The sequence below is a fragment of the Phaenicophaeus curvirostris genome, chromosome 1 (genome assembly GCF_032191515.1).
Source record: "Phaenicophaeus curvirostris isolate KB17595 chromosome 1, BPBGC_Pcur_1.0, whole genome shotgun sequence".
Classification (NCBI taxonomy): Eukaryota; Metazoa; Chordata; class Aves; order Cuculiformes; family Cuculidae; genus Phaenicophaeus; species Phaenicophaeus curvirostris.
In genome coordinates, this window is record NC_091392.1 from 140193692 (window position 1) to 140438228 (window position 244537).

Sequence of the window (244537 nt, forward strand, 5' to 3'; positions counted from 1 at the left end):
TCCAATAAGTAAAATGCATCCTTTCCACTATGTGTTCAAAGATGCTCACATCTCTTACTAAAAGAGTCTCACTGTGATCCCAGAGACTATGCTGTTGCCTTCAATAAATGGTTTTCACTCAAGTCTGCATGTGGGACATGGCTCAGTCCTGTGATGATGCTCCTGAGCTTCTGGACTAGCAGAGAATTCAGAATTATTTATCTATCTTTAAAAAAAAATATGACTGAAAGTGTAACAAAGCATTTTCTACAGTTTGGATTCCCACTGCAGAGCAACTCAGCAGCAACATTTGTTTCTCATTAAGTTACTGTGGCTTATTTTCTGGATAAGGATAGGCGGAGGAGGTACAGAACAGAGCTATGGTCTCTGAATGAATCACAGTCTCAGACACATAATTGTTATCCTATACTAAGTTTTCCCACTGCCCAGACCTCTGCTGTAACAAACTAAAGCCATCATTTTCAATCTACAATCCTCCACAATCAGTCCTGTGAAGGTGCAATCCCATTTAGAAATTTCCCAGATTGACTGCTGTAGAGCTGATATATTCATTTATTTTCCTTGCTAACCAGACCTCTCAATAGTAAATCCACAAACAACAAGTTATGAGGTTTCCAATGTGAGAACTAGAGCAAGGTGCTTCTGTGGCAGCTAGAGTAAGAGGGCAGTCCTCTCTCCAAACACTGAAGTAGGCAACAAGTCAGGAATAGTTTTCAGCTTTCGTAGGGGACAACTTGACAACTCCTGAAGTTGATAAGTACACAGAGCAAACAGGCTGAACAAAAGAAAACCTTCTCTTAAATGGTGTTTATTTTCAACACCATTATTCCTTCACTATACTACCCATAGAAAGCTTCTTTCACTAACGGATATTCGCACTCACCCTGTTTCCAGAGTTTTCTTACAGGCTATCTCCATACACTTACCTGGACATTGAAAGTGATCTTTTATCACCTGATACGGCCCAGATCTTGCCATTGACAGGTTATTGTCAAACACATGTTAGTCTATTTGGCCTCAGGTAATTTGACCTAGACTTGACTTCCAATTTATTTCAGTGCTAGTTTAGTTATCAATATCAAAAACTGCTCTAAATCATGGCAACATCCCTTAAAGGAAGACAAACATGGTAGTATATCACCAAGCTGAACGGCTATTGAACTACTGACTTGGTTAAGCTCAGAAAGTTTAATATCAGAGCTGAAATTATATTGTTTCTTTCAGGCCCTGCTCTAAAACGACACCAAAGCACTTAACATTCCCTTCCACGCGAAAGGGAAACACCCTGTTCACTGCCTCCCTGTGTGGCTTCACTTCAAGCTAAGCAAATTCGCTCTTCCTTGTTTGCTTTGGAAACTCATTGGCAGGAAGCCATCTCCAACTGTACATGGCATCTGGAGCTCAGGCACAGATTCAGTGTGCTTGTCTAAAACTACTCTGGATGAAAAGGGCAGGTCAGTCAAGCAGGTGTTTTCTTCTTCAGTTCCCAGTACCATGACACAGTTTCCTTCTCCTTTTGTTCAAAACATATCCTTAAAAGATACATTTTTAATATATATTTCAAATTTCTGTGAGGATCTCAAAGGGGGAGGCAGTTAATCTCAGCTTCTTTATTAAACTCCAGAACAAACAACTTAATGCAAAACACTCCAGTTTGATGACATGCAGCAGCTGCACGTTTTTTTAGGTGGCACTCTTAATTTTTCATTCAACCTCTAGTAACTGAATTAAAATGAGTTAAACCACCAAGAATGTAGAAATAATGTTCTTTCAGAGCTTGTTCCCATCTCTTTTTTTTTCTTTTTTTTTTTTTCTGAAGGACACAAGACTTCATCCGTCTTCTTGTATCTGAGTGTTTGGTCCTGTGTATCCGCTTGTCCCTTACCACCACCACTAACTCTTGAACTACTTAGTTAATGTCAATCAGATTTGGCATAAAGATCAAAAACACAGTGATACTAAGACCAAACCAGTTTTCTAGGCTAAAAAAATAAAGGAGAAATAATTTAAAAAACACCTGTCAAGGGAAGACCTCTACCATTAGCTTAAGCCATTAACCACAAGAAATCACACATTATAGAGAGACATTACAAATAGCCCACATAAGACAAAAAATTCCAGACTTCAGAACACAGCTTCTACTTTACTAGACACCTGAGAATCCAGCCATAGGGCACAAGTCCCTAGACGAAGCATATTTTGCTGCTCGTTCTGCTGCTAGAATTGTTAATTTGAAAACAAGAGTTAAGAAAATTTCTCATTCTTTTCATCTGCGTGACTCCTTTGACCGCACTGGTTTCCAGCATCTGCATCTGTCCTTCATTCTTTCAGGCTCATTTCTTTACCTGATGTCAGCTGATAATGGTTAGGCGGGTAGCAAACCAGATAAGGCTCATTTCTTTCCCCAGTGCTTACTGCTTAATGAGGGGAAAACGAAAAATGTACAACATAATCTAAGTTCACAAATTCTGCACTCAGATATCCTGTGTAAAGAAAAGGTGCTATATGTTTATTAAGGGTACATGGAACCTTTCCCATTTAATTTCTTTTTGCAGGGTTTTTCTAAAACAGCACTCCTTTTGAGGAAAAAAAAATATTCAGGAAAATATTTCCTTTGCATTTAGCTTTTCCCCACATATATTTAATTATTTCTGAGTAACCTAAGCCCTTTTCAGTTAAGACCTATTTTGTTGCCATCTTCTGTTCTCTTGCACATTGTTTGGCTTCTTTTCATGTCTGTTATTTACATCTTGTCTTCATCTGTCCTGCTCTTAAATCCTGGGAAACTCCAGTGCCACGGCTAAGCTTCCCACATAAAGATTTGATTTCTGGGTAGCACCTTGCTCACTGACCCTCAGGGGTGCACCTACATCAGCGCTTTAGATACAAAGTGTGCTTTTGGAGCTAATCTCCTGGCTATCCTCACCAATCATGCTTTCCTTGTCATATGCTATGGTCTCTAATGGGCATTCAGACTATGGGACAAAGCAAGAACTACTTCAAAGTAAAAATTCCCTGCAATGTGCCTTGTGTGGGTGTCATTTCCTCAGAACCTTTACAAATGCATTTTAACACCACCTTTTCCAGTGACAGTAGATACCATTGAACATGGGAGGTGAAATTGCCCCAGAATCTCCAAGGGGCTTTCTGTAATTTCAATGCATCAGTGTTTACCACTAACACAAGTGCAACCTCAGCATTTTTCTCTGCTTATTTGACTTGTTTGCTGTACATGAGGGTGAGTTTGCCACTGCCTGAGCCCATTTTTTGACAAAACTGCTTTCCAAGTTCAAGTTCATTAATAACAGTCAGACTTGAGATTAATCCAGCTGAATGGAATCCGTTTAGGCTGGGAGGGTTACAGCTACATTGCCAGGGGAATAAAATATGGAAAGCAAAATACTAGAGGAAGTTTTCAAAATTAAAGTTAGCTCTGCAGTGTGGCAATGTAAAAATGGCACCGTTGTTCTATATATAAAATGACCGCATAAAAGTTTGGGCTGGGTTTTTACTGACCTCAGTAATCTCTTTTGGTGTTATTGGTTTTGTTTAGTTTTCATTTGTTAGTACTGTGATATTTCTGTGTAATTATATTAATGAAGTTACAAGGCTGAAGACAAGATGAGACACCAGTATTCTTTAGGCCTACCACAAAGAAAAAAATAGACTCCTGAAAGCACTTACTGTGGTTCCTTCTCTGAGGTTTATTCTGTTTTGGATCAAACTACAGTCTGTAAATAACAATCCAGCAAATCAAACAAATGACATTGAAAGGAAATATAGAGGCATCTAAGTTACACATTCATCTAACCATATATGAGATCCTCTTAAATGGCACTTTATGTTTTTGCAAATTGAATTAAACAGGAATTAAGTACTGAACTAGTTCCAGAGAACATATATACCAAACAAGCCCCCAGAAACATTTTATTGATGTGTATGAATCAGCTTAGGTAGGCTCAACAATAGTCTGTGCATCTTTATTGAGGTGAATGAATTTTATATAGGAAATAAATCACAATTATAGAAAACATGAATGTTCATCATTCTGTGACTTCATCAGCCTGACCTCCCCAGGGGCCCATGAGGTAGTTCTGGGTTGCCATTGAGATTCACATAATCTAAGAACCAGACAGGAAAGATTTTTTTTTTCCTGGCTTCAGTCACAACAGCATACAGTTATGGACTGCAAGCCACGGAAATAACTGTGAGGCAGAAATGCTCACCACAGGTCCTTCTCCCCAAAGCCATTCCTGCTCACTGTAGGGCTTGCGACTATTTTGCACAGACTTGGTGTAATTAGCTTGCACCAACTCAGAGAAGTTACTCTCTGTTGTGGCTTTTTTTTGTTTGGTTGCTTTGGGGGTGGTGGTTTGTTTAGTTTTCTGGGGTTTTTTTTTCAGAAACCATCCATGTAGTCTATGTTTACAACCTTAATATCTATCTACAAGCCAAGGAGCACAAAAGGCCAAGAAGAACACAGCAGCTGGCCTCCCCTCCTGCTTTCCAGCCCTGTACACAGGTGTCGTGCACATTCCAAAATTTAAAAAATCACAGCTCAGTTTGATAAGACTGTGAACAAACTTAAGTGAGCACCAGCCTCCCAGCAGATGATGGGACGAGAAGCAATCTTTTCTGTTCAGAAAGACCCTTGAATATAACTAACATCTGCTTATATTGAAGCTCACTCTGCCACCACACCATTCTGATTTATTCATTTTGTGTTGGTCTGGAATACAAAAAGACAACCACCGCAAGGAAATACTTAAGCTGGGAAAAGAAAAGGGTGCTCCAGTCAAGATATGCTAGTCAAGGCATTAACTGAAGTGTACTGGAACTGGAAGGTAGCAAGAAGCATCTGGCGTTTAATGTAGCCATAGCAATTTTGTAATTAAAGGAAAATACCTACTGTGCTGAGGCTGTAAATACCAAGGAGCTCTGGCCTACTTATCATTCTAAATCACAGACGATTGCCAAGCTGGCAAAGCTATATAGACTTTAACGATAACAAAATAGCTTGTGTCAGCACCCACTGACTTTGGTAGAGGTGTCTGACAGAGAAAGAGGTGTGCTGCCACACAGCCTTTGTACCTTGGGCAGGAGGAATTACAGTCATGGTAGAAGAAAAGACAAATGCTGATTTCTTTTGCCTAACCACGCACTGTGAGAATATGAGAGTTTGAGGGCTTCCTCAGCACAACAGCTTGTTCCTTGAATGGCATTTTTCTTTCTAGTGTTTTAGGTGTGGACACAAAATACTTGAAGGAAGGAGGATTTCTAATAATGCCCTGTCAGACTTAGCTTAAAACCAATGTGGTCAATATTATGTTGTTTATACCAATCTAAAGGAATTAAAATCAACACAAGGTTGTATGTAGTTATTAGCTGTCTGAAAGCTTTTCCTCCCAAAACTCATTATGGGAATCTGCTCTAAATGAAGCCATTCATGCTACACTGCCTCTTACATAGACAGTCTTGAATTTTAAATGTTTCATTCTGCTTTGCAGTCTCCACATAGTTACAAACATCTTGCATAAAACCAGCTATATTCCTCTACTATCACAGCAGGTGCTGGGTGATGTATCAGAAGAATCGTTAGCTCTGTCCACTCTTGTTGGTGGAGCAGATTCAAACATGTCCTGCTGGCATTTCTCTGCAAAAGTACGTTTCTGAAGGTTTTGTTCCACATCTCTGCCTGGATAAACCACTGCTGTATATTTCTCTATTCTCTCTATTCTATACTCTACATTATTCCAAGTACTCATTGGAAACCAGTGGTCTATGTGCATGCAAGAAGTGCAAAACAAGCAGAACATTTTTTGCCTGAAGTATTTGAAGTGATTTCTCTGTGTCATTGCATGAGTTATGATTCTCCATGGACTTCTGTTGGGAGCTCCGCTGGCTTCTGTGTTTTTCTGTCTGTTTTCTCCTTATGTTTACAAGTGACAAACCACCAGTTTGTGTGCACTAGAAATGGACTTAATGTTGTAGCTGCCCACAACTTTGAAGCTCTGCTGATCCACATGCTGCCTTCAGATTAGATGTGGCACAAACACAGCTGAAAACAACTTCAATAGGGCTTGGACTCCAACTCATGTGGTAGCCAGACGTAGCTACCTGAGCTACCAGAGCTACCTGAGCTAACTGGGATGTTTCCACTCCATGTTGTCCCCAGTGCTTAACATTACTCCTCTGCTGAGGCTGGTGAAAAAATAAAGCACAAAGAGCTTCTCAGCATCAAGATAAGGGTGGCTGCAGGATGGGAGTCTAAGTTACACAATCACGCTTCACACTGAAGCTCAGCTCACACACGCTGTTCAGTCATCTCTGCTCCAGAGTACATTATCTGCAGCAAAGGAACAGGGACTACAGTATAGAGAAGGAAAGCACAGCACAAATGTCACAAATGTGTGTGAGCGTGAACACCTACGTGCTCCAGTAGTAAATATGGTTTTATATTAATTTTTCAGGTTGTACTGAACTACAGACTAGAGCTTATGAGGAAGATTAAGGAACCTTTGTGAAACATCCCACCCCTAGTGAGATGTGGTACCCATGCCAGCCATCCCCTAAGGAGCTAATATGGAAACCAGATGATGTGGAGAACCGTCGAGACCACAGAGTCAACCCAGCTCTGGGTTGAACTCAAAATAGGCTCAGGTTAAAAGCAGACTTATTGGAAACTTCCTTGACCATTTTTTTCAAACACAACCCAGAAGACTCTCTTTCTTAGTGAAGTCCATACTATATTCTTCGGTCCTTGAGACAAGCAGGTAGTTTGCAAAGATTGCTCTTGAAAGTGAGGCGGTCTATAAATTGAGCAAGAATTTCGTTTTTTCAGTTGTGTGCATAAAACACATCTTCTTACTAAACTGATTTTTCAAAATTATCTGCATTTTAAATTGAAGGAAATTTTAGAAAAGAAATCTCAGAAAATGAGGCATTTTTATTGTAAGATCTGCCATTCTGTGTGCTAGAAAGTTAAGGAAGCTATGCTGTCACTTCTTAGTCTAATGTCATTTGCCAGTTCTAGTCAAAACACCATTTGTGTTCACTTTTAGCCTTTGACAATAAACTGGAGTGACATTTTAAATATTCATTATAAATCATTACTCTCTACACTACTGGTTTAAAAAAATATGTATTTGTAGGGATTTATTTCTAGCAGTAAATTCAACTATAACTTAACAAATATGTGTAAGCATATTCTACTAAAATAAGCATGAAGTATGCAAGAGCTAATCCTCAAAAAATGATCAGAAGTATGCCAAATTTTCCAAACTTGCATGCAATGGCATATTAGAAATGGAAACATTTTTTATAATTGAAATCTTTAAAAAGAACAGCCTGCCACAACAGGCACGGGCAATGAGGATGCATGAACTGTGTTGCTGCACAGAGTGCACATCTTCTATTCTGGCTAGTTATTTTAAAAGGAAAATAGACAATTTAGAGTAATTTTGTCCCTGGTATAAATCTATTAGCATTAATGGTGTTTTGACTACTTGTACCCATCTCAATCTTGCCCATATATTTTAAAGACAGTCCATTTAACTGTGGTCCTAAAGGATGTTAGTTGAAATAGCTGCTTTAGGAAGAAGTAGTAATATACATACAAGCTGTTTAGGGCTTTTTCTTCAGAAGAGGAGGAACCAAGTGAACTCACTGAGTTCAAAAGAAACGAGCACTGTGAGAGATAAAAGGTGGCCAGAACCGTGCAGCCTTTAGAGGAAAGCAAACTGACTCAGGGTTTGAGTAGGATCTATGAGGATTGAGTGAAGTGATAGTAGTAGTTGGTAAAACAATGGAGCTGGGAGGAGGAAATGGAAGAGAAAAAAATACTGCTTGGGGAAGGCTGAATGTGTTCAGAGCTAGTTGCTGTGCCTGCTGACCTTGGGGTCCAGGATAACGAGTGCAGCAGAGCTGGATATCTAGGGAACAGGGAAAAGCCCTTTCATTTTGGATCAAGACCAAGCAGCTCTTAGACTGTTCTGCCTGAAATATAAAAATGGGTTTGCACCTTGTCATATCCAAGCAAAGGAGGAAAAAATTAATTAATTACAAGCTCATCCTTGTCCAAGAAGAGAAAAAGAAAATCAACCTGAAGTCAGAATAATCAGTTTCTGAATCTGAAACTTGCTAGGACTACAGAATTGTTGGTGCTTTGGGAGTCTGCATCCAGTGTCCTAAGAGCATAGGAGAGTGAGGAGTGTGGACTCTCGGAATGCGAAAGAACAATTTTGAACAAGTATCTTTCAGTTTGACTACAGGTCCTTCAGATTGTCATAGTGTTTCAGGAGCTTTGTCCAGTCTTTCTCAAAATTAAGGATTTGAGAATGTAGCAAAAAATACATTAGTGTGGATGAATGTTTCATTTTTAATAATGGTAATGGAAGATCTTCAGTTAACGAACCCATCTGGTATAGCTCTGTAACAGCTCCCTCAGCCACATGGTTGTTAGTGGGCAGTATCTGCTCCTTAGCAAAAGACTCTGAGCCCTGCAGCAGCTCACTGGAGTCAATTAAAAACTCTGAAGTTTCTCTTCAATATCATGTGCCAATAATTCTGATAGATTTTCACAATTAACCAAAACAGTTTCAGGGAATCCAGTGTTAAACTCCAGATAGCAGCAATATCAGACTTCTTACACCATCTTCTGAGGGAATGATATCTGGAATAAGATAAAGGCATTACCCATCATACTGCTTAAACATTTTTCCTACGCCTTTTCCTATGTATGGCTTTTCTCATAGGTAGAATAACAAGTGATAAGACATATATAGCAGAGAGCTTTTCCAAGGCATCTTTTGGCTGCAGTTTTGCTTCCAACCACTCCATCTGCATTCAGACACCTTGCACTGTGTTGAAGCATCCAAAGTGATTTGACTCTATGGAACTGGTAAACGGCTGTAGGCAGGTTTCAAGTGTATTATTTTTAAGCAGCTCACAGCTCAGAATGAAAAATGACACTGTGTATTTAAGTGTGAGGCAAAATAAATCCATTTTTAAATAGTGATGTCTCTCACTAAATAAAAATTGAAGGACCATACTCTGACAACAGAGTACAGCCACCTACTTATGACATGTCAGGATAGCAGTAAGTGACTCACCCACCCACCTACACGCCAAGGACACCAGTGCCTGGTGTCTCTATCACAAAGTTGTCATAACACTGAATCCAGACAAACAGTTTTTCCTACTGCCCACAGCCTTTACAGTACTCACTGCTTGTTCACTTTTCCCGGTCATCAACCCCTAAAATATCTCTAAGTGAAAAGGAGTGGGAGTGACATTACACAAACACTTCCCTTGATTAGTAAGCCTGTACTAATATTTGCTTTAAAATCTGTTTGTTGATAAATACTAATTGAATCTCAACTCAAGGCTTTATATTGACCCTCTCTTGGTGTCTTTTGGACTCCTTAATTTGTGGGGCAATCAACAAACCCCACCTAATGTTTCCATAAGGTGATTAAAACCATCACTAAGGGAAAAAGAAGAAAAAGATTTTATATAGTGGGAAGAAAGTGGAGAGAAACATCTGGAGCAGAGAGATTATGAGAGTTCCCAGATGTGCCATCAATTTGTTGATGACGTGAAAATTAAGCACAGCAGTGACTTTTTTATCTGACGGTCAATGAGCTGCAAAGAATATTCCATCTGCAAAGAGACTCAAGAACTGGTTTGTCTGACAAGACATCAGCCAGTGCTTCCCGACCTTCTTTATCCATCGAAGAGCAGGTATCTGCCAGGGGCTGGAGCACTGCCTAATTTTGCTGTGTGTTGCATGGACATGTGAATTAGGGTGAATGTTGTCTGGAGGTAAGAAAAATTACTTTCTTGATTCACTGTGGGGACAAAGAAATTTAATCAGGTGGAGAAGAAAATGCAAGGGAAGAGATAAAAATCATGGGCGAAATGGAACTGTGAAAGAACAAAATTTCAGCCCCAGAGCATGCTTGTGTAGTAATAAATCAAGTGGGCCAGGGCCCCACCTCTGCAGGCTAATAGGACAGCATTTTTCACATTTGAAAAGCTAAGCTGTCTCATTCATAATCTCCTCCCAAACACCTGGTACATATTATGCTGCAAACCATTGGTCAGACATTGTCTGAAAGACTGGTACATGGCACAGACCAAAATAATATTGGGGAACAAAAACTGAGCTAAAAATGAAGCATTCCATGCAATTGTATGCTGGTGCTTGTGCCCCAGGTTCATTTCTGCTTTGCTTTTAAGCATGGAGGAGTCAAAGAAGACAAGAGTTCTGCCACAAGAATTCCATACAGAGCCCTTACTCCCAGAGAAGCTTGAGGCAGGGGGAATAATTTGACTGAACTCCATACTATCTGTACAATTGCTTCATCTGTTTTATCAGTCAGACTGAGTCACTTGATATTTGTATAACGGATTCTCACATAAATTTCTCCCAAAATAACCTCAAGGCTTCATGAACACTTGCTAAAAGGTAGGAATTCAGTCGGTGAAATCAATAACCACTGTGTCATGTCAATAGCTGATTCCCCTTCATGAAACACCCTTTACTTTCTGGGTGGCTATCTATTTACTCAATTTACGCTACAATAATTCCTCAGTTTACTAGCACAAATGTAACCCCCCAGTCACTTTACATGCACAGCAGAACCAGAAGCTCCTCTGCCGCTTTGACAGCGTGAGACATCTTTGAATTCCTGGAGTCTTAGCACTGAATTTGAAGGGTGACAATTTGGGACTGTTGGCATTGCCTAAATTGCTGAACATTTCAGTATAAACAGCCACCATCAGTGGAACTGCAGTTCAGGTCTGGGTGTCTCCTCTTGTCACCCTCTCCCCTCAACTTTGGGAGCTGGGTAAGGGTTAGGTTGTTGTCACTGTTCTAAGGCAGAGAACAAAGAAGTATTGCAGAATTTGAACTAGTTTGTTCAGCAAAAAGTCAGTGATAAAAAAGAATAATTCTTAAACCCCCAGATACTCAGATTGTGTTATTATTTGAGAATCTCAGTTTTCATACTTTTCATACTTTTTTTTCAAAAACTAAAGCAGGAGTTTAGCCCTGATTGCCTGAAAATGAGTCCCAGCACTCCGAATATCAAAAGGCAAATAAAAAAGTCCCAAATGTACTATTTTTCTTTTGTACATTAAAGGGGCTTAGGGAACAAAAAGATTATTTTTCGATATGCCTTGCATTACCAGATTGATACAAAAATGCTCCTGTCTAGGTAATAGGAAGATAATTTTTGGAGGACAGGCATGAGGTAGTAGAAATTATGTGAAGAATGTGACAGTAAGATCAGACTGCAGAGAATAAATTATGGTGAGGTGAAATACAAAGCCTTGGATTTTTGTGAGAGGAATGATAAATGGCAAAGCAGGATGATGACTGAGGAAGTGGGCAGAGAGAGAGCTAAGACAATGGTGTGAGTTTAGGAGATACTGTTATTAACATTGACCTCTGGAGTGCAGGAAGTTAAATTTATGCTATGATTGCTGTATGACGTAGCTTGGTATTAATACCATAGAATCATAGAATAACCAGGTTGGAAGAGACCCACCGGATCATCGAGTCCAACCATTCCTATCAAACACTAAACCATGCCCCTTAGCACCTTAGCACCCGTGCCTTAAACACCTCCAGGGAAGGTGACTCAACCACCTCCCTGGGCAGCCTGTTCCAGTGCCCAATGACCCTTTCTGTGAAGAATTTTTTCCTAATGTCCAGCCTAAATCTCCCCTGGTGGAGCTTGAGGCCATTTCCTCTTGTCCTGTCCCCTGTCACTTGGGAGAAGAGGCCAGCACCCTCCTCTCTACAACCTCCTTTCAGGTAGTTATAGAGAGCAATGAGGTCTCCCCTCAGCCTCCTCTTCTCCAGGCTAAACAACCCCAGCTCTCTCAGCCACTCCTCATAAGGCCTGTTCTCCATCTCCTTCACCAGCTTCGTTGCTCTTCTCTGGACACACTCCAGAGCCTCAACATCCTTCTTGTGGTGAGGGGCCCAGAACTGAACACAGGATTCGAGCAGCGGTCTCACCAGTGCCGAGTACAGAGGGAGAATAACCTCCCTGGACCTGCTGGTCACACTGTTTCTGATTCAATCCAAGATGCCATTGGCCTTCTTGGCCACCTGGGCACACTGCTGGCTCATGTTCAGTCGCTGTCAACCAACACCCCCAGGTCCCTCTCCTCCAGGCAGCTTTCTAGACAGACTTCCCCTAGATCTGCACAGTGTTGTTGTGCCCCAAGTGCAGAACCCGGCATTTGGCCTTGTTAAACCTCATCCCATTGGACTCAGCCCAGCGGTCCAGCCTGTTCAGGTCCCTTTGCAGAGCCTCCCGACCCTCCAGCAGATCAACACTTCCACCCAGCTTAGTGTCGTCCACAAACTTGCTAAGGGTGCACTCTATGCCTTCATCCAGGTCATTGATAAAGACACTGAACAGGGCTGGACCCAGCACTGAGCCCTGGGGAACCCCACTTGTAACTGGCCTCCAGCTGGATTTCACACCGTTTCCCACCACTCTCTGGGCCCGGCCATCCAACCAGTTTTCCACCCAGGAGAGTGTGCGCCTGTCCAGGCCAGAGGCTGACAGTTTCTCAAGCAGAATGCTGTGAGAAACTGTGTCAAAGGCTTTACTGAAGTCCAGGAAGACCACATCCACAGCCTTTCTTTCATCCAGTAGTCGAGTCACTTTATCTTAGAAGGCGATCAGGTTAGTTTGTCAGGACCTGCCTTTTGTGAACCCATGTTGACTGGGCCTGATCACCCGGTTGTCTTGCATGTGCTTCATGATAGTACTCAAGATCACCTGCTCCATGACTTTCCCTGGCACTGAGGTCAGACTGACAGGCCTGTAGTTTCCTGGGTCCTCCCTGCGGCCCTTCTTGTGGATGGGCACAACATCAGCCAGCCTCCAGTCCAGTGGGACTTCCCCAGTCTTCCAGGACTGTTGGAAGATGATGGAAAGGGGTTTGGCCAGCACATCCGCCAGCTCCTTCAATACCCTAGGGTGAATCCCATCCGGCCCCATAGACTTGTGGGTGTCTAGTCGGGCTAGCAAGGCTCTGACCACCTCCTCTTGGATAATGGGAGCCTCATTATGCTCCTCTAGCTCCTGGGTTTGTACACAGACTGAACGACTTTCTTTACAATTAAAGACTGAGGCAAAGAAGGCATTAAGTACCTCAGCCTTTTCCTCATCCCCTGTCACTGTTGTTCCTCCTGCGTCCAGTAGGGACTGTATGGTCTCCCTAGTCCTCCTTTTATTATTTATATATTTGTAGAAAGATTTTTTGTTATCTTTCACAGACTTTGCCAATCTGATTTCTAGTTGAGCCTTAGCCCTTCTGATTTTTTCTCTACACAATCTCACTTCCCTCCTGTAGTCCACCCAAGAGGCCTGTCCCCTCTTCCAGAGCCCATAAACGTTTCTCTTCTTCTTGATATCACTCAAGATCTCTCTGTTCAACCAAGCTGTTTTTTTTCCCTGCCGGCATTTTTTCCGGAACATGGGGATGGCTTTCGTCTGAGATGCTAGGATTTCCTTTTTGAAGAGCTCCCAGCCCTCCTGGGCTCCCTTGCCCTTAAGTACTGTCTCCCATGAGACTTTGCCAACCAGCCTTCTGAAGAGTTCAAAGTCTGCCCTCTGGAAATTTAATGCTACTGTCCTTCTAACCACCCTCTTCACTTCACCTAGAACAGAAAACCCTATCATCTCATGATCGCTTAGTCCTAGGCATCCACCTACTGCCACATCCCCCACAAGGCCTTCTCTGTTCACAAACAGCAGGTCCAGGAGGGCACCTTCCCTTGTTGGTTCATTCACCAGCTGTGCAAGGAAGTTGTCTTCCATGCACTCCAGGAACCTCCTAGACTGCTTCCTTTCTGCTGTGTTGTACTCCCAGCAGATATCAGGCAGATTGAAGTCTCCCACAAGAACGAGAGGCATTGATCTAGAGATTAACCCCAGCTGTGTATAGAAGAGCTCATCAGCTGCTTCTCCTTGGCTTGGTGGTCTGTAACAGACTCCCATCACAAAATCTACCTTCTGGTGGGCTCCTCTGATTTTAACCCACAGGCACTCAATCTTCTCATCACCACAATCCATCTCAACGGTGTCCAAGTCCTCCCTTACAAAGAGGGCTACCCTGCCTCCTCTCCTACCCTTCCTATCCCACCCGAAGAGTTTGTACCCCACCATAGCTGCACTCCAGTTATATGAGTCATCCCACCACGTTTCCGTGATGGCAACGACATCATAGGCTCCTTGCCCTACAACAGCTTCCAGCTCTTCCTTCTTATTCCCCATGCTGCATGCATTGGTGTAAATGCACTTCAGCTGAGCTGCCGAGCCTTCAGCCCTCTTAGAGGGAACAGAGTTCGTTCCCAATTGCCTGGTAACTGGAGTAGCTAGTGCCAGAGTGCCCATATCTCCCTTAGCACCCCCAGGTGTGTTCTCCCCCACTTTCTGTGTGGTGATGTACTGGTGGTCCTCACCAGCACACCCTCTCCAAATCACCAGTGCCCCACATCCAGGCTCGCTCCTGTCTAGCCTGGTCTCAACCCCCTCCCCCTTCACATCTAGTTTAAAGCTCGATTTATGAGCTTAGCTAGGTTTTTAGCAAGGGCTAAAATATGCTACACTCCAGCAAAGTGTTCATACCCCAGTTAGACTGGGAAAACTCCACTTCTGCTGATGGAGCTTGTTGCAGCCCTCTTGAGTTAAAAAAAGAAAAAAAGTCATCTTGTAAAAGAACACTTTTGCTGATAGGTCTTAATCCATACTAGGGCTTTCTGCTGGCACAGCTGTGCTGGTTGCAGATCACACTTCAGCACTCCCCTGATTGATGTACATACCTTGCAACAGTTTGTCACGCTGATCTGGCCAAGGTCTGTGATAAGAGACAAGTAGTCAGAGGATCAGGCAAGGCAAGTCAGAGAGCAAAAGAATACAGAGGGTTGTGTGTTGCAACCAAGAGAGTGAGTAATAGTGGAAAGAAAATCAGCATATTAAGAATAAACAGTACTCACCACGATTTACTGCCTGGACTTCTGATTCCAGACGTATAAACTTGGAGAATTTTTTGTTTAAAAGGAAGTCTCTGGTTTTCATTGTTGTGTTAACTGTCTGGTGTTTTGTTGAAAGAGAATTATAAGATATATCCTTTCTTAATATGAAGATATACTAGCTTGTAAACTTGAAAAGCAGCCTGTGGTTCTTGAACACATGGGTCTTTAAGAATCATGGGCTAGTGCTTCATTACATGTAAAAATGGCTTTATTTTGATCAAAACATTGTGTTACCATTGCAATTCTCCTCCGCCCTGTAAAGTTATTGTGCTGGCTGCTCTTTAGATTTCTTCTAACTACTGTTGATACACCATCCTTTCACTGGCATTCCTTCTGGTTTCTCATGTATTGCTTATTAAAAATCCTAGTTATCTCAGGTCCAGTGCTTTTCTTGCAAGACATAGACGAGCTTGAGTTGCAGCATGAAATTATTGCTGTCCCTTAATGAATATAATCGATTTTTTAGAGTCAAGCAATGTCCTACTGAAATCTCTCAGATTACAATATCATTACTACACACCATACTACATATCTATACCTTACACAGTGATAGACTCAGTGTGTGTGTGTGTGCACATACGATGTGTATACATCCAATGGCTGCATGTATGTGTGTTTATAACACGTACATATAGAGGGTGCTGTACAGTATGCATAGCCCGTTTGCTGTCACTCTCACTCACGCAGTGATTAGTAGTGTCTCCTGTTAATATAAAAACACAGATAACAAAAACCTGTTCAAATTAAGGCCAGCAGGGAAGATTGGAGTGAAGAAAGAAACATGGATCACTGGCACTGCTGACAAAGCAGAAGCAGCAATTTCCTGAGCCAATAAGCACCATGGAAGTAATGTTCATGGGGAACTGGTTGGAAGTTTCAGCTTCTGGCAACAGAGTGGGAAGAAATATCTTTTTTTTTTTTTCCCCCACCACTGAGAGTTTCTTCCAGATTAGAAGAATGCCAGCACTCATTTTCTTTTCCAAACACAGCAAAAGCTAGTTAGTTATAAAAAGACCCCTCTCCCATTTTAATATACAGGCTTTGACGTACTAGCTTCTATTTATTGCACCAGTGAATGCTGAGTTAGAAATTGTGTTGGGTTGACCCTGGCTGGACACCAAGTGCCCACAAAAGCTGTTCTATCTCTCCCCTCCTCAGCTGGACATGGGAGAGAAAAAATAAAGAGAGGGTTGTGGGTTGGGATAAGGACAGGGAGAGGTCATTCAATTACTGTCATGGGTAAAACAGACTCAATTTCAGGAAACTAATTTATTACCAATCAAATCAGAGTAGGATAATGAGAAATAAACCCAAATCTTAAGCCTGAGAAGAAGGGAGGCATGTGGGGAAGGTGTTTTTAACTTTACTCCACATTTTCTCTACCTCCTCCTCCCTGAGTGGCGCAGGGGGACAGGGAATGGGGCTTACAGTCAGTTCATCACATGTTGTTTCTTACACTCCTTCCTCCTCAGGGGAAGGACTCCTTGCACTCTTCCCCTGCTGAAGCACGGGTTCACCTCCATGGGAGACAATCCTCCACTAGCTTCTTCAACATGAGTCCTTCCCACGGGCTACAATGTTTCATGAACTGCTCCAGAGTGGATCCATTCCACGGGTTGCAGCCCTTAAGGAATAGGCTGCTCCAGAGTGGGTCCCCCGGGTGGTCACAAGTCCTGCCAGCAAACCTGCTCCACTATGAGCTCCTTTCTCCATGAGTCCACAGGTTCTGCCAGAAGCCTGCTCCAGCGCAGGCTTCCCACAGAATCACAGCCTCCTTTAGGTGCATCCATCTGTTCCAGCATGGTGCCCTCCAGAGCCTGCAGCTGGATATCTGCTCCACAGTTAACCTCCATGGGCTGCAAGGGAATCTCTGCTCCAGCACACGGAGCACCTCCTCCCCTCCTTCCTCTCTGACCTTGGTCACTGCAGAGTTGTTTCTTTCACATATTCTCATTCCTTTCTGTGACAGCAATTGCTATTGCACACAGTATTCCCCACCCCTTCATAAATATGCTATCCAAGAGGCACAACCACTATCACTGATGTGTTTGGCCCTGGCCAGGGTGAGTCTGTCTTAGAGCTGGTGTGTTGGCTCTATCAGACATAGGGCAAGCTTCTAAAATCTTCCAGAAACCAGCCCCGTAGCCCCCCTGCTACCAAAACCTTGCCATGAAAATCCAATACAGGAATAATCTTTCAGCTGTTTCTGTGACATGCATTCCCCACCTGTACTGAGCTGTATCTGACATGCTTATATACACTCCACTACCACACAACCCAACCTTGACTAGCCATTTCTTCCTACACAGCAGAGGTCTACAGAACAGTAAGATGAATTGCTATACCCAGGGAACACCAACTGCACTATTACACCAGAAAAAAAAAACACATTATGAGTGCTCTGAATCTCTACAGGTTTTTAAATTGTTGTGAAATTCCAGGGAATTTATGAGATGTCTTGAACCGACTTCAGCAGAAGCTGAAGATCAGGGCTATTTAGCATTGCAGAAACACTTGGTTAGATGCTGTTATTAAAAGCAGGTTTCCATTGAAGTTCATTTGCTTCAGTAGTAAGCCAAATGTATGACTTATTTCTTATGGTCAGTGGCGTATATTGTAAACACAGACAATAAGTTTGGCATATATCACAGTGTTCCTAAAGCATGTGATCTTTTGGCAGTCTGTACTTGGAATTTCTAAGGGAGCAGCAAACAACTATATGTTTGGATCTTGGCATTCAGCACTGAATTTGGGCATAGGAACTAAAAGCAGAAGCACTCAGGAGCTTATGCTGCTCTGTTACAAGGACTTTCCTACCTTTTTTTGTATTATTTTGTAGATAGTCTGAATTGATCCCAAACTACTCCTTTACTGGAAGTATTCTTCACAATGCAAGTTACTAAAACATTTAATTTGACAGTTTCTCTGCTAATATAAGCAGACACTTTAAGAAGACTGCAAGCTGCCAGGGCAGCTAAAAAGGCCCCAGCTGCTAGGGAAGAGCACTGCAGAAGTCAGGGACTCCAGACCTTAGGGCACCCCTTGCCACTGGGGCAAGCGGAAAAGCAGACTGGGCAAACGTCCCCATAAGCAGTATCACGAGTTTCCTAACAAACCCAGCAGGTACCACAGAGAATGCTGTCTTAATTTCAGCAAAAAAATTCTTCAGGCTATTAGGTCTCAGAAAAAAATGGTCGGGCTTAGTGAACCAGAATTTTTTCCAATCACTTCTACTTACAGATGAGTTCCCCAAAGGCGGGAAAGTCACCCTTTCTTTCTCCTGCTGTTGAGCTTTTTGTTCCTTTTCTTTTCAAATCTTGTTGTTTACAGCCCATTTACACCATTTTGTACTAAGCCTGGCCATTCTCAGTCAGCACTAGGCAGGAGACAATCAATCAGTGCTGCCTGAGACCTGCACCAAACTGAAAACAGCAGTGCCTTCCCAGAAGGAGAAAGAACCTGCAACCATCCCTTTTCTCTGAGCATCCCAACTGACTGGGAGTCTTGTTAGCAAATAGCAAAAAAGCCCTAACCTCCCTTTGTTAATTCTCCAGTGAAGGCAGAGCTCCCCTCAGACAAATCCCTGTAAAAGCTCATGTGAGCAGTTCTAATTAGACTTTTCGGAAGAAGTTTTTTAAGAAATCTAGATATCAAAAAATGTAGGTATGATGGATCATTAACTCTCATAATTTGAGGAGACACCCAATCTGGCATTCAGGAACAATATCCTACTTCCTTGTCAGTACTTTCTTGTCAGAGAGATGTGAAACTGAGGTTTCGACTCCACATGAACAGAAAGTCCTGCAGCAGCTTCTGTATGAGCAGAATCATTGCCAAGCGCTTGATGTTTAAAATTACCAGGATTAAAAAAACCTAACAGAATTGCTATAAGAATCACAGTGTTTTTTAAAAACAAAACTTATGTCTTCTCATATTCTCCTATTTGTCTTCTGCTTCTGCAGTTCCCACTTTCAAGCTTTTTCCAACCATGGTTTATTGCCTTAGCAAGCTAAGATTGTTGCAATATCCCATTATACAAGGATACGCAGTCTTAAAAACGGCAACAAATATTGTGAGATTCACCATAAAATAGCAAGAGTTGGCAGCACCGCAGTAAGGATATTAACTTTCATGTCCTCACAAACTGCAGTTTCTATAAATAGCGTCTGTCTGCTTTTACTCCTTCTGCAGTTAATTACATAGATTTTCCTGCATTTCCTCTTCTGCAGTGGCCCTGTAAATCAGTATGTTAGCTGATGGACTGAAGCAATGCTTATGGATGTTCCCCAGTAAACACCTTTGACACTAGGTTGTTATAAAAGAAGTATTTCTGCAAGTGGGGAGGTTAAGTGTGTAAGGACCTGTCTCTGCTTTCCCACTGCAGAAGTGGGCAACTTGCCACTGTGTATTATATTTTTTGGCAGGTGTGCCAGGCACAGCTGAGTGACCACAGGATCATGACATGACTAGGGTCTCTCCTGCATGCATCTCCTATTGTGTGTGCCCCATCGGGTTTAAGCTTGTCTTTCACAGTGGAAAGCTGGTTGTTCTGTGCTCTGGATTGGCTTGGGCAAGACATTAAGGGGGAAATTGACCTCATCTGGCTTTGGATACCACCAGGGAAACATCTTCCTTTGCACTAGTCACCTATGACTTCTACAGTCAGTGGAAAGTGCTAAGTGTTTTTGAGCATGGGCCTTACCAGACCTGTTTATTTACCAATCCACGTTAGGACGTTCTTGCTGCCTTAGGAGTGCCGATCTCTCTCCACTGACTGTGATGGAACATTTCAGTTATTTGGGATCATTAGAGGAAAGGTCCAGATTTGAAAGCTCTAAATGCTGATCGATGGTTATTTCCTGTAACTCAATATTACTGGACATTTAAGTATCTTTAGAGTGGTATTTTCTTCAAGTATCATGCTAATTACACTACATGAATGCTTTATTTCTTGTCTAGTATTTTTATCTAGTTTATTGTACAACAGTACAGATCTTCAAATCCTTCGTCACTGCTTCCTGCAGCTCGAAAGAAGCTAACCAGCTGGTTTGTCAGGGGTGTGCGTGCAGGGTCATAGAGCAGATGTGGCCATTCAGGTGATGGAGGAAAGGACATGGCAAGCTTCTTTCCAGGTGATACTGATGAAAGGTATGTATTCCACAGTGCTGTAGCCTCCTTCCCACTGCAGTACTCCACATGCCAAACAGTCTGTTTATGAATCACAGATTGGGCTGAACATCTGGGTAGGGTTCACGGTGTGATGAAGCAGAATCTTTTGCTGCAGGATGGGAGATGCAGGTGCCCTCAGGGCACAGTAGATGGGAAAAACATTTGCTAGTTCCCTGTAACATTGTTCTCGCTTCTGGAGGGCAGAAGCTGCTCCTCAATAATGTCTCACCATTGCACTGAATGGGTCCAACAGAACAGCTCAGGCCCTGCATGAGATCCACTTCCCTTAATGCTGCAACACTGAACATCACTCTGCTATTCATACATGTCTCCTGTTCACCCTGGGACCAAATCTCCCTTCTCTGGCTGCTGAGGAATGGGATTTAAAGGATGTCTGTTACACAAACTCCTATACCCTCTCTGCTGCATGGATGTGTCTGTGTGTAACTGTATCTCCTGCAGAAAGGAAGGAATAAGGAATGATGCCATTTTGGCTGCTGTCTCTCCTCATCCAATGCTGACATGTTTAACAGGCTGTTCACAGTGAAAGCCTCTTGCCTTCTTTCTGCTAGTTTGAAACATGTATGCCTGTCTCCTTTACAGAGAGCCAGATGGGATATGTCTCATCTGCAAAGGGCAGAACAGATTTTGTCTGATGTGTGGTACCATGTCTTTACAGCTATTTTTATAGCCCTCAAAGTCCTGGATTCTGACTGAGGCCTCTGGGTGGTTCCATAATATTAAGCATATTGATATTAATAGAGGTCCTTTGGAACAAATTTGATTCTTTATCAGAACCAAGGGTAATTTGATAGATGTTTCCAGCGATATCCAACATGAAAAATCTTTATTTCAGGACTGTACAAATATTACAGAAGTGGCCTAGTAAATTAGATGACATGTTAAAATTCAATCTGCTTCACCTTCTGATGATAGGAAGAAGTTAATTGTTAAAATGGAATGATGAGAACTCCAAGCATTCAAAAACCATGATAAGTGAAATGATGAGGTTTTATATCAGTAATAACAGGGATCCTTTCTCCTTGCCTATGGGATCTTCATCCTTAGGGTTCAAGAGGCTACCATTTTAAAACTGTTCCACACAACCATCAGGCCAAAGGCATTTTTTGGTCAATGTTAACAATTCTCACATACCCACATAACCCCAAACTATAGAAAATACTTCAAATATAATCATAGTTGATGAATCCGAGAAAAGAGAAAAAATGGGTATCTCATCTCTAAGCAACCAGCCTGCTCTCATAATAAGAACTCGATAACAATTTCAAGCTGTTCAGTACGTGGCTTCTAAAAGGCCAAGTTAACACAGTATTTGGGCCAGACAATCCTGTATGTCCTTCTAGCCTCAGAGGCAGCGTCATACCTGAAGACTTAGATTTAATGGCCTAGGCTATCAAAGATGAGCTCAGGTGTATCCCAAATAACAAATCAACATAGCCATTTTGCAACCCAAAAGCTAGGGCCAGACTTGTACATGTGTATGTTGTATAGGTTGAAGGTTGAATTTGCAGCCTGTCTCTTATTTGCCACTTCACACACTTGCACTGTTGGATGGGGAGACCTTGAATATGAGGTAAGATACAGACATTTATGCTTTCTCAAACCTTACGTACACAGTTTTACTTAGAAAAGGAAAGAAAAACTAAATTCTTGGCAGTTTCTACATTGTCAAAGTCTACGGCTAGCAAGGCCTGGCAAACACTGTATTTTATAGACATTTTGAAATAAGACTAACTCTGGTTTTATTTATCATGGATTACATGTCCTCCAGTTTTAATACAAACATCTAACACTTTGGACTCCTTATATGACTGAGAGGTTGTTGCAGTCAAAGGAAAAAATCTTCACTGCCTAGTGATATTCTAACTTGCCTATAATAACAATAAAAATGCAGTTTACTGGCAACAGACAGTCTGTGACAGTGATATAAGAGCAAGAGTTTTTCAGCTCTTGACCAGAGGGGTTTTGCACAATTTCTACTGTTGTTTTATAGTGAAGCTTTGCAAGGGTAACCCTTGACTGGTATGCTCAAATACAAAGGCTTTAAATTGTTTTGAAATCAAGGATTTAGCTAACAAACACAGGAGTCTTCAGAGGCTCCCATCCAATTGTTTGTTATCTTTCTGCTGCTGTGTCTATTTGTAAAACTCAGCTATGTGAGCTGGGGATTACATAAGAACTTTCAGCTACTGTTTAATATCTTTAAACTAAGCTTCTTTCCTGTTGCTCCTTTATTTGTGGAAAAAAAAACTTATTAATGTGAACCTAGAGCAGTCCAAAACAGAATGCAACAGAACCAGGTTTCAAAATATAGCCCACTGACTTATAGACTGTTTCTTGTAGTTGTGTGGCTCTGACAGTCTTGAGATATCTAGTGTCAAGGATTCAGCCAATATCACTAACTCTAAGCACAATTCATCCCAGAGTAGGTCCTCCAAACTTACCAATACACAGGTGTTATCCTTAAACAAGCAGGTGAAGGGATATGTCACTATTTGTCTTTTCTTACCTTGAGTTGAACACTGTGAGTGAAAGTTAAATGTTACTACTTATCCAAGCTAAAGGGACAGAGAAAAGAGAAAGTTTGAGTGGTGATTGAGCTCCTGGGGGCTGGGGGTGAGCCAGATCCCCACAACAGAGTGGATGAAGCTCAGTTTCTGGGAACATCACAGAGTGATATTATGACCTCCTTATCCCATTTCAGCATTTCTGAAGAACAGGAAAAGGATTTTTGTTCATTGTAGTTTACCTGTGAAGTTCACCCCAAGTGTAAGCAAGTCAGGAACTGGTTAACCAAAGCACAAATTGGACCCCAAATAAATAAAATTGAGAGATTTTTCAATTTATCTCCTTTTCCTGTATGGTTTAAGTACTTTTTGCCTTATCGACAAAGGAACAGACTTGAGAAAGAAACCCAGGCAAATTCTTCCTTTTCCCCTTGAACAAACTAAAACCTTGTTTCCATATATCAAGAGCTGGGAAACCTCAGATACGCCTGCTATGTTTGTACTATTGTCAGAAGAGCTGACAGCAGGATTGGTAAAGGTTTCATGGCTTCACACGGTACCACTACTCAGGCCATGTGCTGAATTAGCACTCACCTTGTGCCTGAGGGCCTGAAAGGGGTTCATAATTATCTACACACATTTAAAAGCCACTATAAACATATTTAAAGGAAGGGAGGATTAAGATATAGCAGCCCATTATAACTACAGGCCATGAGATTTAGAAACAATGGCTTTCATTTCTTGGTTTTCAGCAATTTTGTCATGGCAGCATCTGAAACTGTGACCCAGGTACCCTCCCTAGAAGATGCCCCAGTTCTGTCCTGACTTCACAGCAAGACTAGATGCATATACTTGATGCTTGTTTTCTATGATAACAGCCTCTTATGCCACCCAATGAATCCCATACTCAAAGGGTGTGCAGTTAAATCCCAACCTAAAGTGATGCTGCAAAGTCTCATGTCACGTCCAGTAGCAATGATCTTCATTATTCCCATTTGTTCTTTAAACATCTGCACGCATTTATTTGCCTGTGACTTTAGACTATGTCTTTCAGTCTGGATTATTCTCTCTTTTTGTATTTTAAGTCGTTCTGTCATACGCCCTGCCTTTGCCTACAACTCTCACCAGAAAGTACGGAGCACAAACCTCAGAGCAAAAGGTAGCATCTTCTTTCCTTCACTGGTAAGACCTACCAAGCATCTTCTTTCCCCTTACTGGAAAGACCTGTCACAAGGGAACAGAAAAACCCAGATAAAACGGAACACACCACTGCCCAGACACGTATGGGGCTGACTATTCCCAAGGCCTTCTGTTCCTCAGAATCCTCAGGTTTGGTTGTAACCATTTGAGTTGTCCAAGCGCCTGTCTGCCACTGACAGCTGTGGCCTACCAGGCAGAAGTGGGGAGTCAGGAGAGATGGGGATCATTGTGGCACATGGTTTCAGTCAGAAAGTGGAGTATTTGCCCAGCGAGCTGGCAGATGCGCCATCCCTGGAAACATTCAAGGTCAGGTTGGATGGAGCTCTGAGCAACCTGATTGAGCTGAAGTTGCCCCTGCTCACGGCAGGGGTGTGGAATAGATGACCTGAAAAGGCCCCTTCCGACCCAAACCATTCTATGATGCTATGATTCTATTTTGAAATGAGTCAGCTGAGAAAAATTCCCGCCGGCCACCGCTCAGGGAACTTTGGATAAAGGCCGGTGCAGAGCTGCGAACACATCAGTGGAAATTTTTTTCCGTTCTCCACCCAAACCCTCCTCCTCCCCACGCGTAACAGACTCCAAGCAGCCCCATAACATCGCACCCGGGGGCGGTGGGTCTGTGACCCGGGGGTGCCGAGCTGGGACCGGCTGCGTGCGGAGCTGCCGCTTCCCACCCGCATCCCCCCACCCCGCACCCCAGCCGTGGCGTGCGGGACGGTATCCCCGCATCCCCCCTTGCTGTGGCGCGCGGGACGGCACCCCCGCATCTCCCCATGCCCTCGCTGTGGCGTGAGGGGCAGCATCCCTGTATCCCCAGCATCCCCCGCATCCCCCTGGGCCGGGGCCGAGCAACCCCCGGGCCGGGGCGAGGCCGGCGGGAGGAGGGCTCGGCTCGCCGCCGGCCCACGTCCCCTCCCCGGCCGAGAGGGAGGAGGAGAAAGCGAGCGAGGTCCCGGCAGAGGGTTCTGAGAGAGCCCTCCTCCTTCCCCCCCGGAGGGGAAGAGGAAAGGAGAGCCGGGGCGGGCGGCTGGGGATGATGATAACTTAGAGCCGCGCTGCCCGGGCGAGGGAGGGCAGCAGCGATGTCCCAGGGCGCGGCAGGAGCGGCGGGAGCGGCCCAGGTGCTGCCCGAGGGGAAGGAGAGGCAGAGGAGGAGGAGGCGGAGGAAGAAGAAGGAGGACAAGACGCGGCTGGTGCGCTCCAACTTGCTCCCCGAGGCCGAGGTGGAGAAGTCCAAGAGGACGGTCTTGGCCAGCAACCGCCTCAAGACCACCAAGTACACGGCGCTCTCCTTCCTGCCCAAGAACCTCTTCGAGCAGTTCCACCGCCTGGCCAACGTCTACTTCGTGTTCATCGCCCTCCTCAACTTCGTGCCGGCCGTCAACGCCTTCCAGCCAGAACTGGCCTCGGCCCCCGTGCTCTTCATCTTGGCGGTCACTGCCATCAAGGACCTGTGGGAGGATTACAGCCGCTACCGCTCCGACAAGGAGATCAACCACATGGAGTGCCTGGTGTACAGCAGGTGAGGTGGGACGGGCACCTGGGTGGTTGGCGGTGGAGCCCCACCGGCCACATGGTTTATGGTGAGTAGAGTTGTGATGCTTAGATTGGTCCGAGTAGGTCCACTGTGGAGAGCTTTTGTTTCCACTTCAAGCATGAAGAAGCTCCCAGTTGGCCATGAAGCTGGTGTCTCCTTCCAATCTCTTTACTCATAACTGCGGGAGTTCCTGCAGTCCTATACATTCAGGTGAAAATGAATCTGCTTTGATTGGTGGGGTCCCATAATAAATCACTAATTAATGAGTAAGCAACACTTTTTACAGGTTTACACATATGCTCCGGGCTTGTTAGTGTTCTGTGCTTTAAAGGATGGACAGTGTGCGGCAAAGTGAATCTAAACATCACAAGCAGTATGTGATTTGCAAGCCTGTATGCGAAAACGTCCCAATTTACGTGGTCACTGTATAGTTTCAGGCATTCATTTGGTTTTAGCAACATGAGACCTCACGCAACTAATCTGCTGTTACTGAGCGAAGGAGGGATACAGGCCTGAGGCTTCTGCATTTGAGTTAGGTCTGTGAGGCTTCAAGACATGCGAATTAGAGAGCCTGAGCTATATTTGCTTTTCTAAAGAATGAGGCAGTCTTTCCATTGAACACTTACTTTTAAGTGAATGTGTTTTATTTATTGTCTCAGGTGTCATCATTCCCTGTGACTTCACTATTTCCCAGAGCTCATGGATGGTGCATTTATCTCCTTAAAACCTTTTTTTTCTTTTTTTAATGATCCGGGCTATACATTTAGACCAAAGCCTTGGTATCCGTAAATCAGAATGAAATGACTTTTGGACCAACATGTACATTCTCAGAATCCAGCTTTAGAGAATTTTTGTTTTGCTTTTCTCTCAGTGCCAGACAGTTGTCTCATAGTAGTTGAGGATAAGGCTTCTTGGAGTCTGAGAGAACATATTTTCCAAGAGAGCAGGTTTTAGTTCTCTTTCTGATGCTTCTCAGTCTAACAGAAACGAAACGAAACACGTGCCAAGAAGCTTACACTCTGATTCCACAGGCTGTCTGGGAGGGGTTCTGTGGGCAAAGCGGCAGAGAGCAATTCTCCAATTGCAAGAAAGGCATGTGAAGAATAAAAAATAAAATGCTAAAAAGAACTCAGAGCAGGCTGTTTTTTCAACATCAACAGACACAGCTTGTTATTTCACAAACTTACATCGCACAAGAAATCTTAGCCTGGGATATTTCCCCACCAGTAGATATGCATGCATGGGAACACAGGAAAATGGCCTTTTTTCTGTAAACTAAAGCAAAAATAATCTACCCAAATTACACACGCAGGCGTCGCTTAACCTAAGGCTATACCTAGTGCCTTGCTTGCCTGTATTTCTCCTTAGAACTTCTGGTGTTGAGGGAGATGGGTGGCAGGAGGGCCAGTAGGAGACTAGCTTTGCAGTTAAGTAAAATAGTGCCTTTACTGAACAAAATTAGTTTAGAAATAAGCACTTGTGTCTCCTGTGTTGAAAAGAAATAAGTATATGTTGCAGAAGCTGTTCAAAATATTACTGGTACTAGAATTTTAATTCTGGAATGTACCTCCCGCCCCTGAAATTTTCCGTATCCCTCTCTGCTGCCAAAAAAGTAGGCATGACTATGAGAAAAGGTATAACTTTGGTGTTAATATCACTTGTGCTCTTTTGGGAGTCACAGCAAAGTTTGCTGCCTTTTGTATTGCTTAAGCTATGCCAGAGTAAAAGTCAGGATTGTTCCTTTTATTGCAGAGTTTGGATTACTGTTAAGTGACTTTTACACAGATTAATTTGGGGGTAGTTTGCCTGTAGTTTGCATGTCAGCCTAATCCCTCTGGGGCAGCGAATGTGGAGGTTTAGGAACTCCATCACCTGTTGAAGTACAGGTTTCTGGCTGGAAACAAAGCTGAATGATGCATCCTTACAGCCCTCTGCAGAAGCCTAATTCCCGTTAGCAGATGGACTATTTCCATCTTCCAGCAGTCTCCAGGAAAGGCTCCCTTCCCCCAGTTAAAAAGAAAACAAGAGGTTAAAATAATTTACGTATATATTTTTATTCTGCCCAATTTTCTTCGGTTTTAGCCTTTTTAAAACTTCACCAAATCACCTTTTTTTTGAACATCCCTCAACCCCAGTGAGCGAGATAGGACTAGAAACTTGCTATTTTTGGAGATAAAACCCAAGATTCTCACTAACTGAAGTGACGTGGAACCAAGATTGAGAGATTTGTATCAAGGTCATGAAAGTCACTGTGTGTGAGTTCAGGAAAGCTGTTTACTCAGAACGGTGTCATGCCAGAAGAAGCACAAGTGATTGGACGTGACTTTTACTTTATTTCTTTAGAGTCTTTGTTGCTGGAAAAATGGTGAGGTATAAATGTCACACAAGGAAATGAAAAATGACATTTTCTCCCCACATCATTTTTATACTGATCACTTTATCAGTTTTACCACCTTCTGAGCAAACCAGACTCTCTCTCTCTCTTTCTCTCTCTCTCTCCTCCCCCACTCTGCCACTACCCTGTTGGATTGTGGAGGCAAGCTTTGATGTAAATGCTGTCCTCAACAGAGATACTTCAGTAGGTAGGACACGTTAATGAACATAGATGCAGCTGTGTGCTCCCCTAGGGCTGCTGGAGAGCAGACACTCTTCTCTTGCTGGTCAGTACTTTGGAGCTTGGAAAGAGGTCTCCTGCAAGACAGGATGAGTGCCAGGGCAATCCTCTGTGCCCTTTCCTGCCAGCCTCCCCCACACCTGCAAGAAAGCCACCTCAAACATGGACTACAGCAAATGTCAACAAATTGTAATAGTCAGCAATTTGAGTCAGGGACTTTTGCTTCACTGTAGCAAAGAAAAGCCTTCTATCTCATGTTCTATGCTGTTTAGTGACCAAGTAAAGATGCAAGTCAGATCCTGTGTGTTCTGTCAAATATCCTCCATGTGCTGCTTTTCTGGTGGCTGAAGTACCCATCCCCTGTTAAATGCAAGCAGCAGTTAATGATGCAAGATCTACAGGACAGGGAGAAATCAGGGGTAGGCAGAGCTTACTGCTACTCATGCCAGCTCATCAGGAGGAGGTTCAACAGCACGCAAGCAGTGTCCACTGCGAGGTCCTTTGGAGGAGCCTATGCAGGCAGATCGTGTTAGTAATCTAATGTGGGGGAAAATACTGTTCTCCTGCTATGCTGACAGCTTGACAGCTGGTGCACAGACTCTGCAGGCCTTCTTCCTCTTGCCTGCCCGGTGGTGTGGACTCAGATGACCCATTCTCCTACAGCCGCATCTGAATCAGTGACTCAGTGGCTCATAGTTGGCAACATCTATCGGACAACAGAACAGCAAAGGATGATATGATGCAACCTAAAGTAAAAACTGAAGAGAAATGCAGCTTGCTTTTGCAGAAGGGATATAACTTTCACTTAGCAATTCTGGATGTTTTTGAGAGTCCCTCAAAAGATACTGCTTTCTAGAGTCAGAATGCGGAAAGGGAAAAGACCTGATCGTTCGAATAAATTGAAAAAAGCTGTTGGATTTGAATTGGCAGAGTATGTTGAGAAATGAAACACACTGGAGAACTGCAGTTGTGTTGCTCTGTGATGGAGTTTGCAGGTCTGCCTGTAAGAGCAGTCAGGATCTTGACAGGCAAAGAAGGAAGGTTTTTCAGCAAAGAGAAGTTATTAGGGCCTTTCTCTGGAGGTTTTTAAGGGCACCTCCCCTGTTTGACAATAAAGAGGAAATTAGGTGCTTTAGGACAGTTTCACAGGTCACCTAGAATTTAGATTTAGTGCAGGTGCTTAAGTTAGGAATCCTGGGCCACAGCCAGAACTCTTTCTTAGTTGCTTTAAATGGAGGGAATTCACAAAAGCATTAGGGCCTAGCCTGCAGAAAATTGTTCTATGTGCATAACCTTTGCAAACCTGTGATCATTTTACTGTCCTCTCTTTGTTCCTCTTCCTAATTTCCAACACCCAGGGCTGGAGACTGACGATTTGAGATTACGAACTCACAGTCTTAGTGGTGACCTATTGTTTGGCTAGTTACTTTTCTCCATTATTACTTTGAACTTGCAGGATGGCAGGTGATTTTTTCTTTGCAGTTACTGTCCTACAGTGCTCACCAGCTCTGGCTGGTGTGGATATAATCAGTGAAGGTTTGCTTCAAGTAATTCTAGGATGCACACATCGCTGCCACTGTTAAATATTTGTCAGAACCGAATTTGTCACTGAAGCAGGAGTGTTAAAACTCTTCTAAGCAATGGCTTTGTTTTCATTGTGCCATTACAAAGTATGGTATACATTTACATGGTATGTAAATAGAAGATGAATAGCGATAACTACAATCACAACAAATAATGGCACTTGTCCAGCAGGGAATTACATTTTGTTACTGACTCACTGCTATGTTGGTGAAATAATAACTGCTAACGTTTTTCTAGGAACCTTATGTTCAAACCCAAAGGGCTTTGCTTTTTAAATCTACTCTCTAAGTGTTGCTGTGTCCATTGAAGAGTACTGGTAAAGAGTGTAATGGCCTCTGCATACTGATCAGAGAGTGATAACTGCTGCTTCTGTCAACTTGTGACTTACAAAATCCATGACAAATTGGAATTTATGACCGGATATTTGTCTTCTCTGAGGTGCGGAAAATGTTTAATGGGGCACTCAGGCAGCCATCGAAGCAGGCTGGTTTATGTTAGACGTTAATTTCTTTTTGCAAAACTCAAGAGGAGGAGAAAAGAGAATTTGATGTGGGCAACACATTTCATACAATTTCTAAAATACGCTCCCTTCTTCCTCCCCTCTGACAACTCACCAGTAAAAGCAATTACAGCCTTGAAGAAAAAGGATACACCAGCATTACCAAATCCTCACAAGGGCCCAGCAGATCCCGGTCATGGCCTATGAAATAGCCACATGATGACTTGCCCTGCAACCACTTCACTTCTTAGGTGCGTTATTTTGCTGGCAACACCAGTCTCTGGGAAGCTGGGTTATGATTATCTCCCATTACCACCCAAACAGACCACAGTAGCTTTTTGTCCCAAAATGCGCTGGCAGGGTAAGATATTTCTCACTAGAAGAAATAAGCTTGTCTCATCCCTTCCAGAACACAAATGTCACTAGATGTGATTCAAAGGAAACTACCTGGGATTACTCAGTTTCCTCTATGAGTGAGTTCGGTGCACAGAAAGCTGAAAGCAAAAAGCAGCAGTCTGAAACTGTTGGTGAAGTCAATGTTCCTTCCTTGAGTTTCAGAGAGATGTTCATGTTACTGCATCTTTGTCCTTCATTTCAGTTTTCCCCAGGCTGACAGTGAGTAAACTCACTGGGAGATGTAATAGAGTCTCTTGAGTTAGATCGATAGGGAGAAATTTCATTCAGTAGTAGGGTTTATCCTATTATCAAGGGATGTCTGTACTAATCTTCTGAGATGTAGCCAGCTGCAATGCTCAGGAGAAACCATTTGTTTGTCCAACTATGTGTATAGAATTTGTTTGCTATTCAATGTAAGGCAGATCTCCTAAGTGCCTGAGCTCCACTACTGGAAAAGAAAAATGCTTATCTCTTATTACTAAGCTCTTTCATTTGTATAGGATATCGTGAGAGCCATCATAGGCTGTTTCACATATGTCTGGCAACTGCCCAAATAGATACTGTTAATCTCCACTGAAAGACCTAGTGTTGTCCAAAAATTAGTTTTTCGCAGATGGATGCTGCACTCTGGAGAGACACTAGCTTACCTTGTGCTAAGCAGCCCAGAAGTACGGGTGGCCACCTTGTGTGCAGATCCACTTGCTCTCATGTGTTGGTGTTATCTTGAGACTGTGATTATTGCCAGAGTTGGTTGAAAGAAGAAGTAATAAGTTTATTTGATTGCATCCAACTACATTTCCAAATAAACTATGCAAAAGGAAAGAATAGAATCAACTCTGCCTGATGCCATGGTTCCAGATTCCACCTTTTACCTGTCATCTAGTCAGCAGAATTGAAAATCAGAATTGAAACCCTGACAACCATTCTATAAATCAGTGTTTTATGGAACTGCTCATTAGATAGCATAGTATAACTGGGCCAGGGCAGTACTCCTACTAGTAGACTAGACTTCCAGGAGTTCTCTCAAGCTCTGCCTGTGAAGCTTTAATTTTCTTATCGAAGTGTTGGAAAACTCTAGGGAATGAAGACGACCGAAATGGCTTCTTGTGGTTTTCCTTCCTCCTACTGACTAATGTTGACTGATAAGGAAGGTGAAAATAGAGAAAAAAGGAGGGTCCCTGCCACTGGGCAGGACCTTTTCAGATGCCTCACCCAGGCTTGCATGCCCCTTATGGATGGACAAGTTGCCTACATGGATGCAACAGCAGGAGAAGTCCAAGTACCAAATTTTCCTTGCCATGTAATCCAGCATGCTGATCATTTGCAGAGTAGATGCTTTGCCTGAGAGCAGTATAAGAGGTGGCTTTCCTTTCCCCCTGCAACTGTAGGCATTTTGAGTATGTGGAGGTTTTGTGTACATATACAGCAAAGGCAATGCAGCTGGAAAGCCAAATGCACTGCACCAGGGTTATGCCCAATTTGCAGGATTTACGCTGTGCAGGCTTGGTTTTAGCAGCCACATATACTGAAAGCAATTAAGTTCATGAAAAGCAGAACAATTTATTTCACTTCACATAGTTGGGGAGGTGAAACAGTTGCCACGGCTTACCTTGAGCCTCAGTATTTTCACTTGGTAGTTGGCACCAATGCAACTGTGTTAGTGGCCAGTCATGTTTGTATACAGAAGAGATCCGCAGCAGAAACATGATCCAGACCCTGCTACTGCTTTGCAGCAATACACTCTGCCTGACCTTGGCTTACCAGCATGTGAAAGCAAGACAGCGGGAATCTCCACACTACGACAGGGAGAGTGCATTTCAGTGAATGGCACAGACAAGTGAGGAGCTGACTTGATGCTAAAAGCTAGTACACTGGCCTTTTACTGTAGGTACAGGCAGTAGCTTCCTCTGACGTGTATGTCAAGCTTAAAAGTTGATCCACACCCAAAATGCAGCCACAACACAAAGGTGTGAAAGATGCTAACTTACAGCTTTTCTTAGGTAGGTGCTTGTGGTGGTGTGGAGGGAAGAGGAGCTGCAAAGGGCATGACAGTGACATCCTGTCTGCGGAGCTTGAGTGGTCCTAATATTAGCTCAAGTGAGGAAACGTACACATACAAATACATCTTTGATTCTGAAAAATTTGATAAAGTAAGCCTTAGATTTAGTTTGAGGAAGATAACCTGCGTGTTTCTGAATGCATTCATTTAATCTTTGTTGCGTGTCAAGGAAGTGAGAGTGAGGGGGTGGGGGATGTCAAATTAAGAGCTTGGAGTGCCTGCAAGCTGTTAGCTGTGAGGAACAACCTTCTCTCTTTTACTATTTCTAGGATATAGCTACACAGCTTCTCCACAGAAAGCTGCTAGCCACCCAGCTAATAGGGTGTTCTGTCCTGTGGACTGCTGAGGATATCTAATCCTTATGAGCTAGGAAACTACCACTTAGTTCTTCGCTTCCACGGTAGCAATGATTTATTCTGTTTTGAGACTGTTGCAAGTGAAGATCTTTATCGAGGTCAGCCTATCTCCTTAAGGCCATATTGGTCAAATGACAGTCTTGAACTGTCAAGGCATGTGTTTTCAGGGGCGAGACATGCATTTTAGGAGTAGGAAGCATCTGCCATCTCCTCTGTTATTTTATTACAGTTTTATTCTTGTCTGATCACAGTATCTCTGGAGTGACAAACACGACAGTCTCTACAGTGCAGCGACCAACTTTTGCATCATGCCCAGTCATTTCATAAGCCCAGATTCTACTGGAGATGTGTTATAATAGGCTTGGAGACCACTTGTTTTGTTTCCACATTCTGGTTGCCTGGAACTACTGAACTACTTCAAGGAAGAGTTTGAATGTTTGACTGATAACTGAATTCCAGTTCTTATACATCTGTGCTGCTGTTACATTAACACTGAGGGTGGGAACACTGTTACAGAATATTTGGCATTTCTGTGGTTTCAATTGAGGTTTTAGTTTTGACCTTCTGGAGAGAAAGTCCGTTATGAAGTGACAGCATTTGTAGCCGTAGTTCTTTTATCTTTGTAAGTTATCTTATGCACGCTAGGCTTTTTCTAGGTTAAACAGCCATATACCAATATGTTTGTTCTTTGTTCACCTTCCTGACTTCTAGTAACAACCTGAATATGCCATTGTGGATATGTTAGCTTGTTTTCTTTATTTACTATCAAGTTGTTGGGCAAGTTATTGTGAAGTCTCCCAGAATATTGAGACCAGCACGCTAAGTGCTGAACAGCTGTCACCTAAATACAACTGTGAACATGTTCAAGATCTCTTAAAATCCAGACATGGAGTAAGATGCCCCAGAAGAGATGTCTGTGGACAAATATTTGAAGGCAGATTTAGCAGCCAAACTTAAAGGTTCAAACTTAAAGTTCATTAAGTGCATGAGAAAGATGTGATCTATTTTGGGCAAAAATAGATTATAAGAAAGCAAATTAATCCACCTAAGTCTGATCTTGCACTTGTAGTGTATTATTTTTGTGGGCGCCCATACTTATATTTGGAGATTAAGATGCTTTCTTTATTTTCTTTTTCTCCCTTTTTTAGAATTCCTGTTTTCATTGTCATCTACCTCTTGCTGTACTTCCCTCCCCTGTACACCTGCAAATCTGTGAAACAAAAGCTTGATCTTATAAAGCTTGTCAGAATAATGACATATATTGTTTTTATCTATACACTTGAGAGCATTTTGATCTTCTTTCCTTCACTATCATGTGTTCATATTATATCAGAGATGCTTGGATAGTGGCGCCTGTCTTCCGATAGTAAGGTTGATTTGCTCTTAACTCTTCTGCATATGCCATTAGTTATCTTCCCTGTAAACAGTAGTGAGCCACTGATTGTCACTGGCTGGCAGGAAAACCTCCCAAGTGCTAATTTGGTTGTCTCTGACCTGACAAGTGTATTTCCTGAAGCAGTTTGTCTGGTTCTTTCTGGGACATGAGGTGAGATTTATTTCTCTTAGTTACTTTTAACTGAGAAGTCTGATTAAACCATCTATATTTGTGCCACAATGAGTGGAGAGCATTGAATGGTTTGGAGGAGGTGAGGCACGGGGGACTGGGTGGGTGACATCCTTCCAGATTATTTGAGACACTTAGGTTAGTTTGTAGCAGGAGGCAGTTACCTCTCTCCAGTGATAATATAGGTGAAGCTGAACTTGATAAGTTGCTTATACAGCTAAGTTCAGGTAAGATGAATCCCATTAGTAAACTCAAGAAGTGATAGATTTTAATTGCTGTTAATGCTGCATATGATTTTGGACTGCAGAAGAGTAGCTTTTCCCACTCAATATATTTAATGATTTATTTAAGAACTATGCTTTAAGAATCACAGATTAAAGTATGTTTACCTGTCAAGTGAAGGGCTTAAGCCAGTATGCATTGTTTCATGTGCTACATTGTCCCTTCAGCATTATGCATTAACATATTGTTCATACTTGTGAAATGTATTTGTATCATTTATCTCAGTGCTTGGAAACAATATAAGAAATGAATTATCGAATAAATATTTTTCTTATTTGAATAACTGATTACATTGGCATTTCTGTGGAGTTTTTCAGGCTGCCCACATATTGTGAGGAGTCTGGTATTTTGGGATGTTATTTGCTCTTTAACCTTAGATGCAGTGTTAAAACATAAGGTGGGAGGTTCCTAATTCTGTTTTCTTCTGTTTAGATATACCTAAATATTAGGTGAACTAAAACCACTTTGCAAACTGTGTCTCTTAAAATGCAGAGGGTAATTTTGTGTGTGTGACATAATCACTGGACTGAGAGTGGGGCTTTGTTGTCTGATGTCTCACAAATATCACATATGGCTATTGGGCTCATGGTTTATGTCCATTAAGATCAGATGTTAAAACCTGCAAGGGATACTGCTAGGTGACCAGGGAATGAATCAGAGGGCTCAATGGTGAAATTATTCTGCTGATCTTGAGTATCACTGATTTACCCTTGGTTGCCAGTTTCTATGCTGGAATTTTAGTGTCTGTCTGATGGTAGCATAGGCACATGCAGACATACCGTGTAGCCATAGAAGAGGTGCAGCACCATAAGATGTTGTGCCACTATTTGCTGTCTTGAAAGGCCTAAGTCCTGTTCATCCAGTTCAGAATTTGACACACTGCTCTTCCTGATTGTTCAGGCTTAAATGTACTGTCTTCTGTTGGCTTTTTCTTACATGTCTCTCTCATTTATTTTCAGTGCAGTTCTGTGTGTCTGTCTGCTTCTTTTGACAGGACCCCGGCTGTGTGTGGGAGCTCCTGTTTCTGTCACAGACTGTGGGAGCATTCTGAAATGCAAGTTCAGCAGAAAAGCTGTACCTTAGCTGAGCCAGTTATTGGTCTAGTGGTGCTAATATTTGATCTACCACACCCTTTTTCCAAGAGTCCAATTTAAAGCCTCTAACAGCCCTTCTCATGGACTGAATAATCAATGATATCCCCTCGGTCTAAGGAATAATACCACAGTGGACTCTGTTTTTATAAGTCCTAGCATGTTTTATGGTGAACATGATTGATTAGCAGTGCAGTAGCTTTTCTTCCTGGAGCAGGACATCTGTCAGCTCATGCCAGAAAAATATGTGAGACCTGTAAGACCCATCTGCCAAAGAATATCGCAGCATAGGATCCCCAGCTCGACAGTTTATTGCTGTATGTAGACCTGGCAAAAAGCTAGCACTGAAATGTAGTCTAGGATGAAAAGACAACAACCAGTGGATATTGTGTATTTGCTAAGTGTTTGGTTGTTGATGTGTTTTTTATTTTCATGGGGGTTTTATATTTGGTTTTTCTTCCAGTTAATAAGTCAGGTAGAAATTGTCATTATTACTCAAGTTTCAAAACTGCTAAAAAGTCATTGCAAACCTAACTAAAGATAAAACTTCTGAGGAAACTTAGGTCCAAAATATTTATTCCTTTTTCAGACAGAAATACTGAAGAAGAATCTAGCATGATAGACACAGAAATAGCATCTTTTAAGCACATGTAGTGTCTTAACATTTTAAAGCCATTGTTCAGCATTTTAGTATAAGATTTCTCTGAAATTCTCCATGGTTATTCTAAATTCAGTCCTTGGAATGCAGGGAGCAGAAGAGAAGGAGGAGAGTTCTTGAGTTTATTTTCAATGGCATTTGGTCTGGTTTGGAAGACTTCTGTATTGCTAATTTGGTCTTTGCATATTAATTCATGTTCTTCCGCTGCTACTCCTAAATTGGAAACTTTCCGTTTTACGTCTGGCAATCTTGTCCTCAGTTGTTTAACCTTTATGCTTTATCACTAGAAATAGCTACTGCAGTGAATTCCGCCTCTTAGTCATAACAACATTGCTTTCAGTTGTCCTATCTGGCAACTTCTAGAAAAGTTTTTGGGTTTGCTTCTTTGTTTTATTTGTTAACATCTAAATTAATTAAAACAATCACATTAGCATAATGAATTGCATTTACAGGAAGCATGCAAAAAGATCTTAAGCAAGAAAATTATGATACGTGTTCTTTGCTGTTTACCAGCAGAAGAAACTGTAGAAGCACAACCACGTCTACAGAATTGGTTAAGACCGAGGGTGCATTGCTCCAGCTAGTCAAGCAGTATTCAAACTACATGCAGACCCAGCTGCTGACTATTTGGGAGCAGAGTTCTTACTTTTCCAGTTACTGAATATACATCCGGATGTCCAACACTTCCGTGGAGTATCTCCTCATCCATGTCTAACTCTTTTCTTTAGTAGCTCATTAGTTCCAGTCAGACTCCACAGCAGTCCTCTCCACAGAGGTCATACACAATATGAAAATACCATCTGCAAAGGTCCCCAGTCAGTGTTCCCTGTAATTATTGTGCTACTTACCTGTACGTATTTAGTGGGAGTGCTAAGGCGGTATGCAGTACACAATGAGAAACTATGAGCCATAGCTTAGTTTGCTCATGAGAAAAACTTAGTCTGTTCATCTTTTTGCCCAAGTATAATTCAAATAAGAAGCAAAGCCCAGAAAAAGAGATTTTTTTAAATAGGACTTCCTACACAGTTGCTTACGTGAATGCCCGTCCTTAAAACTCTCAGCTATAAAAAGTGTGTTTATATGGCACACATGCAGCATGAAGCAGGGCTGTCCCAACTGGTACATCTAAACAGCTTCAGAGCACCATGCAGAGGTGCCTGCTGCTCTGGAAGCAATACGGGCCACTACTGCTGTGTTGTCGCTTAGCAGGGCTTATTGGCTCAAACACAGCCAAGTTCATGTGATTGACAGTTTTCTGTTCATGAATGGGGCATAACTAGTGGGAGTTTGAGACCCTGCATTCTGCTCTAATTTATCATCCCTAGACAGAAAAAGGCCAGGAAGAATATTCAGCAAATGTAGATACAAACTGCATGACTATGCCTAATTTTAGTAGGTTATTTCAGTTTAACTGTGACCAAATGGATGATAAACCATGATTCTCACTACTGGTCATTAATGCAACAGTTTTTCCTGAGTACCTTTGGATAAGAAAGTAAATTGTAAAAAATAGAACTCTATTAAAGCACCTTTTTTTTTGAGAGATACGGATATAATAGGTGTGATTTACCATATCAGCCCAGATCAAATTACTAGAAGGCTCACGATTCGGGGTTGAAAAGTAAACTAAATAAGCTGTATTTAGGTTTATGATGTTCAAGTGAAGCAGTTGTAAACAGGTGCTAGTGCAAGTTGTTATCCTTCTACTGTGTTTCTACTATCTTAATCCATTTTTACTGAGAACTTAAACAAAGTGAAAAAGCTTCTTTTTAACTCTTAGGAAGGGAGCACAATGTTCTTAGGAGTTTTCTGAAGCTCAGAAAAAGTAAACTGTCCATGTCATAGCAGTGTAGGCAGTTCATGTTCCAGAGAAATGTTTACCTTGCTTGAAGACGTGCTTTGAGCCATGAGTTTTCCCCTGGCTTTCTAAAATGAGATCCTTTTTACAAGTCAGACCTTCCTCTGGCCGGTCCGACGCCCTCCACATGATGTACGGAATCACCTCCCATGGCCTTAAATTTCACTGGTTTTCATACTTGAAGTCTGTCTGCATCTGTCCCTGCCGTAAGGGCAATCCGTGGTGATTCATGTGAGGATTTCAAAGGCACATTTATGTTGCCCAGCAAGGAGGTCTGTGTTGGCACTGCAGCAGGCTGGTATGCCGATATGGGCAGACTCCAATGCAGCATTACTCCGATTAGTGTTTCTGAGCTGCTCAGCAAGGCTTGTTAGCTACTCTGTGTGGCACATACTGCTTTGAGAAGAAAGCTGGCTGTATACCAGTTAGTTCAAATGTCTCCAACTTGAATTTCAAGTTTATTTTGCACCTCAGAGGACTCAGTGAGCCTGCTTTAGCTACGCATTCTAATCAAGAAGAAATTTAGAGGTTAAAATGTTTACTGCTGTAGATAGCACCATCAAATGTTCAGTTCTTGGGCTGGGGAAGTCTTAAAAAGATGACTGGGAGTTTAATAAGTCTTAAAATGTATGTGAGTGGAACGATAGCTGTTTCTCTGTAACGAAGCAGACAGCATTTTGTAAACATCAGTCAGTTTGCTTTACAGCTGGGTGGGTACAAGGAGAAAATGGCCAGAGAGACTTTTTTTCTGACTTGTCAAGAGAAAGTGGGACTTCACACTTAGCAAGCTAGCTGTGTATGCTGAGGCAATTGCCTGTTCTGCATAGCTGCGCTGTATATCAAGAAACCTTGTATATCAGAATAATAGAGAGTGAAGAGCCACCGAATGGGTAGGCATTACAAAAGCAGAGGTATGTCTTTTTCTGAGGGCCTCCAGCAAGTCCAGAAACTGACGGCCGAAATAACCACAGTGTTTTCATAGTACTCAAAGCAGGCAACACACAGGAACCAAAACTGTGGAAGTCTGGTGTTTTCACCATGACCTGGGATTGTGCTTTGTCTAGCTCAAATTTTTGGTCTTGATTTTACGTTTCCAGGTGAGGTGCTTTACTTCTGAAGTTGTGCTTTGCACTCTTGTGGCACAGAGAGGGCTGATGGTTGACAAAGACATCAGGCTGGGAAGGTAATGTCAGCAGTCCTTAGTTAATTCAGCCTGCTAGGAGAGGGAAGAACAGAGGCAGACTTCATGGATCAGTAGCATTGGCTCTGTCTCCTATTTCAAGTTATTAAAAAGACACTTCAGTGGTTTTTTTTAAAGGCATTTTCCTAAATGCTCTCTAATGCCCATAATAATTTTAGATGCTGGTAAGTAAATATTTTTCTTCTACTGGTGTGTTATTTTTTTTCCCCACTTGGCAAGCACTGGCATTTGCGGGCTTTGTGTTTTGTTTTGGTTATTCTTCTGCAGTGTTTAGGATGAAGTAGAAATTAGCTTTGCTACTAACACCTTGCAGATATACACACACAAAATACTTGAACTTGCCAAAACAAGTTATTTTTTGCATCAGTATTCTTGAATTTTTTTCTGCTTGCATGTTTTCAGAAAAAGAGTGTTTCTTATCAGCTGCTGTGGACAAAACATTGTGTCTTCAAGATCGACAAACTGATGGCTTTTTAGTTAGTACTGTAGAGGTCAGCTATTGGAGAGACAGTTGGAGAAAAGCAGGCAAAGCTTTGGTTATTAGAAGGCCACTTTAGATAAGACCAATGTTAAGGTAATCAAAAAATACAGCAAAAGACAAATATGGTTCTGACCTCTAATGACAGAAAAACAGACAGTTCTTGCTTATAACTGGGCCTTGAAATGAGCCCTGGGAGAAAACTGGGGCTCTGTGATGGTTTTGGTTTACATCTAGGCCTTGATTTGACAGCTTTCTATATCATGACAGACTAATTTTGCTTCACAAGTACTTAACTCTTCCTGCAGTAAGATGGGAACATCACCTGTAAGATAAAGTCAGTAGTGCCAAGGCAAGCTGTACCCTCCCCATGTCAGAGTCTTAAGGACATTGGTGAATGGAGATGTGCTTACTGTACCCTTCCTGTTCATCCAAAGCACTGTTAAATATCCCATCTACAATAGAGTCGTGTTCCTTCCTCCCACCTTTTTCTTTTGGTCTGTTGTCTTCTTAAATTGCTGAAAGAGTACGGCTGCTGAATCTTTGACACACTTACCAGCAGATCTCCAGTAGGGTCTTCAACAGGATCTTGAGCAAGTTGCATAACCCTTTCTGCGCATCAAAGTTATAGTCTACCAAATGGAGTCAGCATGATTTATCTCACAGGGGTTTTGAGGTTTGAATTGGTACTTTTAAAGAGCTCTTTGTTGTGATTTGCTTCCCTTTAAAACTGAATGAGAGTTCAGTGGCTTGATTTTCTCATTTCAGGCGTTTTCAAAGTGGCTGCCTCATGTGAAAAGCTTGGGGTTTTATCTTTTTTATTTTCCTTGTATTTTAGGGTTATTAGTGATCTGATTTCAAGGTCTCTTTAAATGGAGTAAAAATAAGTTAAGACGGAAACTACAGTCCCAGTTACAAAAAAATCTGTATGCACCATCCATAAGGACCTGATTAAGCCTAGCACTACTGTGGTTAATGGATTATAATTACTCTACTTCTACCACGATTCTCAGAGAAACTCTGAAATAAAAAAAAATATATTAAAGGAGCATTGTCAAGCACCCCAGAAAAAAAGGTAGACATTTAGTTAAGACATAGCAAAACATTTGGAGGTGCCATATACAGAAATAACTGTTTACAGAAATACTTCTTCTAAGGTGGAAGAATTTAGAAGGAAAGCATCAATGCAGTGTAAAAATGTACGTACAGTAACAAATTATGGGCAGAAAGAGAGAATATTCTGAGTTCTTCATCATGTTCCTTAGCTACAAATAATCCTTGCAAAATATTTATTCCAAAGGTCAAATAAAAAAACGCTCCTAAGTGGAAAAAGGTAATACTGAAACTGTCTCTAGCAGGTTTATTCTGAAAACAGTTCCAAAGGTGAGAAATTTTTATCATGAAACAGTCTCACAGGAAATGAAAATATTGTCTTATCAGGATGGTGAATGTGGATGTGTGTGAAGCTGGTCTTAGCAGGAAACTATGTTAGCTTTGTATTGATGGTAGGAAAATGAAATCATATTAACAGACCCCACAGCTGCTTGTTTGAGTTTATTGTAAATATCAAACTTTGTTACAAATGTTACCCTAAATGTTACGGAGTTTTGGGTGTTATTACTGCTCTTCTATTGCTTCATATAGGACAGGGACATGCTCTTTCAGAAGCAGATCTTTTCATCATGCTGTGTTAACGCTAAGCTGCTCATCAGCACCAAATACTGTGCTCTGTTAGAGGTCTAATTTTGTGAAAACTCCTGTAATTTTGTTAGCCCATCTGCTGGTTTTCTAACAATTATCATGCTTCATTTCTCACCGGAGAGTCTTTGCTTTTCCTGTCAAGTGTGAGTGAAGCTGGCAAACCCAGCAGCAAGCCAGAAGTCCAAACCCAGGCCATTCTCAGCCCTGCACCAGCACAGTGACAAGGGAGCCCTCTCATGTCAACTTCGTGGTTCCAGTGGATGGAGCCTTTCTGCCCATGAACCTCTGCCTCCACTCTCACCCAAAAGACATAGGCTTTCAAAAGCTGTGGGCACATCTGAGTCCACTCAAATCTACTTCCAAAAGGAAGATGTTAGGTTCACCCCTTATGGTATCCTTTTGAAAAATTACTTGGGAGGGAGACCTTCTTACGTTTCCTGAATAGTATTTAGGTTTTCTTATATAAACTTATATATACTGAAATGCTGTTTATGGTCATCCATAGTTAAGAAGTTGAAATTTATAAATAGTCAGTGGTAAGGTCTTTTTGTCAAAGAATCTGATGATGCTACAGGAGGCATTCCCGTATCAGATATATAGGCATTTTAAATGCTTTTCCATTTTAAATAGCATTGACATCTCTGCAGAATGGTATAAAATGGGGAAATGTCTGAAAATGTCATGTACTTCTAAGAGTCTGCCCATGTCCCATGCTGTCTTCTGTACCTCTGTAATAACTTTGCAAACATTAGGCCGTTTTGAGCAATACAAATGCTCTGTTTTATCTAGAAGGCAGAGAGATTGCTAAAGAGCCAATAGAGATATATTCTTTTGTGAAGAAATATAGAAATGGAGAATTAACATTCAGTGTGACTTTCTCTAGATTCTTTCGGTGGTAGTGGCACATCTTTTTGCCTCTTTTCAAGCCTTCACTTTCTTCTGTTTCATTCTTCATAAAGTGGGGTGGAAGAGAGGAAAGAAGGGTGAGTTTATACTTCAGACGAGAAAAGAAAGAACAGGGTTTGATTTTTTTTCAGAATATGCATGTTACTCACTGACCCAGAAAACTGAGCCACATGTACAAGATTTAAACTTTTAAAATGAAGGACATCTTTTCTATCAGGCCTATAGAAGAGCTTTTGACTGCAGCAGCTCAGGTACAGGAATGAATGCTGGGACTTGGCAGTGTGGGAGTCTGTTGCCTGCCCCAGCTCTAACAGTCTGCCTGAGTGCTCTTGGACGTTTTCTCCTGAAACGCACCCAGCAGTAGTTTTCCACCTGCATCTACAAATCTCAGGAGATGCGGGAGGCATTACGTATAGCTTCCGTGAAAGGTAAAAACAAGCTTATTGTCAGTAGGCTTAAAATGCTGGATCTGTATTTCACTAGAAAAATACTTGCATGGAAAAAATGAGACAAACCTCAAACCCTTTTGCTATCACTTAGGCAGAGAGAAATAATAAATTTTCTCATGTCTGGTGTTTGGAACTGAAGCCTACTTCAGCCTGCAAAGACTATGAGACAGTCTGCTTATTTGAACAGTTTGGGTATTTTGATCCATCCCAGCTGATTTGCTCCTCCAGCACCTTTTTACAGTTTTGGAACATTACAAATATAACAAGGGGACAAAATGTAATCCAGTGCACTCTACTGAAAAAAAAATGTACTCAATCATTCTGTTATTACACTTACTGTTGCCACCCCATTATTTATTTGCAGTCTGTGCAATGATGAACAAAAGATGATTTTGATGTTTCTTTGGGGTGAGAATTCGTAAGTTTATTCTTTAAATACAACCTGAGCAGACCTGTAGGAAGGGCTGAGGTGTTATGTTTTCTTTAAGGAGGGCTATGCAGTACGCCTCAAATAGAGAGATCCTTACTCATTGGGTAAGGATGATCACTAAAGCCTCTTTCCTCAAGAAAGTACTTAATCGATTTCTCTTGAGGGGAAAAAAAGACAACAAACAAACAAACAGAAAATGGAAATTTTCCAACTATCTGTATATGTTTTGTTTTCACACTGTGCTTCAATCTCATTATAGCTTTTCAGGAATAACAGTGACAGTCAGACATTCCTCAGATGGGAAGTTATAAGGGTGTGAATTGCTGTAGAAAAGCACTATTTCCAGTAAAAATATGGCAGATGTTTTGAAAGAAAGCTGCTCTAACCTTTCAGATTGCAGAAGCATCCCAGTAATGATAAGAATCACAATCTACAAATGCCTAGTTTCTCTATTACATTCCTAAATAAAAGGGGGAAAAAAGTGTGAGGAAGCTGAATTTTGGAAGATGTTCTTACATAAATTGGTAGCTTCCTATTTGTGATTTGTCACTAAGAAATAAGGTCATTCGCATGTAGTTTCAGGACCTCCATGCATGAATGTAGTGTTGCTAGCACTGGTGGGCACTCCAGGTACAAAAACTTAGGCTTTGATTAACATCTTAAAACTTTAAAGGCATTGCACCATGGAAAATAGATTATACTTAGTGATACCAAAATAATTGCTATCTGATAATATAATATTATATTATCTGATAATATAATTATATTATCTGATAATATAATATTGCTATCTGATAATAATGATATCTGATGTCTTCATGGCACAGAACTCAACTTCTTTAAAATGTTTCTGCATCAAGTAGCTGTTTGATCTACAAAATCTTGTCTTAAAAGATTTCATCTGAATGCGAACCCACCACATCCCTTTTGAAATTGTCCTAATGAAACATATGCGCATCATTTTCCATCTGAACTATGTTTCGATTTCGTTCTTAGCCAGTGTATATTTTTATTTCCTTGCCTCATCACCTCTTTCAGAAAGCCTTGCCCTGAATAGCCGTTAAGAAGTTTTGATCAGGTCACTTCTCATCTTAATTTTTCTTAATTATTTAAATTGACCCATGTTACAGAAACACAGTATTATCCTTTTCATTCATGGTATACCACAAGCTCAAGATTTGATTATGTTTTCCGCCTACATAGTTGTACATTATCTATTCAGTTTACCAAGCAAAGTTAGTAAAAGTATAAGAACCAGAAACAATGTGGACAGTTAGAGTAAATAAAATTAATCTATTTGTCATCTTTTCAGACCATAGAATACATATGGCTTTATTTCTTTAGCACAATGTTTTGTTTTTCACTATTCACTAAAAACTATATTTTGCCTTTGGTTTTCATGGAAATGAGCTATTAATACAGGGGGAAATCTGCAATGTCAAACATTGTCCGAGACATTCTGAGCACAGTGAGAATCAAACCCATTCCCACCCATTCTGGTATAGGAGCATAGGTGTTAGTTCAGAGCCTTTTGCTTAGCACAAATGTGAGCCAGTTTCAGTTCCAGACCAGTTCCACATGGAAATCACTGCAAAAAAACTTCAGTGAGTTCGGGATAAAGCACTGGGACTTTTCTGAAAGGAAATAAAATGGTAAATATTTCTAATTGTAAGTAATTTTAAAGTAGACTGCTTTGTTCTCCAAAATAACTGTTAAGGAGTTGCTAGAGACCAAAAACATGTGTAATTTGATTAGTTTGACGTCTAGGATATTTTTTTTTCCTGCTTACTCTTTATAGCTGACACAAAAAAAAGATATTTTCTTACAAGCTTATCCCAGATTGATAACAGATAAATTAAACAGCTTTGATGTGCCCAGCAAAGCATACTTACTGATCTAATAACAAATACAAGTGTTCTTGGAAAAAAACCTCACGGGCGTATACTGAAATTTCATATTTGTTTTTCTCCCCTTTTTGAATAATAAAAAATTAAACCCATTTAGGTTTTTTTAATAGAAACGCTTCTTCAGACAGATTGTTCTGCTTCAGCTAAGCACATACTCTACGCAGAAAGAACAAACATGTACAGCTTTGTACTTGGTCCAGAACAAGAGACCTGACATTCAAAACTCTCATCATACAAGCTGCTGAGAACTTAACCTGACTTACAGTGCTGTTGCTTAGCTTTTGTTGCACATAAGGCTTACTGATACCAGGCCTATTTGCTCTATGCTTGCCAACATTAAGAAAGAATGAATAGCGTTTAGAAAATGCTCGTTTGTTATAAAATGCAAGGGTAAAAGATGAAATTTCCATTTGTCTCGTTGTTAGCCTTTCTTTAGAATGACAACAATACCTGATGATAAGCTTCTGTGTGCTCTTTTAGCTGACCGTATGATGGTGTGTTTTCAAGTTGCTGGTGCTCAGTACATTGAAAACAAGGACACTTACTTAAGCACTGGAGAGGCATAGGTATCAATGCCTTACTGAGCACAGTGGGGACAGCAGCGTGCCTGCAAGTCAAAGCACAAGGTTGCATAGGGTTCACTGGGTGTGAAGTGTCAAGGTCTTCATTTTCAGAAACTATGTTACTGTGTGGCTGAAGTGGACCATTATGCCCTGTCCCTGCTACCTGAGGAACAGCCTCCTCCCTGAGTGCATCACACTCTGCCTTAAAGTGCCTGCTCTACTTGTCCAGTCTGCTGCTGGGAGAAGGGTGCCCTACCTTCCCAGTCCTTAGAAATCAAGGTCTTTCCAGCCTTAGTTTTCAGTGGACAGTTTTATACCTACTTGGTCTTATCCAAGGATTTCCCTGGTGGTTAAGTAGCTGTTCTCTTCTTCTCATGATTGCTGTCATAGAAGCAATAGAGCCACTCTCTGGGCTTTGCTTTGTACACCAAGAAAACCAAGCAGAGGCAGGTGAAAAGGAATTTTTCTTTGATTTAACTTTAGATCATTTTAAAAGCTCAAAACGAAATCAAAAGCTTTTGGACACAAAATAGTCTTCCCCTCCATTTGATCACTGAAAACCTTGAAGCTATTCTTCATTCTGGATGAAACACTTTTAAATTCTAAAATCATTAGGGAACAACGGTCTAAAACAAAAATTGTTTAAAACCAGAAAAGCATCAAACATATGAAAATGATGATCTGACTGCCATCAGACATTTTGAAGTTTCACTGCTTGCTGTGGAATAGCTCTCCCTTTAATTTTTCCTTCTAAGTTAATCCCTGTTGTCCTTCTCTAATAGTTTGATACCTGTTCTTTGCGTTCTGTCTTGAGCTTGGGTGACAATGCCGTATACAGCAGGGCCTTGTGCCCTGGCAGTAACACTTTTCTCCCTGTCTTTGACACACCAGCCTCTTGAAGCCCTGGGCTTTGGAAGTATAAGGCCTCTCTAATTTCTAATAAATCAATTTCTAATAAATCAAGTGTTTTTGAAAATGCAAACTCCTGCTTTCCAATGGCTAAGTTACATTTGGATATTCTTGGTTTTAGTTTGTTCCAGTGGTTATTTTGTTGGGAAAATAACTTACCTTAAAATGTGTGCTGTGCCTAGCTACTGAGTTAACAGAGGCTGGTTCTATTGAAAACAAGAAGCCCAAGGGATTTTTTTTGTCCTTGTGGTGTTTCTTTTTTTAATCCCCTCAAGCTATCTAGTAGATTTCTGTCATGGCTGACTCCAGAACTCCTAATGAAAAACAGAACAGAACAAAGTTATTGAGAGACACATAAACCCAATATTAGCTTGGAAGGAGTAAATATTTACCCAGGGAGAAGGAGATGACTTATTTAAAGACTGACCTAATTTATTATTTAGGAAAACCACCTTCAGTATCCACCCTGCAGCCAAGAATTGTCCTTCTTTTTACTAGGGAATATTATTGTAGTTTAAGAAATGAACCACACAACCCAGAATATACTGGCAGAGGCAGTCTCCCAGAATGGAACTACTCATTAAACTCATTTATCCTCCTAACAGACTATTCTGAAGGTATTGCAGTCCATTAGGCACAAAGCTGGATCGCTGAAAGGTCGTGGCTCTCAGAGATAGTAGCTGTAGTGGGAGGCACTTTGGTTTGGGTTTGGGCTACCAGTTTCACAGGATACTTGTCCATGACAGACATCTTCACTCAGCAGTTCTGTTTAATACCTCACTTGTAAGCTACAGGCTTGGTAAAACCCCAGAAAAACAAGTCTTGGAGAGTGTGAAGGGGTCAGGGAGTTTGGTTTTGTTTTCTTCATTTCCTACTTGGTTAAGGTAAAAAACTGGATGAGGCAGGGGATCAAAAACATGTTAGAGTTTCTTATTCAGGGTTGATTGATGTTTTGTGGGGTTTTTTTCTTTTTGTTAATCCTGTGCAGCCTAGTAACAATAAGGAATATTTCCTATTTACCAATAGCAGTTGAAATGTCAGATAGTTTGTGGTCTTGACTTAGTGGGCAGTGGACAGACCATCACAATTATTGGCAATTTTGATGGTTTCTTAGCTGAGAGGGCTTGAACAGGTTTGGAGAAAGAACTGCTTTCCTCTGGCAGAAACATGCTCTCTGAAACAGAGCAGGGGACAGCAGTGTGGTTACACATCCTGTTCTAGCTGCAGCTGAGCCCTGCAGATGTGGTTACCCCCAGGACCCTCTTCCACCCCCTCAGCTGCTCAGCCTAACTGCTTTTATGGTCATTTCCTACCTCAGTTTGGTCAAAATCATCCAGCTGAGCTCCAGCAGTTCTAGTAGTGAGATTCTTTTTGGTTTCTTTTTTTTTATTTAACTGACCTGACCTAAAAAACAGCCACACCAGCAGTTGTGCCAGCAACTGGAGTGGTCAGGAAGGCAGTGGTGAGCAGTCTGTAGTGAGCTGCAGAGGATAGCTATTCAACTTGGCCCAACAGTACTCAAAACACACAAAGCCATTGCAGAATCTTCCTAGAGCAGCGCAGGGAAAGCATGAAGTACCACTGCCTTTGCTGTGATAGTGCTCAGGATGAGCCATGGGGCTATCCAGCCTTCCCCTTCCTCAAGTGTAGATAAAACACAACTTCTGTTGACATGTGTGGATATTGTGGTGCTTGGCCACAACAGTAGTCCTGGTCAAGTAGTCCCAGTCTAGTAGTCTGTGTTAGCGTATTTGCTACTTAGGTGTGAAACACCTGATGGACGCCCATTCTTTTGCTCTGTCTGTACCCCTTTGTACCACATGCTTTCCCTCCTTCACAGAACAACTCCCAGTATTTGTAAGGTTATCACGTCTCTGTAGATGATTTGAATGAACTTTATAACATAGTTAGTTATTTTTATATTTCCTCATAAAGAACTTTCCATGTTTGTGTTCTCTGAACTCTGCCCAGATTCTCATCCCTTTCATTCCGCTGTGGAGGTCCCTGGCAGTATTTCAAACTGCAGAGTGGTAAGAGAAGTAGAACCCCCTGCTAGGTGATAGGATCATCTCTGTGTTTAGCTACAAATTGTGCTGACCTTCAACTCTTGTGTTTCAAGATAGCATTGCCATCCACACTCTCATTGTGCATGCACAGGACCCGTGTTTCTGTGTGTTCTCACCTCCTTATCTCTGTCATCTAGACTTGTGACTTGATCAGAGGGTATTATCACCCTTTTCCACCCATGCTCTGCAAGCCCCTGCTTATGTGCTGTATTTAGTAGGTCACTTCATTTCTTCTTCTTACTAATAATTTCCAGAGGGTGTTCAGGAGAGGGGTTTCTCAGTGCTGCTTACAGCGGTAAGCAGTCTTATACTTCACCCAAGTATCTTGTAAGAGCTGAATTAGGAATCTCTTACTGCAAGGGCTGAATTAGGAATCTCTTTGTGAAATGAGGAGTTGTCTTAAAAACTGACTATATACAACCAAGTGCTAATAAAACCATCAGTTTAATTTAACATGGCTATGCCTAGGCAATAAAGCAGATAGTAAATAACTTCGGTACGTCCTTTACTCCATGTATTCGATGTGTCTGGTTTACCATGGTGCATACCACTGCCTACAGATCATTAGTTTTGATGGTGACTAAAACTGGAGCTAATCAAGCACTCCTCTGTGACTCTCTCACTACTCCACATGCTGTCATTTATTATTAACCTATGTCAACAGCCCTTCTAGTAATTTATAAGCCATATTACACTGCTCTTTATGTCTGATACTATTAAAAGTAACATTTCCAGAAAGATTTTGTGAAATACTATATTGATGGCAGCACTTAGAGTCAGACTTCTATGTACTCTCCTTTCTTCTTCTACTTTTAAGCGTTTGGAAATACAATCACATTCAGAATTGCATCCTTGCAGGTGTTTTTCTCCAGCTGTTTATTGCCAGAGAGGCCAGCCAAAAATCTGCAATTGTCATCAGTGAGAATTGTGACCTGTAACTCTTTGAGAGATCTGTAATTCTTTTGTCATTGTTATTCATTCTGGTGCCTAATGTATTTCCTGATATATTATACTGTCACCCTAAAAATAGGAATACAAATTTTGAAACTCACAATACCCAACGATTTTCTAGAGTTAGAAAAAAAGTGAGACTTTTAGGTATATATGTATAATCCCTTGTTACACTGGTGGTGAAATCCACACTCATGTCTCATAATGTCACTTCGATTAAGAAGCCACTGCAGAAGTCCAGATCTTTTCCCTCAACTCCAGAGTTTTTAATAGAATGCACCAGCATATTTTTTCTTTAAAAATGAGCTAAATACAAATAATAAATAATCATAAATAAATAATAATACTAATAATAAATAATCAGTAGAACACAATCAGTAGTTTTATTTACAGAGTTATTCCTCTGTACAAAGATATGTGAGGTGACCTTAGTAAGTGATCTACTTTAGGCATAGAGTTGAATGAGGCACATCAGCAGTTAAAATAGTCATGGTCCCCAGACAGTTGTATCTCTTCTCATTTTTCCATTAAGATATTTTAGAAAAATATAAAAGCATTTGATGCTGCTTGAAGAAAGGAGTGCATGTCTTTGTATAAAAAGGAGTCATACGTTTTTACATAAAGGAATCAGAGAATCCACCTCTATAGATTGTAGACATTATTACTGGGCTTTAACTTTGGCTAATTTCTTAATTTGCGCAAAGAAATTGATCAATCTTAGAGAAATACCTTTTTGCATTTTCTGATCTATATGCAATAGGTTATATTAGACTCAGAGTAATAGATACTTAGAGATGATATTCTGTCTTCTATTGAAGTACATTCTGTCTATCCTGAGGCCTTAAGACAAGTTTCCATTGAAAGTAAGATGACAGTAACATCATTAAATGTCCCAGTTTTTTTGATATAGGGAGGTTTGACACTCGGGGAGAATATGCAAACCACCTATCTACTTTTGCAGATTTCTTAAAAATAAGATTACATTATTTTAAAATAATTTTGTTTCAGTGGTTTATGACCTGGTAACTTGTACTGGTTTCTACTTCTTAGTAGTTCTGTTTTGTTTTGGTTTGTTTTTCCTTTTTGAAAACAAGGAGCCATCATTGTTCATTTTCTCTGGACTTCAGATGGTGATGGTAGAGACCTCATGCCAAACACAACTTGCCTTGGTTTAGGCTGATCAGTCAGTTCTGACCTAGTCTGTCACTAGTTTGACACCTAATATTTGTGCAAATTTGTAACTGGTAGATTCTGGAATTTGGCTAAGGCTGTCTCAGTTTCAGTGCCTTGCTGGACAGATTAACAGTCTGTGGTAAACCCAGCATCACCTGACTCCCACACCCATACTTAAATCCTTTCATTTTGAAGCTGTACTGTGCATGCCAGTTCAAATAAATAATCACTTGACATAAAGAGGTTTTGAAATACAGTGTAGGCTTCCATAGCTTGCCATATCTTGTAATGTTTTGCTGGGGAAATACTAAATCTAGCCTGAGCCATGAGCAGCCAAGTCCAAAAAAATACTGGATTACTTCAGTGATAGCTGTCAGAAGGTAGAGCTCCACTGAGCTCAAGGTTGAAGTTTAAAGTCATTAAACTGAATACAGAATACTCTGTCCATTGCAAGATTAAATCATTCGAAGCTTTCTGACTCAAAGATAACTATCAGTGTGTGCATGTAAAAAGATAAAACATTTTCACTGAAAATTGGGATCCTGCTGCATTCCCACTTTCCCATCTACTGCCATGTTTCACTTACCTCTCTGTTGAGGGTTGAAGGAGACTCAGACTACTGTATCTGGGTTGACCAGCTGGAACAATACAGTCTGCTCTTTAGTTTTCACTTGCTGGATTTCTTTGCATAAAATTCACTCTAATAAGAGAAAGAAAGTCTGTTGATAAACGATACTAATTATAAAATCCCCATCTGTGTATTATATCATTGTACGTTTATCTTTCAGGAAGACTTTTCAGTCTCACCATCCTCAGTTTCCAGAATGATTAAAAAAAAAAAAAAAAGCTCAAATTAATTCTAAATCAAAGCAGAAAAAATGGATCTACACAGTTTTTGTAATGTTTATCAAATGAACTGATGTGGAAGTGGTGTGGTTCATAACAAAGAGCATCAGGATGTATCATACATATTTTACCTTGAAAAATATTACTTGTTCCTTTAGTTTTATATGTCATTAAATGTACAGAACAAGATGCTTTACCAAGTGAACTAAGGCAGTCTGTGAAAGCCACAAATAAGCATGCTATGTGCTCTAACTAGGTGATATTTTCTACTGGGAAATGAAACACTGGGAAATGTTTTGTTCTGAGAGTGGGGAACATATTTTCATTTGATAACTTAATTGCAATAATAATTCCCTCACTTACTTAAACGTGTTCCTCTTGTTCACTAATATGTTTGACTATCAGAAGTTACAAATTGTAATTGAAATATCCACTTCATTTTCCTTAAAATATAAGTTTTTGTTAAATTAAAGCCATGTAGTTGCCAGCCTCCTCATTTCCCTCACATGTCTATTAGTATCTGTACTTAATAATTTGTTTAGCTTTTTCTAAAATCCTATTAGTTAATAATACCTTATTTTTGATGAGGCAGGACAATTAAAGCACAGATAATAGATAATACAACCAATAAAACAGCAAATACTGCAATTTACCTGGTGAAAGCTTATTCCTATTTATTTTAAGTTTCTGAGGTTTGTGCTAATGACTTGGGGACTATATGTGGCTATTGCTGATTTTAACATCAGTTAGTATAGAATCATCTCTGTGTATCATTAATGCAGGTGGTGTTCCAGGTTACTATAAAGGTAGGGTATGGTGAGACACAGCAGTGATTTCTGTGATATGACTGACTTCATATATTGAAATTCATATTAGATATATTGCCATAAAACCATTTGAATGAACAGTTGAGAATCACACCATATGAAATACTAGAGAAAAAAAAGCTTTACATAATACAGATATATTGCTAGGATTTGCAAAGGTGTTTTCTGAAGCAGATAGGCATCCAACAGCTTAGTAGTTAAAGAGAGGCCATAGAAGAAGGGAGCCCAAATCCTGTGAGAACAGAAACAAGCATCTCTCCAACTGTAGTTATTTCCTTTACAGGAGTTTTTAGTGCAGAAACTGGGTTCTGTTCCTACCTCTGCTTTTAGATTATGAGGCCAGTTTTTTGCAGTCTTCATAGGCATATAAGCCACTAATACAGAAAAATTTTACTGTACAGACCCCCGAGGGACTCCACTTGTCACCAGTATTTATTGGGATGCTGAGCCATTGACTACTACCCTTTGGTTGTGACCATCCAACCAGTTCTTCATCCACCAAAGAGTCCATGGATCAAATCCATCTCTCTCTCAAGTTAGAGAAAAGAATGTTGAGGGGGACCATGTCAAAGGCTTTCCAGAAATCCAGGTAGATGACATCTGTAGCTCTTCCCTTCTCCACTTATATGGTCACTTCATCATAGAATGCCACTAGGCTGGTCACACAGAACTTCCCCTTGTTGAAGCCAAGCTAGCTGTTTCAAATAACCTCCCTGTCCTCCATGTGCTTTAGCATAGCTTCTAAGAGAATCTGTTCTATGATCTTCTTGGGCACAGAGGTGAGGCTGACAGGTCAGTAGTTCTCCGGGTCCTCCTTTCTACTCTTTTTAAAAATGGGTGTGATGTTCCCCTTCTTCTTGTCACCATGTGCATCACCTGACTGCCATGACTTTTCAAATATCACAGAGAGTGGCTTGGCAACTACATCAGCCAATTCCCTCAGAACTCTGGGATGCATCTTATCAGGTCACATAGACTTATGATTGTTCAGGTTCCTCAGGTGGTCATGAACCTGATCTTCTCTTACTGTAGGAAGGACTTTGCTCCACCAGTCCCTGCCTTGCAGTCCATCCAGTCAAGAGGTGTGGGGAGAGAGGTTGCGCTCTTGTGCATTATGGAAAGCATCGTTAAAGATCTGCCAGTTCTGTTCTGCACCCCTGTCCCTGAGGAGTTTTCCCAGGGAGTCCGATTGACTAATTCCATGCATAGCTGGAAGTTTGCTTTTCTAAAATTCAGAGTCTTGATTTTAGTCTTTGCCTGACCAATATCCCTCAGGACTGTGGACTCTACCAGCACATGATCACTGCAGCCCAGGCTGCCTCCAGTTTTGATGTCACTGATTAGCTCACTTGCATTGGTGACTGTCAGGTCCAGTGTCGCATCTCCTCTGGCAGGGCTACTACCTAGCTTAAGAAATTATCCCCAAAGCACTGCAGACTGCCTACAGCTCGCTGTGCTACTTTTCCAGCCAATGTTCCAGGTCAATGCTTCCACTCGTTTTTCCTTGCTTGTACCTTCTGAAAGCCTGTAGTCATCAATAGCCACAGTCCAGTCATGGGATTCGTCCCACAAAGTTGCAGTAATAGCAGCTAGGTCATAGATTTCTAGCAGCACAGTGGCTTCCTGCTCCTTCTGTTTGTTGCCCATGCTGTGTGCGTTGGTGTAGAGGCACTTCAGGTGGACTGCCAGCCATGTGACCTTCTTACAGGAATACCCCTTAATTCCTTTGAGGTATTTCACTGGTGTTTCTTTGTTGGCTCCTTTTACTTTAGAAGCCCCTGGCTCATCTCTGTAAGACTTCAAGTTTGCTGCAGGTAATAAATATGTAACGGACAATTTTACCCCTGAAGAACACAGTGGTTTCCATTATTTTAGACTTTATCGGGTTGTATTTATTGAAGGCATGCTTTGTAGTCACAGGAAGACTCTGGGGCTTCCTATAGCACCACCTTTCAGATTAAGATGGTGTCACTGTCTCTGCTTTGTCCTGTTCTTTGAAAAGATGAAGGAAAATGATGCTCTGTATGTGGAGCTCTCAAACAAGATTTTGGGCCAACAGCAATTTTTTTCTCATCTTAAACAAAAAATGACATGAAGATGCCTTCCTGTCTTCCATAAAGCATTCTGCTTATTTTTATGCAAAATAAATTGAATATAAGTCTAAAAACATCAAGGACACATATTTGTTTGGATTATACTCAGAAAATAATTTAGAATATTTAGTTTAGCCCTGAAGAATTTATACATCTTTCTCACACCACACTCTTGCTGTAACACCACAGCTCAACTAGCAGAGTAGTTTCTGGAGGTGCCAGTGGTGTATGGCTTTTGTCTCCATAGACAGATCAAGCTGTAGGCAGTACACAAGCCAGCAGCATGCTGACAGAGTGACCTGCTGTGTGTTGGAAGGTGTCTAGACCAAATTTCTGTCCTGCTCACAAGTAACTCTTGACATATGTTTACAGAAGAAATAAATTCTTTTGAGCATAGTCAGGAAAGCATTTTCAGAATTTGTACTATGCGTTTACAAAGCAACTTGTTTTAAACTAGTGCCTGCAAATAAAAGATTATTTTCCTTTGATGAGTAAGACCCACATCACTGGAGTATTGCAACCATGATTTTCGGTTTTAGGAGTTTTACAAGCTAAGTGTCTTCTTTACAAGGAAAGAACTTCTCCTTAGTTAACCCCACAATTATTGAACTAAATGCAATCCATTTAATATTCAGAAAAGTGTTTTAATTATAACAGTAGTCATAAAAAGTATATATAATCAATCATGAGGTGCCAACAAAAAAGTTCATGATCTACAGAGGTGTAGTAAAAGCTAGATAAGGAGAAGGAAGGTGCTTTAAAGAAGACTTAACTTTCAACTGGATGTAGCGAAGAGGAACCATTGGGTTCAAAGTCATTAACTACTGAGGATAGAGAAGTAAAGTGTTTGTAGAAAAGCCAGTCTGGAACAAAGATGGAGGGAAGATTGGAAATGAACTTCTTGATAAGAGTTTGGCATTGTGGAGAGAAGGATAGGCATTTGAGATGAGATGGGTTTTTTTGTCATGGGAAGAAGAGGAGTGAAAAATAACCCTTTGTAACAGATTTGAGTAATAGAGTTGAAAATGGTGATATACAAGGGAAAGAGAAGAGTCTGCAAAGGAAGTTTAATAATTGGACTTTGAGTGTGTTGAAATTCAGCTAATTTGAAGATCTATGTGCTCTCTAAAAAGTTGTGATTCAGATTTTCTTCTGTCTTTTAATTTCTTCAAGTTGTGGGAGAAGGGTTCAGGGTAAAAAAAAATTTCAATTGTTCTGCCTGTAACTTTTATCTGCAGGACTAGATTGGTTTAATTTGGAATAGCACATTGAGTGATTGTATTGAAGTTCATTTTTAAAACTGATTTTCCTGCCTTTCTAAGCTAGCTTTTTCCTAGAGGTTGTGACAGAAACTTTTTAGTGTCAGTATAAAACAGGCTGCTGAATGCATCTTTTTCTGCCCCAACAGGGTGGCCTAACACATGTTTGTTCCCCCTCCATTATTCAAACCCTTTCAATAAGCAGTCTTTTTGTAATTGCTTGTTCTGAGCTCAGTTTCTGGGCGTTTCCAAAGCGGAGTTGGTTGCAGGCAGTCCCTTTCTTCTTTCAGCTGCAGTAAAGACCTTGAAATGTATTTTTTTCTAAGGTATTGAATGTCAATGTTTTATAAATTTTTCCCCATAGAAGGTACAAATGCAAACCACCTAGTTTTGGAGTTCAGTAAAATATAAGTGACAATAATGCACAGACTTCTTTTTCTAATTGTGAGAGTAATATTTGCAAATAATTTATTTATTCATTGCCAAGAAAGATTGAGCTTGATGAGGCAACCCTTTCATGTAAAAAGAGACAAAGCACACTATCCATTCCAATTAGTTGGCCCACTTAGATTTTAAATTCTTGAAAATGAATTTTAAAAGAGTTTACAAGAAACAGTGTTCACAAATGACACTATTTCTTTATAGTAGGGCAATAATGAAGAAGAGTTTATACTTATAAGTGTGCATTTTTTTAAAATATGTACAAATATGTACACATCTGACAGCCAACAAGCTTTTGAAAATATTCAGGTTATAACTGCCTCATTTAATTTTAAAATGTGTGGAAAATTGTTGTGGCAATTATGATGGAAATACATACTTTGTTGTGAAAAATTTATAGTGATGATGTGTCATTCTTTATAAATTGTCCTTATTATTGATCATAGTCCAGTAGTTGTGGACAAGTAGCGAAGATGACTCGCTTCCCTGCAGACCCCTTTAATTACATGGTCTCTGAATGAGTATGTTAACAGGTTAAGATTTATTGTATGCAGTACCTGACTGTACCTCATAATGCCATTGGTCTGATTATAATTCACTGTTATTTTGATTATAAATCAGTGGGACAGGAAAAGAGTGCCTTTAGCTCTGTGAAAACAAAAGTAGCATTCTGGATTAGTATTTCATATTCAACTACACTCATTGACTGGTTCCAGTAAGCTTGGAATATTAATGAGATGAAGAACAACATCTTTAATTTAGGGGAAGCAACAGATAGAGTAAAAACAGGGACTCTCAGTGTAGTCAAATTGACATTAGAAATATTAAGTGAATTCTTATCCTGAATTTTTTATATGTAGGTGACAACAACAGTCAGGTTGTTGAATATGAACTATTCAAATGTTATTAAAGTCATCTTACATTTCCTTTAAATAGTAGAGTTTTGCATTTTGTGGTTCTCACTTCTTCAATATGGATCTCTCTTATTTACTCTCACCAAGAATTTTGAATATAAAATTTGCATCCATAGACATACTTGTTTTGGCTCAAACCTTCAAAGATTCATATCACTGCATATGATTTGCATGGAGCTTCGTCTCCTAATTCTTCTTTGATGGAAGTAAGGAACATTTTTCTATTTTGTGAGTTTCTGTAAAACAGCCTTATATAAGGCTGAATTCAAAGTGTATCAGGACCTATAGCACAGCAAATTGAGGTTTACGCTCATCTTGGTTTCAGTCTAATGCAGGATCCAACTCTGCATTTGTACTCGGTCATGAATATTGGGAAGTGTTCCCAGGTCCCAGTTTAGGTATACCCATATCGGTCTTCAGCAAGAAAGCATTCTTGGGAAACACCTCGTTATTCTTTTATAGCAGACTTTTAGACATTTTCAGATTTTTATTTAAATTTGAAAACAATATGGTAATTTAAACATCTCCTAGTACTAAGATACAGCTTGAGGCTGTTTGCTCTTTCCTCACATTAGTATTCTTATCTTGTGGGAGCAAGTGGTGATCCAGAAATGTGATTACAGGCTACGTATATTTGCTATATATAGCCTTGGATAAGTCACTATGTTTAGTCACTATGTTCAGATCAGCCTGACATACAAGTTAAGGCCTATTCTCCTGCCAGCTACATGGAAGATTTAGGATTCTTCTAAGCTGCAATGCCTTTTAGTGCTCCTTCACTCTTGGGGATGTACTGATGCTGGAAATAGATGTTTGTGCTTCAGATCAGGGGGTCCCCACGGATTTATACTGATACTTCTTTTCACAAAGTGACTTTTCAGGTTGATATTAAAAATATCAGGCTGTTCTTCCACTGTAGCTACCAGTACAAGAACTGCAGCAACATCCAGCTCTTCCATGTTTGATTCAATTATTGTGAAAGAAATTTCTCTTCTGAAAAGTCTCATAGCTCTCCCATTTAAGTAACTGCACGGAAAAATAGCAACAAGGAAGAAATAATAATAGTAAATATTAAAAATCTCTTCCTCCAGATTAGGAAGAAATTTCTGAGAACCCAGTTATCCCGTAACTGCTGACCTTTCTTCTGAGCCATAGCTGGATAGGAAAACAGAAGTGTGATGGAGCATGAGCAGTGGCTCACAAGTGAAGTGCTATCTCACCCCAATGGCAATTTGTATCAGGGCACAGGGCAGCCAGTCATACCAGTGACAGGGTTCTAAAAGCATTGTATAGCACCTAGTGTACAATAGTTTGCCAGGTGCTACTGTGATACACATCTTGGCCAGCTTTTTAATATTCTGGGGCCTCTTCTATTCACAAATTAGCATTCAAGGTAAGGTCAGTGTCTGTACACAAATCCTGCCAGACTCTTCTTCCATCACCACAACAGAAACCCATAGATGTGTCCAGTTTGCTTTTCTTGCAAGGCAGTAGCCAACCATGACTACCCACTTTGCCATACCTGACTGGGACTGTTTTGTGCAGGCATCTGATTGAATAGATATAGAGATATACCACAGTTTTATCCAGGATAACACTTTAAATCTCCCTTTGTACTTCCTAGTATCAACAGAGGTGTGCCTGAGCATGCGGTTTCCGTTTCTACAATCTCAATTGAATGCATTTCCTCAGACAGCGAGGAAAGTAATTCCTTAGTAACTCTAGAGTTAAATAAAATATGTTAGAATTAACAAATGAATACAACAAAATATGCTTTAAATATTCTTGCAGATCAGTAACTCACATATTACCCTGTTTCACACCTTAGTTTCAGAGTAGAAAGAACTGTTAACATGTTCTGCAAATATATAGTAGCATCCAACTTTGGGGTTTTTCTGCAACATTCTTCCAATAATATTACAGCCAAAATGTTTTGGGGGGGTTTGTGGTTTTGGGTTTTTTTTTAAATCATTACAAGATCTTCAAGCAATTTATTTCAGTGTGAGCTTGGAAGTAGCAGAGTCTGGTGTATAGGCTAAAGCTAATTTCTGGAATTGCAGCCAGAAAAAATTTAGAGGCAACAACATGCAAAGCATCTTCTTGGTTGTTCCAAATGCAAGCATTGCACTCTGGGACCCACAGAGATCTCAGCTAGTATTGGGATAACTTTTAAATATTTTTCCTGTCCTCACACAGAACTTTAGATTGTCCAGATGAGAACATCCAGATGGGATGGATGTCATGGATGGATGTTGCCCAGACAAGAACAGAAATGGAAGTAAAATGTAAAACTTCATAATTTTCAGGATGAACTGGAGAAGATTGAATACTTAGATTTCAGTCTGTGATGCTGACTTTGCCTGTTAAATGTGAAAGTGCAGATTTATGTGAAAGTGTGATTTATGCAGCTAACTTGCACCTAGATTTTAGGCACTCTATTTTTCTAAGTATCCTCATTTCATTAATTAGTGGTTTAGAGGACAAGGATCCTGTAAAGCTTCTACACAGAGCTGGCAGTTCACCAAAGTTTGGCGCCTAAGATCTCCTATGGAAGAGTTCCCGCTTTTCCATAACTTGTTAGGGAGCAGGCACAGATACAGGGGATTTGTGTCAGTAGTTATGTATAATTTCACTGAGTTCTTTTCAGGCAGGATATTGTTTCTCCTTCCATGTTTGCACAGCACCAAGTTCAGTTGAATCTTTTTGCAGTGCCTTGGGACACCGCTGTAATGTAAATATTCAATCTTAATATCTATTATGGTCCTGAAATTCAGGATGAGACCCTCACTTGGCTGTGGATCCACTGCTGAGGTAGCCTTCTCTTTCGCATCTGTGTTTTTTTGCTCTGGGTGCCAGCAAGCAATGATGTCAACTGCAAGATTTGTGTTTGGTGACGCTCAGAAAGAAGGATGAAGATAAGCACTTCTTGGATTAGTTTGTTGAGAAGTTCTCATATCTGAAACTATAAAAGGCTTTGTGGCTTCATTATGGACATGACTGACTTGCAGGTTTTAAGACTGAATGCAAAATACATCCAGGCTATTCCTCCATTTCTTCCATCTCCTTGTGTAATATCCATTTAGAAAGCCTCTAATCATTGTCTTCCATCCTGCTAAGTATAAGCAACCAATAGTCTTCTCTTCCAATACATCTGTTTACTGGAAGGGTGATACATGTTTATTAGCATTTTTGGCATTAAATACTGAAATGTCAAGAGTTGTGCCATTTAAAAAAATTAATACTGGATGTCTCTTTGACACTATGTTAAAGTTTTTAAATCAGTTCTGGAAGACAGCTTTTTCTTCAGTGTGTGTTAAGTTTCATTACATGTTCTGCTTTTATGTTTCATGTTATCGCAACAACAAGTTTCTTGGCTGAAAAATCATTTATTCCGGGTAGCTAATGTTTCATTATAGTGAACAATAGTGAGGTTTCTTTCAAAGTGAATTATAATGGAGATAACAGTGCCAAGAGAAGTTAAATTATTACTTCCACATTATAAACCTGAATCAATGAGGTTTCCTGGGTACATACTTTTTTATAGCATGTTTGACTTTTAACAGAAAAATTAGCAGTTTTCAGAAAGTGTGAATTTAATAAAAGGCACCTTTATGACTCGTCATTGTACAGGCATTTGCTTATAGCAACTGATTAGAAAAAAGAAAGATTATTTGAATCCGTGAAAACAAGAAAAATTTAAGTGCCCTTAAAATAATGTGAAGATTAAGAGGTCTAGAAACTTCGGTCATAGACAGACTTTGTTCTCTTCAACATATCTCATGAACACACTCTGTTAAACTGTTTTGTCTGATTAATATCAGATTCAGAGCCTTTTGATGACTTATTTTCATAGAAACAGATGTTATCATTTCTGTTGGAATAGAGACATATTCTGGGCATTATGTAACCTACTTTGGCATTAACTTATACTACGTGTTTTTCCTTTATTCTCCCACAACATTGTAATCGTACCCAAATGGTTCTCAACACATTTCCATAAGATACTTAGCATGTTCAGACTTTGTGTATGTATTTTTTGATCTCATAGATAGCTCTTGGATTTAAACTCTGAGATCTGCTATACCTGTAGTTTTCAAACTGTAATTGTTACTGTTTACAACACAGCAATTTTTTGCATGTATTTCAATGTGGTCCACAAAATCTCTGCTTGCCACTGAAGTGTTAATAGAGCACTTTGGGCTCAATTAGAGTAAACCCTCTCCACATCTGCAGGAGGGCTGGGACAAGAGGTGGAGGGCTGAAAGTCAGGGGTCCAGCCCAGGCAAGGGAAAGAGCAGAGAATTTGGGAAAACTGTATGGGTGTGAAGGACCTGTTTAGAAACAGCTTGATACTAGAACCTCCCTAAAGATAGTTTGGCCTGATGTGGGATTTCTGTGCTTGTGTTATAATTTTAGGATCCCCTTCTTGGTCTGTAATACTGTAGTTGCTGCTGTACTTGGGCTGTGCCAATTAGCTTCGAGTTTTTTTACTTAGCTTGCTTCTAACCAGGGCACTTATCACAGCAGCTGTAGCCAACTGATTTGAACATGTTTTAAGTTACTAAGGGCAGAGATGTACCTGATGCATTCTTTAGCACTACCTCACTTTATTTCTGCCTCCTGAGATGGACAGGAAGGACCTGGCTGACATCAAGAGCAGCTCCAAAGTATGCCTTGTACACAACAACTCTTTGACCTGCCTTTTGTGGAGGGCTTTTCCTTTTCAACAGACTTAATTTCTTGCTGTGTTTCTTTTAAAGTTTACTAGTTCAATGACCAACCTCAGCTGGCAGGGGAGGCAAAGGATTCTGATTTCTTTTGAAGTGAAGACAATTGTTACTTCAAAAGCAGGTCAGCGGATGGGCTTGGACTGGGAAACAAGTTTTCATTTGGATGTTTGGAGAGGCTTAAACATGTCTGGGTTGCAGCTACAACCTGTGTAGGCTATGCTGTGTAAACCAAACTGAACACCCCAAAAGGTACAAGAGAAAACTCTCTATCTTTTGCTAAATATCTTTTATAAGCCCTGCTGAGATTAATATAGGAACCTATGTTGGGACTAAGCTAGGACAGTGTTACACAGAAGCACAGGTGCCCCAGCCACTCACTGGAACTGATGGAGCAAAACTGCATCAGCTATTTCCAGTCATTAACTGTATTTTTTGTCAGTGGAGAAGTATAGGAAGCAAGGAATAATTGCCTAGTATTCCTATCTTCTCCATTTAATTTACAAAATTTGTAATATGCAGGTCTTACACAAGTGGAACAGATTACAGCTCCGTGGCCTTCACATTTCCTACCAAGGATTGCTTGTGATACTATATTTCCCCCAGATTTAGAAAAAAGAAAGAAGAAAGAGTGAGAAGAAGGAAGTTTTCTCTTAAATTTTGTTTAGGTGTTGTTTGGTTATCTCACTTTAAGTATGGTCACTTTGAATACTTCCTTACTATACTGAAACAGTTAAAAGTTATTCATAAGAAGGAAACAATTTTTTTTTTGTAATGTTTAAGTAGAGACAGTTTGAAATCTTCAGCTTTTTCTAAAAGCTGATGTCTACTTGGCCAGACAGGCAAAATTATGGGCATGATCTTTATCAGCTCGTACTGCAAAGGACACAAGAAGAGGGAAAAGCATGGCTAATAGTAAAACATAATTTCTGAGTTTCTGTGCTTCTAAATTTAAAATTGAAATTTAAAGAAAAAATAATCAATATTTTTTACTTTGTTAAGTTTTTGCTGTTAATCAAAGCCAATCTCAAATTTGGCACAAATTGCAGGCTGTTCTGCTTTAAAATAGAGCATAGGCCAAATATATGCACTAAGTAGACTAGTACAAATTTTTAATATCAGTTAAATTAATTTTTTTCTATGTTCATACATGAGAAAGAAAATTGCAGACTTTCCCTTTTGTGTTCAAAATTGAATGTGCTGGGATAATCACACTTCATTGTTACAAAAGAGTGTTAACCTCCACAGATTTTGACTCCTGCCAGGGCCACATTTGCTATTGTTTAACAGTGTTGATGTCAATGCAGCTCCACCAGCCAATGTTTAAGCCATCCATCTTCTGATTTCAGTCAATGTGTACCTGTAATGATATGCTCAGAAGAGTGAAAGCACCAGTACTAATTGTGGCTGAGAAGAGCATGAAGATTTACGTGACTGTGGGTTTTAAACCACAGCCAATAAATAAATTCTCTGCATGCAAATGTGTTGAAAAAGATTAGGTTGGGTGCAGGAAGCTGGACATTTTTAATATGTGAACCCAGACCAACATGTTACAGTAGCTGTCTGAAATTAATAGCTCAGCATGGTGATTTAACTGGAGAGTAAATACAGTACCTATTCTTTTTTGCAGAACGGCAGTAGTTCATGACAGCATATTGATTTGTAAGACTTTTATCTAACTCTCCAGGTTTGAAAGATAAGAATTAGTATCTCTGGTCTCTTCCTGTGGTTCATCATAGGTTGCAGCTTTGGCTTCTTGTAGCATCAATGTTAAGTTTGTTTCAGGTACAAAAATATATCTTAAGGCCTGTGATAAGCGAGGGCAGCTAGAACTAGAGTTGAGAGGTGTTTGCTTCTGGCCTAAATATCCATGACAATGTTTCCTGAGACTGTGGGAAGAGGGGGTTTACTAACTGAGATGCTGCCTCCCAGTCCTGTGTTCCTGCCAGAATTCTTTGATCCCTTTGACAAAATATTTCAGGAGGTTGTATGAAGTTTACTTAAACTTGACAAAAGCTTTTGTTAAGGAGTCCCTTGCGAGCAGTGCCTGATGCCCTGTGCTGAGACTGCAGAGGACTATCCTCAACCACACAGAGTTGTGTCCGACAGAGTCAGGACAAAGCAAGAACAAACAGCAAAGTGGCAGAGAAAAACACCAAGGCATTTGTGTTTGAAACATTAATTTATTAGCTTAGTGATTACCAAAGAAAAGGCAGCAAAATCTGCAGATGATTTTAGGATATTAAAGACCAAGACAGGAAGGACTTTCAGAAGCATCTACCGGCTAAATTGACAGAAAGAACACTGACAGGAAAAATCTTGCTGACTGTCGGATGAGGAAAGAGAACCCTCATTGCTGCATTTTGTTGTTGTTCTGTAAGAGTACAAAGGGTGTGGTCTCCATTACCTAAATGCCTGCAGGTGCAAGGAGATGGTCCCTGGGATCTGATATTCATTCCTGTCCATATGTTGAACTGTTGGTTTCCTCTACACCTGGCCATGTGAAGAGATCAGTGGAATTGTCTGCTTAAATGTTACGTTTGCTCTGAAGTTGAAAAGTGTACTGAACCATTTGAAAACAATACCAAACACGTAATGATGCACTTATACCCACCCATGGATATACTGTGTTTAATTCAGGCTTTCTATCACAGCAGGCCAACGGAATGTACATCATTAGAGACGTGGAAGTGGGCCTGTTCTGAAGCAGGACTGGAAGAATAATGTCTATGAAGAAACACTGAGGCAAAACTGCTCAAAACCCTGAACTTCAAATAAAATTTGTATCAACATTCTTGTATGCCACACCTCACAAACACAAAGGAGAGCTTAAGTTTTAAAGACAGCCTTTCTCTTACAAGAAGTTTTGTGTTCCTAACTATATATAACTTCTGCAATTCACTGGTGCTATATATCAGCAAGAATACACATTTAGTAGGTGACAGAAAACATAAATGACAAAATCCTGTCTCTGCAGAAGTCAACGGCAAAACTGCATCAACGGGGTCACTTGCTGTGTTTGTATTGGGTAAAGACATGAGATTTGTCTCCAAGTGACTTAACTTGTACGTTCAGAAGAGTAGGCTGAGCATGTTAAAGGAATGCTCCTAAAGGACTGATGCATTTATAGTGCATTCACTATCTGAACCACCCCATCTTCAGACAATATCATGTTGTGCTCTGTGGAGAATACTTGCAGTGACCACTCACTTGCTACAGTGAGACAAGTCTGAGTTCAGAGCTGTGCTAGAGGACATAGAGCAACCGTGGCTGAGGAGGATTAGGAAGTCTTTTTCCATACAGACAGTAATTTTCCATCCACTGCTGGGCCTTGTCAGCAGAGAGTCGATCAAATGGAACACCAGGCCACGTTGTTCCCATATGTCTGATGAAGGGGGCTCTGCCTCAGGGCCCTGGTGCATGTGCAGGATGTCTCGTGTTCCTAGATTCACTGAAACGGAATGCTTTGGGTTGGAAGGGACCTTGAAAGATCACCTAGCCCAGCCCCTCTGCCATGGGCAGGGACACTTTCCATTATACCAGGTTGTTCAAAGCCTCATCAACCTGACTTTGGACGCTTCCAGTGATGTGGCATCCATAACTTTTCTGGGCAACCTTTTCTACTGTCTCACCACCCTTATAATAAAAAAAAAAAAAGTCTTCCTTACATCACATTTAAATCTCCCCTCTTTCATTTTAAAACTGTTGCCCCTTGTCCTGTCACAATAGGCACTGGTAAAAAGTCTCTCTCCATCTTTGCCATAAGACCCCTTTCTATATTGAAAAGCTTCAATAAGGTCTTCCCAGAAACTTCACTTCTCCAGGCTGAACAACTTCATTTATCCCAGCAGAGCCATTTAGTCTTGTGGTGCCCGATATCCACCCTTCCTGCCACAGAGTATATAATCGTGGCAATTGCTCAGCATGTGGGAGATAAGGAAATGGTAAAATAGCAATGCATCTCAAACAACAGAAGTTAAGTAAAAAATCGTAGTACTTATAGCATCGCACGGGACTGTGTGCTATTTTTAGCCTGACTATACTTCTGTACTGCTACACATTGTGCATTAATTTGAACATCAGCCAGTACCACCATTCAGTTAAAAAGGATGAAGAGCAGTGGCCACATCTGAAGGGATTTGGAGTTACAGATTGCATGGCTAACAAACCGTTTGGATCTGCAGTGTGGTGATTTGTACTATGTTATGGCACACTGGGTTTCGAAGCAATTCGTACTCAGCAGCAGGAAAAGTTAAATGTTGGGTTCAGCCTGAATGTGAAGGGAATATAGCTGGTATGTAAATAACTTTCCCTTGTTAGACAAGCATGTTTTACACTGTGTTCTTATTAATCCTTCTCAGGCTTTATCAAAATAGAGATCACAGCTATAATTTTCATTATTCCCTTTATAAACTGAATGTTAGGAAAGGACAGTGAAGAAATTCTGGGAGATAAAACCTGATCTGATACATCCTTGTTGTGCACCTGACACATTGTTTTTCAGTATGTAGACTAAATGCATTAATAAAATCCAATTAAGTTACAAATTCCTGTAATAAACAGTGAAGGCATGACAAGGATGAATTAGGCATCGCAGGACTATCAGTAACTCCAAAGTAACAACATTGGCAGGACTTGAGTGTTTCCACATGGTTACAAATCTATTCATGTTACTACTGAAAGGGATTTATTTTAAAATAATGTACTTTAAAGAACACAAAATAGCAGCCACCACTCCCACTTCCTATCAGAATCCCATTTTGCAGTTAAAGTGCTGTCACTGGAGCCTGTCTCTGGTGACAGTGCCAATGCCAGCACTGACAGCCATCTCGGTGCTTACATGGCACTGAGACAAAGGCCTTCTGACTGCTTAGAAAAGTGTCAGAATAGCAGCTTCCCATTTTCAGGAGGTATTTTATCAAGTCAATATTGCGGTTGTTTTGAAATTGATTTCTTTAAAAAAAACAGCAGAAGAATGCAATGTACAGAAAGGCCAGGAATCTGTGTATGTCACAAAACTAAAACCTGGAATTTTATTTAGAGTTAATTAAGCAATCACTTGTTCCTTTTTCTTTGTGCTCTCAAGTTAAGAAATTAAAATGTAGCAAACTGGCATGACTTTTAAAACTAGAGAGGTTTAGTGGCTGTGTCTAGATGAACAACATACACTTCAGTGTTCCAGGTAGGTAAGTCTTTAAATTCAAAAGAAATTACACTCCAAAGTAAAAGGTTCGAAGTATCTAAGCAGAAATTACCTATGTAACAGACAGTGCTATGGCCAGAATGGAGATAGTGCAGAAATACTTAAAAGAAATGACAGTGTCCTTTGCCAGCAGGGAAGATGGGGCTGTGTTTTTGCACATGACGCCCTTATAATTCTAGGTTTAGTGATGAATAGTGGGAATTTCTTTCAGATAGGGATTCTTGGCTCTTTCGTCCAAATACCACATGCAGCACCACAGGACATTTGTCCCTGTTGGGAATAGAGAACAAAGGGAAGCTATCAGAGGGGGGTGCATAATGGACTAGGTTCAGGAGCTGTGCCAGTCAGGTGTCCTGCATTCAAGCCTTTTCTCAGTTCCCCCTTTGCCTCCTGAAAGTGATTCCTTTTCACCCAGCACAGACAGTGGCATCCCCCCCTTCATGGAGTCAGGCAGATGGCTCGGAGCATGGAGGGAGGGAAAAAAGAGCATGTGTAGCACCTGCTTACCCTACTTAGCCAGGTCTAACATCCACGTGTGGTCCTCCGGGCCTTAAAGTGTGTCTTGGGAACTCATACCTGGTTCTGAGTCACTAGGAAGTGACCTCCTGGCAGTCTGCACCACCTTTTCCCCGTGTAACTTGACATTACCTGAGAACCTTCTGAGGGCACTGTACTCCTTTTACAAAGCAAACCACATCATACTGGAAACACCCCAATCTGTTCCCTTTTTTTATATATATATATCCCGTAAATGTCTTTCTTTTTCTTTTTTATTTTTTTTTCCCCAGAAATGAGAAGAAATACATAAGCAGATACTGGAAAGAAGTGAAAGTTGGAGACTTTGTGCAGCTTCGCTGTAATGAAATTATACCTGCTGATATATTGCTGCTCTCCTCCAGTGATCCCGATGGGCTGTGCCATATAGAAACAGCTAACCTGGATGGTGAAACTAACTTAAAACAAAGACAGGTGGTGAGGAGATTCTTAGAGCTGGTAAGTCACCATTTCTAGCTCTCATTTAAGTAAACTGATCACCAGTCCACACCAGCTAAATCTGCTTTTTTCTAGTAGTGCTAATGAATTACTGTTATGGTTGTCATTAAAATACTCGCACTTGCCAACAACTGACCTCATCATAGTATCAGAATTTTTACCATAATTTTTCCCTGAATTTGAATAGGAATTATTTGGGGCAATTGTGTGCGGTTGGAAAATGTCGGAGGGCTTTAATGGCTTCTATTGTATCTTGATTTTTGGAAACACATTTGAACTGCCCAGTGAGAAGATATTTAGATATAAACAATTACTTCTCCTGCCAGCAAACCAGATCAGTTTCAATTAGGAATTTTGCCTGAAACTCTGTGTTGCAGAATATCCCTCCAGCACTTGGAGCATTAAAGCTCTTGAGATTTAAAGGGACAGCATGCATGCATTCTGGAGGCATCTGTGCTGAAAAGGTCTTTTACTGCTCTTTCACAGGGCTTGTCTCTCCCCAACAGCACTATTTTGAAACAAAACAAAATCCAGATCAGTTACTGTCAGCATAATTAGAGGAAATTACCTGTTTAAAGCAAATTTTACTTGCTTAAATAATCTTGTTGAAATACTATTTATTTGTGTGCCCTCCTCTTCCACCCCTCTTTCCAGTTAACCTCAGTTCCCCATATTTTATAAGGAAAAAAATACACTCTTTCTAAAACTCAGCTACATCTTTTTTTCCTAGTAGCTCTTCTCATTAGAGAGATTTGGCATACAAAAAATGTTTTACGAGGAGTGGCTGAGGGAACTGGGGTTGTTTAGCCTGGAGAAGAGGAGGCTGAGGGGAGACCTTATTGCTCTCTACAACTACATTAAAGGAGGTTGTGGAGAGGGTGGAGTTGGCCTCTTCTCTCAAGTGACAGGGACAGGACAAGAGGGAATGGCCCCAAGCTCTGCCAGGGAAGGTCCAGGCTGGACTTCAGAAAAAAAAATTCACAGAAAGGGTCACTGGGCACTGGCACAGGCTGCCCAGGGAGGTGGTTGAGTCACTATCCCTAGAAGTGTTTAAAAGACAGATGGATGAGGTGCTCAAGGCCATAGTTTAGTGGTTGATAGGAATGGTTGGACTCGATGATCCTGGAGATCTTTTCCAACCTAGTGATTCTGTGATTCTGATTCTGTGATTTATTTTGATCCACTGGGAGTTGCTGCCCTTACCACTGTTATCAGAGGTAGCTACAGAAGCCTGTAGTTGTACAGAAGTAGATCAGCATTAAAGAAGTTGTAAACTAACTGACAGGATAAAAATCAATGTGCCTTCCAAATAAATCTTTATGGTAGACAGAGCCTTTCTCTGAACAGCTTGTAAAAACGTGAGCTAGAGGCTTTTTTAATTATCAGAGGTTTCCACATATAATTTAGAAATGACATGGCAGCTACCACCACAGCAAGAAGCTTAATCAACTACAGGCCAAATGTTGCAAAAACTCTGATTGTTTCAAAGAAGCTAATTGAATTGCTTCTCAAACCACCCATCCTGTTCCCACAGAGAGGAAATTTCTTCCAGTGGGTAGAGCTCCAGGGAGATACTCAGATGACGTGTTTAAACGACGGGTAGACGAGGTGCTCAGGGACATGGTTTAGTGGCAGACAGGAATGGTTGGACTTGATGATCCAGGAGGTCTTTTCCAACCTGGTGATTCTATGATTCTATGATATAGGGATGCTTTCATGTTTGTGGGTACCCCATCTCTATCTCAAAGAAAGACCTGGGAAGGCACCAGTTCCTCCACTCATCCACAGCAGATGTTTGGATTTCTCTGATCCAAGATCATTTGACACACAGCAGGAGGTCCTGGCAAACACAGCAAAAGGAATTGATGTTTCCAAGCACAGATCATCACAAGACTGGCTTTCAAGAGCCTTGCTATCCAGAGGATTCCCTTATACTATGTCAGGATGCCCAGCTTCCTGGCTGCAGTCACACTTCAGCGCTAGGAGTGTGATCCTGGAAGCTGGCAGGCTGAAAGGGTTCCTGCCGACTCTACAGACTCCCCTGCTTCTGGGAACTGCGATGTCTAAATTTGTGCCTGAGCCATCAGTTGTGGAGTCACTCTTCTGTCTTTAACCAGGAAACACATGCATGCATTAATACAGCAAGAAAACTGGGAGGGAGTCTCCTTGCAATCCCATTTTTGGCATACTCACCAATGTTTAGATTGCTGATCCAAACCACGCAGCTAAAGACTTCCAAGTCTGAGTTTTGTACAGTCTGTCAAGACCTGTAACCTTTATGCTGTTGTGTGGAAGCGAGTTGCAGTGCAATCTCCCCCTTGAACAGGTTATCAGAAATTGAATTGGGCTCTATTAGGGAAGAAGACTGAGGAAACAGTGCCTACCTAAGGATGCAAAGCTGATTTTATGTACCAAGCAGCTCAGCTACATCAGGGTATGTGTGGCATAGCTTGCTCAGCACACCCTGCTTTACTGAAGAAATCAGTTATCATATAGATATCTTATAATCAGCTTTGTAGACACCTAACACATTTTGCATTTCCAGCCCGTCCTCCTTCTATGTCTTTGTTCTCTGTATTATAAGATGATTTTGGAAGTCTTCTCTCTCAGAAGTGTGCTCCAAATTTTATGGATAAATAATTTTTAATTTATTTTTTTTTAAGATTTTGAGCTAAAGTCGCAGTGAAGTCTATAATAAATTGTTAGGGGTTAAACTGGGGTCTATGACAGAAAGCTCATTCATTTCAGCGAAAACAGGACTGGGCCCCAAGAAGTCAAGTATTGAAAGAGAGCTTATAAGAAAACCACATGTGACTACCTCCCCTCTCTTAAAATAGCTGAGAAAGCAGGAAATATCCAAACCCAGGTTCCTGCATCAACTAAGTTGTAGGCAAAGCGCACACCTGCAAGTACCAAGTCCTCAGCAACTGCAGCGTCGCAGACCCTCTCTGTAACAGCATCCCGTAAAGTAATCCAGCAGAATACTTGCTGTCCTTATTAAAGTCCTGGCCAAAACCCTTCTGAGCACAGTGTTAATTCATGCAGCAGCTTTAGCTTCCGCATCTCATACCAGTAAGAATAGGCTTTTACTGGCTCTTGAAGGTGTTGCCCTGCTGAGAGACACTAAGCAGTGAGGTAGAGGGAGCTGCTTGGGAAATAGGTGAATAGTAGGCTCACAGCCAATTAGCATGGAATAGCAAGGTGATACCTGTTTTTTGGCCTAAGTTCAGTTCCTGTCTGGGTAAGTTGTCAAAACTGGAGAGGGCTTATTGTTAGATCTCATAAAATACTTTGCAAAACCAAAATTTTCTTGCACCAAATGCAACCCTTTACCAAGCCTCAGGGAATTTTCTTCCCAAATCTCTTATAACACCTGCATCCCAATATATTCATGCGTTGAATTGCTTTTACGTTTTTGTATTACCATTGTACTCATCAGAATAACTCTCAGTTATGTTTATAGCTGTTTGATTCTGTGCCATTCTGCAGCCCTGTTGTTCAAGCAGGAAAACAAACAAATAGATTATGTAGTCCTGACCCTCTCTTTCCCACACTGCTAAACTCTTCCCCCGCCCCCCATTCAGAATGACGTGCCGGTCATGGGCTTATCACAGGACAAGAAACACAGAGTTTTTGGAAGCTTCTTCTTAAAATATCGACTGCCTATAGCTGTCTTTGAATAATGTCTCTGTAGCAGTATCTCGAGAATTTAGAAGCTTGGCCTTTCTGTGTTTCTTATATGATCTGACTGATAGCTTCCAAGCACATGCCTCTGAAGCAGGTCGATGAAGGGTAGCTATTTCTATACCCATCACACTTCTAGGCATGGGAAAGGAATGGGAGTGGAGATAGGAACAGTTGTTTTAAGCCACTTCTGTGCTTTTCTTATTCTGTTTCTGCCCTGTGCCCGTACGTGTAATTTGCAGTCCCACAGGTCTTTGCTGCTTGCCATAGAGAGCCTGGTTGCCAAATTGGAGTTGCTGAAGTGGGGTCTTACCTGACCCCGTCCTCTTGCAGCCACAGCACTTTCTCCAAATGCCTTCTCCAGGCCCTGGAGCGTGTCCAGAGAAGAGTGCCAAAGCTGGTGAGGGGCCTGGAGAACAAGTTTTAACAAGGAACAGCTGAGAGAACTGGGGTTGTTTAGCCTGGAGAAGAGGAGGCCAAGGGGAGACCTCATTGCTCTCTACAACTACCTGAAAGGAGGTTGTGGCGTGCAGGCAGCTGGCCTTTTCTGCCAAGTGACAGGGGACAGGACAAGAGGGAATGGCCTCAAGATCCACCAGGGGAGGTTCAGGCTGGACATCAGGAAAAAATATTTCACGGAAAGGGTCATTGGGCACTGGAACAGGCTGCCCAGGGAGGTGGTTGAGTCACCATCCCTGGAGGTGTTTAAAAGATGGGTGGATGAGGTGCTGAGGGGCATGGTTTAGTGGTTGATAGGAATGGTTGGCCTCGATGATCCAATGGGTCCTTTCCAACCTAGTGATTCTATGATTCTGTGATTCCAGAGGCCAGCAAGCCCAGCACTGTTATGTTTGCCAGCATGCTCTGAAGGATCTTTGTGTGTCTCCTTTCAGCATTAACAGCATGTGTCAAACAGTGAAAGTTCTTACAGTTCCCCTCTTCCGAACCTTTGTTCAGAAAAGTACTGTTCTGATCTCTTTTTAGCCTGACTCTTTAAGCAGCAATAAGCGATTATAGAAGCTGTTCTGTATCCTTGTCTCCAGTGCTTTGCAGGCATTATTTTGCTCTAAACATATGCTCAGAAGATCTAAGATCAGCATTTGTGGGCTTGGATAGGAGCTCTCTGCTTGTGAATTCCAAGAAACTGTTCTCCTTTATAGTGCAAGTGACCAGAAATACTGCTTATTTTAGTGCTGCTTTGATTTCCCTGAGTAATTTATAGTAGACTGGGAACATACTGCTTGTTAGCTGTGCATGTTTGTTAACGCATGTGATCAGTCTGACACAAACCTGTACTTTCTGTACTCGATTATACATTCTATCGACACACAAGCTGTGAGAAGTCACTGATAATATTCCTCTGTGGCTGGTATATCTGAAGATACCGGTTTGAATATGTACGTTGTTGTACACTCAGAATAGTCAAGAAAAAGGAAAAGCACACAGTGAATACGTTAAAAAGTAAAAAAGGAAACAGGAGATTTTTCAAAGGCCTTGACATGTTTTCCTCCAACACTTTAAATACAGTGGTCTTGTTATCCAGCTACTACAGAGACAGGATGTGCTAGAAACATTTAAAATAGTTAGAAACATACTTCTGCATGCTCTATCTTCAAAACCAAAAGGATAGTTGACTGTCTTCAGTTTGAAATATAGATTAGATCCATGTGTGCAGCATGACACATGGCGAGTGCAGCTAGGAGAACGCACTGTGCTAAATCCCACTGTGAGTGATCTAATAGTGTTAGCAGCAACAAGTAAGCATCTCTTGGGGGAAAAAAAAAAAAAAAAGGAGTGTTTCTTGGTATTCCATCAGTTTCCTTCTAATTTCTAACCCATCCTCCATGCTGCTGAGTCAGAGCAGCCATTTCAGGTGCTCTGGATCTAATAGGAGACACAGTAGGCAGTAGGAATCAATGTGTTTTCTGTGCTACTCTGCAGGCTGCTGTGCCACCACACCCTCCACAGTTGCTTATGGAATGTTTTCCATCCATCTGAGACGTTGTGTCGGCCGCTCTTCAGAATGGATAAGCAGATACAGCCTGAGCTGTGAAAGCTCAAAACTCCCTTTCAGGTTTCATAAAATTGATTTAGGATATTTTGATAGTATGAATCTAGAATTAGGAAAAATATTCATGTTTTCTTGCTGCCTTGTAGTATGAAACAAACAAAATACTCCACTGTTTTTACTCAGTATGCCTTTTAACAAAATCCACAGAGACTCACTGTGGATTCTGGAGCAGCTTATGGTTTATTAACCACTAGCCATGTCCTGGATGTTTATGTGGAAAGCTTCAGTTCAGCTGAAAGCTAAGCTCAATGTAGCCACTGCCATGCCCTGTGGGAAGGTGCATGTATCCCTTTGAAAGCTGGTGCATAAGGAATGGGTGGTTTTTTCCCCCTCTCATTTTCTCCTAAGAGTAGACCATTGTTCAAAACAGGCTTGTACTAGCATGATTAAATAGGTTTAGATAAGCCTTGCAAATGACTTTGTGGTCATTTGCTGCTTAATTACTTTGTCTAAAAAGCACATCTGAATTTGATGTCTGCCTGTTTTGGGAGGGTTCATTTGCATGCAGACTTGCACCGATATAACTCTTCAGTCTGATTTTCTCACAAGTCAGTACGAGAACTCTCCTGGAATATGTATAAACTCAGAGTCTGTGCTTACTGTGGGCACATTTGCTCATCTGTCCCAGACTGGATGCTGGGCTGAATTGACATCCAGCTTTCATACCAGCCTTACCTCTTCTTGCACAGTGCTGGAAGCATACCTGGTACTGCTGGACTTAGAGGAGCAGTCCCACAGTTCCCTGTTCCAAGCATTAGGCCATTCATACTAGCTCTTTCTTTCTCTGTGAATCCTAGAGAGAAACCAGTCCAGAAGAGAAGGCAAGATTGCTTTGTAGAAGGGCTGCACTGTAAGCCTGAGTGGTGGTGGCTGCAGGCTGCTCTGTGTGTAAGGTGCTTTGGGAAGGGCAATTCACGTTAACTGCGTGAAAACAACTCACAGGGCAGCCTTAGTATCTCAGTGTAGATGTTCCTTTTGCATTCAGTTTTTCTCCCTAGAAAAATGGAGGAAATAAAGCAATTTTAAGATTTTGGGTTAGCCTGAACTGAGCTAAGATTTCTTGTGCAGCCATCTGCAAGGGTTAGCTGAGTTTGAGAGAACAGCTGAAGTGAAAACAGGCAGATTAGCTTTCAACTCACCTGCTGATTCGAGCTTCTTATCTTAGAGACTCATTGTGTCTTCTAAAGCAACACATGAATGGGCATAGCTATGCTCTCCCTATCACTCCATGTCCCACAAATACCCTCAGACTATCATCCACCTGAAATTAGTGGCAATAGTACTCTATTATAATCAAGTAGGTGTGAACTAATCAGCATACTCAGTGTTGTTTAGACCCTAGGTACTTTAACAGGGTAGAATCAGGACAGAAGAACATTGAATGTTTTTAGTGTCTTTTTGGGGGGTATCCCTCATTCCTTTCTTTTTTGCAGTATTTAGAGAAGTCTCACAAGGCTAGGAAAAGTGGCTCAAAAATTCCAGATACGCACATGTTAAAACAGCAGATTAGTGCTCCATCCCACACATGTTGCCAAAATTAGATTCCCTGAGGGGAAAGAGAGTTAAGAAAAATAACCAAACAAGCAAAAGAAACCAATGATTTTTCCCTGTGCACTACCAGAATACTAAATTAAAAACTCTTTTTTTCATTTTACATTTTAGAATCATAGAATCATTAGGTTGGAAAAGACCTGTGAGATCATCATTCCAAACATTAAATTCATTTTAGATGAAGATTTTACTGAAACAAGTCTTGTAAGAAGACTTGTGTTCATCAGTGCAAAATACAAGTGTGTCACACCCCGTGAAGACCTTTGTTGCAGGTCATACCTTCAAGGTTCAGTAGATTTCTTTGAAGAGGGTTATAAAGTTTTACACCTCTACTGTTGTATCTCTTTGTGGGTATTACCGTGTTCACAGATGACTTGTGTGGAAACTATGGACATGTCTAATTAAAGGGGAAGCAACTACTGTCTGTCTAAGGGAGAAATAAGCATACAGTAGCTGCAGGCAGAACAGCCTGTTGGAGAGCAGGACCCAAGCCAGTGCTTTGGCAAACACTTCTGTGATGTAAAAGTCCAGAAGGAACACTGAGAGCAATATTTCACTCTACCATTTTACCATGTAATTTAGTCAACACATGGGAAGGTATGGAGAAATAAAAAACTCAAGAATGATGTTTCACTTCCTCCTTGGTCAGCTTTGAGCAAGGTTATCGTGTCTTTTGAGTTTCCATGGTGCAGGTGTCCAGGCCGCAAGTTTGACTGTTGAGAGAGGTTCATTAGGGGAGCAAAGAATTTGAATAACTGTAAGAGAAAATTTTGGATACCTTAATCGAAGTATTGGGTGAGTGGGGTAGGAAGAATCCAGTTCTGAAGTGCTGACTATTTGACTTTTACAATTGGTATTGGCTGTTCGGGTTTATGTTTAAATATAGAATAAAAGGGCTAAACTGATAAAGTTTGAATGTGTTGGCTGTGAAGGACCTCACATCCCTAGGGTAATCCTTCCAGCACCAGTGGAACAGGGGTAAAGCCATGTAAAGAAATGTATTATGCCAGTGCTTGTACTGCATCTGAACACTAAGGAGGTGGGATATTTCATTCTTTGTATTGATAGTCCGGTGTCTCTTAGTTCTGCTATTTCTTTGAAAAAAGCATTAAAACAAGGGAATGTTTCAGTTCATAGAAAAAATAAGTTACTATGCTGCTTTCCTGTTATATAGAAGTAAACATTTACATTTTAAGTAAGTTGAGAAGAGATTGTCAAATTATTTTTTTTTTTCAGGACTTTTCTGATCTCCTGGCCCAGTATAGTTTTACTGAACAGAAGTTTATTTCTGGAACTGTGTTTATTCCTTAGCCATACATTGGCCTGTCAACTAGGAACAGGAAATATTTGGAATATGTGTTCCCAGAAAGGAGATTCTGAAATACAGTGCTGAGACCTCCTCATTTTAGGGCCAGAATTTTTGAGCTGGAAACACGTCATGGTACAATTGTCTCTTATACCACAAGCCCAGTTGACAGTATCAGCGACTAGAAAAGGATGGGAAGGCCTTTTTTTTTTTCCCCAGAGCAGGGAGGATTCACAGTATTAAGCTATGTGTAACCCCAGCTATAATGGTATGGTCTTACTTTCTGTTGGAAGCACTGAGGTGGGGAAAGGGTCTACTTTTCTGCTAGAAAAGGCAGAGCAACAGAATAAGGAACTCGTGTGCATATCTCAGCATCCAGGATGTGAAAACCCTCATCCCACTTCTCTTTTCCCCCATGCTACCCTCCAAGTCTTTTACACATTTTAGTACTGATAAGGCCACAGAGGCCAGCAGAAATTTGCATTAAAGTGTTACTTACATGGGAGGTAGCTGGCTATGTGTCTTAAAACTGTTATTTAAGTAAACTTATGAAAATTTTCATTCATTGGTTATACTCAGATTCATACTTTCAAGCTCTGCTGTGCCTCTATGATGGTCAGGGACTTTGCATATGTGTATGTGCTTGTCAGAGAGAAAGCTATGGTTGTCCTGTGGGCAAGTGACTGGAGAAGAGGCTGTTCACACAGAACTATAGTGCTTCTACTTCCATTTGGTTTTGAATTGAAAATGTCAGTAGTGCATGGAGATTTATAGGCAGCAGTGCTAATAAACTAATTTAGCTTTCGTAATGACAAAGTAATGAACTGTTCTACATCAAAGCCTTTTGGCTTCTAAGAGGAAGAGAATTTGATGTTTAACATGCAATGTGGTTAGAAAGTGTGTATAAGTTTTCATGAGCCAACCTCTACTTAATTTTTTCCAAGGTTGTTGGCTTTTTATGTTTTTAGCTTGACTTAATTAAATACCAGATTAAAAAAAATGTCCCAGATGGCTAAGTATATTCATATACCTGTATAGCAATGTGGCCTGTACAGCTAAGGTCACAGAGATCTGATTTATAGGCTGCTGTGGTGTGATAAGGAGGGATAAATATGGCTTTGTCCTGCTGTTGAGTAGATGGATGTGGGTCATGTCAGCTACTGAGCAACAAAAAGCAAATGGAATATCTTCTGCTGCTCCACAAGAAGCTGTTTCAGCAATCTGTGATTGATATTGCAGAATAGATAACTGATGATGACATGGAAGAAAAAAAATACACAAACTGTTTTATTGAAATACATTCTCCCTGATGGTCTTATTCCTTACATTTGTTTGCATTGGTTGTGCTTCCACATGTCACATTTATTGAATGTTTGCAATATTGAGTATTTGCATAAGAATCATTGAATCATAGAGTGGTATAGGCTAGAAGGGACCTTCACCTAGTCTCCATAGTCAGGGACATCTTTTATTATATTAGGCTGCTCAAAGCCCTGTCCAACCTGGTCTTGAGCACCTCTAGGGATCAGGCATCCACGACTTCTCTAGGCAATCTGTCCCAGTGCCTCAGCACCCTTGTTGTAAAAAATCAATCACTATATCCAATCTAAATCTACTCTTTTTCATTTTAAAGCTGTTTCCCATTGTCCTGTCACTGCAGACCTTAATAACTTGTCCTGTCAGTGCAGACTTCTCCATCTTTCTCATAGTGTTCTTTATATATTGAAAGACTGCAATAAAGTCCCCCCATAGCCTTGTCTTATTCAGTCTGAATCCCCGTACTCTCAGCCTTTTTTCATAGCAGAGGTGTTCCAGCCCTTTGATCATTTTCATGGCCCTCCTCTGGACCTACTCTAACAAATTCCTGTCTTTCCTGTACTGGGGACTCCAGAGATGGATGTAGGTCTCCAGGTGGCATCTCACGAGTGCAGAGCAGAGGGTCAGAATCACCTCCCCTGACTTGCTGGCCATGGCTTCTTTTTACGCATTCCATGTTGCAATTGTCTTTCTGGGTTACAAGCACACATTACTGGCACATATCCATTTTTTCATCCACCAGTATCCCCAAGTCCTTCTCACAGGGTTGCTCACAGTCCATTCATCCTCATCCTCCAATCTGTACTGCTATTGGTGATTGCCCCAACCCAGGTGCTGGACCTTTAACTTGGCCTTGTTGAACTTCATGACATTCACTCAGGTCCACTTCTCAAGCCTGTTGAGGATCCTCTGGATGGCAACACTTCCCTCAAGCATGTCGTCAGCACCACTGAGCATGGTGTCGCATGCAAACTTGCTGAGGGTACACTCGATTCCACTGTCTATGTCACTGGTGAAGATATTAAATAGTATTGGTGCAGTATTGACCCTTGAGGGACACCATTCTTTACTGGTTTCCATTTGGACATCAATCCATTGACTGTAACTCATTGGACGCTAACATCCAGCCAATTCTTCATCCATCTAACAGTCCACCCATCAAACCCATGTCTCTCCTATTTATCAGCAAGTATGTTGTGAAGAAACATATCAAAAGTCTTGCAGAATTCTGGGTGGATGACAGCTGCCCAGAGAAGCTAGCTGGTGAGAGAAGCCTGCACAAGAGTAACAGACTCTGCTGTTCTGCTCTGATTCAACAGGTTGTATTCCTGCATTCCTTGCAAAAAGGCAAATGCATTACTGAAGACAACACTGTGAGGAACTTAATAACCATTTTGCATGCCTGAAGCATGAGGCTGGCTAGAGTGTTTAATGGGGAAGCAAGCCTAATTCCCTACCCCACTGACACGTGTCTGTCCTCAGCTCATTTCTGAGCTTTTCAGTTTTGAAACATCATCTGGTGTCTGAAAAAAAATCACCCTTGAATCCCTTGAGGTTTTGAAAAGGTGGTTTTCACTTTGCTATGGGAGTCTTCAGTATGTTGAGTGTACAGTAAAATAGATACTAGATGAGAACAGACAGAGCAGAAACCAAAGCTCTTGCCCAAAGTGTTCTGCAGCCATCCCATCGTCCCTCATGTACCGTGCATGCCAACCACAGCCCTGCTGTCCTCAGACTGGCTGTTAATCTTCACAGCTGCACCTCCACCCTCTCCCCAAAGCTGTGAAGGAAGTGCAGAAACAGCTGAGATCAAGGGGAGTAGGTGCCCTTTGAATACAGTGTTTGCCTTAGAAGCATTGGTAGGGCAGGCATGTGATGGTGAACAGGTGCTACCGTTAGGTTTTATTGTTCATAAGGAAGACCTTCATTACTAGCTTCTATCTCTTTCCTGCCAGGACTCTGATGTTCTGGTTTTTATTTGTGGAATGATGTGAGAGAAGTGCTTGGCATTTTCCTCTTCTGGGTAAAGGGTCTTAGTCTTTTCCATTCCCATTTCTTCTGGCAGAACTTCATTCCACAAAAGGTCAGACTGGCTAGCAGCCCTGACTAGAGCAGGAGTAGCCCAAAGTATATTCAGAAGCTTGCCTCAGGTGCTGTGCTACTGAATTATTATAAAAAGACGGTGCAGTGCTTCTGCCACTAATCAAGAGACATTTTCTTCCAGCAGTAACAAAGTGCAGGAGAAAGACTGCTAGAAATCTCTCCACAAAGGTGAAGCACTGTAGAATTGGGAGGGCTGCATCTTACCAGGTCTGCAAGCATGACGTGAAAAGCCTCTAGAGAAGCAGTGCAGATTGTACACAAAGTTTTGTGAGTCCTTGAAAGGCTTAGTCCTTGAGAGGTTTAGTTGAAGCGCTGAGCTAATGCAAAGGTTGATTCTTGCAGACTATGAACCCATTCATGTATTTCAGTGGCAAGCTTTTGGGACAGACAGATTACACTTTCTTAATTGTCCAGATCTGTGTTCATATTTCAGGCTAGACCTACTCTATTCACCTTTACCATTCACCAGTGCTGCTGTAGTCGGTGAATGGATTCCTTCACACCACTGTAATTTTCAGTGTGATGCTAAGAATGGCCATCATCCCAGAGGACATTAGAGCTTGTACATGTGCATTTTCAGCATTGTTGACATTTTTTGTTACTTTTGTCCCATGACTGACTATCAGCAGTTTCTTCAGATGGCTGTCGTAAAATTATTGAAATCTTTCTATGTCTTTCAAACAACACATTTCTTTTCCTGCAGTCTGGGTGTTGCACTGTTCCCTCATATTATTTTCTACAAAAGGGAAAACTTTTACTTAAGTCAGACAGAGGAATATCAGCCCCCTAACAGTGATTTGACTTGCTCGGCTGTTCCAGTGTTTGTGAATACTGAACATCTCTATTCCGTTTAAACAAACAGTACTGAAAAAAATCCAATTATAGTAGTAGTTGTCAGTGTGGAAAACAAAGCTATTAAATTCTGATGTACAGCTGGATCTGTTTAGTTCCTAAATAGCGTAAATCAAATTGTTTCTTCCTTTTTTTCTTGTGAATTAGTGGCACAGTTAAATTCTACCAGAGAGACTAATGCAGTTTAGACATTAAAACATTTCTTTCTTAGTATACAAACAGTCTGCATGCTTTCAATACATAAAATCAATGTGTAATTCCAGTTGCACATTAATAAAAGGTCAGATTAATTTTATATGGTAAATGCAGGGTACTGCTGTATAAAGCAATAAGAGGATGGACTGATGCATTAGGAGGATGCATTCTTATTGCACTTAAAAGCTTTTAAACTGGAAGGCTATTTTTCTGATTGAGGCAGATTTCTATCTATTAAATTTTTCCTTTGAGTTGTCCCTATGACTTCATTTCTCCCTGTTTGTTTCCTCCGGACATACATGCCAAAACAAATCCTAGAGCCCTCATCCAGCAACCGTACTGCAGGGAGAAGTCTGGATAAGATCCCCAGCGTAGCCAGTAAACACAATGTGATAAACAGGTAACTGTCACTGTCACCCAACGGCATCCTGGTGTACTCATGCTGTCCTATTAGTAGAAAGGGCTGAACATCAAGCTCATGTTTCTGCAGCACTAAAGTAGGGCAGATGAATAAAGGAAAACATTTTAATAACTCTACATTATTGATATCACTAGCAGGCCGTTAAATTAGCCATACAACACACACTTAATGAAGGGGAATATGTTGTTTGGACACTGTGTAATTGTCAAACTAACTCATTTGGCAGAGCGGCATGTTTTGCTTCTTGAGCTATGACAGTTTCTTGAGGTTGCCAGCAGAGTCGGAAAGGTTGGCATTTCACTGTAGAGATTCAGAATGATCTTACAGCTCAAGCTCCAGAGTCATGTCAGAGAGAGCTAAATTCAATCTCCTTTTTTCTGACAGATCTCTGTAGTTCCTTCCTCTATCAATTTGTTTGTATTCCTGCTCTGTAGAGGCACTGTAATATTTTCTTCCCCTCAACATTTTGCCTTTTTAGGATATAATTTTTTCAGAGGTGATTGAACATCAATAGTTACCTGAGAGATAAGGGACAGTTTATTTGAAGGAAAATTTTTAAGAAAGCATCTTTCCACTATATTTACTTCTCCTATGTACATTTGTGCTTCCTCTAGAGACGCGGCCCACTTACCGCAGACCTAAGTTATTATTTTAAATGGAATTCTTTCTTGGGTTCATAGATGGAACATTGTTAAAGCTCAGTCACAAAACCCTTTACATCTGCAATTTTACTTTAATTTGAAATTCAGCTTTGAAGGAAGTAATATTTAGCAGTTTTTTTCAATCTGAGTAACTCTGCTTACGTAAGGAAGATTAGCCTTCCTAATGCTGCATTTCCAGTTAGAATGAACTTTCCTAAGTTTTAAGAAATTGGAAGAAGTAGGATTTATGGATAGGATGTTGATTTTTCCTAGTAAGAAGGCTCCTGAAGAAATGAAATACATTCTTTGGAATCCCTAAGTACCTAAAATACCTAATGTTAGTGTCACTCTGTCCTTTTGACAAGTTTCAAGCTTTTAAAAATACCTATGAGTTCCTGAAAAGTCAGCAGTTTTTCAGAGGAAGGTGGTGAACTAAGGCTATTTTGGCAAAACCAAAATGTGAAGTCAGAAAATCAGTTTCTTATTATTGAATTGAAACCTTTCTTTCTTTTTCTCTTGTTCTTTTTGACTCTTTTTTCATTTTGATTTTGCGCAATACAGCAGAAGAGTGAAGCAATAAGTGGTCTTCACTCCTTTAATGTATATTGTGCAGAAATTTTCAAGATCTGTTCTTAAAACTATATTGGTAATAGAGAATTCTCACCACTAGAGCGAAGTAGATAATATTTAGTCACTGAAGTCTTCTGAATGCAACCACAACGTGGGGATATACCTGGATGTTTATGCATTCGTGGCTGACAAAATGATGTATTTCTTTATTTCTGCATTGCTCAAACTCTCAAACCTTATGGGATGAAATGATTGAAACCTCTGTTTCACATCTTTCAACAACCTGTTATGACTTATCCACAGAAAAAAAATTGTGTTGTGCCATGGTCGTCACAGCAACAGGTTCCTGGAGTCTTGTTAGGGCATGCCACACTGGACAAGGCATGCCACCAATTTTGGCCTCTCATCCCTTGTGCACAGGTCTGTAGTCGTTCAGTTTTTGAGACAGTATTTACAACCGTTTACATGTGGTTTTACTCTTGTAAGTAACTTGCATCCTATTGCCGGGGTGCAGGCAGTACAGTTTGTGACCCCCTGTTGTAGAGTGACGCTGCTGGGTTACCATGATGGTGATGTGAGATTAAAACCCGACAGGAGCAAAAGCATCTGTCTGAAAGACCAACAAAGAATCAAATTGGAGCCTATATGAATGATGCTTATATCCGTGCTTACTGTGTCAAAAAAGCGGGGCCAATACCCAACATTCAGAAAAGACTGAAGGTATTCATTTTTTAGAGCCTGCAAGTGCTAAGATAATGTGAATAACACAGGCGTGTGTTTACACTGGTCCCTTCTTCTCAAAAGAAAGAGAAACAAGGCTTCAGTTGCCATTTCAGCTTCATGGAAGCCAAGTTTGTGTTTCTTGACTCCTAAGTACTATCTGTCTCTCATGCTGTTGCTCTTTCACTGCTTCAAAGAATTTGAGATTAATTGGACTGAAGGGAGAGAGCTCAAGTGGGAATATGATGTGTGCGGCCAGTTAATGTGGGAGTGAGAACTTGTGAGTTCTGGTGGCTGTTCTTTTTTTCTGTTAAAGTAATTGGAAGTATTTGACTTATCTCAGATTTTGACATGTGGTGCTCATACTGGCTTTTTTCAAAGTCAGCATTTACTAGAACTTGTATAATCATTTCTGGCCCTTTATTTATATTTCTTGTTTCTCCAAGTGACCTTCATGTGTCCTTTGAAGCACTTCTTTTCTGTAACACTCAACAGTGACCAGTCTGTGCTCTGATTTAAGCCCTATCCAGTAGTAAGAACTCTGTCTTAAGCATAAGGAAGATATTTTGCCTTACTTACGTTTCATGGGCATTCATCTTTAGAATTAGTAATGGCAATTAAATTTTACATTATAAAAAAGCGAGAATAGGTTGTTTAGCAGAAAAAATCTTACTGATGCAAAAAGAATTTAGCCCAGGCCTTTGCCATCCAACAGTTTTGTGAGATACCCTAGGGAACTTATTTTCAATCACTGAACCTCAGGTTTGTATCAACCAGAAAGTCAGTTATTCAAACCAGCAGTGCACAAGGTACAGGTCTGGGAGACATGCAGAGGTACCAAATATTAAATATGACCCCATTACATACCTTCATAAAAGAAAAAACGTGGCTCCAGCTGCTTTTTCTTAGTGACCTGGTCTTGTTGATGTGCACTAGGAGACCATGAAAACACCAAATACGTCAAATTTTTAGGGAAAGCCTCAATTCAGACTATGATCTGTGTAGGCATGGAGCTTTTCATCCATCTTGAGGCTGGGACACCTTTAATGCATGGCAGGTTTGTAAGTGTGGAAGACCAGGCACGTCAGAAAACTGCTGCACAAAAGTTTGGGGAAGTGCTATTTCTGAACGTATTTTGATCTTGTTTTCTGTGTCATTAAAGACAATGATAGAGATAGAGAATTTAATTTTTTTCGTAGGCTTTTACCCAGAAGACAGTTCAAATCATTATTTGTGCACTGTTAAAGCAACTCTTTTGGCTTTCTGTCTATCTATAGCTTCTCTTAGCTGTTAACACATGAGAACATCATCACAGTTTGTGTTTCATTTGCTGCTGTAGTGTGAGTATCAGCATAAAAAGGAGCTAAACTTTGATCATTCTGCAATCTTATGCTAACTTTGTGCTTCTTTATAACCACTGAAAGTAGTCACATGCAAGCAGTGTTTAACGTATTTGTTCATTCATTTACCAAAAGGCATTTTCACATCAAAAGGGTGTCATCAGCTGTAATATACAGTGTAAATCTATCCTTCCACTTCAGAGGGAAAAGATGGAGCTATTTGTTTTATTGATAAACCAAAGAGCTTTTGCAATAAATCAGAATTCAGCAGCTCTGTTTCCTTATGTAGCCTACCATTCTAATTGGATTTTCTCTCTTCCCAGATATTATCTGGTTAAAGACTATAATCACATATTTCAAGTTAATTGTAACAGAACACAAATACACAGACAGTTAGATTTAATGATAAAGGACTTTTTGTTCCAAAGCTGGATCATAAATTAAAATCATTGAACAAACAAAGGAGGGAGAACTACGTTGCAAGGTAGCATTTGGTGAATTTGGGTAGGTTTAGATCTCTCTGATCTTGGCAAGATCTTTCTTTTTTGTGAAGACTTTAGCCACAGTTTTTAAGTAGATTTTTTTTCTTACTGTTTTTAAAATTGGTGGCTTTGCTGGCAGGCTTTCTTGGGAGAAAGGGAATTAAGTCTGCAAACTTTCAGTTGCTCAAAAATTAATGTGTCTGTACAGCGTTGAAATTGTGTTCTCTGCTGAGTTCAACAACCCTAGAAAACCTGCATTTGATTACATTGGGGTTTAATATTAGGTATTTCTTTGTTTATCTCAGGGGCATTCATCGAAGATGTCATGATTTCTTTATTTTCTTTTTTTTTAAGACCGCTGAATGAAAATTTGTGCTAAATTAGCTGTATTATATATAGTATGTTATAGTAAAAAGACAAAATGTTTTACTTTCCAGTTTTTTCCCTCCAATTTACAACTACAATTTAAGCTGTAGTGGTGAATCTTCTTTAAGACAATCCGTAGGCAGACAGACAGTATGTTATTGGAACACCTTGAACAACATTTGTAGATTATTTTTTCAGTGTGCTTTTTTTTCAGCCAAGGAACATATCGGGGCAAAGAAGGAAAAGATCGTGTTCTGCGGCAGCAGAGCAGGTGTTAAATAGACAAAACAGACTTTCCCAGCACAACAAATTTTGGCGTGACTTGGCAGAACTTCACCTTCTCCAACAAGCTCAAGTAAAGCCAGCTGCCAGGTGGCACTGGCTGCTAGGGTAGTGTCTCTGTAATGTGGAACTTTGGCTGTTGGAGGCAAGAACACAGGCAGAGTGTGTATAGTTTAGGAGCTGTAGTTACAGATTTCAGATGTCAGGGCCTGACAACTTTAGACTGTATGTTCTAGCCAATGATTCCTTCCTCGTGACTGCTGGTGTCTGTGCCTGTCTGAAGTGAGCAGCTGAGGATCGAGGGTCAAAAGCAGCGAACATTTGGCTCTAAAGAATCTGCCCCATTCTACAGCCTAATAATGTCTTAAGACCATATGTAGAAATACGTACTTTTGAGCATTTCCAGCATCTAACTTCAGTCACCTAGAGAAATTTAAAGCTGGCCAGGAGAAGTATTTAATCAGCCTAAATACCAACAGTATTTGATGCTGAGAAGATCATCTGGATTTCTTGCTGCCGACTGTGACATAATTCAGGGATTCAGATTCTCATCATAAGTCTTCTTTGCTTAGAGCTGTCCTTTGTTTCTACTTCTCCTCCCCTCCCCCTTGTTTACAAGCTGAATTCTGCATATAAAAGTGATTCTTTCCTCCAGTGGGCTGTAGCTGTCTCTAAGTGACAGCCCAGCTTCACAGTTCTCTTTATTATCTCTTGTTTCTTGAAAATACAGGAAAGGTTTCCAAAAGTGTCAGATGTGGGTGGTTTGAATTGTCTCCTATATACTGAAAGTCTGTCTTTCTTCTAGGTGTAACTGGTAGAAAAATTAAAGAGGGTGTTGATGGTGATTCTGACAGATCCTCTATTTTTTATATCTTATTTAAAATCTAGTTTCTTTCACCTCTTCTGAGTAGAGTCAATATCAAAAAAACAGACACCGATGTGTTTCAGAGAAGCAGGCAGTAGGATTCTGTCTGTCCTTTGGTTACTAATTCTCAGTCAACTACTCCTATAGCGTGTTCTAATAAGTAGTGGTTGGTGTGTACAGCTGCTCAGGAAAACCATTATAAAACATAACATTGGCAGTGTTATCACTGTTGAAAGCTTAATAATATGATAATTCACAATTGGTTCTTTCGTTCAAATGGTATGCAAAGCAGTTTTCTAAAGGTAGTCCTCATTGATAGAGACAAATAGCTTTCTCAGCTGCACTGGGATCGAGTGTCTCTGATTTCACTGAGTAGTCTGGCAAAGGAGGGAGAGCTTTGATTTTTATGTAACAAAATCAAGTAATTATGCTGTGATAGGATGCTTTTCCTCAAATACCACAAGGTGCTAACTACAGGTAAACATATGTTGTCAGCAGAAATACGAGCTCCAGACTAATGAGCTAGAGAATGAAGAAGGTTTTTAAGATTTAATTAGGAAAAAGTTATTCTGCTATATGTGTGTAATTTACTGTAGTAGAGTAATTTATCTATGTTGGCTTAAAGCAATTAAGAACTCTTGCTAATATTTCAAAAGCTTATATTAGCTTTTTCATAATTGGCAGTGTATTGACTTTTGTTGTCATAGAATTTTAGTAGCTTCACTGAATGTGATGCATAGTGGTAGTATTGAATATTTTTGAGCCTTCTCAGATAAATATCAATTTTCCACTCCAGGCCAAACTCATTTGACTTCCGGGCTTGGTAAGTTTTATCTGATGCTCTTATAAAATTCACCTTCTTCCACTTGCAGAACAAAAAAGTCATTATTGTAAGGGAAGTTTTGGAAGGCATCTAAGGAATTTTGGTGACTGGGTCCTTTTGATTTTCAGTGTCAGTGGAGCAGTGTCATTCATTTGATTGCCTCTGAAAAAAACCTATTCTTTAATATATTATGAAAGCTAGAAAAGAAAGTAACTTTTACTGTAATTTGCAAGTCTTTGCCCTAAGTACTTAACTCTCTTATATTATTCCAGGACTCAGAATTTGACCCTTTGAAGTTCACCAGTGTCATTGAATGCGAGAAGCCAAATAATGACTTAAGTAGGTTTCGAGGTTACATGTGAGTATTTTATATAATATCCTTCAGTATACACTCTGTTTCTCTAATATGGAATAATATAAACGCTGTTTTGCTGTGGGCTGTGTTCTGTAAGTTGCATCATTTTCTCATACCAATAGGGCTCTTTCAGAGGATCCTCACTTCAGGGTGAGGTGGGAGCCTCGTGTTTCCATTCCATAGGATAGATTTAGTTGTTAGCTTTGATCAGTTTACACTCCAGAAACGAATGCATGAAGCAGTGGAGTTATAGGCGCTCTTCCTTTTCTCCATGATTCAAAAAAAAAAGCCCATCTGAAATGGGAGGAAATAGAAAACCAGTCCAAGAGAGCCAACAAACAAACACAATCTGCCTTTATTGAAGATGCATCTGTTTGCTGTTTCTTTAATATAAGTGTTACTGAGGAAAATCAGAAGGCCAAACTGATATTTCTCCAGCTATGTCAATATTCCTTTTCTCTCATTCAGACAAAATAAAACAATTGGCTCTCACAGTGGGTGTGCTTGCACACTACCATACAGAATCCACTGTGGCCACTTGAGTTAATTCTAAACAAACACACATTAATAGGGTGCTTGACTCTGGCCAATCATTCCTGCTCAGAAGCAAATGTTTTAGCATGTGCAAAGCACTTTGCTCCTAACATAGCCAGGTCTGTAGTATGTAGGCATGCCAGCAGTGGTGACTTAGTAAATGCACTCTTCCATGACTTACTTTTCTACCATCTGTAACAACGTGGAGAGTGAGAGCCCAGGTTATTTAATTTTTTGTCTAAATTTTAATGAAGAGAGTTAAATAGACACTAATTTTGTATAGAATACAATCATTTATTATCTATGTTGATCAGGAGGGATAAGCTTATTGAATTGTCTAAATGGCAAAAGGTAAATTGTTGGAGCTTGAGGAGTTTTTTACAGTGATGCTATTTACGACCTCAGTTACTCCTCCAAGATGTCACAGATTGTGTAGGATGTACCGTCAACTGGTGTAAATCAGGGTAGCTTTTTTGGAACTACATCAAGTTGCAGTATGGGAAAATGCATTCCTTTATTTAGCAGCACAAAGCCCTACAGTTCGTTTAAAGATAAAAGGTTAGTAATAGACATTACTGCGTGAGGGTGTGGAACTGTCTGCAGTAACAGAGAGCTTGCTCTACTGCAGAATGACATTTCCAGATATGGAAATGGAAAGTTTGGAAGCTTTTCTAGCACACTTCATGTGTGTGAATCGTGGTCCCCAAAATATTCAGCAGAGTTTGAATACTGTAGAAGATAGGCATAAATTTGTCTTTCATTATTTATTTGCTTATGTATTGCATGTGGAAAATGTCTGTGTCACAAAAGTTACAGAACTGTTTGAATTATGTGGCAGGTAATATGGTAGTACCTTTTGGAAGATTGTTGTTCACTATTGATTCTCTTTAATTTTCTTTAGATTTTCATGTTTTGCAAATGATGTAAACATATTTTGACACAGCAAAAAGCCAAGGCATCAGTTTTGAATGTGACAGCATCAGGTGATTTCTAAGTTTCATTAGCTATGCTGCAAGAGTTTTACAACCAAAGGACCATGGGACATTTGAAGTAAAAAGCAGGGACCAGCCCTCAACAGATAAACTTTCAATCTCCTCATTCATCAAGGCAGAAGGACTTTCCCCCCCTCTTTTTAGATTCCCTCATGAGGATTATGAAATCATAGGTCTATTTCAAATCGTATGTTAGCAGAACGAGTAGTATTTGGCACATCTGAATTGAAACATGTCATTGCCATGTCAAAATCTGATCTTAACTCTTGTTCAAAATCTTACCATTAGTCAGTTCTTGAAAGAAAGGTTCAGGTAGCTCCCAGCTGATAATAGCTTAACTGAAAAGAAATGTTACTGAGATATTTAAATAGAGATTCTATGAAAGTCAACTTTCAAGAGTAAAAAGCTGTGCTGAGACATTACTGACAAAGTTTGCTTGAAGTTTTGATCACTTAGTATATTTCCAGGTTTGATTAAGGCTGGTTTTTTTTCTGTTTGAAATATGAAGGGCTCCTTTGGTTCTACTGTCTGTGTCTTTCAAGGAATAGCAGTATTTGTCTGTGTTGTAAACATATAAAAATTCCCTTCTCCCCAGTTATTAAAAGATGTGATCACTATAGACAACCATTGTAGCACAAGTGGGCCAGAGTGAAAGGAGACATCACAAAAGTTTTGCAGAATGCATTGAGACAGGCTGGCCTTTTCCTATGCTTCCAAAAGTGTAGCCTACTCATGAGCACAAATGGCTTCTTCAGCTATATTGGCACCATCTGCATTGCACTCCATGTGCGCAGACAGACAGGCTGCCTGTTCTACTCAGGTGCTTGCTTTAATACACTTTTGCAGTTTCCGCACCCTCAGATATACCAAGCATATTTCCTCATTTTATTTCCCCTATAATAAGGCTTCTGTGTAAAAAGAACAGGCTAAAAACTAACACGCTCCCTGACTGTATGGACCTAACCAGATTATGTACAATATGCATGGTAAACATTCAGAAGTCCTTTGCCAGGTTCCAAATATAAGAAAATTTGCTTTAAAATCTATTTCTAACTTTTTAAGGTCTTTTCCAAACTAAACAATTCTGTGATTCTATGTGTTTATGGGCAAAGGAATAGGAGAAATAGTAGTTGTCATCCTGACTTTTCAGCTTTTCTCTGAAAGTAAACATTCTATTATTAGACAAGAACAGAAGAATTTATCTGATCCAACAAAAATGAGTACAGCAAGGAATTATAGTAATAATAACAATATGAATACATGTGTGTATTTCTGTTTCGAAGTTTGTCATAAGATAACAAAGCTATATTAATATAAAATAATATTGATTTTTTAAAGAAATGTATAAATATGTAAAATGATGTCTCTTTGATGTGTTATAATGATAGAGTCAATCCTGGGAAGAAAAAGTAGACTACATTTCATCCGAGTTGAGAGTCAGAGAGGTTCTGACAGATGATGTACACAGAAATAATGTTTAAGAATGTTGAGTATTTTCTTTGCGAGTGTCAAGCCTTGGAAAGTAATGCCAACTCTACCATTTGCTTTGTAAGACAGTGAAACAAAATACTCCTGTTTTAATACAGTTTTGATACATCACTTTGTTATTTAATACTGTTAAACACATAACAAGGAAAAATATAATGGAAGGCTTAGCTACTCTTGGACTTTGTTTTGAGTTGCTGTATTAAGTCTTATTTCTACAGAAAAACTTTCAGAGTGCTGTAGTGAAGTAGCAGCTAAGTGCATCTGATCTGCCCATTTCTCCTAATACATGGTGCATGCATATTTTAGATGTGTAGATACTGCTTATTTGTGGTGACATCCGTGTGAGAAATTGCAGAGAAAAAGGACAGTGCACCTGCACTCCCCAGTACATTTCCTTGCAGATTAACCTTCACATTCCAGGCAACTCAGCGGTTTCAGACAGTCACTGTTTTAAATACCAACAGAGAAAAAGTTTCCTTCTTTGCCTCCGAAGTTATACTGGCCTGAATCCAGAAAGTGGAAAAACAGACTGTTTCAGCCTCTGTAACAAGCTTAAGGTTTATAACTCTGCAGGGCTAGAAATGGGATCTAAGCCATCTCTCCCCCTAGGACATGAAGTTATAGCCTTGGCAAGTTTGTTATCGAAGTGAGCAGTGGTATCTAGCTCTAGTTTTCATTATTTTTTAATCCAGACCTTTATGTTTGTAATTTTTTCCTTCCTTTTATCATCAACGCCCCATTGCCTTAGATGTATGTTCTGTTCTTGAGCCACTTGGAGTGAGTACAGACAAGAAGGAAACAGTGCGTCTCCTCCAGCCCCTGCCAGTTGTGTTCTCCCAGATTTTTATTTCATCCACGTTTTCTAAAGGTCTTGTGAGCAACAAGTGAATTGATTGGCTTCATTTGGATATGGAAAAGTAAAAAGCAGTGCCAAACTTTTGTAAGGATGAGTTGTGGTGGGAAAGCTCAGTCTGTGGTTGAGAGCAGTAGACTGGGGTTTTGGCACCTATGGGTTAACTTTCACAACATTGCTTTGGAGCAGGTTCATATGTTGCATAAAGTGAGACAGTATGGACAAGCATGTAATGGTGTAGAACATATGCAGAAGTAGTTATATATAAAGATTTCCATGTGTAGTGTACCTATCACAGTCCACTATTACTGTTAAGTGTGAAGAACTGATTAGGGCTATAAAATCATAATCCAGAACAATTAGTTCTTAAGTGGATTTATCTTTAGAAAGTCCCATTTATTAAAAGGAATCTTAACTATCATTTGGAGACTTTACTGGAAATTCAAACTAACATCCTCATGATTAATGAGAAAGGCTAATGTAGAAATCAGCCGTTAAAAGCAGAGGAATGGCAGAATCCTGGTAGCAGTGTAGTTTCTACAATGTTGAATTATTAATAAATTATTTCCTATAGTTTATGCCCAGGCAGATTTGAGGAATTCCCCAACTGGCAATCAGTGCTTACACCTATTGGCCCACGAGAGGGCTGTTAGCCCCTTTGGCAAAAAGTGAGGCAGTGGGTTAAGGAGGTTTGCTGAAGAGGACAGAAGCAAAATCTCTGTTCCTGTATCTGAGGCTGGTAGAGAGGAAGGGCTGACAGAGGAAGTTCTCTCCTGAAGAAGAAGAAAATGTTCATTTTTTTATCAGAACTGCAAACTTGATCTTACCTGCTTCGATCCTTCTCTACTTGTTTCTGGTCTCTAATCAGAAGTTATCACTGCTGCAGCTACCTCATCTGTCAAACCTACTACTTTTTCTCCATCCCTACAGTGAAAAGCTAAGCATACTTGTTGAAATGTGAATGCTTTTAACTTGTTTTTTTTTGTTCATGTCTTTTTTTAATTTTTATATATATATAATTTTATATATATAATTTTTAAGTTTTATACTTTGGGTATAGTATATTATACTAAACTGAAAGGGACTGTGTCTAAGTGTTTGTATATATTCATGCATATGTTTGAATGTATATGTTATTTATGAGTATATTCTACTCACTAAGAGTATCAACTAAAGGCTACGTAGCATAAACAACAGCATAATCTGCAAGTAATCCTGATACTGGGGAAGACTACAAAAAAGGGTTCACTGATATGAACCTTTTCTTCTTGCAGATCTAAGGATATTTGATATAGGTCTTCAGGCCTGAAATCTTAGATGCACGTGCTACAGTTAGAATTTTGGTCCTCTTTTAGAAAAAAAAAAAAGAGATTATAACAATAAGAGAAAACCATGAAGATATAAACTAAGTATGAGGCTTAGAAAATATGAAGCAAATAAAAAGAACATCTTTGTATAAAAGGCCAATTTTAAGCCAGTTTGCAGATTTCAGGGGACACAGAATTTTAAATGCTCAAATACATGTAGCTATAAAATTCAATGTTTCAACAACACAATGTTAATTTTAGTATAGCACATGCTTTTCCAGGATTTCTCTTGAACTCCCAGCTTTTAGTAGTTTTTGTATTGCGGTTTGCTTTTCAGACTTCCTAAATGTGATGATTTTGATGCTCTGAAAGTGAAGGACAGAACATTTAAACACTTCAGACTTTGCTTTGATCTTCTTTGAGACATTGGGATACTGCAGTTGATTAAATTAAATTTCATTCATTTAGAAAAGGTTTGAAGTTATTATTTAGGTTGGGTTTTTTTTTACCTAATAAAACATTCAAATGCTATTTTTTAATTGTTGTTGTTATTGTTTAGCATCTCCTTGGAGACTATTAATTCTCATTAAGCTGTTTTCTGTATTTCTCTGTCAGATGAAATTTGATTCAGTCCATACACAGCAGAACATAAGTTCTTAGAGGGTCACTGAGACAGTTCTGGAAGGAATTTCTCTTGTTCTCATTGATGAACACATGGAATTCTTTTGCTCTCTTTTTCATTGAACTGGCAGACATTATCCCTGGCATGTCTTCCTTAGTGTCACTGCTTCTGAAGCACAGTCCTTTCCCAATTTCACTGTATTTCTTCTTAGGATTTCTTTGATAAGAACATCTGGTAGATTAATCATATGCATGACGCAGCTGCTCTTAGGTGACTGAATTTGCACATGCACAGAAAGTCCAATGCATTTTCAAAGCATTAGGTAGGCAGCACACGTGCTGTAGATTTGGCTCGCATATCTCTAATGAACGTTAGCCCAGTACATTTGTGTATCAAACAGCAGCTAGTACTGCTCCAGCTGGGCTGCTGCATGGCTGGGATTCTTTGGTAGGTACTATCAGCTTTCAAAGTCTGCGAGAGTCTTCCCAGAAGGAAGATCGAAGAAAATATTTCACCATCAGGTTGACAAAACTTCTTAGATTTTTGAAGATGTTCCCTGGGCTTGTTATATTACAAAGTAGTATGATTTAACAAGCTTAATGTTTTGACATGCTGTGCTTTGTTCTGTTTTTAAATTTTCTGCAGTATACATAGAAGTGGAAAAAAGGATGGACTGTTCAAAGAAAATCTTTTGTTACGTGGTTGTACCATTAGAAATACAGAAGAGGTTGCAGGAATAGTAATCTACGCAGGTAAAAACTGCTTTTCTGTCTGATGAGGTGTACTGCCTTTTTATAGCTGCCTTAAAATAGTAGCAAAATCCGTATGACATCATGGAATGCATTTGCTTCTTCAGGGCACGAAACCAAAGCTTTGCTGAACAATAGTGGACCCCGTTACAAACGCAGTAAACTTGAAAGGCAGATGAATGCTGATGTCCTTTGGTGTGTCCTCATACTTCTAGTCATGTGTCTGTTTTCTGCCATTGGTAAGTGCTCTTTAAAAGTAGAAACCTAGGTGTTAGACTCTGCTGGGATTCATACACTTAGTCTTATCACAAACACATGTATCTACCAAAACATGAAATCCATAAAACTGCCTCCATACTGTCTTACTTTTATTGTGTTTTCTTCTTTGAAATCAAGATATCTTCATACATAAGCTCATCTAAATAGCATTTTGGTATCAATCAAATATATGCTATTAGTACAAGGTATCTGAATACTTAGGTTCTACTACGCTTGATAGCATCCAAAAATGTCAAGTCCAAAAGAAGCCAGTTTATAGGTAGTCCCCTCAAAATTATTGGTGATAGAGTGTAGCATGCCATTAATCAGCCAACAAAGTAATTTATGAGCAGAGAATAAACATAATTAGCACAGTGCTGATCACCAGTGTGATTTATTAAATTAAGGGCACAGTACAACATTGATACACTGTCCGTAAGGCTGCAGTTTTAACATAGAGGAAACAAATAAAAGTCTAAATCTGCATAAGTCCAAATAGAAGACTCTCTAGACTTCATGAAGTGTTTCAGGAAATGCCTGAGGTTCAGGTTAACACTCTTCAGGTCATTTTTCTATTCACTTGTGAGAAAGAATTGTTGTACATTTGGCACCTAAAATGATATTTTATATGTGGTGTATGAATTCCATATACTTAATATTTCTGTGTTCTGTAATGTTTGTGTGTGAGTCATACCACATAAACACCAGAATGTTTCCTACCAACTGTGGTATCGTTTAATAACAATCTTATGCCATTTTAAAATGTCTCTGTGTGCCTTTTTCCAGGTATTGTTAAGTGCTGCTTAAAGATTAGTATTTCCAGCTGTGCATAAGCCAGCATATTTGCTTCCACTGAGTTCATGAGACTGTTTTGTAGTGTCCCAGTGTTGTGACGCTGGGATGCCACCGTAGGCTTAATTGCAGGGATTCACTGTCTGCAGCTGTCCCATCTGCCACTGCATGCAAAGTGTTGCCCCCAGAGCAGCAGCAGCAGGTTGTGTGCAGCAGTGACTTCAGTCCAGCTGACACTCTTGAGAAGCATGAATGTATGGTGGCACACAGTAGGTGACACATACACCTTTCCTTCTGTCACTTCTGCTACAAGGCTAGAAACCAACAGCAGAGGGCCAGAGCATTCTGCTGGAGGTGGTAACAGCTGAAAACAGCTGTAAAGAAATTTGCTTGAGCCCTTAGACACCAGGTGCCAGGTGCTTCAAGACCTGCAAAGCTGTATTCTGTAAGCATCAGGCAATTTGTGTACCTTCTGTAAAGAAAGTATAACTGGAGGCATGACAACTAACTCCCTCAAAAATCAGAGTAAGGACTTTTATAAAAAAAAGTCTTAATGTAGGTCAGTCTGAGGGTGGGACTTCAATTTTTATTCTCAAGAATAAAAACAGAGATGTCAAGAAAAACATCAGTTTGCCAATATGCTTGTGTTGCCAGTACAGGGACAAAATAATTTGCTCACTTGACTCTATTTTTTTTTTATTTGTCAAGAGTTCAGTGCTGGTTTTATTGTATCAAGTTGTAAAGGACAATTTAAAATCTTGTTAGGTGTGGTTTACAGAAGATTACTTTTAAAGTAGGCCTTTGTCCTTTTTTCCAACTTCTGACATATAGTGAAGATAGTTTGAATACTTCTTATCATGGGGGAATTATTCCTTGTTATTAACCTTAAAAACATTAGGCACGCTATTTTAGGTCTTTTAGGACTGCAAATCCTAGCACTCTGCTTTAAAAGGAGCTTCCTCTTTAACAAGAATGTCATTTTTCCAAAGCAATAATAATAATAGCTTTATCTTTATTTAGCTATCAGCACAATCAATAAAAAAGGATTTGAGCAAAGCTTAGCATTTCTTCTGGTTTTAGTTCCTCAGCTTCCATGCTCTTGACTCTTCTGATTCTCTTCTTCATTTGTTCTGTAGACATAGCGGGCAAGAGTCATACTGTAAGATTAAAGTATTTTTTGGACTTTATCCAGCTGAAACTAGTTTAGTGATATCTGACTAGTGATATATCTAATTTAGCCAATGGAGTTCTTTCATTTTAACACATCAAACACCACTTAAATGAATAACTTTCTGAAGAAGTCTGTTTTTCTCTGCTGGTTACAGAAAGAGTCTACCTACTAGTTTAGACCAGCCAGCTCATTTTATTTTTTGACAAAGTTGTGTGAAACAACTCTTGCATGCTAACCGTAAGGCCAGACAAATCCCCTTCTCAAACCCCAAATCCCAAACAGAAAAAAGTATATTTGTGGGGCCTTTTTCAGAAAGCGTGCAACTCAAGTCTAAGAACAAATTTGGACACTTTTCTTTGGAGGCAATTTGTATTTCTTTCTTTCAACTCTTCTGTAGGTCATGGCCTATGGGTATGGCAATACGGTGAGAAGAAGAAACCAATTTTTGATGTCCCAGGACCTGATGGCAAATATTTGTCTCCAGTTTTAGCTTCAGTATATTTATTTCTGACACTGATCATAGCTTTCCAGGTAAACAAATTGTACGTGCTGTCACCTCTGTTCATAGTTCAATGTGCAGTATGTGTATTACCCCTTCTACCATTAAGTTGTGTAAAAAGCTAAACAAGTACTGAAACCATGTACATTTAGTCACTTTAAGATTAGATTTTAACTATAAGGAATGTGGTAACGTTTAACCAGAAAGCTAAATTAAATAAAATAAGTGGTTTACCCAGCGGTAAAAATACAAGAAATTCTCTGAAAAATTATCAAATTGATGCACATAGTAAGCTGTCAGAGCTTCCTTGGTGTAGGAGAAGAAAGTCATCTGAGAACCTTCCCCAAAAGATTCAGGTGTTTTATTTTATTTTAAACAAGTAGTAAGAGATAGAATGCAATTGGCCCTGCTGGGAGAAAACAAGCTTTATACTTCATATCAGCCTATTGTGAAACAACACCTGTGGTTGCCACTTCAGATAGAGTGGGTTGAGAGTAGCCCTAAAGAGAAGGACTTGGAGATGCTGGTGGATGAGAATCTCAACATGAGCAGGCAATGTGCACTTGCAGCCCAGAAAGGCAGTTGTATCCTGGGCTGCATCAACAGAAATGTGACCAGCAGGTTGAGGGAGGTGATTCTGCCCCTCTACTCCGATCTTTTGAGATCTCACCTCGAGTACTGTGTTCAATTCTGGAGTCCTCAGCACAGGAAGGACCTGGATCTGTTAGAGTGAGCCCAGAGGAGTTCCATGAAGATGATCAGAGGGCTGGAGCACCTGCCATACAAGGAAAGGCTGAGGGAGTTGGGCTTTTTTAGCCTCGAGAAGAGGAGAGAAGAGAAGGCTCCAGGGTGACCTTCTAGCAGCCTTCCAGTACATTAAAGGGGCCTAGAGGAAAGCAGAGGGGGGACTGTTTATCAGGGAATGCAGGGATAGGACAAGAGGTAATGGTTTTAAGCTGAAAGAAGGGAGATTTGGATTAGATATTAGGAAGAAACTTTTTCCTGTGAGGGTGGTGAGGCATCGGAACAGGTCACCCAGAGAATTCATGGATACCCGATCCCTGGAGGTGTTCAAGGCCAGGTTGGGTGGGGCTTTGAGAAACCTGATCTAGTGAATGGTGTCCCTGCCCCTGCCAGGAGTGTTAGAACTAGATGATCTTTTAAGTTCCCTTCCAGCCCAAACCATTCTATGATTGTACAATTCTATGATTCCATGATACAGTGTCTTAAAGTGTAAGAACATAAGTTGTACCCTTTTTAGCCACTTCCAAACATAGGGTTCTGAATAACTTCACATCTCAGCTATATAACAAACTCTGGTAAAAGTTTTTTGGTCATGAGGAGAAATGTATTGAATGGTAAAGGTGCTGGGAAGTCAAGAGAAGTTACAGAGACTTGTGTTCCTGGGACATGGGAAGGTATGCCCAGTGGGACACTAGAGGAGGCTGTGTTAGTGGAGGCCGTAACTCCTTTATGAAAAGGAATGAAAAAGCATGAGTTAAATTGCTTTTTGCTCTAAGGTACTGGGTTATGATGTTGGTGAAAAATTCACCACAGAATCCAACCTTTAATTATAGTTTTTGTTTAAATAACCACTTTTACCACATGCTATAATTTGTCTTTCATACCTAATTCAGTAAGCTGAATAATGTATGCAGTCAGGAATTTATGTCCTGAAAAATATCTGCAGGGAAAAACTCAGGTACAAATTAGCTATTTTATGGAGTTTTGACAATTCTCGAGAAACAATTGGAAATCTTTTCTGGGGAATTTTTTTCTCACATCTCACGTTATAAAACGTGTTATTCATTCAATTATAATCTGCATTGCAAAAGCCAAGGCCAAAAAGATTGTTTCTGTGGAGAGGTTTATACTTCTTATTTGTTTCTCATGTTCCTGCAAGGGGAATTTGTAAACAGTCTATTGTTAGCAGAATAAAGGTATCCCATTCTTTCCCATTTACAAGGTTCAGACTGTGCTATCTGTATGTTGATTTCTTTTCTTTTTCTTTCCTAGCTGTTTTCAAGCTCACCTTAGCAGCCAAGCAAAGATTTGCTTCTGTCCAAGTTTTGGTAATCACCCTTCTAGACAGAATACCGCATTTCAGCTCTGCAATGCACCATACGTTTTCCTCATCTAATACAGTAAATAAACTCTTTTCAAATATGGTAATAACTTCACCGAACACACTTGAACTACATGGAATCATGGAATTGTAGAATCTTAGAATGGTTTGGTAGGATGGGAACTTAAAGATCATCCAGTTCTCTCCCGGTTGCCATGGGCAGGGACACCTACCAGCAGACCAGGTTGCTCAGAGCCTTATCCAACCTGACCTTGAACACCTCCAGGATGGATCATCCACAGCTTCCCTGGACAGATGACCTCTTTATGTTCTGGTCTAGTACAAAGTTAACTAGATTTTATAATTCGTTGCATTCTTGCTTCTGTTTTCTCCTAATTCTCTTTCTTTTTGTGTATTTTAGGTTATGATTCCAATTTCTTTGTATGTATCCATTGAAATAGTTAAAATCTGCCAAGTATACTTTATTCATCAAGAGAAAGATTTATATGATGAAGAAACAGACTCTCAGCTGCAGTGCCGAGCTTTAAATATCACAGAAGACTTGGGACAGGTGCAGTTTATCTTTTCAGACAAGACTGGGACACTTACTGAAAACAAGATGGTTTTCCGAAGATGCACTGTTTCCGGAATAGAATATTCCCATGATGATAACGGTGAGCTCATGATCTTGTTTTCTATCTAACAATTGTACTTTGGGCAATCTAAAGTAGATATAAAAGTTACTTTTAACTTAAATCAAAAAGAAAAATGAAAGAAATAGCATGTATCTACTCAAGAAACTCTATAGTAGTTGTTCTTATATTAGTATAACTTGATGTCTGTGTTCAGCTGGAAATTACAATCTTACCAGAGTGTTCTGTAATATCTACAGTGTGTTGTCAAGACAGGTAAAACTTTTTGCTTTCTGATGTAGTAAAGCACTTGAGCGCATGGCTAATTTAGGCAAACTGAATAGCGATGCTGTTGTCACAATTGTTTTGTGTGTTTGAAGTATGCTATGTAAAATATCAGTTTTAAGCATGCAGCTAGTTTAGTGTCTGAATACTTGTAATGAGATTATCCTTTTGTACTGAGAAATAAATGTAAACAAAGCTGCTGGTTTTCTTATTAGTAAGAAATACAACCTGATCTAATAGCATATTTTATGTTACCTTTGTCAGATTCTTTTTAGTGCTTCTGTGTGACAGGTGTCTGCATTAAGGTATCAGCACTGCTGTATGAACACTGCAGTCAAGAAATTGTCCCGAAGTGTCGGGTTCTTGAAACACCAAAAAGGGACTCTTTATCACAAGGGAATGTGAGGTTCCCTGTCTCATCTCATCATCATTTAAAATTTATGATGTCATATGCTGTTTCGTGATTTGTTTGTAATTTATGCTATTTTCGTCTAACAATTTGTTGTTATCATTTTTGACATAACTGATCTTAACTCTTCAAATCATACTCTGTATGCAGGAAAGTATTGATAGCTGCAGTGTTGCATTCCAATTTGCAAAAAAATAAGTTTTGTAATCTACGTAACATGCAAAGATCACTGATTACAGAATTTTCTCAAAGTCTGATACTGAAGTTCAGTTTACAAATAAGATACAGAATAAGATAAATAATCAAAGCAGACTGGAAAAATCTAAAACATGCTTTAGAGACTTCATAAGATTCCAAATTGGAAAAAGATATTTTGAAGTTTTGGATTGTGCAAAGATTGTTCTTTTTTTCCTACTTTAAAGTAGTACTGAAACCTTATATTTAAGGCACTCTTTTTCAAGAAACTTGGGTAGTGTTATTACCCCAGGGTCACAGAAAGAAGAACTTAAACAAGGAGAAGCTGTGACTTCCTACCACTGTACTGTAGGTGAGAAAGAAAAATTAGACTTAAGAGTATGTTTCTGGACTCTTAATTCTGCTTGTGACATATTGATTATTCATTCTTTTTTCCTTCTTCCTTGCCATTGATCATTTGCTTGTTTATACTGATTTCATAGTGTACTCTATTCCTTGCAGAAATGATGATTTAGTAGGTACTGCCAAATATAACAGTGCAAATAGGGTATTTTTATGAGCTTAATATCATCACCTAATATGTAGGTTGAACTCAAGCTCCTGAATTTGAGCATTGAATTTCAGATCTTTTTTCTTCAAATTGAATGTATTTAACAGAAATTTGAGTTTGTGCATGCTCCCTTCTTGTGATTTCAGATTACAATATATATGTTAATGAAAGCAGAGTAAATTTCACTACAAACAGACAAGTCAAATAAATACATAAAATAAACTGATTCTTTTTTCAGTCATTCTTTTCACATACAATTATGCGAGGGCTTTCTTGTAACTTGGGCCAGTATAAAATTTCTGACAAATATAATTTTAAAATAGACAGAGAATTTAAACACAATACTGTATACACAGTATTTTATTCTCTTTTTCTCCTCTGCAGAAAAACAGGTCTTTCTCTGTCATTCTGTATATAAATGGTGATAATGTCTATTGATTTTTTTTCCTATAACCAGGATTAATAACACAATAAAAACTGTTCTTTATTCAAGTCTTTTGTTAGCTCTATTCTCCAGACTGATTTTCTAACCATCTTCTAAATCTTTACTGGTCTTGAAATCTTCTTCTTTAGATATGGCAAAATGTCTCTTAGGGGTCTTTCTGGTTCTAGGGAGTGCATCGACAGCATTTCATTGCTTGCAAATTATGTCAGCCACTTTTCTATGATGTCTTGCACCAGAGTGTCTGAATTCCTTCCCGAGGTTTTGGGCCATTTGTTATAACTGATGCTATCCTGCTCAACACAATGGATTTTGCTGAAGATTTCATGAATTAGAAAATTTTAGGATCTTTCACTTGGCAAGTGATCTGAGGCTGCCATATATGCAAGAAAACAAAGTAATGTACATTTTGTTATATTTTCTTATCCATTTCAAAGATAATCTGTGTCTTTCTTTGCTTATCCGAGTAATTTTTCAGGCATTGTGTTACATCAAATGTTACTTGGAGTCAAACTCTGACTAGCACTTTAGGTGAAGAAATGAATTTTAAATTGTTGTGCACAGGTCAAGATTCAAAATCTGAAGATAACATGTCATTTTCTACTGTCAAAGCAGATAGCTCAGCTCTGAGCTCTTTGGCCTAAGTTGTTATTCTACCATGGCTGGGTGGCAGTGCCTGTTATTGAAGCTGCTTGACTCTTCTCATGCTATGATCCTGTTTGCTGTTATGGATAGTTTTAAGAAGCTTTAACTATTTGCTTCAAGTTTTCCATGCCAGATGTTTCCCTTCGGCATGAATTCTGGGGGCAGAAATTTCTGTCAGAACAGCTCCATTCAGCCATATCCAAGAACAAGGCTAAGATGTAACACACTTTTTTCCCGTGCTAAGAAGTTCTGGCAAATTTTCCTATGAAGTCATCTAGAGGCCCTATTCTGGGGCTCAGCCATGCACACACGCAGACAGGGAAAAATATGCCTACAGTCGTAGATTGAAGTCTGAAATTTGGTCACTTTGGAACTTTATTTTTCTGTTGAAGCATTTTTCTTGCATAATCTAAGACTGCTGCATGACCATTATTATTCAATCAACAAATTGTGCATAGCCTTCACAAATTTCCTCTACTCTGCGTTATAAGATTCTCTCCCTAGAAATTATTCACAGGTATGAGCAGTTATCCCATTTCTTTTTTGTTCTACAGGGATTGTTTATACTGCCTTTGTCATGATCATATCTGAGTTCTTTCCATTATTGCATTAAGCAATGCATGTGACTTTCCTTAGGTGTAACTTGGTCTTTACATTTCTTCCCTCTCCCTGTGTGCTCAGTGCACAGTTTTGGGGAGCTTGGGGGCTACCTCAAAGGCATACACTGGACTGTGTTAGGTTTGGCATATTTGAGGTAGCATGTTTTTTTCTTGAGGAGTGGGAGTGTCCTAATTTTCTTTGGAAGTTTGTTCCACAAAGCCATGTAAACTTCCCCACGTGAAAAGTAAGCTTTATGATTACAAGGGAAAGTTCTGGTTTGCATCTGACGTGAACATGTTAATCATGGGTTTCGTCACAGATACTTATGTGGACCTTATGCAGGGTTAAAGTAATTAAATGCTTTTAAAATAAAAACCGGAACCATATTTTTAGGTAGTATTGGGAACAAGAGGCAGTTTTCATGAATTTGCTGGAGAAAACATTTTCCTCTGGAATTCTCTGTTAGCTCTAAGTTTCTTACAAGGCTGATGGCGCTATGCCCAGGAGAATTGCATTGTTTTAGTCTAGACGAGAGGTGACAAAACCATGAATAATAGAGGCCAATAATTTACACCAGTGTGGGCCAGAATATCTTGGCCAACTGGAGGTAGTACAAAGTGTTACTCATGAGTACTGCAATGTGAGAACTTAGCACTGAAGAGCGATCCAGGAACACTTGTGAAGGCTGTGAAGGAAAGTGTGAGTGTACTTGGCAACTGTTCCATGATGCAAGCTGTATGAAATACTCAACATTGTTGAGGTCACCTGTAATATTTTAGTGATGGATTATGCACTGATTGGGATCAAACTACAGGAATTTGCACTGCCCATTTTGGCCTTATGGAGTCAGTGTTTATAGGGATGGGGTTCTTGTTATCTAATTTTAGATATTGCATGAAAGGTAGTCATCTAGTGACTTCATGGTTACTGGAGAAAATTAAGCATTTGTAGAGTGTAATTCATCAGACCTGTATGCTTGTTGTCTAATACTTGCCTATTTCTCTGTGATTTAGAATTCAAAGTACAGATGAAGAGAATTCCTACCTCATATCTGTGTGGCCTGAGTTGTTAAATCTCTTCTGTTGTCTCCTTCAAAGATTCACTTTGATTTGCAGAGATTTAGTTCAGGAGAAGGGCATGTCATCATCCACTCCAAGTGGAAGAATGATTGCCTCATTCATAAATGTCCTGGGCATTTATGGAATACCCATTGGCACCATACTCTAGTTAAATCCTAGACTTAGTCTTCCAGTCAGTACTTCCCCCTAGCCCAAATAATGTTAGCACCACAAAAAAACCTGGAAATGTTTCCCTATATGTAAAATTATGTTGCCCTATCTTAGCTCTTCCCTTCAGGCTAGTAGCCAGCTTCTAACAATTCTTGGAATGGGCCATGCCCCAAGTCTGTCTGCTAATCCCAAAGATATTAAGTGTCCAAAAGCTGACTGTGCTTCTGAAAGTCATTGTATGATTTAGCTACAACCAGATGCTCTTGGCTTGACATTTGTCGTAGTTGTTTTCCAAATACTGAACTAATCGCACTCTTGCCTATGGGGTGTGATCTCTGGTTTTCTAGCTTTAGCCACCCATTGTATGGAACTTTTGACAAAACACGAGTCGAATGTCCACGAATGCAACCACAAAAATCTGAAAAATCTGAATTTTTCATTCTTTACATTCCTCTCCTTTCCTTCCAAGGACTGTGAAAAAAAAACTCTAGGCAACATAAGGAGAAGTTTATGGGGATGAAGGCAGATCATGATAATCTCAGTGATTTTCTTTTCCCTCGCAAAGCTTCTTGATCACTAAATCTGAGAAAGGAGTTTATTTCTACTCTCTGTTTTTTCTTGATGAATATTGTCCAACAACTACTTATCATAGGAAAGTGCATCATACAAAAAAAAAATCTCTTTTTTTAGTTTGGGACTGTTTTGTAGTAGAACTTCCTTACTCTTTTTCTTTGCGGTCAAGAGAACGTAGACTGTACATTCCAGCCACATCAAATTATTGAATTTGCTAAAAAAAAAAAAAAAGGCGTAAAAGTCAATAAAACCTGTCACTTCCAAAGGGACTTATTATCTGCCACCTTTACATTTTGACAATCTCCAGAAATCAGCATGGTCCATTTAGGCCTTCCCAGAAAGATCAAAACTTTCAGCAGAACAGAGTGCTTGTTTGTGGTTTCTCTTTACATTTGTTACTGCTTTTTGAAAAATTTGTAATGCTAACTGAGAAAAGAACCAGTACCAGCAGAGGTAGAATCCAGTTTGTTGGGAATGCCCCATTTTAAATCCTGTAGAAGACAGAATAACTCATATATTGAGATAGGTGATACCTCTTTCTAATCATATGCCTACACTCACAATTGCTGTGGAAAATCTTCAGAAAAGTAAAAATTATCTCCATTTTTAAGTGGAGTAAAGAGTTCTTAATGAAGAATTAAGGTGGTTCATTGTAAACCCCTGGGGATGCCAAAAGGTGAAAGGAAGGAAGATCCTTCAGTTTCACAATCTCAAAATTTGTCCTTATGGGGAAGCTTTTGCGAAGTAAATTAAGATTATGTTACCATGTTGTACAAATTTACAGCATGCTAGCTGGTCAACTGACTCCTTATGTAGACACGAGATTGCACTTCAAAGTAGAATAAGCTTGCACTCATAAGGAAATAAGGTGGTGTGGTGGCGTGAATAGGTACTACACATTTAGGGCTTCTTCATGATAGTTCAGTAACAGCCTCCTTCAATGGTCTGGAGTGACATGGAATTATCCCATGGTGAAATCAGGGCCCACACACTGACAAATGAATTATTCTGGTTTATTCTGGGGTCTGCAGGCTTTTTTTTCCGCTTGAAGGGAAGTTCTTAAGAGTTTCCTGATCCCACCTTTCTAGTTAGTGGAATGTCTGGTTGTGTGGCAGCAGTGTCTCTGTCAGCCTGCGAAATGGATGCCTCATCGTTGAACACAGACGGTGTGGAAGGTAAAACAAAAGCAAGTAAAACTAAAAAATACTGAAATAAAAGGGGTTTTGAAATAGGAGTGTATTTTCAAATACTTAGCAGTTACTACAGAAGTTTTATTTATAGTGTACTGTTGTCTTCTGAAAGGTGGAATAGAGTTCATGGAATAAGTATTAATTACAGTTTCTTTTTTGTGCTGTAATTATAAAATGAACCAGAGGACAGCAAAATTTTACTTTCATGAATTACGTTGCTGTTTCTCAAAGTTGTTTGTGTCTTTGCCATTAATAAAAAACTCTTTATCAGACAAAAGATCAAGGCTATGAATTTTCAGTGCTGAAACTGAAAAGCATCGCACAACAATGTCTTTCAGGTTATAATGTTCACAGGAAAAGGTTCTGAATTGGAAGGGTATGAGTGGGTGGAGAGAACAGCGTGTTCCCAACGAAGCATGCTTTGTGCAGCTGAAGCATCGTGAACCTTAACCATAGCATAGCAACTGAACTGTGTTTCATTATTTCTTCAAACTTCTTAATTCTTGCTGCATAATATGTAAGGTGCTAAGGACTGGTTTTTTGTTACTAAGGTTACATTGATATAAAACTGAAATTACACCATTGGTATCAAAAGAATTACATTTGACTTGGTTAAATAATATTCTAGTCTTGTATCTGCTTCCCCTTTCTCTCTTTTTTTTTTCAGTGGCAGGAACAATTAAATGAATGGGCTACAATGAAAACTTGTATAAAGATATAGTTAATATTAGATAGACTAGAAAGGATCATGCTATTGGTATAATACCAGTGAATGAACTGAGTGCTGCATTAGGAAACAGCTTTTGCTATCTTGAATAAGCAAAACAATTTCTATATGCAATGTAAGAAAGAAGAAAGAGCAGTAAAGAATAGAGACATGGCACACAAGCATAACTTGCATGAAATACATTCTCTGCTTTGCCACAGAACTTTTATATGTGGAATAAAATGATGGTCAATTCAGGGTCTTTGGAGTCATGTATTTCAAGACAGGTTTTCAGAAGCTTATATTAGGTATGATTATTAAAGAAAATATGTTCTTTTTAAAAAGCTCTGCTTGGAAGGGAGTTAGACTAACTGGTTAGACCATTTTGCAAAGCTGAAAAGAATAATTGTAGCCAGTCCTTTCTTCATTCCAACCTGGTGATTCTATGATTCTATTATCTGTTACAAGAAGTGCAGCATTCTGTAAGTCTACCATTCATATTCCCAGCATCTGTAGTGTGGAAGAATATTGCTGTGCCAAATCCAAACTTTTCTAATGCTTTTCCTGAGAAAGGCTGTATGTCCATGTCACACCAACTCACCTTGAGACTGGATTTGCTGCTAAGAGCTTTACACACTGCAGATGACTTTGAGCCCTCGGTATAGACTCCTTCTGAGACAGCAAACCTGTGATCAGTTGGTTTTTAATCACAGTAGAGGGACCTACACTTCTACTGGGAAAATGTATAGAGGCTTACAGAGCAGGAGGGAGTGAGGGCAACTGATCAAGAGTGATGGAGCAGGTTAAGACTGCACTGCTGCAAAGCAGGTGCAGCAAGTTGCAGGAAGCAGCCCATGCAGGCGAAATGAACTTTATTTCCTTGCAGCTCATAAGCATGCAACAGAAAAGCCAAGGATATCAGTGAGCTCCCTAATTTTTCTAGCTGTCTTCTAGGTTCTGTTATATGAATCAAAGGTCAAGGTAGGCAGTGAAAGGAGAAGACAATGATGCTGTGCTCTTCTGTTGGCAGCTGTGTGGCTCAGTGAGCAGATGGCCTCATAGTGCTGAACATGCCATTGCTTAACCTCATTCCCACCACATATGGTGGGAAATATGTGTGAACCACACCAAATAAATGCTAATGAAGGAAACTCCTTAGTCATCCATGATTAGTCTACATCAGCCTCAGGGCTTGGGCTGCGGGGCTGTATTTGAGATATGGGGCAGACCTGATATGCAATGCACCCTGCAGTCTCTTCTCATGTCTCCAAATGCACCATGGCTCTTTTTAACTCCATGATCTTAATTTTCTTCCAGCAGGAGCTAGAGGACAGCACAAGATGTTAGGGTCCTGGGCAGTAACTGGGCTTGGATTCACTGCCAGATCTGGGAAGCTCTCCCAACTCCCACATTTCAGACTAAGGCTATACACGTTCAAAATGGAGTTGAAAACATCTCTGATGTATGATACTGCACTGATAGAGCTATCACTGTGTACTGTGTGTGGTCTGATTTCAACTCCTCCAGCTGCTTCCTGACAGCTAAAACATGTTTGAAAATTGCTGCGGATGGCAGGGATGTTTTTTCTTTGATCGTAAAGCTAGCTGCATTAAAAGTGATCCCATGCCAAACTCGCTATATGTAGCACAAGACTTTTCTCAGGAAATATTTTGGAAGAAAAATCTTCATGCACTATTTTTTTGTTAAATGCCTGAATAATTAACTTACATGCTAGTGATCTATCATTTGTCATTAGGAAAATCTAATTTGTGATATCAGAGAATTGAAACAAAGCCAAGCCACAAGTATGTAACTTGTACTGTGTATCTGGGTAGTGTAGCTTATTTTGAGAGTATAATGGAAAGCCTTTCCATGAATACCTAATGAAGGAATAAATTGATACTTATTACAGTGGCTTATGCCTACCTAGTGAATAACCCAGTTTATAAAATGACCATGATCTTTAGGAATGTAAAAACATGTTTTACATGAGTTACAGTGAAACAGAGCCTGTCATTAGAAGGGGTGGATTCCATGGCTGTTTCACACCTCTTTCTTTCTGTTTCCTTTTTAATTTCTTTGTATCAAACCATCAGGATTCCTTTCTAACATTACTTGTTGTAGATGGACTGGGGAAACATTTGTCTAAAATGTATAATTTGGAAAAATTCTTTAATTATGTGTACACTAGGTATCGCTCACTGCAGCAAATTGTGATGGAAACAAGTGTTGAGGCAGGTGAGGGTACCTTAAGTTTACTACTGCCTGCTGCATTGTCCTGCCTATCATACTGCTCAGAGAGGAAGGCATGGACTTCAGGGTGGGTTTAGTACTCAGGTAGGAGTCAAGAATATCAGTTATCTCTCCACTTTGCAGCAGATGGCCTTGATCTCGAGCAAGGCATTTACTCTGTCTGTACCTCCACTCTCTATTAAATTAAGGGCAGTAATGCTCTGTAGATAGTGTAGGTATGTTGTTCTGAGGACAATTCAGCTGTCAGTTAACTGGTACTGGTAGATGTAACATTTTTGCTGGAAAATATTTTTTTGTGAAATTTCCATGCTCTGTTGGAAAGGACAAGAAAATTTTCCGGATTTTTTATTTCCTTCTCAGACTGCAAGTGGAGGCCAATTTATTTGGTTGATTTCATCGAGGTGAGCTGTGGAATAGTCTTCAGGAATGCAGTGAGTTACTACAGTCTCACTGCCTTTGAGAAGGAGTGTGGTGATGAGGGAGGCAATGTATTGCAGTACATTTCTAATTATGTTATCTGCATCCTCTGTTAGATACTACCATTCAATTAAGACTAGACTTTGTTATCGCCTGGTAATGGAATCATTTATTCTTACCATGAAAGAGCAGTATAATATTAGAACCGGATCACCTGAACAAAGAAACTGTGTCTCTCTCCCGACTTCTCAGCAACATTTAACATATGCAACATTCCTCCCTCTGTTTTTTTACTGATAGCCAAACGCTTAGCAATGTACCAAGAACCTGATTCAGAGGAAGATGAGGCAGCCCCAAAAGGAGGAACTCTATCCCAGCGTGACAGTATCTGCAGCCATCAGAGCATTAAAGTAATCCACAGAAGCCAGAGTACCAAAACCCACCGGCGCACAGGTAGCAGAGCTGAAGCAAAAAGAGCAAGCATACTCTCAAAGCACACTGCGTTCAGTAGCCCAATGGTAAGTCATGAGAACTAAATGCACTGCCCTATATCTTTTAGTATAACAATGTCCCAAAAAGGGAAAGGTAAAAAAATCTATAGTGCATTGTGTACCTCTTACAGACTTCATCTTGGCATTTTTTCTTCTGTATTCAGAGCTGTTTGTACAAAAACAGTCAAGTGTTGGCATAGATCTTATCTAAATACCTTCTCTGTGGGAACAAGCTAAAGGTAAAGATAATCTGAAATCTTTGTTTAAGTTATACCTTGATTTTGAAAAGAAAATTTATGCCTTCCATTTATCTACAGAAGCTGAGTATAGCATAAGGTTTGAGGTCAGGGATTCTAAATGTCCTGTGTAAGCCTCTTCTTCTTTTCATTTTGTCAGGGGATTTTAAACTTAATAAGTGCTGGGCTGAACACCATGTATTCCAGTTCTTGGACACTGTTGATGAACACCATAGGATAACTTTTAGTGTGATTCAAGATTACCAGTGGATTGCATATGTTTTGTTTTTAAAAAAAGGAAAACTTTCATATTTCATTGTGAATGTATGTCCTTACAGCTTTACTATGATTAAGATATTTTATGTTATTGTAGTTCTATAGAAGTTTTATATGAGCTGAAAAAGCCAAGTCTGTTCTATGTAGGGATAGTGCATTGTTGCATTGTTGACACAAATTCACCCTCAAAACAAATTACAAATAGATACAGAAAGATGCTGTTTGCACTGGTGGAACTTCTCAATTTCAGTCAAGAGTAATCTCTTTCAGTACAATTCAAAGTTGCACAAGGTTCTGTGGTTGCTCAGCTTCATCAGCTGCTGAGCATCAGCAGATAAAATTCTATTGAAGAAAGATCCAAATGTCAGTTTATCTTTGAATCTTTTATATCCCTACATCCTGCTATGTTAAGAAATATCAGGGCTTACTCTGACAAGAAATAAATGAAATAAGTGCAAAGTACTGATGAAACAGAGTGCAAAATGCTCTCTGTTCTAATTGAAAAAACATATGAATTGCTCTCAAATGTGTGGATGATTTTTGTTTTCTAACAATCCGAGATGGTTTCATTTTATTGTGCTGATGTAAGACAGAGCTTTGAATGTCATTGCTGTCAAATTTTCCATTATTATGTTCTCTGCAGTGTGCCACCCTTTAGTAATAGATAATAAATGTCCTGAATTGGACAAGAGAGAGGAAGGAATATTAGCATGTAACTCTTCTCTTGTCTGCTACCCACAAAGTAGATGTATATTGCTACTATAATTATCTTTAGTGAAAAAGTTGACAAGCTGGTTACTCACATTTCCATTTCTATCAGAAAGCTCATTGTTGACTTCTTATTGTCTAGAATGGGTGTCTTACAGTCCTCTCCACCTGCAGTCTATAATGTAAGACCACAATAAAACTCTTGACATTGACACTGCTTTGGACACTTTGATTGCTTCTTGCTGGTTTGGAAATTTACAGAATCATAGCTACTAATCAGTGCTGTATATTACTAGGAAAAGGACATCACACCTGATCCGCGTTTGTTAGAAAAGGTGAATGAATGTGCAAAGCGTCTGGAGGTCATGAGGAGCCACGAGCAGCCATTATCCCATCTGAGCCCAGAACTATGTGACATCTTTGACTTCTTCATCGCTTTGACTATATGTAATACAGTTGTGGTTACTGCACCAAATCAGCCCCGACAGAAGGTGGGTTAAAGAAGCAGCAAAAGAGAGTTCAAGCCTCTTTTGCTTTGATGTTAATTTGTCTTGTAAATTGAAGAAATCAAAACCTCGTGTTCTAGGAAGAAAGACCTAGAGCTAGTTGTGAGGCAGCTCTTAGAACCACTATGTGAATGAGAAGGTTTAGTTAAGCATTGATTAAATGCAGTGTGTCAGCTTATCTTCAAGGTAAGATATGCTGTCATCTACGGTTTCAAGATACTTCTCAGTTTGTTGTACTGTAACTTATTCACTTCAATAAATGTAAGTACTTGTATAAGTATATGTGGAAACTAATTTGTGAATGTTCTAAACTTCCCAGAAAAGAATATAAGCTGTCTGTGAAGATTTTGTATGGATGGATTAAATTAAGAAAAGGTTGAGACATTTTTGAAAAGTTTAAAAAGAGAATACATTTGAAAAACATCACTTAAAACTTTCAAATTATGTAAAAGATGCATCTTAAGCTCATTATGAGAAATAATGATTATTACTGCTCAAATTGGCTTAAACCACTATCATTGATGAATGAGAATTTCAAAAACACAATCCCAAAATGGTCTGTAAGACAAAAATGTAGAAGAATGTAGTATTAAAGCTAGCCAGCAGCTGGAATTTTTGTTCTAAAGAAAATTCTGAGGTTTGTTTCTGTTCCAGATTGGAATAAAAAGTGAACTCGTATGCAAAATGATGTGGGTTTGTGCCAGGGAAACATTTGGAAGATGCTCAGTTTCTGCTGTTTCAGGAATGCTACAGTGTTATACAATAATGTAATACATATTACTATGAATATGCTATTGCTATTAATAACATTGTACCTGCAAAAAGATTTAAGTGCTAAAACTGAAGCAAATGCTGCTATGCTAAAAGACAGTGGAAATTATTTATCTCAATATGTTCCTGTTGAAAATGTTATCGACATTGGTATAGTCTCATAAAACTTTGTGATACCACACTTTGCAGTAGAAAACTCTTCCATTAACTGCGTTTTTTCACTATCTTCACTGAATATGCACATAGAATGCCAATGTTTCCTACTAATAGTAGATTTTATTATGCAGTGCTGGTGGTGGTGCGACACTGGTAGTCTATCCATTAGTCACATCTCAGGAGGTGAAAGAAATAAAAAATTGTTTTAATGCAAACATACGTGCTTTCACACAAAGGCAGAATTATGAAATTATACAATTTTTTTTGTATAATGTCAGTTTTGTCCATGTTTCTTCCTTTTCTCAGAATACAAGTGCCATTACATTTTGTTCTTAGAGACATTCTCCACTTTAGCTGAAGGTGCGTAGACTGAATCTCTATGTTGGAATTGTTGTACTGATTTTCTTCATTTTTTGTTCATTGCCTTGGCTTTTACTTCTCAAGGTTAGAGATCGATTTGAACTAAAATCTCCGGTAAAAACCATTGAAGACTTCATACGAAGATTCACTCCAAGTCGTTTGACCTCTGGATCTAACAGCAGCAGTTCTTCTAGTCTAGCTACAAGCAAATCAATGCACAGATTTGGTTTAAGTGTGCTTTCTTGTACATCTACGGATAGCACTTTATTAAAACTGGAAGAGAAGCTGGCATACTCTGCACAGATGAATAACAATGGCTACAGCTCCCAGCAAGGCCGGACAGCTGTGGGGTGTGGACCTGAAGAAGGAGAACTCCGTTATGAAGCAGAGAGTCCAGATGAAGCTGCTCTTGTCTATGCAGCAAGGGCGTATAACTGTTCTCTGGTTGGAAGGCTGTCTGACCAGGTATCAGTGGAGCTACCTCACCTGGGAACATTAAGCTTTGAAGTATTACATACATTGGGCTTTGATTCCATCAGGAAGAGGATGTCAGTAGTCGTCAGACATCCTCTCACAGATGAAATAAATGTTTACACTAAAGGAGCAGATGCAGTTATTATGGATCTTCTTCTACCCTGCTCTTCAGGTACACCTCTTACTTACCTTTGTGGGAATGGGAGGGAGGTGGTTCTTGTTTACTGCTGAACAACTCATCATGTCTTATTGCTTTCTCCAGCAAGTAGACCTGCCTGCTTTGGTTGTGAATATAGGGAATGGTAGAATGGCAGCGGTCTCTCTTCTCTTATAATACTTTGCTATTATAGCTAATTTTCCGTGACAATTTACTGGTTCCTTACCTTACAAAAATGAGTGAAATTAATTTCTGTGCAAGATCTTCTACTAGAAAATTTTATTTTGAAAGACTTTCTTGAAACTCTGCCAAAGCAATTTACATTTCTTCAGGAAAACCTGGCAGCGTTTGACTCCTTGAGTGTTTTATATTAAATCCAAGTGCTTCCTATTGCAGCTCCCCTGTATGTTTCCTTAGTGAATCTTTACATCCATTCTGTTGCAATATGTTTGCATAAATCAGTGCATATATGTTGGTTTGACCATGACACTAAAGGGCACTGTGAAAAGAAGGAGAGATGATGGTCAGAGAAGAAATCTTGGCTTGAAATATGGAGTTGAGTGGCAGGGAGTGGACATGTAGCTGTGAACATGGAGTACTTCCCTAAAGCATGGAGAATTTCTCCAACACACAGATGTTGTATGAAACAGGGACAACTTTAAGTAGTTGCTAGTTGTAACAGCTGGATTCAAGAAGAACCCTGCAAGCTTTCAGAAATTAGAAGACACACACGGGTTTTAGTTTGCAAGAATCAGTTTCCATCTAATTTACTGTATTTTCAACACTGAATTCAATCCAGTGTTTAAAGATTTCCCCAAAATGAATCGACAGAGCTTGAAAGTGCTAGAGGCACTTCCCATGTTTCACTAATGCATTGACTTTGTGGTTACTTTGACATCAGTTGGAGTAAACAGTTGTGAAAGGCTTACACTGTGTAATTTTAGTTTAATGAAACACAGAAAAATGTTGGCATTAGTTTTCTATTTACAGCCATATAAATCATAGCTGAGCCAAAAAAATTAAGAACAACATGTTCTTAACTAACAACAAAGTATTCATGGATAATTTTCTAGTAAAGATCTGATATCACATAAGGTACACAGGGCATCTGTGGAAACTTGTTTCCCTCCAAAGTACTAACAGAAGAGTTGTATTATAGTAACATACTTTGAAAGTAATATTTGGAAATGAGTTCCCAGAATAAGAACTAAGCATTAAAAAGGAAAGAAACTTATTTTATGCCAAGTCTCATATATTTTGTCCCCATATAACAGACAATGTTGCAGCTGCTGTGTCCATTCATAGCAGACTCAAGGAATGAAGGAATTTTCAGGCAAATTTCAGGCAGATCTAGGACCCACCTGGGACCTGGGTAAAATCAACAAGGCCAGTTTCTAACTGTAGCTGGGTAAATACAGCAATTCCACCATCTTTACGGGCAAGCAAATTGAATGTAGCTCTGAAATTGTGCCTTTTTTGCAAGCAATGTAAAATGCCACCACTAGAACTTCATAAGCATTTTCCCTTGTTTTCTAGCCCTCGAAGCCACTGCTGGCTTCAGTAATACTGTACATTTCAGCAGGTCTTTCTGAAAAACATTTGACATTTCTCTTGAGCAGCTTCACTCCTGAAACTGAATTAACAGTTTCTGTCTGCAGTATCCTGATGTCAGTGGATATGTTGTCAGTTCCTAAGGGAACAGTATGTTTTTCCTGTTACAGGGAGGTATTCCCCAGGTAAAGGGAGCCTCAGAAAATTTATGGTGTGGCTCTTCTTTATATTGTGGGATCTGTCTGTGGTTTCACTTTGTTCTCTGATGATTGTGGAACATGAGTGTGAGAGATATAATGTTATGAGAATTCAGGCATTTATCATTTCAAAGAATTGACCAATAAGTGAATCAACATGACAGACAATCCCAGTGCTCACTCTTTGTTATCTTAGTGCCTTAGGGACATGTAAACTGTACACTGGTCAAGTGTGCATCTTGAGACTTTGTGGTACATGTGCTCATAGACTGAAAGACCACGGCAACACCATGTCCCTGGTCTACCCAGTTCTAACCACGTTGCATGACTGCATCCTGTCAGACAAAGTTCTTGTTTGTTTCAGAGGAAGAGCATTTTAAAATATGACACGAGGAATAGCCAGAAGCATGTGTATTATCTTGTAGCTTCAGTTGTGTTTTATAGAAAAATCAGAAATCACCTTAAGCTTCAAAACTGCTTCTGAATTGATTCCATTTGTTCTGCCTGTGTATCTAATTGAGACTGTGAATCCTGATGTTTTCTTATAGCATACAGATATTTCCAAAAGCCTTGAAACGATTCAGAAGTGTGTTGCTTTTTACTTTATCTGAAGAGTCACCACGTTCATAAATAAGAAAGTTACTGTTTGAGTCAATAACCACCTTGCACAGGGACTGTGGACATAAGTCATTGAGAAAACAGTGACTGGGCTGGCTTTCTACAGCTTATGATTATGGGAGGAAATGAAGCAAGGAGAAAACCACTAGCGCTCTGTCATTCTTTGCTGGTTTCCACTTCCATAGAGCATGTGGTCACACTGCTCAGCATACACACTGCATACAAGCTAAAAGGAATCCCCACGAGTGGTTTTGTCTGCAAGAGATCCCTTCCTTCCTTTTAACTTCAGAGCACAAGGTGAATCTGAGGATAAGACTGATGAGGCATATGAAGAGCTAGAAGGAGTTTAACTGTCATTAAATGCTAGTGGAAGGGGGAGAGGCAATCTTCCACACTGGAATTGAGAATTTGCATGGGAAATGGTGTGTGCATCTGTACTTGTAGAAAGCTACTACCTTTGTTCATCAAAGGTGGTATAAGCGTTTGACATTGTGATCACTGCATTAGTGCCCATGGTACTGAGATCTGAAGTGATTAACAACACCTGAAGTGATAAGAACAATGTTTGGAGTGTTTAAGCACCTATTTGAGTTTGCACCATTTGAAATCAGTGAGTGACTGAAACAGCTGCTCCCATAAGACAGTTTTGTGGAGGATATACAAGAAATATGGCACTTCTATGTAGAACAGTAGTGTGTTACAATAAATTAAGAAGAGTGCTTGCCTACTTTGTTCTTCTACGATTAAAAAAGCTGACTCATTAATACAGGAAGGCTACAAGACGGTTTGCCGCAGTACTTTTCCCAGAAAAAAATTCCTTCTATTACACAGCCACGTCACATGCCAAAAAAATATTATCATGCACAAACAGAAAAAAAAAGCTAAAGAAAACTGTGTTAAGTTGCTATTTTAGTATATGCATAGTTCCACTTTATATTGCAGCCGAATCTAGTTGTGAGCTGGTTTAGTAGCTCCCAAAGGAACCTAATTGTGTGTGTGTGTGTTGCAGCTACAAGCTATAGCATAAGAAGGTGCTTTCCATTTGCAAACAATATTTGTAGGGATATTCTTCTGGAATAACACATCTGCAATGGGTCTTTGAGAAATTCTATAGTGACAGCATAGGTAGCATTAATGGATGGACAGACAGACAGGTTCCTACTGGTATTCACACATGACCTTAATGGGAGATAGAACTAAATAGAAAGAATGTTTGAAATATCACAGATTTATGCAGTCCTTTAGGAACAGCTGTGTATGTACACTCAGCTTTACAGACCTCGAGAGGATAGGACAATCTTTAAAGGTGTGGAAACAGCTATACAATAAGTAAAATGTGCGGATACATGGTTGAGATAATGGGAGCAAAAACCAGAATATTGAGTTTCTAAGCTTTTAGCTTCTGCCTTCCTACAACATCAATACTTGTACATGTTTGTGCTGGAGCCTCTGAATGCCCAGTTCAATGCTGTGTTGCTATAAAGATATGAAAGGGCTGAATGCTCTGTAAGTTTATAGACAGACCAATAGCCATGTGTGTACCTGGTCAAACATAGCAAGATCAAATTAGGTATGAATGCACACTGGGAAAATGGGCACCAAAAATATATAAACAGTAAGATATTTGTGTCATCTAATTAAGGTACCTGTATTAAGTGTTTTGACACAACAAACCTATGCAGTGCTACAGGCTTGGGGAAAAGTGGCTGGAAAGCTGCCAGGCAGAGAAGAACCTGGAGGTGCTGCTTGACAGCCAGCTGAACATGAGCCAGCAGTGTGCCCAGGTGGCCAAGAAGGTCAATGGCGTCTTGGCTTGTATCAGAAACGGTGTGGCCAGCAGGTCCAGGGGAGTGATTCCTCCCCTGTATTCTGCACTGGTGATGCTGCACCTTGAGTATTGTGTTCACTTCTGGGCCCCTCACTACCAGAAAGACACTGAGATCCTGGAGTGTGTCCAGAGAAGAGCAATGAAGCTGGTGAAGGGCCTGTAGAGCAAGTCTTACGAGGAGCAGCTGAGGGAACTGGGGTTGTTTAGCCTGGAGAAGAGGAGGCTGAGGGGAGACCTTGTCACTATCTACAACTACCTGAAAGGAGGTTGTAGAGGGGTGGGTGTTGGTCTCTTCACCCATGTGATAGGTGATTGGACAAGAGGGAATGGCCTCAAGCTGCACCAGGGGAGGGTCAGATTGGACATTAGGAAAAATTTTTTCACCTAAAGGGTTATCAAGCGCTGAAATGGGCTGCCCAGGTAGGTGACTGAGTCACCATCCCTGGAGGTATTTAAAAGATGGGTAGATGGAGTGCTTAGGGATATGGTTTAATAGTAGACAGATACGATTGGACTTGGTGTTCTCAAAGGTCTTTTGCAACCTAGTGATTCTATGATTCTATATAAGAGTATAATGCCTGTAGGTTCTCACTGTGGTCAGTTGAGGTAGGTAAGCACATCCAAAAGTGAACTGAGATCAGATGTAATAGCCCTCTTCAAGGGCCACACTCCTCATGATGAGTGGTGTTCACTTGACTCTGTGACTGGTTATTGTGCAAGTACGAGTAACACAAATATGGTATTGAGGAGCAGCTCCACTTACGATATTGTAATCCTGAAATGATTCTACACCCCAAAACAAACATGTAGACTTCAGAAGAAAAAAAATTACATCAGGGAGTAGAAAACCTGCCATAAGGTACCAGTCATTGCCACTCAGTGGTTCCAATCTAAAAATATGCCAGCTTGAACATTTACTTTAGTACTAACCCTGCAATTCATATTTAATATTGCTACTACAGTACATTGTACATGAACCTGTCTTGATCCTAAACAATGAAAAACATACATATCACCTGTTTTTAACATTTAAAGACATCATTTCAGGTAATGAAATGGAACAAAATGTGTTACCATCATATTCATTATTGGTTTTGATCACAGTGTGAGCACATTGAACCAATCCCAGATAAAGAGAGAAGAGGAACAGATGGTTGGTCCTGATTTTGAGTTCTTACACATGGCTTTAGGTGAAGAGCAATGCTAAGTGGAAGTTGTGCTGCTGCATTCAAGGTGGAAGCTACCTGTGAGATCTGCACAACTCTAAATTCTCTTCTAAATGAGTCATACCCAGAATTTCTTGCATTGACTCAGGCATAATAGGTAGTATTAGTGCAGCAGTAACGGATGTACCTTTGTACAATTAGATATACAAACCACAGCACTGTTTCTGTCTCTATTGAGATATTAACCTCGATGGAAAACTAAGTACTATTTTTAAATAAGTGTCATCTTTCTGCACGTGATAAGATGTGGAGAAACATTTGATAGTAGTGTATTTGAAAGCATGCTTCTCTTTCTGATGTTATTGTTTGCTGTGAAAATAATCATGATTTCTTATTCAGGCCAAGAATGTGCTTAAGGAAAATAAGGTCTTTCTAACATGCATTCAAAATTACTTTTGGTGAAAGAAGACAAAAAAGATAGAACAAAAAGATAAGATTTTTTCTTTCTTTTCAAGTTAAAGGTTTTACTTGAGTTCCCCAGGTGACATCAGCAGCTCTTTAAAAGTATCAGTTATGAAGTGCCAGTAGGTACAGTGAGTGCTGTAGACAAGCTTTTATTCTCTGAGGCCATTCAGCTGCTGTTATTTTTCAATGACTAATTTCTTTTCATGTTCTTATCTGGCAGATGACCCCCGGGGCAAACATCAAAAAAAAATCCAAAGCAAAACCCAGAATTACCTTAATCTGTATGCTGTAGACGGGCTGCGGACCCTCTGTATTGCAAAAAGAGTGAGTAAATGTAGAGTCTTGGTTTGCTTTTAAGGAGACTCTTGACAAACGTTACTGAAGGCATTTATTAATTTATTGTTCTTGATTCATAACTTCTTTTTCATTTTATTCACTAAAGTATGAATGTGTCTGCATCACCTCGCATGCTCTTTTTAATAGGTTCTCAGCAAGGAAGAGTATGCCTGTTGGTTAAAAAGTCATTTAGAAGCAGAATCCTCTATTGAAAATCGTGAAGAACTTCTGTTTCAGTCAGCACTGCGGATAGAGAAGAATCTGCATCTGCTAGGTAATGAAATGAGAGCTGGACATGAAATTAAAACGTGTTAAAAATTCTGAAAGCTTGGCTATGAAATCCGTTCTTTCCCTTAAATGGTTTTTGACAGTACAGAAATTGGCTTCTTTTGGACTTTGTCGTGGCTGTCATGTGCAACACCACAAAGGAATGGGATGTAATTAACATAACAGACATATCCTGCTTGCCTTGCTCCTGCCATCATTTTATCACTAGTGAAATGAATGGAGTAATAGCAGCAAGCAATGAATTTAACACAATATCATAAATGGGAACTGCTGCTTTAAACAGGAGGAGGACTTGGCCCAATCTGTCTGCAGCATTTTGTTAGCTCAGTGCCGCTTCAACATGTCAGAGACTTCCATGACTCCAGGGGCACCAGAAACACTCATAAAGCAAAGCTCATAAACTGCATTTGAGAAAGACGTCAAATCTCATATGCATCCGGTTCAGCACATGTGCTCAGGGCCTGTGTATTCTGTGAGGGGACTGCAGTATCCCATAATGATGCAGTTAAATAGTGTATGTAAAATAGATTCCAAGAACTAAGTCATACTCTTCCTCTGCTGAGTTGAGATGCTGAAAGACCTGAGATTCTAAAATGTATATATTACTCCAACTGTCCAGCTGCTTTCTCTGGCAGAGAAACTGGGGCAGCCATAACACAGTTGGAAATAGCAACTGCCACTAATTGCCCGCATACCTGTCTCTGGGAGATAAGATCCACCTCACCCAATTTCTGATGTATCTACTACAGATCTCTAAGACTCCCGATATAACCAGTGGAGAGACAGAAAAAGAAAGTGCAGTTCATTTGTCTGTCTTAGCTACCTGTTTTAGGATTAGATGAATCATGGTAGTGAAGTGTTTGTTTCTCCCCTCTTACTTTATGGGGAGCATGAGGTAGCTAATTTGGACCACATTAATCAGGAAGATCCCACCATGGTGGTGACTGTTGATTCTGGCTGCACTCTGGGAAAAAAAAGTGAAATTGAACTGCCAGACAAATAACTCTGAAGTAAACTACCTGTTCAGTCATTCACTCAGAACCTCAGACTATGGATTTTATCTTGCAATGATCACTTATGATTAGGTCATGGGAATAAAAAAATGAGTCTGGAAAAGAAACATTTTTTTCTTTGAACACTGTTTGACTAGTAATAGCTTTCCTGATGTTACCCTAAGAATGTGTTTCCACCTATGTGAGTGATGCTCAGGATTTGGGTGGACTTAATATTGCTAAAATGTTGGGGTTTTTCACAAAGAACAACCATAGGAATAATAGACAGCTGAGAAAAGTTTACTTTGCATTTCCTGTTATTCCAGGTAACTTACATATCTGTCACCTCCTCATTCTCTAGTAAGAAGGGCTTAAATTTCCTCACATTGAAGCCTCTCTGAAACTCAGTGGTGCACTGATGTGTCAGTGGTGACACTGAACTTGGTCCTGAGCAGCTTTTGTTACAGCATTTGAAAATTTTGTCTCTGTCAATTGATTTATGAAAGCATAGAAAAGATACTCAAGTCTCTTATAAACAGGTAGGAAGATACACTGAAATCATGGAAAAGACACATTTTACTTTCACATGATGACCAAGAGATTTATGATTTGTTTTCTTTGCTAGATCTCATTTGGCAACCAGTGTCTTTCTGCAAGAGCAAAGAGCAGCATCAAGGCAGGAAAAGGTTTATGTCTGCAGCCTAATGTGCTGTTGTCAAGCTGTAGTTCTGCTGCCATATCCCTTCAAATGGGAGAAATCTCTAGTGGCCCAGGCTTTTCTAGTTGAGGAAAGGCAGTTAAGATCCTTAAGAACTGAAACAATCTCCTAGAAGCAACATCTCTTCTCTAGCAATGTTCGGATCATAGAATCACTAGGTTGCAAAAGACCTTTGAGAGCATGAAGTCCAACTGTACCTGACCGCTACTCAATCATATACCTAAGCACTTCATCTACCCATCTTTTAAATACCTCCAGGGATGGTGACTCAGTCACCTACCTGGGCAGCCCGTTTCAGTGCTTGATAACCCTTTAGGTGAAGAAATTTTTCCTAATGTCCAATCTGACCCTCCCCTGGTGCAGCTTGAGGCCATTCCCTCTTGTCCAATCACCTATCACATGGGTGAAGAGACCAACACCCACCCCTCTACAACCTCCTTTCAGGTAGTTGTAGATAGTGATAAGGTCTCCCCTCAGCCTCCTCTTCTCCAGGCTAAACAACCCCAGTTCCCTCAGCTGCTCCTCGTAAGACTTGTTCTCCAGCCCCTTCACCAGCTCCTCTCTCCTGATATCCCTCAAAAAACTGCTCAAATCTTGCAACTATTGGTAGTTCAGCTATTTTTCCCCAAATGACTGCTGGTTCCTTTTGAAAAATCCAGACTTCAAATTTTAAGTGAACTGTGTTCATTTAATATGGAATATTTTGCCTTTTTTATCTGCTTAGGTGCAACTGGCATTGAAGATCGTTTACAGGATGGTGTTCCGGAAACCATTGCCAACTTACGCAAAGCTGGGTTGCAGATTTGGGTTCTTACTGGAGACAAGCAAGAAACAGCTGTTAATATTGCATATGCCTGCAAGCTATTAGATCACGATGAAGAAATCATCACTTTGAATGCTGAATCCCCAGTAAGCAGATTGAATACACAAGTTTACTTGTGAACTAGCTTTGCTTTATTTTCAAATTCTAAAATTAAAAGTTTGATGGCTTTTTCCCCTTTCTCTCTTTTTTTTTCCTTCTTTTCCTGCTTCATCTGTAATTTTCAGGTAGGACATGTCTTTGAATACTTTTCAGTGAATCATGCTTTTAAGTCATAATGTGATGTATCATAAATTTACTGAAGACATAAATGCATAGTGGGCTCCACCATGACTGAAAATATGCCATAGTAGCATCCTAGTTTTGCTTATTGGCACTGGTGGGTCTCCAGAAGCAATCTTTTATTAAACATGCTGAGGAAGAAAACAAACGATAAGTTATTGAGAATTTGTTCTTTATTTTAAACCACTGAAATGTACTCGGATAACTCAGTCATTCATGTTTTCTCAGGTGGCTTTTTCTCTGGAAATAGAAGCAATACTTAAATTTTGATGCTAGTACTGAAAGTCAGAAAACCACATCTACAGTGTAATACCTTGCTTCCTAACAGACCTTTTCTAATTCTTCTGAATTGCTGCTCTTTCCTGTGCTCAACTTGTTGCAAGCAGACACTCACAAAGAGTTTACTGATATGGTCTAACATACAAGGAACCAGACTGATAGTGCTATAATCCTTTAATGGGGTGATAAAATTGGACTTCAGATCAGCAGAGGAGAGGTAGGCCAGCAGTATCCAGCTCTGATTTCTTTCAGAAAGGAAGAAAAGATAACAGCATTTTCCATTCTTGAAAGTATCAACTGAACTGGTAAATTGACTTTCCATGATCTTCCTTTTTTGTCATACTTCACTGTAAGACCAATAGCATTTAATTTTAAATATTCCTATATTCTCAATAACATCTTCTAGCTGAGAATGACTAGGAGAGAGAATTCAGCTTAAATAACCTTTAATTGTCCTTTAACAATGCATAACTATTTGATCTGAGTTGTAGGCGTATACATGGTGTTCATCATGATACTTAACTTGATACTGATGCTGATTAAATCATTTCCCAGAACTGTTATTCGGAGAAGGAGCGGAAAGAAATTAGTTTAGCATACAATACTGCATGTTAAAGAGGAATTAGATTTTAAGCCTTCTCAGTCCTCATTGCTGTCATATCTTCTGCTAGAAATAAGTGTGTTTAGAATAGAATAGAAGATTATTAGAAATTAAAGCTTTAACAGTGCAGCAGATAAAACACATTCTCCGTATTCCTTATGCTCAAATATACAGCAAACACAAACTTTTGAATACATGTTCTTTTCTCTCAAGTATATCTATTTTGAATTTTTTTTTCAGGAGACATGTGCTGTCTTGCTGGAACAGTGTCTGCAATGCGTAGAGTCTAAATTTTCAAACAACCCAATAGATGAAGCTACTGGAAACATGACTGTTGGATTCACCCCTCTCTATCCACCCTCTTCCTCTGTGCTTTCCAGCTTGGGCCTAGTGATTGATGGAAGAACTCTAGCTTATGCCCTGGAACCTACACTAGAAGATAAATTTCTTGCACTAGCCAAGCAATGCCGTTCAGTACTGTGTTGTCGCTCTACGCCAATCCAAAAGAGCATGGTAGTGAAACTAGTCAGAGACAAACTCAAAGCAATGACCTTGGCGATAGGTAAATATCTTAACTTAAACTACCCCGCCTTGATGTATAATATGCCTTCAGAATTTTGATTTTTTGACTTGCAATAGGACCCTTCCAACTGCCTCACAACTCAAATCAACTTCCAGTTTTGTCTGAAATCCTGTCAGATTCCTCTAATATATTTACTCTAATGTATTTATTCAAAACTAAGATAGGACTCTGGAGTAGTGTTTGGGCTTTCTTCCTACAGAGGTTAGGTGGTCAGGACCCAGTTATGCTATGATTCTTTTTGCATGTCCCAACGCAGCTGTGAAGCATTGGGTTAGCTGGTGCTGTGAAGAACAACATTTTGCAAACCCTGTATTACACAGTCAAAATCGTGCTTAGTGGTGTTTCATCCAGTTATGTTAAATCTCAAGGTTCTGCATTTTTCATCCCAATTCAGCTATGCAGCATAGGATATGCCTGGTCTGTTTAGAGAATGGATTTATGACTGGCTTCATGCCAGTGCTTACACTTCTTCACAGCTAATCACTCAGCTGGCGAAGAGAAGATTTTGTAAGTCACCCTGTTTTAAATCTGGCAGCATCTTCCGTGATTCCATGATTTTTATATAAGAAAAGTCAACCAACTCTTCTTCCCGTATCTCAAGTCTAGGTTCGTGTTACACTAGAAGGTGTGATTGCAGCATATATTGTCACAAACACATGAGCTTTCATCTACCCATCTTGGAAAATCATAGCAGGAACACGTGTGGGTTAGAACTACCTATGAGAAATCCGAAGTACATATAATAATTGCCAGACTTCTGTAACATCCACATCACCAAATGTGTGCTAATTATAATAATCCTCATGCCTCCCTCATACTGAATTTATATCGTTAGCTTACTGACTGTGGACATAATCATTTGCATATGTTGTAAAAAACATCTGGCTGGTAAACTTGAATTACCCAGAATGCTTAAAAATACTAGAGGAGTCTGGAAAGCTTCTGTTTTCATTCTTTCTGAACATTTTGAGGCTGTGAGTTGAATCTAAGCCCTGCTCTGCCGTAATAGCCTAGCTGTGTACATCTTCCCTTTTAACCAACATGACCTACCTCAGGGTTGTCACACAGTCACAAAGACATCATCTTTGTCAGGTGAGCTCTTCTATATGCCAACAGCAGGGAAACTGGAGTGGCATGTGAATGCACGCCTCAGCCATTGAAGTTAAAAACTAAGCGTCTTGCAATCAGCTAATACAGTTTCCAGTAGTACAGTGGCTGTAAACTTAGAAGATAAGAACAAGCTGATATATGTCTGTTTCTGGTATCCTTTCTATGGCACCTATCACTTATGGCATCATGATTGGAAGCAGAGCAAGGGATGGTGACTGTGCATCCATTGCAAATAAACCTACCTGTGATGAGTGTATTAACGATCACAGATTGGTCAACCTAAGTCAAGAATTCACCTGTTTTTTAGCTTTATTTTATTTTTTACTCTGTGGACATTTCATTCTTAGTAGCCATACCTGATTGCAGATAGACAGATAATCAGGAAGCAGCAGTATTGGGAAGCTCATTCTCAGCCCAGTGTTTAGTGTTTGTGCAGTTCAGGCCAGATACTTGAATGTTAGGTCTTACTAAAAAGTGAGGGATTTACTTTTCCATGATAGAAAAATGTCTGCAAAGATAATGTCTTGGCAGTTTTGCCAAGCTTTGAACCTTATATTCCAAAGATGGATCCTTACCTCCCCCACATCTCCCTTACTATACTCACCCAACACTCAGTTACAAACGGTTTTCCTTTGCTTTTCTGCTGCTAACTGTTCCTGGTCTACTAGTGACAACAAAACTGTATCTTGTCATCTTTAGGTGATGGTGCTAATGATGTCAGCATGATCCAAGTGGCAGATGTTGGTGTGGGGATCTCTGGTCAAGAAGGCATGCAGGTAATGTTGCTCATTCACTGAAAATCACTCCCATGAAAGGATGAAATAGACATTTCCCATATGTCAGCTTGACCAATCTGCCTTTGTATAACTAGCACAGATGAAGGAGAAGTGGCAAGTTGTGCTCAGCAGTGCCAGTTAAATGTCATAAGGATGCTTTGATCATGAGTTTGAGCTTGTGTTAGTTCTCAGATCAATGGTGAGTTTAAATATGCTGCCTTCTCAGAAAACTGAACTTATCAGATCCCTCTAAGCAGTGTTTTAAGAACTAATTTATAAACTACTGGTCTAAAGTAGGAAGAAAACTCAGCTATGAATTACTTAAGAAATAAAGGTTCACCTTATTCTGGCTTTTATTTTCTTCTCTCCTGTTTTGCTTGGGTATGCTTCTGCCATGGAGCAACTGCACAATACAGCTTATTTGCATGATGTGATGTGATGATGACCCTTATCCCAGTCAGCCACACATCTCATTCAGTCTATTCAGACAGCAGAACAGCAAAGATAAAATAGCAGCCCATTTGCAGAACCACTACTCCCCATACACTATTCCAGGTCTTGGTTTTCTCCCCATTTTTCCCTGCTTCAAGGGACTGTCCCTGTGGCCTTTTGGATGTCTTCAGCCTGTGATTATTGTATTTACCACTGTGTAATATTCACTTCTCCCATCTCCAGAAGAGGAGTTGCACATGCATAGGATGCTTTGCCTCCTCTACTGCTGGTGCAGTTCAGTGGCCTTGTTAGCAACAGATGTGGCAGTAAGACACAGAGAACAAGGAAAATCCCCTATTTCCACAGCCTACCTTCTGTTTTGGCTGGCTGCAGACTGATTGCATGAGAAAACAGAGTAGCTAAGTAGCTGACAAAGAGCTCTTCAGAGAAGATGGGAAGTGTTTCCATCCTGAGGACCTCATCAGATGAGCATGCTCCTTTAACTTAATTACTAGTGGGTGGTTCTCTGACATACATTGAATTTTTGCAACATTGGCTGGATGTTTTGCTCAAAAGGGAAGAAGGGCCTTCTTCACGTATTGCACAAGTTGGCTGTAGAACTTTTATCCCATGGGATTTCATGACTGCTCTAATTTAATTGGATCAACATACAAATTTATGAAATGAAAATTTACCTGAGCTATGTACTTGGATGTCAGCTTTGTGCATTTTCTGACTTGCAGAAGCTAGGACAGTACTCTGGAGAAAAGTCAGTAGATGTTTTTCTTACTTATTCATATACTCTTTTGAAGGCATCCTCTCTTTGCCATTGTTGGAAGCAGGATACTAGGGCAGATGGACTTCAGCCTCACCCAGCAGAGCTATTACCCTTGTTTTCCTTCTTGTCATCATCCAGTGGGATCAGTCAAAGTAATCTCTAAGGCTAATGGATGTCCATCAGTGGTCTTCAAACAAACAGATTACAGGCCTGCAATCCATTAAATTTTCTTCTCCAAACATGTTAGTAGCTGTAAATCAGACTGGAAAGAAGCTACCACAAAAATTTCAGATATTCATGGTGCATATGGCATCCCAACCATAGACCATATGAGTCTGACTTTGAGGGCAGGAGAAAAGGAATCATAGAATCATAGAATCATAGAATAACCAGGTTGGAAGAGACCCACCGGATCATCGAGTCCAACCATTCCTATCAAACACTAAACCATTTTCCTTAGCACCTCATCCACCCGTGCCTTAAGCACCTCCAGGGAAGGTGACTCAACCACCTCCCTGGGCAGCCTGTTCCAGTGCCCAATGACCCTTTCTGTGAAGAATTTTTTCCTAGTGTCCAGCCTAAACCTCCCCTGGTGGAGCTTGAGGCCATTCCCTCTTGTCCTGTCCCCTGTCACTTGGGAGAAGAGGCCAGCACCCTCCTCTCTACAACCTCCTTTCAGGTAGTTATAGAGAGCAATGAGGTCTCCCCTCAGCCTCCTCTTCTCCAGGCTAAGCAACCCCAGCTCTCTCAGCCGCTCCTCATAAGACCTGTTCTCCAGCCTCCTCACCAGCTTTGTTGCTCTTCTCTGGACTCGCTCCAAAGCCTCAACATCCTTCTTGTGGTGAGGGGCCCAGAACTGAACACAGGATTCAAGGAGCGGTCTCACCAGTGCCGAGTACAGAGGGACAATAACCTCCCTGGACCTGCTGGTCACGCCGTTTCTGATACAAGCCAAGATGCCATTGTCCTTCTTGGCCACCTGGGCACACTGCTGGCTCATGTTCAGTCGGCTGTCAACCAACACCCCCAGGTCCCTCTCCTTCTCAAGGAAGTCTTGAATTAGGCTGATACCAAGTGTATTTGTTATTCCACAGCCTTCACCAGGCTTTGAGAGTTTTGTATAAATTCTGCAGTACCACTCTGCCCACAGTCCAGGCTACAGAGAGCCCAGAGTGTTTCTGTAGGGTCCTCTCCAAGCCTGTCAATTAAAAATAGTCTGCCCCAAACTGCTTGGGTCAGATAATCTCTAATGAACTTATGGGTTCCTATCACCTGTATTAATTCAGATCACTTTTTTTTCCTAATGAAGACTTAGAGTGCTCATAGAATTTTTTTTACTCTTTTACCCATTATGCTACTTTCAATTCAGCTCATACACTTACAATAACCAGTTCTCAGATGCTCCTGGCTTTTGCAGTGTACTGCAAAGTATCTGAAAGCTATTTGCTCATTAACCCATTAAACTACCTGGTTTTTTTCCTGAATGAAAGTTCAACAGAGTAGAAAATATTTATAGTTTCCTTCCTTTACTGCAATATCCTAAGGAACCATACAGGCCTCTCTGCTATAAACAACTGTCAGACTCTTACACATGCAGGTACTCAGAAGGTGTTGAGCGTTTAGATGTCTAAAACAGCAATACTCTCTGATTTATTTTCTTTCTACATTCTGTAGAGGCATGTAGAGGCATGTAGAGGCATGACTCACTTTTTCCTGTGAAAAAGCTGGAGGAAAAAAAAATAAAATGTGAAAATCAAGGAGGTATTTTGAGATAAAATAAACATGCAAATGCAATTGGATAACACTATCTTTCTCACTATGTTCCTCACTGTGATTAAAATGGAATAAAAAAGAAAAAAAAAACCATGACACTTCTCACAATGTGTTGTGAAGTACTATGTTAGAAGCACAAATCAAAGAAGTGAGCAGTTTTGTTTTAACACCAGAATAGGCTGAGATAGGGTGGAGGACAAGGAAGCAGACATAGCACAGCTCTATTCTCAAGCTGCAAGATAGCTGTTTTTCTGCAAGACAAATAGGACTGTTCCGTACAGGGAGGTTATTGCAAGTGTATCTCAGTATCTAAGAAATCCTAGGATGTGTTGATATATTAAAAAGTGTCTCGGTGCTTACAGACATCTGCTCAAGCTGTAATGTGTTATTACACCTTCTCTTGCATACTTTTTTAGAGTATATTTGAATAGCTTCTACAAGCACTTAATTGGGAAAACTGAGCCCTTTTGGTGATTTACCAAGAAGGGGAGTTAGGAAAAATTAAAAGAAAGGATGTCTCTCATTCAAAAATACAGCCAAAATATACCCTAGAGTGTGAGGAAGGTGTTGCTCCTTTGGAGGTTTTCACCTTTCCTCATGCTTTTTGTTGAACTGTGGGAAAAAAGGCGATGCCAAAACAGAAAATGAACTGTAAGATTATATCAAGTGAAATTTTAGTGTGATCCTGGGGATTTGGAAGATCCTGAAACAACTGTGATAACAGCATAATTTACGAGGAGGTCTCATCTAGATGTACAGTAGCCTGAATTTTAGTCAAAAGTAGAGAGAAACATAGTGATTCATTTTGTCGATGTGATTTGGCAGCCTGCACAGTCCCAGGGGAGTCTCAGCTAGTGTGATATTTTTTTCACAGACAGTTTTAGAAAATGTGTGATTTTAAAAATCTCTCAAAATACTTCTTTCTAAGGACAGCTGAGTAAACTTTATAAGCCAGGATTGCAAATGTTAATTAAAACTAATATTTTAATTGTTTTGACTTTTAAAGTCCAGTAATTATGATGCAACCACTTAATTATGCTTTTTCTTAGTTTATTCTCTGGAAATATATTTTGCCCTGTAAGTACCCAATGTTTTTACAGAGGAATGTACTACAACCACCATGATGCAAGCCCTGAGCCTTTATGCTTATGCAACTGCAATTGCCAGACGTTCTCCCACCTCTCACTTTTTGCTGCTGCTTATCACCACCTGGAATATAGGCTCTAATCTCCCTTGGGCAAGGACTGGGTCGCCTTGTGTGTTCTGCAGAGCGACCAGGTTTGCTCACAGGTATTCCAAACCAATGCAGCAATAGCTGCATTTCATATGCACTGTAATGCATTTCATTCTTTACCAGTGCAATTTCCACTGACTACGTGAGTTTAGAAGATGACTATTCACTGTTGGTGCTGAAAGAGATGCTTTACAATAATGTTTCCAAATTCTCTTTCATTAAAGGCGGTGATGGCAAGCGACTTTGCAATCCCAAGGTTCCGACATTTGGAGAAGCTCTTGCTTGTTCATGGCCACTGGTGTTATTCCCGACTCGCCAACATGGTGCTGTATTTCTTCTACAAAAATGCAGTGAGTGTTTGACTTGGCAGCTTTATGGCACCACATGTTTCCAGGGTTTATTTTGTGCTAAGAGAGCATTAGGTCAGCCTTCAAATGGTTTATAAATAAAGAAATTTGCAGAGCTGAAAGACAGCTGGCTGCCATTTGCAGAAATACAAGACTCCGCTCCGTAACAGCTACAGTGTGCTGCTGAGTGTGCAAATTAGGTAACTGAAATAACAAGCACTGCTTGAGAAGAGTTTCTTTATAGAGCAGTTTTGCAGAATTTAGCTGGCTAGACACAAGAGTCTTTAATGCCAAGACCATCCAGCATTGGTCCAAAGTAGCTATTGGGCGTATTTTCTTTTCCTGACCCTATTTCATCGTCGCTTATGAATCACTGTATGTGTTCCTTAATGACTTGATATAATTTGAGTCCTCTTTGTGTCTCAGATGCAGAGGTTGGAAATTATTTTTTTTCTTGATTTATCTTACTCCCAACTAACTAAAAGAGTTCATTAGAAAGGAAACACACTGTGATAAAGAACAGACTGAGGGTCGGAGTTTCCTCTCTGGTGTATTAAATGGGAGTTAGTCCAGTACTGGGCACTGAGCCAGTAGCAGCTCAACTCCGTGGCCCTAACAAAGGCCCTTTACATTGATCTTGGACTACAAAGATGATTGATTGAAAACTGTCTAACAAGATAACCAAGAATTCCATCAGCTGTGTGGGTGTCACTGGCAAGCACAGAGATCCAATCACTTGCAACACCCTACGATCACCTTGAGAGCAAGGGGTATGAAGAGGCAGGGAAAAAAAAAAAAGGAGAGCCCGAGCTCTTAGACCTTTGTTTACTCCAGAGGGCAATGTGTGAAATGTGAGCAGGAGACTGGATTTTTTTCTCAGTATCAGAAAAATAGTAGCTCTCAGTTTTGCAGAAGTTGCTTTGCAAATTTAATCTAATCCTGAATTTTTTTAATAGTGTCAATTTTTAGTGCAAATTTCTCTTGGCCTGACTAATACCCATCTGATCTCAATGTGAATGTATGTATTTTACCAGGAGAAGACCATCATTTGCTCGAAATTTTGAACATTGTAAGAATACCTAAGTGAGCTAAAGAATTAATATAGCACTTTTGCTTTAACACAAGCATGATAAAAAACTTCCTGTAGTCTGACCAGAAACTGCATGCAAGCACCCTTCCAGAGACAAAAAAAAAAAAAAGAAGGGACTTGAGTATTCTGAATTGCTGCCCAAGTCTGAAATTCCGAGCAGATTTAAATAGTGCACTGAGTGGAGAGCCACCTGTAGAAGCACAACAGTTAAATACATGCTGGTGTTCAAATGCTTGAGTTTGTACACCCACCCCCAGTGCTGCATGTTTCCAAGTCACTCTTTGGCTTGACAGTATCAAATCTGACCTTCCAACAAGTGTATGCAGAGCTATCTTAGATTAAAATATTAAAAAAAAAAAAAAAGAAGTGATACACATAAGATATTCCAGCAATCAGCCATTGTTTATGTATCTACATTTTTGTTCAGCTCTTGTAAAATCTTCCATTTCCTTTGATACAACTCCCCTTGATTGCGAGCATTATTTCTCATGCCATTTTTAGCAAGACATTTTCAGAAGCAGCTGCCTCAAGGCTAGAATATAACTGAAGAATATTTCTTTGTGTTGGCTCTGCTTTGACAGCCTTGAGAGCTTTCTGAGCAATACTTGTTGCTGCTGACTCTAAAACTGGGGTGGGATATCCAGCATATAGACACGCGTATGTCTGAAACAGTGCCTGCCCTTAAGGAGAAAGCATTCGAAAATGAGAATTCCTGATTCTTTTGCAAGGAGACTGTTCTGGATGATGCTCCACAGAGAATCAAGATAGCTACACTGTTAACGTTAAGCAAGTTTTCTGTTTCCTCAAGTGATTTTTCCCCATTTGCTCATATTATGAAATTTTCCATTCTCCACTAGAACCTATTTAATTCAAGGTTTAAACTCCAAATTGCTGCAAAAGCCATTTGGAAACTCATATGTATTATCCAAGAGGATATTTGGCTTCGTGGAGATAATGAAAATACAAGTAAAATATAAATTAAAACATAGCATGGCTGGAAATACCTGAGCTTGATGAAAAGGGATTTCATGTAAACAAAATTCTGCCTGCACAAGCGTGCATTACCTCTTTCCTCTTATACATTATCTCTGCAAAACAGCACTGGACTTTTTTTTACAGTACTTCATTCACTAAGAAATTCTGTCTGGGGTCACATTCATAAAACAGGGAACTAAGAGGAAAAAAAGGAATTTTTCTTTTTATTTAAATCAAATTCAATTTTTTTGTCAATTTGTTTTGACTTTTTCAGGGTGGTAATGCACGGAATAAAGAGGGAACATTATATCTGAAATGAAATTCAAGACTTGTTTGATCAAAAATAAAATTTCAGGAGAAAAAATATCTGGTTTAAGCTTCACTACTGGAATGTCATTTATTTATATACCTTTCTTTCCTAAGACCCATAATAGAGGTGGTAGAAATATTTTTAGCTGACTGTATTTTCATCAGACTACCTGTTCTTATTTCCAAGACAGGTTAATTTTAGCACGGCTCTAGGGAGGAAAATTTCTTAGGTCCTGGATTAGCTGGATTTTGTTTATTCCAAATGAGTGAGAGAAAAGTATCTAAGTCCACATATTTACTGCAATTCCATTTTGAGAAAAGACTCAGGAAGTGTTGTTGGGTTTTGGGTGTGGAAAGGAAATAAATTTCAAAATCTGTTCAGTTTTGAAATGAAATTGTCATCTCCCAGCCAGCAGTGCTGAAGAGTTTAAGCTCTGGTATCTCAGTCTTATTTTGGCCAGGGGAAGATATTCTTCCTGAAATGTATTTGCAGAAATATTTCTAGACGTGATCCTTAAAACTACTATCATTTCACTTTTAATAGGTTAGTTTATAGTATGGGCTCAAAAGCAGTGAGCAGTATGGTGCTGCTGAGACAAAACCCACTCCAACATAGTATGCAAACATTGCCTGAACATATATATGCAGCATATCCATATATACTCATGTATATACATATTTACATATATACACATCTATATTTTCTTCTATATATCTAAAAATGATGAAGGGTCAACATACTCCAGCAGGTTGAAAGATTTTGAGAACAGAATACAGAAAGAAGAGGAGGTGAAAGGAGAGGTCATGTAGTTCCCCCCTTATAGGTGAGATCAGCACTTATCCTGAGCCATAAAAACCTCTAGATTCTCCATGCTGCAGAGACTGAAGAAGAAAGAAGTTATGTGGTTTGTCCTTTTTTGGATGATCCTAACCCAACTATATGAACATCCCCACTGCAGCTGTGTGTGCAGCTGATTTCTTCATACAGCTGAAGAGTAAGGGAGACTGGGGACAACACTGCTAATTTGCTGACTTCCAAAACAAAGAGATAGGATAGTCAAGACAACTTTGCTAGACCTTACTCACCTCTCTTGCTGCTGCTGGTTTCATGTAGGTCTTGCAAAAAAGAACTACTGTAGACCAGCTGAACTTCTCAAAAAATCTCAAGCCAGCAGAGGATATTATTATGGAAATGTTTATTCTTACGATAGTAAGTAATGCAAGTGCTACAAAATCATACTCATATACCTAAAGGTCAGTGGTGGCTAGGAGAGCTTTTTACAGTTGGGTAAATTGCACCTCAGAGTTTAACTTGAACTAAAAGTTAATTTTGTATGAATTCATCCCTTACACCTGAGATCTGACATTCATCAGTGCGTAGACTTGCAGTTGTTTGTAGCTTAGTGAAGTAGTCCAGACATCAGGAACAGCAAGTTAAAGACTAGACATCCTTGGAAGGATTGCTCATGTGTTTAGCACTTCTAGGCAAGTCCTTGCAGAACTGCAATCAGAATGGTTTCAGAATGCAATGGGATGATGACCCTGCTTATCTTGTCATATTTACAGCATTGGTTGTTCTGTTTCAGATGTTTGTGGCCCTTCTCTTCTGGTATCAGTTCTACTGTGGGTTCTCCGGCTCATCAATGATTGATCAGTGGTATCTCATCTTCTTTAATTTACTCTTCTCTTCTCTTCCACAAATGATTACTGGTGTGCTGGATAAGGATGTGCCAGCTGAAATGTTAATTGCTGTACCTCAGCTTTATAAAAGCGGACAGAATATGGAGGTAAAATCTTGATTTTTTGTATTTTTTTTTCTAGATGTCTTAAGTTTCAGCTGAAAACCAGCCCTGATCCCCAATGGTGGATGACTGATAAAAACAGTCTGAGAAGTCACTGTTATTTTTTTGTCTTATTTCTCATCTGAGTCAAAGTGTCTAAATGCCAAAAGTATATTTTAAACAAACAAAAAAAAAAAAAAAACAACCAACCCCAGCTATATTTTAAAATATGCAACAGGAGAGAAGGCTGGATGCTTTAAGTCAGCTTAGGCTGAACACCTCCTTCACAGTGCAGGCTCACCAACAACCACAAAAGTAAAGCAGATTATACCGTGTAGACAGGTACAGGCTTTCACAGAATAACCTCACAGTACTTATTTAGTACTTTGGGCCTTTACAAACAGTGAGCAGGGAAAGATGGCTTTAGGAGTAAACACAGAGGCTGATAGACTGGGAGGGAGGCATTGAGGGATGACATTGATCTGAAATATCTGTTGAAAACACCTTGTCACCAACTGCTTGAATTGTACAATGAAAACAGAAGGAATTGGAGGAGGGATTCAAGCCAAACCATTTCTGTTAATTACAGGTACAGTGTAGTGTGGGAAAATCTTTTCGCTTGGCAGAACTATCCACATTGAGACATTGCTTCCAAGGCAAAAAGCTTTCTTAAAAATATATGACATTGCCTTTTCTGAGAGGAGGCAGTGAGTGTCTTTTACCTCCGACTGTAATAACCTGCATTTGGTCTTGGTACCCTACACATCTAGTAACGTTACTAGACACTGTCCTGGAGAAATGAAAATAGAATTTTAGTGGTTACTTCTATTTAGTGCTTTAGTCCAAATTTTCACTTTTTCACCCAGCTGTTGTGTTCAGTTTTCTACATTTCTTCTGTTCCAGTGCATTGCACTTTAAAGATCTGTAACATTATTGCCTTTGTTTCTTGCACAATTTTAAGGTGATACAAATCTTGTAATAGCTTAAGCTTGTTGGGAAGTTGTGTTTGTCTGTCTTCAGCTCACAAACTGAGGAGAGAAGTCTCCCAGGTTCCCAGTAAAATTATTTCTCATAGGCAAGACCAAGGACCATTCTAAGTCTGTTTGAAATCTAGTGAGCATTTTCTCTGAATAGTTACTTAAAAAGGCATTTTTAAAACTTGCCAGAAATCCTGTTTCAGGCAGGGTCTCTTTCAAAAAGGTATCACTGATTCAAAGCCTAAAGTATTATAGAATCATTTAGGTTGGAATGGACCTCTCAAGGCCATCTGATTCAATCCCCTGCTCAAAACCATTTCAAAGCTAGATGAGGTTGCTTGGGTCTTTATCTAGTCATTTTTGAATGTCTCCAAAAATGGATACAGTCCCTCTAAGCAGCCTGTTCCAGTGCTTAACTGCACATTATTTCAGTAGAACAATAGAGTTATTTCTGAGCATCTCTCAATTCACACTTTTTTAGTTGCTTCTTAGAGGTAAAGAGCCCTGGTGAACTCAGTGGTTGCAGATATAGCCTATATCCCCAAGGAAAATAAATAAATATTTTGTCATTTACAAACTATTTTTCCTTATATGCAGGTCTTTTATATCACTATTGATACCCCTGAAATTGCATATTTCTTTAAACTAAACTGTTAGTTTAATATTGTTTCTTAGTTAGCAATTTTGTGCCCAGACACACAGATGTGTCTCTCTGTGTGTTTATTTATGTATTTATAACACAACATGCATGGCTTGCTGAAGATTATCATTGTGGATCTTGTTCTCTAGCTATATGTGTGTTCTCTGTTGTCTGTCTTGTATATAAATACTCCGTGCTTCTGAGTGCATGGTGCAAATATGTTTACTCATGTGCTTACACCTCAGAGAGTTCCTCCTGAAAACAGTGGTCTAACTGTAGTGCACAAAGTTGGGCACCTTCCTAAATGTTTGTTGTCCTGGGAGTCAGATTCAAATTACACTCTCTGCTGGGAGTTAAGGGAGGGGAGAAGAGCAGAACAGTGTCCTCCCAGAACAGAGCAACTTGCAGGTAGACTCTTTATACCTCATCTGCACGGGTATCTAACTCATTGTCAAAGTTGTGAAGCTATTTGCACAAGCCTTTAATAGTGCATATTGGAATATTCCCCTCAACACACCTATTCCACCAAACAGTATTTTCATTAGGCTCTGATTTTCTTAACTTTTTTTATGCCACAGGAGTACCAACCACACATGTTTTGGATGAACATGATTGATGCTATGTATCAAAGCCTGGTTTGCTTCTTCATTCCCTACTTTGTAAGTGTTTGGTTTAAGCCATTCTATTTCAAGCATTTTAAGGATAACTAGCAATGCAGCTCTAGCTAAATTGTCTCCTTCTTTACAGACTTACTATGATTCGGAGGTGGATATCTTCTCCTGGGGAACTCCCATCACCACAATAGCTCTCTTCACCGTCATACTACATTTGGCTATTGAAACCAAAACTTGGGTAAGATACTCACAGCCAACATAGAAACTGTCTGGCATATACTTAATTCTTTACTTAATTCTTTTCTTTGTGCCATTCTTCAAATCTAGAACATGGTCATTTCATTCTCTCCACACATTCTATTTTTAGCAAGAATGTTAAGCAAACATGAAAACAGTTCGAAGCTATGCTCTGTGAACAGTTTTGTAGTGTTATATTTGTAAGAACAAATTTTTAAAATAGAAGGCTCTAAACTCTTTGCTGTGCACGGATTTGACTCTAGAAATTAAGAGGTTTAAATTCAGAATCACAGAAAATTTCTCAGAATATAAAGGATCATTATTCTTTTGGGTTTTTTGTTTTATTTTTTTTTCCTAGACTTTTCTCCACTGGTCATCTTGCATCTTCAGTATTCTTTTATTTTTCTTTGTGGCTCTGGTTTACAATGCTTCCTGCCCAGTGTGCCATCCTCCATCCAATCCCTACTGGACTATGGAAAGGCTGATGGGAGACCCTATGTTCTATTTTACTTGCCTTATATCACCAGTCATTGCATTGCTGCCCAGGTATTGTATCTTCTTTCATATTGTTTCTGATATATGACAGTACTTTATGCACATGGTTGAAAGAGCAGGAAACATTGCTTTTCCCACTCCCTCTGTTTCTTTTTGCCTTACCAGCCAAATCAGTTTTTTTAGTGGCTTATTATACGAAGTCAGGTCGTCTAACCTTTTCTGTGCTCCTGACCACAGGAAAAGACCATAGCTCCTCACCATAGACCACAGGAGTGGGATAATTGTAGGCTGTTGGTTGAACGTACTAGCCATGCAGAGAATTGCTTACCTGTGAGCTTTTCCATGATATTTCCAGATTCAACCCATCCTCCTATAACATGCACAGTATCAAAATTCTCAACCTGTGTTCTGTACTTTCCTCCCAAATTATGGATGTAAGAGACCTGCTCTGTGGAATGATCCCCATTGCCTTCGATTCCTCATCAGGAAAGATGAAAGACTGTAATCACAAGGCAGATCACTGGCTAAAGGAGTAGATTTATTATGCTGCTTGTTAATAATCAAAATATAAGCATGGCATTCAGAACTCCTCAACTGCAAGCTTTCTCATGTCAAACCTAAGAAAGGCACATAATGCTCTGTTATTTTTCTGTGTTGTACTTTTCACTTGCATGTTTTCTCTAAATGATATCTTAGGTACTTCCTTCTTTCAGTTCTTCTCACGTGCACATTCTCCTCTTGCAGATTTCTGTACAGAACCCTTCAGGGAACACTATTCCCAACCCAGCTTCAGCTTGGATGCCAGCTGAGTAAACTGCCCCCAGAGATTCGCACCCAGCTTCTGACCAAGTTGAATGTAAAGGAAACAACACATCAGACACCATCCTTTGTGAACAGCTTCTCACCAAGCCTTAGCTCAAATGCTAGTGATTGTTATAAGGCTTTTAACCAAAGCACACCTTTGCCAACATCTCCTCAGAGAAGTGAGTCACTTTTCCAAGAGCACACAAAGGCAGAATATACAGCAGATCACACTGTGGCTGCCACTCCCAAAAGTGCTGTGTTGTATGGGGAAAACAAACTCCCCTCTTCAGCAAGTAGTCTGGAAAGGTCCATGGGATTTCATGAAGTTAGACACAGCATTTCAGAGATGGAGTCATTGCCTACGGGAGCAACATTCCCATGGAGCTCAGCAGTCGATCAAGCAGACTTCAGTTTGTTGAAGTGGATCACATCAACTCCGCTGTTCAGTCGCATTGGGACTGTTTTACAGGTGCCATCAAGCAGTTTACAAAGTGAAACACAGAACAGTATGTGTGTGCTTGGCTCTTCTTTGCATGTGGATTTCAAAGGCTTAAAAGAACAGAGCTCAAATAACTTGCAGGACAAAATGAAAGGGACCACAGCTGATCATTGTAAAAATGACAATTCCGAGACCACCTTTTTATGACATGGGCCTTAAATATATTTATATATTTTCTATTTGCACACATTTATAGTGAGATTACTCTATTTGTTTCCAAAGATGAAACAGAAAATCAAAGGTACAGAATGATTATTTAAGAATGTTTAAATACAGTATATGGAAATAAGAGCTTTAAATATAAAAAGAAACACCTGAAAGTTCCATTTATATTGTTTTATTTTTTCATCTCATTTTGTAAGGAAATGCTGTCTCTTTATTTTTAAGATGCTTGTCTTTTATTCTGACACATACTGTAAAAGCAAAGGACCTGTCTACCATATTCAAAAGGATTAGATTCAGCAACAATCATTGGTATGTTTATAGACCATTCAGTAATCAAGGAGGAAAAACATTATAATAAATAGGCACTTACTCCATCATCTGCTATGTTTTATCAGTGGAGCAAACCATTAGGCAAGATTGTCAAATTATTACACACCTTTCTGTAAATGTTAACAGTATCTTAACAGCGCATTAAAAATACTGGTATTTTATAAGTGACACCATATTTTGATATTGCAGCCATAGCATTTTATGATAAAACAATAAATAAATGACCGTCCATATGAATAAATGACCATCCATACTGCAAAGTGACTTCCCAGTCTGGCATTAATAGTAACTCATCTGGCATTTGCCTGGTCATGGCCATATATCAAGCTGTTCTACTGAAGAAAAGCTGCTGCCTGTTTGTGAAGAGTGATTTGGTGGCAAAGAGTGGGTGCATTGTGTCTGCTTTAGAGATTGGCCTGGGAGAGTTTGTCATAGAATGGTTTGGGTTGGAAAGGACCTTAAACTTCATCCACTTCCAACTCCCCTGACATGGGTAAGGACACCTCCCACTAGATCAGGTTATTCAAAGCCTCATCCAAGCTGGCCTTGAGCACCTCCAAAATGAGCTGGGATCTTCTATGATCTCCTGTGCTGGAGCACTACCACAGGTAGACTGTTTTTTTTCTGAAGAAGTCAGTCCTGCTTGCTAGCAAGTGGGTTTAGGACGGGCAAGGTGGAGTTTTGTTAGGGACCATCACTGTTGTTTCAGCCTGGTCAAATCCTTGGTAATCAAGAGGGGGCTGCAGTGCTGTACGGAGGTGCTTGAGCTTGGTCTAAGATGGGCTAGCTTCCATCCCGAAAGCAGGGAGCTGTTCCACTTTCTGAAGTTATGCCTGAGTCAACCTTACTTGGTTGTACATCACAAACTACCACTGGGATATGGATGTACATCTTCCCTTTGCCATCCTGATGGATCCTAGTGGGCATTAACCTGGGAGGGCTGCATAGTTCTTTCCTGTCTAGCCACCATGAACATGTATGCACTGGCTGCTGTACTTCATTTCCTCATCGCACGTTTTCAGATGGGCTTTACCTTGTTTGCCATCAGTGCCAGAACTTGTTCATGCCACCGTCTGTGCCAGGCGACCTGGTTCCCATGTGTATTGCCATTAAGCCACTGTGTCACTTGCTAGTCCACCCAGGATCTTTTGTTTCGAAGATGTATACACTGATCTCTTCCCCAAAGACAGAATCGCTAACATGAAACTGTAAAATGCCAATGAAAGGAAGAGATGAAAGTAACCTAAATGAGAGCTGTCAGCCTGTAAATATGTTACCCTCATGAAACATGACACATCCACGTGTCCTGAACTGTGTTTTGGGATTGGAATTGACTAGAGACAGGGCAAAGATGCTAAGGGACTTACTCTTTCAGTCTCCTGTGAACAGTTTTAAGGATGTGATTGATTGAAAAAATGTACTTGAAGCACTTCTTCCTTTTAGCCTCCAGTTATAAGAGGAACATGGGTTTATGTATGTAGATTTTAGCAGAGGAAAGTACATCTATTGACTAATTTTTTACTGGTTGAAAACATCTTGACAATTCTCTGCCTTACGTTATGATAAAAAAGTGGCAGTAAGAGTGGGCATTTGATTTCCATGAAGGTAGGTGGGCATCTGCCCCACCAGTGCAAACACGAGTCAGGAGCCACTGGGTGTGTCTCCTGAAACATGCCACTAAAATAAGGCAGAGTTCCACACCCTCAGAGCCCTTTTTTCTCTCTGCTCTCTGAAAGGGGAGCCTGTAGGACTCTGCTGATGTGGAGAAACACCCTTTCCAAGTGTCTCTCATTGGGTAAGACAGCTCTGAGTTTAGACACCTCTGCTTGCTCTACCAGCCTCCTTGGTCTTGATACTAACTCTGCTGGATTGAGTTTGCAAGTGATTTTTTTTCAAGGTTATCTGGCTGTATTTAAATCAAACTGTGCAATGATTGCCACTGTAAATAATTCACCCTTGTCAAGCTGCAGTATCTTCTAATGTCAAAGGGGAAACGAAATGACACTTTGAAATGTGGATATGCTGCCATCTGGTTAGAAAGGTTCCTCCGCTAGTAAAACAGGATCACACAGAAAGGCATAGTATCAGGTACCAGGATAGGCAGAATTCACAGGTTTGCAAGACATTGAATTCAGTCCAAGAGTGTTGTGGGGTCATAGTGGGAGCTTCCCATGGATGTCACACATGTGACCCTAGCAGGTCACCGCAGCAGCCCTAGCAGGAGAGTGAGAATCTCTTGATCTTACTGACTCATCTGCGTCTTTCCATAGCATGTATGGTGTCTCACAGGCCCTCATGGGACATGACCAGTGCTGGCTGCAGGAAGGGCTGGAACATCACTGGGCTCTGGCTCAGAGCTGTATCTGATTATATTCTTATGAAAAAGAACCAAAATTCCTCACTAGCTGTGCCTTTGTGATACAAGATTTGGTTTAGTTGTGCTTTCAATGTTTCAGACACTGCATGTCTAGGTATGGGATGAAAAGGTTCCTCTGGGAGCTGAGAGATGATCATGTGTGGCCAGATAGTTCTGCTAAGTTGCCACTGAGTGTGAGAGTAGTACATTTGTGTCATATAGTTAGGGAATTTCAACACGACTGTAGATCTAAATCCTCAGCTGCTATAACCATCGTAGCTCCTTCAATGTCTGCAAGCTGACTTAACCCAGCTGTGAATCAGGCCTCAATAACTGCTGTATTTTGTTGAAAAAAAAACCTCAGAGTCCTTTGATATGTATTTTGAAGTGCATAAAGTACAAATACACCCTTTGTACTGAAGCATAAACTATTATTGTGGCAATCCTGCAAACATATATTAGTTTAATCTTAAATAAACCAAATAATCTTGCTGACCTTAATGGTGCAGTGACCTAAACTGGATTGCTTGCGTGCTTACAGATAGAAAGATGTGCCACACTGAGGCCTCTGTGTGCCAGCACTACACAGTGAGATACCTAGAGGCACAGAACCAGGTCAGTGAGACATCAGCAGGCAAGATGTCTCCGTTTTCTTTTGGGAGATAAATTGTAAAATAATATAAATAAAATGTAATTCCAACCACAGTTTGGAGGGAAACAAAACACAAAAAAAACCCCTCAAATTTCGCATTTGGAAAGAAAATATTAAGCAAACTAATTCTTTTCATTTCAAATCACAACTTCTCTCTTCAGCTGCCAGAAGGCAAACACATCAAAGCATGTTACTTGCTGGGCTTTAGAGCTTGTCAACATTTTGAAGCTGCTATGAATATTTGAAACATTTTAGCTAAACAAATGCTAATGGCCTTTTGAAGCTGTATACGTTGATTTTAATAAAATAGAAATAAACTTCTAAAGTTATTCCTGTCAGCGCAGTTCAACAGTTATCATATCAGACAAAACAAAGCTTTAAATTCTTGAGGTCAATCCTCAAAAAGCATGAAATGGTTTATTGAAGGATTCCATGAGGCGATTAAAATAGTGCCCGAGTTCAGTCTATTAGCAACAACAGCCCCCGTGCACACTTTCAAATATTTGCACTGAACTCTGCGAGCACTGCTACATCTGTTCATTGTTGTCAGCTGAAGCAGTCTGGCTGAAATAAATGACTGAGAAGAAGAGAGTTGTGAATTAAGCATCACAACATTCTGTATTTCTTACCCTTATTTATGGGAACTAACTTCCTGATGACTTATCCGTTTTATAAATTTCTCTTGGATGTGTAAAGGTCTTTGAGAAACAACCAGAACTCTTCTATCAAGTTAGCACTCTAATTCCAGAAACTTTATCTCCCATATATGCCAGTGCACTAGAACTGAGCATATATATGTCAAAGCAGGAACAAAACAACACTCACATTTTTTCCAAGATTTTCCAGCTATACATCACTGCCCTGTGCACCCAGACAGTCATGCACCCATTTGCCATCCTCCTGCATTAGCCATGGAACCATGGCCCTACCACCTGATGGCTATTAAAAGGTCTTTTATGCTTTTCATAAACTGGAAAGCTGATGACAGTGCTGACTTCTCACTGTGGCCCAATCCAGCGGGATCCTGGATTAATTTAAGTGCTTTGTTGATAGGGGGAGCACATCGTTTACCTAGTAATGTTTCCTCAGACCCTTTCACATTATTCAACCAGAAACCGTTCTTGCTTTCATGATGAGACTTCACCATCTACCCTGCAACGAACCTTGACTTGTCATTTATTATCGCCAATTCTGCTTTGGACTGCAGTTTGTCCTTGCTCTCAGTACTTCTCCTGCAGGCTCTGCTCACTTAATTAATGAGTGCCACATCATTACATCTTGGTGTAGCATTCTAGTGCCATGGTCACATTTGATTCCACTCCAGGCTTATACATCCCAAATCTTACAGGTTCATCACCCAACCCGCATACAGCATATACAGAGGATTTGTGGAGGTTTATTGGTTACAGGTGTTATCTCAAGCAGATTTGCACAAATAGTGGTTGCAGTATGTGGAGATATTTACTTTAAAATAACTGCATCGGATCTGAATGTGGTTCAACCACCTGGGAGTGACATATCCCACCCTAATCATAAAATCTGCATGAAACCTGAAGAATAAAAGCAACAAAATAGCTTCAAACTTTTGCAGCAGCTAATTCTTCATTCAAACTGCTTAGTGCCTTGGGCATTATTCAGTCCAGTATGAAATTCAGCAGTGTGCTTTTGCAACTTGAGTGCATGTGGCAGTTCAGAAAAATGATGCTGATGCAACAGGCCATGTGCTGTGCAGAGTGGTAGCAGATACGTGTCAAAGGCACTGTGAAAGCCACTAGAAAGAGGGTTATACATATGTAGCAAAGCCAGCAAGGAAAAGATAATAGATGCTACTCAGAAGTCCCCAGGTAAGGAGAGACAGTAGGGGACCCTCAGAGGTTTTTCAAAGTGATTCTGCACATCATCCTCTCCACTCATTCCCATCTCCAGTATATATTTGTACTGACCTTAAATTTCACTAGAGCTACATCATGAGTGAATTTGGCTCACTATCTGCACGAGTAACAGAGTTGGACACCCAGCTGAAGTCAGGCAAGGCAGCTGTACTAACTCACATGGAGGTAGCCTGGTGTTTGCTTTGCAAACAGGAACGTGTTTCGTGTGCTGTGGTCAGGAGCCAGTACCTGTGACCAGGGCAGGTCCTGTGCCAGTCCCAGGGACACTCTTTTTGTCATAAAACAGGGTAGAAGCCAGAATAAGGGGGATACCAGTGTCCTCCCATGCACGCAGAATGCGAGTGGCCCTCAACTGCTCACTAGACCAGCACTGCACATCTGTTTGCAGTGTTCAGGATAACTTTAGGTGGTTAGTGACCTGGAAGAGAAGCAGTGGTGGAAAAATCCTTCCTGCTCTGTTAGGAATCTCCTGTGCCATTGTATAAATGCCTCTGTTTTTTCTCCCATGCTTTCCAATAGCAGTCCTTGCCATCAGAAAGCCTCTGTCATGACTCTGCCTCCAGCTGTCAAAGATGCTATGGTAAGTCCTCTGCTGCCCTCAGAAGTGGCCCCTTGAAGTGGCACCTGGGACTGCTGCATGGGGAGTAATGGGTGCCTTAGCTTTTAGCAACAACTCTGGTGGTCACTGAGTGCATAGCTCACCGAGGGTCCTTCACGCTGAAGGAGATGCTGCATGGTCATAGCCCATCCATCTTCAGTTAAAAAACAACAGCAAAATACTTTCACCCTGGCTCATGAGGTTTATAATAGGGAAAGACATACAAACGTCTCTAGTTCTCGACATCCAGATAAAGACGAGTGTTTTCTGGCTGTCCTGGGCTGTGAAACCCTGTAGCGCATCACACGTTCAGAGGGATCTTTGGTGCTTTATGTCTTCAGAATTTGCTGTGGTTTCCCAGGGGACCAGCCACACCCAAATCGCAAGATCCAGAATTAGAAGCCACCCTTGAAAAAGGTAACTGTACCACAAGAATTGTGTTCTATTTACATGGAAAAAGAGCAGAAAAGAAAAAGGAAGGACTAATTTTTAAGCATGTCTTTTCTAAATAGCTGCATGAGGAATGACCTCTGTTTTGAGCAGCAGCAGGTTTTAAGCATGGCTGTTTGCTTTGTGCAATAATGTTTCCTTTCATACATGAAGAGCAGCACTACATAAATCCTTCCAAAAAGAGGTTTAGCACGTTCTAGACAGCACAGGCAAAGACAGCCAGGTCCTTCAGCCAGCTCTGCTGCTGGAAGGACTTTAGCTAGGTCAGCCCTCAAAGTCCTGTTTCATCAGCTTGTTTTGCAGAATGCCTGGCTGTGATGTAGCCCCGTGAGAGGAGTGACTAAACAAGAACCTTGTTAAAAGTGGATCAAAGATTTCAACATTTACCATGATCATTGATGTTGCTGCAGCACAGTTGGCACATATATGGAAATAGTCTCTTATTGAAGACAAAATATTTGAAAGAGCCTTTTGAGGGACTAGAACAGGTGTCAAGGAAGAGCTGGCACCTGGCAAATAAAAGCTGCTCAGACAAGGTGGAGTGTCTGGTTCCCTCTTCAGGGAGATATCCCAGGACTATAACTCCTGTTTATTGTCTGGGCAGACACCTCAAGCCAGGGCAGACTGTGGGTTTCCAATTACAGTATTGACTCAGAACTGGAGAAAAGGATCTCTCACTGCAGCCCTGCAGCCCTTCCACTGCCAGAACTTGACACTGCACTGCTGCAGCTAACTTTAGTAGTTCCTGGCCTGAAATTCCCAGTGGTATATTGCTTGTGCTTGTTCATCGAGTTTTATGAAAGCTGTAGGTCTTAAAATCTCCATTCTATTCCCAGAAGGCCTGTTTTACGTGCAAGAAGGCACTGAACTGTCCCTGTGGCCAGGCTTGCATGGATGTGGTTTCCAAATTTGCTCCCTTCCCTGCTTTCCTCCCCAAAACATAGAAGCCACAAAGGGCAACTTGGACCTTTAGAAACCCAAACCCTGACAGAGGTTTAAGTAGTGACTTGGCAGATACTGCCTTCCCACCCTGAACAATTTCCCAATGAAGGGGGTTCAGCGACAACTGGTGTTGCTGTTGTCTTATTCTTTACATGCAAATACTCCAAAACTTGGGAGCAAGAGGGGGATATTGAGCTTTTCACCATAAAAACCTGAAAAGCTCTCTTTTTTAAAAAATTATATCGCTGATGGAAATGTGGGGGTTTTGTTTACTAAAAACCTCTGTTTCCGACAAACTTTTTTCAATCAGCCATGTGTACTGTTAGAGATGCAGGAACTAATTTTATCCTGAGTAGGCTGAGTGTTTGCAGTTTGTAAGATCCCTATCATTTTGCAGACACAATTAACTTTGTTGCTGGTTTGTTTTGCTAAACCCCCAAGAACTCAATAAAACTGTTATAGCTGAAAATGATTCGGTCTTCAGCTCCACTTAAGATGATGGAAATAGAAAGCTTGCATTGGCATCATCTGGAAACCGAGAGCAAACAGTGACATCATGGGAGACATTACAGGCAAAGGCTTCTCTCCTCTGGGTGCCTATGGAAATGATCATGATCAAAGAAGGTACTGAGAGCTGCAGTTCATCTGAGTTTGTCTGAATTTTGGAGCTTAAAAAGGAATTAATTAATTTATATCTGAATGTACTGGTGGTGCATGCAACCACCAAGTCCAGGCAGCAGAGTTTTCTGCCCATTGATTGTTGCTTTAAGTGGCAGCCCAAGGCCCACAGTGCTCATGGATTATTTGGTACTGAAGAGAGAAAGAGAAATTGCTTTTCTAACGCAATCCCCTATGTGGCTTTATTGCATTCATTTCTCTGCTGTGGTAGCCCACCAGTGACTGCCTTGTTTCCTACTGCAAGGTTTGGGGGACATATCGAATACTGAGAGGTTTCCCTGGACACCTTTGCCCCATGGCAAGGGGGCAATGGGGAGGTCCCAGCCATCTCCCAGCCTCTGCCAAATCTGTACCTTCCCCGCTACACAGGGAAGCTCTGGCCTCTGTGCATCCCTCTGAAGGGATCAGAAGCGTAAGCAGAGGAAATGCATTTCCGTGTGCATTTGCGTATGGGCACCCATGGACCCTTCTCTGCCACCAGCTCCCTAGTTCCTACTCAATCTGATGTAATCATTCCATGGGATCTTGCTCCAGCCAATTTTACTTCTTTACATAGCACTACCACATTTTCCGCCCATGTACAGCAGCCAGTGTTTGTTCTTTGTCCCAGAGGTCCATTATAAAAATAAAATACAAAATATTAAATTTTTGTAAGAGGGAGGGTGGCTGACAGGACTCAGCTCTGGGACACCAATCCTCCTATAGCTATGTGTGCCAGGAGGTGCTTTACCACATAAATAATTTTACAGGCATAGGTGTGTCACCAGAATTTTCCATCCCCTGGCACCATACAGTGTAGGCAAATGTTGCTTAAAAAAAAAATTAAATACAGCCTCTTCCCTTCCCTCTTCCACCACTGCTCTTTGAGTGTAGGCTTTCTCCTGCCTTGCAGCTCTGTGCTGGGAATAGATATTCAGCTCATCGTCCTCTGCCATGTAGCAAGGACAGGTCCACAGTCGGCATCTCCAGCACAATCCAGAGGTCACTGCCTCTGGCTGGGCAAGGCCAGAGGCAGCTCTGAAGCCCACCAACTATTTTTTGAAGAGGAGAAAACTTTAATTTTCAAAGCAAGCAGAAGGAAGCATGCAGACTTCTTCAGGCTTAAATAACAGGCTCTTGAACAATTCTTAGAGGTAATTTAGTATTGTCTGAAGACAGAAGCAATTTACATTTTGTTTTGTTTGTTGGGAGTAGGAAAAAAAACCAAGGACAAATGTAAATGGCTGTATAACCACAGTGTGGGCTGGTTTTTTATTCAATTACTTGAAGTCCAACAAAGCCCCCATGCCCCTCTATTGCCCCAGCTTAAAGAAGCCCATTGCATTTTAACTCTGTAAGGCTTTGCCTGTCCATCGCCTCATAACCGACTGCAGAGAAACAGCTGGGGGGTGCAGTAAATGAGATATAAAAGAAGGAAACAAAGAAAATCAGAAGAAAATTACTCTTAATGCTTTTCACTAGCTTCCATCCCACTGGTAGCATTGGGATGCTGGATGTCAGCATTGGAGTTGCTTTCTTCTTCATAATTTCTTGTCTGTTTACTGGTGTCTGTATGCATTCGTATACATACTTCAGTGTTTTATACTGCAGGATGCCCAGGGTCATGGAGCAATCACTACAGCATGAGAAAGTCCAGGAATGCAGCCAGTGCTTGAAATTGCTTCTGCTTGCCAGTGCTGGCCTTCATTTTCAGCCACTTTTTATCAAGGCTGGCTAAAACTAGAAGATGCTTCTATACAGGAGAAAAAAAAAGTTGATCAAAAGCAAATTTGTATGGAATGGAATGGAATGGAATGGAATGGAATGGATTTAGAAGGGACCTACAACAATCATCTATTACAACTGCTTGACCATTTCAGGGCTGACCAAGAGTTAAAGCATGTTATTATGGCCATTGTTGAAATGTCTCTTCAACACTGGCTTGGGGCATCAACCACCTCTCTAGAAAGCCTGTTCTAGTGTTTCATCACCCTCTCGGTAAAGAAATGCTTCCTAATGTCCAGTCTAAACCTCCCCTGCCACAGCTTGAACTATTCCCACATATGCTATCACGCTCCACTTCCTCTATTCAGGAAGGTCTAGAGAGCAATGAGGTCGCCACACAGCCTCCTTCTCTCCAAACTAGACAAACCCAGAGTCCTTAGCTATTCCTCACACAAAATGCCTTCCAGCTCTTTCACCAGCTTTGTTGCCCCTCTCTGGAAGCACTGGAGTACCTTTGACATCCTTCTTAAATGGTGGGCCCAGAACCGCACACAGTGTTCAAGGTGAGTCTTTACCAACACTGAACAATCACCTCTTTTGACCAGCTTGTTATGCTGTGCTTGATGCTCTCCAGGGTGCAGTTTGCTCTCCTGGCTGTCAGGGTACACTGTTTGAAAACAAGAGGGAGATTTTAAACCTGTAACAAGGTGCCTTGAGATGAAAGCTCGTCTTCAATGTTCGCCAAGTGGAAGAACCACAATTTGCTCCTTGCTAAACTGAAAAAGCAAGTGTGAACAAAAATCTGGAATATTTTAAATGCTATTTGCTTCAGATTTATGTGAGGCTTATCCTTAAGAAACCCACTTGAGACAGGTTTATGAAGACACTTTAAAAGGTCAGGATATTTTTAAACCACATTAATCTGGAAAAACGCACCTACCATATTGAATTTTTTCATGTCTCCCAAAAAAACAGGCATACTGCTAGCTAACGCTCCACTTAATTACTACTTCCCCCCCACCTAGTTTTCAAGGGAGTGGGTTTCTGGGAAAGCTGTCCCCTGCCCAAGGCACTGAGGGTCTCTAAGTGTCCCTGCAGGGTGCAGGAGTGCAATGGGGGTCAGGTGGTACCTGGGCACAGTGGGTACTCATGTTGTCAGGCTGTGATGAACCTCTGAAACAAACCAAGGCAAGAGTGTCTGCTCCCTCCCACATGATTAACAGTTTCTCATGCAGGGCTGGTCTTTCCTAGAGCTTTCCTAGGCAGCGCAGTGTAGACAGCTGGGTTTTAGAGCCAATGAAGAAAAACACACAAGGCAATGGAGAGAGGAAAATAGTAGGGTGTATTAATTCTCTTTCTAGCATTATAAAATAAAAAGGTGCTGATGTGTGTGTTTGTGTGTGCGTTTGCCTACTGTGTGATTTAAATAAAACTGATCAAAAGTTAAGCTAGTATGTATTTCAGAGCTGTTCATCTTGGGAGCTCCAGGACAAGAGTAAACCACAGACTCAAGGACCAAACAGTTACCATAACAGGTCACAGCGACAAATGACACGCAGGAGCCAGGTTAACTAACTAACAAAAAATGAACCACACAGTCCAATACAAAGCTGCAAGACTGGCAGGAAAAGCTACGCCTGTTCCTGAAGCCCTGCTGAGCTGCAGATATTGCTGCATGGGTCATGGAAGCGGCAGCTTGCCCCACCTGCCATGGTGCTGTTTAGTTTTAGTAAGGCATTTTCTTTCTTTTCCTCTCCTTGATAATGTGTGCTTCCATAAATGTCGCTGCTTACATTTAGACATTAGAGGTATCATCTCTATACAAGCCAGGGAAGGCTGGTTAGGAAGGCAGTGTATTTCCCCTGGAACCACACAGCTGGAAAGAGTAAGTTCACTCTCCTTCTGTGACAGGGCAGTGGGATAAAGAGGGATGTGGCAGGATGCAGTGGGATGCTGCAGGATGCTGCAGAACACTGCGGGATGCGGCAGGATCTGGCAGGGTACGATATGTGCTTGTGCCCCAGATGCTGCTATAGGCTCACCAGGCTGCTGGCAGGAACATGAGGTCACCTGAGTGGAGGGAGCTGCCAGCTTCTCTATGCAAATTTGTAGTGGGCAAATTAAAGCTCAGCACATGTGCAGAGGAGGTGGGTATGCCGGTGTTTCAGAGCCTGCTCAGTGCACAGCTGTCAGGTTTATTCCCTCATAGGAAAACCCAAGGGATACGCAGGCAGGCCTCTGAGATGAATGTGATAATGTCCAAGGTGTATTTCTCATCTCACTTAGAAGGGCAGTGCAACTTGACATTTCCTTTTGGCATCGAGCATGGCTATATCTTGTATTCACCAGCCAGAGCAATTTGCCTCAAGGGCCGTGTGAGAATTACAGACTGAATCGATCATCTATCAGACTACCAGGATAGACACTCCCCGCTTGTTTCGATCGCTGACCTGGGAGGAAAATCATGTGGTAACTCTCACTCAGACTACAAAATGAAACCCAGCGGGCACACAGCAGGTCTCCCAGCTTTCACGCCCTTTCCCACCACCCCCAAACCCCCCCCGCCACCACCACCACCAAGAAGCCCTAACCACCTCTGGAGCAAGACTTTTACCCCTGGAAAGCACCTGCTGCTGAGAACATCTTGTTTCTTCCATGTGTGTGGTGGGATGACCCTGGCTGGATGGCAGGTGCCCACTAAAGCTGCTCTCTCGCTCCTTTCCTCAGCTAGACTGAGGAAAGAAAATGAAATGAAAAACTCATGGGTCAAAAGATGGGCAGGGAGATCACTCAGCAATTACCATCATGGGTAAAGCAGACTTAAATTGGGGAAATTAATTTACTACCAATGAAATCAGAGTAGGATAGTGAGGAATAAAACCCAATCTTAAAAACACTTTCCCCACACCCCTTGCTTTTTCCTAGGCTTAACATTTCTACCAAAATTCTCTACCTCCTCCCCTCCAGCAGCACAGGAGCACAGGGAAGGGGACTGCAGTCAGTTCTTCACCTTGTCTCTGCTGGTCCTTCTTCCTCAGGAGAAGGACTTCTCACACTCTTCCCCTGCTTCAGCATGAGGTCCCTCTCAGAGGAGACAGTCCTCCATGCGCTTCTCCAATGAGTCCTTTCCATGAGCTACCGTTTTTCATTAACTGTTCTGGCCTGCATCCCTTCCACGGGCTGCAGTCCTTCAGGAACAGATTGCTTTGGCATTTGTCTCCCAGGGGGTCATGAATCCTGACAGCAAACACGCTCCACCACTGGCTTCTCTCTCTCTTTCCATGGGTCCACAGGTTCTGCCAGGAGCATACTTCACCATGGGCTTCTCCACAGGGTCACAGCCTCCTTTGGACATCCACCTGCTCCAGCCTTGGGTTCTCCATGGGCTGCAGGTGGTTATCTGCTCCACCATGGGCATCCAGTGGCTGCAAGAAGACAGCCTGCCTCACTGAAGTCTTCACCATGGGCTGCATGGGAATTTCTGCTCCAGCAGCTGGAGCACCTCTCCCTCTTTACTGACCTTGGTCTCTGGAGGGTTTGTCTCACATATTCTCACTCCTCTCTCCAGCTGCAATTGTGGAAATATTTCTCTCTCTTCTTACATGTGTTATCCCAGAGGTACTATTACCATACCTTGGCTTTGGCCAGCACTGGTCCATCTTGGAGCCAGCTGGCATTGTCTTTATTGGACACAGGGGAAGCTTCTACCACCTTCTTACAAGAAGCCACATTGTAGCCCCCCCACCCCACTACCAAAATCTTGCCACACAAACCCAATACAACACGCTTGCTCCAATAAGGTGACAGTCTTGACATCAAAGCAGATCCTGGACCAGTCACTCACCATTATCTTGCAATTTGGCACAAATGAAAAAAAAAAAAAAGGCTAGACTAGACACACAGACTGAGACTACCCTAAAACTGAAGTTTTTACACTCAGCATTTGCTCTCTGTATCTGTGGAGACACTGACCCCAATGCATTTTACACCCCTGTTTTCACTTCACATCTATGTCTTTCCACCAACCTGAGATGGGACTTTTCTCAAACAACACAGCTAAGGCTAAAGCCAGCTAGGAAAAGCTCAACCTTTCATTTCCCTTTTAATCCATAGGCTACATTCACCTGGGGACACTCCAAAATATCCTTCCACAAATCACAAATAGTCATCCGACTACTGTTATTAAACTACTAGCACTTTAATTTGCTTCTCCTTCAGCATTAATTAATTAATGGTTAATTCAGAAATGCAGCCTGTTTGTCTAGGAACAAGCCAGGTTTCTTTTTTATTTATTCATGTATTCAATAAAAGACCATCAAGTTTTTAAAGTGTTTATTTCCCTGAAAAATATCAAAACCTAACTAAGGCAAACCCGAGTACTTTCTCTTTCCTCCAATTTTATTGCTGTCAGCTGTATTGATTTAGGAAGGTGCTAGCTGATTTCCATGCAACTTTTTAATTGTTATTATTATTTTCCAGATGAGGTACTTCTGGACTTACCAGTCATAAAACACCCAGGATGTAGATTGAGAACACAGAACATGACTGCAAGGCAGCCTATCCCAAATACTGCTTTTAAGTCTGGCTACCTCTTCTTTTTTCCCTTTTTTTATTTTATTTTTAGTCTGTTCTCAAACTCAATTATTGGAGAAAAACTTCTGGAATTGGTCCTTCATTATGATCTCAATAATTACAGCTCTGTTATATTCTGTCTTCTCATGGTTGGAAACTACAGTCCAAGCCTTGCTCCACAGGGAAATTCCCATCCCTCCAGGCAGCACTCTGCACCTCCAGGGAAATATTTACCAAAATTTGGGATCTTTTTTCTATTCCATTGCCTAAGCTGCCATTACCCTTACACACCTCACATCCTCCTAGGCACTGTCAATATTTGGGGATGCCTTGGCATCATGAAGAGAGCCAACATCACCTAGTGCTGAGTAGATTAAAGAGATATTTTGCTTTCAGTAATTTTAGCAAGAAGGGTTTTTCAGAGTATGGTTACTTGTGGCAGATGGATGTTCCTAGTGACAATCGATAAAAGATTTAGGAGGTTCGAGCTGAAGTGCTGCTGCTCCTGGTGTCTGGGTTTGTCCTATTTCCTTCAGCCACCACCAGAGGAAAGTCCTTTGTGCCAAGAAAAATCCTTTAATTAGGCCATGCGCTTTCTGCAAGCTCTGAAAATGCTGCCTCAGGTATTTTGATCACAACTACGTCGTGCAGCTGGGGAAATCTGAAGGAAACACTGCTTTTTTTTACAGTACGCTGGTGACACAATATGGCCAGGAATTCCCCTTGTCAGGAGAGTGGGACGCCTGGATGGGCTAAGAAGTGCTCCTGTCCCACAAGGAGCCTGCTCCTGAACTTGGAGGAGGTGATCTTTGAATATTAGCCAGCTCTCTTGAACCCCCTCCCCTCCAGGGCTTTATCTCTTGGCGCTCTACCAAGCAGATCCCTGAATCATAGAATCTTAGAATCATAGAATCTTAGAACCATAGAATGGTTTGGGTTGGAAAGGACCTTTAAATGTTATCCAGTCCAAACCCCTGCAGTGAGCAGGACCATCTTCAACTCAATCAAGTTGCTCAGAGCTCTGTCCAACTTGATCTTGAAAGTTTCCAGGGACGGAGCATCTACCACCTCTCTGGGCAATCTGTTTCCAGTACTTCAGCACCCTTACTGTAAAAAAATTCTTCCTTATATCTGAATCTGCCTTCTTTTCATTTAAAACTGTTACCCCTTGCCCTATTCCTGCAGGCTTTACTAAAAAATTTGTTCCCATCTCTGTTATAAGTCCCCTTTAAGTATTGAAAGGCCACAACAGAGTCTCTCTGGAGCCTTCCCTTCTGCAGGCTAAACAACCGCAACTCTCTCAGTCTTCATTTAATGTATTTTCTTTTTGTGTCCAGACTTAATTCATCTTTGTCTAGCTCTAAGGATTACTGGAGGGATTAAGTGTATCTACACACAGCAATGAGATACATCTCTGGTAACAATAGGGACTGTGAGAAATTTTACACTCTGCCTTTGGCAAAAGTCTAGTAGAAAGAAAGCACAGGAAGAAGAAATAGGAAAATTAACCCTGTTTGTTTCTTACAGTGTTTCTGAAGCTTTCCAAGGGATTTTGCTTCCCTGCAACATCCACCCAGATGCCTATGTTACAGCCTGTATCCACCACCCTCGGTGAGAATCTCGGTGTCCCAGCCAGGGCTGCCTCACCACAGGAAATTGCTCAGGGTCCCATCAGAGTCATTCTGGGAATCACTGTCTTTACGGTGGTGAAAGGTGGGAAAATGGAGCTGCCCTTCCTCATAGCAATGCATTTTTAAACCCCCAAAACATCACCCCAGCAATATTGCACGTGAGTAATGTTTCAGCAGCTGTACCTGAACGCAGGTGCTGAGTGCACTCCCCAGAGCACTGTGCAAGTGCAACCATCGCTGTTCAGCCCATGGGAGAAGTGCAGGATGAGGCCAGAGGCCATACACCGGGCAGAATGACTGCAGCTGGCCTAAGAAAGGAAGCCACGGTTTCTGCAGGTAAGCATCTCACCCCCCAAAATAACCCTCTCATTTCAGTAGAAATTGCCCTGGATTTCTTTCCATTAAGCAGTCAAGGAAGGGCTTATTGAGCCATTTATTCTGCAGGTAGGTTAGAAACAGAAACAATCCTGTACTGAAAAATTTGGGCTAAAATAGCAGATTTTTTCCAAGTTTTAGAACTTTCTAGTCGAGGTTTTGGACTGAGTCCCTTACCTAGGTGTGAGGAGACCCAGCTCTAATTGTAGTGCTGCTATCAAAGGCTACAGATAGCATTTTCCCTGTAAGGTTGTTGCCGTACTCCAAACTAGCTGCAGTGCTTGTGAAACACCAAAAATCCCAAACCCCTTGTGTTAAGTAGCAGTACAAATTCGCCTTCCCAATGTGGAGCCCAGTGGAGCTCAGCTCCTGATCTTCACATTTAATCCCTGCTTGTCCCAAGTGTGTCCCCACTTTGCCACCTCTACTACAACAGCAACACTGTGACCCTTGTTTCAGCTATCAACTGTCCTCAAAAAGCTGCTAAGGAGAGGACACTGGAAAACCTCTGCATTGCCTTTTTTCCTTTTGTTTTTTACTTTTGCATTAAATGGTTCATAAACAAGAAAACACATTAAATAACATGCCTTTCAGGGCATGTATTTTTCATAATACTATAAAGAGTATAAGCTTTTAAAGCAATTCTTTCCACTAAAATTAAACTAAACTGCTCTGATTAGTATTTTCTAGGCTCAGCAGGGGCAGTGCGAGGCTGATTTCCATGCTACTCCTCTGCAGCTTGTTAGCAGGCATTGCAAAACATGTGCATTTTCCTTTAAAAAACAGTTAGGAAGTTATTATCCATCCTTCATATTATTTGACAATGTGTACACTTGCACTGTGGGAAGAAAATTCGGCAACTGCTTGCATGGAGGTGTACAGAAAACCAGTAAATGACAGTTCTTCAGGAAATCGTCCTGTGTCCCAGCACCCTTGGCCCAAGCTATAGACGGGGAGGTTGGTCCAGAAGCTGCACTTTTGTGTTACATGCAGTTATTTATCAGTGGGGCTTGTTTTCATCCCTGCAGGGACAATACTATAAAAAGCCACATCAACACCGAGATGAGATAGAAAACTGCAGAGGGCTTGAAGTCTTAGGGCGGCAGATGGGACATTAACAGTTGGAAATGGCATGTTTGTTTTCCAGTACCCAGATGTTCTTACTAGATCTTTGCAAACCAAGCACATCTGTCAGAAGAACCCTTCCACCCCCTAGATTTGGTGATCTCAAAAGTTTATAGTGTTAAAGCACTATTAAACACTTACTTAGATTTTTTTCTTTCTGAAAAGTTGGTATAACAGTACTACGAATCCAAGTATCACAAGAAGAGAAGAACATCACAATTAATAAATTATATTTTCAAAAACTACCTGCTTTTATGGCTCAATAATTTCTTGACTTTATTATTCTGTGTTTTGAGACTTAGCAGGACCTGAAGCAAATGCTATGCCTGACTTCCTTTGTCTTATGTCCCTGGGCCAGCAAACATCAAGGAACTGCTGAAGGACTCTCAGAGGTAGCTCAGTACCCTCAGAATCAGCATTTCTCTAATCTCTCCCTCAGTCAAAGAGCAAAAGAAATCCAATGTAGACAGAGTAATTTTCATTACAGTCATCTTCTAGCAGAGCCCCCGTGTGATTTCAAAGAGCAATATTGACCTAGATATATTTTGATAACAAAAGTATACACTATGTTTGCCCAACTAAAGCACTTTTGAAACCCAGCTGCTTTAAATTGTATTTTGACTGCACGGAGATATCCACATTTTACGCATTCAACTACTGTATTTTCACCCCGGGGGCATTTTGTTCTATAGCAATCCTTTAACACTGTTAGTAACACTTAACTCAGCATGGAGTGTAATCGTAACAGCCATCTATTTATTTGATGGTGCTGGTAAACTGGAAGAAACACATAGACAAAGGAAAGGTGAAGAAAGGAGTTGAGCCCAGAGAAGTACAGGGGATACCAGCTGTGGTCTGCAATCACAGACGTCTGCTGGTAAAAGGTAAAAAGCAGGCTACTAGATTTCAGTAACAAACTCTTTCAGGGACAAAAATATGACTAAGCGATTTTTCTTTTTGAGCTTTAAGGTTACAAGTCTTGCAAAGCCAGAGAGGTGATTGTCGTTAGCACTGAGCAGGAGAAAGCTTTTGTGTAAAAGCCAAACAGGAATTCCTTTCTGTACCTATTAAGTTTGTACATGCAATTCAGAGTTTTTTTACATGTTTTAACTACAGACACCTGTTCTTGCAGATTAAAAATAATTAAAACTACACCTGAGCTTCATGTGATGCTCTGAGGGCCAACCAGACCACCCCAGCCTGCTCTGTTTACAGACCAAGCACTGTTAAATTTTAATTCACTGCACTTTCATTGTGCCATAATCATTAAGGTGACAAGAAGGAGACATGAAGAAACAGCCAGCTGTCAAGGGTCAAGCATGGATGGTCAGGACATTGGTTCTCAGCCCTAGGAGTTTCCTGAAGGGCTGCAAATGTTCAGACTCCATCACTCTGCTGAGTGGACCTGCTGACTGAGCAACCAAGAGCAGACTCACAGCAATCGTTCAATAGGATCAAGGTTTCTTAATACAAGTGCACCCATTCTAGTCCCATAGAGTTCGTCATCCTTTGTAGCTCCCCACAGTAAGATCAGAGGTTTTCCTGGAGAAGGCTTCCTTGTCAGGGGAACGAGACAGTCACAGGCTCTGATCTGAACCTGGAGGATTTGCCTTAGGCTACCTGTGAAGTATTTCCAGGTTCTGACCCAGAGGGTTACCAAAAGTCTTGAAGGGCTCTAAAGGAAAATGCTGCATCCCCAGGAGACCACCAGAGCAGTGGTTTGACTCCTGTCTGCTCTTGGATGTGGGATTTACTCCACACAACTATTTCCAACAGGGATGTCTCTGGCTGTTGTCTGGCAGTATAGATAGAGGGAAGAGGGAGAAGGTTCTCCCTTGACTAAAATATTCACCGGTCTTGTAAAATGATAAAGTGGGGCTTTGAGGAAAATTCTAGATTTTCTGAAGATTTTTTTTGCCTTCATTAGAAAAGTTGATAGCACTAGGCCCAACAGCCCAAAGCTCTTTGGCCGATGCAGGAACTGCAGAGGTTAGCATGCCTAAACTGGAGTGTCTCAACTCTTTTGTATATCACGTGCCTGCAAAAGGCTTGGAAAAAAGACAGTCAGAAATACCTTTTTTTTTCTTTTTTGAGATAGCCACATGTGCTCCAGTGTAATGGCTGCTGTATTTTAACCTGGTCTCAGTTGGGTGTGGTTAATACCAGCAAGAACAGAGCTCTCCAGCTAGAAGCCACAAAGCTTACCCTCTTGGGAAGTGCTTCATTGCCTTGTAACACACAACAGTAAGAGTATTACTCCTGCAGCAAATGTTCTGCAGCACTGCTCTCACTGTCACTGAGCAAGTGACACAAGCAGGTCCACCCTCTGGCTGGGCATGTGTTTGGCTGCAACACCCTCAGAGTGAGGACATTCACCTGCAGCCTTGGGTATTTTGGTGGGGTTTTTTTGCATTCATGCTACAGATGTGTTCTGAGAACAAAGGATGACTTTTTAGATTAGTTCATTTTGCTTAATGTTTCCACCTTTTTTCTTTTGTCACTTGTTGCCTCTTAACGCAAGGAGGGTAACAAATGATAAAAGGAGAACTGAAGTGTCCCCCCCTCCTCCATAGGGCTAACTTCAAAATGTAATCAGCTTTGCAACTACTCTCCTAGGAGTACGTGCATGAACTTCTCTAATTAATGTCAGAATGCGATGGCTGCAGACACCACTGCCGTGGTGACAGGTAGCAGGCAGCAGAGTTCATGCAGCCGTGAGTGGTAGCAGCAGCCTCTTCCCTCATGGCTTTGCTTTGCCTCAGCCCAGGCAATGCAAGCAGTGGCCATGCAGAGGAGGTTTGTGCACTGGCCCTGACAGTTCAGCAGTTAAGGGACTTCACAATTTTCCCCAGCACCTGGCACATGAAAGCTTTGCCAGTATACAACTAACAGTTGTACAGGAGATATGATGTACTTTTCCTGTGGCCAACACAGCAGTACAGCAGTGCTGCCACTGTACACCCCTCCAACCAGGGATTTTTATTTTTTTTTACAAGAAAAATAAACTTCAGCATGAACACTTTTCTTACCAACACCACTACATCACCACAGGAGGAGCTCTCCTGCTTTATCCATGCAGAGTTCATTAGCAAATTATAGCTGTGGATACAGCCTCTGTGGTCATTTACACATAAGGGGCATTGAGAGGCAGAGGCAATCCCAGCGCAGGTGTAAGGAAGCAGCCGCCCCAGGGCAAGCAGGTCAGTGGCAGCTCCCTTCAGGGATGATAGCTCCCACAGCTTGGTTACATGGCCCGTAGCTACAGACATAAGGACTTGAGCTGTGAAAACAATCTCCAGAAACATGCTTTTCAAGCTTCCCTGAACTCATTCTTGTTTTCTGCCTGCTGCAACCTTTGCCAGGAGATGATACCCTGCCACTGTTGTTGATGATGCTGCTGTCATCAGACCCAGGCTGTTCATCCATCCATACTGTCATGCAAGCTCTTTTTGCTGGCTCTAATATAGATTTTCATTGTATTGAAGTGGATTATTACTATATAATGCACTCAGCCTAATCATAGGAACGTGGTAGAGCTGAAGATGGGTTGATAGATCTTCCCCAGGGGAAAGTCACCTACTTGGACCTGGCCTTACAAGCAAAGAGTGATATTTATTCACTCTGTTACAAGCCAAGAATAAGCTGTCTGGAGAAGATCCAAAATGACCTGTTTCACTGCTAAAGAAAATGCATCAAATCAAACAGATGCTTGTGCCTCTGCTCTAGACAATTAGAGGTAAATTAGTATTTCTCGTGCAACCTCCTCCTGGCATTTTATCTTCATACACTGGCACTGGCTGGTGAGGTGATGCTAGCTGGACCAGATATTGCGTCCCTTGGCTTGTTTTACACTGGGGGTGGTGTTTTGCTGCAAATGTGGGAAGCAAAGACTATTTCCCAATGACAGAGTGAACTAGTCAAAGCCCTCAGGTAGGCAGTGCACTGCAATGCCTGCTCTTTGCCTTTCCTTCACTCTTCATAGCTATCGTTGCAACACGTTCCCTCCCCAAACATCCCATGTTGCACCCAGCTGAGCAGCCCCAGAGATGAGTCCCACTTATTGGACGAAAGCAGGCGGTATGCTTTGTAACCTGCAACTCTGATTTTATTCCAGGTAAGAAAGGTGCTTTCATTGCCCTCATTAGTCTGGCAACTGGCCTTCTTGCCAGTTGTATTCACAAAAATGTCAGTTAATTTCCCCCCAAAATGTGAACCAAACTTGTTTTCTCCTCAACCCTCCTTTCTGAAGATTAAAAGCCTTCCTCTTCTCAAAAGAAATTCAAGGCAACTAAACCCTAGTATATTTAAAGTTGGAAATAATACTTCCCCTAAATACTGGAAAACTAGTTGCAAAGCGTACATTCCTTCTTGGATACACACAGGCCTGTGTACAATGTACAGGCTGGCCACACACTCTCTCTCAGAATTTCTGTGTTGCAGAAACTTGGGTCTATGCAAGAGTTCCTTAGGTAAGAAGGTAAGGAGGTAAGGAGGCCACCATTGCACTGCATGGCTGAAGCAGAGCCCTTGAGACGTGGTTTAATCTCAAATCCAGGAATAAGCATTGTCCTTTTCATACTAGTGTATTTCTATTTTTATGTGTGTGTGGAGATATATATAGACATATAAATCCACAAGGTTGCCATTTTTCATATTAAGATACGCTATTCTACTTAGGGTATATATAAACGCACCCAAGGATGCACTGTAGCATTCTCCAGAGAAATATATATGTATTCACACATAAATGCATATACTCACACATCATCTATGTGTAATATTAGAGGAAACTTAGTTTCAAACTTCCTCTGCTTGTTTCGTAAGTGCCTCAGCAGAACTGCATAAACAAGCACAATACGAGGATATAAAGAGTAGGGGAGTCATTTTTAATAACATACAGTAGTACAAGTAGCTGATAACAGCAGAAAATAAATTATTGCCTCAGAAACTGGAAATCTCTATAGCTGAATGGTGCATTTTCTCCCTTTTGACCTCAAGAGCATTCAGGAGTAAAAGGTGATTGTCCTGCTTTGCTGTCTCATTCAAATCTGGTGCTGCAGCTGAATCTGAGCACTGAATGTGTGCTCAAGGATGCATTTTTCTCCCATTTCTGCTCTTGTTGCATAGATTTGCAGAGTACCAAATATTTTTTTAAAAAAATAAAATAAATGTCAAAATGTAATTCCCAATGGAAGGCATTTTTCAAAGATTTCTCATTATTGACTACAATTTTGTCTAGTGATATTTAGGAAAAAAATAATTAGAAGCCTTTCAGCAGTACATGATTGCCATGAATGCTCAAATTAAGGAAGCTTGGAACTGAAGGGTACGTTATTGATAGTAATCATGTTAATAGATACTATTGAGGGATGTGGCTGCTAGCTTTGCAAATATTGAGTAAAAATCCCCCTCTATGTGTGTGTGTGTGTATTTGTATTGCTTGGCACAGCTGTCACTCTTATTTTTCTGGGCATATATCAGATCAAAGTAGTCTCTGTGACATACGGTGGTGTAATAAGGCCAAGGAAGCTTTAACAGATGAAGTTGTTTTTCAGTATAGCACCTCCCACAGCACAAGTTGCTGTCCTGCACTTAATATCCCTTAGTAATGCCTGATTCACCACAAGGGTGCTGCTCCCTAGATGATACCTGTTCTAAATGCAACTTACAGCCCATGCCAAGCCTGCTGTAGGGTTTGGGTCTGTCCTTCCCCTTCACAATGTCACAACACAGGTGATGAATGGGGAGGGGATGAATAAGTACCACTTGGCCTGTTTGAAGGAGCAACACAAACAGCAGCACTCAGGTAACTAAAAACGGAAACGAGGGTCAGCTTCACATTTGGTGGACATGCAAAGAGCTGAGTCTGTTCATTAGCCTTTAAAGGATCTCTAGATGACTGTGCAAGATCTGCTTAATGAGATAAATCCTACCCTTGGGAGATCCACATTTTTCTGAATTGCTATCACTTAGGCTTATGACCTGGGGATTTTGTATTGCAAGCACAGCACTCTCTAGCACCCAGGGAGAAAACTGATTCCCCATGTTCTGCCCTGGGTCCTCCACCTGCAGGCAGTGTATCCCCCCCAAATCTGTCTTGTTGAAATATTTTTTTTTTTATAGGCCATAGAAGTGGCATCTACAAACAACTTGTGAGTTCTGCTATTGATGAGATTATAGTCTAAAGAGTAATTTTAAGATCTAACTAAATATATCTTTTCACTTTCCCAAACAACATACACTTAAAAAATAGTCATTCTGCCCCAGTGTGATAACATAAATTGTAATGATGCAAAGTGAACTAATTTCATTAGGAAGATGAGCTGTATCTATGTCTCTCTGTTCAGCACTCTGAATGACTTTAGCATAGCAAAGAGCTACTTTTCTCTCTCCTTCCTCCACTCCAGTCACCAACTATTCAACAGACTTGCAGCTAGATCAAAGGCAGCCAGACGATTCAAAGATTTACGGTATTACTTAGTAAGGGCAAGTGCGAAAGTCAAATGGTAACTTCCCAAGAGAGACTGATTACTCTGAACTGCAGTTAATACAAGTCGCTGACAGAGAGTTATGAAGACATTAGTTCACACCAGAGCAAAGAAAACCACCACATGAGCTCTGGTGTTCCTACCAAAGTCCCTCAGCATGCTGCTGGCAACTTACCGTTCAGAAATACCACTGTTTCAGGCACCCATGGACTGCAATGAAGTCCCTCTAATGTTTCTAGGAAACTATGTTTTCCACTGTATTTTGTTCAATGGTGTTATGTTTTCACAGTGGCAGAGGTCAAGTAGACCTTTGGCATTACCTGCCCACCCACCCCGAAGCCCTTATGCAGTTTTACTGCTCACACCTCCATCTAACTACCACAGAGGCAAACTCAGTCCCTGTGTTTTCATGAGGCCAATGTCTCTCTGTTCTTTTGCACCACAGCTGGAGTCAGCCTGAGTGCTTCCTCTGTCAGTAAATGGCCAGATCAAGCCTTTCCTCAAATTGCTGGTGGACACACTGCCCACATGCAGGCGTGCACCCTGAGATGGTCTGGGGCTGTGCTCCAAGAGGAGACACATGGTTCTTTCCCTGTTGTCCATCAGCTATCCCTGAGACTCAGCATCACTGCACTCACTTCCAAGACTGCTTCTCCCTTCTCAGTCAGTCTCAGTCGAAGGATGGATAATCCCACTGCTTGCACAAGGGCTCAGCTTGGTCTTTCTCTTTAGTGAGTGAAACAGGAAACACCTACCTTTTTCTATTTCAGTTTTATGGGGTTTTTAACAGGCCAACTGGGGAGGGAAGTATCAGGGAAGGGTTGAACATTATTTTTCTTTTAATGAGTTTTACACTTACCCTGAGAGGCTGCTTGGATGAAAAATCCTTGCAAGCTTTAATTCATACAGCAGTGATGAAGGAAATTATGGGGAGCAGGGGACGATGAATAATTCTTTTGGAGCCTTTCTTCCACTTACAGAAATAAAATGTATTGAGGCCTTGGGAACAGCTGTTGTCTTCTGGGAGCTTTAATTCTCTGCAGTACCACTCAGTCCCAGGAAGACTAATAGCTGAAGGAATCCTCCACCGATCACCTCATTACCCTCCAAAGACCAACAAGGGAATAAGAACCTCTAGAGGAGTGTGAGCCACCATTGCTGAGGAGACTGGGGAATTCCACTTTGCTGAAATGAAGATTTTCTATTTTCTTACAAAAGAAATTTAAAAGCTAGATTTGCTGAGACCTCCTTGTAGTTTCCTTCCACAAGAACTGCAGGTGCTCCTCTCAGCACAAATCCACGTTGGTCTGTGTACATCTCTCTTCATTTATCCTGGCCAAACCCCTCCAGCAGACTTCATGCTCAGTGTCAAATCATGCCTGCTTAAGCCTGCAGTGGTGATTTTTTACACTTAGCAATGAGGCAAAAAAAAAAAGGAGACTTGTCACTGAATATGTTTTCTCTAGCTCTGTCTCCCTGGATAACATCTATGCAAAACAGATACCTATTTATTTCTCATTTCTGCTATACAATCTTTAACCTACTTTGCATTTTGCCTGAGAGTGAATCACAAAGATGGCACTTCCCATACATTCCCAAATTCCTCTGCAAATCATACTCCGTTTTCTGAAGCAGATTTCCACCTTGGCAAAATATGCAATTTAGTGTCCTGAGGTGATGGCTTGTATCCACAGAAAGAGCTGGCACAAGAAAAAAGGGGACACCTAAGCCTTTAGAAAGTACTTGAGAAGGTCTTGAACTGTTGGAGGAAAACACTGCTGGAGATAAGTGCTGGAGCTTTTTCGCCACATACAATCATAGAATCATTTAAGTTGGAAAAGACCTTTAGGATCATCAAGTACAACTGTAAACCTAACACTGCCAACTCCACCACTAAACCAAGTCCCTAAGCACCATATCTGCATGTCTTTTAAATACCTCCAGGGATGGTGACTCCACCACCTCCTCAGGTAAGAACTCAGCATATTGCAGGGAAAGACAAGAATCTGACAAAATCACTCACCTCTCCATGAAATGAGAGTGTCATTAGAACTAAGGAGGATGTGAAAAAAAAAAAAGAATGAGGGAAAAACACTCAAACATGTAGAAGGATGCGAGAATTCTTGAATCCCACAGCTACTACAGGCCTAATTCTCTGAGGTGCCAGGTAGCTGGCAAAGACAACATCAAGTGAGCCAGAGATTATTCCGCATTCAGAGTTCTGCATTCCTAAATTATAAGCATCCTGGGACCACGAGATTACAGAGCTATAAATTATTACCACGGAACCCCTGGAAATCACTCTCTTCTATCTGAGACATGAAGTTGGAATCTGCTTTCACAAGTCTTTTTGCCAAAGGAAAGCAATTAGACCTGAGGAGATCAGTTAAGGAAACCCTTACTTTTAATCTTGATCCCACTGAGCAAGGTTAAACCTGAAGTGAAGGATTTTCAGCTGGCCTGTCATTAATGTATTGTGTGATGCTTTTAAGGAGAGGACCAAGGGCTTTTATTTTTCTGGAATAGCCTAAGTATTTTGTTGCAGAAATAGTGACTCAAAGCACATTTAATTTCCTACCAATACAAATGCTATTTTGGCTCTTTCAAGCTAAAATCATTTTAACAAAAAGGTGTAGCTTAGACATTCATAAATGACCTGAAAAGAGGGGGTAAAATTAAGATGAACAAGACTTCTAAAGACATATTCTGTACAAAGTATTTAATGAAGCTGTTAAACTCATTGCCACAGGATGCTGCAGAAGACAAAGATAGGAACAGTACATGCTTCATGTACTGAAACAATTTAGTTTATGCCACACCTTCGGTTTTGTCCTTTTTGATCTACCTGCAAACTTCTTTTTTTTCATATAAATCATCTGGGGGAACATTTTCTGTTTGAACACTTAAACAATGTGCTCTTAAAATAACGATTGCCAAGTGTTAGGAGATTCATGTCATTTTGAATGTTACTCAAAGCCCTGTGAAAATATTTACCAACACTTCACATGGATATACAACTCCATGGAAGCAGGTCTTAGAAAAGAATCAGAGTTCTGGATTCTTAACAATACTCAGAATCACTAAAGAATCTCTGCTAGTAGAAACTAATAGTCTGTGCTTGACAAAAATTAACACAATACCTTCTAAGGTTAAGGACAGTTTGTTTTCACACTTGACAGTGGTGAAATCTTAGCTCATTTCCTTATTCTCATTTTGCTAAGGCAGAGTAAAATAAAGCTGCTCAGTGTATACTCCTGAAAATATCAAAAATGAGTTAAAAATACCACATCCTCTCAACAGAAATTAAATATACATTTTTTTCTTTTAAAATATTGCTATTCCTTGTCCAAACACTATATTACCTGTGCTTTAGCACCTGTACCTACTGCTATGTTTGTATTTGTAAGAGGTTATAAAATTGCCAACTATGTCTTTCTAAGCACATCTCCCAGCTGTGTGGTGGATTCTGTAATTCAGAGATGTAGTTATGATACAATATGGGATTCAAGAGAAAAAATACTCTGTGCAGACATACACATCACATTTATAATGTGAGCAATGTTGGGTGACACTGACAAATCTGCAAAGAACAAGTACCTTGTAATTCATAGGAATAGGACAGATATTAAAAGGTCAGATGTTATGGTCAGATACTATAGTCAGAAAGGAGATTCTAAAAAATATAATTTTTGCCTCTGCAATTACATTTCCAGTAGATCCTTCCACTTTGATCAAACACCAGATTGATTATGACAGTTTCAATTTACTTTAGTTTTAGCAAATTGTTCTGCTATTATATTGTTAGACCAGAGGAAGATTCTGCCATCCAGTGGTGAAAAATCACTCTTTTACTTTAAGGCCACATTTTATACTGAAGCCCTGTTATACCTTAATCAAATTGAATTGTTTGGGATACTGTGAGAACTTCTCTTTTGTTCCTGGACCAACAAAGAAGATAATCTTACAGCTGAGTATATGTACACGAGTAAAACTTGTAGGGATACAACGTGCACACAGACTGTGCCTGTTGTTGACCCTTGGGTTTGTTGCCTCATTAGTGCACTTGGTCTCATTACCTAGTGAAGCTTTGGACATCGCATGAAATGTTTATCATGTGCCAGCAGTGTAGTTTCAGACAAGTCTTGGTCTGGCATAGTCCTGCTGCCAGCCTGTGCCACAGGTCCCAGGACAGAGAGATCACATGTGGAAATGGCAGGGGAGAATGGGGCAGCATGTTGGGCCTGGCTCACACCTGCCCAAAGCCATTAGCTGCCTGTCCACTTTTGCCATTTTCCTACCACAGCAGGCGATGTCAGAAGTCATTCTTGGACCATTCATTAAAGTGACTCTTGACAAAAGCAAATGTGTATCATGGTTTCCCCAGTAACAGCTTCATCCCCATTTGGTAACATGCATCACCAAGGGCAGAGCTGGACCTTGACCATTTCGGGAGCTTGACGGGCTGCGCGTGTGCTGAATCCCCCCCTCTCACTCTATTCACATCTCTCCTACTCTGCGCAACTTCTCGGAGCTGCACGGTGCTGTACCTGCAATGTGGATCTCTGTTGCACCCTCTGCTGAAAGGGCGTGGGGGCTTTACTATTCAATCTATGATATTTAAGGAAATAGCCATTTTTAGAAAGTAGTGAGCAGCATTTCTGGAGGTGAAAGGTCACTTGAGGAATGGCAACCACCCGTGGTGCCTGTGGTGGGTGAACCCCTCAGCCGCATGGGGTGGATGCCCAGCAGAGCAGTAAAACAGCCCTGCTCCACCCAAGGATGAAACGCGTGGCAAGACATGTTGCATGTGACATCACCCCACCTCAGATCAGGCACCTCATGAAGCAGACCATGGCTGGGTAGATCACGTTGTTCCTGTGAGAGAGCTGGATGCTTTCTTGCTGAGCAGCTGTCTCCTGAAGAAACCCAAGTAGGAGAAGGGGACAAGGAAAGCTGAGATAATCAATGCAGGAGGTGACAACAGTGTTAATAAGAGCTGTCACAGTGCCCAGTGCCAGGAAAAGGCCCAGATCCCAGCTTGATCCTGTCAGCAGAAGCAAACCGGGAGAAGGACACCATCCCACTCAGCCAGACACGTGGGCTTCAGGAGCATGGCCCAGCCTTTCCAGACAGCTGCCGTGCACAGCTTTTCCTTTGGCAGCAAACACAATTCATTACTCCTCCAATTATTCCCCATAAGTCTGCCCAGAGGACCTATCAGAGCAGTTAGAATTTTCTTTGAGCCCCAGTGCAGAGGAGGGTTGCTCGCATCTTAGGACATGGCGTAGTGGCCAAAAGACACACAGAAGACTAGTAAAACCATGTTACGACAGTGCTGGTGACAGGTGAGGAACTTGAGTTTCTACCTGGTACCAGCACTGCCATGCTCCTAAATACACTTGCCAGGCCTGGGAAAGCAGTTTGTTTTACCAGATCTGGCCTTGGAGGTTGACTCATTACGGCTATCCCCAAGAGCTAGATGACCCAGGCTTGAGAATAATATTTGTGTGTGAAGGATTTACAGAAAAATATCTTCAACATCCTTAAATGTATGAATTTGTAATGTTTTGAATACGGCATTCACTCATCATTTACTTCTTATCCTGAAAGCAAGCATAAGGTGCCTGCAGTTTTCTGTGTGCCTACTTTGTAATAAATAGCTTTAAAGCATCTTCTTCATGTCCAAATTTATATGTTGGAAAAGAACTCAAAGGCATTTTGGCATGGAAGATACCAGCAGCACTGGAGCACAGATCGTTTGAGTATCTCCTTCCCTCTGGGGTGACATAGACCTGCACCAGCTTCTGTGGGAAGGGACAACCCTGATGTCCCTGTTCTGGGAGCAGTAGGAGCAGTAGCAGCAGCATGCCTTCTGCAGACCCACCACAACTAGGACATACCTCACAGAATAAGACACTTTTAGGTGTTTTCATGCTGGTCTGAAGAGTAGTTGCACTGACCAGATGTAAACACCTCTTTTACGATGTGCTGGACAGTCTGCCTTGAGGAGAACCCCATTGTCAAGAAAAAGAGCTGAACAGACATCCTTGCAGGAGGCATCTTCTTCAGGACACAAAAATTTACATGTCCAAGTTTGTATCCCAACAGGGATCCTGAAAGCCATTGGAGCTGGAGTGTACAAATGCATCATCCAGACCTCCAGCTGAAGGGATACAGAGGGGGGAATTTGTCAAGTGAATGAGATGATATGGGAATACTCAACTTTTCCAAGGCAGGGCTGAGAGGCAACCCTCATCAGGACTGCATTTACAGGCTTGTTAACCCTCCATGTTAATACCCCATGCTCCACTTTGCAAGAGCTTTCTAAGACTTTCTTTTCACGTGCAACCTCTTGAAATATTGATCGGGGGAGTGCTGAATTTGCTCACCTGTCAGTAGGGGAGCTGTATGTAGGTGGACTGAAGGCTGCTTGGCGATACCTGTCAAAGAAACCATTTTTCAAGCCAAAATTGTACATTCATGTTGACTTTTAGATCTGTGAGTGTGTAAAAAAAAAATATTCCTTAGACTGAATTTGGCTTTAGAGATGAACTGCCCTGACAGAAAACTGATAGCATTTACCTTAAAAGAATGAGATTGTGAAGCTTCAGCATGGCACAGGTTTTTCCCTTCTGTTGTATCCAAGTGCTTGGCTTGGTTTTATTTTGTATTCAGAGTTTATCTGATATCTCCACTGCAGGGACAAAAAAGTATTATGAGCAAAGATGTAACTAATCAAGGAGAAAAAAGAATTGACCCATCTTTCCCATCAAGTATCCAGGTAGTTAAACAATAAGTGTATGGAGAAATTAATTTTTAGATAGATTAAATCCCTGCCTCTACCATGCTTACTTGGGAGCCAGTTTCTTTTACAGAAAGATAAGCAAGTGCAAGCACTTTCTCTGCTCAGAAGCAAATATTCCTTCAGCAAATATGCTTTAAAAGAGAACTGCATCTCCCAAAGACATTTTGGCTCCAGGATTCATATTTTCCACAAGGTGTTCTTACGGAGCCTTATTCCCACAACTTTATGCTCACAAGACAGGTTCTTTTGACTAAAGTTATACACGTGCTTCATCAAGTACAGAATAACACAGCGTTTATTCACTATTTTTATAAAGCAATTATGAATGACTCACTCGCATGTGATTTGTTCAGTAAGAATTATGAGCCTTTTACCTTTCTTCTGGTAACAGAGCTTTGCTTTTTGATTTATAATCATTTTCTTGGTAGGACTGGTTCCATAAGAAAATGACCAAATACTTGTCTTTTTCTATACCAAATATTTTTGAGCACTGCCCTCTCCTCTCCTCACTCCCTTGTGTGAATGCTAACTGGAGTAGTTCAGTCCCTGTCAGACTAGCATCAGATCTGCCTGAACACTAGGCACAGTCTGAGAAAAACAAGGCAAAAGACATTCATGGCTGGGTTTGGACCTAGTTCGTGCAGCTTTCGTTAGCAAGCAAAGAGCAATGCAGCTCACAGAAAAGACTGCAGAAACAGTTTCTTCTCCTGGCAGATGCCATCAATGTCAGCAGAATTGCACCCCCAGGGTACTTAAACCTTTCAAAAGTGCCAGATATTTTAAAGGCTGTTTTAAGAAGGTTTCAAAGGGAAACATTACTGAGAACACTTGATACTCCCTGTTTCCAAGAAGTCAGGAAAATTTGAATTCCAGAAATGGGTTATTTCCTTTTTGAGGAAAAATGAGCTGGCAAAGATGCTGGATACCAGGGAGGGAAAGCAGACAAATATTGGTATTATTTTGTCTGAACAGCATTCATGCCCCAGGGGATTGCTTTATTTTTGGACTACTAGCAGTGGAGTTACATCAAATGGAATTTTTAAAGGAACAAAGTAGGAAATGTGAAACAATAGCCTGCTCAACACTCTTAACAAAAGCTCAAACCCTCATCCTGCTGGCTTTGGTGGCACTGCTGTTTTATTAAGGGTGAGATGCTGGAGATCAAAGGATTCTTGTTCATTACCAAAACCGCATTACCAGGAGCAACAAGTAAGCTGAACTGTCAGTGGGGCAGCTTTACCAGTTGTCCAAATGAAGTGACTGATATTTGTAGTAGAGTCATAGTCTGCTTATCCCAAATAAGGAAATTACAATCTAGCATAAAAACATAACATTCTGCAAAGCTGATGTACAGCTAAATGACATTTGGTTTTCACTCATTAACAGAATGACACATACAATCATAAGAAGAAAGTATCACTGGAGTCTAAACAGAAAAGCTGGATGAAGCCTGTTCCTTCAGAAGGTTGAAGCACACTCAACCATGATGTGAGTTAATCTGCCAGTGACTGGGGCTACTCTTTCCACACACACCAGTAACTACTTTCAAAGACTCGTAAGGAGATGGAGGAAAGGTGAGAAAGTAGAAAAGCTAAATCAATAATGTGAAGAATGTTCCTGATCAACCACTAAAGGGAAAACTCTGAACTACTTAATGTTTCTGTTGGTGTCCATGAAGTGCTAACAGCACTATGTTCCTCTTCACTCCAATCTCATTGGCATTGGACTGTCTTCCCTAATTTGCTTTTCCAGTGTAAGTACCTGGAAACATGGAATGGAGTAAAACACAAAATGACAAAGGCTTGCACCTTGCTGAATTTTCAGGATACATTTCAATAAATGGACACAAATAAGTGCTGCTGCTGCTGCTTTCTCTTTAGAAAGGCTAAAATACAGTTTACCCATGTATCCACTCTCAGCACCATTGCAACAGGCATCCCCTGGAATATTTTTATTCTCATGACTGTAGCATGTAAACCTGTGCTGAGGATCAAATACCTCTGCAATTACTTTTTACCATCAGTGAGAAACCCCAACTGCAAATTCCAAATTTGATCTACCTATCCACAAAATCTGGAGCTTCTTAAATCAGTTGTTTTGTTCAAATCAATTTTTATAGCAAATTTCAGATCAGCTAATTGATATGATTTTTTTCTAACTGGAGAATGGTGTTTTCATTTGGGCCCATCCATTCCATGGCTAATAGCTCTACAACTATGTCATTAGGAAAAAGTAATGTATATCCATAAATAAAACAGTCTATGTCTTCTGTTGCTTTCAGGATGATTTCAGAGGCACACAGCATACAGTCTCCTCAAGTTCTTCCACCTAAAAGTGACATACAAGCCATCAAATACAGTGAAACAATCCATTAATTCTTCCTTCCAAATACAATGACCACTTTTACCTGCCTGCAAGATCAGGATATTAAGGTGTCTGAAAAGAAATGCACCAAGCAAACTTGAGTAACCTATATGGTTACTTGCATATAAATTTTCACTGATGGAAGGACTTCAGTGCAGGCAAAACGAGCAATGTCCTTGATGAAATTAAGCAGATCTGCTAGCCAGCATCAGTATTCACAAGGATTAATGGGCCCACAAAACATGCTCTACATTCTTTTCAACTATTTGAAGCAAAAGAGGATAGAACTCTTTTTTCTACAAGTGAACAAGATGCTTACACATCAGATAAACAATTAAAAATACTCCACCACACAGCTACGCGAATGACTCAAGGTCTGTAAAACATAGCTCTTCCATCAAGTGTGAGTGACTTTATTCTGGTTAGTCTGCAGGATGAAAGGAGGAAATTATTTGCTTACAATTATAATCTGATCAGTTGTGAGAAAGGCTATGTTGCCAGAAGACTCTTTCCAGAGCAGACAAAAGTGTATCACAGTTGTGACAAACTCAAGATAGAAGTGGGTAACAGTGAAAGTAGTTACCCATTGGGAAAAAAAAAAATCAGACCGTGTCTTTAAAGCTTAAACTGTTGAAATGAGACCAGCTATCTTTTCAAAATGATTGGGTTTATTAAAGTAGGTGGCAATTTTTAAGTAAAAGTCTATGGGTTATATTATACAAGAGGTCATATCACGCATTCACAATGTCCTTTCTGGATTTAAAATCTATAAATTTCTGTTAGGAGCATTGGCTTTCACAGGCTGCTGACTTTATGATAAACTCTTCCCTGGATCTCAAATACTTCATGTTTGGTCTCAGGGGACAACATTGTCCATATATTAATTTCGAAAGAAAACTTTCAGCTGACTAGAAATTGAAGTAATAAAATCTACTTTCAGCTTTAAAACACACACACACACACAAATTCATTTTCCTCTGTTGAGGCTCTTTGCTCAGCGAAAATGACACTGAACAAAAAATGGCTGATTTATGAGGTGACTGTGTCACCACAGGGAGCCAGATTATTCATTTCCGTAAGAGGAGATACACCAGGCAAGGAAGTTAGGTGGAAACTGCTAAGCAGGTACCCAGGGTATAGCCAGAGTATCCCAGTGCAACGATATTACAGGGGCTGTTCAGGGACCTCCCATCTCTACTGCTCATACTGATTTTCACAAATCTGCACCAGTTGCAGCTCTTGAGCACAAAAACAATGCGAAGTTATCCACCAGCATCACTAAGCATACAGAGAGAAAGGGGAAAGCCAAATCAGAGACCTGACCCCTGAACTCGCTGCCTCTTAGGCTCAGGACAGTTACTGGGACTGAGCAGCTGATCCCAGCAGGGACAGATCCTCAAGGAAGTGGGGTGCCAAAGCCACAGAGAAAAATAACAGTATTGCACCCCTTTGTCCAGGACAGAGCAGTGGGAGATCTGAAATGCTGGAGTACATCCAGATCTGTGACCAGACTTCAATCACATCAGGTAGGTCCTTTATGGTGAGCAATGAACAACATCCACCCTTCCCTTCAGAGGCTTTGGAGCAGTTGAAATGTAAAAAGTAATAGTTTTTAAAACCACCTACATAGATAAAGCAGTAATGCCAAACAGTGCATCAGAATATGCTTTAACCTTCTCTTCTCAAAGGTTCTTAATTTATCATGTCTTTGCTTTTTCATCTTCATGAGAAATATCCCCATCTTCTCGGTGGCAATAATTCTAGGTTTCAGTGTTTTGCTCCAAGGTGAAGCAAAAAGCAAACTATTATTCTGTTCACTGAAGACTAGAAAAATAGCAAATCTTGTAACAAACTCTAAGATCGAGGTGGAACAGAATCAGTTTTCCTCTATATAAAAGAACAATTGGAAAAATAATCTCCTTATAAAAGCAAGCCTGACACTTGTTTTTGTCATTTTCTGGAATTCTTTTCAGAGACTTACGAGGACAGTGGTTGCTTAAGGTACAAGGACAGCACCATTTGCAAGAGACTAGGAACCCTTTCACTCTGCAGGGCAAACTCAATGTAAATGGATACATTGCGGTTTTTCTTTTCTCATTTTTTTCCTGCTGCCAAGGTGCCTGCTTATTGTAGGACTACACTTGGCCCTTTGTCTTTATGAGGCCACTTGCTTGACTAATTGCCTAGAAATTTATGTACACCTTAAAAAAGCCATTTCACTTCATATGGGTTAGGTAGGACTGACTGGATGGGAACCTGACTCCTCTTCAGCCATTCACCTACTGGCATCTTTTTTCTTTATTCTTTCCCAACTCTGTTGCCCACTACATTTAAAAGGACCACTCATTTCACCAAGCACTATATAAATACAGAAACAGTCCTTATGTCTGTGATTCCCATGGGATTTACAAGGTGAAGCAGATGTGCAGGGAGGTGAAGCAGCTTCTCCGGCACAACGTGCCTGCCAAAAGTGTGCAGTGATCCTTCTCCCTGGCTGTGCTGCTTCCACTTGTTCCATGGACATAATGAACCTTGGAGAGCTTCAGTTTCCTGGTTAGGTGTTTCAAAACCTGGCTGCAGTGGGAGAATGACTGTTTATTGAGATTTGGGGAAGATTTTTCTAGGATTGCTGTGGAGTTGTCTTCATGCTGTTTGGGATTAGAGATGTTTCACTACCCCAAATGTCTGGAACCATATATGTATTTATTGGAAGTGTTTAATGTGTTAAGGGTTAAATTTGGACCCAGGATCAGGCTGCTCATGGTAGACGTAGACTGAGAAATTGTGTAGTAGCAATTGCCTTATTGTCCATCATGTAGGTTTTCCATTATCTATAATTTGTAGAGGTAAATAAAAAAAAAGGTGCAGACATTTTATAAAGAATGACAGCAGTTCTTGTGAAGTCAGACAGATGCATACAATTCTTCATGATCCAAGGAAAAGAAAATGAGCAGTGATCAGCATGAATACTGAAATACAAGGGCAGGAGCACACATACTATTTCTCACAACAGTATATATTTAAACACTAAATATAAGTTGGGGCCAAGACTTTGAGGGGGGGAGGGGCGGGAGGGCTTCATAGAAGACTATGTAGGAGTCCAAAATTTAAGGAAGATCACCCACTTGAAAGTAAAGTTACTCAAAAAACTTTCCTGAAGAGAAAAACAGGAGATTTGCTAGTGTAAGGGACCATTCTCATTTCTGCATTTCTCCCAATGAAAGAAATGTTAGTTGTTACATACTTGCAGTGTACAAAAAGTCAAATAGATTGGTTTTGTATACTGTTCCTTTTGTTCTACTTAAGTCAGCAATCATCTTTTTTTTCCCTTTAATTTCCTTACACAGATTTTCTCAAAGTAGCATCTGTTTTGCTTTTTAAAAATTAACTGTGTAAGCACAACAAAATCAGAGAGATGTCAAAACTGTGGAATTTTCCCTTGCAACCACACAAAGCCAAGTTTTTGATGACTCTGTTGTGAGATGATGAATCATCTCAAGTTATGGAATTTAGGTTCAGGTTCACTAAGGTAGCTATTATGAAACTCAGCAAATCTATATCCACCTCTGATCTGTTGTTGTGCTTTTCAGCTTTAGGGAGATGAGGGGGCAGAATTTCTAATATCATTATCCGAACTTAAACTTCGCCAGTTACATATTTCAAAGCCTTCCTTAAATGAACCAGAAGTCCTGTCCTAAGCCTTTGACAACTCAAATCAACAAATCCAAACAGCAAAATCAAAAATTTAGGAACAAATGTTCTCAAAGACAAGTGTTTGCAGTCAGCAAAAGAACTCTTAGATATAGTTCTCTGGGTAAATTCTGGCAGATGAACTTAATTAAGAGACTAAAACAATTAAATAGCAATGTGCAACAAAAAATGGCTAAAATAAAATTCTCTGTAAAATCTCCTTATTAGGAAATAAGAGAATTAGCATTCTGTTGTTTTTACAGAATGAAGAACAGCCTCTTTCTCTCTGTGCTCATAGGGCAATATCAGCATCTATTCACAGTGGTCCAGCTGGCAGACCACAGATCATGGGATATTACCATATGCCCCTTATCTTCCCCCAGTGAGCCTGACAACGTTCAGGAGGAAAACAATGCTTCAACAGCCAACACGTCCTCCTGTACCATACATAGAGATGGCCAGGAACAATTGCCCTGGTTCCTGGGGAAAAAGGAGTGCAGAACACCCATGTGCATGCTTACGGCTCAGCACAGAGATAATCATTAGCTGCTTCTGTAAATCACAGAATCATAGAATCACTAGGTTGCAAAAGACCCATAGGATCATCGAGTCCAAACATTCCTATCAAACACTAAACCATGCCCCCAAGCACCTCATCCACCCATCTTTTAAACACCTCCAGGGATGGTGACTCAACAACCTCCATGGGCAGCCCATTCCAGTGCCAAATGACCCTTTCAATGAAAAATTTTTTCTGATGTCCAGCCTGAACCTCCCCTGGCAGAACTTGAGGCAATTCCCCCTTGTCCTGTCCCCTGTCACTTGGGAGAAGAGGCCAGTTTCCTCCTCATTACAACCTCCTTTCGGATAGTTATAGAGAGCAATAAGGTCTCCCCTCAGCCTCCTTTTCTCTAGGCTAAACAACCCCAGTTTCCTCAGATGCTCCTCATAAGACTTGTTCTTGAGCATGGGAAAGGGTGTTTCAAAGCAGCTCCAGCTACCACATCCCCTCAGCTTTTGACCAGCTCATGACTCATTGACAGGCAGACAGATGTGTAGCAAGAAACAAAACTCCACTTTAATCCTGTCCATTTTTCTCCAGCATAGCTCTCTCCTTGCACACCAAGAAATGTGCATGTGTTCTGATTCATACCATGCAATGATTCCTAGCTGTCATTTTGGAAAGTATACTACCTTCCAAAAAAAAAAAAAAAAGAGATGGAAGAGTCCTTCAGAAAATTTCTGATATGAGCTCTTCAGAGGATTGGTACACTTAGGGCTGTTCTGAGCCATGTCCTCCTCAGAGGGCTGGTAGCCAAGAAACCATGACAAGAACCATCCCTGTGGGAAGCCCCTCAGCTATGAGTGGATGGGGATTAGATAAAATGTCCTGTACACCCTGATCCACCTCCCAGGGCATCCAGGATCAGCCACTCTTATGGAATAACTGCAAAGGTCTGACCCGAATTGGTCATTTTCACAGAATCACTAGGTTGGAAAAGACGTTCAGGACCATCGATTTTTTTAATGTTCATAAAATAACAAGTAGTCAATGGTCATTGAAAGCAGCTTACTCAAATGGTCAATGAAATTGAAAAACTTCTGTGGATACAGCGTAATCCTGTATCTCTTTGCACTTATCATTCTCGTTTTACTGAGATAGGAATTAATTTTAAAAGCCTGAGAATTTCTAAGTTCCAGAAATAGGCAAAAGAGGTGTCCTTGAAAAAAAACTAAACCATTGGACTTCAAATATCAATATTGTTGTTATTGTCATAGTTTCCAAATCTGGCAGAGAATTGAAGACATAGTGTCTAATACACTGAACTCAGAAAGAAAAATTCCAGAATCTGCAAGTATATGAAAACTTCAGGGTGTTAATGTTTAAAAGAAGATAAGGAATATCCTGACCCTCCCCCCTCCAAAAAAAAAATAAAATAAAAGACAGAGAAAGATAATTTACAGCAAGTGCCAAGCACAGTTTTTGGCTCCCAAATCTTCCATGTAGCATGTATAATAGGATTAACTTTAATTGCTTCTAGCCTATATCTAAAGATGAAGAACAGGATACCAGCTGGTTGGAATAGAGCTACCAGTCATTATCTATTAAAAAACTGTCTGGCTCATGCACCAATTGCGCATAAATTGGGTAGCACTTGAGGTCAAATTTTTTACTTCACCAGCTGTCTTTGCATTTCATAAACCTCTGCCATCCCCAGAAACTCTGCTCAGGTTGTCTCTTATTCTCATTTGGACCTGTATCCTGTATCTGGAGTGTTTTGCTCTTGCGTCATGGAAAGAAGTGCTTGACAGCAGAGGCACAGTTAGGTCCATGGTTTTCAAACTGGGGGCTGTGCAGTATCAGTGCCAGACTGCTAAGCATCTTTGAGGACTGAGCCTTTTGTTATGGCTCTGCCACTTTTTCACTGAATTATCTCTTCCTCCACAAAAGAGACTATTTGTTTCAGCTGGTCTGCTTTTGACATTAAATACTGCTCAGAATCTGCAGAGAGCAGAACTACACCTGTGCCTGTTATCTAGTGTGCAAACAAAAGAGAAGAGTAATTCTAGTGAATTAGTTATTTTAGCCTGAAACCTTTCTTTGCACTAGAAAATATTTTAAAAAAAGAAAAAACCGTGAAATGTAAATGGGCAACATTTTCTAATGCTGAAAATGTTTCATATGACCTTACAAAACGTCCTTTTTTCTCCTGGATGAACACCAATCTCACATATGCAATAGAATATTCATCCCTCTTAAAGTAATTTCTTTCTCGAAGAAATTAATCTTTTAATATTGCACTACAGATTCCTTTTCAGTAATAGAACTGCTGGTTTTTTTCTGAAACTAGCAATAGATTGCAATCTGTCCCCCGGCTTTTATTTCTTCCCTGTTCTCCCAAAGTGTTTTAGACCATAGCTGCTTCCATCTTTAAAAAAAAATAACAGAACGAGTAATAAGCAATATGGGAAATACAGACAATTAGAAAAATGTCAGATGTCAAAAGCTCCTACATGATATTAGACTGAAAAATCCCCATCAGGTAAATAAACCTAGTGATCCTTAGGATCCCTTGGACATCTCTTGGGGGAGACTTCCCACCACACACTTTCCCTGCACCTTCTAATTTTGCCATATAGGGAAGCAAGGGTGTTTGTCAGCCCAGCATCTCCCTGGTTCAACCTGCATAATCGTCCCTTTTCCATCCAGACTGAGTCAATTTATTGCTTAGGACAGACTCCTCCATATTCCAGTTTGTGGGATCGCTGTGCAGTCTGGGGAGCTGTCACAGTCCCCTTTGTGCAGTGGATACAAAAGTAGTGCCTTTCTAAGCATGAGGGATGATCTCTTTGCTCAGCAGTTGGCACAGCAGCAATAGATAATGCCTTCTGCTCTCTGCAGCTCGGAAAGATGGAAATTGTTGCCTCACATTAGCATGATGGTTCAGGCAGGCATCTCATAGCAGGGTGAAACAATGCCGTTTCCCAGTTGCAGCTGAAGCCCTCATGCAGAGAGGTTGATGGGGGGAAAAGCACTTTAGGACTTGTGAGGATCCCCAGGGATCCTCAGGAGCAGAGTGTCACGTATTTCCACAGCATGATGCATGCTGTGATTGCCTCTTCATCCCACCTGAAAAGCAGCTCTTCAGGAGCCACGAAATTTACACAAGTCTGACTTTGGAATTTCTGCAGGAGGGAATAAATTCCTATGGATCTGTATCATGGTCTTGCCCCAGGCAGTTATCACCCCAATGCCATATCAGTGCAAATACAAGTGATTACTGCTATCTGGAACCCACCACTTGAGGCTCTGCTAGGGGAATTTGGGAATGGTATTAGAGAAGTAATACATCTATGGGTAATCAGCATTGCAGATATACTAGAAATTCTAACGAGGTTCAAGAAAATGGGATTCTCAGCTTGTGCTGGGAACACTAATGGCACACATAGGTCTCTCTCACTCCCTCTTGACGGTGCCAATAAATGAGCTCTCCTCAAGAATGCTCATCCTGTGTTCTGCAGTCTCACACAGAAAGCGACTTTGAAATATGTCTCCTTCTCCTGAAACTACAGTTTTTGCTGTATTCTTCCTGTTCAACTTGAGGATGGAACTGTGCTTAACTGCCACTCAACTAGGTGTCAGCTGGACACCATGAAAACATAGGGGAAGAAGGAAAGTATGTGCAGATGGCACCTCTAGGCAAATACAAGAGTTTTTCACATTCATAAGCCACAGGAGACATGATGGAGTCCTGCTCAGCCACCTAGTAGTTCAGGGAGGGAAAGTTAGCAGAATGATGGAGAGTTGTAGGAAGAGTGTTGTAGGATCATTCCTGAAGAACTTCACCAGTGAACATATTGTAAGTCACAGCAAAGCAGCACCAGACCACAAACTCAGTTCATGATAAAACAAAGCTCATGTATTTAGAGGCTAAGAGGAACTGTTGTGACCTCAATCCATTCTAGGGTGAAAGGGAAGGGAGCTGTGTAGAGATATTTGCCCAATTTAGTATCTCTAGTTGCCTTGAGAAAAGGAAAGGAGAGAAAAAAAGAAAAGAAAGAAAAGAAAGAAAAGAAAAAAGAAAGAAAATAAAAGGAAAAAGAGAATAAGATGAAAAAAAGAGAAAAAACAGCTCTAGAGTATGATTCACTTCATCCTGAAGTAGATGTTAAGATATATCAGATGAGTCATAACTTAAAATTGCCTATTTCGCTCCATTGATTATAAAGGGAGCCCAGAGTTATTAGTTCAGATGAAGACACCTATAATTATGAATATGTTAGAAGAGCAGAATCTCCCAAAAAAAGTCTCAGTAAGGATGCAGGTAGGGACAATGGCTTTGGCGCACCTCATTTTTCGTACACCTTTGGCACACAGTTCAGCAGTGCAGAGATACATTCTGGAAGTTTTACCCTGAGAGACATTCAAGACATGCCTTGCAACTGGCTCAGGCATGAAAAGCAGAGTTTGTACTTGTCCATATCATCTACTCATTTAAAGACTGAGTCTTAAATCTACCTGATCAGATTTCAAAAAGCTCTTTTCTCTGAAAGAAAATATGTGATTTCTGAGTAAAAAATACACCTCACATTAGTTATGCAGGTTTCTGCATCACAGTTTCCACATAAAGGCTTTGTGGTGTCTACTGTTTGAACATCTAAGTCTGTACTTGGATACACAAGCGGATTTCTACAGTGAACTGAGCTAATGCAGAAGTAGGAGTTACAGGTCTTTCTACTACACAGATAACTGAAATTTGGCCTATTGCTACCAATACAACAGAGTCTGTGTGAATGGGAATGATCCCACTGTTATTCTCTAGAGGAATGTGCTTAGTGGAAGACGATAGCTGGAAGATCTATAGCCTAGCAGAGGATCCAAGGGAAGACAGGTCATGAGAGTCTCCAAGGAGATCTTATAATAACCTTCCAGTACCTGAAGGGGGCCTACAAGAAAGCTGGAGAGGGTTTAGAAAGGCTTGTAGTGATAGGACTAGAGGCAATGGGTATAAACTGGAGAGGGGCAGATTTAGACTAGATGTAAGGAAAGGTTTCTTCACTGTGAGAGTAGTGAGACACTGGCACAGGTTGCCCAGGGAAGCTGTGGCTGCCCCGTCCCTGGAGGTGTTCAAGGCCAGGTTGGATGGGGCCTTGGGCAGCCTGGTCTAGCGTGAGGTTGGAGGTAGATGATCTTGAAGGTCCCTTCCAACCCAAACTATTCTATGATTCTATGGTTAACAGTAGGTCCATTGATTCAGAGGAAAAAGATGGCTCTGAGTTTACACTGGGACCTCCTTGGATATGAGATGCCCTTTCACACCTCTGCAGACAGGGTGTACTGGGACAAACTTCTTCCCTAACATTTCCTTCTGTCTAGATGAGGAAGAGGGAAGAAGTGAAAAGAGAATGGAGACCTGGCCAGTGGGAGCAAAGCACTGTAAGCAAAATTTTCATTTTAATTTAATTGTTTAATTATGAAACATTATTTGTACAGTTCAGTTTCCTTCAGCCACAAATAGCTTATCTGGTTTATGGAGAAGCCACACCAAGGGGCATTCCACTCTCCACAACAGGCCACGTCATCCAGCAACACATACTCATTTTTATGCTGCACCTGTACAAAGATACCTTCATGAACTTACATGGACCTGCAACAGCAAAGATGTTTATAGAAGTCTGGTGCAGAAAACCCTAACCAGCACTGAGGGAATCATCTCAGGGCCAGTAGTATTATCCTGGAACTAAACTGCTACTTGCTGACCCATCACCATAAATGTTGAAGAGTTAATTGCATAGACAGAAAGCTGCCTATACTTACTGGCATGATGAAAGTCCACAGCAAATTTATTTGTATTCTCCAAAGGAGTGGTTTGTGCAGGGGTGGTCCAGCCCTTGAGACCTTGCAATGCTAAGGTTACAGGTCTTTCAGGACTTTGTGCCTCATTATTCCCAGCCATTCAGGTAGGAAGAGCTGGGGCCAAGAGACAGTGGCGATTAAAAGTCTGAAAGTTCTTTATAAAGAAATACTTCTCACGTCTTCAACAAACTGGAGATAATCATGTAAGATTTCCTCCACCCATAGTTTAACATACTGGTGACATTTGCACGTCTGCCTCATAGTAGCCTTCTGGGGCTTGACATCTGAGCATGGCAAAAGCATTTAGCTCCAGAGCTATGTTCCCAGAGTGCTATCAATGTGTAACAAATTCTGCTCATTTAACAAATGTGCTGCACAGTCTTAGGGACTCTAAAATATTTGAAAAACGGAGAGCAGAGGCACTCTTAAAGCATCAGCAGAGCAGTTAAATTGGAACTTAGCACAGACAGCCTCTCTGACTGTGAAACACACTCTGGTTAACATGAAACAGCTGTACAGATGCTCTTCTTGCACGGCTGAAGTATAAAACTTGAAGAATGTGGTGGCACCAATAAGCCATGGACCTAGATACAGAGACAGTTGAGACAGTCTGCAGTGTGAGGAGGTAGGCAGTATGACCCTCTGAAGGAAGGCAGCAGCTCAACAGAAGATGTTAATGCACACTTCTGCACCATGCCCTTCAGCAGATGAATGGATATCTCAAGTGTGTTAGCTGGCTTGGTTCAAGTTATGGCCTTCACTCTGGTAGGATTTCAACTGCCTTACCATCTGGCTCATGACATTGCCTTTGCTTGGGAGTGGCCATAACTGAGGGCTTTGTTATTGTCAATGAAAAAGTAGCTCAGAAGTAACATTCAATACCAAAAGAATATCTTCCTTTGGTCTTTCATGTTTCCTCTGTGAGTTATTTGTAAGTAGGTGCAACAGAGAGAGAGATCAGGAAGTGTTTAATAACCTCCTGGTTCTTTAATCTGTAAATATCAAGCTTTGAGGGGACTTTTGATGTGAAAGTACATCAAAAGACAGGGTTAGAATTCAAAATTATCTCAACAAACAGGAGACATAGGCTGAAAAAATAGCAAAAAACTCTGTGAGATAAATACAAACTAGTTTCGTTATCCAAAATAATCAGCTAGAGACCTACTGGTTGGGGAAAAACTCATAGGAGTTGTGCAGGAAGGGATGCAGGGGTTAAAATGCATTCATCAAAAGCTGAATGTGAGGCAAAATTTTTATGTGAAGATAATACTGAGGTGTACAAAGAGGATTATGAAGAATCCAAAATAACTTTTGTTCAGAGGCCAGCTGTAGTTCAATGTCTAAGTACGCACACTGTGTTTCAGCAAAGGTGGAATCCCTCTGGGAAGAATCCCCAGCAGAGAAAGAAGAATTGACTGGGAAATTTAACTTGAAATGGACTTCCAGAGGTCACCTAGTCCAAAATGCTGCTCCAAACAAGGTTAACTTCAAAACATTGTTCAAGGTCTTGTCTAGACCAGTTTTGAAAATCTCCAAGTCTACAGTTTATGTGGGATAGAAGGAAGACTCAAGAATTAGGATTTTATCTCTGAAGGATTCAAATTCAGTGGGATTAATATGTGTCTTGTAGGACTTAGATCAACTCTTGGGCCCTTCATTGAAAGTGGACTAAAATCCCTGTAATTTTCAGATGTTTACATTTCCTACACCTCATGGCAAATGCCCAGGATGGAAGTCTTCCCTTCTGTCTCCAGCTTATGAATGGTTAAATTGGTCCCATAGGTAGTCCATGCCATTGGAAAGATCTGAAGTAGTCTGGTCTTGCCCTACTCAAGAATTTAGTTCTAAACATATATTTGTTAGAATCTGTAAATGAAAAAGGTTTATGAATATCTGCATTTTTACTTATCAAATTATCTAAGCATATTTAAATGACAAGATAACCAGAAATCATAAGAATCACTGAAAAGGGTAGAAAGATAACTTTAGGATCGATTTCTGACTTCACACTGATCATGTGTTTTCACTGCAGATCCAACCTGGATGACCACAACTAGCCTTGACATAGCATGAGCTTTTCTATTGCAAATACTCTGTCTTCACTCCAGTTGTGCATCTAGCCACGTGCTTTTGGATCCTTTCTGCAGGGACCTTTATGCTTTCCTTGCCAGTGTTAACAGAGTTTATCTGCTCAGGACAAATAGTGGACAGGCTCCAAAAGACCATCAACACCTGACTGAGCTTTAAGTGCCTCCTCATCTATTTGCAGAACAGAGGGTCTTCACTTAAATTTGGAAAAAAGTCAAAGCCAGTAGCAGACTGAAAATAAACTCTTTTTTGATGGCTAGTGCACATTAATACCCTACACACACATATAAACACACCCACACCTCTTTTTGTTTTGAAGTGATGAATTCACCACCATATAGCAATTATCCAATTCCGACATGAGTCATATTAACTACCAGAAGAGTGAAATCTGTCCACACAGTAACTTTCAGCGATATAAATCTCTTTGGAGAGTATTCTATTGGACTATTTGTTCCTGACTTTTAGGGTAAAATGGAGGGGCTGGTTTAGTTTGCTGGCACAGAAGTTAGCCATGCAAGGAAAGGTAGGAGGCAGGCAAACCAGGCAGAACCAAAATCAGGAGAGGTCTGAAAACCCGTTAATGCAAATTTCAGCTCAGTGCCGGAATCCAGTGAAACCTTCAAACTCATTGTTATTCATTAAGCAGATTGAAGGAGTGAAATGAAATTCAGCAAATTGTCCGCCTCCACAGAGTACAATGTGTTCATTTTGAAGGGAAACCAGTGTGTGGATGGAAGGTGAAGCATAAGCCATACTTACATTGGGGAGAAAGGCAGGGGATCAAATGTTTATAAAAATCCATGTCTCTCTCATAATGCATTTGCACATCTATCACCAACCTGCCTGCCCCTTCACTTTTCATTGGTGATGAAGACTACCTGTCCATCCTCACCTGTGGCGTGCACTGATGTCAGGGCACCTAAGGTTCACTAACGCCAGTCACACTGAGGTCCCTTAGGAGCAGACTCTTGACTGGTCCTTTATGATGGTTAACCTCTGGTTCAACCCTGCTCCCATGACACTTTGTGGGAGCTAATTCAAATTTTCTGTGTGGCTTGCTCGATTGAAATCAAAAGACAAAGGTGAGTAGAGAAGACTATTCATTCAGCCATTGTGCATGTTATGTTCTTCCTGCCATTTGAAGGATTCATTTTGTTATAATTACACAGTCAGACCACTATAATTTGCTCTGTGTCAGTCTCCATCAGAGATAAGAATTTTTTTGCAGAGACCCACAGAAAGAGACATTGCCCAGTGAAGGATTGTTTTACTAGATAGGACCAACACAGAAGGATAAAAAAAAAAAAAAAAAAAAAAAAAGGAACATTTTCTCTTGCATTATCAGGGAATTGGAGCAGAAAAAAATAAGTAGCCAGTTCAGGTAGTCAGAGTTCAGCAGCCTCTCCTTTCTCTGATTCCATTTAAAACATCTCATGCTACATTACCACAAGAATTCAAGACCCATCTCTTCAGGGAAACAGGGTGATCCCAGCTGGGTTTCAGCCTTGCCTGCCTCTCTGCCTCGCTGCTTCTCTGCTGACCTGCAGGGTGAGACCTGTAGCATCTAATCTTAAAAATGCCCACTTGAGACTGTCCCCATCCCCACTCATGGAATCAGCTCCACCTGGGAAATATAGGAGGGGAACAGGCACTTGTCATATTTGTCAGATCTAGGTTAGACAGCTACCTTGAGATGGGAGGAATAAGTCTCAAGGGATGCTGTGTCTCTCTGCTTGGAAAAAGTAATTGAAATGAACATGTTAAATGAGATGTAGACACTGGCATTAAATGGGATGACTGTCGCTCAAAGTAATTAGAGGCTAGCAGACTTTGGGATAAGTACTTTAAAGCAGGAGACTTTTCCCATCATCTAGTTTTGGATTGCTGAAGTAGAAGTGGTGAGAAAACCAGTTCTGCAAGGTCCCAGAAGCTAAAGATTGTAGCATGCTGCTTCAGAGCTTGCTTGATTAGTATTTAATTTCAGTCAGTCATCCTCTCCTAATAAAATGTCTCACCTGTAACATTTCTCTGAGCTTTGACAGTTTATTTTCTATAGGAAATTGTCTTCTAACAGCAAGTACACTTTCTACAACTGAAGTCCCTTTCTTCCAGTGACTGCAGAGCACTCTGCAGTTGTTATCTGAAGTTCTCATCACATTATTACCAGAAGTAAACTGATAAACGGGGTTTTCTCTCCAGGCCAAGTCTCTCCCTCTTGATGTATGCAGTGCCTGGCAAGGTGGGATATCAGTCACTGGTTAAGGTCAGTCTCTCAGACCCTCAGATGTGGTGCACTCATAATAAAGCAGTAGATGAGCCAAGAAGGAGCTCTGGGCCCTCTTTGCACCACACACACTCCTTAGTTTGTTAATTGTGTTTGAACAACAAGAAGTCATTCAGAAATGAAATGCAGCATGGAAGTCCTCAGTCAAAATGTGCATTTGCTTGGGACATTTGGGAAGCCAAATGTGGGGCTAGATTACCTGCTTTTTACTGCACTGACAGTCACACGTCTCCTGGACGCTTTGGGGAAGATTTGGACCATCTCCAAGAGTACCTTGAGAAGATTTAGGCACCAGTGAAGGAATGCAGGGAAATTTTGAGTGCTGGCTAACCATGACCCATATATCTGGCCATGAGAGGGAATGGGGTGTGAACAGGGTCAGCCCCATTGCAGAAGGCATCGGGTCAGCCTGGGCTGGCAGAACCCAAAGACAAGCTCAGCACCCACAGACCCATGCACCCAGAAAGGCTGCCAAGCAAATAGCCCAAACATGACCCATTAGTAAGAAGATACCCAACCAGCATCATTTACTCAATTTAGGTTCATTCCAAGATTGTTTAAAAATTTCATTTACCCAGCTTTTGAATGGGGAAGAGTGATGTGAAGTCCTGAGCCACCCAGTAGCCCGCAGCAGAGTCCTGTCTCTGCTGTATTTGCTCTGTACGTACTCCTGGGGCTTTGCTGTCTTCCATACAAGTGCGAAGTTCAATTACCATAGTAACAGCATGGGGAAGGTACAAAATGCTGTACTTTCTCCACTAGATGCAAAGGAAACCTTTCTGCTCCAGAAAAGGGAACTGTCAGTCATAATGGGGATTGTCCTTTCTTCTCTTACCTGGAAAAATAATAAGGAAAACTCTTTATTGATTTTTTTGTGAGGGAACTGGGTCTCCAGGATTAATTATCTTGCACTGTTTATTTCAGCTACGCAATAGGTATCCATATAGGCACAGGCATTAAGAGTTTGGGCTATATATAACACCATCTACAAAGCAGACAAGAGAATTTCACTCTGCAGCACACAGGGACAATGAGAAGGAGGTGGAGCTGCACAGAAAATGACGCTACCTTCCCCAGTGGCTCTGTGAATGTCCTGGCCACAGCACAGGTCAGTTCTGACAAAGAAGAGGTGGCCCAGGGAGCTTTCTCCCTTGCTTTCAAGGCTGCCAGAGGCTACTACTCAGGCCAGATGTGTAGGGTAAGACTCTTTGTTTGAGGCAGATCTAGTTTTCCCCTACTCTACCCCAGGAGCAGCTTTTTCAAGAAAGAACAGGGCTAGGATGCTCCCAGAGCTTGGGGATGGGCTAGCAGAAAATGGCACTACAGCCGTCAAGACATCCTCCAACGCCTCATCTTTAAAACTTGCACACTTCAGGAAAGGGGTGTGTTTTCATTATATTATGCACCTGAAACCTCAATTGCAGGGTTACCCAACTCAGGGGAACATGCCATAAAGGGGAAGAGGCGGAGGTGTTTGGCTGCATATGCCCACATAGCCATTATCCAGTGTAATTTGTAATTCATCATTTGTTATTCCATTTAATTATTTGAGGGCTATCCCTGATTATTTTAAGTCCCTATTCCACATAACTGCTCTGTTTTACTGTTGAAAAAAAATCTAGAAGTAAATAATCCTGGGTCAGAGGTCAAAGGAAAATTAATTACAATGAAGGACCAAATCCCAATACATCCTAAATTTCCAAATCATGTGTACTGATTTTTGTGTCCTTCTTTTGGGGTTTTTCACATTTTTTTGTCCTGTCATGGCTCCTGGTAGTTTAAAACAAATTACTCCTAGTTCTGTTAACTTCACAACCACAATTACATTACCAGAGGGGTGTGAGCCTGGCATGGAAATATCATTCCTTCCAAAGTGGAAGCCTTGGCAGCCCAGAGCTCTCTACCAGGCAAAAAACCTCCTACCCACAGCTGGCAGGTGCAGCTACCTGGTGGCATATATGTGGAAAATTAAGGACACACTTTTACATTCAGCAATGCCAGAAAAAAAGGGGAGGGCACTGTGTACAGATAGATACCATCAGTCCATCCCACTGTGGTGCAGAAGATTATTAAATGAACAATCTCTTTATGATAGTTTCTCAACTTTTTCCACCATTTTTCATATACTTACCTGTCTTAACATTCATTTTTATTTCATCAAATCACACAATCATGGCATCATTAAGGCTGGAAAAGACCTCTAACACCATCCACTCCAACCATCAGCCCAAAACCACCATGAAGAAAGATGTCCAGAAATGAGCTGGCACAACATCTTTCCAGGCACTTTTTGTGCTATAACATTATCGCTCAAGGAAGAGAGCATACAGTTAAACCAGGAGACAACGAACAGTGTCTGTGTGTTTTCTGAGGATGAATGGCTCTGTGATGCTGTATAATAGACACTAATTATTAAATGTGTATTTCTGTGTTACACAGTCTTTCCTTCTGTTTATTAGGGAGTCAAATCCAGGGTAAATATTTTGTTTATTTTGCAGTGCTATTAACAATATCAAATATGTCACAGATCAAAAGTGGCCAAACCTCAGAGTACTTTGTTGACAGAGATGAATTTGACATGTCAAGGGAGTTAACAAAGAAGCAACAGAAAAGCTGTAAGGCCACGGCCATCCCCTTCAAAGGTGCTGAAGGCTGCAGTTAACTGTATTCTGAATCATGAAAAGCACAAATTCAAAGTAACACGTGCTAACAGCCCTCTCCAACGCAACCTTCTAGCTGGAAACAATACATCTAAAAATACATCTGCTGATGAGGTCAGTAGGATTATCCCCAGTGAGAGTCGGAAGGGCAGGAACCAAATAATAATGCAGAATCAGGAAAAAAAAAGAAAGGCTACAGCAGTGGGAAAATGTCAGACTCTTTGTTCTTAGTTTTAGCTTTCCTGAGCAGCTCCAGTACATGATCTCTTTCCTGCTGCTGAAATTTCAAGTTCAAATGATCATCACCCACAATGAAGCATAATTATTATAAATAAAATGTGTTGAAAAACAACACAAACAGCTACTAAATAAAAAAAGATTTTTCAACAGAAGATTTCCCCACCCTACATGGCTGAGAAAATTTGATCATTATGGGTGAAAGTGACTAATTTACTCATCATTAGACAGCAGTGTCCACTAGACTGTGTGTGTAGATGAAGATGGGATGGTCAAACTGTACTCATAGAATCCTCTTCCCCTGCAGTTATGGGTTTCCCAAGAGGCTGATTCATCCTTGCGTATAAGATGTTTCATTGTGTGAAGAAGAAAATGTGTTTGCTTTTAGTTCTGTGAGCATGATCTTCAGGCCATCACCACAACTGCAGTGCCAGAAACTTCCAGAAAGAGCAAGAGGTGGCAGAGCTTTGAGCAGACAAGGTTTTTTCCAATGACTGGGAAAAAAAGAAAAAAGAGAATACTTAAACTCTGCAATTGCTTTCAGAAGAAGCAAAAGGGTTTCATGAAGAACCTGACACAGGATGACTAGGGCCACTGCAAAACAGCAAGCAGAGGCAGAAAAAGGCCAGCTCAGTAGCTAATGACATTCACAGTGCAACACATTCCACTGAACCAGTGAAGAAATCCAAGCCAACTCCTGCTTAAAAGCTGCAGCTTGTTTTAAAAGGCTCATAGTAACAAAAGGGGAAAAAAAAAAGGAAAAAATTAACCTTGGATTTATTTTTCTGCCACACTGTCTGCTAGCTGCTAAGGCACAACCTACAGATGTGTGCTAGCCTTGCAAATTGTACTAAAGCATCTGTGTCTGGGGACCAGCCCTGCTCCTAAGTCAGCATTTTCTCCCATGATGTCCCAGAACAATGGAAGTTGACCTTACTGACACCACTGCAGCAGAAGAAGTGGAAGGCACCATTTGCATCAGTTAAGCAACTCGATCGAGGCAGAAGCACCACAACACTCATGGCAAGCCCTGTTGAACCATGAGCTCCCCAAACAAAACCCTGTGCAAGTCTCCATCTGCACCCATCTCAGGGAGTGACAAAAATGTCTTTGACTTTAGCTACAGCAGGATCAGGTGCTCTCTCATGGGAAAGGCAGAGCCATCCTGGCAGAGAAAAACAGAGGCTATCAAGCAGGATAAATACAGGAATTGTGAAGGAATCTTTTGGAGAGGAAAGCACTTCTGTATTTTCATTATTGCTACTGGAGTCCCTTGATGAGACAAAGGTGGCTGTGAAACTCTAGGTCTTCCCCTGTAGGGACAGAGCTAGCAGGTTAAGACACAGTTATTTTATAGCCAGAGTGGCTGTTCATTTTTTCAAGTTCCCTGAATCTCTTTGGATAGCTGAGCAAAACTGACAAGGTTAATAAAATCCAGGCAGTTAAGAGGCAGCTGTGACAGCTATTTGCAGGGCATCAGAACAAGAGGTCAAGCACACTGACTTCAGCCATGTTACACTTGGGATAAATGGGACCCATGAGATTCTTGTTCGATTCACAACTGCACAATACTATGGTGTTTAAAAGCTCCTAGTGTCTGAGCTTTGGTAAACTCCCGGGCTGAACACTCTCCTGAGGCTGCTTTCAGTCTGTTACTTGTGCTTTGAGGAGCAGCAGCATCCAAGCACTGCTTCAGGCACATCTCTCTGGGCTCACCCAGGGCAGCACTGACCTGTGCCATACTCCAGCAGCACCAACCAGGTCCCAGGCACGTCCTTGTCAGTCTCTACTGTACCTCACAGCCACCTTTTCCTGTAACGCAGCCCTCAAGGGGATGGCTGAGAGGTTCACAGCTTATTCCTCCAGAGACCTTGTACTTGCAGCCCACACAGCCCATAACCACACAACTCCTGACAGAGTACCTTTTCTTTAAAGGTCTTTTCTTTAGACCACACAAGAAATGCACAGATCCATCCCAAAGAAGAAATCATCTATATGCTGTGCCATCCTCACTTTGCTTCACCACCCTAAACTGCTTTTTGAAACTGAGGGAAATTCATCTCAGGAGAGCAGCATCTGTTTGCTCTCCAGACATGAGGATCACGGCTGAGCTTTGGAAAATGGAAGCACTCTGATTTTGCTGTCTGTGTCTTTCAAACAGGCCCATAAGACAGTAATAGTTTCTTTTTCTGCTATGAGGTAACCCCATGTCTGCATTTGTCAGGTGATCAAGGTCTCTTACAGCACAAGCCAATTCTTAGGGAATAAAATGTCATTTCCAAATAATCACATACGACATCAACAAAATAAAGCTTATTTAAAGCATACACTAGCAGATTGTTATTTACCCTTGCAACTGTTTTTGCAGACAGAAAGTATATTTTATTTGAAGCAATCATTATTGCAGATGAAGGTTGCAAGGCTATATTTGTTCAGGAAAGAAATCCCACTACTGGAGTTATAAATGGTAAATGCAAGGCAGAGGAAATCTCTTGACTGATAAAAAAAATTAAATAAACAGTTTTGAAATATTTTTTTAGCACATCTTACTCAAATCTGAATGCTTTGACATGTCTAATATATGTGGAATTTCAGTTTAAGCCTAAGTTTTATCAGCCATTTAATAGAAACTGCAAAGTTCTCCTCTAAAAGATAGAGCAAATAGCAGCCATGTACAAGATCCTGCAAATTCCTCTTCTTATCATTAGATACAAAAACACTAGTCAAGTGTATAGCATTAATTACAAGTATTTGCAGAACAGAGCCACCATTTGATCCCACTGCACTGCTTAAGATAGGCAGGATTAAAGCCAGGAAACAAATCAGAAAGTCAGGGCATCTTCTTCCAGCTATATCTGCTAGATAAAAATCTCTCTGCATAGAAATGAATGGAGTACTGCCTAATTAGGCAGACTGGACCAGACTTGACATCCAGTGAGTCCTTTCAGGGGAAACCAGGTCTGGGTAGGAGTTGTGATTACATGTTTCTGACATTGGCTGCTGCTGGAGGGAGAACACCAGATGAGATGTTCTGCTCCAGTAAGTGCTAAGTTCTTAATTTAGGCACTTTATGGAAATTGTTGAAAAACATTCTAATTGGAAGCAACTTCTGCTTCTCCAGCATATAATTTTCCCCATTTTTTAGCACTGAGGCATTTGCATGAAAACGAGCTCTTTGTTTTTAAAATTCCTCTGCTCTTGTTGTTTATTCCCCACTGGAATTCATAATCCTGTGTTTGCACAAAGCACTATAATTGGTTGCTGTGGAAGTGTTTCTATCAAAAGGGAATTATTATTAATAATCAAGAACGAACAGTTGCATAACAGAGATTAGTGAAATAAGCACCATTCTAATAATAATGCTAATCTCCATGAAACCAATCTCTTCAAATGGTTTGAAACATAAACATATTCCAGTGATAAAAATCATCTTTAAATACAAAGAGCAGCAAGAACCATAGGAGCAAGTACAGGTGGAGGTTTAGGTGCGGTGCATTTTGCAGCTGGCAATAAGTACAGAACTCCACTGTGAGATGAATGCATCCCAAACTAGTATTTATAAAACTCATCTGGCAATTAATGACTTCATATAAGCAATTCATATGGCCCAAAATATGTGTAATAATGAACTAATACAAAGAGAGAGTTTATTCATGTCATTGTCCATGCCTAGAGGAAAGCTGGGGAGAGGGTCTTTATCAGGAAGTGCAGTGATGGGATGCAAGGGAACGTTTTTAAGCTGAAAGAGAGGAGCTTTAGATTAGATATTAGGAAGAAGTTTTTCCCTGTGAGGGTGGTGAGGCACTGGAACAGGTTGCCCAGAGAAGTCATGGAAGCCCCATCGCTGGAGGTATTCAAGGCCAGGCTGGATAAGGCTTTGAGAAACCTTCTCTAGTGGAAGGTATTCCTGCCTGTGGCAGGGGGATTGGAACTAGATGATCTTTAAGGTCCCTTCCAACTCAAACCATTCTATGATTCTAGGATCTGGTTCTAGAATTCTTGAGAGAAGGAGAGGCTTTGCTGATATTTTACTTTATTTCTGATACACTTACTGCAGACATGGAAGGGTTATCATTTTCCTGGGTCTTGAGACTCAGAGGTCTGGCACAGGTGATTCTGCTTCTAAACATCCTGGGGAATTGGCAAAAACAGTCCTCCAAAGGGCTTTTGACCAGATCACAATCTTGAGACAGTTTTTGAAGTCCACAAGGGTCTGCTGGTACATTACTAACTACCTGGAGACTTTCAGGGCTAAAGCTTTTTCCTCCTTACCAAAGAACTTTCTAATTTTCCCTTGTAAAACACGTTTCTTTTCCAGCCTGCTGTGGTTCCAACTTTTAACCCAGAGTCATGCTACTTCAATGGTAGTAGGAGCAACCCTTGTTTTGGAGCAATGTCACAGGGACCTGGACGCTTAGCCAGGGCTCCCAGTCCCTGGGTATTTCTGTGCCAGACATCCAGAGGAGTGCCCTGCTGCCTGTCAAGTCAGGTTTAACATAAGTCAGGATTTATGAATAAAATATTTACTTTAAAACATTTATATGCAATCATGGAACAACGTTATGAAAAGATATAATAAATTGTCTTAACAAGGGCATATTTAAAAATAAAGATCCTCTTCCCTAGCAGCTTGTACCTACCTTTTTTAATTCTAGTTTAAACAATAACATCTCCCAAATAATCAAGTGTGGTTTTTTTCTTTTGAGATTGTTTCTGCCTCTTCTTGCATATTTTCCTCCATCCTCCTGCCTGTCCTCTCCCTGGGAGGCAGTGAACAGACTGGCATAGGGGAGCATTCAGACCATTCCTCCATGCCAGACCCAACCAGGATGTTCAAAGCTTGCTTGTTTCTCACCCACAAAACCTCCTAAATTACCTTCCTTGTTGTCTGTTCCTGAGCATTAGACACCACCTGGGAGTCTAGGACATCTCTCCATGGCCACATCTCTGCAGCCAACTCTCTATAGCGATAATGCTACACAGGGACAACTCTAACACTAAGCACAACCCTCAGCCTAAGACTAAGCCTAAACCTAAACCTACAGACTTTTTTCAGGTTCTGGCTATTGCTTGCCTTATATGACTAAGCGAAATGGACACATAGTTAAAGATTGTCTTGCTCTGTGTACCTAACAGTTAAATTCAGTTAATAGACCAATAAAAGACAAAAATGGAGATGTGATCCAAAATTGTCCCTAATCTGAATGACTATATTTCAAGTGAAGTTAGGGTTTCTGCTTTTAAAGAAGGGAAAACTCTACTGTTTCAGAAGTCCTAATAATTACTTTGACTTAGGATTTCCTTCAACACGTCTGAGATTTCTGCACATCATCATTAAATAAAATTATAGGATTTAATTCTTAATGAATGATATTTTTGCATAATAGGAAAACAATGAAGCAATAAACAAGTTAGAAGTCTTTATAATAGCAATCATCTTCAATTGCCTTCCTATCTGGCTCTTGGCAGACTGAGGGACATTTGAGTTTTAAAGGTATGGTACAGACTTATTTTCAAAGCAAACATAGTTCTGACACATAAACATGAAAATATAGTCCCTAAAATGGACTCTAAATTATTTCATGCATGCATGATAAAGAGGAAACTGAATTATTTATATAATCACCTTTTGTTACAAGGTTTGCCAAAGCTTTCAGTCTGCCCTTTTATTAAGTGGAAGGACTGAGTCTTGTCTGCTCGTAACAGCATCTTTGGCATGGGCTGGAAGTGTTTATTTCTATGTTTTGACAGAGAGAGAGTTCGAGGTCCAGGTACCACTTCTTTGAGGACAGCCTTCATCACTAAGTGTATTGTTCAGTGGCAATATAACTCAGGAGAGCTTGGAAATATCCTTTGCCTTGCTCTCTTCATCAAGAAGCTACCTCTCTGATAAAAAAAAACACATTATTGGAGAGTGAAGGGGAAGCGAAATCTCTCTTCCCTTCACCAAATAAACTGCATTAATGTAATTAACTATATTAAAAGCCAATTCATGTGAGTTAACTTAAACTTAAGTAAATAGACATATAGCTGTAGTTACTCTTTGCCAATGAAATCCTCTGACATTCATACATGAGTAACAGCCCTCAAACTCTACATCAGCATGCAGGAATCCTTCTAGAGCTCACATAAGATGAGAAAAAATCAGTTCAGACCAAAGAAATGAGACACCACTATGCAAGCAAAGGAATAATATCTTGGAGGTGTACATGTCTGGATTTTCAAAAGGCTTTGAACAAGCTCCTCAGCAAAGGCTGTTAAGCATCTGAGTTGTCAGGATATATGTGGGAATACACTCTTCTGAATTGGTGAGAAGGTACAACACCAAGGACACAGATGTACTTCGAAGTCACAATGAAGTGAATTTCCCAGCAGGATCCAATGAGAATTTGAGAGACCTGTATTGGATAGCATGTTTGTGTATGACTTGGAAAGGGGAAGGGGGCTAATTCAAGTGACAATGTTCACAGGCTATGCAGAGCACAGATTCAGAGTGGCCAGATACGACAGCAAGGAAAAGCTGAAGTCAAGCTGATGGTGCAGTGTTGCAGAGGGATTACACAACATGGAAATAATGGCAGGCAAATTTCACTGTCAGTAACTGCTAAGTAATGCACATGGGAAGAAAAATAAATATAGCCTTAAATGATATCCGATGGAGTCTAAAAAAGTTATAATCAGTCAGGAAAGAAATATTGAAACCAAGTGGTAGTTCTCTGGAAGTAACTCAGTGTTCAAGAATGGTTAAAAAGGTGTTTGGGGAATTACTAGCAAAAGGATAAAGAAAAAACCCAGAAAATACTATTATGCCATTGTATAACTCCCCAGACCATATATTTATTGAATATTGAGTACTGTTCTGCTCACGTCAGTTTAATTGGAAGAAGCACTGAGGGGACATCAGGATGGTATGAATTTTATACAAGGAAATGCCTAAACAGACTAAGAGCTCTCTTTGGAAATGGCATGACTGAAAGGGTATATAACACAGGGCTCCACAATCAACAAGCACAGTGACTAGGAAAAGTTTGTTCTCTACTTGCTATTTATCTTGGAAGAGTGACATGGTTGGGGAGCAGGTTTAAAATAAAGAATAGGAAGAACATTTTCATCCAGCACATAATTGTATTGCTGAACTCTTTGACACAGGATAATGTGAAGTACAGAAATAGCAATCATTTCAAAAGGGGACTAGATCAATTCATGAAACACCATCGAAGTCTATTAAACATGATGTACTCTTTGCAACTACGTACTGAGGAAAATCCTTCAACCACAGACAGAGTGAAGCTGGAAAAGCGTGGCAGGTGATTCCACATATATCCTCTCTATCTGCTCTTGGCATCTGCTGCTGGCCCCTGACAAAAGCATGCACAGGGCACTGGGTCTAACCTATTATGGTAACTCTCACCCTAATGGCTTTATACTGACCATGGTTTCCATATTGGAAATTAGGGGTTCAAATCACAGCTCATTGGAATTAGAGATTCGCTTTCTTGACACGCAGCTACAGGCAAATCAGTGAATTACAGTCTATAAAATCATTATGAATAAGTTTGCTTGACCAGTGTTAGGTTAGCAAAGGAGGCAAGAGCAAAAATGTTAGTTTCTTCCCAGGCTTTTCTTTGGAGTCAAATAATTATTTTCTTCAGAAACAGAAACACAGTAACCTCATAGGAATACTGCACTTCAGGTTTTGCTGAAAAACAAAGACAGAAAGGACAAAGTGAACCCAAGTTTGGCTCTCTCCAGCCCGCACAGTCCTCTAGCACACCCCAGCTGGCTTTGTGCCCACAAACTTATGCTGTTCCCCAGAGTACATGACACAGGCACCACTTTCATGCTTTAAAAGTATTACTCTGGTGGGCTTCAACATGGACTCTACTTCCCCAGACACTGTAAAAGGGAGGAAGAGAAACACCCACGCAACCACGGCCATGGGAGTACCCGATGTGGCTCAAGGAAAAAACAGGGTCAAGTAGTACATAATGTGAACAGAAACAGCTTGCTTCTGGAGAAGACCAGCACTGAGTTGGCTGTGCCCCATCGGCAAAATTATCCTGAGGTCTCTGAGTTGAAAGCTGTGAAAATCCAAGAGGACAAAATGAAAGAGATAAAAAAGGGATGCTGAGAAAGAGAGGGTGGGTCTACATAAGGTGAGGAATTATGCTCGAAAAATTAAGGACATCCTGTGGGATGCTCTGCCTGCTGGAAGTTCAGTGAAGGATGATTAAACTTCAGTAAAAAAATCAGAGAGCTTTGGGAAAAGAGAAATTGTGACTAGCAACTACTCCTGCCAGAATTTTCCCTGCAAACACTTCCACATTTCTGATGGCCAAATGAAGATTTCTGCTTTGCTGCTTCAGCTTATTCAGGAGTCCCTGTCTCGGGCAATGCACTTACATTATTTTTAGCATGCACAGTAAAATTCCATTTTGTTTCTGAAACATCCAGTTCTCCCAGCCTTCACTACTCTTTTTCTGCTGAGGCCACGCTGTTTTACAGGATTATAGCCTTTGCAGTTTAGCAGAGTCAGATTCATCAGATACAAAGATGTGCAAAACTGCAGAGTCCAAAGGAAATTATGAAAATCTCCATCAAAATAAGAGATTACAGTCAATATAGAAATTCTTTTTTTCTCAGTTTAAACAAGCAAAATATGCATCTGAGCATTTAGGCTTTGGAGGTTTACCACTAAGTCTGACAGTACATCATTATGACTATGGCAATAAGTGAGTTACTGTAAATCACACCTTCTACGTATGTGATATATCATGTATCATCTGATACACAGGATATTTTCTGTAGGAATCACACGGCTATGTGGTTAATAAACCCCAGGAACAAAACACAGATATTTACTTTTACTAGTTTTAAAAGCCTGAAAAATCACAGAACATCTTGCCTGTTAAATTAATGAAGCATTGAGTATTGTAACAGTTATCGGGGTGATATATATATGTACAATTATAAGAAATTAAAAAGCATGGATATTCAGCACATGAGGAAGAAAAACACACAAAAGAAGAAAATGGAAGGTGCTGACAGCACAAACATCTGTCAGTAGTATAATGGTGAAAGAAAAACATAAAACCCACCGAAAACTGGTACTTGTATGGAGAAAAAAAAACTCTCCCAAGGGTAATATCTCTGAGACAGCAGCTAGAATGTACCATTTGAGGTCAGCTTAATGAAGGTGACAGTATATGAATAGCTAATCAGACCTATAACTTCTGTAGCTTTATACTTACATGATTTTTTCTCATTGGTTGAATTTTGTTAAAATTAGAATGGTACTTCAGAACTCTGAGAATTTGTTCCAAACTTCTTTCTCCTTTTATGTTCACAGTTGTTACAGTTGAAGCAGTGTTTGCTGCTAACCACAGTGAATGCAAAACTTAGATATCCCTAAATGGTGTAAAAATATTGCCAATTTATTGTAATTACAGTAGTAGTCCCGTAAGAGATGGGGTCCCAGGGTCTTTTCCTTCCTTTGGAAAACCAGTTCACCTCTCACCTCCTAATCCCCCTGGGAGGGTCCCTCTTGGGCAGCGGTGCTGCAGAAGGGTCTCCTTTCCATACCCTCTGTTTTGCCTAGCAAAGATTCATCAGGAAATGACATGAGAAGGTTTAACTTTGTGTCCTAGCAGCTAGGACATGCTCATCGTGGACATGAAAATCATAAGCCTGGTCCAGAACTATATTTTTTTATATATATAGTTATGGCTTAAAAGCTTAACATGCATAAAATTCATTAAAATTAAGAGAACAGAAGTCGCTTTCCTTATACCAAAAACCTCGTCCTAGGCTGCAGAGTCAGCTTAGGTTTAGTGAAGCACAGGTCCCCTCTATGAGGGCATGGCCACCAGCCAGAACTGCCTTCAGCTGAGCCAATTGCCTGGACATGTGGCTTTTGCCTACAGTTCTGAACAACCTCACCTCCCACCTGGGTGCTGCTCCTGGCTGAGTAGCAATGGTTGCTGGCACTTCTGGCTGCCCTAGAGCAAGACTCTCCTGCAGGACCAGCTCCTGCAGAATGGCCCCTTGCAGCAGTGGTCTGGACGCAACACACCCATGATCTCATCCTGTCCAGGAATTTTGATTAATTCCAAAAAGCACCTGGTGATATCTTTAGATGCCTAAATAGCCTCATTAATCTGATGCATGAATAAGGATGGCTTACTGCCTGTATGAGTAACATAAGAATGGCGTCTGTTAGCATAGTAAGCAGTATGGAGTGTTCCTTATCCTGACATCTGAAATGCCTGGGAGGCACAGGTTCCCCCACCCAATTTCAGCTCTGACCTTCCCCTGGAAAGGGATAAGGGAAAGACCAGCTTTCTAATATCAAACACAAGTGCTGTTAGAGGAGGAAAATTTTCAGGTGAGTCACTCATGTTCTGTGAAAACTGAGAAAGGAAAAAAATATAACAGCAAATCCCTATAAGAATAGGTTTAATGATCTTGCTTCTCAGGCTACTCATCGACAGTGTCATTAAAAACCCCAGCCTGAGGCTCTGTTCCCCAGCCATCTCCTGGAGGGTCTCCTCTTCTTTCTGTTTCCCGTGTAAGGAGTACACATTTTGGTCTAGGACAGTGCTGACACAGTGGCACCTACCAGCTGTCCAAACGCTGGCATGGGCAGCTGGGCAAGCCAACAGCCCTCAAGCTGTGCAGCTTCAGCTGGGAGTCTGGCATGGACAGAAAGGCAGAATAACATCTGTTTAAAGGAGAAAAAGTTCTTCTGAATTGATTCCCTGTTGGTTTTAATCACTAGCAGCGTTTTCCTTTGTTTTTCCTTTCTCTTCCCTATCCCTCTTAAGGGCCATTTTCTATTATCATGGCCCATACTGAGGCCCAACATAGTTTACAGTAAAACTGACCCTTTCAATTAATCACTGGCAATACAGTTGTTAAAACCTAAAACACTCAATCAGAAAGTCCCGCAAAGTTGAAAGAATCCAATTGGCCATTACAAAAGAAAAGGAAACAAAACAAAACACAAACCCCTGCCTGTTCTAGAAGCAAGTGTGCTGCAGGCAATGATACAGGTACAATTACTCCAAATTCACAGGTTGCTACTTTTCCAGTACCAATTAACGCACTTGCAATTTAGACAATAAAGAAGAACAAGCTCTATAGCTGAGATTTAATCATCCTCTGTCATGGACACACGGAAGTTGAAGAAGATCTTTTCTTAGTCTGTGTGATAATGGTTCTTCTTGGCTCATGAAGTACACTCAAAAACGTAAAAGTAGATTGTTTTCCTGTCATTTCTTTATAAATCAAAAATTACAAGCTGATGATGTTTTCATTTTGGAAAGGATGTCCAGTCAGACAAATTATGCAGAAAGGCTTAAACCCTACAGACTGTCACCAATTCCTTTTTTGCTCTGGAATCACAAGTACCTGCAGAGCTGGATGATCTGTAAGGGCAATTGGATGCTGTGCATTGGCTATAGCCAGCTTGCCAGAGAAGGCGTTAGGAGCTCTGCCTCTGCTCTGCATGCTAAGAAGTGATTTTTTTGCACTGAGAAGCCACAGATAGGACAAAATGCAGCACCTTTCTCCGGAAAAGAGGGAAAAAAATCTCTCAGATGTAGTAAACAGTGAGGACTTTAGTCTTGGTAGAAACTAGACAGGCACTATTTCCTAAATAGCAAAGCCTAGCTGAAGCCAGGTGGAGTAACAAAAATGAGGGAAAAAAGCTGAACCAGGAATGAGCCTGAAAAACATGGCAAGCAAAGCATGGTTTCATCTCAGTTCGTACAGTCATGCTGGAAACACAACATATGCAGGTCCCACTGTAGCTGCCAGAGAGGCACTTCTGAAAGACATATGGACCTTATGCTGGCTGATTCCCCTTTTGGTTTGCCTATGACTCTCCATCAATGATGGAAACAGTCTAGCAGGGCAGCAGCACTGCCCATGGAGTCTGTCTCACTCCAGTACCTAATTTTAAGGCATGTCAAGTCAGAGTGAGACCTCTGAGCAATTTTTTTCTTGTGCTTAATTTCATCTTGATGACTAACAAATGAAAGCATAAGAGTCTTGATTTATAGCTACTGTCCTTTGAACTTGGCTAATACTGGGCTCTGCTATGTGCAAAAAGATTACATGTGGATGGACAGAGGAAAAGCAGCAGCTCAAATTGAGGGCACTGCACCAAGGGCTCGCTACATTGCTACAACATCCACACACTGGAAGTTAATCATTAAAAGTCTTCTTAATCAATTTTTCTTTTGTGGCCCCCTCAGAGATGAATAAATGTTCACGCACTGCCTGGTAATATCTGACAAAGTCCTGTACGCTGGAACAAAGTATTCAGTTCTATTTAGTCATGTTCTGGAGAGCTATTTATGTCTGTTTTTCTTTCTTATTGCTATTATTAACACTGCCCCATTAAGAAACATAATAACCACTTACAAACTAAAGAAATGGTAAATATGTCTGGGTGCAAAATTTATTAGTATTGCATTGTGCGACAAAGATTGGTGTAATTCCTAATTATTCACACAACACTTTCCTTCCATTAGGGAATTGTTGAAAATGTTGATAAATCCTTGCTATGGTATATTTAAAAGTTGCTGGTGAACATAAATCACAGAAGATGGCATTTTTAACTAGTAAATAAAAAGTAAATGAAAATATCATCACATAAATTTAGAGGGTGTTTGACAATAAGGACCTGTGAGTGATTTTTTTTTTTTTTAACTGATAAGAGGTCTGAATGGGAAACAACAAATACTGGAAGTCTATATTGTGACCCTGCATTTCTGAGACAGTACCCTGTCACCAGATCTTGACTTATGACTACTTCCAGTTGAGAAAACAGCATAATCTGGCTCACAGAGTGTATCAACATCCACTCTGACCAATTGTAAAAGAGCACTCAGAGTCTGTCCTAAGCAAAATACAACTGAACAAAATCTGAACAAAAGAAAACAAAACAAATGAAAACAAAGGCAGAAACATGCTGTCTGGAGAGCACCAAGCTCAAGTTGTAAACAGAAATAATAAGCAGCTGCAATTTGCCACTATTGAAGAGTGGTGCCCTTATTAGTTTTGGATGTGCAGGGTGAGAATGATCTAATCCAGAATTTCCCCTCTTACCAGTAAAATGCATAATTGGCTCAACTTGCATAACCCTCAGAATGAGCAGTGTGGGTTTTGCACATGTTGCAAATTGGAATGTAACAGCACAGGGTAAAGCTGCCCAAAGCTGACCATCTTGAACCTCCCTTTCTTTCCTGTTACCGGTGTTAAATGCTGGAGTAACCCTGCCCCTCAGTCCCTCTCTGACACAGCTCCTCCCAGGGCATGGGGCTGTTGGGAGAGAAAGACATGGGACAACATCCTCCTTTCACCTCTTAGTCTGCTCACTGGCCACAGCAGGTGTGGTTACAGTCAGTGCGTAGCCAAAACCTATCAAACGAAACAGTCATTTTTACTCTTTGAAGAGACAGAAGGCAGCTTTCTCGGGTTTGGACCATGGACAACTGAATTTCCAGTATCTTAAAGTTCACTGAGTTCTGCTGGAGTGTACCCAAGCTAAAGAAATCATTTCATGAACATCTTTGCTATATGGGCTATTTAAGAAGTTTAGAAATAAATTTAAATATTCTTTATCTTACTCTTATATTTTTTTCTTCCCTGTCTTACACTTTGTTCTCAAGTCTGATACTGGCTATGTTAAGGAAGATGTTCCACACTAGCAGGAACATCAGAAAGCATTTCTAGGAGAAGAGTTACCTAGATCAGGTAGCTTTTTAGTTCAGTAGTCCCATAAGCATTAGACTAAGCCTAGGTTTTCTGCCAGGAAACTTCTTACCTGAGACATATGTGTATCCTAACACACATTTTACATTCCAGAGCCTAGAGTGAAAAGTCAGATTTGCCATTGTCTCTGGAAGAAGGTGAATTCTGGGCAAATTCAATGTTTTTGAGGTTTTGAAAGGGTCAAATCTGCTCTTTTTCTACTGCCATGCACTGCATTATCCAGCTTTTGCGGTTCAAAATCAAATTCTTCACATGGAGTTGTGAAGAATTGTGTGGACAGGGATTCACCTGGATGGAAAAAAATAATAAATCCCAGTTTTTTTGTAAGTCAGGCCAGATTTTTTACCGCACAGTCCTTTAATGGCACAAAAGAAAGGTATAAGGCCATTAAGTCAGTGGAAGTGCATCTTCACTTCTTATTTTTCATTTGGTTTAAATATTTTTGCCAACATTTCTCTTTTTTAAAGTAAACACAGACAGGTTTTTTTATTAGCTCTAAGTTTCTAGGTGGGGGAAAGGATGGAGGAAAGCTAAATTGAGTTCACTTCATTAGAATGTTCTTTCCATAATTACTGAGATTATGCAGCTGTTACTATCTGCAGGTGTTAAATGCTGGGCACGACTTTTGTGTCACTGCTATGAAAATTTTAAAAAGCACATTTTTAGTAGCAACACTGTGCAATTTTAAGTATTTTAGGTAAGCTTCCATTTCTGACTATTTTGGTCTACTTATGGGTTCACATTTGTAAAACTGAGTATCGCACACCAAAACATTTCTCATATTGTGACACAGCAGTCACAGCAGGAGTGTAAGGGATATTAATTCCCTCAATTTCCTCCTGAACAATGCATGACCTTTCTCTGCCTCTCTACATCCTTTGTTAAAAAGACTTATAAACCATCACCTCAAGAGACTGTGACCTGGTTTGACTTCTCAGCATCCACAAAGCAAGACATACTCCAGTGGAAGACGCAGTGGGGGCCACCTATTCAAGTACAGGTTTGCTATTAGCCTGTGCACTGAAGGAACTAAGCCTAATGCGATAAGATGTTCTGCCTGTATGTCCATTTTTTCTTAGCAACTTCTGAAGACACTGGGCAATTTCCACTGGACTGAGGTAGTAGTAGTCTCAGCGGTATTTTGCAGATATCATCAAGACAGGTGGTAAAGAAAAGGAGAAAAATCCTATTAATGATGCCACAGAGGAACAGCAAGAAGAGTTCAGTAGTTTGTTTGGTTTTTTCATTTGGTAGCTTTATCTTCATTTCCTTAGTCTCTTTCACACCTATAGGTTTTAAAAGACATTATGCATATTCTTATAGAAAGCTTGTTCACGAACCCTGTCTTTCCCTTTTCCAAGCCTCTCAAAGGCTCCTGTCGTAAGTTCCTTTCAGCTCTGCTGAGAGCCATTCATTAAATGATTCTGTCTTCCCTCCCTTGTGAGACCTATCTCTGGGTTTCCCCTCTGTGCAATGTTCCTAAGCCCCTTCCTGTAGCTCCTGCTTGGATGCTGATGACCACTGCCTTTTGAAACACACCATCCCTTCTGCCTTCTAATCTTTGCTGAGGACCCCTGAGTTGAAGATGTTGCCCTCCGCAAGATGGTCCTCCCTAAGGCTGGACAGAAAATAAACTCCTCTTTTGATCCAAATGTAAAGAAATGAAAAGGGTTTATGGGTATTTTTATGGGAATGGTTGACTTCCAGACAAAACATGAGAAAAAATCTTGGCTGTGTGTATTGCTACATTTCATGACAGTGCTGATTCAAATGTTTCTTGCTCCTGTTATGGTTTGAGCACAAGCTTAGATGATCCATCCCACAAGTCAGCCCAGCACTCTGTGTGAAGAAGTCTTTGCATTCTGACTATGTGGTTATTTTCTAGAACCTGCCTTTTGATGATAAAAAGCTGCATTTTGCTCTAGGAAGGAGGAATTTTTCATTAAATAGTATGATTTAGCAAAGTACAAGCTTTCAATCAATAACAGCTTAGATAGATTTTTTTTAACACCAATTTCCTTGTTCCAAAACCTTTCCCTTGAGCCATTTTAAAAGAAAAGCACGAGGTTGTACAGGAGCCTTTGGCGTGCTTTGTCAGACTGGTTCCAGCTACTAACAGGGCCTGCAAGCACTTCAGAATGGTTCTACCAACCATTGCTTGCTTTAGTCAAATGCGTATCCAGAAAGTGTTCAGGTATCCAGAAAGTGGTTTTTTTAAGAGGCAGTGGTGGCCTCATTTCACTGTATTTTGATTACACTGTAAGAGAGATTCCTTCATCCAAGTTCTTAAATGTGAGTTAGGGTGGGGTTAGCACAACTATTTGAGATGCCTTCAGCTGCCACTACAGAAGGACTTGAGATCTGTTTGCACTGCTCTATTTTAGGTAATGTTGCGGCCACAGCACCCAATAGCAAATCACTGTCCAGGCTCTTTGGGGAGGTAAACTCTTGCTGCCACTGCCAGAGGAGCACACACTGCACCAGCATGAAGTACAGATGCTGAGCTTCCCCTCTCCTCTCGCTCCAAGGCTGCACTGCGCCTCACTTACACCCCTGACACTGACAAATTCCTTTTCCCAAACAACATGTTCTCCAGGTGCGGATCTGTTTGATGCAATGTATTTAAGTCACAGCAAAAACCAAGGAACAGAATACGTCTTCTCTAACCCTGCCAGACAAGCATTTTGCATTTGATGAGGGGCAATTTATAACGACTCTCAGCTTGTCAAGTGTGACGATCTGATTTCAGGCAGGAAAAGACTCTGGTGATGAGGTAGTGCCTTATCACTCCAGAGCTTTAGGAAAACACCCAGCTGCCTTTCAAGAGAAAGACCTTTGATGTGGTTCACCCTAACTGCTTGAGGTCTTCACTCCCACGCGCAGCTGCTGTCGTCGGTGGTCCCACTATCCAGAGAGGTACGTGTGGGAGGGGAGTCACCCTGGACCCCAAGCCCACCCGGGGCATTGCCCTTCTTCTCCCAGCCCTGGTCTCCCATCTCACTTTGACTCCTTTCTCCTGGGCAGTATCTCACCGGCATCTCCTCCCTGGCCCCAGAGCAATCTGCCTTGACTATTTTCTCCAACAAACTCCTCCCACTCCTGCCAAGGTTAAAGAAAACACCATATGAGTTGGAGCAAAGGTCAGAGCCCATGGCAGGAACCCACCTCGATGGCTGAACACAGGCTTTACAGGGTTTGGGCACCCGATGACTATTTTGTTTAAACCAGGTTTTTTTTATATTGAGACTTCATTAGAAATGGAAAAAATAGCAATGGGTTCAGCACACTCATTTTTTTGCACGTCTCAGCTTCCACAAAACTCACTCTCGTTGCTTTTTCATAGTGTCAGAAATTGAGTTTACTGTTGGGACATGCTGGGTAGATGAAGCACAATTTGGAGAGGAGACTGAAATGGCTCCAAACAAAGTGCTTCAGGCTAAGAGGGTTCAGTGAGGTTTCTCAAGGAAATCAAGTCTGGGGCAATCCCAGGTTGCATCTTTGCAATGGCCTTCAGTCTGAATACAGGCACTTGCTTTTGGATGTCAGTGACAATTCAAACTTTCCCATCATGAGGTCCTTAGAGAAACAGAATAATTCCTTGTAAAACTGAAGTAGACAGTGCCAGTAAGCCTTACCCAGCACAGCACCCTTGTTCTTCTCACCCCCCTTCACAAGGAGGAGCATGAAATGCCCAGATCCCATGCAGGACCGTCAGGAGGCCCAGGGATGGGAAGCCAGCCTGACAGGTGGAGACCCAGAGACCCCGTTTGTTTATCCCATGGAGAAGAGGCAGAGGGGAATGCAATTGCTTTCCTAGAAATGCCTGCTGGAGGGCAGAGGTACTCCTCATCCCAAAAGACAACGTTGCACAAGGCTAAATGCCTATGAATAATTCAGTCTGGAAAATCAATCAGATTGAGAGGAGGAATTCAGTAGCATATTTCCCAAAGGACAAGAGGAGAAAAAGTCTAAACTTCTCAGCTGGAGCCTGCTGTGGTTATGAAAGCACAAGTGTGTCAGCAAGGTGAGCAGACAAGCAAAGTTAGAACCATAGAACCATAGAATCACTAGGTTGGAAAGGACCCACTGGGTCATCGAGTCCAACCATTCCCATCATTCACTAAATCATGTCCCTCAGAACCTCATCCACCCATCTTTTAAACACCTCCAGGGAAGGTGACTCAACCACCTCCCTGGGCAGCCTCTTCCAGTGCCCAATGACCCTGTCTGTGAAAAATTTTTTCCTGATGTCAAGCCTGAACCTCCCCTGGCAGAGCTTGAGGCCATTCCCTCTTGTCCTGTCCCCTGTCACTTGCAAGAAGAGCAATTAGGTCTCCCCTCAGTCTCCTCTTCTCAAGGCTAAACAACCCCAGCTCTCTCAGCCGCTCTTTGTAAGGCCTGTTCTCCAGCCCCTTCATCAGCTTCGTCGCTCTTCTCTGGACTCACTCCAGAGCCTCAGGAAAAGCAAGGATATTGGTATGGAAAAAAATGAATATATTTTCAGGTGGAGAAGCCCCTCCTTTGGGCATTTTGTAACATCAGAGTGCTCTGCATGCCAGGGGGCTGAGATAGGCAGGGAAATGTGCCGCTTTGCCCTTTCCCACTCCACACTGCCTGGCCCTACCAGTGTCAGCATGTTATGGGCTGATGATATCCCAGCACTAAGATGATTACTTTTCTCTTCATTCATGCTCTCTAACCTGGTTTAAAATGCAAAATCACTGAGGATGAAATTTGCAATTGTACAATTGTGGACATTTCTTATGTACCACGTTGAATACACACGTTATCCCATTTACATCCCCATCATTAGGCCAGTAAGATCCCCAGCTACCCATCATTTCCTCTGTGCAGTGCAGCATTTCTGCTCGCCTGTCACTCTGGTGTCTGAGCTTTATCATAGTATCTGCATATCTCTGCAGTGATACTTCGCTTGCGTGCCAGGCACAGCTCTCACTAAACGCAGAAGCTCTGCCATACCGCATGGAAAACAAAGCTTTCCTATAGCCTTTCTCCAGACTGAAGAATATCCATGAAAATCTCTAAAAGGGAACAAAGATGTAACTTGTTTCTAGCAGAAATTGTCTAATTTCAAATTCCTCATGGCTGGTTTATGTACCAAGGAAAAAAAATGTTCAACTCCTCCACCATTTAATATGAATTTTATATCCATATAAGCATCATACAGAGTTATATATTGAACAAAAAAAATGTGGGCAGGGCTAGTCATAATTTAATCCCACAAAATTATGTCATGATTAAATCGGTAAACTATTAGTCATGATTAAATCCCACTAAACTCTGCAGTGCAGGAACATTAGTGAGACCAGTTAAAACTTGCCTCCTCCACCCGTGGAGGTGCCCATCCACCCCTGTCGCCCACCCTAAAGCTGTGTGCCAGGTACGGAGGTGCAGGGCCAGGGAACTGCTGCAGGCATAGCTCCCACAGTAAAGCTCTCCTCCAGGTTTACAGCAAATTTCCATCCCCTGCCGCCTTTATAAAAATAAACCGCATTCACCCGTATTCCCAAATGGAAGTGTTCTTCTGAGATGGTGTATTTCATTTTTAAGTAATAGCTTGCAGTGCCTTTTTCCAAAGGCCCTTTACTGCCTCGGAGTGGTTTTTGTTTGGTGGGTGAACAGTGACATCTGCTGGGAAAGTCCCCGGGAGGAGAACTGGGATCTCAGGGTGCCCAGCACCCCAGCATCTCTCCCTCCCCTCCTCTTCCCGGCCAGCATGGGCAGACAGGGCTTGTTAGCTGCATGCCATTCATTCCAAACAGGCACAATTAAGCCTGTAAAATGATAACCTGTCTGATTGTATCAATGAGCAATTGATAAAATTCACTAGGTTTGTATCTACTTTCTTATAGCTTTTTCAAGTACTAAAAGTTGCGTGGGGTGGAGGGCGTGGGGCAAGGGATGTGGCACATGGCAGCTGAGTGATCGGAGCTGCTGTCTGCATGTCTCACTGAACTTTTTGGTCCTTCATCTCTTTCCCATCCAGAGCTCTTCTGATGTCCCCACTGGCTCCCTTTTCTTCTGTTAAAATAGGGCTTACTTGAAAGTGAAATGCCCTGGCAGCAAGGGCTGTGTTACTGCAGGCACAGAGGTGCCTCTGCAGCTGGAATGCAGCACCTGTCTGATGTCCCATATAAATGGCAGTGTGTTACATTCCCTCTAAATTCCTCCCCTTTCACAGAAAAAAACCCAAAAACAAACGCATTAAAAAAAAACCCATCTAACCCCCCACGCACACACTTTACACTGGGAAAAATACAATCTGCTACTTTGAGTGAAACATGGGACCTGAGATGTGGCAAATTTTGTGTTTTCTTGGCTTCCTTGAGGCATTAGCAAAACACTTCTCCAAAATATTATTATGAAATTAAAAAGTGTAAATGCAGGCTTCAGAAACCATACAGGATCCTCTTTATGTTCAGCAGCTCTGAGACTGTATGGCAGACTGCATGTAGTTAGGTGATTTTGCAAGAACTCCTTCTCTCCAGCACTAGGCACAAGAGGTACACCTTGTACATAACTTTTCACTCTTCTGACTCTGTTTTCCTGGGCTGTTGTAATTTAAGTGTATCTTTGAGTGTATCAGCTCAGGCTAATAAATACTTAAGTTTGGGGGAAAAAAACCAAATCGCTTATAGCTTGAGCCTAAGCACGTCATGCTCTGGGAAAACTGGGCTGCTCACCAAACTGGGCTGCTCACCAAACTGGGCTGCTCCTTCTTGGCACAGAAATACAGCGGTGCAAGAATTGTTCACCTTCATCCAGAGAAAAAGGAAAACAGAATGCACCTGAACACATTTGGTACCAGTGCCTAAGCTTGCATTTTTCCTTAGCTCAAGCTGTCTTGCTCTAGTCCCAGAGTCCTCATTGTCCAGCCCTTCCTCCTGGGAGCTCCCCCTACTCCCTGTTCTCCCAGGCAGCTCCTCCTATCACAACTCCAGCAGGGATTTTCAGTCTGGAGCACCCATGCTTCCATTTCTCCTTCCTGAAAGTCCTGTTAAAATATTTCCAGGAATCGTGTTTCTTTCCTTCTTCTGCTTGAACCTGCCACCCAAAGAAATGCTGTCCAAAATAAACACACTGTTCAAAGAGAAGAGAAGGCCTTACCAGGTGCATAATTCAGCAAGCAATTTATATACTTCCCTCTGCAAAACCAAATCATGCCTTATAAAACTCAGGGCGTGAAGCTTGAGCCATTCACCACACCATAAATCACAGGAGCAGCAGAGGAAGCAATGGCAGATTGTGTGCGTGTGCCACATGGGTGATTACCAGCCTGCAGCTCCCTCCCACCCCTGAGCACACTCAGTACTGTGGCCAGAGATGGATGGCATCTCCTGAACCTCCCGGGGGCTGAAGTGAGTGGTAGATGCTCCCTGATGCCAAGAAGGAAGAAGCAGGCAATCCCCCACAGGCTTACCAGTGGAGGACTCCAGCAGTGTGCTGCTGCCAGCCCTGGAGGGATACAGCCTTTTCCAGCACACATACGATTCATGCATATATATTAATATAGGTAATGTATTCCAAATAGAGCTCTGTTCCAGTGCTGCTATCCGTCTCCTTCCCGTGCTTGTTGGGTTCATTTTGTAGGATGTTGCTCACAAGGCATAGGCTCTGGTCTTGTGGAGGATACCGGCAAAGCAGAAATATAAATAAGAGTTTTCTAGGGAAGGTAGATCTGAATTACCTTGCCCACTCCAGACCCCAAGTCTTGACACCTGAAAATATGATGACATAAGACAACCTACCATCTTAGTCTGTTTATCAAAATCTAAGCTAAAGAAAGACTCAAAGATGTCTCAAGAAAGCTGAAGAACATCCTCAGAACAGCTACTGAGAAATGTCTGTAACAAGGCAAAACACCAGAAGGTGGGGTGAAATGTTTGAAGCTGGGAAGAGGCAGATGGGAAACAAGTGAGGGACCTTGGGAGAGACAGAGATGGAGGGGAGAGGAAGACCTTGTAGTCACTGGGGAAGAAAGAAACTGTGAAGAAAAGAAATACTGAATTAGGCCAGTCTAAAAGCTCATTATTTTATTTTCTTAACTTGGTAGGGAGGGTTCACCTGAAATTACACATGAAAGTATAATTTCTAACTAGGGAAAAAAAATAAACCCATCTGGCTTTCTGATTGTGATTTGGAGAAGGAAATCAAAGATTTCTAAAGGAATCCAAGCAAAACCTTGGAAGAGATTCTTTGAGGAAAAAAAACCCTTCATTTTCATATTACTCCTGTGTGACTCCTTCTACAGAACTTTGCATATGCATATGAATCACCAGTTTACTCAGAGGAGTAAACACCCAGCTCACAGCACTGAGGGGGAAAGCCGGGATGGCCAGAGCCACAGCCTTGGTTGTTTTAGACCACGCAGATGAAGCTACCACAGGGAACGTCAGGAAGCCCTTTCCCACTCGCACACTGATAGAGGATTAAAATCTGATGGGTACTTACAAGGAAAGGCAACTGAACTAAGCAGTAAGAAAACACCTGTAAATAAATGTTTTCACACAAGCAGGACTAACTTCTCTTGCTTCAAAGCAATCACCACACAACTGCTAAGCAAAAGCTGCAGCTTAAAGCAAGCAAAATGATTGGTAAACAGCACTGCACCAAGGAGGCTGAGTAATCAAAGCCCAAAGAACCATGTCTGGATGCATGTAATTGGCTGTGCATTCAAATTTAGCACACCAGCAATTGCGCTACTACCAAGTAGTCAAAATCTTGAAGTTAGCACCAAAACAATTTCAAAAAAGAGCCTGGAGAGTTTTTCTGCTCTTTGTGCCACTACCATATAAACCGTCTTCACATTTTCAAGCTTTTCTCACCAGCTAAGTAAGGTCAACTCTCTTTCTTGCACTCAAACAAGAGCTATTTTGGTGTTTCCTTTGACTTTAGCAGCTTTATAAAAACTGACTACTGTAAACTGGTGATCAGAGAGGAAGAAATGGCAGACTTTAGCCCTCCTTAGCTCTTCACCAAAAGACCAGAAAGAAACAGAAGCAGTAAACAGCCTCCTCTGGTCATAAAAAAGAAGAAAACCCAAAGCAACATCATGAGGTAACTGAAGTGGAAGAGTAAAATGCTGCACTTTGAACCATGGTGTGAAATAGGTGCTGAAAGTTTCTCCACTCTGTCATTATTAGCAGCCTATGAAGAGAAACCCCTGACGAGCCTTCTCCAGGCTACAATGTGAAAGGAACGGCCTCTAAGGAACGACATGAGGCAGCTGTGCTATCAGCAGAGTCCCAGTTGTATCTAACTTTCAATACAGCTTGGTCATGTTCAATTTTGTGTTCTGCTTCAGCATGTTTGAAGTTCAGAAACTAGGAGTAGAAGCATATATTCTGGAATTGTAACAGGCTCACTCTCTACTCAAAATTTCAGAGCTGCTCTACTGCTGATAAGCACTCAGGAGACTGCCTGGTTGAAGTGAAAGCTCGAACCTTTTTCTAAATTCATAAGCACTGTCTGTACTCACATTGCATCTTTTTATCCATAGTTCACCAAACTGAGAATACTTTGTCCCTTAAGTATTGTCCCTAATAGTAGCTTGACATGAGTCCTGCCCATGACACCTTCTCCCAGACTGCCACGATAAATAACTCAAAACAAGCCTTGAATGTACTAAAAGAATAGCTTCCCTGCGTGCTCAGCTAGCAGAGACACAACACAGGCACACTGCTTCTGTGATCTTTGCAGCTACAAGCACTGCAGCATTGTTTCTCAGTGTATTACACTCGGCACTATGGCCTTCTGAAATACAGGGATTTTATCCTTCACACAGGGAGAGGTTAGATAATGAACTGCAGTCTTACAGCGACTTACTCCGACTGCAATAACTGCTGTTCGAAATGCTAAGCCTGTATGAGTAGACTGGATACGTGTAGGTAACGGCAAGGCAGAGAGTAAAGCCTGGATCTTGCACTAACAAGTTTATTTTCTCACTCTCTTCTGCAGCCTTCTCTTTTTGACATCCAAGCTGCTTTTTTTTCCACTAAAATATGGGGCCCATGCACATAGAAAGTACTAAAGGAGTGGCAAACCCTTTCTGTTTTCTTCTTGACTTAACTTCAGAAGAAACAGCAAGCACAAGGGGAAGGGAAGGGAAGGGAAGGGAAGGGAAGGGAAGGGAAGGGAAGGGAAGGGAAGGGAAGGGAAGGGAAGGGAAGGGAAGGGAAGGGAAGGGAAGGGAAGGGAAGGGAAGGGAAGGGAAGGGAAGGGAAGGGAAGGGAAGGGAAGGGAAGGGAAGGGAAGGGAAGGGAAGGGAAGGGAAGGGAAGGGAAGGGAAGGGAAGGGAAGGGAAGGGAAGGGAAGGGAAGGGAAGGGAAGGGAAGGGAAGGGAAGGGAAGGGAAGGGAAGGGAAGGGAAGGGAAGGGAAGGGAAGGGAAGGGAAGGGAAGGGAAGGGAAGGGAAGGGAAGGGAAGGGAAGGGAAGGGAAGGGAAGGGAAGGGAAGGGAAGGGAAGGGCCTCATTAAGGCTCATTTGTTTTGAATTTAACAGATATGGAAAAATCTCATTGATCTCTGTGCCACTATCAAACACTCACTTTATGCCTTCAAACTCTCCCCAGTAAACAGCAGGGTAGACACTTTCTTAAAATGAAATAACAGATACTCAGTCGTTTGCTTTGACTCTAACAACTTCTAAGAAGACCAAACTTTTTTTAAAAAACAACCAAGGGTAGGCAGGCTCCTGTTTTCCTTAGGCCAGGAGGATGGAATGGTTTCATCAAAGGACCAGAAAGCAGAAGCTCCAAGCAGTCCCCCCCATCATGTTTCTGTATCTTGTTTCTTCTGCCTCCAAGCAGTTCAGCTGGTGGATTAAACTTCCAGCAGTCATGAGCAGATGGTACTTAGGTGGGGAAACATTCCTGTTGTAAGAGCCTATATGCTTTTCAACAGCTTTCATAATATGTGATGCAGAGTGATACAGAGCTGCATGGGGAAAAAGACTACCAAGCTAAAGGAAAAAGCATATGTTTAACTGTGAGTTGTGGCTATCTATGTGTAATGAAACTACATGGGGGTGTTATCCTTTCTCTTCCTCCACTCTCACTCAGGTGTTCAAGTGGAGCCATATATGATATGTTTGGATGTTATCAAGGCTTTCCAAGCCTGGAGTTATCTTCAGAATCATACCTGGGTATGTATAATACATATCCTTACCACAGCTGGGACAGGAGTGGGAAAAAAATGGCAGATTTTCTTTAAAAATAAGGATGTCTTTTAAAAGTGCTTTCACACTCAAGTAATGAAATATAAACTCACAATAACTAGAAATACACACAGTAAGAGCTTGCCTCTTGTTAATATTGAGTAATCACTTCTACAACAAAATAGAAAAAATCAAAATGCAGGAAGTTTACATTTGAAGTTTTCTCTCAATGTGATAGAGATGAAAAAAATTAGTTCATTAATTATATCACACTTCCAGTGGATGAGGCGACTACTTCACCTAAAGTAAAGCAATTCCTGTGTCTTTGATTTTAGCTGTTTCTGGTATAAATCCTTTTTAAAACTGTTAACCATTCACTTACAGCAGAAAGATGTTTTGTATTTCAATAACAATCTCTTATCAGGAAAACAATGAGAAGGAATTGAATTCTACATGCTCAATGCAATGCCATAAAATAAATGCAGACTAAAACATTTTTTTCTAAAACTGGAACAATTTGGAACAAATTAGGGTAAGTTTTCTTTCAGCAAATCCCATGAAATTAGAAGTGAGTGTGAGATGGCACACGTGTAACAACACCTATCGATCCAAGACTAGAAAGAGAGACCTATAGATTTCACCTTCTCTAATGGGAACAAAGGTCAACTTTGAGTAGCATGTATCCAAAATATATGACCTGTCATTCCTTTTCCAATCCTGGAGTCTAGTAACAGGAGTTAGTTTGACTTATTTATTCCTGTTTGGATGTATAACTCACTGCAAGCTCAATGACTTCTTATCAATGTTGCAACTAGCACAACTAGTGTGTCTCTTTTAAAGACTGGATGAATGGTTTTACTATGTCTTTCAAGAAATACTACTTTTGTAAGACACAAGAAGATACTCTCTAAAAGTCTAAAAAAAAATCTTTTAAGATCTTTTAAAAATATAACAGCATTGCAATATTTAGAGCTTGGTCTTTTCTTGAAGATATATTTTTAACGCCAGACGCCACACCAACCAACTAATGACACAAGGTTCATCTACACCTAAATACCAAATACTAAATACTTAAACGTCTTAGCTAACATATTCAGCACATTTTTACAAACACATTTTTGTCCTTATTAGACAATCCTGAAGAAAAGCGTATCACTAAAGCAACAAATAGTAGCGGGAAATTCAGCAATGTTGTCATTTGCAATTAGTTCTGGAGTCACTCTCCCATGAGCTGCAGTTCTTCAAATATAAGAATGAAGATAATAATTAAATACTTTGTGGGTTTAGTTCCAGTAAAACCAGCATGCTGAGGAACATGACTAATAAATATACAAACTGCTAGCTCTTTCTATGTTAAGATGATATGTTAGCACCACTATAAAGCAGAGAATATATATGGAATCCCAATGGCAAGGCAACAGTTCTACTCATACTTTTTTATTCTAAATGGTAATAATATCAGTGATAACGGTATCTCAGGAAGCAGTGCAGATTTTTCTGGCCTGACATCCTTTATCCACTTTAATGTCTAGCCATTCAGCACAGCACCAACTGGAAAGGGCTGATGTGTGCAACACAAGAACTGTCTTTGCCATCTATTGAAAGAAGATGAACGAGGATATTGCACTTAAGATTCACAGTGGAAAGGTTTGCCCGCTCTCTTATCTTCCTGTAGCACTGGATCATCGATTTTTGGTTAACTACTTGCAAGCTCCTCAAATAGTTCTTACCAAGATGCATGTAACGTTCTGAAAATTGCTTGGTTTTGATTAAAAGAAGAAATTCCACTGGGCCTGTAAAACTAGTCATCCTGAAAGACCATATCTGTGAAGCTTTGATTCACTGGACAAGATGACTCTCTTATATTTCCAAACTTAGTTTCCTCAACTCTCAAACAAATAGTTTCTTATAATTGTCAAATTATGTGAAAAGACTTATACTGTTTTAGGAAAAAGGAATGTTCACATATTTCTCACACACTGAATTTAGCTAATTGGCGTGGTAAAATGGATGCATTTGAGCAGGAAGGACCCACTGAGAGGTCTTACAAATGCTGCCAGTAACTGGAGCTGCAAGCTAGGGTTGCAGCTGTGCCATTTTGGACATCCCACAAGAAGAGACGATACTCAGATATGCAACATTTATCAGTCAGGAAGAAACTGAGGTATACTGGCTTGCTGCTGTCTCACTTTAATGATACTCACAGCCCCAACTCCTGAGAAGCCACTTGAAGGGAGGCCAGGGAGTCTGTCATTCTTCAAGGAAGTCTCCAACACATCTGGAAGAAATACTGGGACAGGCAGCACAGTGAAGCACCCCTGAGAAGCATCACCCTGAGGACATAAAAAGTTGCAGGGCTAGGGCTTCATGACTGCAAATTTAAACCCTGAGGGTACATCTGCTTTCAAATAACTCAGTTCTCCAATTCAGTCCTGGCCTCTGATTATTTTCCACACCAGATAAATGTTTGTTCATACTCAGCTTTGGGTGACAACGGGCTCCAGGCACTACAGAAGTGGCCACACCAGCTCTGTGTCTCTCCACCAACTGTCACCCTTCAGAACAGCCCCAGCCTGCTCTTGACCTTCATGCACTGCTCCAGGCTGTGATGCTGCAGCCCTGGGCACAAAGCTTGCGTCCTCAATTTCCTCCCATTAAAACATTGCTGCAGTAGGCTAGAGCAGAGCTTTCAGTTTCGGAGACTGGGAGCTCACAATGTCAGACATCATCATCATCATCTTCACAATAGCAATAACAGTAATAGCAGCAACAACAACAACAGTCACAGAGCCAGAGGGCAGCACAGGATGCCCAGCTGTGCCACGGGGCTGCCTCCAGCCTGCCCTACAGGCAGCCAGCCTTGAGCCATCTGAACAGGACTGCTTTGCACCACCCTGCCAGCCACGGATCACATAAAGGTCTTCTACTAGTTTGTTTGCACTAATAAAATAGGACAGGCCAAGCGCTGTGCTCTGACAGTGAGAGCCCAGCTCTCCCCTGCATGGCAAACTCGTCTCCTCCCCAAAACAGGGTGCATATATCCAGACCGCCTGGCAGGAAAGATCCTTGACGTATGCCACAGTGCCTAGAGCCTGCAGCTGGTAATGGGTAGTGGCAAAAACCATGCCAGTAGCTGGGCTAAGCCAACCAAGCAGGAAAGCAGGAGACCACAGGACAGTGCTCCAACCTGTGCCCCAATCCTTATAGTCATGGACGTAGCTCAGATGCCTGGAAAATGGGTAGCACCTGCAGTGCCCCGTTGCCCAATACATGCCTGTGAGCCTTTGACCTGTGGCCTCTTGTTATTGGTGTATAAACTCAAAAGATATCAGAAAGACAGGGCTACCTCAGGACCACTGACTAGAAACCTGAGCTTGTGAAGTGGTGGGAAAATAGGAAGATTTCCATCAGAGCTAGGCTTTCCAATAGCTTAATGGTCCAATAATTACGAGCATTTGGCATAGCTAAAATATACAGCCAAAATAGCCAGAGCCTACACATCTCCACAGAGGTGTATGTTCCACTGGAGGGAGTGCTCCAGATAGGAATGCAATGGAAAATAAAATAACCTTACAGCTTTATAAGAAGGTAAACAGAGCAACTTTGAAGGTTCAGAATGGTGAGAGAAGCCATAAAAAAAATTTCTCCAGATAACTTGAATCAACAACCATAAATTGTTAAAACTAAGATCTCTGGTTCTACTCGATTTTAAATCTGGCAGCCTGTTGCCATATCAACACAGTGCAGGAGGCTTGTAGAGAACAGCTTGAGCCATGAGCACAGGAGAAAAGCATCATCCTTTTTTTAAAAAAAAAAAATTATTTTTCCAAGTGAATGTGCTGCTTGTGAAAAGTATCACAAATGATACAGCTCCAGAGGCTGTAAAGCTTTACATCCCTTTACCAGTACCTGGCATTGCCAACAGTGGGATGCATGTAACCCAAGCTACCCCATGCTTGTGAATGAACAGACCACTGAACTGGAGTCCATATGCTATGATAAGTTTTAAATATAATAGCAGTGAGGTTAACAAATTATGGAGAAAAAGGTCTGAGAGCAAAGGTGATTCCTGTGGGTCTTTCAAGCTGCTCATTCCAACACATGGGAATAATGGAGCTGAAGATGAATTTTCAAAAAGCCATTACTTTCATCCCAAGCCAGTCAAAGGAAAAACTGCTTTTACACATACTACTCCAGAAACTGTTATTCCTGTTATCCTAAAAGAATCTACAAAATGTTGAGGCAGGAATTAGGTCTCCATGCCTACACAGGTCTTAGTCATTTTTTTACTCAGCAGAATTTTCAGGTGTCTTAGATATGAGCCAGCAACAACTGATTTTTTGCGATGTGGACTACAATCCCCAATGTAATCACACACCTGGAATGTAAAAGAAGTGAAAAAGTGTTTTTAAAGAAAAACAAAATAGCTTTTAAAACAAATATTCTGACAGCGACCAGGTAGGAGTAATCTTAGCCCATCTGCTCTACTACTATCAACCCCAGGTGCTCAGGTATTTCCCATATCCTTCCTCCATGGGAAAGCTGCCATAAACTGGGACATCAGCAGCTGTTGTGTCCTAGCAGAATATGAAAAATATTATTGTAGCACCAGTCATTTCACCCCTACTAGTCAGTGCTGAGTAGCTGTCAAGCCAGCTAGCATTGTTTGGTTTTTTCTCCTTCGCCACAGCCAGAGACCCTCACAGGGAGTCTGCCTCCAAGCTTTGCTGTGGCTGAAAGCCCACTGTCTGTGGATGCTGAACAATAAGCAAGCCTGAGATGTGTCCATAAAATACTCTGGGTTCAAACAACTATTACTTTTTTTTTTTTTTTTTCAGAAACATGCTTCACTGGGAAATGTCTGTCCAGCTGAAGGGAAGCACATGAACCATTTCCATCCATTGTCCAGTCACTCTAAGCTCCTTCATCAGTACTTCCACCTTAAAAGCCCAAATGTGCTATGGTTTTTTTTCCCACTCTTCAGTCTTATGTATAACATCAGTCAACAATACACGGAGAAATTATTTTTCCAAGTAATGTGGTGTATACTAATCCCATTATAACACCATTATGAATGACACCAAATCATTGTTCTACAAACAGGTAAGCACATGAAGGAGCAGGGACTCAAATAGCCCCAGCATCCCAAGACTTTTAAAATTCCAAACCTCTGAGTCACATTACCCCATGGTTTACCAGAGGAGCAAAACTGGAACATCCATGAGATGTCTGCTTGACTTAATACACTCTTTAAGTATTTAACATCAGCTTAACACAGCACTTCATCTAGAGAGTGAGAAAAGCTTTTATTTAAATAGTGATTAAAGGTTTTGTCTGGTCTCAAGAATTAACTCAAGAAGTAACCACCAAAGCCTTCCTATTCTGTTGAAAGTTGTCACGTTTTGACCACTAGACCCATTCAGATCTGAAGTTTCTGGAGGTAATTTTGGTTTAAAAAATCATTATTTACCTCGCTAAAAATATGCAGATATGTCAAGAAGTTATTATCTGCAGTCAAGTTTTCAGCAGGTAGGGTTTTTTTTCTCTTACACAACTTAAATTCTTCTTTCTTTTGACACCATGACAAGGGAAAATGTGTGTTATGTTGATTTGGATACTCATACAGCCAAAAGGCACATGTAGTTTGGCCAGCACCTCCAAGCATGGATAATAGTCCAGTTCTATTTTTGGATTTCCTTCCCTACTCAAACACCAAACGATAGACTGACTAACAAAAAGGCTTTTCACTGGGAAGTCAGATTAAAAAGTAATTCACCAAGCTCTATGCAGTCTAAAACTCCAACGCAAGCTTAGATATGCCGTGCTAAATTTTCAAGCTATCTGTCAGCTGGGGCCAATCATAGCCCAAAGTTAGGTGAGAACCACGATTTCAGAAATTAGCAAGCAAAGAGTTGCCTCCAACACCCAAAAGGAAACACCAGCTAGACACACATTGCCTGATTCTTATCCCCCAAAGCATTTGAATCCCTTACTCTGATCCCTATTCTCAACCTAGATATTTCTGCTGGAGTTACGTGTATATAACCCAGGTCAGCCTTTTTTCATTAAAAAGAAAAAGGGGGAAAAAAGACTTTTCTCCATTCTGTTTATCAAATAGACAAGCGGCCTTTCCTCTAATCTATTTAGTTTTGAGTCTCTCTCTTATTGTCATACCACCATTCCAAAGCATGGAATCTTTATTGGAATAAAAATCTTCAAAACTGGTTTGGGCAAACTCAAGGTTAATACTGCAAGCCAAAGGCAGAGGCAGACTCACTTCCCTTCTCTCATCTCTACCACCCCTTTCCTCTCCACCTCGGAATGCAACTGATGAACAGTTTATCCCATAATCTTCCATTGGTTCTTATCAACAAGTTCAGTAAGCATGAGGATTTTGAAGGAAGCAAATGAAGCAGAACACAAATTTTAAAACAGATAAATTCCTTGACTGCTCATGGGTTCAAGGGGATACTTGGGTTAAATCCATTCTTGCTTTTTCCTAGCTTTTTTTATTTTACATGGGAACTGATGTGGCAAAAATGCTGTGGGAAGACCCAGAGGCTAGAGTGACTTTGTTTGCAGGAACACCTCTTCTGAGAATCCCCTAGGACTTGTACAGGAGTGGGAGCCTGATTAGCTCAGCGGGCTTCCTGTGCTTGTACCTAATCCGAAAGTAGCTCCAGGCGATGCTGGGGAGGTACTAGGCACGTACTGACAAACCTGGACCTGTTCCACCCACCAGCACGCTGGGATGGGAAGGACGGCAATGTGGTGTTGACAGGAGACGGCTCAGAGATGCTGGATCACTGCATTAACCCAGAGCTGAACCCGTAGTCTTCTCCAAACATACTTGGCTTTGCTTTGTTCTAACACAGGTTTATGGCTTCCAGAGCTAAGCCCACGAAGCCATACGAGGCAGGACGTTTCACAGATTGACAGACTTGGGTCTCCAGCAGTTTGGGAATCTCTGTGCTATCTTCTGTCTTCTCACCCTGTAGGTGTCTAGAAACTGAGACAAGATTTCAGGCAATGCTTAAGTTGTGAAGGCAGCCCCCTAGAATTTACCTGCTGAGTAGGAGCCGTGCAGCACAAGTCACTTTTTTACAGGGATATATGTAGGGAAGGGATGTTGTAAGGCAAGGCCAAAAAGGCAGCTGTTTTCATCCTGTTACTGCTCAGCTGCGGGACGGCTGAGCATTTTCTATAGCATTATCTGACTAAAGGCCAGGATCTAGCGAGATTAATATAGCTTGTTTCTTGGCTTTTCTGAACCACAGCTTAATGAAATAAATTGGAATAGATTGGCTAAGTGCCCAACTCAAGCTCGTCGTCACTGAGGGAAGAGTAGCATGCATCAGTATGAAGGCTACAGGCTTTTGCTGCCCAGCGTTTTATTACAGCTCCCCTGGTTTGGGGGGAGACAGGGGGGTCAGGTTTGGTGGGTGTTTGACTCTGCAGCTCCATCTCTTGGCAAACATCAGGTAATGAATACACTGCAAAGGCTCTTTGTACTTCATGCAGACATGCGAGATAAACACTTTTCAGTGCAAAATACTTCTCATTTCCTTAGCAATAACAGAAGGACATAACTCTCACCTAAAATAGAAGAGGGAATTCTCTTGTGTACTTCCTTCAGTGTTTGTTATGTTATCAACTGTTGCCCTGGAAACAAGAGCCCTCAACTCAGAAACCAGCAATTCAGAGAGAAGAAACTAGGTTTTTTTCAAACGTTTTTAAAATATGTAACTACATTTTTCAATATGTTACTATTTCTCAGTCATGAGAATTGCTTAAGCAATTCTTGGATAAGCATTTTTATTTAAAAAATGTTCAGAATGTTCTTCTCTTCTGATCAGTTTGTCCCTGTGGTGGCTGACATAATCATGAAATACACAGCTACATTGTTCTCCTTGTTTGTAGGTCAGTATCTCTAGTCAAAAAGAAAAAAAACAAAATTATCACTCAGTTATTATTTACTGCACCATAGCCTTCTGCAGACTGGTTGATCAGATGACTGACATCTGTTCTTTCGAGTGAAGCTTGGTGATTTATCCTAGCTGATGAAGTTGTTTTCCCATAAGTACAGACTAGTCAGGCCAAAGATGTTCAGACCCATGAATAAATCATGGTAATGCCTTGATGTGACCTGAGTTTGAAGTATTTTAAAATTGGACAATACTAAAAAGTACAAGACAACCAAAGTTATCTCGTAAGAAGCATAGATAAACTCAGGCTCTGGGAGTGGAATAAAATTCAGATACAAAACACTCTTGAGCAGTCAAGTGACCAAAGATTTCTGCTGAGAAAGTTTTAAAATGAATAAAGAAACAAGAGTGAAAATAGTGGAAGGCAAAAGCTTTTAAGCAAACTGAGAGAGGAGCTTGGATGAGATACCAGCAAAGTAATGCCATCACAGATGAATGCAGTGTTTTCAAACAGAAGCTGGCGCATTCTGAGAGATAGAATACGAACTACATTTTCTGGCTTCTAAATTTAACTGTCAAAAGTCAGAAAAGCATTTAGGTGTCACTTCAGGCATTTTGTCAGAGATGTCTTGCAGTGATAAAAAAATAAAGGCATAGTTAGGAACAAAAAAAGAATGGAACAGAGAAGTAATACTGAAAATACTTTTTATTACCCCAACTCCTTGCCTCGTGATCAATTATGGACACTTTGAGAAGGACAACGCAGAAATCAAATTAGTTCAGAAATGACAATGAAACTAATCGGAGGCATGAAAACCTTCTAGATGAATAGTAAAATCAAACCTGTTCGCTTCACAGAAAAGGAAAAGATAAAGGTGTTCAAAATAATGAATGGCACCAAAGAAAGTGAGTCCTGTTCATCACTTCCCATCATGCACAAGTAAGACGGTGTCGGCTGAAAATGAAAGGCAAAGGGTGAATAGCAATCCTTTCCCACAGCGTATGACTGCTTGGTGCAGTTCCTTCCCACCAGAGGCAATGAAGTCCAAGAGTTTAATGAATAAAAAGGGAATGGAAATGTGCATGGCAAAAAGAGCATACATTATGTGCTAAAAATAAAGTTGTGATTTTACAAACTTTATCTTCCATCATAGGCTGCAGGACATAAAGTAGTATTTGAGGGTGGGCAATAGCAAACTTCTTCCCCTCAGAGGACATTCTTTTTAACTGTTGTGCTCCAGTATCTCTCAGGCCTTTCTCTACCAGACCCAGCACTTCCCACTGTCCCAGAGAGAATGCTGGAGCAGATGCCGGAGTGGCTGGTTATGGAGCAGCAGGTCCTGTTCTACTGCACCAGCAAATAAGAAAAAGCTGGGAGAAGCTAAATGTGGCCACAAAGAGACAGAAAGAGATGGAATTTGCAAGACTGTGAAAATAAAAACCAGCCTCATGATTTAACTGTTTCATAAACAGCCAGACTTTCAGAAAGCGATGCTCCCACTTGGAAACTAATAGGGGTGAAGCTCCGAGTGTGGTGCTTTTCAGGAAAGACTGCTAAACTAACATAAGCTGCTGAGAGAAAATTTCACTGCCTGTGGAAAGCAGAAGAGCCATGAGTAACCTGGGGACCACTGAGGGCTGCAGAAGACAGCAGTTGTTCAAGAGAAAAATGGAGAACGTGTCTTTGCTCCTGTGGACAAGAAAAGATACCAAGTTTTTCCTGAACTGGCCCCATTTTCACCCCTGTATGATCATATATGGTAACTCATACTCATTCAATTTATTGCTTTTATTGACAGTTTTCCCGTGTTGTGGCTGTAACTCAAACACACTGTAAGAACAGGTACACTAATTTAATGTTTTCTTAGTGGCTAGGCTAGACCTGCATTTTTTTGTTTGCTTTTTTCCTGAAGGTATGAAATTGAAAAATAGGACCAGTTTTTGTATATGCACCATATCCCACTTATTTCAGCATATTCCGTTTTAAAATTTTCAGTAAGGACCACTGTGTTGCTCTCAGAGATTTTAAGAACCAGCAAGGAAGCTTTACCACTTTTGGAGATGCCAAGCAGGAGCCCTCATCTATCCACTGTCTACTGAGGGACTTGAGGCAGGCCAAACACCTAACCTAGGAACAAAGGTTTGTAACTGAGAAGAGACAGCAGAAAACACACACAAAAAAAATCAGTATTTCAGAAATGTTCTACCTTCTTCCTTGTTTCAACCCAGTTTTAGAGGTGTTCTGTCTCTTCCAAAGTAGCAAAGGTTCGTCTGGTATGACTTGAATTTAAAATGCAATAGATATTACTTTGTGCATGCAGATGGCAGTTTTTAGCATTGTTTCTGCCTCACAGTTCTTATTTTTGTGCTATTTTAACTCTGCTTCTCTTAACAGATCTTCTAATGTGGCATCCTCCCTAGCTGGTGCAGTTACTCGCTCTGCTTCCAGTGTTAAGCATGACGCAGGTTTTAACACAACTCATTTCTTCTTGGATATCATTTCCCAAAACCTAGGTGAAAAGATTCACTTGATGCCTCTATCCATGCATTATATGTGTTTCTTTTGGCTCAGTAACTTGAAATTCCATCACGTATAAAATCATTAATTTACAAGTAATTTTCCTTTCCCTTAAAGATATGTAAATCATTACTTGCTAGGTGTTCTTTCTTTATAAAGGACAAACTGCTCCTTTCAGGGCTGTGCACTCTGAGATTTTCCCTATTTCTGCACAAGAGTTTATCATCTGAGCACAGCCAAAGGAGAGAGCCAGGCAGAGCAGCAGGGAAAAACAGCCAAGTACAGCCTGGGAAGAATTTCACACACCCTTTTCCTTCAGACTCTCAACACATACTGACAGAAACAAATAGGACTGAGAACACCACGAATCTGACCTGCTCTTTGATTTTTATTTTTTATATAGAGGGCCTGTTATGATACACAGATGATTATCAGAAAGCTGATAAGGTTTTGCAATAAGCAATATCAGCTTTGAACCAGTGCTTAGAAGGCTTAGCATTTAAACACATACCGAGAGCTGGGCAGGGAATATAAACCAGCTGAAGTATTTATTCACAGACCTTTCACAATCCAGTTCTGTGTCTGCATAAAACTTCTAAAGCCAATCAGAGACAGGTACAAGGATTTCTTCCTTACTCATGCCTTTACAAGTAGCAACTCCTTCAGCCGGAAAGCTTTGTGTCTGTGTCAATAAAGGCAACTCAGCAATTAGGGCACTGTGTATCTTATGAACTAAAACTTCAGTGCAACTCCTCTCATCTGAAGGAAATTCATTTGTTTTGCCAAGCCAACTTGACTTTTCTAAAATGGAAAAATAGACCAGCAAAGCCCGAACGTAAATTTACAAAGTGATTTGGAGAAACTAAAAGTACTTTTGAAAACTAGAAGGAAAATAAGAAGAGGGCAAATCATAATGTACCAATTAGAGTGGAATGCAAGTCGTACACTCTAATGCAGGATTCTTTTTATTTTGTTTTCTAGGAGCATCTTAAAAAATACTGAAATATAGCATCAGCACCTCAGGCTGGCAACAAGAATGACAACAACAACAATAATAAACCACCATATATTAAAAAGGTAAGAGAAAAGATAGGTCTTTTAGGTTTTATTCACTGTCTTAATAGCTTGTGTCCACTAAAATTCATAGAAATTTCAACGGTATCATAACTTCATGGCATTTTTGAAGATCAACAACCAGTACAGTCCTTTGACAGTGCTTTAGGCTCATGAAAAAGCATGATGGGAGTGAAAAATATGCTTGCATTTTGTCAGTGTTAGTTGCCACCACTTCCACTTTTGAATTAAAACTAGCACGTGTGCACACATGCACACATGGTTATATTGCACATAGTTTTAACTCTTTTATATCAATTTCTTTCTTTGCTTGAAAAAGAGCAGCTGGTATTGTATTTCTTTTGTACCAATGCAAAATATTAGTAAACACTGAATTTGTTTGCCCCTCAGTCTTGGCAAGATCCATTAAGATCCAGTGGAAGAATGAGAAGCTCTTTGAAGTGATAGTTTGTAAGAGAATCATGTGCAGCCTGTTAACAGATCCTAAAACAAGCTTTTGGTATCTCAAGGTTACGTACAAATATAAACAACAAAGAATTCAGCTCTGAAAAAGTCAGTCTACATTTTGCAGAAGATTTTACAGTGCCTTTCCAACAAAACTGTTTAAAATGGATAAATAAAAATTAAGAGAATGGTTCAAGCTTCCCAGTATGACTGCAGCCAGCCCAGCTGCGGGGCCAGACCTGGCAGGACATACTGACAGTTCAAAATTGGGAGGAAAGCAAGGTGAGCCTGGCATCATTCACCTGGGAGCTCTGGGCTGGCACCATGCTCCCTCGCCTTCTCCTTCACCTTGCTGCACCCTTCAAAGCCACCACAGCAAGCCAGCCCATAGTAAAAGTTCAAAACCTTGTAACCTCCCCGTGGTGGGCAGAAAATGCAGCCCCAGGGCTTTGAGGGAATGATGGCAGCCAGGAAAAGTGGAGGGGAGTGGGGAAAAGCTGCTGCGTCACTGCATGATCTTGGCACCCTGTTGCAGGGAGTGAGACAGCAAAGTCAGCTGTGGTTGAGCCTAACCCTCACCAGCGAAAGGGAGAACAGCGAAGAGAAAGCTGAAGACAGAACAGCAGGGATTTCCCCTCATCAACAATGATATTTAGAAGCATAAAAATACAAATTATTTTTGGACCATATGGGCAGTTAGCAGGAGCTGGGGATTATTTGTGTGGAGGAGTTCAAATGAGGCTGTAAGTGCTTTGGGAGGATCCTAAAATGAGTGTAAACTGAGTAAATCTCTGGTCATCTGTGAGAGGGAAGTTGCAGTGATTTATTTTAGCTGAAAAGGGTTTTTACAAGCTTATAGGCTTCCTGGGACCTATGCTTACTGCAATGACCATCATTGCGGTACTGTTCAAGGCTCCTGCTGTCTTTACCTCCTGCTCCTTTCCGCAGAGGGTATGACACAGGCACTTTTATTTTCAATGCTGATGATTATTTTTCTTGGGAAACTCGGTGCAAGGGGTCTCAAATCCTTACTTTCTCAGGATCTGAGTCACCATGAGCTCAAACACGCACGCTCATTTGGTGGGACAGCCCAGTCCCACAGTTAGGACCCAGCTGGTGACCATCAGCAAACAAGGGAAAAAGAAATGACAGGCTCAAAGAGAGGAAACCAAAGCAGGGGCCTCAAAACACCCACACATTGCCTGTTACGCTGCAAATACATCCAGCAGATGCCACCAGCAAGAACCCTGCCCAGAGGTGTTAGGCAATTCCCTGCTGATATGGATTGCATCAGCTCCCTGGATACAGCTAAATCATGCCAGTGTTTTTTGCTGTCCTTGACACTCATTAAAATAAGCTGTAATTTATTTTTTTCTTTAATCATTGTTAAAAATCACACTGCCCCATATGTTTTATATTTACAGTTCATTTGCTGGGATGGAGAATACCTTTGGGCAAGGTCTTTGTTTCCTTAAACTTAACTCAGCTGTACTACCCACCCAGATGAACAGTTTTCAAAAATATGGTACAGATAAGTTTAGCAGTGAGCACAGACTAGTTTCTTTGCCGTGTAAGACATGTCTTTCCTCATTACGATGCAGCCTTTTTGCTTTCAGTGTGCTTTATGCTCAATTTGCGCACCAGTTCCATGTTTCTTCAGCCCTCCTCAGCCACCCTCAAAATTAAGGCTGGAAGATTGGAAGACTGCTCTGACCACCACTGCTTCCACACATTGCTTCAAATAACCCCTTGTGTAGAAAAAATTATCTCCCAGTCAGAAGGTAGCTTCCTTCCAATGGCTCATGCAAAGGGATTTGTGAAGGGCCAGAGCATCCTTTCCTCCTGCCCATGAAATACTAGCCAGATCATGCCATGGTTCATCAATAAAGGAGAGTGAGACAGAAATGACCCCTGCCTCATGCTGCCTTTCTGCCTGAGTGAGAAGGCAGTCCTGCGTATGGAGGGTGCCAGGCTGGGGAGAGTGAAGGAGGCAGGTGCCGGCAGCTGGGTCATGCCAGCATGCCAAGGGCTTTGGCCATGTCCAGCTGCTACCCTCTGCATTAACTCTTGATCTGTCAAGGGTATAGGAGAAGCAAAGCCTGGAGAGGAGCCAGCAATAACAGGCCTATCCAAAAGACCACCTTTGAGGAGTGGTGCAGTCTCCCACCTCACCCCCCTGCCTGTCACCCACACACCCTCCCCACTACCCTTCTACCCCCACAAATCTTCCCCTTACCTGTCAAAGGATCCTGTTTTATATATCTTGCTCATCCATGAGCAACAGCCATACCAATATCCATGGCCCCTCTAGTCCCAGAAAGGTCTCCTCAAAGCAATTGTTATGCTGGATCTGCTCCCTTTTGCCCGGAGAAGCATTTCCATGGTTCTGGGATGCTTCAGGCTGGGAAGCAGCCAAAACTGAAGAGTAACATGTTATCCAAGCACTGTGTAAGAAGACAACTGATTTAGACGTGGAGTCAATGGGGGTCAACAAAGTCTGCAGCGTTTGCAGGAGGCAGGAGGCAGATGAATAGGAAAAGAAGATCAGGAGAGCAAAGTGAGGGACACACAGGTCTGGAGTAGGAAAAGAAGATCAGGAGAGCAAAATGAGGGACACAGGTCTGGAGGCTGGCAAGACCTTGAGGAAAAACAACATGCAGGGTGAGCAGAAAGTGAAAACTAGGACTGGCTGAATAATAACACCACAAAAGAGCAAAGCAGTTACTGCTGTTCATCAAGGCAGTAGGAAGAGCGATGTATAAATAAAACATGGTACAAGAGGCAGAGAAGCCTGGGGAAAACCAGGAATGCAGAGAAAGGTAAGCATGTAGCATCAGGAGAGAATAAGAAGTGCAAAGCAGCATGCAAAAAGAAGTAGAAAGATTAAAGCAAAGGCTTCTATGCTTGGGAGCTGAGAGCCATTGAAGCTGTCCTTTTTTTCTCTTAACTGTCCAGAAATGCCTGTGAAAGTTTCTGACAAAGCATCACAGCTTCCCCAGAAGCTTCAGGTACTCCAGATACTTCAGATACACATACAGGGCAGCGGGCAGCTGCTTTCTGCTACCTTCATTGCGTGCCTGGCATCAGTCCTGCAGGGAAACTCATATCTTTGTCCTGGTTGTTGGCATGTCCACAGGTATCAACTATATGACAAATTCACATGTTTTCTGTGCTTTTTAGAAACCCAAGCTCCCAGTCTTGATTTCATCCACCATGGCATATAGTATCATGTCAACCCTGTAGAGAGAATACTAATTAGGAGACAGAGCCCAACAAGGCTTTTAGTCCACTGACCTAAACTCTTTTTTTCAAATAAAGAATTTGGAGCCAGTGCAAAAAAAAAAAAACCGAATGTGGTCCTCTCGAATTCAAGCACGTGGAAGGAAAATATTTTCATTTTGTTTTCTGGAGGGAAAAAAAACAAGCATCACACATCTAGAGTGACACAATCACAGTTCCCAGAGCGATTTCCAGCTAAAAGCAAAAGCCATCAATGGACAATTTAATTTTCTTGAAATGGCATTTTGCCTCAATAAATGGATAAACTTACTTTATTTTGTACCTCAGACTTTATATTGTTGATCTGTAAAGCGCAGTAATGCTACCTATATTCATCTCTATGAGATCTTATGAAAATAAAGCCACGTGAAGAACTCAGTTGCTATAGTAATTAGCATCACAGCAAAAGGCCAATGGGAAAACAAAGGACATTGTCTGCAGAACAGGGTTTAAATCATGCATGAACTGTATGTTAACCTTAAGACCCACATAAATCGATGAGGAGGAAAAAAACACACCGAGGCAAAAATCCTGCAAGAATAAATACTCTATCTGCTGATATAATTAAAGGCTCCATAGCTCACATAGGCACCTTCTTTCTGATATTTCCTGTGAGATTTTTAGGCAACTTGGCAACCAGAAGAATGTTTTCATTACTTAATAGTTTTCGTGACAAAGTCTATTTGATTTGCCTTGTATGCCTAATTTATTCTTTGGCCTGGATGCTTGAGGAAATTATGAATTTGGAAGTTCTTTTTCCATTAGAATCGAGATCTCATAAATATATCTAAACCATCTCATTTATATATTTAAAAATACTTAGTATAAAATCCTTCAATTTCTGTTCTAACCTTTGTCCACAATCTAGTTTGTTCGGGGTTTTTTTTGTTCTGGAAGACTTGCTTTTCCTCAACTTTTTTCCCCACTCTCTTCAAAAAAGAAGACACGTCTTCTAATCACAAGACATGATGGGGCTTGATATGTTTTGAAACAGCAGTATTTTTGGGTGCTTAAGAGCATTTGGCTTTGTGCTTTGCATCCAACCAACAAGCAGCCAGGTGAGCTGCTATTGGACAGGGACTTAATCCCTGTCATGTTTAATCACTACATTAAAAGATTTAAAGACTAATGTTAAATGCCATTCAGTTTTGGCACCATAGACTTAAATGATGGAGTTGGGAAAAGCCACTTGGTTTATGCAAGTGAAACCTGTTTTAAATCCTTGAGAATAAAAGCCAGGAGAGCTGAGAATGAAAATCTTTTTCCTGACTCCTGTTCCCATGGGTCAGACATCCACATGATATCTGCAGCCTTCCTACAAATTTTTCACAGAAGGTGTTATTTGCATCATTTACTTAAACAGTTGCAATAAATCGTTAGCTCTATCTCACTTCTGTTCTGCTTGACATCAATAAGAAAGTTGTTAGGTCAGTACTGAATGCACTGAAAAATCCAATCCTTGCTTGGAATGTAACTCTGCAGCGAGGATGACTCATCTGTTCCCCAGTGCAGAAGACATGAGGGGGCCATTTTACATTCCTTCAAGAATTTGACCCCCAAATGTAAAGTTCCCTGCTTGAATCCCTCATTGGTTTGGAATGTGATTGCTAGCAGCCATAGACAGGGCTGTTATTGCCTATCCAGCTAGCAAAGTAGTTAGAAGCCTCTCTTGGAGGTGTGGATTTTGTTACAACTCCCTTTGTGCTTTTACGCTGTGCTTAACTCCAGTCCCAGGCAGCTGCACATCCTGTTTGTCCCACGGGACCACAGGACTCCCATGTTGCATAAAGTCCACTGGCTTCCAAAATCACTTCTCTGATCCAAATCCGTTACTAGGCATTTTCAGCCTAGTAATTCATCAGCCAGTGGACTCTGATGCTACACATGAACTATACAATGAACACAATGCTTTCTGCGCTGTGTCCCAAAGTCTCAGTCCATCAACATCCAGATGAAAGGACTGATGGACGCCACCACAGATTCTTCCTTGAGTTTCTTAGACGTTTTCTTCCAGTGGAAACTAGGGTAGGCAGTGGAAGGGGAATGATGCATGCCAGCTTTCTCTCTAACGTGCTGCCCGGCTGCAGGTACTACAGCTCAGAGGCATCCTCATGGTTGCCCAGATAGATGCCCCCTGTCTCAAGAGGATGTACTATTCAAAATCCCTTTCTCTGGCAAAGATCAAGTTTAATCAGCTTCAGAGGATGTTTTGAGTATAACTAGTTGTTTAACCAGATCATTTCCAGAGTGCTATTGAGTAGACCAGAGAGCTTGAAAGGTGTTTTAGTCCTTTATTTCATACTTTCTTACATATTGTGCTAGTTAACTTTGCTGCTCAGTTTATATCTGGGTTAAGTGTAAGTATACCTGCAGGTGGTATATAGATGAATCAAATAAAAGAACAAAGTAATAAAATTAATCATCATATTGATTTTAACCATATTGCTGCATTGCAGATGGAAGCTGAAAAGCCAGCTGAAATGGGTGCATGAGATTACTTCCATTGAGTATGGAGAAAATACAGCATTATAAGATCATGATGAGGAACTCTACTGTCTGTTATCTTTTTAATTGTATTCATTAATTCATACATGAAAAGACAGGTTTCAAAACTCAACTCACGAGATAGTTGCCAGATAATTTGTGTCTACAGCCAGGTTTCCCCATTTTACAATACCTCTTCTTGCAAAGAACGGTACAAAGGTCTGAACCTGCAAAACCTGACTCATGACCTTCCCTGTGAACAACAGAGACTGTCCAAAGCCTCTCACGTTACTTTCCCAAGTGGGTAAGAAATTATTATTGTGATAGTAGTGCGTATGGTATCTTTACAATTGATTTACCCACAGATAAAATTTAGGTTTTCACAGACAACTCTACAGTAATCATCATTCTTTCCAGCTATCAGAACCTGACACAAACTTCCAGAGAGCAACTGTTTCAATAATCAGCTTCTGCCAGCACCCACGGAGCATAGACATCCCTCCTTGATGCTTTTCCTGCAGCCCTTTTATCTTTGCTGCCTGGACTGAAAACATTTTCACAGCCACAAAGCTAACAATATCACACATCTTTTCAAGCATCAAGTCTTCCTCATGTGGAAAAAAAAAAAGACTTTATACAACAGCAGACTACACAGAGATAGTCACTGAAGCAGAATCTACATCATATCTTACTAGTAAGGTCATTCCTTGTGAATGGTCATTCAGATTTACAATATCTCTATATAAATAACTAGCAATTTATTCCATTTATCCCTATTTTATGCAATATGCAGAGTCACTGAAACCATGCAACTTTTTTCCTATTAACAATACACCACTGTCCTTTTCCAACCTATTCTTTATCAGTATAATAAAAATTGTTTTTATCAGAGGAGTATAATATCCCAAGACAAGTAGGCATTATACTCCAAGAGAACCTTTTCAAATATCAGTCTGTATCATATGTTTGCCTTGCCTTTTCATGCGTGAATGTGCACACACACACAAAGATAAATTCAAACAGAAAAGCTAAGGAAAACAAAATATTTTCTGACCCAACCACTGCCAAAACAGACACCTGAAAATTAGACAAATCATGATCTGCATACACAAGAGAATTATTTGCTCAAGTGGGTCATGGAAGGTTTGGTCTAGGATGTTGTTTAATGTAAATGTAATGTAAAAGACTTTGCAGTTCAAATTTTCCCTCATTCATGTGACTTGCATATAGTCTGTGGCATAAACACCATAGAAAGTGGGCTCTTGTGTTTAGTTTATTTTTTTCACTTGAAGAGAGTAGGAACTGAAATATGAGCACAAAGGAGTTGTCAATGGGTGTCGCTCTGTGAGGTGGCCCCTCCAGCTTTCCCACACGTGTCTGTGGAAAGAAGATAAAGGTTGCATGCTCTCTGTGTTTGTGACGGGACAGCATGAGAGGTATTTTCTTCTTCTTAGGAAAGTTCAACGTGTAATATAGAGCTGTTGATCGTTATGTATTCCTTACCCAAATATTTACATATTGCCACAGTAAGACCAACAATCAGAACTTGACTTGTTGTTAAACTTTAGAGCTCACATCTAGCCCTGAATGTTTTGACAGTGATTTTGATATTATTTTCACTACTTCCAGTTCATGATTTTACAGATTTGGCACCACTTTACTCAGGGGCGGAAGAGGCGGGAGGAGATATTTAAGCATGATAGCTAGTGTTTCATCTAGTTGTCTTAATTACCGATTTAGCATATGACACACTGTATGAAAGTACTACTACCGGCATTACAAGCATTATAGCATTAGAAATCACTCTACAATTCTAATTGCAGTCGTAAATTATTACAAGCACTTACTATGCTATATAACTCTTAGCTGAGGATCCTACATGCTTATAACTAAGCTTTTGAGAAGCCTGGAGTCTTGGCAGAGAAATCAAACCACAGTGCAAAAATTTTCTTGTGTAAATCTTGGTTTAAGGTTCAATAGGAGTGTTTTTATGGAGAAGAAAAAATAAAGCTCTGAGGCTACTTGCTATACTTAGGAGTTTATTTGTTTAATTGAACAGTGGAAAGCATAACAGTGTGTGTAAGGATGGAACTAACCAAAATTCTAAGATGAAAATGGAAGGATGTTCCTTCTGGAGCATAACATGCCAGTCATAGAAACATCACAGTGGATACATTAATGGAAGATAAACACCCATCCTACACAATAAATCTTACCACATTTCCCCTCATTCTGAGGGACAGACATTTCAGCAATTTCCAGCAGTTTACTCTAAGCTGGAGTAGTTAATTCACACCTTAAATGAAAACTTCCCATTCCAATGTGGAAATTCACACTGGTGATTGAATCTCAAAGATGCAATTCCTATGACTTTGGTTCCAACAGCACATCAATTTAAAATTTACTGTACTTTTTCACCTCCTTTATGGCCATTACTGATAAGAAGTCCTAAATAACAGACAAGCATCCAGCCTTGTTCATACAGTAAGAGCAAAAAACTGAAAACTGGCAGAGTACACCATGATGTCTGCTGTTACAGATATTACATCGTAGAAGAGTCTTACCCTTGAAGTTATGCCTCATGAGTGCTTATCCAGCTTTACAATGCCTTTATGTCTCTAATTACATCAATTCTGATCAATTTAGAAGTGTGAAATAGTATTAATTTTCAGTATCCTCTCTAGAATAATGAGGATACCAGGCGAGGTACTTTTTAAATCATAGAATCATAGAATCATAGAATCATAGAATAACCAGGTTGGAAGAGACCCACCAGATCATCAAGTCCAACCATGCCCATCAAACACTAAACCATGTCCCTTAGCACCTCGTCCACCCGTGCCTTAAACACCTCCAGGGAACACCCGTGCCTTAAACACCTCCAGGGAAGGTGACTCAACCACCTCCCTGGGCAGCCTGTTCCAGCGCCCAATGACCCTTTCTGTGAAGAATTTTTTCCTAATGTCCAGCCTAAATCTCCCCTAGCGGAGCTTGAGGCCATTCCCTCTTGTCCTGTCCCCCGTCACTTGGGAGAAGAGGCCAGCACCCTCCTCTCTACAACCTCCTTTCAGGCAGTTATAGAGAGCAATGAGGTCTCCCCTCAGCCTCATCTTCTCCAGGCTAAACAACCCCAGCTCTCTCAGCCACTCCTCGTAAGACTTGTTCTCCAGCCCCCTCACCAGCTTTGTTGCTCTTCTCTGGACTCGCTCCAGAGCCTCAACATCCTTCTTGTGGTGAGGGGCCCAGAACTGAACACAGGATTCGAGGAGCGGTCTCACCAGTGCCGAGTAAAGAGGGAGAATAACCTCCCTGGACCTGCTGGTCACACCGTTTCTGATACAAGCCAAGATGCCATTGGCCTTCTTGGCCACCTGGGCACACTGCTGGCTCATGTTCAGTCACTGTCAACCAACACCCCCAGGTCCCTCTCCTCCGGGCAGCTTTCTAGACAGACTTCTCCTAGTCTGTAGCACTGCACAGGGTTGTTGTGCCCCAAGTGCAGGACCCAGCACTTGGCCTTGTTAAACCTCATGCCATTGGACTCAGCCCAGCGGTCCAGCCTGTTCAGATCCCTTTGCAGAGCCTCCCTACCCTCCAGCAGATCAACACTTCCACCCAGCTTAGTGTCATCCGCAAACTTGCTAAGGGTGCAAATCAGATGACATTTGCGGAAAAAGTGTATAGGTGCTCACCCGCTGCTTCCTTTTCCAAATGCAGTGTCAGTCCAACCTTTCAGGGTTACAGAATAATCCCTAGGGACAGGATCACATCTATTTCGTGGGTTTGGGTTTGGGGTTTTTTCAGTATTTCTTTACATAACTGCAAGGCTGTCAGGGAACTTGTAGGCTTACAAAGGAAAATCTGACAATAAGTCACAATTAAGTTTATTATATCTGTTTAAATCTGAATCTCAGGTGCATGAAGAGCACTATATTTCTTCTTCAATGTCTCTAAACAGTGTGAAGTAGCTGTGTGGGTTTTTTTTTTTATTTTTAAGTGCCTGCAATACATGATCACTATAGGATAGTAACGAAACTAGTTCAAAGGAGCTTGTCCGGTCTTTAGCAACACAATAATTTTCTCAGAAGCTTGGCCTTTTCCATGTAAGTAAAGTAAAATTGATATTTCACAGCTCACACAGATTAAACACCTAGAAAATCAGCACAAAAAAGCAATACAGTGCTTCATACCTGAGCAGACTTTCTGAGAGCCCAGACGATGAATATCCTGTTTGAAAATATACTTATTTTTAGTTCAAATGAGTTCTGCATCCAGACAGCTCCAGTTATCATATTAGAAAGAGAAAAGCAATGGGAACAAGGAGCTCTGAAGCACCTTGGTCTATTTCCACTCCAAGGGCCAAACCTTTCAGTACTTATTCAGGCAAAACTCCCACATATTTCAACTGGATTTTCCTCTATCATGTAGGATTTCACTTTCTCTGTAAGAGGTCAAATCTAGTACAGCTGTTTCCACAGCAGCAAGAGCTACAGTAAAATTAGTATTGCTGCTGAAGAAAGGAGGGGAGTCAGACTTCTAAGACCTAGCACCTGAGCCAAGAGAGGTTGGAGCTGTGGCTGATGTTTTTTCTTCTCAAGGCTAAATTAGGCTTCGTCTTCAAGCAGACACCCCTTGGGAGTGCACTACTTTTCAAATTAAAACCTCCCTAGACAACGGTATTACTAATGCAGCTGTATAAAAACACTGGGTGGGGAAAACTGCAGACTATATGATAATTACTTGAGCCTTCAACTTTTCAATTATGCCATGATGACCTTCTAAATATCATTTATAGACTGGAAAAAATATGGATAGCTGGTTGGACCTGATTTTGCCAAGGTGCCACTGTAGTGCTAATAACCAAATAATACTTTGTATTCAAGGAATGAGCTGTTTAAATAGGAAAGTAATTATGACATCAAAATGCCAAAGAAAGCAATGATTGTAAATTGAGTTTGTCACCCTACATGTAGTATAACCCAAGGGTAAAGTGAGCTTCTTCTACGACACAAGCTTCTCTTGGAAAAACAGTGTCTCATCTCAAAAGCAATATTACCAGCTGGGCATTGTGTGGTCCCTTGTTTTAGCAAAACATGTAGTGTGTCTGTGCTAGGATTGCTTGCCAGTTTGTTTTTTTTTTTAGCCATGGCAGGTTGGTAAATGCAGATGCCTGCACTCTTCCAAGCATTATTAAACATGTCACATTAATTGCACATAGTCATTTTGCTCTGCTCAGCAAGTCAGACTTCTATATATATCTTGGAAAAATAATGTAGGCATGTGGTCAGAAAAACAGCTGTCAGTCAGGCTGCTCTAATTTTACAAACGAAACAACGGTTAACCCAAACCTGCATAGCTATGTGCTGTAAGGCAGTTTCAGCTGCGCTGCATGCTGCAGCACATACCAAGATGTCCCCATGAAATCTCTGAGTAAACAGAAGCATTGCTCCTAAGCATCTTTCACAACTATAGCAACTGCTGGAGACTTTTTTCTGAAACCACACACCACAACAGGAACCAGGGCCAGGCTGTGAAGGTAGCGAAGCGCGTGATACAGCACAGCAGAGAGCAAAAAGTCAGGGGGAAAAAAATGGGCTGAAAATCGCTGCGTTCACACAACACAGAACCAGGAAGAATGCAAAATGGCCCCCCAAAAAAGGACCATTTCCGTTTCGTCTGCAGAGGGGACCAAAGGAAACGTCATGGAGACCTGCAGCAAAGCACCAAAACACAAACCCCTTATCCCATGGGGAAGAACAGAAATGACTAGATACTGCTCCTTCAAGAAGCCTGGAGGAGGTAAGTGCAGAGCTGGCAGAAAGCTGGCACACTAGAAGTGGAGACGAAGGGGTGTGCATGAGCTGCTTCTCCTTTCACCCTATTTCTTTCCAGAGGCCACTGTTCTGGGCAAAGCATTCAAGGAAACGAGGCTCTCCCCTGATGAGCTTATTTCAGCAAAATATAGTGGGAAATCTCCCTCAGCTCACAGGGAGGAACTGAAACATCACTCAATCAAGATCAGTCTTCAGGCCAGAAATGGGAACTGCTTCAAGTTAACAAGAACCTCCACATCACACCTTAACCAAGAATCATAGAATCATAGAATCACCAGGTTGGAAGAGACCCACCGGATCATCGAGTCCAACCATTCCTATCAAACACTAAACCATGCCCCTTAGCACCTTGTCCACCCGTGCCTTAAACACCTCCAGGGAAGGTGAATCAACCACCTCCCTGGGCAGCCTGTGCCAGTGCCCAATGATCCTTTCTGTGAAGAATTTTTTCCTAATGTCCAGCCTAAACCTCCCCTGGCAGAGCTTGAGACCAGTTTGTCTCTTCATGTGGGGGAAGAACAACAAACATGCTTTTCAGGACTCAGAACCATGCACAGCCATTCCAAAATGCTTATGGGAAAGTTCACTTTTTAAGGTTAAAATGAAGAACCAGAGGTAAGTCTCTCAGATCCTAGAATGAAATATTGAAAAACACCCTTGATTGTATGTTCGCTGACCACCCGTCACCATTTCCTTCTCTGGTGGGAATTGAAGTTAATTGGAGGCATACCTGACAAAAGAGAATGTCAAGTTTATTCAAGGAACAAAACAAACTTTTCTGAGTAATGTTTGCATTTCACTTCTGTATTTTCCAAAACAATATTTCTGTCTTGTGAATTAAAGGAGCAGTAATTTGGTAGAGTTTACACTCTCTCCTTGCTGTTACTACACACCAAACCAATAACAAAAGTTATGACTGTTTTCAGACATTAAAAATCAACACTGGCAAACAAAACCCACCTGTATAAAAAAATTTGGGAAGTGGGGGAATCGCATCTGGGCTGTTTCCAGAGGACTTCGAAAAGTGAAGTGCCTGTTTCCCTATTTCCAGTTGCTTTACTCATATCCGATTCCACTAAGTGTTTTCCCACAGCTCTCAACACAACAAGGGTCACTTTTACTATAAATGGCAAAGGGTGGAGTGGCCAGAAGGGGCTGGACATGTTTTAAGATTCTGGGGACACATCACTAACCACCTTAAATTAGTTAACTCCTTACCATCCTGGCAGGAATGAGAGGAGAAAAGGTTACAAGCTACACCCACTTCAGTTGTGACCTGCCTTCTCCTGCAGCTAGGGTTTGAGCTCAAAGCATCTCACTTGCCCGCCAAGGCCTGGCCATGCAGCTTCCACCACACTGTCTTAGCTTCTCTACCTCCTTCCGATAACGATTACACTGTATTAAGTCGACTGACTTTTAGTCCCCTATAGACAGCCTTAAGAGCTCAAGTGCCCCTATCTGCATCAAAAATGAGGAGAGCTCAGTCAAGAGTGTTATCCCCATCTCCAAATTTCTACGAGGGAAAGAGAGAGGAACAGATGAAAGGACAGACCACCACAATCCATTGTCATCACCTACTCACTGCAGGGATTTTTTATCTCCCCATTGTCCAGAGATTAAGTTCTAACTCAGAACCTCATTATTTCATTATATTGCTGATGATTTTTCCCCTTCTTTATCTTTTTATCTACAAAGGGAGGCAAAAAGGCTTCAGCTTTCAGCAAGCCGAAGCATTTGACTTGACATCCAAAGGCTCATAACACATCAGTGTACTCCTTCTGTCTAAAGAGGATTAACTAAGGTAGACTGTTCACAAAAAGATGCCTGTCATCTAAGAGGTTACATTTACTGAACATTATGATATAATTTTCACTCACATAATTATTTGAAATCAAGAAAAAAAAAGTATTACTAAGTCATTTGTTCTGGGGGGTTTTACATAAAATGAAAACAGGGCACACACAGTGTTGTGTGTGTGTTTACAAAGACATCTCCAGAGAAAACTATTTTCTACAAAGCTGTGAAGTAAGATGTCAACTTCTACTGAAATTAATATGTAGCAGACTTGGTTCACGATGGCATTCATCCAATATCTCAAGTAAATGGTGAACTAGGGTTGGGATTCTATTTTTAATGTCCTTTTCCTCCTGCTGGAAACCACTGCCTATTTCATACAACTTGTGTATGAGGCAAGTTGTGTTTGTTTCCCTTCAGCAGTTAAAAAAAGACGTTTGTTTCCAATTAGTCAGATGCCAAGATTAGATTTTCTGCAGGGCTTCTGCTTAGTGACTAGGTTATTAGCTATAATTGTTGATTTTTACCTTTTTACCAAGCATAACTTCAGTCACACAATTGAAGCATCTCACTAGAGCCTGCTCTGTGGAGGGGATCGTTGTAAAATACAGTCTAATCACTTGTTCTCCTCAGCTGCAGTCCACACCCAGGCCCCAGAGCTGCAGCAGGGATTAGTGAGGAAGCAGGGAGGGAGTGGTGGCTTTTCCACTGGGAATTCCAATTAAATTTCTCCAAATTCGGAGTCTGCTCAGCTGGGCAGGTCCAGTTGCTTTCCAGCAGCTGGCTATACCAATGTAAAGTAGCTGAGAGCACTCAAGGCAGCAAAAGCATTTCTGTACCTAACATCCCAGCACTTCGGCATATGTAACATATGAGGCAGGACTGTACAATTAACCCCTTTGTAACAGAAACAACTTGAGCACACCAATGGCCACTGTTCATTTATGGCTAGTAAAGATACTTCAGAGCAGAAAAAAAGATGCAAGCAAACCTAGAAGTGATTTAGTACTTCCCCCAGAACAGCAATTTACTCCTAGTAGAATCAAAGTGAAATCCATCACACAGCTTGGTCATCCGAGCAATACTTCTATAGAGCACTTTGCTTTGGGTATATTCTGTAACATACTATTCTTCACATGCCTACAGCCAGCATGATTTGTCCAACACCTCTTCAAAACACAGGTAAGGCTCAGTCTTTTCATACTTTATCCCATTCAAAGAAGTGTCTTTACCATACCTCTGCTTCTCGCTAGTGCAATACATAAACCTCAGCATCCACATCAGCACTTTTCCTCTCTCTGCCATCATCTGCCTCTTCCTCACAACTGGATTGTTTTCTTAGAGGAAAACCTGTGACATCTCTAAGCAATATAAACTCAGAGCAGTGATGGGCCATGAGCTGCCCATCACCTATCAGGGACAGGATCTCACATTGCAACCAGTAGTTCCTTGGGAAAAAATGTATTCATCTGGCCCTCTGCAAGGGCCAAAAAACCCCAACTCCAAACCCCAACTCCAAACAACAGCAAATTTTTGGAAAGAAAGAGGGGTAGAAAAGACCACCATCGTATGAATCCACAGTGCCCCTCTCTTGGATATTTTGAGCAATCCTGTTCTTTCCTGGTAAATGCAAGATGACCAAACATTCCAATAAAAGTTATGGAGATGGCATCCATGCAATGATTGACTGGAATATACCCCAGGAAGGGCTTTAGGAGGATCATTTAAGAATGCAGGGATAAAACTGTGATGGCTAAAGCTAGGCCAGAGTTGAAACTGTTAAGGGATGTGAAGGGCAATAAGAGTATCTGTACACCAGCAGCAAAAGAAGACCTGAGGAAATTGGAACATTGCTGCTTAATGGGGCAAAGCGATGCAGCACTGGACATGGAAAAGACTGTGTCAGTACCACCGCTACTGGCAAAGTACGGTCTTGGGGCTCCCAGATCCCCACAGGCAGTAGCAAAACCTGAGGGAGAAAGGTGATGCTCACATAAGAGGAAGATGAAATTATGGACTACTTAGATAAACTTGACACAGATAAGCTAATGGAATCAGATGTGAAGAAACCAAGCACGCTGAAAGCTGGCCAATGCCTTTGTGAGGCCACCTTCTATGTTCTCTGAATGATCGTGGTGTTTATGGGATGTCCCCAAGGGCTGGAGGCAAGGTGGAACTAGAGTATCAAGATCAAGGAGAATAAGCTTCACCTGAAACTCTAGGAGGTTATTCCTAGACTCAGTAAGAGCAAGAAGGTGACTGGGAACAGCCAGCATGGACTTACCAGAAGCAAAATATGCCTGACCAATTTGAGCAACTCTGTGATGAGCAGACTGGCTCTGCAGGCAAGCGGAGAGCAGATGATGTTACATACTTGAACTTCAGCCTGTGACACGGTTACCCAGAGCACCTTTATAGGCAAGCAGGAAATAAGGACTGGACATGCGAGCTCTGAAACAGAGCAAGGGAAAAGCAGCAAGAGACTGCATCTTCCAGATCCAGTTTTCTCAGTATTACTATTTCTGAGTTTTCCTGTAAACTCACGGCACTATAAACTTTGTCCTGAATCTGAAATTTCAATACATCAAAGTTGGCAGGTTTTGCTACTGTGTGGGAGAGAGCCTCGAGATGCAAAGTCTGCGTTCACTCTAGTGATTATTTTTAGACGAATGCTGATGTCCATCTGAGCACAGCAATGTACCCTGCTTTCAGACTACACTGAAGTACGAATACTTCATTCAGTGTTAATATTTCAAGAATACATGTGCCCACCACATACTTTGTGAGTACCAGGACTCTGTACTGATTTGTAGAGATGTAGTTTAAGACCACTGGTCTTACCAGCTATTAACCTGTAACAAACATATTACATCTTCCAAAATTTTGCTAAAAACTGTGATGTATCCATGTCTTAAAGATCTTAAACACATTTCCTGACCCACAAAAAATACCTGGCTTTTGAGAATTTATGTTTATGGTTTTAACAGCTTATTATAACATTTAGGAATGTCTCATATGTCTGGATTATACTTAAAAAAAACCCAAAAAAGTCCATTCTCTGTCTAGGTTGAAACACCCTCTACTTAATTCCCTTTACTAATGTAAGAAAGATTCAGGCCTGTTTTTTCTTTGTACTTACTCCTTCCGTCCGCTTTCTATGCTTGCAGCTCCACATATTTAATGCCTAAAAAAAGTCAAAACCTCTAAAAGGCAAATTTTTCATGTGTTGCCTGATTTTATTTGATCAACCTGCTTTTGACATTGACCTGCCAAAACATAAATTTTACTTGTGTTGTTAAAAATCCCTCAAAAAGCACACCTGCAACCCATGGGCATGGGTGTTGGTAAAGGAGGGAAAGAAATTACCTGAAAGGCAATGGAAGAATTGTCTGTAGGGACAGAGGAGCAAGCCAGGCAGCAGGCAGGGGTGAACAGGTCCAGAGGGTTTCTTCCCCACCCTTGGGGCCACACATCTGGACCCTGCTGTTTCCTGACCCTCCTAGTCCTACCAACCAGTTCCTCCAAGGGATTGGAACCCTTCCGGTCCTGCCAACCCCGGGTTTGAATAACATCAGGCTCTTGGTGAACTAAATTTGCATTTCAACAGCCCTCTGCCCATGGGCTGCAAAGGCACGGCCAACCCTGTGCCTCACCATGAGCCAGCTGCTCAGCCTTTGCTCACCTCCCTCTCCGGCTGACTACAATGGCTCAGCCAAATGCTGCCTGTCCTCACCTGCCTTGGCCAGTGTCTCCGTTCCAGGTCATTTCCCTCCTTGTGCTTCCCTGCCCTGGCACCCCACCTAGATTAAACTGGATAAACCCCAGCCCCAACACTGGGGTGGGGCTTGGTGGTGGCAGGGCTCAGTGGGGATCTCGTCAAGGGGCAAGGAGGTGCTGGCAGCTGCTCTCCATGCTACAGCAGTGATGGCCCCTCGCTATGCCACCACTTCTGGGATGCGTGCATGCTTCTGTGCAGGCAGAGGTGCGAGCAGAGGTCAAGGGTGATCATCACAGAATCATAGAATGTCCCGAGTTGGAAGGGACCCACAACGATCATCGAGTTGTGAAGTTGTGAACGATCATCAAGCTGGTGAAGGGGCTGGAGAACAAGTCTATCAAGGAGCAGCTAAGGGGGCTGGGGTTGTTTAGCCTGGA

At 40.9% G+C, this 244537-nt stretch overlaps 1 protein-coding gene across 2 annotated transcripts; it reads left to right on the forward strand.

Annotated features, from left to right (window-relative positions):
* Positions 1–24942: 24942 nt before the first annotated feature.
* On the forward strand, positions 24943–140171 carry ATP10A (ATPase phospholipid transporting 10A (putative)). Of its 2 annotated transcripts, XM_069876223.1 has the most exons (21): positions 24944–25486; positions 68295–68499; positions 88361–88446; positions 94885–94991; positions 95096–95227; positions 97607–97740; positions 100195–100447; positions 110200–110417; positions 111907–112101; positions 113488–114049; positions 120080–120183; positions 120343–120469; positions 122918–123102; positions 124416–124737; positions 126568–126644; positions 131086–131211; positions 135169–135369; positions 137559–137639; positions 137728–137832; positions 138190–138377; positions 139071–140171. In XM_069876223.1, the coding sequence occupies exons 1-21, from the start codon at positions 25047–25049 to the stop codon at positions 139774–139776; spliced, it is 4554 nt and encodes a 1517-aa protein (XP_069732324.1). In that variant the 5' UTR covers positions 24944–25046; the 3' UTR covers positions 139777–140171. The 2 variants fall into 2 exon arrangements, with proteins under 2 accessions (XP_069732333.1, XP_069732324.1); XM_069876232.1 differs by lacking the exon at positions 131086–131211 and having other exon boundaries at positions 24943–25486.
* Positions 140172–244537: the final 104366 nt, after the last annotated feature.

Coding starts and splice junctions, on each gene's coding strand:
- ATP10A (XM_069876223.1), top strand. CDS start 25,047: ATGTCCCAGGGCGCGGCAGGAGCGGCGGGAGCGGCCCAGGTGCTGCCC. Junction 120,184..120,342: donor CCCTCTGTATTGCAAAAAGA/GTGAGTAAATGT, acceptor TCTTTTTAATAG/GTTCTCAGCAAGGAAGAGTA. Junction 137,833..138,189: donor CTATTGAAACCAAAACTTGG/GTAAGATACTCA, acceptor TTTTTTTCCTAG/ACTTTTCTCCACTGGTCATC.